Source organism: Molossus molossus, unplaced genomic scaffold (assembly GCF_014108415.1).
Source record: "Molossus molossus isolate mMolMol1 unplaced genomic scaffold, mMolMol1.p scaffold_m16_p_1, whole genome shotgun sequence".
Lineage (NCBI taxonomy): Eukaryota > Metazoa > Chordata > Mammalia > Chiroptera > Molossidae > Molossus > Molossus molossus.
Genome location: NW_023425344.1, coordinates 58,033,289 through 58,321,646, shown reverse-complemented (window position 1 = coordinate 58,321,646; position 288,358 = coordinate 58,033,289). Strand labels below are relative to the sequence as shown.

The 288,358-nt window shown below is 38.1% G+C and overlaps 3 protein-coding genes and 4 long non-coding RNA genes across 12 annotated transcripts; 2 read left to right on the top strand and 5 right to left on the bottom strand.

Annotated features, from left to right (window-relative positions):
• Positions 1–11,603: 11,603 nt before the first annotated feature.
• LOC118639140 (60S ribosomal protein L10-like) lies at positions 11,604–12,394 on the bottom strand. Of its 2 annotated transcripts, XM_036275390.1 has the most exons (2): positions 12,210–12,318; positions 11,674–12,128 (listed from the first exon to the last, which is right to left on the bottom strand). In XM_036275390.1, exons 1-2 carry the CDS (start codon positions 12,316–12,318, stop codon positions 11,674–11,676), a joined length of 564 nt encoding a protein of 187 aa, XP_036131283.1. The 2 variants fall into 2 exon arrangements, with proteins under 2 accessions (XP_036131276.1, XP_036131283.1); XM_036275383.1 differs by having other exon boundaries at positions 11,604–12,394.
• Positions 12,395–66,948: 54,554 nt separating this feature from the next.
• LOC118618492 lies at positions 66,949–97,158 on the bottom strand. Its single transcript, XR_004957066.1, has 3 exons — positions 97,132–97,158; positions 95,691–95,868; positions 66,949–67,100 (listed from the first exon to the last, which is right to left on the bottom strand). It is a non-coding gene; the product is annotated as an uncharacterized LOC118618492 (long non-coding RNA).
• Positions 97,159–113,971: 16,813 nt separating this feature from the next.
• PAQR3 (progestin and adipoQ receptor family member 3) lies at positions 113,972–133,115 on the top strand. 2 transcript variants are annotated; one of them, XM_036282016.1, is made up of 7 exons: positions 114,120–114,324; positions 117,480–117,642; positions 122,775–122,930; positions 124,713–124,910; positions 127,012–127,102; positions 130,099–130,247; positions 132,828–133,115. In XM_036282016.1, the coding sequence occupies exons 1-6, from the start codon at positions 114,140–114,142 to the stop codon at positions 130,239–130,241; spliced, it is 936 nt and encodes a 311-aa protein (XP_036137909.1). In that variant the 5' UTR covers positions 114,120–114,139; the 3' UTR covers positions 130,242–130,247; positions 132,828–133,115. The 2 variants fall into 2 exon arrangements, with proteins under 2 accessions (XP_036137901.1, XP_036137909.1); XM_036282008.1 differs by lacking the exon at positions 132,828–133,115 and having other exon boundaries at positions 113,972–114,324; positions 130,099–131,235.
• On the bottom strand, positions 114,584–124,831 carry LOC118643691. 2 transcript variants are annotated; one of them, XR_004962026.1, is made up of 3 exons: positions 124,731–124,831; positions 117,581–117,661; positions 114,584–114,673 (listed from the first exon to the last, which is right to left on the bottom strand). It is a non-coding gene; the product is annotated as an uncharacterized LOC118643691 (long non-coding RNA). The 2 variants fall into 2 exon arrangements; XR_004962028.1 differs by lacking the exon at positions 114,584–114,673 and adding an exon at positions 115,516–115,643.
• Positions 129,489–133,885, bottom strand: LOC118643687. The gene is made up of 3 exons (XR_004962023.1): positions 133,164–133,885; positions 132,955–133,077; positions 129,489–129,818 (listed from the first exon to the last, which is right to left on the bottom strand). It is a non-coding gene; the product is annotated as an uncharacterized LOC118643687 (long non-coding RNA).
• A 4,556-nt stretch (positions 133,886–138,441) lies between these two features.
• BMP2K (BMP2 inducible kinase) lies at positions 138,442–265,537 on the bottom strand. 3 transcript variants are annotated; one of them, XM_036260457.1, is made up of 17 exons: positions 247,141–247,158; positions 228,793–228,850; positions 217,417–217,535; positions 214,211–214,316; positions 206,963–207,105; positions 204,785–204,906; positions 202,638–202,719; positions 199,111–199,243; positions 188,209–188,312; positions 186,181–186,260; positions 180,618–180,778; positions 176,153–176,337; positions 174,809–174,907; positions 174,024–174,208; positions 166,831–166,988; positions 158,526–158,636; positions 138,442–139,889 (listed from the first exon to the last, which is right to left on the bottom strand). In XM_036260457.1, the coding sequence occupies exons 1-17, from the start codon at positions 247,141–247,143 to the stop codon at positions 138,457–138,459; spliced, it is 3,282 nt and encodes a 1,093-aa protein (XP_036116350.1). In that variant the 5' UTR covers positions 247,144–247,158; the 3' UTR covers positions 138,442–138,456. The 3 variants fall into 3 exon arrangements, with proteins under 3 accessions (XP_036116350.1, XP_036116340.1, XP_036116361.1); XM_036260447.1 differs by lacking the exons at positions 228,793–228,850; positions 247,141–247,158 and adding an exon at positions 265,363–265,537; XM_036260468.1 differs by lacking the exons at positions 217,417–217,535; positions 228,793–228,850; positions 247,141–247,158 and adding an exon at positions 211,565–211,632 and having other exon boundaries at positions 214,211–214,275.
• A 5,859-nt stretch (positions 265,538–271,396) lies between these two features.
• On the top strand, positions 271,397–276,512 carry LOC118640058. The gene is made up of 4 exons (XR_004961330.1): positions 271,397–271,461; positions 274,204–274,303; positions 274,528–274,659; positions 276,424–276,512. It is a non-coding gene; the product is annotated as an uncharacterized LOC118640058 (long non-coding RNA).
• The last annotated feature ends 11,846 nt before the right edge of the window (positions 276,513–288,358 follow it).

Here is a 288,358-nt window from a genome sequence, read left to right as displayed (position 1 = left end):
CTTCTGGAGAAAAATGTAAGTTTAGAGTGAAACTAGCCCTATATACAAACATATCTCAAAATCAGAATATGTAGGAAAATCTCCAGGTATCTGAAAAGATTTCCTCTTTGTCACAAATACTATAATTAATTAAAATGTACTTAGCAGCCACTGGATATATATATCAATAACTAATGGTATAAATTAGCATTGGTATTAAATAGCAATGTCTTTCTAAAGTTCTAAACACATTATGGATATCAGCTAATTAACTCATCATGAAAGAATGAACATAGACTTGTTATTACTAATTTTTCTGAAACTCCTCGTTACAATTGAGATCATTTTATTAAAAGGCTATCATACCACTGTAATATCTTAGAAGAAATTAAGAGTCAATGTTACTGCTGTATTCTTATCTATGTTTTCTTCTGCTTTGCTTTTTAAGACACAGTGAGTTTAGGAAGAATTTCCCTTGAATTTACCAACTCCACTCTCAGGCACCACTGGTCCCCTGGAGGGGAATCTGTATTATACCTCCATGAAGTATGTCTGTGGGGGAGGAAGTGAGGGCAAGAGGGCGACTTGAGATAATCATTGCTAAAATGTTTTATTTGCACAAGATAATTTCTCTTTTCACAAATATCAGCAAATATGATTCTCTCCCCTCCCCTCCCTCTCTCTCCTAGGATATCAGGCAGATAAGAGTTATCAGTAAAGGTCATCCTCAATTTCTGTACAGAAATGATCTGTCTCCGGTATGTAATAAACATTTATCCATGCCTTTATTAGCTATATTGAAGCTGACAGTTCTGTTAAACCATTTTCCTTCATTTTGCTAGGTCATGACGGTTAATGCTACTAAAAAATCTCATCACTGCTTTTGATCACTGCATTGTCTTCCCTGTATTATCAGAATTTTGTGAAGGTAAGCACTGGCTGGAATGACCTATTAAAGTTACAGCCCGTTGAGTCTCTGGTGTTTTTTCTCTCTCCCTCTCTTTTCATCACAATAAAAAGGCAAAGGAGTGCAAGAATAAATTTTCCTCAGAGGGTTATATTTAGTTGGGTAGTTGACATGTTCAGTCAAGTCTCAATTATCCACAGTAAAAAGGACCCAAGGCATCAAATATAAATGAAAATCACACATAATCCCAAATCTTTATTTGGGCTCAAACTTTCACCAGTGTATTCTCAGAATTTAAAAAATAACCACATTTTACTCAAAGCCCTTCCTCATCTCCAAGGATTAGTTCTCAGTAAATAGACAAATAAAGAAGAAACAAAAGCAAGAAGAACCCGCTGAATGAACATCTGCAGACACCTGAGATGTGCAACAGGAAGACATGATGGAGGGTGCAGTCTGCATCCGTGCCTGTCCACCCTTCTTTCATCCATGCCACTGAACCTCTCCTTTCGCTCAAAGCAATTTCAAAGCAGTGTTTGCTTTTGATAAATAAAAAACAATGAAATAACTATAAAGACATCTTCTTTTATTAATGGATTAAAGATCTTATAAAACTTGCCAAAGATTAGTTGTCAGTTTCAAGGAAATACAGTTCTGATAAAGTAATAAATAAATTGTCTGAAGTTTCAAACATGTTTTCTTTCAGTTAAACAAATATTCATTGAGTTCCTATTACGTGCCAGAAACTATGGGGTGTCTAGGAACATAAAATTATGAATGACTCACTTTTGTTCTCAAGTAGCTCTTAAGCAAGAATTCACAAAAATAGGTATTTAAAATTCACTGAGTGATATTAAATCACAGAGAAGAAGCAGCTTCCCCAGCCAGGGAGGTGTTCGATGACTTCTAAGAAAAGATGAGGTCCAAACCAAATCTTGAAAGGCCAGTACAGTTATCCAGGTGAAGAAGCAAGAATGGGGGGAAGGACATTCCAGGCAGACGGAATAGCATAAGCAAAGGCACAGAGGTGTATTATAGTTTTGTGTTTCCATAGAACCTCTGGGATGTCCACGTTGTCAGAGCACAGCAATTATAACATGGGTCCGGGACAAGAAAAAGAAGGAAAAGACAATTGCTAAGACTAGAAAGCTGGGGCAAGTCCAAACCTTTGAGAGCTGTGTAAGGAATTTAAATCAATTACCCTCCCAACATCATTTACATGTAATCAAGTAAGAATCAATGTAATATTTTTTAATGTTTTTTAGTTTTTTTCCTTATTTTATATAGAGAGGAAGGACGAGGGAGAGAGAGAAATAGGAACATCCATCAGCTGCCTCCTGCATGCTCACTACTGGGCATCGAGCCCGAAACCCAGGCATGTGCTCTGACCGGGAATCAAACCTGTGACCTCTTGGTGTGTGAGTCAATGCTAAACCACTGAGCTACACCAGCCGGGCTTCATTGTGATATTTTAATTCCATTGTCTATTTGTTCTTTCTTTTAGTTACTGTATTCAACTTTTTTTTTTTTTTTTAGCATTTACTACATGCCAGGCACTGTTCTAGGTGCCAGTGATACTGTGGTGGACAGAACCAAGTCATTTATTCTGATAGGGCGAGAAAGACAAAAAGCAGACAACATCAAGAACAACAACAAATCATGTCAGGTGATAATAACATGTCAGAGACTATTTAAGCTCTAGTCTCTAGAAATAAATTAAGGCTGAACAAAGAAGATAGGAGAGGGAAGTGAGGGAATGGGGAGCTCGGAGAGCTATTTTACAGAGTGGTCAGGACAAGGAATCTTTCAGAAGGTGACATCTGAGTAGAGACCAAAAAGAAATATACCTAAAAAATTGATTTCAAAGCCAAGGTGATCACAGATGAAATATCCTGAGAGAGCAGTGTGGTTGGAAGCGAACGGGAAAGCAAAGGGGCCAGCTTGGAGCACAGTGAGCAAGGGAGACGGCGGGAAGGTGGGGAGCAGTCAGAGAGATGCAGACTAGTACTGAGTGCAGGGTTTTTCAAACTTTTTGGATAATGATCTAAAATAATATATTTTACATCGTGACAAATATATCTGTCCCAGAATAGATACAGAAATAGAGATATTAAAAAACTTTCAGGAAACAATATTATGTGCAGTATGCTTTGCCACTTTCAATTCTACTTCATTTTTGAAAAAATTCTGGTCACAGTCCATTAAATTTATATTATCACCTATGAATAGGTCACGACCTACAGTATAGGAAACACTGAGGCAGGGTCATGTGGGCTAGTTAAAGAAAAAAAAACACATTTTCTTTTTAAGGTACCCAATACCTAGCCCAGTGCCAGGCACATAGGCATCCTAATATTGTTTGTTGAATGAATAAGTACATGAATATAGTGAAAAGTTATTTATGAGGCCCAAAGTCTGAAGAATTCAATTGGGCATTTCTGTGCCAAACCAACGTTAACAACTGCAATGATCTTCAGAAAATATTCAGAATTTAACAGGGAAACAATGTCAGTCACTTCTCAAAGTGGACAAAGTTTTCTCAGGGAGGCCATTTATTGGAAGTAAGAGGAGAGTTTTTACATTTTACTTTTTAAAAAAAATATTTATTTTATGGAACCCAAATATTTCTTTCTGAATTAAAAAATGAGATAAAATAAGTTAGAAGTAGATCCCTAAAGAGAGTCGTTGTTTTCATGAGAATTAATTTCTTCTACCCTTATGTGGTTTCCAATTGCAAAACCTTTAACTGTAAGTGTGATCATGAGCCAGGATTTCTGAGTAGCAGCTTTGATTATTTTTAAAACAACTGTCGGTGAAGGGAACAACCTTTCTCAGGAACTTGGCTGTGTGTGTTTACTAAAAGAACTGAATTGGAATTCAGAAAATTGGATCTTTATTCTATAGAATAACAAAAAAATTTACACAGTGCCAGGGCACTTTTCTATGCTCTTCACATATACACTATTAAGTCATTAAATCCTAACAATAACCATACGAGGGCAGTGTGATTACTCTCTCTAAAACAGGAAATGAGCACACAGAGCTAAAACAGCCTGTACCTATATAAACTCACTTAATCTTCATAACGACCTTATTTTACTAATAAGGAAACTGAGGCACAGGGAGGTATAACTTGCTCTTGCTCATGCAAATGCTAATTGGAGGAGCTGGGACTGAGTCCAGGGCAATCAGCCCCAGAGTCCCTGCCACTCTGCCTCCTTTAGCTGTAATGTCTGTGCCAAGTTAGACTGTAAAATAAGATGATGCTTGCCAAGTGAGACGTAAAAAAAAAAAAAAGGTGAGCTCCTCAGGAGGAACCAGCTATACATATTCAGCATCAATCACTAGATGACAATTTTACTATACTTACCACCAAGAATTTAGCAAATGCAACTTGTGGAAATTTTACCTTATACTTTCCCCAGTAAACTTCTCTAATAGAACTTTTAAATTATCTTGAGCCCAAATTAATTCAATTATTAATGTCTCTCTGCAAATGCTTTGTTTGTTTTGTTTTGTGTTTGCTTCTCTCTTAGTTTCCTTAGACCCAAGTTTGGAAGGTTGCGCCTTTTAAAATTAAAAATGCAAACATCACACGGACCAGTCTATGTGCCTATTTCATCTCTCTCTTTTAAAATTGATAATTAGATATCTTTGGGTGTTTATAGAGAGATGCACACATCTGGACACATGTCCATCTCTGCATTTATAGTTCTTATTGTGAGAGAATTTCCCTCACACTCTCCTGCAGCTGTTTGTCTGTCCAGCACTTTATACATGTACACATATACACATACAAAAAAGAGAGTAGGGTGTTAACCTTAATGGTCTGCTCCTTAACCTAAACTACATTCTTTGTTCTGGTGATAATGGTCATCTAATTGGTCAGGACCCATTTCTTTAACAGCCTTTGTTCTCCATGGGGACTAAGCATAAATATACAACTACTGATAATTCATGTTCAAATGCTCTAATCACCCCAACTTGGAGATGAAGGTTGGTATTGATAACTCTTTCACCATTCTGAGTACAAATGCAAACAATAGAAATGCACAGAATACCACAATGCCCTCTGACCTCATGCCTGAGGTCACCAGACACCGAAATAGAGACAAAACCCCTGTGGTCATGGAAATTTCAAAGGAATATTTCAAACCACAACCTGGTATTTCTTAATGAGCTTACATTGCTTTAACTCTGATCTGACTTATGGTCAAAAAAAAAAAAAAAAAAAAATCATGCCTTTATCAACAGGTAAAGCCTTCAATTTCCTAAAATAAATTCAGCAGTTGAGAAAAAGAAGTAATTAAAATATCCACTTTCCCATGGTGATGCAGTATTTTAAGCCAGACATTTTCTGTGTGAGCTTCCCACTGTTTGGAGTGAAATGAATAAAAACAAAGGACCAAATGCTTATCAGCTCTACTAAATTTCTTGTTCTTTTTAAAAGTATATTTTGGAGACAACCCATGATCATAAAAAACCACATGGTGGTCAGGGCGTTCTCGTTTAACAACACTCTGTTGTATTCATAACCTTGGATAAGCCCCCATTTCCCAGTCTAAATCAGTTTTACAAAGAAAGTGTATTCATCTTTTTTTTTTTTTTTCTTTTTTTCTCTCAGAAATACCCTGGAGCTCACTCTAACAAATATCCTCCAAATATTTGTACAGTACATGTTATGATATAAAAATATAAAAAAATCTTTCATGGTATACAGACTTAGACAAATCCTCCTTATAGTAGATCCTGTACATACTCTGTCAAGATAGCTGGGCCCATGAATCCATTTTCAAACGACAATGCCCTACAGACTTCAGGGAGGCTAGTCTCTGCATTGATACCAGGAAAAAGACAAGAGTAGAAATCACATGAAAGAATAATCTGTCTCTTTATTTAGCACCTTTAACATGACAGCTTCAAAGTCTACTTGATACCAGAAATTCAGATAAAAGAGTGAATTCCACTGCCAAAAAAGAAAAAAAAAGTATCTACCCACAAATACAAAACAAACAGAATAGGGTATCGGCTTGTGGCAGCTCCAATATATCTAGTCTCTCTCATTTAGTGGATGTGTCATCCCTATTTTTTGTGGAGACAAATAGTCAATAAGAAGAAAAACTATTGATCTACTAACAAGTTTAATACAACCTTGAAATAAATTCTGTCCAAAACCCAGAAGCCTCTCTCAGTGTAATAGTTAATTCACTGACTTCCAGGCAAAACAAAAATCTACCTTTGGGCCATTATCAGCAGGATCCTTTATTTGAAGTCTTACAGGCTTATAGGCTGTTCCAGGGACGACTCTGACTGGCCAGAAAGAAACAGACCCATCAAGTAACTCAATACAAACCAAGCAAAATGGAGCCTCACAGTATGACAATATTAAATTAGTATGGCTGCAATGTGCGTGTGTGTGCGTGGGCAGGGAGGGGGGGCACAGTTTTAGTGGCCCCTCCCACTTATAGCTTTGCTCCTCTTCCCTGCAGTGAACCAGTGAACGTGCATTATCATACCTAATATTCAAATGCTTTGGTAATAATAAGATTGTCAAGGTAATAGCAGGAAACTTTCAGCAGAAACTTAATTTTCCAAAGCCAGCTGTGTCCTCCCCTGATTGCTTTTCCTAAGATACTTTCAAAGAGAAAAATTTTTTCTATTTCAAAATTACAACAAAGCTCCTATTATGTGTGTGTATGTGTATCACATGTATTTATACATGCACAGGGTGTAAGTTTAGGAGTACAAATGTTCATCAGCAATTCAATACTACAAATGTTCAAGAGAATAAATGCTACACAAGAAAGAGTCCAAAGAAATTAGCGGGATAAGGAGGAATAGGGGCAGCAGAATGGGACGAAGCTTTCTGAATCTAACATTCTGTTGGTGGGGAAAGGGGTGTTCCCCCATCCAAACAGCTTTAAGTGGGTGCATGAAGGAGACAAGGTCTTAAATCAGGAAACAATCGCCCATGCGGACATTATTGATGGCACCTTGTTAGAAGAAGTAGTTTGGGCTCCTTTATTTCCTTTCATTTTACACGACATTCCATTCAATAGACCCAGTGAGGTGGGATGTAATGTGTTGTTTTTTTTAAGAATACTAGTATTGTTAACATGTTCAATATCTGTACGTAAGGTTCATTCAGAAAACCTTGCTCTTTGTCCCAATAAAATAATGGTTTTAAGGAAATGCTACCCTTTTGCATTCTTTCCTTAGTCAACGCTATTTGGTCTACAGCCATTTTCAATAAAACAGTTTCAATGGATTGAAAAAAAGCAGCATCTGGAGACTAAAGCCCTGCAGGTGGCTGCTGATAAATACAGTATTGTAACTTGCTGGCATGAGCCCTCTCAAAGTATTCTGAATACAGGTCAAAAGGCTGGACAAATTCAGAAGTCAATTTTAAATTATAATCTACATGCAAGTAAATCCTTATCCATGCCACCCAAAAGGATCTTTTTTTCCTTTCCTGCTTACATGAGAATGGAGAGTACTGTATACACAGACTCATATCAGTGTATTCATTAGTGTCACAGAAATGCATAGTTATTTCTGGGACTTTACAGCTTAAAGCAGTGGTGGTCATTTCTTTAAGAAGGAATAATCTATTTTTTTCAACTACACATATGAGAAGAATATCCTTTATGTATGCTTTTTATAACTGTTTGGAAAGAAAAGCACTATAAAAAGATAAAGAATTGCTTATTACCATTTTGACATCATAGTACCACCAGGTACTCTTCCTCAATTCATCCGGCCACATATTCTCTATTGCTCTTTATCCACTATCACTTATGTTTCTCATCTCCACAAAAGTAGTAATTGCCTGTATATGTCTTCAAAAGTATGTTTCTTTCATATACTTGCCCTATCTCCATATGTATCATCTAGATTTTCCAAAATCAAGGAGCATGTCTTCAACTGACTTTGCATTTCCCCAAAGCACACCTCTCTCTGTTCAATATGAATATTTAGTAAAATAGTTCACAGTTTCTAAAGGTTTAAAAGATCTAAGAAGGCTATAGAACAACTTCTTAACAGTGGTCAGTTTTGCAGAAATATAGTCAGAGGACAGGAGATAAGTTATATAATTCTGAAGTGTTATTTAATAATGATTATATATTCTTTTATAATAAAATCATAATAAATTAAAACAATTTTTAGAGAAAAAGGAAAGAAGATCTGAAGAAACACACTAATCCTCACTCACCTTGAATGATCCAATACAAGTACACCATCAATTTATTAATCAATAGCACAAATGAGGTGCAGATATGGAGATGAGTTATAGATCTGGTTTCAATGTGAAAAATGAGGAGTATACATCTTTTAATCTGAACCTTGACTTTAACCTTTGCTAATGAAGAAATGGTATTTCTTAGAATGAGATGGAATGTCATCTTGCCATACTCCATCTACTATTATCAGCATTCATTCGTTGAATAATTTTTTAGAACATCTACTATATGCCAGACATTTTTCTAGGCACTGAGTATATAGCAGTGAATAAAGGAGGCAAACTGTCACTATCATCACTGAATTACATTCTAGTTGGGGGTAAACAGACACTGAAAAATAGAATATCTAATAGGTCATATGGTGATAAGCACCTTGAGAAAAAATAGAGAAGGGACATTGGAACTGCAGTGGGTAGTAAAAATGGATGCAATGATCAGATCTGTGAATTCCAGGTCTCATCTTGAAATAGGGCGTCATTAAGCCCGATTTCAGCCCCAGTAGGAGTAGGAGGTGGTGAGAATAGAGATAGAGTTATACAGCTGCCAAATACATATACAAGATTCCCAACTGATTCCAATGGCAAGAATCCCTGCATCCTCTTGCGTTGGCCCTGAAGCTACACAGAAAGAACCTGCTCTGCCAAATTCTTTTTTTTTTTTCTTCAATTATAAAATAATAGCACTTTTAGAAAAATGTACAACCCCTTCTACCAAGAGCACAAGATTCATGGAATTACTGTGCATTGGGGGATCCATAGGATTCTGTTTTCCTCCATAACTAAGATTGGTGAAGGAAGTTTTAACCCAACAAAGGTCTGGGTATCTTAAATATCCTTACTATCAAACAGGATTTGACGCAGGTTTTATGGAGCTTGAAGCTAATACAATTTGGGAAAGTCCTTGTTAAGAAAAGGAATACTAAATTATACTCAATGGGCAAAAACTAAAAGAGCATTTCCATTAAGAACAGGATAAGACGGGTGTCTGCTTTCACTACTCTTATTCAACATAGCACTGGAAGTCTTAGCCACAGTGATCAGACAAGAAGAAAATAAAAAGCATCCAATTTGGAAAGAAGGAAATGAAACTGTCACTTTTTGAAGATCACATGATATTGTACATAGAAAACCCTAAAGACTCCACCAAAAAACTACCAGAATTAATAAATTTGGCAAAGTAGCAGGATACAAAATTAACATCCAGAAATCAATCACATTGCTATATACCAATAGTGAACTCTCAGAAAGAGAAACTAAAAAAAAAACAAAACGAAACTCATTTACCATTGCAACAAAAAAATTAAGCTAGCTGGTAATAAATTTAACCAAGGAGGTAAAAGACCTTGCTCAGAAAAATACAGGACATGGGGAAAAAAAATAGAGGAAGATACAAGCAAGTGGAAGAATATACCATGTTTATGGATTGGAAGAATTAACATCATTAAAATGTCCATACTACCCAAAACAATATATACATTCAACACAATCTCTATTAAAACATCAATAACATATTTCACAGATCTAGAACAAATATTCCAAAACTTTACATGGAACCAAAAGAGACCCTGAATAACCATAGCAATCTTGAGAAAGAAGAACAAAATAGGATCACAATACCAGATATCAAATTATACTACAAAGCCATTATAATCAAAACTGCCTAGTACTGGCACAAGGACAGGCATATGGATCAGTGGAATAGAACACGGAACCCAGAAATTGACCCAAGCCATTACACTCAATATTTGACAAAAGAGGCAAGAGCATATAATGGAGTAAAGACAGTCTCTTCAATAAATGGTGTTAGGAAAACTGGATAGGTACATGCAAAAAAGTTAAACTACACTACCAATTTACACCATACATAAGAATAAACTCAAAATGGATAAAAGACTTAAATATAAAAAATCTTAGAAGAAACCGGAAGTAGCAAAATCTCAGACATCTCACATAGCAGAATTTTCACCGATACGTTGCCTACGGCAAGAGAAACAAAGGAAAAAAATAACAAATGGGACTACATCAAAATAAAAAGCTTATGCACAGCAAAAGAAACCATCAACAAAATGAAAAGGGATCCCACTGTATGGGAGAACATATTTGCCAATGATACATCTGATAAAGAGTTAATTTCAAAAAAAAAAAAAAGAACTCATACAATTTAACAAAAGGAAGACAAGCATTTCAATTTTAAAATGGGCAAAGGACCTAAATAGACATCTCTCCAAATAGGACATATAAATGGCCAAGGACATATGAAAAGATGCTCAACGTCACTAATCATCAGAGAGATGCGAATTAAAATAGCAATGAGATATCGCCTCATACCTGCCAGAATGGCTACTATCAACAAATCAACAAACAAGTGCTGGCAAGGGTGTGGAGAAAAGGGAGCCCTAGTACACTGCTGGTGGGAATGCAGACTGGTACAGTCACTATGGAAAACAGATGGAGTTTCTTCATAAAATTAAAAATGAAACTGCCATTTGACCCAGTGATTCCACTTTTGGAATATATCCTAGGAATCCTGAACACCAATCAGAAAGAATATATGCACTCCTATGTTCATAGCAGGACTATTTACTTAGCTAAGATCTGGAAACAGCCCAAGTGCCCATCAGTGAATGAGTGTATAAAAAAGCTGTGGTACATTTACACAATTGAATACTATGAAACTATAAAAAAGGAGGATCTCTTACTCTTTGAGACAGCATGGAGGATCTCTTACCCTGGAGACTATTATGCTAAGCAAAATAAGCCAGTCAGAGAAAGATAAGTATCACATGATATCACTTATATGTGGAATATAATCAACAAAATAAACTGACAAAATATATCCAGAGACATTGATCCATGGAATAGACTGACAAATCTCAGAGAGAAGGAGGCAGGAGGGGTGCAGGTAGAGATGAACCAAAGAACTTATATGCATATACACATAACCCGTGGACACAGACAATAATAGCACAGCAAAGGCCTGGGGAGAGGGGAAGGGGAGGGTGCCACTAGGGGAAAAGGGGCGGGGGAGCGACATCTATAATACTTTCAACAATAAAGATAAATTTTAAAAAATACGCCACAGGTAGAAGAGTATACTGCACTGACTGAGCCTTGGTGGGCCTTGGTGTAGGATATTTAATAAGAATTGTAATCCAGCATCTGTCAAAGGCTGTAATTAACCCTTCAAGTTTTCTACCTTTCCCTATTCTCTCATCCTGAGGCTTTGGAAAAGCTGATAAATAGCAATGTCCAGTCCTCAAATTATGAGACCCAGAGAGAAGACTAAATGAGTAACAACAACAAACTTTCTGAAGGGTGACTAGAGAAATTCACCCACAATCTTTCAGATTAAATACAATGGGTAAAACAGTCTATATCACAAATGAGCAGTATGAAAATAATGGCATGACAGATATATAATCATTCTTTTGAAAAAGAAAAAAAAAAGGATAAAAAAGAATAAATACTGAATGAAAAAGTAAATTTTATTGATAAGCTTATGTCAGACAGACAAGCAAGGCCAAAGGAGGAAGTGCTGTCAAAGACCTCAGGAGTGCAGAGCTCGCCACTTGTCCAGAGGTCCACGATTGGGGACATATTTGACTCCACAACCATCAGGGATGAGGCACTTCTTAGCCACTTTGTTTTCAAATTCATCAGCATTAAACTTGGTAAAGCCCCACTTCTTGGAGATGTGGATCTTCTGGTGGCCAGGGAACTTGAACTTGGCCCTGCGTAAGGCTTCAATCACATGTTCCTTGTTCTGAACCTTGGTGCGGATGGACATGATGACTTGACCAATGTGGACTCGGGCCACCGTACCCTGAGGCTTTCCAAAGGCACCTCGCATGCCTGTCTGGAGCCTGTCAGCCCCAGCACAGGACAGCATCTTGTTGATGCGGATGACATGGAAGGGATGGAGCCGCACTCGGATGTGAAAGCCATCTTTGCCACAACTTTTCACCATGTATTTGTTGGCACAAATTCGCGCGGCCTCCAGGGCTTCAGACGAGAGCTGCTCGTACTCATCGGACACCATGTGGCCACAGAGTGGGAACTCATCCACTTTCGCCTTCTTCCGACCCAGGTCAAAGATGCGGATCTTGGCATCAGGGACACCTCGGCAGAAGCGAGACTTCGGATACGGCTTGTTCTTACAATACCGGTAACAGCGAGCTGGACGACGGCCCATGGCGACACCAGCAACCGTTGCAGTGTGACGAAGAGAAGCGCTCGCTCCACACCACGCATGCGTCTTACATGCATTGCCCATCTACCTTCACGGGAACCATAGAGTTCCGCGGAGGACGTGAAGATGCTTTTTTACGACATCCCTCCATAGATGCCGCAATACTATGTACCTGCTTGTGGACACGACTTGGCACCTGCCCCTTGGTGTACTCGCCAGTCGGCTGCCAGGTAAGGAATTGGCCTTCCACAACGGCGGCTGGAGAAGCTGTTTCCTTCTTGCTGTCCATCCTGGGTGCAGAACTTTTGCCCTAGGCTTTGTCTTAGCATAAAAGACACTTTCCTAGAGATTAACTAAGAAAGGTCTCTCTAGCTAGTCAATATGCTGTGCTGTGTCTTGTTTGTCTAAATAATATATATTCCAGAGTTCGTGCCTCCCATCAACAGTTGTATATCAATTGCTGTTTTTCAAAGAGTATTTGGTCACCTTCCCTGGGGAAAGTGGCATCTTGGCGTGAGCTCTCCATAAGGCTCAGAAAGAGCTGAGCTGAACTACAGTGGTGACAGGGATAGAGAGAAGATACCTGTTCTATGTACTGCTTGATGATTGCTTTAGAAACCTGAAACTCTGGTTGTTTTATGTATTTGACCACGTGGAATTATTTTATTATCAAAACAGCATCCACAAAATTGAAATACCAACTGAATTTTTTAACTTAAGGCTATGCATTTTCAAGCCTTATTAATCTTGTATCTTACTGTGAATGAGTTTAATAGTTTTTTTCTGTGACTATAGATTTTGTAAAAATATTATGATTAGGATCAGAGTGTGGGGAAGGAGGAAAATAAAAGATAAGAAGAATTTTAAAAAAAGAAAAGGAATACTAAATTATAAATAAAGATTAGGCATAAAAGTGAATATTTATTTAAATCAGAAGAGAAATCCAAACAAAGTATATAATTCACCAAGCGCACAACCACCACAATCATCACAGAATGTAGGCGAATAATCCAGATGAATCTGGCTCTGTACATTTCAAGTCTGTTTGTCCTCAACTACCCAAATGTGTCAGAGATGAGCACAAGAGAATACAGTCTCTGACCCTGCTTCTTCGTTGTCATAATGAAGGCTAAACCAACTAAATATTGGAAGAAGTTTCTACACCAAGACATTTCCAATTTAGCTTCCCTTAGCCATTTCCCAAATATTCACAGCCACTCAAATACCCTCAATTGGAGAGGGAGTAATAATTTTACAAGGTTTCCAGATTTTACGGAGGAGAAACTGAGACTCAGTTTGATCTGAGGCAAAAGAATAGTAAGCCTTAAGTCTGGAATTTAAGCTTGTTCTTTTTACTATCCTAAGTGATATTTTCTTAATGAAAGCTGCAAATAACTAGAAAATAAAAGTGAGTATAGGAGACAGACAAGATTAAAGAGAGGATTATCATTAATGGAAGGATTTTACTCAATACAAGCTAAAAACTAGAACCAGGTAGTTGGGTTTAATATATTAACAAAGTACAATTTTAAAATATTATGGAACTGAGCTGAATAGATTCCAATCTCTATAATAATTCTTAGAAAATTCCTCTATGTATCCCAAAATAGAAAGGGCAAAAAGAGAATTCAGCTCACCTAACACCTTTCTCTATCACCAACTCCCAACGTCAATTTATCACCCACACTTTTATCCTATAACTCCTCGAGCAGTCTCAGACAGTTTTAAAAAATCTTATCATCAAGCAGGAATAGATCCAGGTTTTATGCGCCAGTATCTGACTTCTTACTGAATAAATCAGGCTGTTCTACACTGTGCCTCTCTACCAGGTGTCCCCTGAGAGGATCTTGGGATTATGAAGCCATCGGTATATTCCTGAAATGTGGCATTTTATTAAACACTTCACAGTAAGCTCTATGACAAAGAAACTAAAGCATTTTTGGAAGAATCAACCTGTCAAATAATATTTATTGAGGGACTCTCACTGCTAGGTACTGTTCTGGGCTCCAGGACTTCTGCAGGGAGCAAGACAAGCAGACTCTGCCCTCAAGGAGTTTACATTATAAAGAAGAAACAACAATAAATATTTACAAAGAAATAATTTTGAGTATTGATAAGTGTAATGAAGACAAAACATTAATGACTAAGGTTGAGTGGACTGCTGTACAAGAGGTGGTATTTGGGTGGAGATCTGGATGTAAAAAGAAAGAAGCTATGGGGAGATCCGGGAAAAAACTGCCCGAGGATAAAGTACAGGAAGTGCAAAGTCCCCAAGGTGGAAACGAACTGAGAATGTCCTGAGCACAAGAAGAAAGTCAGGGTAGCTGCAGCCCCATGGACAAGGCAGACAGAAGATGATGACATCTGGACAGTAGGCAGGACTAGAATACACAGGGCCCAGTGCATCCTATGCATTAATAAACTTGAATTTTTTTCTTAGTAACAGCAGAACTCATTGGGTGCCTTTAAGCAGCAAATGATGTTATTTCCACTTTAGAAAAAATAATTCTGCAGCATGAGAGAAATGATGCAAGAATGGAGAAAGGGAAAGATCCAGGCCAAAAATACAAGTTTAAGAGGCAACATATTTTAAATTTTAGTTAAAGTCATGGGACTTCACAAGGCCACCTCAAGAGAAAGGGTCCACTGAGTAGACAGGAAGGCTGAGTATAAACCCATTAATGTTTAAAGGTCTGGGAAAGGAGGCCGTTGGGATTTGTCAGACACCCTAGTTCTCAAGTCAATAAACCCAATACCTCCGGTAGTAGGAAATTCTATACCTGGATGTTGCCCCATCTGCCTGGAGCTGGAACAAATGTGAATAATGCTTTTCCAATGCTAATATTTGCACTGAAGAACACCATGGACAGGGAACACATGTTGAGTTTCTTGACCTACGGGAGTGTGGTGATTGAACATGAAAGGCTAGATAAGATGTTCCATTTGGGGAAGATGGACTCAAATACCTCAGAAAGACAAGCTGATAGAAGGTAGAAGCAGAAGGAGAGGAATAATTAAGAAATGGAAGAAGCCCTCCCACTCTACCTGAACAAAAAATGGAAAAATGTCCTCGAGTGAGGATAAAAAAAAAAAAAAAGAAATGGAAGAAAAGAGGCAAGAGAGGGGAGAAAAAGAAAAGGACAGAAAAGAATACCAGCACTAATTTAAGAAAAAAGTACATCATAAGGGCAATGTTATATCACAGGCTAGTAGGTAATTCTGGGTGGTATATAGATTCTTAAAAATAGTTATGTGTTATGCATTTCTTTTACTGTTATTTTTTTGGCAACTAAATTGTTTTTGTTTTGCATTTCCAGGAGTGAGATAATATTTCCCACTTAAAAAAACAACAGCAGTTATTTCACACAAAAAATAGAAATCAGTTTAAGGAAAAAATATTTATATACTAAATTCTTAATCTCTAGAATCTTCAGGCTCCTTATCAATACAATGGGATATAACCTGCCTTTCAGGGTTCCTGTGATGACTAGCAATAAGGGTCAAAACACATCTGGCGAAGTGCCTAGTTCTCAATAATAATTAGCTAATTTTATTACTATTTATATTTTTAAGTACCTAGCATGTTCTAAGTGTAATAAAAGTTATTTTGTTAATGGAAATACAGAAAAGCAATAGAAATGTTAAAAAAAAGGCAAAATCTGGACAATCATATTACAAGTTAGCAGAAAAAAAGAATGGGGTGGTCATTAACGACAATGGATTAAAGCAGAAACTGAAATTAGAAAATAAAGAGTAGATTAGAAGAAATTAGAGGGTTGGAAAAAAATTAGGAGTCAGGTATGACAGAAGACAAAATGGTGATGTAATTTTGAGGTGGAGCTGAAGGATCTGGTCCCGAATCAGACCGCTAAGCATAAAAGAAACGCAGAGGCTCTTGACCTGGGGATGATGGGTGGGCTCTGGGAGATCCTGGAAACCTCTAAAGCTGTGCGCTAGACTGTCATGTATGCAAATATCAGAGCAAGCATTTTTCTGAGAAGAGGGTCCATGTATCCCATCATACTTTCAGAGATTTATTACCTCAGATTTTTAAGTGTTTGCTGACTGAGCTAGATCAATTCATCAACTAAAAACATCTGAACGCTGTATTTTTATACAGGGACTAACCCAAGTTTGCCAAGTGCTAAAATGGTGTACTTAAAGTGTCTGGGAGAGAGGGGGCAAGTGTCAAGCTTAACCTATAATGGGAAAATCACAGTCTCATCACCGTTATTTTCTAAAGTGGATATGTGGTAGGCCATGGCCAGACCTGCTAGAGGCTTGATGGCTGAAGAAGCAGTTCATAGCTGAGGACATGTAGCTGTGGCAAGATATTCATTCCTTAGATGACAAAGAGATTGATCCTTGAGTGTTGACATTCTAAGCATTAGAGAAGGCAGCAAGCATGCCCTTCTGAGTTCCTGCCTCCACAAGAAGGCCCTGACCACCACACTTTGGGCATACCTCTAGAGGAAATGGGGAGCCCCAGAGGAGTCATTTCCAAACACTCATACCCCTAATCTCATTGTGCCCCTTTCACTACTTCTTTCTAAAGAATTGGAATTATCAGCACTCTGAGACCAAATTTAAGTCATCTTCGTACTAGACCATCTTTAGGAAACAGAGTCAGCGAGCCCCAGGTAACTATGTAGAGGTATTTGGAGACTGCAGTCGACATATTTTATCACAACTCAGTACTCTTGTAAATATTTCATAAATATCTGTAATTTTAAAAGCAAGCTTACAGTTTAGCACTTCAGTTGAAACATGGATAAGGTTTATTTCAAAATAGTTGTAACTCACTCTAAAATATATCTTGTTTGTTAATTTCTCTAGAGAGAAGCAAAAGAAAATGGGCCTCCCAAAAACGAGGCCAAATTCAAGGGAAAATGTGAATTCCAGAATATATTTTCAAATATCTTTCCTTCCTAAATATTCCTAAACATTTATAAATGTCCTTCTTACAGACTGTTTTTTGTCACGATATAGAGGTGAGAAAAAATGGGAGTGTGTTTCCCATGGTTGAAAGGGGGTCACAGTGCAAGTTCTTCAGGCAATGCATCAGAAACAAAGTAAAAAAACTTTCAGAGCACCAAAAGAAATTACAGAACAAAATAATTAAAAATGGATTGACTAAATAAATGAATAGATAAATAATTCAAACAACAATGACTTTACATGTTGATTTTTTTTTCCAGTATAGGCTCAGTATTCATCTCTAGTGTAAACAAGTAAAGCTAAAGTGAGCAAAAGTAACAAAAAAGAACTACAAAACCATATTTGATTAAGGTCAGGATGAGTAGATCTTCATGTTCGTCTCTAAAAGATGAAGAGCTTCAAGAACTAAGAGAAACATTACAAGCAGACATTATTAGCACATTTTTATTCAGAACCGTTTTAGCCTTGTACCTAAATGTGAGTTTCTCATCTTGGAATATATATTTTTCCCTCAGCTTATTCAGTTTATAGCTAAGGACAAAACGTGATCATGTATAGATGGTAAGAAAAGTATAAAGGAATATATTTGGCAATGCCAAATCAAACAGACATCTAGAGTCACATACATGTCTGGGGATTCAGAACAGCCGCATTCTCCATTAGCATGTTTTCCTCCCAGGTGGAGCTTTAGGAACCGTAAGTACTTGGTAGTCTACACAGAGATGCACATTAGAGGTGCTTCCTTCCCAGAAAAGAGTCCCCTTCCTTTCTCTGAAGTTCCTCTTGCAAATAACTGAGTGGAGGCTCAGAGAGGTGCAGTGTGGGACAGAGAAAGGGAAAAAACCCTTTCTTCACACTCGTGCTGCTCTGAATGCGGACCATCTGTGCCCCCAGCTGGAGCGCCGGCAATGGTCTGGCACTTGAACCACACCATATTTACAGATCTAAACACAAATGGCTACTGCCTGATTGTTTCATGATTCATTAGTCAGACAAGCTCTCCTCTCCCGCCAGCACAGCTGTTACAGAGTAAACCTTTGTCACTTAATAGGCCTGATTATTACTTTCCATCAAAGGTATTGATCTGTGTCACCTCTACTTAAGGGAATGGGGGAGAAGAAAAAGGGGGAATAAAATGTACCAGGAAAACATGAACATGAAGAAGGAGGAGGAGGGACATTAGACGGGATCAGCAACATTGGCTTCCTGACATTGCCCTGAATGTCTGGTTTCGTGACTTTGGCCGAGGTGACTGACTTTCTCAGGAAGAAGCGCCATACCACCTCACGTAGTGTTCAACCCTGAGCCCCGCCGACCACTGCGGTTGCACACCCTGACCACACAGATCATTGTTCAACAACAGCATAGGGTGAAGTGAACCAGAATTCTCCATCAATGAATAAGCCAAGCTAGTGTGCAGATCAAGTGCAGGCTCTGGAGGGAATTTTTTATAGCTCCTTTAATTATCTCCTTTTGTTTAACAAATAAAGTGAAGCTATAACTCTGGGCTGTTCCCTGACTGTGACGCCCAGCACTGACCCAGGTTGAGAGGTGCTCCTGTTCAGCTGCCAAGTGGACAAGGCTGAGCACTACCAGGTGTGCAGAATGCCAGTTTGGCACCCTGTCTGACACCTCAATGCTCTGCTTCTCACTCACTCTTTTATTTATTTATTTTATCTGTTTCTTCATTTTCTTTCTTTAAAAATCTCAAACAAAAAGCGAGAGGATTTCCTGGGAGGGAGAAGACAAAAATAAGCTATTATCAGAAATTGTACCAACTCAGTAAAAACCAAGGTAAAGTTTCCACCATAATCACCACCATAACAATTATTAGGGATGCACAAAATTTTAGAAAGGAAGACCAGAGTTTATCTAATCTCCTGATTTGTATGTAGCACAGGAAGCCCAGAGACATTAAGAAGCTTCCTCCTATCACACAGCTTTTTGGGTGAGACAGCTGAGTCTTAAAAAAAAAAAGTCCTCTGTTAATTAGTCCAGAGTACTTTCCATTCTACCAATCAGCTCTCCAAATACCAAAATCTCAGACTGTGATGGTTTTAACTCATAGTGTAGCTCCCACAGCCTTATAGAAGATACTATTATAAAAGGATGAGAATTTTGTTCATAGCTTGTGGAATTAGCCTCAGTATAGTCACACTTTTGTAACTATATCCACATCACAGAAGACAACATTTTACTTTATATAGTACACGTATGTGTGTATGTGGATATCACACACAGGAGGCCAATGCATGCATGCCAAATGGGCCTTGCTCTTACAACCACTTAACAGAGAGCTGCAGCCCTCTGAGATTCCAGCATAGGCTGGTTCCCTCTTTCCTTTGTCTCCAGAACACTCACTGCAATTGTTACCCAAATCTAGTATATTAATGAGACTTTTATTACTCCTTTTCCTCACACTCCAATTGTAAGCACATTGTCATTCTAGTTCACAGAGGTCAACAGCCTTGCTAGTACATTACTGTTGGTTTTATAGTGTTCACCAGAGGTGATGGATTGATAAGCCTAGACATTGGGACCCTCCATTTATGTAACTATCAATAGAAGCAAGAGACAAGGCTCACCCTGCCAACTTGGTCCATTCAGAATTAAAGGGGATGGCCAGAACTCGGTTTGCTTAAGTTTTTATTTTTAAAGACATTGTTAATGAGTATAGCATTGAAAACTATCTGAATGGGATGTGGCCCTGGGGAGCTGAACAAGCCCATTTCATACTTATTTTATTCTCATAGGCCCTTGGCCAAGGGTAGGATGCTGATGGCTTGAGATCACTTTTGACTCAGCCCAGATTTTAATCAGCAAACTGGCAATGAAAGACCCCCTGTCCCATTTCCATGTCTATAGTTCTCCAGGTGGTTTAATTGTTCCACTTGATATCCATGTCCAAGGCCATCAAGTCTCCCCTTCTCCATTCCCAGTTCCCAAATCACATTAGGAATTTTACTCTTTGGAGCAGAATGTTAATGAAGCATTCAGTGTATGTTTTGGTACCCATAAAACATTTTTTAACAGAAATCACATCCTTAATTCTTTCATCAAAAACAGAATTCAGATTTGGAAGCAAAGGAAATCTTACTGATAGCCAACTTTCAGCTTTTGAGCTTTCCAAACCAGTTTCTTTTTGTAAGTCATGTCTATCAGTTGACAGGACCAATATGATTCTACGTGGGCACAGTTTGGCAAACAGGAAATCCACATAATATAGTGCACTTGAAATTCATATAAAAAGAAAGCTGTCAGCAAGTGAAACTGACTAAAATAAAGGGTTGTTCTTAACAGGGAAGGAAAATCAGCTTATGGCCATTAAAAGGAAACTGACTGGCAAAAACCCATGTGAAAATGCCAAAGTATTAAAAATACACTTTAATGTTTTCTCTGTTTATATTCCACTTGATAATTTGATTTTGAATCTAAATATGCATTTCTCCCAGCACATCAACAAAAATGAAACTTACCTAGAAATCTCTATTTAGTGACAAAACAGCATTTGGAAGTATCCTGGGGGAGGTGGGGGGGAGATGACCCTTAAAATTTTAAAAAACATATGACAGGTGTTTGTTATGCCTTACAAATTTTAGTGAGGCCAGAATTTAGGCATAGTGTCTCTATTTTACAGACAGGACACTGATGAGTTACTAGGTTAAAGATAGAGAAATATCATCAAACAGTGTCTATAAAGCTCCTACATCCACACTCTGGAATGTAGAAAAATATTGGTTATAACTGCAAGACGACCTTCATGAAGGTGCACAAAAAGCAAACAAAAACAGGAACAATATCATTAGGAAAACGGAGACCAAGTTCCTAGCAAGGCCTTTGTCTTAAAGAAAGCCTGAGAGGAGAGTCCCTTTTCTGGCATCCAGTGATACATGCTCTGGAGGCTCCACGCAGGGCGGGTCTTCAGTCTGAGTACTTTATACCCAGAATAAAATAAAACATATTTGTGAAGTCACTTAAACAATTTGTCTTTAAAAATAGGCATAACACTTGTTCTTATATAGCTGCATTATTTAGCTAAATATACATGAAACAGCTGACACTAAAATCCGAAAGATACATACAGCAGATTGCAATGAAAACCTACGGTTGTATTTAGTTACCTACATATTTTAATTTGGTGTTTGCAACCAAAGCCAACAGTATTCAGGATTGGGTAATTGTGCTTTCTCACTCCTAAAAATGTCAACACCAAAGTATGTTCTGGAAAATGCCTTTTTTCTTTAAATACTTTTTCTTTATTTTTTTCTATTTTTCTTTATAGGGCGAATGTTCACAGAAATTTTTTAAATGTGTTGTATTTATATTTCTCATTTCTAAGTTTAAAAGCCATCATAGTGAATCTTCAAATTTCTAGTCAGTGTGGTATAAATCTGGATTATAAAATAATAGCCAACATTTAAGTCCCACTATATGACAAGTCACACACATATTAACTCATTTAATCATCAGAATATCATAGAAATTAATTAAGTGCCATTATCATCCAAATCTTATAGATGAGTAAACTGAATCTCAGAGAGGTTAAATAGCCCGCCCTACAGCACACAGCCTTAAGTGGCAAAGCTGGAATTCAAAACCAGGCTGTCTGGCACCAAAGTCCATGCTGTTAAATTAAAATTTACCAATAAAGATAACAAGGTGGGAGGGAAGAGGAAAGGAAGGGAGGGAAGGGGAGAGAAAGAAAGGGAATAAAAGCTTTAAAAAATTGAGCCCAAAATAAGAGAAGGGCTAAGTTTGCCTTTATAATGCAATGGGAAATTTAAAAAAAATGCTCTTGAAGTATTTTTGATAATTAGAACAGATTTTTGTGGGGTTTTTTTTGGAAGGAAGGAGGAGAGAGGGGGTTTGATGCAAATTGAACCTCGCTGTGACCTTGGTGGAGGAGAAATGACTGCAGATTCCGTCTGTCTGTGCCAGCTCTCAAGGCCTCCCTTCCAGGAATGTGTCCATCTGCCCCAGTATCCCAAACATTTCAAACTCTGCTCCTCCCTGCTTGGACTTAAGAAGATGTCAAGGGATAAGACACCCGGAAACCTAAAATACAGGTGTAGTGATGCATGGTCACTTGGCAATGGTGAGTGTGCTCTGCTCCGTGCCAAGGAATGGAGCCTGCCTCTTGCCAGCAGCCCAGACTTGCAACAAACAGGCGACATGGCAGAAGCAGGGGCACAGAAGCAGAAGGGATCTGTCCAGCAGAGGAGAACCCTTTCACACATTCATGGGACTAATACAGAAGAGAAGAAGAATAGATGGTCACTGAAGGTAGCAGCAGGATGTTTGTGGCTCAGCAGTGGTGTGGACCATATTATCTGGGAACAGAAATATCATGTAATGATACGTCATTCAGTGAAGACTCAGAGCTGTAGCCCACGAAAATAAGCAGAGATGCATCTTTGTTTTTTGGACTTAGGCAGAGCTGGAAATGACAGTCACCAGCAATCTTAGCATTGATGCCTAGAGTTTTGTGATTTAAAGGAACTGAGGTTTGTTCTATTTTCTTTCCTTTCCTTTATTTTTTGCTTTGTTATATTAGGCTTCTTTGGGTAGCTTCCTCTTGTGTTTACAGAGTGGAAACAGAGACTTGTTGGGCTGTGTGGCCCTATTTGTGACCTTTTACACGTATCTTAGTGCATCTGTTTTCAAATAAAGCTTTCCAATAAATTATGGCCTTGAACTTCTAGATAGAATGATGTTGTTTTTCACTGTGGTAAATGGGTCAAAATGTTGAATACAGTATTATTAACTAAAAGAGTTAGCATGCAGAGAATGTTTGCCATGGGCCTTTCAACCATCATCTAAGTGTTTTATATACATTAATCTTCACAAAAATCTTCAGGGAAGTGCTGTTGACCCCACTTTACAGAATAGAAAACTGAGACTTAGAGAGGTTACAGGACCAGGAAGAGGCAGAGCCAGGACTCCACCCCAGGTTCATATGGCTCCAAAGCCCTCACTCATAAAAGATGTGGCCTTAAGAAATGTCATCAGGGCCAGCCAGTGTGGCTCAATGGATTGAGCGTCATTCATGTACTGAGAGGTCCCAGTTCGATTCCTGGTCAGGGCACATGCCCGGGTTTTGGGCTCGATTCCCATTGGGGGAGGCAGCCGATCAATGTATATCTCTCACATCGATGTTTCTATCTCTTTCTCCCTCTCTAAAAAATCAATAAAAACATATTTTTAAAAAAGTCATCAGGAATATTTAAATAAGTACACTTCAACGAGCAGCCCTGAGGTTTGCTCTCAGCACATCCATGACTAGACTGGCCCACATGATAGCTCGAACCTCCAGCCTTGGACCAGTCAGGAGTACGATGACAGTGTAACAGTAGGAGTGGAACAAAGAGCATTAGACAGACTTTGAGAAGAGTTAGGTTTGTGGCCTGACTCTGCTTCTAATTCTCAATTCCACTGGGCATGTTTTCAAGCCCTCTTCATCTCAGTTCCTGAATCTCTACAAAATACTCATAAAGAGCCCTGCCCTATCAGCCTCTCTATTGGATAATTAAATGAAACTATGAAGCACTCCAGAAATGCATTTTTTAAAACCTCTCTGTATGTTATACTCTTCGGTTGTAATCTGGTTTACACATCCTCGATCACTGAAATGGGGGTCAGTGTCTTCACTTGATTGCTCCCTGCCCTTAAACAGCAGCCACAGACAGTAGGTGCTGCCATGAGAAACATCCTTCCAATGCTGGAAACTGTGCAGGATGAGATTGAGCAAAATGACCGTGAATTGGGTGTAAGCCCAGCCCTGGGGCAAAGACAGAAAAGGAATGGGTGATTCTAGTAGTGCTCTGTGTCATTACAAAGGGCAGAAAGGGATAAATAATATTTCCCTATTTTCTTAATGCCTGTTGTTGACATTGGAATGTAGTAAATGCAGGAAGACCAAATCCTATTGGCCTCTGACTGCATCATTATAGCGAATGTGAATGTTTTATATATCTATGAGATATCAGAAAATGCCTTAGGTCTATCAAAATTCCACTTTAGCCTCCAGTTTTAAAAGGATGGTGCTGTCTTTCTTCCTAGAAAGCTACAAAGTCAGAAGTCTTACCAGGTCTTGTGGTTCCATATCTTTTTTTTTTTTAAGATGAAAAGGAAAGGTGGAAGTATCTAACATTTAAAACTAATTTTTAATTGTTTTTTTCTCCATATCCTTTGAAATTATATTTAAAAGTGGTTTCAAAAAGTACTTTTAGTTCCAGATTCATACCAATGTAATTCGAATTTTCAAGGATTCAGTGTTTTGGATTAGGAACTCTGAGACTCTGATAAAAGCCATGGCTCTTCTCCCCAGATAAAGGCCACACACACGCGCATGCACACACATGCACAGGTACACACAGAGCCCTGGCTGTACAGGAGGCTGCTGATTCTCTGAAGCCTATCCATGGGCGCGTCAAGGTTTACAGACCCCATGATAAGCATGCACAGAGCTCACTATCGTGCTCGGTCAAGAGTGAAGTGGGGACTGAACTCCTTCCCCTGTACCATTCACTCAGCCATGCTGTATCCACCCAGAGGGAGTGCTATTTTCTAATTTGTGCAAAGGTGCCTCATAGTCACAGTGGTACTTGGACCAGAGCACACCAGCTGTCAAGCTGTATACTGTGTACATCTCCTCCCAACCTCATGTTCAGTGACAGTCACATTGATACCTTGAAATCAGCCATGGTGAGAGTATTTACACCAAGGAAATTAGCAAATCCTACAAAGCAGGGAAGTCCCCCAAAAGAGAACCAGTCATTAAACATTACCAGCTTATCAGTACATATGGGTTAAGATAGACCCTGAGGACCTTTGTCCTATATTGTGATACATTTGAAATAAAAAGGCAAAAAACAGTGTTAAAACCTATATCCCAGTTTCCTCTTAGCCTGTGCTAATTGCTGTTAGGTTAAGGGCACATGGACCCCAACTTGTTTTGAGCACAGACTTAACAACTAACAGACTCTACAGAAGGTATTTGGAGAGGGCTGCTAGAAAAATCGGTTCCCATTCAATCCTAGATAGGTCTGAAGATAGCATCCAAAACTATAACCCTGTTTTAAAACATCTGCATCCCTGATAGCAGTAACTGCCCTAAGCCATTAAGAAAATGAAATAAATGATGGTTGCATATCATTTTGCAGACAGGACTCAGAAGGAAGAACTAAGGGAGAAAGGAAATCTAAAGTCCCAGCGCTCCTTGGGATGCCAAGGGGGAAAGGCCCCGCCCAGAGCAGGCCTAAATCATCGTGGACTGATGTCAGGTTTCTTCCGTAGGTTTTTTGAAGAACTGCTCTTCACAACTGAGCCCTATCTTGAGCTGAGACATCCTTCCTCTTAGGAAGGGAAAAAAAAAGAGAGAAAGAAAGTCAGGTCAAAGGATTGATTCCAGTTTTGAGTTACAGAGGGCTATTGATTTTTCATTAAGGTTCCCGTGCTGCTCTCAAGAGGAGGGAGGGAGGGGAAAGTAATTCATTGATCAGAGCGTAGGGCCATGTTCCTTTATTGGCTTCCTGCCATGTTCCATTATTCCCGATTCTAAATGTATATTGAAGTCAGTTTATTTTCATCATTGCCTCCTGTCACCTGAAATGTCTTCCAGTAACTATTAGTTTAATCATCCTTTTCTCACAATGGTAATAAGTGATAATACCCAACATGGCCTAGATTCGTGGATATTATTCTTTGGATTACAGTGTTACTCCTCCCAAGGTTCTAGTTAAAAAAATCTGTCAACACTTGAATAGTCTAAAAGACAAGAATAGTTTGAGAATTTCTTTAAAAACTAGCATTTTTACCACAGTTATATTTCTTTAAATTAAAAAAAAAAAAACTTTCCTGGGAGACCTTAAACTGTGGTTTTTGATCTATGAACCTCGGAGAGTTCAGGAAACCCGCCCAAATCAGGTGTATATCTACACCAAGCCACTGGAAACCAACCTAGAGAAGCATCAAGCACATGCACAACAATAAATCAGGTTTTCCACTTTGCCCCCCAATTTTATTTGTTGAAACAATCTTTAATCTGTCTTGACTCACACTGGAACCTCTGTTTTACATAGTAGCAAACTGAGGTCCAGAAAGACTGAACTACTCAGGATCACTCAACAAAGTGGCACCGTGGGGACTAGAACCTCACCCCTTGGCTTCCAGATCACCATTTGTTCCACAACAGCATGCTGCCACTCTAGCAGGCTGTCTTCTCAACTCATGTGAAATTAATAATCTGCAAAAATCAAAGGCTTATGTTGACTTTAAAATCAAATCCTAGAAATGCTGCTAATGATGTTTTTTTCTTTCCCCACATCTCTAGATAAGACCATATTTCCCATTAAGTTCTGCCGCACCTAGGTAAAATAATCAGCTGCTCAAGCTACATAATATATCTACTTGCCTCCCAAAGGCTTCCAATCTCAATCCCTCCATATCATCTGTCAGAGGGTTCATGTACATTAATATCTCTGAATGAATTTCCCCAACACCCTGTAAGAAAGGGGAGGAATTCTCCCATTTTATAGAAGATTTGTCCAAGGCTACCCAGGAAATGATTTACAGAGCGAGGACTCAGACTCACGCCTTCTCACTGTGAAAGTCTCTTTCCACTACACCACAGCTCCCTCTGGTGCCAAAATTGACAGTGGGACCTACTAAAAGCAACTATGAAAAAACTATTTACAAGACATATTGAGCTGAAAATTATCACAGGAAAAATATCCCATTCAGAATAGTAATCAATATAAAATGCCTATGAATAACTATGACAAAATGTGTGAAACTCATATGACTAAAACTAGACAACTTCACTGGAAATGTAAAGTAAGGCCTAACTAAATGAAGAGACACAAAATGTGTTGTCTGTTCTTTCCAGTGGGATGTTTTGGGCAAAAGCATGATAAAATTATTCTAAAAGTCCTCTAGATGAACAGAGAACACAAACACAAAAGGTATTTTGAAATTTTTTTAAAAAAATGAAAGGTCACTCACGCCATCAAATGTCAAAATGTAGCTTAAAATGAGTATTTAAAACAAATTGAGAACCTGTGCAAAAATAAACAGACAATCAGATAAATCCAACAAGTCAGATGGCCATGAAGCAGACTGCAGGACGTATAGTAAAGACCATGTTAAATAATCAGAGGAGAAATTAGGACATATTTTGAAAACTTAAATTGGATACTCATTTTACAAAGTATACCAAAATGTATTTCATATGAATTAAACAGCTAAATAATTTTTAAATACTATAAAACAGGGAGAAAACAGAAATAAATACTTAACTTTTGAAAGTATTTTATTGGTATAAAACCAGTGAAAAATCATGATGGAAAAATAGTTTTTACTACATTAAAATGTAAAATGTCCATTCAAACATAACAAACTACAGAAATTAGAGATACAAGCCACACACACATGCAAAAAACAAAAACTGTTCAACCTTACCAGCATTCCAAAACACCAATTAAAATAGCAGCATGATAACATTTTTATCTATTCAAATGGCAAAATTGTTTTAGATAACAATAAGGTTCTAGTGAGACAGATCCTATCATACTACTGATGGAAGTATAAATTGGCAAACTTTCTGAAGAGAAATATACCATTATGTTTCTAGAGACTTTAAAATATACTGAAAATTTGTGGCCCAGATATTATATTTCTAGAAATATAGCCCAAGGAAATGACCAGATATGTTTCTAAATAAGAATTTATATGGAAACATCATTTATAAGAACCAAAAATGGGAATTAATCTAAACGAAAATGAAGAACAATATTAATTGGGTATAACCATGTAATAAAGTAGCACACAGACATATATTAAAGTAAGTTTTGAAGAATATTTAATAATATGGATAAATGCTCATTCATGAAAAGAGAAAAACCATATGGTTCCAAATCTGTAAAAACTGAAATAGCAGTGGGAATGCGGTAAAAAGGATGAATGGGAGAACAATTTACGATTTAGAGCAGTAGGACAGGACCCAGTCCCTAAAAAGATGTGTGGCACAGAGATGAGTCAGGGATTATGCCCTGGACACTGGCTCAGGTGTGGGGGTTGAGTGGGAAAGACCACTGCCAAACTAAGTAACACACATGATAAGGTCACTTCATTGACCCGACTCCCTCAAATAGAAACTTAAGCATTCTGCTTTCTCCCAATCCTTTTCATACCCTTGGGTTTTAGTCCCCACTACCACAATAGGAGTATTTTAGGCATTGGGAAAACTTCACTATGTCTTGTCTCTTTCTGACTTCCCAGACCTTACATAGTCTACTAGCATTGAAATTATGTTCAAAAGTGTCAAATTGCAGCTATGTGGAGATCAGATGGTTGGAAGATACCAACGTTTTTGATTGCTGTGCTGACAGTTTAAGTGGGTGGTTCTAAAAAGTTAAAGAATCATGAAGAGTGCACAAAAGATAACCTTGAAAAAACATTCAACAAACTACTAACCCTCTACAGTACACACAGCACTCAACTAGATGGAAAGAGGGGTGTGACTATGTGAGGAGCAGTGCTTATATTTCAGTGGCTTTTGCCAATAAAGCTCTTGAGAGTACATGGAATCGCTTGAAAAACAGATGTATATTTCATAATCTCCATAAGTTATTTCATTAAGCAAAATAAGTATTTATATTAAAAAGAACTTAAAGTAAGATTTACCCAGGTTGGTACTCAGATTGGATCGTTGATGTGAGATTCAAGTTGGCTGTAGAGAACGTGTGATAGTTTGTGTGCAATATCCATGCTCAGAAATTTCCTCCAAATTTCTCAGTTATAAATATATTCCAAATGAGCCCAAATGCATGCATTTTATGCTTATGACTCAGTGATAATATTAATTCTCCCTCCCCAAAAACCATATTTGTGGGCCAAATCATGGTTTCTTTCTTTTTTAAAAAAATTTATTTTTCTTTATTGATTTTAGAGCAAGAAGAAAGGAGAGGGAGAGAGAGAAACATCAATGAGAGAGACACATCAGTCCACTGCCTCCTGCATGCCCCCCACTGGGGATCTGGGCCATAACCTGGGCATATGCCCTTAGCGAGAATTGAACTGGTGACCTCTTGGTGCATAGGTCGACACTCAATCCACTGAGCCACAGCAGCTGGGCGATGGTTTCTTTCTGTAGATTACATGACATTTGGTGGCATGAAGGTTAAAAAATATTCCATGAAAAATTAGGACTTAGATAGTCCTAACTTAGATAGTCCTATAGTGTTCCTTTTTAAAAACTTCCCTAAAGAAGGAAGAATAATAGCTCGAATTCTGAGGCAATAAAACTAAGTAAAATGAGAGAAGGGGAGCCAGCCAACCTAACTTTCAATCTCCAATCTGTGTTCATGGCAAGTCATTTTACTTGAGACTCAGTTCTATATCTGTAATTTGGAGGGGAAAAAATAACTTGTCAGAGTTGCTGTAAGCACTAGAGATATTGCAAAGCATCATCATTCAAGTAATAGATTATTTTATGTATTTTCTGTATATGTTCTCAGATAATCCTCAAAACAATCCTTCTATTCTTTTCCCCATATTAAAATTTAGAAAACTGAGGCATAAAGAAGTTGAACGACTTGGCCACGGTCACATGCCTAGCAGAACATCTGGGATTCAAACCTGGATGGTCTAACTCCAGAGGCTTGGTGCTAAATCACTACATCAACCAATTCAAAAGGGCACCCTTTAAGTGGAAGCTGTTAGAAATAATAACAACAATAGTTGTTATTGTTGTTTGTTTTTATTCTCACTTGCATTAATACTGCTGCTTACCAAGGAGCTCCTTGCCAGTTCGTAATCTCCCAGGCAATGCTGTTTTATATTTATTTTCAACTCAGATAGAACTAGAATATCATAAATACGTGTGTGAATTGGTTAAAAATAACTCCTTAAATGTTTTAAATTCTTACAAATATAAATCCAGAAGCTATTACATCTTACAGTTCAAGGTAAAAAAGGATGGCCGATGTAAACTGTGCCAGTACACCATCAACATAAACCATCAGGGCACTAAATATTACCAGGCAGCCTCCACACTGTACATATATCTTGATACAAGCAATACTTTTGACACCAATCACTTCTCAAGATAAAATACAGTCTGTAGGGGAGTAATTTCAACACTACATAAAATGGCACCATCCTACAAAAGAAACATTCATTTTGTACCAAAAAAAAATACCCATGCTCACAATGTTGAGTCACATAGCTACCAAATACAAAATAAAAGCAGTTCTGCATTTTTCCCCAAATTGCTATATTTAGTTTCATTTTCCAGCCTAAATATTAACTTCTTGCCCACAACAGAAAGTGAATATTAAGAATCAGTCAGTTCTCAAACTTTGAAATAACTATAAATTTTCTCTATGTTCTTTTTTTCCTTGAGATTCACTGGAAGTTCTTGGCCAAAATAAAGTATGATTCTAAACAACAGATCCAATGCTACTTATTAAAAACAAATACATTATTTCAACATACATTATCTCTCTCTCTCCCATTCTCCTAACAAGCCCTGTGTTAATAATAGGGAACTACTACTACTACTACTACTTGTTGCCAGATCTTTTCATGACTAGTGCATCTATTATTTTTAAAATTTTTATTGAATTTATGGGGAGACATTGGTTAATAAAATTATAGGTTTCAGGTGTACAATTCTATAATACATCATCTGTATATTGTATTGTGTGTTCACCATTCAAAGGCAAGGCTCTTTCCAGCACCATTTAATCCCCCTTAATCCTTCTACCTCCCCCCACATCCCTTTCTCTTTTGTAATCACCATACTGTTGTCTGTGTCTATGAGTATTTTTTCTTTTTTTGCTTAATCCTTTCACCGTTTTCACCTAGCCCCTCAGCCCTTCTCCCCTCTAACAGCCATCAGACTGTTTTCTGTATCTATAAGTCTGTTTCCATTTTGTTTCTTTATTTTGCACATTAGATTCCACATATAAGTGAAATCATATGGAATTTGTCTTTCTCTGACTGGTTTATTTCACTTAGCTTAATAATCTCCAGGTCCATACATGCTGTTGCAAGGTTAGATTTCCTTATTTTTTACAGCCAAGTAGCAGTCCATCATGTAAAATACCACAGCCTTTTTATCCACTCATCTACTGTTGGGCACTTGGGCTGCTTCCAAGTCTTGGCTATTGTAAATAACACTGCAATGAACAAAGGGGCGCATATATTCTTTCAAATTAGTGTTTCAGATTTCTTCATATATATATTCCCAGAAGTGGAAACACTGGGTCATAAAGCAATTCCATTTTTAATTTTTTGAGGAAACTCCATACAGTTTTCCAAAGCGGCTGCACTAATTGCATTGCTGCCAGCAGTGCACTAGGGTTCCCTTTTCTCCAATCCTCACCAGTACTTGTTTGTTGATTTATTGGTGATAGCCATTCTGACAGGTATGAGGTGATATCTCATTGTGGGTTTAATTTTCATTTCTCTGATGATTAGTGATGTTGAGCATCTTTTCATGTCTACTGACCATCTGTATGTCCTCTTTGGAGAAGTGTCTATTCAGCTCCTTTGCCCATTTTTTAATTGTATTGTGTGTGTGTGTGTTTAATTTTTTGTTAGAGATGTTTCTCCTTTTTTCCCCATTGACATTCTCCTCCCCGTCCCCCACACCCTGTCCCCAGCTTTGTTGTCCATGTCCATGGTTATCAGAAATGGGTGCTGGATTTTTTTGAATGTTTTTTCAGCATCTATTGATAAGATCATGTGGTTTTTATCTTTCATTTTCTTTATGTGGTGTATCACATTTATTGATTTGTAAATATTATACCAGCCTTGCATCCCTGGGATGAATCCCACTTGGTCACGGTGAATAATTTTTTTGATGTATTGCTGAATCCGATTTGCTAGTATTTTGTTCAGGACTTTGGCATCTATGTTCATCAGGGATATTGGCCTGTAGTTTTCTTTCTTTGTAGTGTCTTTTTCTTTTTGGAATTAGAATCACGCTGGCCTCATAAAACGAATTTGGAAGTCTTCCTTCTTCTTGAATTTTTTGAAATAGTTTGAGGAGAACGGGTGTTAGTTCTTTGAATGTTCGGTAAAACTCCCCCATGATGCCGTATGGGCCTGGGCTTTTGTTTGCTGGGAGAGTCTTGATTACATCTTAAATTTTCTTAGTTGTTATTGGTCTGTTCAAGTTTTCTATCTCTTCCCTGTCCAGTTCTGGGAGACGATGTGTTTTTAGAAATTTGTCCATTTTGCTTAGATTGTTGAACTTGTTGCCATATAATTGTTCATAGTATTTGTTAACGATCCTTTGTATTTCTGTGGTGTCAGTTGTTACTTTTCCTCTTTCATTTCTGATTTTGTGTATTTGGGTTCCCTCTCTTTGTTTCTTGGTGAGTCTAGCTAAGGGTCCATCAATCTTTATCTTTTCGAAAAATCAGCTCTTTGTTCATTGACCCTTTGCATTGTTTTTTTGTTTTGTTTTCTTTTTGTTTTTGTTTTTTTGTTTTTTTTGGTCTCTATGTCATTTATTTCTGCTCTGATCTTTACTATTTCCTTCCTTCTACTTGCTCTGGGGTTTTCTTTTTGTTTGTTTTCTATTTCTTTAAGCTATGAAGTTAGATAGTCTATTAGAAATTTTTCTTGCTTCTTGAGGTAGGCCTGTAGTGCTATGAACTTCCCTCTCAGAACTGCTTTCACTGCATTACATAGATTTTGTGTTGTTGTGTGTTCATTTTCATTGGTTTCCAGGAAGTTTTTAATTTCTTCCTTGATCTCCTCGGGAACCAATTTATTGTTTAATAACATGCTATTTCGCTTCCATGTGTTCAAATGTCTTTGCATGTTCTTGTTGCAGTTGATTTCTAGTTTCATGTCATTGTGATCTGAGAAAATGCTTGATATGATTTCAATCTTCTTGAACTTGTAGAGACTTAGTTTGTGTCCTAATATGTGGTCTATCTTTGAGAATATCCATGTGCACTTGAGAACAATGTGAATTCTGTAGTTTTGGGGTGTAATTCTCTGTAGATGTCTATTAGGTCCATTTGGTCTAGTGCTTCATTTAGAGTCTCTGTTTCCTTGTTAATTTTTTATCTAGAGGATATATCCGGTTATGTCAGCGGGGTGTTGAAGTCCCCTGCTATGATTGTATTGCTGTTAATTTCTCCTTTGAAGTCCTCCAGAAGATTTTAAATATATTTTGGTGCTCCTATATTATGTACATATATATTTACCAAGGTTATATCTTCCTGTTGGATAGATTCTTTCAATATTATGTAGTGGCCTTCTTTGTCTCTAGTTATGGCCTTCATTTTGAAGTCTATTTTATCAGATATGAGTATTTTTACTCCAGCTTTTTTCCTTCTCGTTTGCTTGGAATATTTTTTTCCATCCCTTCACTTTCAACTCATGTGAGTCTTTTGTTGTGAGGTGGGTCTCTGCTAAACAACTTATGTATGAGTCATGCTTTCTTATCCAATCAGCTACTCTGTGTCTTTTTATTGGAGCATTCAATCTATTTACATTTAAGGTGATTATTGATATGTACTTTATTGCCATTTTGGTTTAGTGTTGTTATATTTATCTTTCTATTTCTTCTACTAATTACAACAGTCCTTTTAACATTTCTTGCAGTGCCTTTTTTTTTTTGTCTAGGAAGCTCTTTATTTGACCTTCTATTTTGATGACAGCCTTGCTTGGTAGAGTAGTCTTGGATTCAGATCCTTTTTTTCATATCCTTGGTTACTTCATGCCATCCCCTTCTGGCCTGTAGTGTTTCTGTTGAGAAGTCAGCTGAGAGCCTTTGTAGGCAACCTGTTGCTTATCTCTTGCTGACTTTAGGATTTTCTCTTTTTCTTTAATTTTTGGCATTTTAATTTCTATGTGTCTTGATGTGGGCCTGTTTGAGTTCTTCTTACTTGAGGCTCTCTGTGCTTCTTGAACTTGAATGCCTTCTTCCTTCACCAAATCAGGAAAGTTTTCTGTCACTATTTCTTCAAATATATTCTCTAACCCTTGCTCATTTTCTTCTTCTTCAGGGACTCCTATGATGGGAATATTATTATGTTTCTAGTTGTCCCACAGTTCTCTTAAACTGTCTTCCTGCTTTTTAATTGTTTTTTTCCTTTTGGTTTTCTGATTGGCTGATTTTTTTCTACCGTCTTCTAATTCACTGATCCAGTCCTCAACTTCCTCTGCTCTGCTGTTTAGTCCTTCCAATGTTTTATTTCTTTCTGCTATGTCATTCTTCATTTCCACTTGGTTGGTTTTCAGTGTTTCTATATCTTTACTCATGCTGTTGATGTCCTTACTCATGCTGTTGATGTCCTTACTCATGCTGTTGAGCTTCCTCAAGATCATGGCTCTGAACTCTACCTCTGATAATTTGCTTCACTGCATTTCATTTATCTTATCTTTGATAGAGTTCTCTTGTTCTTTCATTTGGGATTTGTTTGTTTCACCATTTTGGCTATTTCAGTAGGTTTTGGAGCCTGCCAAATTTTCCCTGTGGGTGTTGGATTTCTGCTGTTTGTGGCTCCCTCTGTTGGGTTTTGATGAGCATGGGAGGACCCACGTTAAACACCATTGTCAAATCTTACTTTCCTGGGTAGATTTGCAAGCTCAGGAAAGGTTCAGTTATATTCTAGGTTTTTTCCTAGAGGCTATTAGTCGCAGTTACTTGAAGAGCCTTGGGTTCTCAGTTGAATGAAAAACTCCCTCATGTGTTCAGTGTAAGAGTATTTCTGAGGGTGGGGCAGATGCTGGTTGTTAATGAGCCTCAATTTGCATTTAAATGGCCCATCTGGGTGGGGTTGGGTCTCTGAGGGAGGGGCTGCTGCCTATCCCCAGAGCCCTGGGAAGGAGAAAGTTGGCCACTGTCCTGTGTGGCCGCAACTCAGCAAAAGCTCTCAGTGCCCTCCAATTCCCTAGTGTCCCCACACAGTTCCAGTCCAGTCCACCCTCCCTCTGCCAGAGCCCAAGGTGAGTGGCTGTGGCTATTTTAGCCTCTGTCCCAGACCTCTGTGGAGCAGGCTTGGGATTTTAACCCTGAGGGCATTGCTCACAGTTAAGACCACTGCTGTCTGTGGGCTCCCAGCCCCCATCTCACACATCTGCAGTCCTACCAGGATTGATTCAGTGTCCCTGGTTATACGGCCCTCTCAAGCTGCTTTTCTGTTGCTTTTTCCTGACAATTTGTCTTTATTTTAGTTGTAATTCCAGTTTGGTACTGGGAGATGGTCTGTGTAGCTTCCATTCACTCTGCTGCCATTTGGAATCTCCCGTGTGTGTGTGTGTGTGTGTGTGTGTGTGTTTTGGAGTTGAGTTGTATAAGTTCTTTATAAATTCTGGATATTAACCCCTGATACATCATTAGCAAATATGTTTTCCCATTCAGTGGATTGTCATGACCAGTGCATTTAACTCACCCTGTGGCTAACCTCAATACTAATGTTTTTCTTTTAGTATAACATTCAGCATGTGGCATATTTCAGACTACTAAGAGCTCTACAAACCATAAGGGCTATGTCATCGTCATCCAACAACCATCAAGAGGAAACACAAAGTTTAAAAAATGCTTTCCAGCCCTGGCCGGTTTGGCTCAGCCGTTAGAGCGTTGGCCTGCTGTCCGGAGAGACCCGGGTTTGGTTCCCGCTAAGGGCATGTACCTCGGTTGCAGTTTGTGCCCGGCCCTGGTTGGTCGTGCGGGTGGCAGCCACTCAATGTGTCCCTTTCACATCGATGTTTCTCTCTCTCTCTCTCTCTCTCTCTCTCTCTCTCTCTCTCTCTTTCTCTCTCTCTCTCTCTCTTCCTCTCTCTCCCTCCCACTCTATCTGTACAAAAAATGGAAAAATGTCCTCAGGTGAGGATGAAAAATGCTTTCCAAAAACGGAAAATTCCTTTTGCAGATTTTTAAATCTTAATTTGGTTCCATTAAGGTTAAAAAAATTCCATGAAAAATTACAGTGTTCCCCTTTTACGTTTCCTTGAAAAAAGAACAATAATAACTCTAATCCCAAGGCTACAAAATTTAGTGAAATGAATCTGATCATGGGACCAACAAGACCTAACAACAACCAGTCAAATTTTTCAGTAATTTCCTTTATGTTATTCTGTGCCTCAGGCCATTTGGTGGAGCTGGGACCAAATACAAGTAACCTTTTGATTAAATCAGACTGTTCATCTGAAGTACTTTAAAAATGGAAGTGATGGGCCTATTACTCTCTTACCTCTCTCATTCTAAGAACATATACACAGGTAAAGCCAAATCAGATCAGCTCTGACCACAGACCATTTTTCTATGATTTGTAGTAGCAATCACAATTATGTATTTGAAGTCAATGAATATTAAAAGAAGCACCAGCAAGAAGAGGTATATTTTTAGTTTTTATTAAAATTAGAAGTTGTTCTCAGTCTCAATCTTTTAGACCTTGCCTAGAAATAAAAACCCATATTGATTCACACAGTTTTCTCAGAAAAATTTAATTACCCACATTAGAACATTGTTTCATACTCCAACCAGACCATTGGAGGTACAAAATGAATACATTGGAAGAGAAGGAATACGTCTGGAAGATAAGTGCTTCCAGATATTGCAGAAGAAAATAACCAGAATGTCTAATTTCATGGCTATTTTATGGGGCATACATAGGGGAAATAACTACTAACATTTTAAAGAAAGGGCTCTGGAGTGTACCACTTGTCATATTGATACTGTTATAATAACCTGGCTATTAACAGGAAAGGAGTAAAAGGTAAGGCCAGATAATGTAGGCATGTCATTGCTAGGGGATGGGACTGGACAATAGATACATACCCAGTAAGGTCTGGGTGACGTGGGAAGATGCTTGCCTATTAATCACACCTGAAAATGGGTAATTGGCCAGAATAGGTGTGACCACTGCAAGGGTGTGAGATCTGAGATATTTAAGCTCCTGAAAAAGGGAGTTCACTCTCTTGGCCCTCCTGCTCTCTTGGGACCCCTGCATTCACTCACATTGCTCACGACCATGTGAGACCCACACATACTGATGGACTGGATGTAGCCTGATGCTCTGCCGGACTCAACTCCACCATGGAATGGAAACTCTGGACACTGGCCCAGCTTCTACCTCTGCAGAATTCCCAGCTACCCCTCTTCCAGGACAGGACTAAGGGAAATGGTTCTTTATAACCCGAGGGATATAATTCTAGGCAAATAAAAACCACGAATTTTCCCACGTGAGACTAAGAAACCCACTGCCACTAGTGACAAAGAAATTTCACCCACTCAGTTCTCTGGCAACAATATAATTAAGAATTTGACTGGCCTTTGTCCTTGTTTCTGGAAAGGAGACCTAGCTAAATCCTTGGAATTTGCTGAGAAAAAAGGAGTGTCTTTATAATTCATAAGCTTTGTCTCACACCTAAGTCTATGCTAATTAAGTGACTCAATGTAGGACCCTAGATAGCTCAGGATAAAGGTTGACCCAGTTATTAGAGGAATGGGGCTTTGATCTGTGATATTAACCTGACCTCCCAACCTCTGGGGACTGTGAGTTCAGTAATACCTACATAATAAAATCCCAATAAAACCTCTGGGCACCAATGCTTGAGACACCTTCCTGGTTGGTTTATCATTGATGTGCTGAGTTTAATGCTCCCGGATCCCACAGGGAGAAAGTATGGAAGTTCTGCATTCAGGACCCTCCCAGAGCCAGCCCTATGTGACTCTACAGTTGGCTGGTCCTAATTTGTATTCTTGATTAAAAAAAAACTTCTAATCAAGTATAGCTCTTTCCTGAGTTCTGTTAGTTATTCTAGCAAATTACTGATTCTGAAGGGAAAAGGGGGTTGTGGGAAGGAGTTGGATTTGTAGCCACTTGGTCAGATGTGCGGATGGCCTAGAGACCCCCCAAATTTTCAACTGTCATCTTAAGAGAGGCAAACTTTTTGAGGACAATGCCCTTAAAACTGTGGTGTATGATGCTAACTTTGGGTGGTTAGCATCCAAACTGTATTGCAGTACATCATCACTGAAAAAGAAATGTCCCCAGCAGGTATCTAAATGCCTCTTTTTTTTGGCCTTAAAATGCTTAAGGAAAATCCAAGGACAACGTATTGACAATCACAGCTGTATAGCTAGAGCAGGGCAGCAGAGAGAATACAACGCAACTCTCGAAGACTTTTTTCTACCCATGAGAACAGAATGCCTTGTCACACATCATGGAATCAGTCATCTTTCTATCAGCCTAGTCCCAGTTTTAATATCCAAAAAGAAAATACATTGGCAATGTTCTATTACGACCCTGAAAGACATCAAGCTTGATACTTGCCACTAAAGAAGAAGATTGTAACACTGTCCCTGAAGAAATCTGGGACTAAATAATGTAGTTTCCATCTTCACATTTCATAAAATACTGATGGGGCTGTCTGCTTACTAGATAAAAAATATCTGTCTTTTTCATAACCTGGAATTCTTTGGACATATCCACTCAACCTCAGATTTGTAGATATTTTCTGTTTCTTTAATTTATTTCTAACATTAGCAGTATAAAACAGACTGACACTTTATATTTGTATCACAGACAAATTTTAAATATAAGTTGAATTTATAATCTACAATCCTTTAGAGTTTAGGTAATGGCTTTACAAAGAGAGTCACAGTACAAACAAGAATGTAGGCAAAATCAATTACTTCATAATAAGATTTCTCCATATGTATTTGGATTTATCTCTTGCAACCCTTTTTTTTTTTTTTTTTACTAAAGTGTAATTAAAAGCTAAGATTATAGTGAAATGATTCGAGGTGTAACACTGTATCACAGCATAAAGCTATCTGCTTTGTCCCAAAATATAATCAATACTGAACTCTTCTTCCCAATTACTCAGATTTATTTTTGCCATATGATTCCTTTAAGTACAAATTTTCTGAATCTTGCATTCTTTGTTATTTATAAGGTGCTTAATTTTTTTCTAAAAGAAAATCCATATATAATTTTTTTTTACATTTGGTAAGAGAATAACAGAATTACAAAAATGAAAAAATCTTAGAAATGAAAGTTAAACGATTTACTCAAAGTCACGCCACTTGTGAAGCTAGTAAATAGCATAATCTGGAATTTTTGTTGCAGAATTTGGAGCTATTTCTACTACATTATGACTGCTTCCATCATTAGTATTGTAGTCAGTGATTCAAGGAATGTTTAAAAGGAAATCATTACAGAATACAAATCAGTTGTAGAGTAAGCAGTGAAATTTTACCTTATGCAACATTTCATTTTAACCATTTTCAAATAGACATAACAGTGCCAGCACCTGTGAAGTCTTTATATGACAGTACAGAAAAAATGTGGACCAATACCCACCAAGTTACTGGCAATGAAACATTGTGTTGGGGAATGGAACTTTGATGCTTTACCCTGCATATATTTGCCTGGTTTGAATTTTTTATAACACCTGCGTCTTACTTTTGTAATTATGTCAGCTTTGAAACTTAAAGAATTCTAAAAAGATTTTTGCTTCTTAAATTGTTTTTGATAATTTCCAAAACTGGGCTGATTTACTTTTCTACAGTTTAACACAATTAACAAAAATGCTCTCATCTACAGCCATAGTGTGCTAATTTCTGAGACAATGTTTGTGGCTATGGATCAAAAAACATCAGAGTAAACCTAACAATATTTCAAGTTTCAGGGATGGACACCTAAGGGGCCAGGGACATTGACATATTCCATTCTATAACTAAGAGGCACAGAGGATATAGTCTCAAATCTACAAAATCACAAAGGGGATAAGTAGGTCACCACTGATTCAGTCACCATACCTTTGCAAACTAGGACTGAATGTCACCAAAGGCAAAAGGAGAGAGATTTTACATTATTTATTTATTTGTTTATTTTTATCCTCACCCGAGGACATTTTTCCATTTTTTTGTTCAGATAGAGTGGGGAGGGGGAGAGAGAGAGAGAAACATCGACGTGAAAGGGACACATCGAGTGGCTGCCACCTGCACAACCCAATCAGGGCCGGGTACAAACTGCAACCGAGGTACATGCCCTTAGCGGGAACCAAATCCGGGTCTCTCTGGACCACAGGCTGACGAGAGTTTTTACATTAAATAAGATACTTCTCAATATAGCTAGTAGCACTATGACCTGTATTACTGAGGATATGTTTAGGGAGAACAAATGAGAACTCAATCTAAGCATAAAAAAAGCCATTGAGATCAATTTACATATACATCTGTAATGGATATAGGAAGTTAAATACAAAATAAATGAACTCTCAAAGTTTAAAACCATGTGTGTCATATCTTATGAAGAATTTATATACTTTTTGAAAGGAAAAAAAAATCCAAAACAAAATAACTGTAACATACATATAAAATGCAGACATTTGACACATTTAGCAGGAAAACATCACAAGGTAATATGGCTGGGCTAGTCAGAATCGAATTACAGGATTTAAAAACTCATAGGGCAGTATAGATATTAAGGTCTGGTAATGAGACATAAGGATGAACACCCTTCAATCCTGTCAGCCTGTCTCTGAGACTGTATACAACAGACCTTAAAACACTTACACGGGCCTCTCATGCATGTGGGATCTGAACTGAGTGCCCCCCCCCCCCACTGTGATAGTTTGGCCCACATTTATCTTTTAAAGGTTACAAGACTCTAAAACAAACTTCTAGTGGTGTCCATGACATCAGATTAACCATGGACCAGAAAATCTTTTAGTATCTATGCTCTTACGTAGACATTGTTAATATGCTCTCCTAGCAACAAAAGTTCTTGAGGACCTCACTAAAATGTTACAAATTCTATCTCCATTTCATATCTCCTTTCTGTGTTTTAGAAATGGACTATTTTTAATATTCAATACTTAGGACAGGCATTCTGATACCATGGTATCAGGAGCAAATAATGTCAGGTGCCATGCACACTAGCAAACAAAGATGAAACATATTCATAGAAGGTTGTCAATATAGATGAATGTCTGGATACTGAATAGAAGAAAAAAAGAACAGAGAGACAGATAGACAGAGAGAAGGCAAGAAGAAAAGAGAGCAAGCAGTAGGCAGTGCATTTTGGTGGAACAGGAAGTCAAACCAGATAATTTATGCCTAAACCCATGGGTCTTCCGTAGCACAAGCCCATATTGGACATGAGCAGTGTGATTTGTAGAAAATGTGATTGATTTAACGTCAGAAGAGATGACTCTAACTAGCAATGTGACCTAAGATGAGTCACTTAACCTTGGCCTCAGTTTCATTTTTAAAATAAAGGCATTAAATTAGATTATCTTTATATTTCCTTCAGGATCTAATATAGTGTGATTCCATTTCTCTTTTTGCTGTACAGCAATTATAATCAAATCATCAGACAGAAAAGGACCTCAGCAGATTATCAAATTAATGAGGATAAAATGAAATCCAGGATTTAAAAGCTCCTTATAAACTACTACATGCTTTACAAGTGTTAAGTATTATTTTCTCCATTATTAATAGAAAGAATCTGATGTAGAAATTCTAATATAAAAAGCACTTTGGTTAAAATTTTCCAAATATCTAAAAGTGAGGCCATGTATTTCTATTTAAGCAAATGTCAAATTTGATATGTACTTATACTTTATTATATCTTTTTCCAATCTCTCCTTAGGGTTATTTTGAAGTTCCCTAATGGAGTAATAAGTAACTGAGTTCATATTTACCTTTTCATCCTTGTAAGCATCTTCAGAGTAGGAATCGTGACATTCATCTATGTATCTATAAAACCAACATCATGCGAGAAAACATGGATGAAAATTCCTTAGAAACTGTAAAGAATGATGCAGATTCTGTATTCCTTGTAAACCATAAAGGGCTATACAAACTGCCTTGCATCCTAAAGAACAGAGAAAGAAGGAATAGTGCTCAATGAATGTTAGTTAAATTTAAATTATTTTAATCAAAGGAATAGGGTTCAAAAGTTGAGCAGATCCCAGCTGGTGAGGCTCAATGGACTGAGCATGGTCCCATGGTCTGAGAGGTCCCAGTTTGATTCCCGGTCAGGGCACATGCCCGGGTTTCGGATTTGATCCCCAGTGGGGGGCGTGCAGGAGGCAGCCGATCAATGTTTCTTTCTCACATCAATTTTTCTCTCTCTCTCCCTTCCTCTCTCTCTAAAAAATAAATAAATAAAAACATTTTTTTAAAAAGTTGAGCAGAACAGAGATGTCATAGTTATATAACAATGAGTCTACTGCTGAACTCCTTCTCAGGTTTATTGCTAATATTTTATTGAACAAGTTCTTAATCAAAAACAAAAGGAAGAATTTAACCCCATCTTTACAGTCATAATCCAATTAATATTAACTTGATAAGGATGTCTAGAGTGAATATTTGGTAACCCTGATCCTACTATAAAGAGAACCGTAAAGAGAATTCTATTATAAAAAATAATAATGAAGCGCTGGCCGGTTTGGCTCAGCAGTTGGAGCGTCGGCCTGCGGTACAGAGAGACCCGGGTTCAGTTCCTGCTAAGGGCACGTACCTCCGTTGCAGTTTGTCCCCGGCCCTGGTTGGTCGTGCAGGTGGCAGCCCCTCGATGTGTCCCTTCACATCGATGTTTCTCTCTCTCTCTCTTCCTCTCTCTCCCTCCCGCTCTATCTGAACAAAAAATGGAAAAATGTCCTCGGATGAGGATAAAAAAAAAATAATAATAATAATAATGAAAATAGGGAAAAGATACATTGTGCAATAGATGGACAAACAACAGCCATTCTCTAGTTTACCAGCTGCTTTAACTATGACTGTAAAATGCCTAAAAACAAAACAACTGAAATAAAATTCATTTATGAGCACTACATTCTATCATCTCACATTTTGCCTTTATAACAATATTACAATTATATAAACCTAAATTGTTTGGCTCATTGTCAACCTAAAATTCAAATAGAAAAAAATTGCAACAGAATGAAAAGATTCAAAAAGTGAAATGAAACTTTTTTCAGATTTACACAAACTAAGTCACCAATTCACTCTTTGCATCCACCTCTGACTGCATAATCTGGTGAATTTATGTGAGTTTCTTTATGTTATCATTCTCCTACCACAATATTTTAATCAATATAAATTTGAATGCCCTCCTACAATATTCTTGAAGAGCCTGAGTCCTTTAACTGACAGTAGTCATTGTTTTTTTCCTTTCTTATCACTTTTAATTCCTAGTTTTGCTATTACTGCCAGAACTACAACATCCTTTTTTAAAAAGAAAAGTAAAAGAGAAAAGTAGGTGACTCTAAGATATTACCATGAATCATTCAGTAGTAACATTCAACATAATAAACACTTTCACTAGCAGCTCTAATATTTTCCTATTTGCTTTATTGGACATACTTGGGTGTTCAAAGCAATTTGCTAACAAAATGTCTGTTACAGTTAGACACAGTAAGTTAGCCTGTAATTAGGAGATATAGGACCTCACCAGGCTTAATTGGGAATGCCTGCCTTTGGTCTGTTTCCTAGATGAGAGAAAGCAACGTGCATTAGGGGAGAAGTTCAATATGTCAACTGGTAGAATGCACACAATACCTACCTAACGGCAATCAATTCATCATCAACCTCTTTATCATGATGACTTTGTCAACTGTTTGTTCATTAGCTTCTCATGCACAAACACCATGGGCAGATATCAAATCACAGTAAATGCCAACTACTACAGAATTGAAGGAGCCATGTAAATAAAACTACATATTAAAAAAAGGAACATAAAATATTTAAAACATTTCTTTTGATAAAGTCTTACATTCTACAACCCCAAAATCTCATTTCAAAAAGTTTGCTTCAGTAATGTATTATTACTGATACTATCCTGCTGATGAAATTCATGTTAATACTGTTTATCTTCTTCATCATCACCATATTTATAGAATGTTGCACTGAAAATTAATTCAAAATAAATGGAAATAGTACTTATAAAATGAATGTATTCAAAGAGGATATTCCTTAAAATTATGATATTTATAAGCTGGTTAGGGGAATATTTTTAATAAAAAATCTCCTCAGTGGATTTATTGGAGGTTTAACTTGAAACATATTTAAAATATTACTTTTTTGGAAATATCCTACATTATTAAAATTCTTAATTTAGTCCAATTATCTGCAGGTTTACTTAGGTCAGTGCTCTGACCTAGGCCCTGTCCACCATATCATCACCACATCATAGTAACCCTGTCCATTTGATTAAGGAAGACATACAAGCTCTGAAAATTTAATGAGCTCTGTTCTATAAAGTGAGTCTGAAGGACAAAGGGCTGTTTTACTCTGTGTGTGTGTGTGTGTGTGTGTGTGTGTGTGTGTTCTTACAAATGTTGACAAACATTTAGTACTTATATTCAAACTTAAAAAATAAAAGATTCTCAGGTCTATATGCTAAGAAAGAAGAAAAAAACATGGAAATGTTTTAATACACATATTATCCCTAAACTTAATTTTAACCATGGAATATGACCTTTCTGTTCTCCTGTTAACATCTGCTGACAATTAGCAAAGCCAGCTGTTTCTCCTCCTTCTGTAGTGACTAATCAGAAATAAAAGTGACATATCCTAACTTGCAGAGCAGGAATGGAAAGGAGAAGCCCACAGAGCAGGGATAAGCCAAAAATCCTAAATGACCTTGTAGTGGTCACATTTCACTCAGTTCTAGGAAGCACAGTTCTCCTGCATTCTCATCCTTTAATTTTAGGTTTTAGAAACAGAGTGTGCATTTCCTCAAAGAGCGGGAACACAGGAGGCCCTTACTGTCTAAGACCTAAAGGAAAGGAGCTCACCTCCTCCACGATGGTGAGGTTTCATATGGTTTAACATTACCAGTCACCCTTTACACCAACTTGTCTGCCAAACTTTCAGAACATAATATATCCTGCTACTTTTTCAGTAAAACCAAAAAAAGATTCCCTTCCAGTGATGAGGCCTAAAATATGTATTTCCCAAAACCATTATCATACACAGTTTTCATCCATTTCTATATATAGATGGCCACATACACTAAATAACATAAAGCAAAATCTGCATCTCTATACATTAAGTTCATTTGAATAGCATTTATTAAATGCAATAGTTAAAAGCATAGGCTTTAGAATCAGAAAGACTAGGGTTCTAAGTGTGATGAGGCCTTTTATTAATAGTGTGAGTTGGACAATTTACTTCTTTGAGCCTCAATTTTTCATATATAGTTAGAGAATAATAAAATAGTATTGTGAAGATTAGATAAGATGATGCATGCTAAGTGCTTCGCATTTTGCCCCCTGACCTCTAGAGTAGAGTAATCCCCCCTTACAGGAGCCTTTGCACTAGGTTGGTTTGTTGTTGGGTTTTATAAATGTATTATATATTTATACTTATTACATATGTAAATATATATTTAATTCTGCTTTTCCTTCTTTCTGTTTTCACTTACTCACTTTTATTCTTCTCTTTTTTTTTCTTCCCTCACTCACCTCCAAATTTTTCTCTCCCAGGTGAAAATGGACAGAAGAATATGGTAACAAAGAGAAAGGTTGGTCAATAAGTGTTCAGAATTTGAAGGAAGAGTTAATTTCCCATTCCTCCTTCCATTTACTACTACTGTTATACACACGCACGCACACGCACGCACACACACACATACAATACTTGGCTTTAATTCACGCCAATAAGACATACCATATACCAACGTTAACAAATCTGAGTCACCGGTTTTACATATGTATATATGTCAGCAGATTTAACTACCTTTTAGCAACAAAACCTTCTCAAAATGAAAAAAAAAAAAATGAGAAAGATCACATTTCAACTCCAAAGTGAGGCTAACTCATGTTGTGATTATGCAGTGTTAAAAGCCAAATATAATTATATAAGAAATTAAATCCCTAGGCCTCTCTAGATTTCAAATCAGGACATGCTACATGAAAAGACAATAAAAATTTGACCACTGTTTCCTAGAATAAAGAACAATCAGAGCAAACAGACAACTTGCTAAATATCAAAAGCAACATTTGATTCTAAAACAATCTCTACTTTGGTACAGAAAACACATGTATCTAAACACATACATCTTTTAAATGTTACAATAAAGTAAATATTTTCAAGATAAACACTAGTAATCAGAATTGTCATCATGAAAATAAATACTCTGTCCAATAACAAGAAAATAACTTAATTCCTAAAATTAGTATGAACTTATTTTAATTAACTTATTCTACATTTTAAAAAATACCAATTATAAAAACTATTCTGGATCTTTTCCCAAAACAATTAAAAGTATAGAATCTGATCCCTGGCCGATTTGGTTCAGCGGTTGGAGCGTCAGCCTGTGGACTAGAGAGTCCCGGGTTCGGTTCCCACTAGGGGCATGTACAAAAAAAAAAAAAAGGAAAGAAAAGTATAGCATCTGAGTCACCTAATATTTCTCAAAAGTAAAAATGTAAGTAATTTGATCAATATAATTTCTTCAGACCAGAAGCTCTGGTAGAGAGAATATTTTCTTTGACTTCAGGTCACTGAAACAGGAAATATGGGGGAGAACACTGTTTGAACCCCCTCTTTACTGAGCCTGCCAGAAGCACTGCTAGTATATTAACAATAACCCGACTCGGAAAACTTCATCTGCTGTGTTCCAAAAAATACTGACCAATTAGTAATTTTTTCTTGATGAGGCATACAAAACTATAGTAAAATCCAGAAGGAGACAAATTTTTATAAGTCTGATTTTGCATTTCTGTCCATGAGGATAATTTCAATGGCAACACTGATAATATTGTACTGTGTGAATAAACTAAAGGCTTGGTTTACCACGCATGGTGTCCTCTTTATTAAACCCTCAGTGGTTTAGTGATAAAGACTTGGGTTGGACTCTGTTTACAGCATTACCTGCAAGGTTGAGCAAGTGTCTTTAACTCCTCTACATCTCTCACCTGTACCACTGATAAAATACCTTCTGAACATATATCACAAAGTTATGAATCTCAATTCACTATGAAATAAAAATCTCCAGTGATAAGGGCAAAAGAGCTTAAATCCTCTTGCATGTTCAACAAGAACATATGCTGGGGGCATTTACCTAGTAAAACCAAATAAAATCATTCTACTCAAATGTCCACACATCAAGGAATACATTTTCTTTCCTATAGGAATTCTTTAAAAGCCTTAGTTTTACAATGGTACTCCTTTATTTAATTTGATGTACATTTTGGTAAACACAGAAGCAAGATTGTATCATAGAAAATGCCCATGTATGGCACATGCTTGCCTCTTTTTAAAAAATGTTTCAGCCCTGGCCGGTTTGGCTCAGCGGTTATAGCGTTGGCCTGCGGTCCAGAGAGACCCGGGTTCGGTTCCCGCTAAGGGCATGTACCTCAGTTGCAGTTTGTCCCCGGCCCTGGTTGGGTTGTGCGGGTGGCAACCACTCGATGTGTCCCTTTCACGTCGATGTTTCTCTCTCTCTCTCTCCTTCCCACCCTATCTGAACAACAACAACAACAAAAATGTTTCATATATAGACATCTTTTTTATTCAATTAAAAATCAACTCCATCATGTATATACCATATATTTTAGTCCCTCACACATTGCCTGACATGCTCAACAAAGAAATGCTCAACAAAAAGTTACATGTATGTATTTCATTTGTCAAATATTTATTGAGCACTTGTGTGGCATTTCCTGAGCTAGGCATAGAAATACAGCCATCAAAGACACAGCCTCTGCCTCTACAGAATGTACAGTCTAGACGAGAATTTAAGCAAATACTTGTTTAACTTTCATTCAAATATTCACTGAGTCACTGTAGGTCAATAACAAATACCCATATACCTTTATATTTACAATCGTGATCATTGTTCTAGGTAAATAAGTTGCCATGAGTTTACATCTTAGATGCACTTAGTTATCACAGCAGGTCTTTATGAATTCAGTCAAGCAACATTTGTTGAGCTCTTACGAAAGCGAGAGGTTTCACCGAGCTCCGGGCCCCCTGTCCCCCAGGTGAGAGCGCCCCTGCCAGCGCGCTCGACCTCCTCCCGGTCTCCGTGCCTTTGCCTCTAAGGCCCATTTCTCTATAGTGAGATTGTTTTCAGAATGATAACAAAATTCAGATACACAAGTCAGGGAACAAAATCTTAGTTTTTAAAAACACTACAGAAATTTTTGGCTAATTATCAGGTGTGCACATGACTTAATGTTTTAGCGACTGAGATATGCCTATTGAAACCCCTTTCAAAGGAGACAGCAAAAGGAATAATATTGTTTCCAGTTCCTATTGTAAGAGTCTGCTTGGGAACCTGATCTACCCCGCTTTGAGATATATCTAGTTCAATGAGGGAGAGGGTGGACCGAGGGCAGGTCCCTACAGATATAAAATATGATTCTAAAGTGAGCTAAACTGCTTCTAATAAAGACCTTCTATTAATAACCCTTCTGGGTTTGATGGATCACATCAGTGGAACAAATAAAAAGATGTTCTTGTGAATTGAGGGTGGTGGCTCTTCCTTCCCAAGAATCAAAAAGGAGGGAACCAGCCCTGCCTTACCTCCCTCTCCAACCCATTTACTAGTGTTGGAAGGGAGCCTCCAGGGCCTCCGAAACAATTAAAACTTGGTCTGCTCTCTCAGGAGGGGAGGTCTGCATGTGCAAGCCGGCAGGCACTGCAAAGCACTTCCGCTAGCCAAGTGCTGGCACAAGGGCTAAGCTGTGACATTACACGCTAGAGGACAAAATCAGAAAAGCAAAGTGGGGATAATTTTGAAGCCTGCCCTCCTTCTTCACCCTAGTCTATCTTCCAATCTCCATGTCGCCCTCCCCCACCCCCCGCCACCAAGCAAACCAGAAGAGGCTAGCAGTGAGATGAGCCCACCACTGAATGTGCACAAGAAGATGGGCCAGAAGGGTAAGTCGTTTCTTTGAGCTCATCTCACATGCAGCCAGCTGAATATAAATTTCCCTCTATCTCATCAAGCTCTCACTGTTTGGCCTCCTCTGACTGATATTGGCTCATCATACTTAATCTAGGGTGAAATTTCCTCGTCTGAGCTAAATTACTCGCAGCCATCAAGGGAAGCGATATTTATTTTTCGTGGGGCTAATGACCTGTCCCCCAGACCCACCCACTGATGGTTATTTACTGGGGCCCAGATGCTTGAGCTCAAAATGAGTGCTAATGTCAGCAGGTGCCATCCCTCATTCAGCTCGGTGATTGAATTGGAGCGATCCCATTGACATTGACTCTGTGACTTTTAAGGCCATTACCCTCAGCCAGAGATGAACCTCTCATCATGGCTATGACAGTGACAGCTGATTAGCGACAAATTACAAGCAGGAAGGTGCAGAGGCTCTATTGGGCAGGGCAGGGCCAGTGGTAACAGTGAGAGGTGTGGGGGAGAGAGCAAGAGGAAGAGAGAGAGATGGAGGGGCGAGAAGAGAGGAAGCAGAGGGGAAACGTCACACGGCCCTCTTCTTTTCAGTGTGTTGTTTGATCAATTCTCAACTATCGCCCCTGAGCACATTTACGCTTTGCATCCATTTATGTGTTATATTTAAACACATAGAGATTTGTATGTGTACAAACAGACACCCATGGCTCAATGCATAAACCTTGGACAGGAGAACACTCTCTGTAAAAGAGAACATGACATTTAGAAGAAACAATAACCCGTACACAATTCAAGCACAAAAATGTTTTATTAAACAAAGCAAATAACTATTTTCTCTGTTTTCTTTTTGTGTATTTTAAGTTGTACTGACACAAAAGAGTCTTTTGGAATTTTTGTTTAGAGAATGTTTTTACAGTCTGTGGCCAGACTGCTTTCGTGGGCCTTCTGTGGATTGCTGCTTAAAGAACATGTGTGTGTACTCGGAATATGATCTTAGCTGGAAGCTCATTTTAAAAAGCCACTCAGTACCTCACACTGTTTATTCGGTAGACATTAAATCATAGCTTTTTGGATTCTTTACTTAAAAGTAAGAATTAGAAATTATTTCCTGACACCCTTAAAGTCGAAAGTTTTCTGTTGGGGTGTGTGGACTGGGGTGGTTTGTAGCTGTTCAAGTGACTCAAATCTTTAATATCCACAGTGAAAATGTCTGAGAATTTTAGACAACTTGGAGTATAGAAAGTTAAAACTTGAAGAGTAAAAAACACTGACAGTTGTACATCAGTTGTACGTTAAATAAAAATAAAATTAAAATTAAAAAATATTGACACTGATTTTGAGACATCGACACGTGTTACTAAGTAGCAGTTTGGACACATGCCCTGTGTCCAGGCACATGCACTGTGCTGGGAACGGGGCCCCGAGCAGCCACAGTGTCCTCAGCAGCAGCCTGGTCCTCGGCCCCGGCACAGCCCCAGCAGTTAACCCCCCGGCCAGAGGCATGAGAAGCCCCACCCACTCACCGGAACCATGCAAGCGCCAGAACAAAACCAAGGGAAAAAATTATAGTTCCTCCTGCCTCTTGATATTTACAATTAATTGTCTTTCAGTCCCCCTTCCTTCCACAGCTTGTGTTCTCCTTGATTCACATAGACTTTCTTAGAAATACCTTTCACCTGTTCTGGGACCACTCCCAACATATCTGGTAGTAAATATAACAATTTTTTTAGGTTAAAACTATAATAAAATATAACACCTCTTACAAGATTCTGTGTGCCTGGTGCAAGGTGACTGAAATGTTTGCGGAAATACAAAGAGGGAGGAGCTGCCCCCCCACCCAGAGGAGCTGGTCAGGCACCTCTCCTCCCAGCAGCTCTGTGGCTTGAAACGGCCAGGGGGAGAATACGGACCACACAGAAATCAGCAGATGCTATGACTCAAGCACTGCGTTGCATTTTGTTTCCTCTTCCCAGAGAGCCAGTTTCACATTCACCAGCACACCACTGTGCGCATTGCTGTCGCCATTCAGAAACATATTTGAATGCTGGGGCCAGGCCAGCATCTGGGATGTCAGAGAGGGTAGGTAAAGAGCAATGTGGCCCTGCTGCATGCTTTTGTGTCTTCCTGCTGAAAAATTTTCATTGTGAGTGTCCATGACAGATGTGCCTATTTGAGAACGATGGCCAGAAGGGCCAGCAGCGGACTTCCTGGTAAGTGCTATTACACAGAACCCATGGTGGGGCCAGCGAATACTGAATAACCATGGTCTTATCGTGATAAAGCAAAATTTATTCGCAGCATTTTTGCTTGTCTCTTACTTGAAAGGGGCTTTTCTTAGTGGAATAGGAATGTTCAAGGTAATCAAATGAAAAACACAAGCTCAGCTGTCCCTAGGCAATAAAGGAAACTGACCATTGCACTGATCTTTTTGAAATTGCATAAAACAATAAATAGTTTAGAAATCTCAGTCATCAGAGGCCCCTAGAAACCTGGTTTTCCTCTCCTGTGCTCTGTCTCAGACAATGGCTGTACCATCCACCCAGGTGCCCAAGAACGACTCAGAAGTCGTCCTCAATGCTTCCTTAGCCCTCACACTGAACTCCAGCACCACTGAGCAATGGAACCCTGCAGATCTCACCTTCTAACGTCCCTGTGGTTCGCTCACTTCTCTAGTCAGGCAGCTACTGCTCCAATTCAAAGCACTGTTACATCTCACCTTGATTATTCCACAACCTGCACTCTGGTTTCCCAGTGTCTGAACTTCAAGTCCCCCACTCTGGTCTCTGAGCAGCCACGGCCAAGCAAACAACTGACCAAGTCGCTCTCCTGCTCAAAACTGTGAATAGTTTCCAGAGCCCTTATCATGAGCAACAAGCCCTAGCTGACCTGATTCCTGCTGTCCTCTCCAAAGTCAATACCCAATAATCTCCATTACACTCTATGACTGGGCTCTACTGAACGTCCCTGGGTAATTTCAATGCACCGTGCTCACTTGCCCTTGGGCTCTCACTTAGAATATTCTTACTGCTCTCCTCAAACGTTGCTGCCTCCTATCATCCTGCAAATCCAAGACTACCTACAGAAAACTGTCCTTGATCTTTCAAGGACAGCTGGTTGGATGTCCCTCCCTGCTTGATATTCTTGTGGGATCCTATAAAAGCAGTTCCCACATTGAATTCTGACTACTGATCTCCTTGTTGGCCTCACTAGCATATCAAGTTTGTTCACTACTATATCATCTGCTCCCTGTAAGTGACATGCACATAATAAAGCTTCGATAATATTCAGATGAACAAAATGGATTAAACTTAACAGTGAGTCCTAGTATGTAGTGAGAAGGCTGTGCCCACAAGAAACAGTGGGCCTTGGATTTCAGAATGGTCCTCGTTGTGTATTCCTGCCAGCTTCGACTTCCCATTTTCCCGAGCTCTGTCCTCATCCACCAGGTAAAACTGGCTTCTCCGGAGGACTCACCTGCAGTGCCCAGCTGCTTATACCCTGATGTGGGTTTTGGAGTCCTCTACACCCTTTCCGCACCTGACTCAGCCCAGATGTCTCAGCTTCCCCTTGACGACTCTGGCCTGTGCACCCACAGCAACTTTTGATCGCCTACTAGGTATTTTTATGCAAAAGGCAAAAGGCATTGCTTTGTAGTAAACCAAATAGTGAAAGGCTATTTTGGAGGAATAGTCCTTTTCCAACCACAGGATTGCATAGCTATTTTGAACACTGCATATACAAGTTTACTCTCCAAATCCTCTTCTCAATCCCTCTGAATTATATTCCTCTTGTAGGGAGAAAGATAAAGAAACGATCAAAGTAAAACTGTACGTGAAAGCCAAGGTCTAAAAAGAGACAAGCAGAATTCCAGAGGCTCACCAAAACAGAGTGGGGTCAGAGCCATCTTCCAAGTCGGGTTCTGGAACCAGAAAAGATAAAATCAAGTGAAGGGTATCAGAAGGAAGGTGAAGGCAGTTTCAAGGCCGGACCCTGGAGTGGCCATTTATACAATTCACCAGGGGACATGGGTCAGCCCAGCCCAAGGACACAGGTGCAGAGCCCAAGCACACAAGAGTGACCCTCACGGCAGGATGACCCTGGGTACTGCTCACCTCTACACCTCAGTCTCTTCACCTGGAAAAATGAGATTAATCACCATATATACCTAATAGATGTGTTATATGAACTGAGATAACACACAAAAAGTGCTTAGGCCATTACCTAGCACACATTAAGTGTTTAATTAATGCCCTGGACAGTTTGGCTCAGCGGTTAGAGCATCGGCCTGCGGTCCGGAGAGACCCAGGTTCGGTTCCCGCTAAGGGCACGTACTTCGGTTGCAGTTTGTCCCCGGCCCTGGTTGGTCGTGCGGGTGGCAGCCACTCGATGTGTCCCTTCACATCGATGTTTCTCTTTCTCTCCCCCTTCCCCTCTCTCCCTCCCACTCTATCTGTACAAAAAATGGAAAAATATCCTCGGGTGAGGATTAAAAAAAAAAAAAAAAATTTAATTAATAACAGTGATTAGTATTACTATTATTATTTAGTTTGAAATGAATTCAGATAGTGGCCCAATCACACCCATATGTTTTTCTCCATGGAACAACAGTAGTAGTATTTAAGATTTATCCCAAGAATCCCTGGATCTGTAGAGATTTGGTAGGTCAATAATTAAATCACCCGGGTTCCTCCTCCTGAGTTTGGAACTAATAGAGAAATAAATAGATGCATAATTCCGACAGATGGAGATCAAAACGTCAATTGTATTACTGGTAAAGCTGGGCAGGAGAACATGGGTGAGCTTTGCAGCCACAAAGCTGGCTGACACTCCCTGCCTCAGACGCACATGCCTGGGCACCAGCAGCTGGACCAGCACAGCTCAGAGTTTCACTGCCAAGTTCACTGCCAAGCAGAGTGAGCTGACCAAACCGCACCCTTTATGTGAGCCTGGGAGGCACTGAGCCACATTGTTTGCTTCTCCTCCTAACTCTCCTTTCAGACCAGGCTTTTCTTCTCCAGGAGTAGAGCGGAGCCAAGGACCCTCTGGCTAAGCTCCCTGCTACAGACAGGATTGGCCACCTCCCATGGCCACAGCCACTTGCCCCCAAACTGCTTGGTTTAGATACCACGACCGAATATATATATTTCCTCAGTCCATAAAAACCCATGGAACTATGGTTCTATTAGCCTAACTTTGTTTTCTTGACAGAAAACACTATTAGACCATTTAATTGCATAACTTGTGAGAGATGCTGAAAGACTGCAAATGTCCCACTGTGGTCCTTGCATGTCCTGTCCCTTGCAGCAGTTCCTCTTGCCCTCTTGCACACAAGCTTAGTCTCTAACTGTGTGCCTCTCCAGCCCTCTTGATAAAATCTAAATTGCCCAACAAGCACTGCTCATCCACAGAACAAATTCTATCTCCTCTGAGAACTGTCCTTAACCAACTATCCCAGAAACTGGGTGAACTTCTGCCAGCCCCTGTCTGGTGAAGCCCTATAAAATATTTTACATCTTTCTCCAAGTTAAAATGGTTCTTCAAACCCAGCATTTGCAAATAAAGACCTAGGCTAATGGCGCTCTGGTTTATTTCCTTCCACACTGGTATTCTCTGGTGGATCATTCCACCAGATGCGTGGGCTCAAACTTGCCCATGCTGCAATACCAATTGCAATGCATCTTAAATGAATGTGATGCATGAATCTATCAAACTAAGGCATTTCAGAAACATACCCATTGTTAGGTCTGAGAGAAAAGGGCTGTTGTTGGCTTCACAATAAACCTGAGCTTCCTTACATGGCCCTCATGATCTGCCTATTCAACTGTGGCCTTCTCAGCAAATTCAGTTTAATATATTAACCTCAATGTGATTGTTAAGCCTGACATGGCAAAATGATGTATGTTCAAGACTGCACACACACATAACCCTCAAGAATGATGAAGAAAAAGTAAACTTATTCACCAGCATAACCAAAGCAACATCACCCACTTCCCACAGTGTTTATCACTTCAAACAAGTCATAAGATTACTTGCTCACAACCTATTTTGTGCAGCAAAACTCAAATGGTAGAAAATGTCAATAGCAATCACTTTGTGGTACTTCAGATGGCCATGCAGTGAAACTGTCCCTGAGTCTCTGAGTCCAGCCTGCTCGAGGCTAAAGCAGAAGTGTGACCAGAGAATGAGGAGGAAGAATGGGCCTGAGACACCATGAGGGGCCCCTTCACCAGGAGAGGCTTGTGAGACTGAGCATCCGAACAAGATAATGTTCTCCTCGCCATTCTGACTGGTCAATTTGGATGACATATTTTGGGCATCTCTGCTGATTCCATGACTGCAACTTGTACACCGTCCACAAATCCCCATCTGCAGCTACAGATGGTCCACAATTTTTTTCCAGTGTTTATAACAGCTCTTATAGGTGGGGGTGGGGAGAACGAAGGGTTCACAGCCAAGCTGCCCTAGTCAGGTGAGCGTTCAGTCCTGTTGAACTACAGTGCATCCAAACAACACATTTACTGAACTATAACTTACTCAATATTGGCAAACCGTGTCTCAAGAATTACACTGCAGATATACACAGACACTACCTAGCAGAAAATCATCTTTGGTACATTGTATATCATTGAAATTGTTGAGTGAGGGGAAGCTCCCCTTTTAGTATAATTTACATTTCCAATTACAGGCTAGATGCCATAAAGCTGTGCTCTCCAAAACAGCACCACTAGTCACATTTGGCTATTTAAAGTAAATAACATTTAAAAATAAATATTAACATCTCCATTTCTCCCTCAACAGACACATATAAAGTACTTAACAGACACATGTGGCTAGTGGCTACTGTACTGGGCCACCCAGAAACAGAATACTTCATCACAGAAATCTCTGTTGGACAGCACTTCCTCGGAGGAAAATGGCTTTATCAACTGGAGATATTTTGCCATTAATTTTTATTGACTCGTAACACCTCTGCAGTTACTTAATACTCTTTTCCTGTACCACAGACATCATACAATACTTTTTTACAAGATAAATGGCTCCTTTATGGAAGACACCAGAGGGACTCCCCTGAGATACCTTGAAAACCTATGGTGACCCATTTTCTCCAGACAATTAAGTAACTGAATACTAGATTTTAGACTCCTGTTTCCTCTGTGGAACTGAGATGACTTACAGACTTAGAACAAATGCATTGTTCCAATAACTTTCTCTTCTTCCTCTACTTTGGCCAATTCACATTTGCAAACAGCTGGGAGGGCTTCCCAAACTGCCTTACTTAATGACATAATGGCTGGCAGGATGCGAAGCAACCCTGTTCTGGGCCTCACAACACAGGTCTATTATTCTTATAGCCATATCCCAGTTTTATCCATGAGAAAATAAATGCCTGGAGGAGTTACTTTATTATTAATTTATTAAGATAATTCATTAGGCCCTGGCCAGTTTGGCTCAGCAGTTAGACCATCGGCCTGTGGACCAAAGAGTCTCAGGTTCAATTCTAGTCAAGGGCATGTACATCGGTTGTGGTTTGTCCTGGCCCTGGTTGTGGTGTTGCAGGAGGTAACCAGTCGATGTGTCTCTCTCACGTCAATGTTTCTCTCTCTCTCCCTCCCTCCCACTCTATCTGAAGATAAACAAAAAAAATATCCTCAGGTAAGGATTAAAATAAATAAATAAATAAATAGATAGATAGATAAATAGATAGATAGATACATAAATAATTCATCAGAGCAAAGACACGAAGCACATCTGTCTGACAACAAGTTCTTTGCCTCCTACCACTACGGAAGACTCTTGCTGAGTTAGGTGCCTTGCCCAGCTCATGGGAGCTTATCCAAGCGACGTGTCAGTGAGCGCACCTATACTATGATTTCCATGGGGTTTATGAGGCAAGAGGGAAGCATGGGCTGGAAGCTACACCTATCATTGGCTCTCAAGCCTGATATTTTTCACTTTACCCAGAATCGTGAGTGAGGAAAACGTCCTGTAAATCCAGGGAAATCTTTAGTTGCTTACCTGGCATTGCCAATGATAACAGTGTACATTCATAAACACAGAAAGTCTGGCAAACAATGTTTATAGCTTGTACCTGTTGTTGGTAGATTGTTTCCCCTACTCCCTTCTTTCCAAAAAAAAAAACACACGTTACAGATACTGAAAAATTATGTGTGAGAAAGACTGACATGAAAGTTTAGAGATAACTAAAAGGAAAGTTTACTATTTCTCCATCAAAGCTTCAATCATGCAGTTTTTCAGAAGAAAATGGACTCACATTGTTGGTGTCATTAATGAAACGTCCTTTCTGCCAATGGGAGTACTTCTTGTTCTGTGCCAGTTGGCTGCTGCCTTGCTGAGCTGGGGCAGCTGAGCTGGGGCAGCTGCCCTTGAGCAGAGAGAGGCACAGGACTGGAAAGCCTACTGGGATTTCCTAAAATGAGAGGAGTTGTGTGCCTGTGTGTACGCACTGAAGAGGTTGTAAAATGACCTTCTCTTGCAAAGAAATAGGGATTATGTCATAACAGAGAACACAGACTGTCAAATAGAAGTGCTTAAAGAGAAAACCTCAGGACAGTTTACCTATTTCTAGTGTTTAGGCTTGTCATCTGCAGGTGAAAATGACACTTTTATTATTTTTCTTGTCATTACCTTACTTCAAATCTGTTTGAACACCATTACCCAGGACAGCCCTGTATACTGTGTTGAGGACTGTACACCTGGGGTGGGGGGGGATAGTCACATAACAGAGATCATATATTTGCATACTTATTTAAATAATAAAGTAACTTGTCCTTTAAAGATCAGGATATCATGATAATTTACCATCAAACGATAAAATTTTTAAGGAAAGAATGTCTTTTTAAATACATTTAAAATTGCCATAGGTGCGAGTTGGTTGTTGTTTTTTAATAATTCTATATGAAGACTTTTTTTTTAAGATAGAAAAATGTACTTATTAACATTGTGATTCATTCTTTTTATCACAAGATAATTTAACTTTTAAAATAAAACATATTCAAGAACTCAAATGCCTATTTGAGTCAATTTATAAAATCAATAAACCATATGCATTCATTTGTTCATCCAACAGATATTTTTTATATGTCTGTTATGAGGCTACCAATACAATAGGTACTAGACATTTAACAGTAATTAAAATTCAAGGTGGCCTTAAATTAATTCATAAATGTAAAGTAATCCTAATAGAAATACTAATAATATTTTTGTGTGAAACGACACGTTTACACAAAAGTTTGTATTTAAAAAATAACATGCAAGAATATCCACAACAACAATGGGGGAAAAAGAGCTCGTTGGGGAAGAGACATATGAGACATTACACATATCATAACTAAAACAGGAAGACCGTGGTCCATAAACAGTTATGTAAAACAGAAAGTCCAGAAATAACCTAAAAAACATATGGTCATTAACTATGTAGGACAGGTAACATCTCAAATTATGGGTACAGAAATACATTTTAATAAATTGTATGGTATTATGGAATATCTATTTGAAAAATGGTAAAGTAGAAAGTTGATCTCACATCACATACAAAAATAAATTTCAGTGGATCAAAGATCTAGTTTAAGACATGAAGCTACACATATACTAGAAGAAAGCTTTCTAACCATGGCTTAAAATCCAGACTCAATGAAAGAAAATACTGATACATTTTATTTCTTACAAATGTAAGAAAATACCAGAAGCAAAGTCAAAAGACAAATGAAAATCAGGGGAAAATATTTACAATAGAAAAAATAGAAAAAAAGCTAATGACCATATTAGAGAACTTTTAATATCAAGAAAAAGAAAACCACAGAAATCTAATAGAAAAATGGGCAAAATATACAAGTAGACAATTGATCCAAAAAAAGTGGCTCCTAGACATATGAAAAGATGTTCAAGCTCTTATATAAACTACACTGAACATTTCTCACCTGTCAGAATAAAAAAAAAATTCAAAAGCTTGACAACACATTCTTTTGGAGAGGCTGTGGGGTAATGGACATTCTAACACATCACTTCTGCGAAGGCAGATGGTGCAATGTGGGAAGGGAAACTGAGCAATATCCAAGAAAACTGCATATGCATTTACCCTTTTATATGGCAATCACACTTCTAGGAATTTTCCCTGAAGACATACTTGTAACATCACAAATATACATGTATAAAAAGTTATTCACTGTGGCCCTATCTACAATTGTGAAATATGGAACTATCTGAAAAGCTCATATACAGGAAAATATTGAATACACCATGATAAAGCCACAAAATGTAAAAAGGAATAAAAAAAGATCTCTATGAATTATAGGAAGAAATTTGCTATCTAAGAGGGGGAAAGAGTATACAGTATATAAATATGTATAAAGTATACAAAATGTACTGCCTTTTGTTTAAAAAAGATATACAAAATATATACTTGCTCTTCAAAAAGGAAGGGAAACTAAAAATTAATAAAATTGGTTACTAGCGTGTATAGGCAGTGGGGGTGGGGAGTGGGAACAAGATAAAAGAAAGGAAGAGGGAGTGACAATTTTTAGAATATTTCTTTTTGTTTAGTCTTGATATTTGGAACCACATTAATGTTTCACATATGTAAAAAATAATAATTAAAACAATGAGAGAAACTACCAAAAACTAAATATAAACTTTATTCATTCAACAGTGAATATAGCCCAGCCAGTGTAGCTCAGTGGTTGAGCATGACCCATGCACCAAAAGGTCACCAGTTCAATTCCCATTCAGGGCACATGCCCAGATTGTGGGCCCAATCCCCAGTGGGAGGCATGCAGGAGGCAGTCAATCGATGTTCTCTCTCACTGATGTTTCTATCGCTCTCTCCCTCTCCCCTCCTCTCTCTCTAAAATCAATAAAGGAAAAATAATTTTAAAAAAAACAACAAAAAACGGCCCTGGCCTGTTTGGCTCAGCGGTTAGAGCGTCGGCCTGCGGTCCAGAGAGACCCGGGTTCGGTTCCCGCTAAGGGCGCGTACCTCGGTTGCAGTTTGTCCCCGACCCTGGTTGGTCGTGCGAGTGGCAGCCACTCGATGTGTCCCTTTCACATCGATGTTTCTCTCTCTCCCTCTCTTCCTCTCTCCCTCCCACTCTATCTGAACAAAAAAAAAATGTCCTCGGGTGAGGATAAAAAAAAAACAAAAAACAAAAACAAAAAACAATGAACAGAGAGTAAAGTAAGTAATATGGCATAATAGGAGGCTCTAATTTTCAAACTACCACAGAAACACTGATTTGGTATATTTCCAAACTGAGAAGATTCTCCAATTATTTTATTTTAACGTATGTAAGTTATACCTACAAAGCTATCGCTATTTCTATTGTTTAAATTCTGGTGATACAGAACTCTTAAAAATTTCTTTCTGTGTTTTTATAAAATCAAGTTTAAATGACAATGATAAATAAAATTGTCAATAAATGAATAAATAACCACCCAGGCCCGGGGTGGCTCAGTTGGTTGGGGTGTTGTCCGGTACACCAAAAGGTCTGCTGCAGGTTCAGTTCCTGGTCAGGCCACATACCCAGGATTTGGGTTTGATCTGGTCAGGGCACGTATGGGAGGCAACTGACCAATCGATGTTTCTCTCTCACATCGATGTCTCTCTCTCCCCTTTCCTCTCTAAAATCAATAAAAAGGTGGGGTTACATTAAACTAAAAAGCTTCTGCATAGCAAAGAAAAGAATCAACAAAATGAAGAGGCAACCTACAAACGGCAGAAAACACAAGCAAACCATCTCTCTGATAAGATGTTACTAATTAAAATACATCAAGATACATCAAGAACTCATGTGACTCAATATAAATAAAAAATAAATAAATAATCTGATTTTTAAATGAACAAAGGACCTAAATAGACATTTCTCCAAAGAAGACATACGATGCCAACAGATATATGAAAGGGTGCTCACCATCACTAATCATCAGGGAAATACAAATCAAAACCACGGTGAGATGGTGAGATATCGCTTCACTCTTGTTAGGATGGCTATTATTTTAAAACAAAAGATAATAACTATGGTGAGCATGAGGAGAAAAGGGGACACTGGTAAACTGTTGGTGGGAATATAAACTGCTATTGGTGAGAAAATAAATTGGTATAGCCATTATGGAAAACAGTATAGTGACTCCTTAAAAAATAGTAAATAGAAATACCATATGATCTAGTAATCTCACTTCTGGCTATTTATGCAAAGGAAATGAAAACACTAACTCAAAAAGACAAATGCACCCGTGTTCACTGCAGCATTATTCACAATAGCTATGACATGTAAACAACCTAAGTGCCCACCATGAATGGATAAAGAAAAATGTGATACACGCACACACACACACACGTAATAAAAAAAGAAGGAAAAGAGAAGGCAATTTGACTATATATTCTGAGTCTAAAGACAAAAAGAACTGCAAAGTAATCTTGAATTCTATCTACTAAGTTTGTGGTCATTGGAGGTAAAGAATAAGAAGTACTTTAAAACAATTTTAAGTGTATTATATGATTAAGCAAGTGAGTAAATATAGTAAATAAATTTATTAATTTGGGGATCCAGGGTTCTCATTGTGTGAGATTAGAGATACAAATAAGAAATGGGGAAAGTAATGATTAACCTTGTAGTGTTGAATACAAATTAGACGTATCAATTTGAGAGTGAGAGAAAAGAAGAAATAAACAGAATTGGGGGTGGAGGAATTCCCTAGCTATTTCTGCAATTAAAGGGTGGGGGCATCTAAAAACAATGACACTGCAATAGCCACAAGCATACCTGGTACCTAATTGTGGTTTCTAAATATCCTAATAACTAGGGCTCCTTGGAATATGACATTTCAGGAATATCTTTTTGCTCCAAGACTTAAGGAATTCCTCAAAAATTATGGAAACATGAAAGAAAGAAAAAACAGGAACTAGCTTAAAGGGGCTCCCATCAGCCATATTTGGGACAATTTGAGCATAAAAGTGATTAGTAATAGTAACAGATTATAACCAATACAAATTTTAAAAAGCCCATAAAATCATACTGCTAATTACCTAAAATGATAAAAGAAAAAATCCCTTCTTTACATTAAAATGTCAACTAATAAGTATAGAAAGACTGATATACTTACAGAATTTATTATTTAACAAACATTATAGTACTAACTGATATATACAAGAACCACAGATGCTCAAGCCACTGAGTGAAAACTTGATAAAAATAGGATATCTATACAATCTTATATTATCTCCCCACAGATAAATTAATTTTAAAAGCCAAAATCATAAGTATACAGCAGAGAAACTGATGAACACATTAGCCAAGCAATCAAACTAATCCCAAATAGAGAACAAACTTACACTATGTGCCCCTGCTTACACTATGTGCCCCTGATGTGATATACTGTGAGGGACACAATGTCACTTCTGTCATATTTCTGATAAAAATGCATAACTTAGTCATGAGAAAACATTCAGACAAACCTAATTTGAGGAACATTCTACAAAACAACGGAAATCCCTTCTTTAAAAAAAATTCAATGCATGACGATTTTCTGCCACTGGCTTTTGTTGGCTGAAGCAGTCAGAATTCAATAAAAGGGTCCGGATGATGCAGTACATAAAGATCAGTCTAGCCCTGGCCTTTTTGGCTCAGTGGTTAGAGTGTCGGCCTGCGGTCCAGAGAGACCGGGATTCGGTTCCCGCTAAGGGCGCGTACCTCGGTTGCAGTTTGTCCCCAGCCCTGGTTGGGTCGTGTGGGTGGCAACCACTCGATGTGTCCCTTTCACGTTGATGTTTCTCTCTCTCTTCTTCTCTCTCCCTCCCACTCTATCTGAACAATAAACTGAAAAAAATGTCCTCCGGTGAGGATAAAATAAAAAAATCAGTCTACCAGGGTGAAAATTCGAGTGAAGATGGATACAGAGTAGATCTGGGGCAAGGGAGAAAAATGGAGAAATCAGCTACAAAACACCTACAGCAAACTTCATACTTAAAATGTTGAAAGCTTTTCTTTTTTAAATCAGAAAATTTACAAAATACCTGTTATCATTCTTTATATTTAACATTATCCTGAAGATCCCAACCAGTGTGATAAAACAAGAAAAAAAAATAACATTATATAACACAATGATAGAAAGTGGCAAATAAAAGTGTTATTACTTGAAGAAGAGCTCATAGTAGACTATCCAAAGAATCTACAGATAAATTATCAAAATGAATCATTGAAAATCATTATGCTGGGCATCTTAACTTATACAATAATGTATGTCAATTTTTATCAGTAAAACTGTAAAAAAATTAAAAATTTAAAGCAACCACTTGAATTTAGCAACTTTACTTAATTCAATAGCTAGATGCAACTATCAGTTACATTTTATATGCCAGTAATAAGTTAAAGATTATATTCTTTTAACAATAAAAATGTTATTTAAAATAGTACCAATGTTACTAAAATCTAAAAAAAAATTTTTTTAAAGGCAACATATCCATAGAGAAGACCTGTTCTATAAGATATCAAGACTTTTTATAAAGCTAAAGTAATTATGAAAGTGTAGTATTTGTATATGGATTAACAAATAGATCATTGGAACAGATTAAAGAGCCCTGAAAGAATCCATGCATATAAATGTACACTTGATTTACGACAAATGTGTAAGGCATTGGGGAACAACAGCAGTAAATGGTGCTGAACAATCAGATACCACATGGAAAAAATTCAACTTGACCTCAACCTTATACCTCAACATATACTAAAAAGTAATAAGCAGAATATAGATGCAAACATGAATGATAAATAATAAGGTTCTCAGAAAATACTATGAGAGAGTTTCTTGATGCCATCAAGTTAGGAAAGATATTAAATACAACGCAAAAATGTTCACTTTTTTTTATAAATGTTAGAATGTTAAAAAATAAGAACTTCTGTTCATAAAAACAAAGTAACAACAACAAAAACAATGTGAAGAAAGCAAAAAGGCCACAGATGTGAGAAGGTACTGTCAACATGTATAAATGGCAAAAGGCTCATATTGACTATGTATACAGAACTCCTATAAATAAAAAGTCATACAGCCCGACAGAAAAATGGACCGGAAAATGCACATGCATTTCATAAGAAGAGATATCTAAATGGTCAGTAAATTTCTGAAAATATGTTCAACTTCATTAAAGAAGATGTAAAATGTAAATTAAAACTATATATAGGCACTGAATTGGCTAGAATTAAAAAGACTAAAAATACAAAGTGTTATCAAAAATAAAATGAATATTGAAACTCTCTTATATGGCTGGTGGAAATCAGCACAACCATACTGGAAGATCTCTTGGCTGTACTTCTAATATTAATCCAGAAATTCTACGCATAAGGGTATGCTCAAAGATATTTAAAATATGTACCTCAAAGGAAATTTCAATAGTCAAAGGAGCATTATTTATAATAACTGTATATAGGAAACAAATCAAATATCTATCAAGTATAGAATGAATCAATAGTCAATAAATGGTACCGAAACCTCGGAATGGCCGAGACAATTGACAGGCAATTCACAAAAAAGAACCCAGATTGGCCAAGAAACATGAAAAAGGATTCCACCTTAAAAATTAAAACCCCCGTGAGATACCATTTTTCACCCATCAGATAAACAAAAAGGTCAATGTTAAGAAATACACATATTGGCACAGATACAGGACAACAGGAACTGTTACACACTGAGGGTGAAAGTATACATTGTTGCAGCCATATCAGAAAGTAATTTGACTATATTAAGTGAGGTTGTTATGAATATACATTATAAACGCAAAATTTTACTTCTAGATAATCCCCCTAAACAAACAAGCAACAATTATTTACTCTGTATGGAGGGAGCTAGGAACAAAAATGCACATAGCATCATTGGTTTTAATAGTGAATATGTAAATGTTTATCAGTAGAATGCTTTGTGATACATGAAATACTATTCATCAGTGAAAATGAGTGATTTAAAGCTAATCATATTTACATAGATAAATCTCACAAAAATAATGACAAATGAAACTTTTTGCAGGACACGTACAGTAATGGTTATAAATCATGCAAATAATACCAAATAGATTTCTACACTTGTAATAAAAGTACAATGAACTGCACTGGAATAATAAACTCAAATTCAGGAGAGTAGCCACTTTGAGGTTAAGAGAATACATGGAGGAGTAGTACTTGGGTGTTTGTAATATTTTACTTCTTAAAAAAGACGATGGGGAATAGCCACAGTAATCTTGAAAAAGAAGAACAAAGTTGGAGGGATCACATTACCAGATTTCAGATTATACTACAAAGCCTCTGTAATCAAAACAGCCTGGTACTGGCACAAGAACAGGCATATAGACCAGTGGAACAGAACAGACAACCCTGAAATGGACCCAAGGCAATATGTTCAATTAATATTTGACAAAGGTGGCAAGAGCATACAGTGGAGTAAAGACAGCCTCCTTAATAAATGGTTTGGGGAAAATTGGACAGCTACATGCAAAAAATGAAACTAGACCATCAACTTACACCATACACAAGAAGAAACTCAAAATCGATAAAAGTCTTAAATGTGACTCATGAATCCATAAAAATCCTAGAAGAAAATGTAGGCAACAACATTTCAGACATCATATGCAGCAGAATTTTCACTCATACATCACCTAAGGCAACAGAAACAAAGGAAAAAATGAACACATGGGACTACATCAAACTCAAAAGCTTCTGCACAACAAAATATACAATCATCAAAATGGAAAGGCTACCCACTGTATGGGAGAGCATAATTGCCAACGATATATCAGATAAGGGGTTAATTTCCAATATATAGAGAGTGCTCATACAACTCAACAAAAGGAAAACAAAGAACACAATTAAAAAATGGGCAGAGGACCTAAATAGACACCTCTCCAAACAGGACATAAAAATGGCTAAGAGACATATGAAGAAATGCTCAACATCATTAATCATCAGAGAGATGCAAATTAAAACAACAATGAGGTATCACCTCACAACTGTCAGAATGGCTGCCATCAACAAATCATCAAACAAGTGTTGGCGAGGGTGTGGAGAAAAGGGGACTCTAGTACACTGCTGGTGGGAATGCAGACTGGTGCAGCTACTATGGAAAGCAATATGGTGTTACCTCAAAAAATTAAAAATCGAACTTCCATTTGACCCAGTGATCCCACTTCTAGGAATATACCCTAAGAAGCCTGAAACACCAATCAGAAAGAATATATGTACCCCATGTTCATAGCAGCACTATTTACAATAGCTAAGATCTGGAAACAACCCAAATGTCCATAAGTAGAAGAATGGATAAAAAAGCTGTGGTACATATACACAATGGAACACTATGCAGCTCTAAGAAAGATCTCTTATCCTTTGAGACGACATGGAGGGACCTGGAAAGTATCATCCTAAGTGAAGCAAGCCAAACAGAGAAAGACAAGTATCATATGATCTCACTTATTTGTGGAATACAATGAACATAACAGTCTGAGGAATGGGGTAGTCCCAGAGACATGGAAGTGGGGTACAGATTGACAATCCCCAAAAGATGGGGTGATGGGGAGAGATAAACCACAGAACTTATATGCATGTGTGAATGAACAATGGACATGGACAACAAAGCTGGGGACAGGGCCGGGAGAGAGGAGGAGGGGGGAATCAGTGGGGGAAAAGGAGAAACATCTGTAACAAAAATTAATTAATTAATTAATTAATTAATAAAAATGATGATGGGTACAAATGTATGCTTCAAATTGTGTTTTAACATATATTAAACATTTCACCATTTATTTTGTTTAAGAGAGCGAGACCAGACTATGAGTTACCTGAAATCTAGACATTTCAACTGATGAGTCAGCACGAGGGAGTCACTTTACACCACGATGTAGGAAGAGTCAGAGACGGCAGCCAGTGAGTGCCTCGGACAGAAGAGAGGCTTTGATTTGACTAATGCAGGCTTCAAATGATGAGGGTCTCCCCTACACTTTGGGAAGTAAAAAAAGAGAAAAATCAACAGACACTTCATGGTCCCTGTCCTTTTTACTTGGTGTCCTGACTCCCCGCCCCTCTGTACTTAGAAGGACATTCTACAGAAAACTGGACTAAAAGGAATAAACTTCATGTGCCCAAATCCAGCAAGGCTATGTCTCAAAGCACACAAGAGAGTTACCTTGAAGGAACAATGACAAATATAACACTTCTTTGCTCCCTCTAACCCAGTAAATGTCAAGTTTTAGACTGTACCCTTTTTATTTTGGGTGACAAATCCGTTGAGTTTTATTACTGCAATGCATGACTTTTCTATTCTGCCAAGCACACAATATTTATTTATTTTAATCTAACCAGTTGGCAGTGACCTCTATTCTCAGCAAGGCTGACTAAAATTAAGAGTTCATGCAGAGTGTGGCTCTCCCACCCAGACTAGCCCCTAGCACTCCTGCTGTTAACTTCGGAATTCTGATCTATTGAGAATGTCTGGGTCTTTGCTTTCTCCACGTCTAGGAAGTACAGACACATACATGGTTATAACTACATTTGCCAACAATGCTCCATTGACAACGAAAAAGTAGGTTGAAATTTTATGAGATTTTTATGGGTTGCTTTTGAGATTTAAAAAAAAATATGCTCTTAGTTATTAGATGTGTAGAGTTTGTTACATATATTTGTTTTCAAAATTTAAATAAGTAATGGTAGAGCTAGAAGTTCACCTTTGTATTTTCTATTACAAATACAAAAATCACAAATAGACCAAACTCCAGTTTATAGGATATCTGGATTACAGCAAACATCTAACCAAGTATCTTATGATACGTGTGTGGCCAAAATAGAGATCTATGTATTGGAGAGCTAGTGCAGCTAAGATCACTAACTGGTTGAGTGATAGGGACAAGTAATGAAGGGATGGTACCTTAAAAGGCAGGTTGATGCCCAGTTGGTGTGGCTCACTGGTTGAGCATTGACCCACGCACCAAGAGGTCTCCAGTTCGATTCCCAGTAAGGGCACATGCCCAGGTTGTGGCCCATTCCCCACTGGGGGGCATGCAGGAAGCAGCCAATCGATGTTCTCTCTCATTGATGTTTCTATCTCTCTCCCCCTTTCCCTACCTCTCTATCTAAAATCAATAAAGAAAAAAATTTTTTTTTAAAAAAGCAGGTTGACTCCAATTTATTGGAGTAATATACCACCCCTACAGCCCCGCACTATAAAATAATTAGCCCCTGGTACTCCCAAATCAGGACATTGATGGTGTATTGATTATTGCTCTAACATGCCCATGAAAATAGGATGATTCCTAGCACAGGTGAGAAAACCAGAATTCAAAGTGCTTTGTGCCGCCTGAAATGATAGCCCTCATCTAGCACAATGAAGTGTGATAGGGATAAATGCAAATCCATTTATCCATCAAATATGCATTTTCCACTTACTAAACACCATACCCCTGCTCTGGTGTTGAGGGAAACCCTTATCTTTACAGATGACATTTTCTTCCCAGTGGAGTCATATCTGTGGGTGGGGCTGTTTAATCCTGTGAGCCCTTTAAGAGCAGGTCTAGAGGTAAGAGATGCTCTCCTGAAGAAACAAATAGTTATGTTGTGAAGTGCCTTTGGAGATAAGTAGCCTCTAGGAGCCTCAGCTATGGCCTCAAGGAACTGAATTCTCCCAACTACTTGATCATAGAACAGGACCCCGAGCCTCTGATGAGACAGAAGCCCCAGCCGACACATCAGCTACAGCCCTGTAAAATATCCTGAGCAGAAAACCCAGCCAATCCACGGAACCTCTCAGTTAATAAATGTTAAGTCACACACACACACACACACACACACACACACACAAATGCAGTTCCAAGTCATTCCCTGCAGAGAAAGGAAGGCGTGAAGAGTCAAAGAAGCTAGGGGCATCCAGCAGAAAAAGGCATTTGAGAACTTCCAGTGCTCTGAGTAAGAAACAGAGTAGTTCGGGAATCAATAGAGAAGCAACTCAAGGTTGTTTTCTATGTCCTTATAAGTTCCTCAGTAGATGCTGGAATAAATGATCGAATCAGAGCATCTTCCGGGTAAAAGGAAACACTGAAAGAGGCCCGGATTGTGGTGACGACACCAGTTCTGCATAGGTTTGTATTTAAGGGCCTTTTTTTCTTAACCAGTGTTTTAATTAAGTTGGAGTTGTTTGTGTGTGTATGTGTGGGTGTGTGTGCACATGTGTGCACACACGTGTAGAAAAACTTCTGGACCTTTATAACTGTACTGAAACACATGGTAAATAAGAGGAGGAGGAGGAAGAGAAGAAGGTTAGAGGTATGTGGAAAGCAACACACATGTGATCTACACCAAATTTTTGCAGGGGCTTATATCTAAAATTGGGATGCATATCACTATATTTTAAATGTTTTCAAATACAGTTCCCCCAGTGATCTTGTGAAATAGTAGTCATTTGAGGGAACTTTTTAAATAAACTATACATATATACAACCAGAAATGAGGCCAGATCATTGGATACCACGCAGCCTGAGGAATGCTCCCAAAGCAATCACAACTGTGTAAATCACGCCCAGCCCAAGAAAGGGACCCCTGGCAGCCTCTGTCGTCCCTCCCGTCACATCCCCTCACCCAGGCAACCACTATTCGGACTCCTCACAGCATGGCTGCACTTTGGCATAGGTTTTCCATTTTCGTCTTACAGATGAGGAAAGTGGGGTTCAGAAAGCTGCACTGACCCCACAACAGTCATACAGTTCCCAGCTGGCCGGACCCCGTTCTCCTGACACCCAGCCCAGTGGCCTGCCTTCTATCCCACACTGCGACGTTTTCCTTCAGCTCCCTCGAAAATAGAAGTGACTTCTGTCCCTTACCTGGTGCTCGTAAACATTTGATACTGAAAAGTGTATGCAATGGTGAATCTGAATATGGATGTCCCAATATGGTTTTATAAGAATATTCCAGACTGAAAATAGTACTCGTGATTGCCCCCTTTCTTCTCTGTTATGAAAGACTGATATTGAAAAAATAAAATTTCTTACCAATTTTTAGTCCTTATGTCATACAGCTAAATAATTACACTCATGTCATCTTTGGAATACAGCATGTTGCTAATGTGTGTTGTTTTTCAAATCCTGATGAAATAATTCAAATATTATCTAAAGGGGAAACATTTCCAAGCAGGGAGCTTAGAAGAAACATAAAAACAGTGCAATCCTGATGAATGCCAGGTAATAACAAAGTTAATAGTCTCTATAAAGAAATAACACATTTCTTTTAAAAGTTAATGCAATTAAATTATCAACCTCTCTTCCTTTTTCTATAATTAGTCAACACTGAAATTAGTTGATCTTACTCTCCAATTTTCCTTCGACTTGAGGAAAAAGAATTTGTTGTAACACTAATGATTTTTTAAAGTTATCACCTTACAACTTCCAAATACAACAGATAGATTAAGCTTAGTCCAAAACTTACTTTGGAAAACCAAAGTATTTTGTTTAATGGACAGCAATTCTGATACTAACCTCAGTATTTTGGTCAACAGATCAGAATTCATATAAGTGATTTTTTTTTTTTTAAGAGAAATTATGGCTATTCTGCTAACACATTCTGTCAACTGCAGATTACGAGCTTACAACAGCTAGACTATTAAGATTATGCAGAAAAAAAATCTCATCCCTAAAAGACTGGGTAAACAAAAGTCTTCACTTCCTTTTTAATGTCAGCATCAGAGAGCAATTGGAAAATAGAAAAAGTAAAAACAACTCCTGAATGAGGTAATGTAGAAACACCATTCTTACTATTGCACTGAATTATTCAAAAATATAATGAAATTCCGGGAAACATCAGATGCTGCAGGTACATGAAAATAATTTTGTTTTTATAACCAATTTCAGGCAGATAAATACTAGAATCCGTTCCCATTTCTCCCCCATGGAACTGAAGTGTCACCAAGATTTACAGCCCCTCAAGTTCCCTTTTCAGAGGAACATTCATTTACATAAACAGATAATCCCAGATAAAAATTTCCATTAGACAAAGGTGAAATGGATCAATTTTCTCTGCCAAGACAAATCTTAAATCTTGAACAGATAGGGTCATTATTACACCAGCCCCATTTCAGAAATAATGTATTTTTAAAAAATCAGCCGATAGCAGCCATTTCCAGCTTTCCAATTATCTTTAAGAAAAGCTTATTCTGTGGACAATAAAGCACATTACTGCACAATATGATACAGTCCATAAAGATCACAATGTTTTATGAAAGGTTAAAGAAAGCTCAGCACATTTAGGGGAATGTCATAACCTGCAAAGTCTTTCAAGACGTAGCTGAAGGCGTGGGCAGGCTGTGCAAATATTGTGCTAGGCAACGCGGCATTCCTGTTCAGTATCAAAACAGTGAAGGAGAAAGCATATGCCAGGATGATTCTATTGTGAACCCTGGGGTTCCTACAGATAAGATGGGAGAGGACATCAAATCATAAGAAACACCTCTCCTCATTTGTGATTCATAGGAGACTATATGCTGACACGATGGCATTTCTATTGGCTTGGTACCCAGTGGCCCACTTTCTTGTTTTCTCTTCAAGCAACTTTTCCATGCTGTTTCATTAATATTAATAAAACTATACAGAGAATTTTTAAAAAGGTCTCTGATTTTCCCCCCATTCTTTGTAAATGCCCCACCAGATATAAATGACTATAGAACAATGGATGGGTGCAGTGATACTGCCAAAAAAAAAGGCAAAAAATTCGTAGATGCCCAGTATAAAATGGCTTCAGTATCAGGGTATGGGATTTGGAGATCAGTCCATATTTTCTTCTGTACTAATAAAATGCATGAAACAGTTTCAGAGGTTAATGTTCCCTTATCAAATTTAGAGAGGAAGAGTTCACTCTTTAGACAGTACTGATTATCTGTTATGGACAAGGCTACAAAGGGATCAGGGGATAGAGGGAACTCAGTCACAGTCCCTCAAGGAATTTACACAGATTGTCGTGATTGGGGTGGACTATATAAAAAAAAAAATTTTTTTTTTTGTATCCTCACCAGAGGACATTTTTCCATTTTTTTTTGTTCAGGTAGAGTGGAAGGGAGAGAAAGGAACAGAGAGAGAGAGACAAACATCGATGTGAAAGGAACACATCGAGTGGCTGCCACCCGCACAACCGACCAGGGCCGGGGACAAACTGCAACCGAGGTACGTGCCCTTAGCGGAACCGACCCGGGTCTCTCCGGACCGCAGGCCGACGCTCTAACCGCTGAGCCAAACCGGCCAGGGCTAAAAAAAAACAAACAAACAAAAAAATTTTTAATTGAGCCCTGGCCAGTTTGGCTCAGCGGTTGGAGCATCGGCCCGCGGACCAGAGAGGTCCGGGTTCGGTTCCCGATAAGGGCACATACTTCGGTTGCAGTTTGTCCCTGCCCCCTGGTTGGAGTTGTGTGGGTGGCAACCATTCGATGTGTCTCTCTCACATTGATGTTTCTCTCTCTTCCTCCTTCACTCCCTCCCGCTCTATTAAAAAAAATTAAATTGAGATTTAAATTAGAATATAGAGGGATTGAGCAAAAAAGGGGGAAAAAAAAGAGAAAGAATTCAGGGACACGGACAACAGTGTGGTGACTGTGGCAGGTAGGGGGTGGGTAGAGGTGGAAAGGGTATGGGAGGATAAATGGTAATGGAAAAAAATAAAACAAAGCGGTAGAAAATGATTCACAGGGTTAGCTCTGCCTAAGCACACTCCTGACCAAAAGAAGAAAAAGAAACAATGATTTGTCATTCCACTTATTTATGCATTCATTGGTTGATTCTTTAATATGCCTTGACTGGGGGTCGAACCCACAACCTTGGGGTATCAGTACAATGCTCTAACCAACTGAGCTACCCAGCCAAGGCGGGAACAATACATTTATACTTATAATTGGCATGCACTGCTTGGGAACAAAACAGCTTGATGAGTACTTGAAGGATGAAATCTCAGGGGTCAGGCTGTGCTCTGAGTAAGACAAGGAGAAAGATGGGTTGGTGTTTCTAAAGATGAGCTGGTGGGGAGCCGGCTATGAGGGAAGCCCGTGGAGCCATGAAAAATGCCAAGAAGCTATAAGGAGCACACACTGATGTTTCAGAGTCTTCCAATTTTTTTTAGAGCTCACAGAAAAACTCACCATGTGTTTATGGGTTTCATGTAGAAACCAGTAAAAGAGCAAAATAATAATGAAGTTAAAATATTGAAGGCACTTGGAAGACTGTGAACCCCTGAGCCAATGAAATCAGAAGTCTTCATGAGGCCTGACTCTCATGGCACTGCCCCGGGAGGCAACCCTGCCTTGCTCTCAAGGTTGGAAATGCCCCAGGTGTCAGTCTGGGCCACGTTTTCTCAGCTACCTTTGGTTTGCAAGGGGTCTTTACAAGATAAGACACTAGGAAAAAATAAATGAGAAACTTGTGGTATCACTCTCACAAGCACACTTTTCTGAGTGTGCACCTTAAATGTCATTTTAACTTTTTATGTGCATGTAAATAGCTATTCTTTCCGTTGCTGGAATATTAGTCATAACATCTAATGATGTGGAGATTGTTGCCTTATAAAACTCACAGCTGGGTAGCTACATGGCTCAAGGCAAAAGCCTATCTTAAAATCCATTGCTTTAGGAGGAGAATGTTTATTAAAACATTATATCTATTAAAAATATATGATGCATCATTGGTCATTCTCTGTGTTGCTGTGCCAACCATAGTTTTTCCAGCGAGGCTTTTTTAGTTGATACCTGAAGACCTGGCAAGGTCCATGGCCTCATAATTTACCAGTCCATCAACAAATAAATAAATCTCAATGACCAGAGAGTAAATCACCCAAGGTGCCTGCACAGCAGCACATAAACTCATGTTTACACAGGCTCCGCCGGGGTAGCTGTTGTCAGTCAAATATTTCTAGGCTTGTAGGAAAGTGAATGTTTAAAAAGGAATAAATGTGTGATCTCCCTGTAACAGAATTTAAATGCATTAGTAATGAAGATACCACGGGGGAGGCTGATCCTTGTGAAACACACAAGCGAGAAGGGGAGAAGGCAAGGCCAACAACTGGGTGCCAAGGGCCGAACAAACATGGAGACAGATGGTAATTTGATATAATTAAGCTAGAATCTACCTTCAGTGGTTCTCAAATGTTACCTGAGTTATAGAAGAGAATGGATTTTTCATCAACTTCACAGCAACAAACTAAGAATAACTTGTAGGCATAAAGAACTTCCAAAGAGAGGCTCCTGCCTTTTTTAATGTGTCATCCATCCAACCCTGCTGCCTACTTTTGTTTAAAAAGATTACTTAATCTATGTATTTTCTATCACATAAAATAAATATTTAATGAAAACATATGTTTGGCCTGGCCGGTGTGGCTCAGTGGTTGAGCATCGACCCATGCACCAAGAGGTCACCAGTTCATTCTGGCTCAGGGCACATGCCCAGGTTGTGGGCCTGATCCCCAGTTGGGGGCATGCAGGAAGCGGCCAATCAATGTTCTCTCTCATCGATGTTTCTATCTCTCTTTCCCTCTCCCTTCCTCTGTCTCTAAAATCATAAAAATAAAAAAAAAGATTAAAAAAGAAAATATATGTTTGGTCCCAACGCAGTAGAAGTTCCATAAGCATGTCACACTGAATCTGGGTCCTTGAAGAGTGGTTATTTTCCTTCCTGCTACCCAACTTAGCATAATTATTCTGCTTAATACCATTTCCACCAGGGTAGGCAAAGAAAAGCAGAGATGAAAATGTTCAATGAGGGTGAATGTGACAAGGTATGTGGAAATATTCTTCAAAAAGGCAGAAATTTGAGATTTAACAGAGAATTCTCTCTGGCTTTTAACTATTTTAATTCTTTATTCTTCATCCTCATGGGGATGTAGAAGCCATGAAAAGGGGCATTACTAGAAAGTTGAACTAAGAAATTAAGCAAGTAACTTTGGCTAAACCAATGGCATAGAACCTACGAACGTATCTTTCTGGACTCCAAACATGCACTCTGATTGGTGCTGACTCCCTTCTCCACACTCACTCACTGGCCCGTAGGACAGCTGTGGAACAGCCCCCAGTTCCCCACCTCAGGGCTGAGGCACTCATCTCCCTGGCTGTGGGTCACCGCCGAGTCCCTCCCCCAAGACTGCCTTCAGAGGAAGGGAGCTGCTTCACCCCAAATTAAGCAAACTCCCCTGGGGCAGTCACACATCCAATGACTGGGTCAATGAGGAGGTACGAAGGCTTGGTCCCCCCACCTCAATTCAGGACATGTTTGAAGGGTTTTTCAAGCTCCAGAGCTTCCTGCTGAATCAGCTTAAGCCTCTGTTGTGACTGTATCACAGTTCAACTCCTGCCTAAACAAGTGTTGCTCCTAAAAGGCTCTCCAACGGATTTCCTGCACACTGATATCTGGCTCAGTCTACTTCCCAGCAGCTGCCCTAACACATGGGTCCCTCTTAACTTGGAGCAAAATCGGGCTGAAACCTAAAGAGGAAAAACCTCATTGAGAACCACCCACTGTCTATACATTATCACATTTTTATCCATGACCCCTCCCTACTGATCCACCTAAGGTCCAGGTCACCCCCACCACCAAGTCCTTTCTTCAGCTAAGTCTTTACAACTTATTTGAATGCCTCAAAATGTAAAGTTTTTACATTGGTGGGCATGACCTATTACTTTCCTACATCTGCTGAATCAAAGTACTACAAACGTAGTGGTTTAAACCAATGCGAACTTATTGTACCATTCTGTAGTTCAGAAGTCTAAAATAGGTCTTACAGGCTCACGTCAAGGTGTTAGCAGGGCTGTTTTTTTTCTAGAGATACTCAGAAAGAGTTCATTTCTGGCCTTTTCCAGCTTCTAAAGGCTGCCCACATCCCCTGGCTTGTGGGCCCACCTCCATCTTCAAAGCCAGCAGTGTAGCATCTTCAAACCCCCATCTCCGCTTCTCTCATCACATTACCAGTGTCTTACCTTGACCCTCCTGGCTCCTTCTTATAAAGACCCTTATGATCATATTGGCTTCACTAGATAATCCAGAATAATCTCTTCATCTCAAAGTCCTTAACCACACTCACAAAGTCTCTTTGTCATGTGAATTAGCACATTCACAGGTTCTAGGCAGTGAAACATGGACATCTGGGGCAGGTGGGGGTATTATTCAGCCAACCATACATGGCTATTAATTGTCCCAAGGAAATAAAAAAGAATAAGCTAAATCCTCCAGGACAACTAGTTTTAAAGTTCAAGCCACAGTCGCACCTCATAAAGAATAATTCAGTCTCTTCTCCCCAGTGCTACACTACATGATCAAATTGCACTGTGCTAATAGAAGCTCTCCCATTCTGCTAACTCAGCTGGGAACCTACAAATTTAGTCAAGCTATATTTGTGGAAATCTTTCCCAGGTTTATAGGGCAGAAGGCTAGAATCACAACCTTCTTTGGAACAGGCAAAAACTGAAACAACTATATGACTACAAATACAATAAAATATTTTGATGTATAATTCAAGAATCAAAGAAAAAGGAATTATAGAATTTGATCATCTGCAGGGCTCCTCAGTGACCTACTTAATGAATTCCCTCATTTTACCAGTGAGAAAACTAAGGAGCAGGAAGATTAAGTCAAGCTCGCCAGCCTCCGAGTAGCAAACCTGAGACTTGGTCCCCGTACATTTTGTTCCACTGCCAGGAGGGGAGGAGGGGAGGAAGGCAGGGAAAAGGGCAGGTAGGCAAGCAAGCAAGAGGATAGGCCAGCAGGAGGGAAACAGGAGGACAATGGTTTGGATCTCCATCCTGTACCAGACGCCACACGAGTCACTTTGCTGCATATTATCTATGTCATCCTTACAAATACCCCGAGCGACAGGGGTGTTGGTCTCATTTTTATAGATCAGGAAACCAAGATTCAAAGAGATCTGGTATATCCACTCAAGTTCAGACACCTAATACAGCCAGCGCTTGATGAATGAGGATAAAGGGAGAGAAGAATGGAAGCCACATGTAATCCAAAACCCTGATTAAAACAAAACTAGACAGAACCTGGTACCAAACAAATTTATATAGACCTATTTTCTTGTAATTAAATCTAATATCTAGGAACACATTCACCGGTCCCCAGATGTCCAAAAGTGTAAAAATAATCCTAGCACAATTCATTAAGAACACTAAATACCACGTGTTCACTTGAAAAACTGCTAGAGGCTTGCTAAAAATCTAATTTCTATTTGCTTCTTAGTTAATCTCTTTTTTTTCATGTTATAACAGAACCAAGTTGGGCAGAGAAGTAGTTTCAGTGCTTCAGTTTTCCTCTCTTTCCCTTTCTCACTTAATGTCTTTGTAGGACTTGAATCCACAGTCCTCAAGATTTCCTTTTTCCTCTGCTCATAGTAAACGATGGCTTCCCCTTTAAGGACCCACTGACTCAGGGTTGAGGCCCAAAACTAACCTGACTGTCCAGCAAGGGAGGTCTGATGGTTACTTGACCGCTTCAAGCAATGAAAACCTTCAGATATGTGACGTCCTCACTGATTTGAGGTAATATTTATATTTTGTGCACTTTTCATGTACTTTCTATTAATCCAAAAAACACAGAACACAACCCCAAACAACTGAGAAATGACCATGACTAAGAAGCTGGGATATGAACTTAGCTTTCCAAGATTCCCAAGCCTCTGCTGCTTACCACTTACTTCCTATAAAACAGGAAACTCCACAGATATGTGCTCAACAGTTGTCTGAAAGCCATGTGCAAACCCAGAACCAGTTTGAATTATGCAGCTAAATAGGACCTGAAAGTTGTGTGAAGTGATTTTCACTATTTACAGAGATGTTTCCTCAGCAAGTCCCATAAATAAGCTCCTCCGCTGCCCGAATGCTTCTCTAGCTCCTGTCACCCACCCCACTGTATCACACACACGTGAACCATGTATGCACACGTGCCCATGCACACATGTGCTCAAACATGTGTCTCACCCCTCATCACTTCATCAGCAAGTCTTCCCAGATTTCCAGGCTCAATTTCCCCTTGTCCTTTCATTGTCTCAGAAACTCTTCTCACAATTGTCCATTGACTCGTCATTTGTTAGTAGAGTAGGAGAGTGTGTAGGTGCCAGATTCAGGAGCTAGTCTTCCCGGGTTCACGTATTGGCTCTGTCACTTACTACCTGCAGGATCTTGGGCAAATGTCTCACCATTCTGAGTCTTAGTTTCCTCATCTGCACACTGGAGATCCACCTCCCAGGACTGCCGGGTAGAACGTGTGAGACACTGAATGTAAAGCTGAGGAGCAGTGACCGGCACCTAGTACTCTACCCCGGAGTCTGCCATTATTCAGGAGCTGCGGCCCTTCCCTCGCTACACTGCCAGGTGCTCGAGGGCCAGCGCTCCTCGGCATCCCCCGCGATACTTCCAGAAACCAGGTCTGAGTTCAACTAATGCTTGTTGCATGAATAAGGATGTGGAGTCCCAGAGCCTCCTCAGGCAGCACGGAATCTGCCTAAGTCATGAACTCGGCCACCTGCCCTGTCGTCACCACCGCTGGAGCTGCCGTTACCACTGCCGCCCCAACGCCTCTCCTGACACTCCCGGATCCCATCAATTCACATGGCCATGGCTGTTTTCCAGGGGGAAAGAGTGGCGGTTCTAACTAAATACAGTCATTCTCGCAGCAGCAATGTAACCGATGTTTTGTTGATTCAGCTGTCATTCCAAAGGTAATCAAAAGCCCTGGCTAAGTGTAGCTGACTATAAAGAAGGCAGGAGGTTGAGCTCGGTGAGGAATGAAGGCTACAGCCACCTAACAAGCACAAATCCACAGCCAGCATCCAAAGTGAGGTGCAAAAGAATAAGAACAGTAATAACAGAAACAATGAGAGTACTAAGATGCCTTCCAGGGGGGGCAACAGAGCAAGCATGCCGTGAGCACAGGATGGAGATCTGACGACTGGTCCCAGGCGCAGCTCTGTGATTGCTCTAGCTGTGAGACACTAAGCAGCCTCCTTAAGTATGTGCTTCAGCTCCCTCGTCCAACAAACGAGGATCAGAATAGTATCAGTCTCCTGGAGCTACCAGAAGGATGTAATGACTTTTTTACTTCAATATGTCTTCCAATGAGGCTTTTTTCTTTATTTGGAACTCTAAAACTGATTGTCATAGTATATAAAACTCAAAGATTTTTTGAAGGGATTATTTTTAGAAGTAGACAAAAAAATTAATTACTTTTAATTAATTTAAGTGAGTGGCACATAAGAAGTAGTCAATAAATGTTAGTTCTTTTTGTTAATCCAAAGCTTGTTATGATTGCTATATTAACATTGTTAAGTGGAGCACCTGGTACTGAATAGTGAGCCATGGTTCGACAGAGGACAACAGGTATCGAAATAGGGAAATTCATTACACAGAGGTCCTACAGGAAGTACCCAACAGGCCTTGAGGGAGGTCAAGGCAGGTGTAGGCAGAGAAAGGGCAGTGGGATCTGGGGCACATGCCTTTACTAGGGTCTGTGGGTGAAGTGTCTTGGGGTTCCTGGGCTAAGGTCAGATTGGTAGGTTCAAGCCCAAACCAGCAGGATGTGGGATGCTCCATGCGGTCTTCTGAAGGGTACGCCAAGTGAAGGCCCTAGGAGATGGGGAAACTGTTGATCACAAGGCTGTTGGGGAAGTCAGATCAGGAACTTACATTTGCTTATGACTCTTGCATGAGGGAACTCATGTCATTTCAAAGCCCCTACAGGCCACTTGGCCACACAAAATGAATGTGAGGCAGCCAAACAATGGAGTAGCTCAGCTAAAATCGTGAACAAGTTTTTACAATCATTATCTCAAAGGACCAGAGAAAAAAGCACTTACGTTGTGTACACACTTAAAGGATGTATTACGATCCTTTCCCCCATGTCACATCATCACTAACTACACTTTGATACAGTAGGTGCACACTCAGTCCCTGTCCTGGGGCTCTGGTACAAGTCCAAGGGTTCTGCCTGTTGCTCTGTCTGTCAGTGTGACAATTAACCCTGCTAAGGCAGACATCTGGTACCGTGCCGAGCATCACTACCACCTTTGCACTGCAGAACGTGGACATGTAGCCTCAGCTTTCCTTCTCAGTCAAAGCTCTCCTATGAGAATAGGAGCTTCCTACTCAGATTTTCTAATAAACACATAAACAACCATCTTTTATCCATCTTCTAAACCAGTTTGTTATATGAAACTTGAATACATCTTCAGATCTATAGAGTTCTATGGACGCCTGTTTAAAAAACATATTCCAATTTTTAAACTTATGACAAAACTCAACTAATTTAAAAAAATTAGAATGTATCAAAATTTATAAAATCTTCTCTTTCAAATCTTTTTCATTGATTCTCAACTATCCATTTAGTTCCTAGTACACACTAGACACTTTGCTAGGCACTGAACATGCAATGACAATCAAATAAAGGCCTGATCTTTGTCTACAGGGAGCTAAAAGTCTACCTTGTGAGGTGGGCAAGGTAGGTTCAGAGAAGCACTTTATCCAAGGCTACACAGACAACAAAAATAGAACTCTGGCCCTGGCCGGTTTGGTTCAGCGGTTAGAGCGTCGGCCTGTGGTCCTGAGAGACCCGGGTTTGGTTCCCGCTAAGTGCGCGTACCTCAGTTGCAGTTTGTCCCCGGCCCTGGTCGGTTGTGCGGGTGGCAGCCACTCGATGTGTTCCTTTCACATCGATGTTTCTCTCTCTCTCTCTTCCTCTCTCTCCCTCCCACTCTACCTGAACAAAAAATGGAAAAATGTCCTCGGGTGAGGATAAAAAAAAAAAAAAATAGAACTCTGCCTTAAAAACCCTTTTTCTGACTTTAATTTTTTTTAATTATTCAAGAAGTTTAGAATTTAGGAATTATGGAACTGACTGTTCATACCCAACTAAAGAAAAAGCCAAATAATTTATAAGATCATAGTTTTCAGAAACCATCAAAAGAGCTAAGGACACACAGCGAGCTAAATTAACTAAAATCTAAAAGTTATGATCCTATTATGAGAAAGAGGAGACCAATAAATTCTGTCATCGCTGGTGAAGTATAGCTGGACACAGAATGCACCATGGAGGGGGAAAGAGAGAAACTCCATGGGTCTGAAAGAACTGCTAACCTCTGTGGACAGACTGGTTTGCCATGTTGGAATCCCAAGGAACCTCATCCACAGAGTGAGGCTGCATCTCTCTGCCAACTCTTTCCTGTGAGTCTTCATCGAAAGTACAGAAAGTACTCACTGAAGACTAGGGGAAAGTCTGGAAATCTGAGAGAGAGACCCCTACAGCATATGAGAACATCCCTAAGTACAAGATGGCAAGCCAGTGAAGGCTGGGGTCATGGCAGAACTGAAAGAAACCCGTCTGAGAAAGTCTGGGCTTTCCCCGAGGTCAAGACAGTTGCAACTGAAGCCAGCAATGAGGCCGGAGAGCTGAGCGGACTGTCATTGGTACAAGGAACTGAATGCCAAGAGCTGGGAACAGAGCCTCAGGAGGAAGAAAGACCTCCTGAGGTGAAAAGAGGCAGGATTAGGAAAACAAAGAGAATTCTCTAGCACCCAAAATAGACTGGAAGCATAGAGGTCTGTGAGATCATCCCAGTGCTCAGATTACACGGCCGAATGATGAGGAAGTTCTGATTCTATCCTCAAAATAGTTCAAGTCAGTGGTAACCTAAATCTAACTAAAGTTGAAACAATACCCACACACATCAAATCTACATCACATTTACTTAACCTTCCCTAACAAGCGCTCACAGAAAAAAAGGTGTGCCTTTTTCTGGGGTAATTATTAATTACTTCAATCTTTATTTAATTTTTTTACTCACAATGGTCAACATACAATTAAAAAAAAACAGATACACAAGGAAGCAAGAACATATGAGCAATAATCAAATGAGAAAACCGTTAAGAGAATCTCACTCTAGAAAGCCCAGATGTTAAAATTTTCAGAAAATAATTTTACCATAATTATGATAACTATGCTAGAATTTAGTAAAAAAGTTGGGCAACATGAATGATTTGATGGGGGAATTTTGGCAGAGAAAAGGCAAATTTAAAAAGGAACTAAATTGAAATACCAGAAATTAAAAATATAATATCAACAATAAAGAATACATGTATGAACTTAATAGACTATTAATAGCATAGAAAAGAAGCACTAAAAAAAGTCATTATGCAAAATGAAAGTAAAATGACGAAAAGAATGGAAAAATCGGGACAGAGAATCCATGCTCTGTGGGACAACTGTGCATCTGTGAGGAATATAAAATGAGTAAGAAATATTTGAGAACATGATGACAATTTTTTTTTTAAATTGATGAAAACATCAAACCTCAGAATCAATAATCGTAGTTACCTGAAAAGAGAATAAACACACACAAAAAAGCCACACCGAGGCACACCATAGTCACACTGCTCAGAGTCAAAGGTGACAAAAAAAAAATCTAAAAAGAACCCAGAGAAAAAAAGAACACCACATACAAGGGAAAAAATATAAGAATTATGTCTGATCTATTGTCATAAACAATGAAAAACAGAAAAAAAAAATGGAATGAGGAAATTTCAAGATCATTTTAAAAATGCATTTATTAGGAACATATAAATGTATATTCATCTAAACAGATTTTTAAAATATACAAACCAAATATTGATAGAACTAGACAAATTTACATTCATAGTTGATTTTAATATGTTTCTCCCAGAAATTAATTGCATATGTAGACCATAAAATAAAAAGATCAAAAAGTACATAGAATTTTTTTTTTTTTAATCCTCACCCGAGGACATATTTTTCCATTTTTTGTTCAGATAGAGTGAGAAGGAGAGAGAGAGAGAGAGAGAGAGAGAAACATCAACGTGAAAGGTACACATCGAGTGGCTGCCTACCACACGACCCAACCAGGGCCGGGGACAAACTGCAACCGAGGTACGTGCCCTTAGTGGGAACTGAACCTGGGTCTCTCTGGACCACAGGCCGACGCTCTAACCGCTGAGCCAAACTGGCCAGGGTTACATAGAATATTTTAACAATGCTCAACCACCTTGACTTAACTGAAATTTATAAAAACTACACTCAACAATAGCTGAACACACATTATTTTCAAGTGCACACAGAGCATGCACCAAAATAGACAATATGCTGTTCCTTAAAATAATTTATATTATTTCATCTGAGCATGATAAAATAATGTTAGAATCACTAACAAGCTATAACATTTGGAAAATGTATATCACACTTCTAACAACCCAGATTAAAGAAGCAAGACATGGTAAATTAGAAATATTTTTAACTAAATGAATTAAACATAGCATATCAAAATGTGTGGGTTGCAGTTAAAATAATGCTTTAAAAGAAATGTATATTTAAATATCTATGCTTTAAAAGATCAATCAAATGTCAATTTTTTTTTAAGAAGTTATACAAAACTCTGGGCGGTTTGGCTCAGTGGTTGGAACATCAGCCTGTGGACCAGAGAGTCCCGGGTTCAGTTCCCTCTAGGAGCACGTACCAAAAAAAAAGAAGCTATCCAAAGAATAGCAAGTTATTTCTCAATAGGTAAAAGAAAGAAAATAAACATTATAGCACAACAGTAAATTAAAGAGCAACTAAACCAATAAAGTAAAAAGTTGGTTATTTGAAGAGATTAATTAAATTGACCTACCCTTAGCAAGTCTGTTAAGTAAAAAGGGAAAAAATGTAAATTATTACTATTAGAAATACAAAACGGAATTACAGAAAAGATCTTCTAGATTTTAATTTTTATTTTTAAAATCCTCACAAAAGGATATTTTTTCATTTATTTCTGGATAGAGTGGGAGGGAGGGAGGAAGGGAAGGAGAGAGAGAGAATCATTGATGTGAGAAAGACACATCAATTGGCTCTCTCCCCTGACCAGGGCTGGGACCAAACTGCAACTGAGGTACATGCCCTTGACTGGAATTGAACCTGCAACTCTTTGGTCTGCAGGTGGATGCTCTAACCACTGAGCCAAGCTGGCCAGGGCAAGACCTTCTAGATTTTAAAAGAATGATACTGAAATACTATTTTAAAATTTATGTCAATAAACCCAATATCTTAGATTAAATAGATACATTTCTTAAAAAAAAAAACAAATTTCAAAATTTACAGTGGAAGACACTGAGCATCTAAACAGCCCTATACCTATTAAAGGAATTAAATATGTAAACAGCAGACAAACTCTTTCAGAAAATAGAGGTAACATTTCTCAACTTCTTTTATGAGGCCAGCATAAGTCTGCAACAAAAACCTAACAAAAATATTATGAGAAAAAAAGACAAAGGTCAAATTCTTCATAGACTAAATATCCTTTAAAAAAAACTAAAACTGCGCTGGCCGGTTTCTCAGTGGTTAGAGCATCACCCTGTGGACCAGAGAGTCCCGGGTTCAGTTCCTGCTAAGGGCAAATACCTTGGTTGCAGTTTGTTCCCGGCCCTGGTTGGGGTCGAGTGGGTGGCAACCACTCAATGTGTCTCTCTCACATCGATGTTTCTCTCTCTCTCTTCCCTCTGTATCCCTCCCGCTCTATCTGAAGATAAATGCAAAAATGTCCTTGGGTGAGGATAAAAAAATAAATTAAATAAATAAAAATAAAAAGCTAAAACCAGCAATACTTTTAAAAAGAGCATAGTCAAGTAGCGTATATCCAAGAAATTCCACTAGTTTTTGTGATCATCAAACTCCACAAATTGTGATAACAATCCAAGGTTAGTTTGACATTCAAAAAATTAATATACATCTACTTCTAGCCATAATGGAATAGCAGGGACTGTACTTAATCTTCCGACCTAAAACAAACAAAATATACAAAAAGTATCTAAAACAATCGCTGAACATCAGGCAAGGAAGAACAAGGATTCCTAGAGATGAGATGAGGTGAGGGAGTGAGGCAAGCCCTAGACTGGACTATTTCAAGGCTCTGAAAGTTTCCAGGGAGAAGGACCCCAGGTAGAGATCAAGAGGCACCCTGAGTTGGGGAGACAGTGCCGAGGGTCCAGTATATCAAAACAGCAAGGGTTTGTGCAGGTTACCAGAGAACTGCAGAAGATCAACTTAGGAGGTCTACAATGCGTCCTCCTTGTGTATTCTGCAAAGTACTGATCAGCACAGACACTTGAGAAAAGTACCCAAGGAGGAATTAAAATCACCTGGAGATAAGAAAGCCTGGCCTTCACACACGCCTGGTAAGAATGTCTTTTTGCACCATTTAAGATCTCCAATTGCATAGGGATGAGGAATGTATGGAGAGGTTCAAGGAAGGGGCAATGGAAAGCTTTGGGGGACAATGTATTTCTGTATATATTAGCCAAAAAAAAAAAAAAGGTAAAAATTAGAAAGCAGTTCATGTACAATAGCATCAACAAATGTAAAATACCTACAAACAATTTTAATGAAAGCTATGCAAGACCTCTTCAATGAAAGGTACAAAACACTTCTCATACAAGTTAAAGATTTGATAGATATTACATGTGCATAGATTTGAATTTTCAACATCATTGTTACCCAGTCTCCCCAAATTGATCAATACAAACCCTATCAAAATTCAGCAGTCTTTTTTCAATTAACAAATTGATTCCAAGTTATATATGGAAATGCAAATGACCTAGGTTATACAAAATAGTATTTTATAAGAACAAAGTTAGAGGACTTACACCATCTGAATGCTATCAAGACAGAATGTTATTGGCTTAAGGAAAACATGGACAAATAAAATAAAAGTTCAGAAACACACCCACACCTATATGATCAATGGATTATCAGCCAAGGTACCATGTAAACTTATTGGAGAACGAAAGTCTTTTTGCAAATAGTACTGGAATGACTGGCTATCTGCTCAGGAAAAATAATAAACCGCAACTCTTATCTCAAGCCATTCACAAAAACTAATGTGAAATGTAACACAGACCTCCACGTAAATGCTAGGACCATAAAGTGTATAGAACAAAGCATAGGATAATATTTTTAAGACCTTAAACTCGGTAAAGATTTCAGAGAGAGAACAAATAAAATAAGTATCATAAAAAGGAATGTCTTACCCTTTTAAAATAGATATGATAAAAGGTTCCTTTGCCACCATCTACAATACTGTCTCCCACTCCCTTCTCCAATACAGTATGCTCTTAATATGTAATTATTGTTGTTAGTGGTGGTGGTGGTGATGGTGGTGGTAGCAGTTGTGGGTTGTAGCCTAGTGACAGAGGAGGAAGTACTAGCCCAGTACTAGTAGAGAACAAAAGAGGGGAGGAAGATAAAGAAAGAAAAGAAGAAGGAAGAGGAGGATTTAGCTATTCCTCTACTTATGGACAAATATGAATAATTCCAGTTTTTCATTATTGCAAACAATTCTACAATGAACAGTCTTGTACACATCTTCTTGTGTATATGAGCTAGTATATCTTTAGAGAAGAAAAGTAAACTTGGATGATCACAAAAACCACCCTCAAAGTGCTGGTCTATGAACACAAGGCATTAAGAAAAAAGAAATAAAACAATATTACTTGCGCAATACCTTCTTAAAGTATAATACATGTTTAAGTGTGGTTTTGAAAATGCTCTGTTTAATGAGAGATGAACACATATACAAATAATCACATAAGGATGGAGTAAGAATTACAGAAAAGGTATGTAAAGTTATTCAGGAGTAAGAAGTAGAAAATTATCTAAGAAATTCAGGAATGGTACACACACACACACACACACACACACACACATTGAACTTGAACTGAATCTTAAAGAGCAAGTCATCTGCCCTGGCCAGTTTGGCTCAGCGGTTGCAGCGTCGACCTGCGGTACAGAGAGACCTGGGTTCGGTTCCCGCTAAGGGCACGTACCTTAGTTGCAGTTTGTCCCCGGCCCTGGTTGGTCGTGTGGGTGGCAGCCACTCGATGTGTCCCTTCATATCGATGTTTCTCTCTCTCTCTCTTCCTCTCTCTCCCTCCTGCTCTATCTGAACAAAAAATGGAAAAATGTCCTCGGGTGAGGATAAAAAAAAAAAAAGAGCAAGTCATCTGCCAAACTGAGAAATACAAGGAGGACGAGCATAACTATCATCCAAAGGGTGGCTGCAACTCTCTCTTCAAGTGCCATCTGGATATAGGTTCCCAGTAACTTCAGGAAAACCACAGATGTCAGAGCTGGAAATGCTCTTCAACCAATTTCGCATTTTACAGATGATGCATCTGAAGCCCAAGCCCAGACTGTCCTTCCCCAAATCACATGCTTGTTGGTGAGAAACTCAAGACAGAATTCAGGTCCACGTATTTTCAGTCTGCTGCTTTTCTGTTACAGTGAAGCTGCCTCCATGAAGCAACAGGATGTTTATTTTTTTAAGTATTCCTACTGTAATCAATGTCCTCCCATGCCAACCAAATACATCAGGTTAAAATAAATAATATTTTCAAACAATATACAAAGATAATTTTTATAGTCTTTCTAGCTCTATAAAATTCTAAGAGGTTTTCTAATTTAAAACATGTTTTATTGTTAAACATGACTCTTTTAGTCTCCTTTTTAAAAACTGACAGTCCATAAATTCTGTGTAAAATAACTTGAGATTTACCAAAATATTATTAGTAAGTGGAAACGTAATAAACTATTTATAAAATCATCACTTACATAGTGAACGTACACTGGATGTAATGCACTGTATTAGACACCCGAGTGTACTACAGCACACGAGGCATTCCTACTAGGCACCTGTCACCTCCTCTGCAGTTATCTGTGTCATGTGGTGGCTCACTTAGTAAAATACGACATCTGAAATACCTAATTTTATAGTTTGGCTCCACTTATTTGCTGTGTGATCTTTAAACTTTCATTTGCTCCTTTATAACATGAAGTAATACTAGCATCCCGTTCATGAGTTGTAGTGAATATTAAATGAAATAAATTCAAAGCGCTCAGCATATGGCTTGACACAGTAAGTGGTCAGCAATAGGTATCGGTTGACATTATCAGAATCCCCATCTTGTCATGATGGTCTAGGTCGAGGTCTTAGCCCGGCTTCTCTAGTAAACAGCCTGAATCAAGGTTAAGGCTGGTGCTTTCTCTGAGGTGAAAACCAGAGCATTGAAAGTGAAGAAAAAAGAGAAATGAGACAAGGAAAGATAGAAAGCCATGAAACATGACCTGTTACCCTGCTGGCTACTGCTTCTTACTGAGTCGTAAAAAGACACAGCAGATCCCCCAACAGAAGGATCTGAGTGGCCACGCGGGACTTCAGGTGAGCCAGGTGGCTGTGCGGTTGGAATCGACCGTGGGAAAGAGGAAGAAGGGGACGGGGTATTTACTTTCTCCCGCCCGTCTTCAGTTTCCCATTGGCCACAGTTTGCTCCGTGGAGTTAGCACCACTCCTCTGGGCTGTGCCATCCAGCTCTTAGGTAGCCACTTAAGATACCAGATACCACATGCAGATTTCACTGAAGCCTAAAGTGATGAGAGGAGTCAGGAACTCTGAGCTGTAGCCAATAGACCTGACTGCACTGCAGCTGCCACAGACCGTGACAGTGTGTCACCGTCAAACCGCTGGCAGCACGGTCTGGGACCTCAGCACGCTGAGGGAATCTGAGGCAGGGCACAGATCCGTGTCCGCTACACTGTGGTTCTCAATTACAACTGCCTGAAATTAGAGCCCTCTAATAAAGGTGTATTAGCCAGGTTTTGCTGAATAACACACCATCAAATTTCAGTGGTTTAAAACAAACACAAAAACACATTTATTTCTCCACCACAGGTCTACAGGTCGGCAGTGGATCGACCGGGCTCAGTGAGGCTCAGCTTGGCCCACGTTCAGGTTGACTCCCTGCACCTCTGCCTCGGGCACTCGGGCAGAAGGAGCTGTGGCTCCCTATGGCCCATTCTTCTCCTGGCAGATGGCAGGAGGAGCGTGCAGAGGCCGATGGAAACTTACCACGTCTCTGAACACCTAGGCTCAGAGCTGGTTCACCAACACTTCCAGTGAAAACCAGCAGCAAGAAGGCACAAAACTCAAGTGTCTAGTCCACACTCTTCTTCTAAAATCCTGGTAGTGCCCCTAGGACATCACCAACCAGCGCTGTTGATTTTTCCGTTTCTTCAGGATAGTCTGTATTTATCAAACCTAAAGTAGCATGGGTATTTACTTTAACTAATGCGGTTTTCAGACTCACATACTAAATCCATTGAGGTATCTCTTCTTGTAAGTCCTCTTCCACGTACTGAAATTTGATTACCGAACGCAACTTGAATTTCATTTCATTACCACCACCATTTGTTCCTATTAACACCCCCAGAGACAGAGGACATCTAGAGAAATGCAGAACTCAAAGTACCATGCGTTCGTGAACTGGAATTAAAGTTCCTAAGCAATGGGGTTCTTGGTACCAAGAATAGCCTAGCTGTTCCCTCGCTTTCTTCCAAGTCCCATGTGTTTGCTTAGTTAACACGCTAAACTTTTTTCCGTTTTTTTTTTTTTTACTACTGCCAGCATTGCAAAGTCAAAATAGCTGTGGAGGAACAAGCTGTTCTGCCTCATGTCTCATCAACATTCCTTGCTCAGTGTATCAAAACACAGAGAGCATACAGGGCAAATGCAACCACTCCCTCAAGCTCCGTTTGGGGACGTTCTTCCTGTGCAACCATCCACAGCTGCCTTCTCCGAACATCAGCGGCAAGGTGGGTCTCCAGCCCAAACCCCAGAGAAGTCACAGCAAACCAGTATGGATTGAGCTTCTCATTTTGTCATTTGAAAAATAAAAATCTATCATGTAGGCCTGCATGAACTAATACCAAATTGAAACTTACAAAAAAGTTTTCTCTCTAAAGGACCAATTGAAATTAATTAAAGAAAGTTATACTCAAGCTTTATGTGTTTTAAGTTGTTGAATAACACTCTAATCTAAATCTCCTTAGTCACCTAGGATTAATTTTAATTTCGAATAGCAACTATACTGCAAGCTGTCCTCTGCCCAGTACAAAAGCCTTCTTAAGGAAAGCTAAAAGAAATGTTGATAAGATGATCAAAGCCATTTCCATTCAAATCACAGTTCTGCTAATCAACCTTACTTTTAAGACAGAAAAAAACCAACAGGAGAACGATTAACCTAGTTGTCCACATTTGAACACATATAAAATTGAATATTCAGTTTATAGTCTCTCTCGTATTCATGATCTTATAATTAAATTAATATCTATCCCCATGAAACAGTTTTTATTTGCGTAGTTAAAACAAATGAAATTTTCATTTAACATGAAAACAGTTCAGAGTTAGAATTAGGTTAGTATCTTGCCTAATACTTAATAATTAATGATCACTACTATTGTAATTTACAGATGAGAGGCAATAAAATTTTTTTTAAATAGCCAGAGAGAACATTTGTTAAAAAGTAGTGATTTTTTTAAACAGAACAGAATACGGGTAAGAAGTTGTCTTTTCAATAAAGCCAAGATGATGTAACCACCAATGCCCTGGACCACTGCTCTACCTTCTTGCAGCATAAAGGGGGGAAGATGTTTCCAGCTATCTTTATCTTTTCCAAATGGCTGCAGGCCGTTGTGCTTAGACACTTGGGACGATAGCCATGTGCCCGACATTCCAACAATGCAATCAGGCCAGAAAGAGAAAGAGCTATAAGGGGACTAATATAGTAGGAAAGATAACACATTAAGTGTAAAATATAAGCACTTGCAAATACAGAAACTGATCATTATCTGACAGCAGAGGTCATGTGTAAAACAAAAAGGGCCCACTCACAGTGGACTGTTAGGATTGTTACTTATTACAGAACTTACAAGAGAAAATGGTACAGTCAAATGAGAAGAGATCAAGAACCAGATGGACCTAATCTTGTCCACACCCTCATCTTGCTGTTAAATATTTCACTTATATTTTAGTAATAAGGTTTAAGAGTCAACACTAGCACCTCATATGAAGTATAACAAAATGCACTTCTTTACTGATCTGAGAGAGATATTGATTTGTTGTTTCACTTATTTATGCATTCATTTGGTTGATTCTTGTATGTGCCCTTACTGGAGATCAAACCCACACCCTAAGTGTATCAGAGCAACGCTCTAACCAACTGAGTTACCCTAAGTTTGTTGTTTTAGTCATTTTGTGAAGAATTCCTCTATTTATTATGGTAAAAGTTTATGCTGCTATAATAAAAACACCTAACAATACAATGACTTTTTTAAAAAGTTTGTTTCTCTCGTCGAACAGCTCTGAAGATGGCAATTCAGTTTGGTGGAGCGGTTGTGCACCACTCCGTCATTTGAGGTTCGATTCCTTTCACCCTGTTCCTCTGTCCCTGGGGCATCACTGTCACCTGCATGACTGAAGCTGGGTCCCCAGGGATTCCAGCTGGAAGAAAGGGAAAGCATGAAAGAGACGCCCCCACCGCCTTCAAGACTAGGATCAGAGTTTAGACACCCCACTTCTCCTCACATTCCAGAGTGAGAACTTAATCACACCCACATGCAGGGGAATATGAGAAATGTGCTCTAGCCTCAATTTTTAGAAGTTACTGTATTGGTAGATTTCTTTATTATATAGCACTTACGCTTTTACTTTACATTGTGGGCACATGGAAGAATAAGACAATAAAGTTTGTTGGACAACTAGCAATTTCCATATTTCCAAAAAATGGCACACCATTAAGATTCTATATATGAAAAATTATTTCTGTTCACAATCTGGCCCCAACTCATAGGGGAAAACTCAATGGAAGGAATGTCAGAGATAATTTAGTTGAACCTCTAACATGAGAAAACTGAGGCAGAGAAGTGGAATTGCCTGCTCAAGCAGCTGGTGGGAGAAGCAAGACTGGAATCCATGTGTACACATTCGCAGCTCACTGTGCTTCACAGCCTGCCATGAACTGACTGAAACATGCACTTGTACACCTGTCAGAATGGCTATTATCAATAAGTCATCAAAAAAGTGCTGGCAAGGATGTGGAGAAAAGGGAACCCTCATGCCTTGTTGGTAGGAATGCAGCCTGGTGCAGCCACTGTGGAAAGCAGTGTGGAGTTTCCTCATAAAATTAAAAATGGAACTGCTTTCTGATCCAGTGATTCCTCTTTGGGGAATTTATACACAGAAACCCAAAACACTAATTTGAAAGAATATACGCATCCCTATGTTCATAGCAGCATTATTTACAATAGCCAAGATCTGGAAACAGCCCAAGTGCCCATCAGTAGATGAGTGGATAGAAAAGCTGTGGTATATTTACATGATGGAATACTACTCTGCTGTGAATGAAAGAAAATTTTACCCTTTGCAAAGTATGGATGGACCTGGAGAACATTATGTTCAGTGAAATAAATCAGTCAGAGAGAGACAAATACCATATGCTTTCACTCATATGTGGAATTTAATGAACAAACTGAACTACCAAGCAAATAGAGGCAGACACACAGACAGAGAGCAGGCTGACAGCTCTGGGGGTGTGTGTGGGGTGGGGGGGGTAGTTGAGGAAGTAGAGGAATTGAGAACAAAAATAGAGAACTCATGGACATGGACAACAGTGCGGTGATTGGAGGGTCGAGGGAGATGGGTAGAGGTGGTAGAGGATATCCCTTTTATCCCATAGAAGGATAAAAGGTGACGGAAAACATAAAATTAAAAAAATAAATAATAAATAAATAAAAATATGCACTTGTCTGAGATATTTGAGCACTCTAGTCAATCAAGGAAATGTGGGCTCCAAAGTTGATTTTTTTTTCCCCTCTGCAATTAGGTAGTTTCATGAAATACCCAATTCCAAGGTCCTAATAACTGCTAATGCTCTATTTTATATTTTAATATAAATAACTCCTTTATGTGAAAGAGGAATTAGGAAGAACTGGGGGCTGCCCTGTGCCTTTAGCAGCACCCTCGGCCTCTACCCCCTAGATGCTAGTAGCACCCTTCATGCTCCCCAGTGTGACAACCAAAATGTCTCCAGACAGTGCTAAATGACCCCTAGGGAACAAAATTACCTCCAGTTGAGAATCACTAATTTAGGCTACTACATGAACAAACAAGAATCAAGAATTTGCTCACTCCCATCCCTAAAACAGGGCTAGAAAAATATTCCCTGGTCTGAGTGATGGGAACAGAGTCAGATAAGAAACGAGACCATGCCTCAGTAATGAACTCTGAGCCATTCCTTGGGCCAAGTCTTAGAGAGGTGGCAACACTCCTAGATAGGTTTGTGGGGTTCAAGAAAAGAAGAGACTTGCAATCTATTGCCCTACTAAAGTCCTGGAAGGTGCCAATATACCAGAGAAGAAACATTTGCAGAATACATCTACATTAACCACAGCCTGGCACAGGAACAGCAGAATAATTCATTTCTGGTCACTCAAAAGTGGTCTGGAATACAATCTCACTTATATGTGGAATCTAATGAACAAAATAAACAAACAAAATAGAAACAGACTCATAGATACAGAGAACAGACTGACACTTGTCAGAGGGGAGGTGGTTTGGGGGTGGAAAGGGTGAAGGGATTAAGCAGCACAAACTGACAGTTGCAGAATAGTCACATAAATGCTTGGTACTGAAAACCTTTTTTGAAAAATTAACTAACTTGAGTAAAAATAAAGAGAGAGCATGAATAACGTTTGCCTCGCTTGTTAGTAGAAACTGTTCCACCTCCATATGCTTTTCTTCTCTAATAAAAGTGATCAGGTATATCACAGGACCAACACTATGAAAGCATTCCCGCTTAATGTGTGATTCTGAACAACCCAGAAGAGAAGAGCAAGAGGCAGAAAATGGTCTTATCAACAAAAACTACACACTCATATAACTCAGAGGTAAACTCCAAAATATGCCCACATTTATAACAATTCATATGTCCTTCTAGTTTTATCCATATCATTAAAACAATTGTGCAAAATAAGAGAACCTCCCCGATGCACCAAGCTGGATGTGATGTGGGGAGTTCTGATGGAAAAGAGCATTGGGCTTATTCTATATTCAACCTGTCCTTTCATCTGTTTATCTATTTGTACAGGGGAGGAGAATCATAAAGAATATAAAACTGAAGAAGACACAATCGCCATTCCCCACCAACAAGCCGACTGGCTGGTGCTGAGCAGAATCAACCAACCAGGCCTCCCCCGAGTGAGGAGGGTGGTGAAGCTGCCGCCCCACCCTGCTCTGGCCAGCACATGACTTCCAGCTCGACCATCCTGAAGACACATGCATTTACATACACACAGGCAAAGAAAAGTTTCTGAGTGCCTGTTAGGAAAGTCCTGTGTTACACAGTGGTAAAAATGAATATCAGACTGGTGCAGCCACTATGGAAAACAATATGGTGTTTCCTCAAAAACTTAAAAATTGAACTTCCATTTGACCCAGTGATCCCACTTCTAGGAATATACCCTAAGAAGCCTGAAACACCAATCAGGAAGAATATATGCACCCCCATGTTCATAGCAGCATTATTTACAATAGCTAAGATCTGGAAACAGCCCAAGTGTCCATCGATAGATGAGTGAATAAAAAAGCTGTTGTATCGCCCTGGCCAGTTTGGCTCAGCGGTTAGAGCGTCGGCCTGCGGTCCGGAGAGACCCGAGTTCGGTTCCCGCTAGGGGCATGTACCTCGGTTGCAGTTTGTCCCCGGCCCTGGTTGGGTCGTGTGGGTGGCGACCACTCGATGTGTCCCTTTCACGTCGATGTTTCTCTCTCTCTCTCTCCCCCTCCCACTCTATCTGAACAAAATATCAAAGAATGTCCTCGGGTGAGGACTAAAAAAAAAAAAAAAAAGCTGTTGTATATACACAATGGAGTACTATGCAGCTGTAAGAAAGAGAGATCTCTTATCCTTTGAGATGACATGGAGGGACCTGGAGAGCATTATGCTAAGTTAAATAAGGCAGTCAGAGAAAGACAAGTATCACATGATCTCACTTATTTGTGGAATATAATGAACAATACAAGCTGATGAACAAAATACACCCAGAGACACAGAAAGGAGTTCGGTTCAGACTGACAGACCTCAGAGAAGGGGATGGATGAGATGAACCAAAGAACTTATATGCATGTATGCGTAACCAATGGACATAGACAACAATCCTGGGGGGGGGGGGGATCGGAAGGAAGGTGTCTAGGGGGGGAAAAGGAGAAACATCTGAAACAAAAATAATTTAATTAATAAAATAAAATAAATAAACAGAAAAAAAAAGTATCTAATGATAGCGACATGGGAAGGAACAGCCAAAGGAGACATGATATGAAGCTTGAGCTGGGGCACTACTGCTTGGCAGTGCCCCTCAGTCTCATCTGTGTTCCCTCAATGAGTTGGGGGAGAAAAGACCAATGTTAGCAGGGTTAACATTTAGTTGAATATGAGTCCCACAAAACTTTTCAGGACTTTTCTTCACCCCTTATCCCTAATCATGGCATTGTATTATTCTAATCACATGACCTTTTCACCAAACAGAAAAGAAACAAAGAAATCTAAACATTAAAGTTTGTAGAGATGATGTCATTTGCTATACCCTAGATGGCATTCTGATAATAGTTAAGACAGATGAACCCTGAGAGGCCGAGTTACATAAAATTTCTCAATCATATTCACCATTTATTTTGTGGTAATCCATCAATCTGGCGGCTTGTTGAAAATGTGGCAAGCTGAATCTGTTTTTAATACATCCAAGCATGGCACCAAGATCAGTCACCACAGTCTAGTTGTTTGGTCACCCATATGCATCCTTAGTGTACTGAAGAAGTCACTGAATGATAACTGAAAATAACCTCTACACATAAAGAGAAATGTAATCACATGATTTATTAATTTATCTATCTATCCAGCAAGCCAGCCAGCCAGCCAACAATACTTATTAACAACCTATTATAAGCCAAACATTGTGCAACTACGAATATCAAAATGAAAATAAATGATCCCTACCCTCAAGAAATTCCTAACATTGTACAGTAGACTCAAATACTTTTTACTGTACATTACAATCAAGAAAAAAATTTGAGTATATATATCCAATATTATAAAAGTATATTTCCTTACTTATAATAAACAAATACTACTATACTAATATAAAGTACATATATATATTTGAAAACCATTGGAGTTTAGAAGCACCAAACCCCCATGAGGTCAAAATCCACACATATCTTTTGACTCCCCAAAAACTTAACTACAAATAGCCTACTGTTGACCAGAATCCTTACCAATAACATTAACAGTCAATTAACATACTTTGTATGTTATATGTATTATATATGGTATTCTTACAATAAAGTAAGCTAGAGAAAAGAAAATGTTAAGAAAATCATAAGAGAAAGTACATTCACAGCATTTATTGAAAAACGTCTGTGTATGAGTAGATTCATGAAGTTCAAACCCATGTTGTTCAAGGACCAAACTGTATACATAACAACTATATTCATATAGCATATATCTATATGTAGAGAGAAAATTATATCATAAAATACACACAAAAAATTGAAGTTAAAAAATTAATTGGCCCTGGCCGGTTTGGCTCAGCGGTTAGAGCGTCGGCTTGCAGTCCAGAGAGACCTGGGTTCGGTTTCCGCTAAGAGCATGTTAGCGGAAAGGTTGCAGTTTGTCCCCAGCCCTGATTGGTCATGCAAAAGGCAGCCACTCAATGTGTCCCTTTCACATCGATGTTTCTCTCTCTCTCTCTCTCTTCCTCTCTCTCCCTCCCACTCTATCTGAACAAAAAATGAAAAAATGTCCTCAGGTAAGGATAAAAACCAAAAAAACCAAAACAACAAATGAAAAATGAACAGTTCTAAATAGAATAAGAGAAAAAGTTGAAAGGAAAGAATAAGACCTTTAAATCAGCAGCCTCAGGGATACTCTCCAAGAAGACAGACAACTGTCCTTGTGCTAATGTGATAGCATATCAGTGGGCCCTTTGTGGTCCCATCTACCGGATTACCCCAGACTGCCCTGACCCATCATTTTGATCGTAGCATGCAACATTTTTAGTTGTAAGAGCAAGGACAGCTAGTCCTACATAAATGATTAGAACACAAACCTTGGGGATAGAGAAAATTCGTTTTGCTTTGGAAAATCCAAGACCTCCTTAGTTTTAATTCTGTGTGGAAATTTAAAAGGAAATTCAGGAAATTGAAGCTTAAGTAGGAAAAAAAAAAATCAGCCGCGAGTTCTTTCTTGCAGTCATTAATAACATGACAATGAAAAGCCAAATTCTGCCACATTATTGGCAACCATATTTATATCTCTAAAAAGAATGATCTTATCATTGACAGATGCTAAGACTCAGTGGTTTGAATCACACCATGTGTTACAAATTAAAAGGGCTCAATTCACAATAATGCTAATCTGGAAAAGAATAGGATAAAAACAATTGTTAGGAGCTGCAGGACTAATATTTAAAAGTAACCCACACATATTAGCCAGAAAAAGTATGTATAAAATTAGATAACATATTAACCCAGGTAGTACCTTCAGCAAGTGTAGGGCCACTCAGCATAAAGCTTTAAATAGAGAAAAGTATCCTAAATATGTTTCTATTTCTGTTTTAAAAAATAGATATGTTTACACATAGGAAAAACTAAAATAATATATACTGAACTGTTAACGTTATTTGTATATGGGAGGAGGTTGGATTAAGAGAAACTATTACCTTCTTAAACATTCATGTCTCTAAATTTGAATTTTTATAAAGATGATTTACTATCCTTACAATCAAGAAAAATATGTAACTATTTTAAACAAACAAAACCTATTGAAAGAAATTATATTTTGATGTAATAGAAAATATATTGAACTAAAAATCACTAGACTAGGGTTTAAAAAAATCAATGCTGCCACTCACCAGCCATGAAATAGGTGGCCATTAATACTGGCGCTGGAGCTGGTGGTGGTTGTGGTTGCTGTTATAGCAACAAGCTTCTACAAACTTGCCGAAGTCCTCTCTTCTGAGAGTCCGGTCTCTTTCCTATGTATTGTATTCCAGCATTGCCCCCTACCCACTATAGGTTGCATTACAGCCTGCTCAAATGTTTTTTTCCATCAGTGAGAGATTAATGCACATACTGAAATTATATAATGGGCTTTAATCTTTACAAACCTCCTAGATTCTTCCTCTAGACTACAGCTAGAGGATGGGCAAGCAAAACCGCTCAGTGGAAGATGACACGTGTGTATTGAATGGTCGTTTCTGGAGAGTGCGAACTACCTGCGGACCTCACTGGGAGGCTTCCCAGCCTGGGGCTCAGGAGGATGGCCCGTCTCCCTGTTCTGCTGCTCAGTGACTCCTCCAGTCCTGAGCAGTCCTGGGTTCTACTCTTGCATCTACCTCTGAAGAGTGCAGGACCCAGGACAATTCCTCTCACTCTGTTTGGGAGAACATTTGAAGCATGTATTTAAAAGTGAAGCTGTCTTGCCCTGGCCGGTTTGGCTCAGCGGTTAGAGCGTCGGCTTGCAGTCCGGAGAGACCTGGGTTTGGTTCCTGCTAAGGGCACGTACCTCAGTTGCAGTTTGTCCCCGGCCCTGGTTGGGTCATGTGGGTGGCAACCACTCAATGTGTCCCTTTCACGTCGATGTTTCTCTCTCTCTCTCTCTCTCTCTCCCCCCCTTCCACTCTCTCTGAACAAAATATCGAAAAATGTCCTCGGGTTAGGATTAAAAAAAATAAAAATAAAAATAAAAAAAAGTGAAGCTGTCTCTTCTTCCTGTACTACATGAGGTCATGTAGAGTGATTCATGAATAACTTCTTGAATTGTTTCACCAAGCATTTAGCAAGTGCTATTATATGCTAAATACTGTGCCAAGAGCTGGACATAAATGAGATATGGCCCCCACCCTTAGTGTCCCATGTAACGGGGTCTCAAATTGGTATATGGAAACAAGTAAAAGATACTCATTTGCATTCATAGGTCCATTCCTTCATGTTAACAGAAGCAGCAGCCATGGGCTTTACTTATTACTATTTAGTTTATACTGATTTACAAAAATAGAAGTAGAAGGGGTGATTTTTGTAAAGCCTTTAGTAAGTTAGCACATTTATTGAGCGTTTACTAAGTCCTAGGCACTTGGCTTGATGCCAGGGATACAAAGAAGCTAAAAACTACTTCTGAGAAGCTGACAGGAAACAACTGAATTAGAGAAAAGCACTATGTGCTCTGTGCTCTGTGACTGGTCAACCCCCTTTCCTGGAGTACTTGAGGAACTCCTCCTTGGGAAGAACAATGGATCCGATCTGAAAAGATCATTTCTTGCCAGGTAAAGAACAGAAGATAAAGGGGATGGCCAGGAATACCTCCAGACAGACGGGGGTAAACAGGACGAGGGTAAGCAGAAGGCCCTGACTGTCTAACCCAGGAGAAATATGCCAGAATTTAGGGTCCCCTGCAGCTAGCAATGGGGACATTATTAAAATGCACTGAACCCTGGGAGATTCTCAGATCATCTGTAGTGAATAAAGGCTCTGGGGAAAAACTTCAATTGAGAATAAATACTTTAAAAATGTGGGAGAGCACAGAAGATGCCCAAAGTGAGAAGGGACAGTGGCTAGAGGCTTGGACTAAATCAGACTTCTAACCTGTGTTCAGGGAACTAACTGCTGGCTCAGAGCACTGCTTCTCAGCAGTTCCCAAACATGACTGAGGCAAAAAATCAATGTGATTTCTTACAAATTCTCCTGAGACTCGGGTTCTATAGTTATGAAGACAGGTAAGCCTAAGATTGTGCTTTTTTCCTCTCAACAATCTCTTTCTTAACAAACACCCCCACAATTCAGACGCAGATGATCACCAAGGAATCTGATGAAAGAGGTAAAAATCCCAGGGCTCTGAGATCGGAAGCCCTAAATGTTTCAAAAGTTACCAGGAAACTAGAAGCTGTCGCTGGATGTGATGTGACTCACCGGAGCCGCATACAGAGCTGCAAAGCTGCAAGAGTTTGGCACGTTTGCCCAGAAGCATCGGGAAATTGAGGCCAGCCTAGGAAAGGGATTTTGTAAGTACCGTGGGGTAGTAATGAAGACATGGCTTGTTTCTGGGAATGTTGTTCATGCTGTTCTTCTCCTCCATCCTGAAGGGCTGTACTCAGCGCCGCTAGGGCCACGCTGGGCAGAAAAGACGAAGCAAGAACAATGAACTGTGCCTCCACCCAGGAACCAGTCCGATTTGACCAGATGGTTCTTTCCCCGGGGTAGAGGTTACCCTCCACCTTCTGAAAGAAGGAAAAGAAATGAGGTAGACAGCAGTTAAAAATGAAGTGTGGGGGAGAGAAGAAACTTTTTGTCCATCTTCTGAGCTGAAGTTGGCCTTTCAAAAAATATTCTTTGTTTCAGTTCTTCTGAGGAAATAGGACAACAAATTACATTCTTTAGGTAAAGGTAAAGGTAAAGGTAAAGGTAAAGGTAAAGGTAAAGGTAAAGCTGCAGAGCCATTCAAAAAGTAGTGCACATAATCACCAGGTTTTCTATTTGAAAAAAAAACTAACTTTTAATGGGCAGGTTGATTCATATTTAGGAACTTCAATTCAGATACAGATGATACAATGATTTTTTTTTTTTTTTAACTGTCGTATACCAACCATCACCGGTCCCTCAGCCCTGCGTGGTGTAAGGCTTCAGCCCAGGTCTCAAGGGTAACATTCTGCAGGGAAAGGGTGACATCTGCAGGAGCGCTGTGTCACTACAGGGTGAAATCCACCGGAATTCTCAGAAATCAACTTGCCAGAACACAGATAACATACTCAGCAAGTTGCCTAGCATACAATAAACTCTCTACAATTTCTTGAAATTAAAAAAACAAAAAACAATAAAACCCAAGGAAGATAAGTGCCAGAGGCTATCCAAATGAATTAGATTATTGTTCTATTTTTCACAGGAACCGTTCCAGTGAGATGACAGTCTATCTTGTGTTTAAAGACCTTGTGGACGGAAACTGTACAACCTCCCACATCCACCACAGCTCTGCAATCTTCCACAAGGCCAGGCTTAGGCAAACTTAGTTACGTCCGTCCGTACATTTAGTTTGAGGAGCTGTCCGACGCTCCTTTCGGAATCGACACCACCTCCCCTTTTACAACAGACATCCTTCATCTGTTCAATAAAACTGGCTGTGCACCCACTGCATCCCAGGCACTGTCATCTGGGCGCTGAGTGGTGAACCAAATCTATGTCCTGTCTTGAAGAGTAACTGGTCTGGGGAGCCTGCAAGACTCCAGGGTCTTCCTGCTTCCGTTTCTTTCACTGCCTCCCGCCTCCTCTTTCAGGTCTCACTGGTTCTTTATAATCATTTACGCAGGGACTGCCCCTGGTCTCCCTCACTTCAACAAAACTAACCCCTGCGCTGCATTTTCTCCGTTATGGTCTAGGTAGCAACTAGCTACTGTAGTAAACTATTCTATGCCAGTTATTAATGGATCACATCACCAAGGTAGTTTAAACACATCTCAACGGCGTCTTTCCAAAGACAGAGTAAGCAGTTAGGCCTTCGTGTCAAACTGATGGAGACAGTATTCCGGGTCAGGCAGGGCCTCGTTCTACAGCACCATTTCACACACGTGCGCCTGGTCTTCCAGCCAGCGCGGCCGACCTGGTCCGCGGCTTCACGTCACTGTTCAGCCCACTTCCTGATCACCCTCAACAGAGCTGGGGAAGAACATACACCCAAGCACCTTTTACCATAAAGGAGCTCCTTTACATTCCCGATAGATGTAAGTCTCTTCTCATTCTCCCTGCCATAAAAAGACTTCCTAGAGCAATCCAAAACTTCCACTGAAAAATGCAAAAATCTGTCAACTTGCATTTTTCATCTATTCTGCATATTTTCCTAAATTTTGCTCAGCAAATAGCCCGGGGATAAAGCTACCACTTCTCTTTCTCAATTTTATAAGTTGAAATCAGATACAAGATGATTAACAACTTACTATTCCTGCTTGTTATAAGAAGTTAACTCGCCCTGGTTGGTTTGACTCAGCGGTTAGAGCGTTGGCCCGTGGACCAGAGACCTGGGTTCGGTTTCTGCCAAGGGCCTTAGTTGCAGCTTGTCCTCAGCCCTGGTTGGGGGCCATAAGGATGGCAGCCACTCGATGTCTCTCTCTCACATCAATGTTTCTCTCTCTTTCTCTTCCCCCTTCTCTCTCTCTCCCATTCTTTCTGAAGATAAATGCAAAAATATCCTCGGTTAAGGATTAAAAAAAAAAAAGAGGTTAACTCTCCAGGTAGTTATTGACCCCTGCCCTCGGCCATTCTACAAGTTGGTATTTATTTAGGATTCTGGGCCTTGCTGGTGGTGATCCTGTTCCTGACAGCATTTAATTACTACAAACATGTTTGTATTCTTAGGAAATACAAATTAAGAAACACAGCCCTGGCCGGTTTGGCTCAGCGGTTAGAGTGTCGACCTGCGGTCCTGAGAGACCCGGGTTCAGTTCCCGCTAAGGGCACGTACCTTGGTTGCAGTTTGTCCCCGGCCCTGGTCGGTCATGCGGGTGGCAGCCACTCGATGTGTCCCTTTCACGTCGATGTTTCTCGCTCTCTCTCTGTTCCTCTCTCTCCCTCCCACTCTACCTGAACAAAAAAATGGGAAAATGTCCTCGGGTGAGGATTAAAAAAAAAGAAACACAGGTCCTTCATTTTGTTGAAATGAACGTAGTAGAGGTACATATATTAATAAAAAATAAGTCAAAATATAAGAAGATAGGGTTTGTGTCCCAAGATGACAACATTTTCAATGGGGCATACATCATAAACACACACACACACACACACACACACATACATACACAACATATAAAATCTTAAGCAGGGCCATTGGCAGACTGCACCAACTTCCCTTGACTATTTCCTTGGATCTGATTCTTTTTTTTCTTTATCTTTCTAGTCTCTTGGACAAAAATTTATCTGTATCAATCCCCTATAAACATAAACAAAATACATAAGTAAGCCTTGAAAATTTATTCCTCAAGAAATTTAAAATGTTACAGGATAAAGGACTGAACTTTACTGATGCCTTTTCCATGGCAGACACTCTGCATGTTATTTAATTTGATCCTCTCAATAGCCCTGTCAAGGCATCTAGGTTGTTTAGAATGATTCTTATCTAACAGACGAGACTCCAAGGCCAAGGTTCTGTAACTTGCCAGTAAGTGCTGCTGTGCAGATTCAGCCTCGTGCCCATCAGGGTCTACAGCACACGCTCCTTCCACGGCGCCTGGAGAACAAGAGAAAAAGTGGGTTGTGCACTTCAAATGAAAAGATAAACTTGGTACTGCACAGGGGTGACATTACTAAGGCAAACACTCTCTGGGGCCCCTTAAAAACGAACACCGTGATTGAGCATAAAAATCCTAAAAAGTTTTTTAAAAAGATTTGTGGTTATATATTTAGTGTACATTCGTGATCAACAAACTATGTTTATCATTTGTGGGGGCATTTAAGTGTAATTTTCAAAGTGCAGCTATTTGGAGATTAGACATTATAATGCAGCGTCTGTCCATCATTTGTGAGGAATCAGACCTCACTGTGGCTATTAATACAGTTTAGGCTAAACAAAACCCTGACTCCTAGAATAATGAAGAAGCTTACTGCATTTAAGCTTTATTGATTTCGGCTCTGGAGTATGTTTCAGTCTATTTAGAATAGCATTCTTATGGCTAATATGACTGGCTGTGCAATTAGTAAAAATAGATTTGTTTGATCCTAATAGTCACACTAAAGATTTTGATTGAACACTATTTGTTCATTAAATATTTATTGTAAAACAGTTTGGGGTTCTGTACAAAATTAAACATGCAATTACCATATGCCCATGACCCAACAATTGCATTTGGGGGTATTTATCCCAGAGAAATAAAAATTTATGTTTGCACAAACACTAGTGTTCATAAGAGCTACATTTTATAATGGCACAGGACTGCAAACAATCCAGATGTCCTGCAATCAGTAACTGGTTAAACAAATGGTGGTATATCCATGCCATGGAATCCTATTCAGCAACAAAAAGGAATTAACTATCCATATACACACGATCTTGGATGAATCACCAGGGAATTGTCCTCAGTGAAAAAAAAAAGCCAATTCCAAAAGGTTACATAGTATATGATTCAATTTATATAACGTTCTTGATATGATAAAGTCCTAGAAATGGAGAAGAGACTAGTGGTTACCAGGGGTTAAGAAGAGAGTGGAAGAAAGAATCAAGTAGGTGAGGCTATAAAAGACCAACAGGAGAGATCCTTTTCACATTGAAAAGTCTGTATCTTGACAGTCTCGGTGTCAATGTCATGGTTGTGATATTGTTCTACATAGTTTTGCAAGATGTTATCATTGGGGGAAACTGGGTAAAGGGTACAGGGGGTCTCTATTATTTCTTAATAGAGAAATGGGTCTACCTGAAAATAAAACCTTTAATTAAAAAACAGATACTGAACACCGAAGGTGCTGCAATCAAAAAACAGAATAAAGACACCTTAGAGGACATTCAAGACCTACTAAGAAAGAAGGTAATTTCACTGTAGTGAGAAAAATTCAATTCTACAGTTTGCATGATGCCAAAGGGACACAGAGGAAAAGCACTGAACCTATAGCTGGGATAAGGGGATATAGAAAGTTGCCCAGAAAAGGTGATGTTGTAGCAAAGACCTGGGGGTTAGTAGAAGTTACGCTGGCAAAGAGAGATGGAGGACATCCCAGGGAGAGGAAGCAGTATTTACAAAGGCAATGAGATTGGAAATAAGGTGGTGTGTTCAAAAAACTGAATAGTTTGGTGTGTTGTGTGCATCGTGGGTAAGGGAGCTGACAGAGACAAGCCTCATCTCAGGTCTAAGGAAGGGTCTCAGCCTTAAAGGTATATTATTTTAAAGGTCTTGAAGTATATATATTCTGTAGGGTATATGCAGAGATTACAGGTTTGTCTCTGTGTCTGTCTATAGCAATAAATAAGACTTTGGTTTTAATGTACACTACTGTCTTTTAAAGGGCATAGAGGGTGGAGACTAAATTGTGAGTTGAACTTGGAGACCAGAAGTAGCTAATGATATATGATGAGGATTTAATCTACAGCAGTGACAACAGGAATGAGGAAAAGGGTGGATTTGAGAGACGTAACAGAGACAGAATCCAACAGTATATGGTGACTGGTTGAATATGAGAAGGAAAGATGAGGGGAGAATCTAGGGCTTGACCACAAATGATAGAACTAGGGTGCCGCTCACCAGCCCAGAGCAGACATCACAAATCAATAATTATACCCTTTTCATCTCAAATCATCTCTCCCAGGAGCTACTACGTACCCACTGAAAGAGTAGCCATGTACCTGAGAATAGAAATCTAGAACAATGAAATGCAAGACATTCTAATAAAATTAATGCACTTTAAAAAGTTTTTAATCTTACCACCATCTAATCAAAAGAGCTCATACTTTATAAGAGCATATAATTATATAATTTATAAGAAAAAATTTATAAGCATTAAATTTATAATTTAATCACTAATCTGTTCTCCATTTCTAGAACTTTGTCATATTAAGAATGTTATATAAATTGAATCATACGCTATGCAACCTTTTGGAATTGGCTTTTTTTCATTGAGGACAATTCTCTGGCTATTCATCCAAGATCCTATTTATGATAAATTTATAATTTATTATTAGACTCTATTACAATGTTTTATGTTGCTGAAAATATATTAATATATTTAACATATTCACACAAAGAACATGGAAGTTGAGAATATTATATCCACAAAATTAACCTCTCACTAGGAAGGACCCAGACAACTTTTATCTACATGTAAGACCTAAGAGAATATTGATCCCACAAGCCTTTTCCAAGAAATTTCCTAGAGAACAAGCAGCAGAAAACTAAAATGACTAGAAGACATTAACATAAGGACTAGTAGTGAGTATTAAATATATAGTTACTTGTAGAAATAAATGAGGGTACATGCACCAAAAGGTCATTGGTTTGATTCCCAGTAAGGGTATATGCCTGGCTCGAGCCCCAGCAGGGGGCGTGCAGGTGGCAGCCCATTGATGTTTGTCTCTTACATTGATGTTTCTCCTTCTCGCTTCCTCTCTCTCTAAAATCAATTTTTTAAAAAGTCTGTAATACATAATGAATAGTTATATGCTCTATTAGTATAGATACTGTGCAACTATAAAAACAAATGGGAGGGAGGGGAGAATGGGCACAGGATACAGAAAAAAATTAACTGTTTTCAGTAATCATAATTGGTAGTGGCAATACCATCATTGTGATCTGATACTGTGTGTATAATGTGGGATAAAAAATATATACCATATATACAGATCATGTAGTATAGAAATGTAACCTGAAACCTATATAATCTTATTAACTAAAGTCAAGCCAATAAATTTATTTTAAAAAACTAGCCTGGCCAGTGTGGTTCAGTGGTTGAGTATCAACCCATGCACCAGGAGGTCACCTATTCAATTCCTGGGTCAGGGCACATGCCCAGGTTATGGGCCAAATCCCCAGTAGGTGGCATGCAGAAGATGGCCAATTGATGTTCTCTCTCATCGATGTTTCCATCTCTCTCTCCCTCTTCCTTTCTCTTTCTCTAAACAATAAAAAAAAAATTTTAAGTAATTATGTGATGTTATAATTACTTGATAACCAAGATTCTCAATGAAAACCCCATTGTGCTAAATTTTAATTGGAAATACCACTATGAACTTACATGGTACCTATCATTAAATACAAATATTTCAGCCCTGGCTTGTTTGGCTCAGAGGTTAGAGCGTCGGCCCATGGACCAATGAGTCTCAGGTTCGATTCCAGTCAAGGGCACGTACCTCGGTGCGGTTTGTCCCCAGCCCTGGGCAGGTTGGTGCGGAAGGCATCTAGACTATGTGTCTCTGAGGCATTGATGTCTCTCTCTCTCTTCCTCCCTCCCTCCCTCCTTCCCACTCTATCTGACGATGAATGGAAGAATATCCTCCAGTGAGAATAAAAATAAATAAACAAATAAATACAAATATTTCAATGATTATACCTAGCATTCAAATTGTGGTTTTCAAATACTGTTTTTCATTAAAGAAAAACCAAGTGGCTGAACAAATTAGCACAAAATTGGAGGCTTAAAACAACAAAGATTTATTTTCTCAGCGTTCTGGAGGCCAGATGTCTAAAATCAAAGTGCCAACAGGGTCATGCTTCCTCTGAAAGCTATAGGGAAGAATAATTCCTTGTCTCCTCCAAGCTCCTGGAACCTTCAGGTGTTCTATGGTTTCTAGGAGCATAACTCTAATCTCTGTCTGTCTTATTCTCTTCTGTCTTTTATAAGGATACACCATTCGATTTAGGGCCTGACCCTATCCATATTGAACTCATCTTGAAATCTTTAACTTAATTGCATCTGCAAAGACCATTTTTCCAAATAAGGAGACATTCACAGGTTCCAGGAGGATATATATTGGGGAGCCACCATTCAACCTCCTACAGTTTGATCAGTGGCCCCCTAAAATTCATGTCTAGCTAACATGCAATGTGTATGCACCCCATGCCAACATTCCAGAAAGTCTCAACCCATTACAGCATCAATTCTAAAATCTCATCTAAGTATCGTTAGTTCAAAAGTCCTAAATCTCATCTAAATCAGGTATGGGTGAGACTCTGTGTATAATCCATCCTGTAACAAAATTCTTCTCTACCTGTAGACCTGTGAAACTAGAAAACAAGTTATCTGCATCCCAAATACATTGGTTGGACAAGTTGGACAAGCACAGGATAGACATTCCCATTACAAAAGAGATTTTGGCAGGAATAAAGATATCATCAGTCCCAAGCGAGCTCCAAATCCAGCAAGATAAATTCCTTTGTGTTTCAAGGCCTGAAAATAATCCTCTGTGGCCTGCTGCTCTGCCCTCTGGGCCTGTGATGGGACCCTGCCCCACCTCTGTGCCACCACATCTCTGCCCTTAGAGACATTCTTCCTTGTTCTTGAAGGGTAACACATGTTTGCAACTAAGTAGCTCTATCAGCCAGTTTCCTGCCTATAGAATCTCATAAATCCTCTCTCTGTCCCCTTCAGTCCAAGCTGTCATGTTTCTGCTAATACAACATTCTCAAATACCTTGTGGGCCTCCTGTGTGTATTATGGAGGTCTACCCCATTACACGAGAGGGTCCTCCACAGATCTTTCCTGGAGAGCCCCGGTGCTATTCCACCCTTCTGCTGAGATGGTTGAGTAAACCTATAGTCACATGCCTAATCTCTTAAGCAAAAAGTTCCCCAGCTATATCCTTGATCCTCTCTCCAGAGCATGCTTTTCCAGCAATAAATTTCCTAATTTACATCCTTCATGATCTGAATAGTTGGAAAACCTCCCAAATCATCAAGTGCTTCTTTCTTTTCGCTTAACAGTTCCTCCCTCCCATTTACTTCTTTCCTTCACATTTTAGTGTAAGCAGCAAGGAAAAACCAGACTGCTCCTTTAACACTTTCCCTAGAAAACTCCTCAGCTAAGCCTCCAAGTTCATCACTTGTACGTTCTGCTTTCACCCAACAATAGAACACAGTTCAGCCAAGCTTTCTGCGACTTTATATCAAGGATTGCCTTTCCTCTAGTTAATAGAAATATGTTCCCCTTTTCCTTCTGAGGACCTCTAACATCCACGTTTCTACTAATATTCTGTTCATGGCTATATATACATATATATGTATATATATATATATGAATACATGTGAACATACATGTGTGTGTATGTGTGCATATTCATTCTCTAAGATGACAGAAGTTTTCTCTACTACACTCTTCACTTCCTTCTGAGCTCTCATCAAAATTGCCGTTAACATTTATTTCTAACAACCATCTCTTCAAGGAAATCTAGGCTTTTTCTATCATTTTACCTCAAAATTCTTCTTGCTTCTGTCCATTACCCAATTCCAAAGCCACCTCCACATTTTTAGCTTATGCTATGGCAGCACCCCTCTTCCAAAAACCTAAATCTGTATTAGTTGCCTAGGGCTGCCACAAACTTGGTGGCTTACAACAGACCTCTCCGAGGTCTGAAGGTCAGGAGCCCTCAGTCTACAGAGATCACTCTCATTCTGAAGGTTTTGTGGGAGAATCCTTCCTTGCCTCTTTCAGCTTATGGTGGCTCCCTGGGTTCCGAGGCATAACGCCAATCTCTATCTCTGTCTTCACATGGCCTTCTTCTGTGCCTACGCATCTGAAACCTTCCTCCCCTTTCTCTTAGGAGGACACTGCCAGTCATTGGATTTAGAGCCCGTACTGAATCCAGGCTGACCTGGAGATCTAAAACTTAATTATTTATGTGGAGATCCTATTTCCAAATAAAGTCACGTTCAAGGTACCAGGGGTTAAGACCTGAACAAATCTTTTTGAAGGCTACAATTCATCCTGCCACAAGGGCTTTGGGGGGTAAATGATTACAAAAATGGAGCAGTAAACGCACACGATGAGCCAGGAACACCTTGACACAGCAGACAGAAAGAAGCTGTCAGAGACTACAAAGTCATGTCATAAGAACTCAGGAGCCAATTTTTTTTTTTTTTTTAATCCTCACCCGAGGATATTTGTCCATTTATCTTCAGATAGTATGGGAGGGGGGAGGAGGAGAGAGAGAGAGAGAGGGAGGGAGATTGATGTGAGAGAGACACATTGATTGGTTGCCTCTTACACGACCCCAACTGGGGCTGGGGACTGAACCACAATAGAGGTATGTGGCCTTGACCGGAATCAAACCTGCAACTCTTGGATCAGCAGGCCGACACTCTACCCACTGAGCCAAACCGGCCAGGGCAAGGAGTAAATTTAAAGAGGCTCCCACTGACCAAAAATGAAACCATTTAAACATCAATGAAGACAAGAACTCCGATGTCTTAAAAATGATCAACTATCTTTAAATTCATTAGTTCTAAGTAATTGTCAACTGAATTTCCTACCTTGTGAAGATAAAGGGGAACCAATTTGCTATCTTGAAATCTAGATCAATAAAATGAAAGAATCAAGTATTTATCTTTCTTTTCCTATATGAACTGTACCACTGAGTAACCAAATATTAGATAAGAAGTATCTCCTTATGAAAATTATTCCAGTTAACATGTGGAAACAAAATGATAAAATTTCATTTTCACTATTTTGCAGTCACAAATTAAAGGATCTAGGCATTGAATATCAATAGCATGTAATATCAAGAAAGAACAAAAACCATGCCCTGGCCTGGTTACCTCAGTGGTTAGAGCATCGGCCCACAGTCCAGAGACCCAGTATCGGTTCCTGCTAAGGGCACATACCTCGGCTGCACTTTGTCCCTAGCCCCGGTTGGGGTTGTGCAGAAAGTGGCCACTCGATGTGTCCCTTTCACATTGATGTTTCTCTCTATTTCTCTCTCCCCCTCCCACTCTATCTGAACAAAAATGGAAAAACGTACTCGGATGAGGATAAAAAAAGAGAGAGAACAAAAACGAGACATCTGGTGCCTCCAGATGAAAGAACACCTTACTGCATATAGTCTTATCAATGGGATCGAAAAGGGGTCTGATCAAGCCTCTGGCTCCCATTGCCAATTTGCAGAAAATACAAGGACAAAGTGACATACTGAACTGTATCACGATTCTGCAAACAGAAGAATCCAGACTATAGAACTCTATGAGTTATTTCACAGATAAATTGTAAGCAATGAAAGGAACAAGATATTCTGTACATTAAACAAAAAGATACATGGAGATTTTAAAAAATGTGCAGACTAAAACTACCATGTCAAAGGATGAACACTTGGATAACAAAACCATTACATATTGCAAGAGAGTGACTTTTATAATTTTAAAAGTCCAAAAAGAGAGTTTAATGGAGGGAGTGGTTAAAATGTCAATGCTGCTGAGACGGCAAAGATGACTAAAAGATGTCTCTTCATCGTTGTTTTCTTAGTGCCTAGGAAAATGTGTGGCATATAGTCGGAACTCAATAAATATAAACTTCATTGGTGTGTCCATTCCAATACCTGTGAGTTTCACTCCAACGTTTTTGGAGTTGTAAAAAATGTGAAGAGAATACACAAGAAAGAAGGAAGAAAGGAAGGGAGGGAGAAGGGGGAGGGAGGGAGGGAGGGAGGGAGGGAGGGAGGGAGAAGGGACAGGAATAAAGAGGAAACAAATCTCACTCACCCAAATGCTCCATGCAGCCCCATGGCTCTCCATTCCCGCTCACTGAAAGTTATCCTGTAAAACAAGGCACAATCCAAGTTTCCCCAAACTGCATGTGCCTGTAGGATAGAACTACAGTGAAAATTCGGTTTCTGGATCTTAGGTCCATGTGAGAATGTAGGACTTCCAGCTCCTAGGAGAATTCCCTTCCCACTCCCCGACCCCCACCACCACAGGTGTCTCTAAAACCCAAGATGCTCATGATGGGCACTGCCATTTCCCCATTCTCTCGTACTGGTGATTCAGCTCCCCATTCTGTCACTTAAAGGGCACTGAGGTCTCCTGCCAGATGCAGTTGTTGATCTCCCACCTATCCCCGGGTGCTGGAGACCCCACAGGTGTTATTCCTCTACCAGGCATGCCACTGAAATCTTCTTTCAAGCATCATGACTGAGCAGCCAGAGCCCCAAGAGTGCCCAAATTCCATGGTTATCTGTGGGGAACTGTGCCCTCTCCCTTATTATCTGTTAGAGGTATCCCAAAGCAGTGTTGCACCTGCTTCTATTATCTTACAGAACTGAGTGGAACAGCTCCTTCAATATTTTTACTCACAGACCTCTTTCTCTCTCTAGGATTCAGAAATGGATTGTTGCCTTGACTATCATTTTGTATTTACCCATTCATTTCATAAATGGGGTTGTTTAAGTGCTTAGTATTAAAGAGTGCTTAATTTAAAAATCAGAAAGAAATGAACTACAGAAAACTGAAATGGGTTATAAATTACTGAGGTTAGTCCAGAAGTCATTTTGTAACAGGTTTCATGGGTACATCTTTGACAATCAAAGCAGCTGCCATTCTTAGGTCTTCACTCTAGTGTTCTACCATTATCGTAACACAGCTACTTTCTCTGTCTCTGAGAATCTCTGGGCATCTTTCTACTTCTGTTTCAAATACCAGGCTACAAGTTCTCCTCCCATACATCCAGGTCAAATTCCCAAGAAATAAATTGATTGATCAAGCTAATTACCATTGCTCTTGTATAAACATCTGTGTCAGGACATCTCATGAGCCACTAATCCATCTATATGAATCATCAGTTGTCATAAAGTAATGTCATGTGGTCCCTGCAAGAATACATGAAGAAGGAACCTCCCAGAAGGGAACTATGAGAGTGGCAGGTACTCTCAGATATGAATTTCCTCTACTAGAAAATGAGAATTCCTATACACAGTGACTTTCAGCAAAGGTAACGTACTGGGTACACTGTAAGCTCTCAAATATTAGTTTTAGCTCCAAGGTTTAAACAAAATGTTTCAATTCCCTTACATGACATTTAAGTCCATTGAGTCAACTTATCTTTTCAGTTTCATCTATTAATATATCTTCCCTTGAACTCTAATAATTAGTTAACATTTGTTGGGTCTTAATAATATGCCTGGCACTTCCCTTAGAGTGTTACATGGATTCACTCATTTAATCATCACAATACAAAGTATTATTATCCCTATTTTAAATATTTTTTTCTTTATTGATTTTAGAGAGAGAGGAGGGAGAGGGAGAGAGAGATAGTAACATTGATGAGAGAGAACATCGATTGGCAGCCTCCTGCATGCCCCCAACTAGGGATTTGGCCCACAACTTGGGCATGTGCCCTGACTGGGAATCAATCAAACAGGCAACCTCATGGTGCATGGGTTGACACTCAACCAATGAGCCACAGCAGCCAGGCTATTATCCTTATTTTACCAATAAGAAAGCTGATGCACAATGGGGTTAAGTACTTGCACAAGGACACATAGCTAGTGAATGGTTGAACAAGAATTCAAACCCAGGTAGTAGAGCTTCCAAGCCCAGAACTTAATCACTAAGCCATACTGCCTCTCAAACTTTATTATTACTAACATAATAACAAATAAATAATAGGTATCATGACTGATTATTATGAGTGTATGCCAAACAATGGGCCAAGGGTTCTACATATATGCAAAACTGATGTTATGCCCTGTTGCCATTACAAATAAGCATTTGAATCACAATTCATAGCCAGAAACAAAGCTATAACGCTCCCTCTAGTGCTGTATTAGCTGCACCCCAAGTTTTATATGTTCTATATCATTCAGTTCAGTAGATTTTCTCATTTCCATTGTGATTTCTTTTCCATTGCAATTTCTTCATCAACTCATTAAATATTTAGAAGTATTTCGTTTCAACTTCAGACATTGGGGGAAATTTAGTTTTCCTGTTTATTTCTAGTTTCATTCTTTTGGGTCAGAGGACATACTCTGAATGGTTTTAGTGTTGGGGCTTTCTTTATGGCTCCGTGGATGCTCGATTTGGGGAAACGTTCCTTGTGCATCAGGTTTCCTGACCTTAGCTGAGAAACCTCAAAGTTTCCTTGACATGAAGTGTGTGTGATTCGAAGCATAAAGTAACAGGTGAACAGTCAGCTCTGGTTCTTATTTTTCTTCGTTAACTCTTTTCGCCTTGATTTTTCAAAATTTCACAACTATTGATTCTAGTTAAAAACAGGAAAAGAAAAAACCACTTGCATTCCTCGGTGCCGCTCTGCGCTCGTCTCACCGACAAGGAGGGACGCTGGCTGCAGCCGTCCCGCGGCGCTGAAGCAGCCGGACGCGACCCGCCGCCCAAGCACGCGCGCGCCGCTGCCCAGCGGGGCGGCCTGAGCGACGGCCGGGGGGCGGGGCCCGCCGCGGCGCGCTGACGTCAGCGAGGGCTGCGCCGCCGCCGGGCCGCCTCCGCGCCGGTGGCCAGTGTGTGCTCACAGCCGGGCCTGGGCAGCGCTGGAGTCGTAGGACCTCGCGCGGCGTCCGCGAGCTCCGGGGCGGGGGCGGCGGCGGCGAAGCCCCCTCCCCGGGGAGGCGGGGCCCGGGCGAGCTCCCCGGTCGGGGAGCGGCGGCGGCGGCCGGGGAGGATGCATCAGAAGCTGCTGAAGAGCGCGCACTACATCGAGCTGGGCAGCTACCAGTACTGGCCGGTCCTGGTGCCCCGCGGCATCCGCCTCTACACCTACGAGCAGATCCCCGTGTCCCTCAAGGACAACCCGTACATCACCGACGGCTACCGGGCCTACCTGCCCTCCAGGCTGTGTATCAAAAGGTACAGTCTGCCGCCTCCGCGGGGCGCGCCTCGGGGACGCTCCGGCGGCCCTCGCCTACCCGGTTTTGTCTGGTCTTCCCGCTGCTTTCCCCGCATTTCTGCGCGCCTGTCCTTTTCATCCCCTCTGCCACCTCTCTCCTCTCGTTATCTTCCCTCCGCCGCCGCTGCCGGGGTGCTCGATCCACCGAATAATAATGGTGGTAACAATGATCATCATTACCAGCTCTCCTATGGCGCTTACCTCTTTCATTCCTTTTGGTGCTCACCGGGATACGTGCTGGAGTCACCCCACTGACAATGGTTGGGCCATACCTGTGTATACCTAAGCTTTGTTTATATTAGAGCAGCCCTATGGAAATTCAGATGATTGGAGTCAGATAAAGCCTGTGTAATAGGAAGCAAGTTCACATTATCTTATTTAGAAACCCCTGATTCATTCATTCACCAGATACTGTGGAGCCCCAGCTAGGTGTCAGGCACTTTACCAGGTGGTGCAGAACAGCAGACAGGGCCCTTGTTCTCATGAGCTACGAAAGTCCAGCCTGAGTGACACGCATTAAAAAGATAATTACTCTATTACATAACCATTGTGGGAAACGCTGTGTAGGAAAAGCACCTTAGGAAAGAGCCCATAACGGGCACCGCCCTCCACCAGAGTACTATAGAAGCAACTCTGAATTTCATCATCTAAACCTTTGAAACCAAGAGTCCCTTTAAAACCTGGGTTTAAGAAAAATTAGTGTTCTAATTCTTAGAAGAGCTTTCTGTTAAAATTCACTATATGTACTTAAGTATAGGACTCTAAGATAATTAAAATACGGGTGTTGGCTAGCTCCAGGTCACTGTAGAGATAAACCCTGTGCTGGAATATGGGCTATTGAAATGGTCAAGCAGTAACCACAAGTTTGATTCTTGATCTTTTCAGCATGGTCTTTCCCCAGTTTCTTTGCCCTGCCTTGAAAGAATTTCTGTGACTCACAGTCACAAGGTAACCTCACTGTCCATCCCTTTTTGTCTTTAATATGGCCCACAGGACTTCACAATTTGAATCCTATGTAATCTTTTCCTCCCCAGTACCTCCTGTGCTAAGTTATTACACAAGAAATCAGAGCTGGGCCCTGCTGTGGATGTAAATTTCCACAAGGATAGAGCAAATAGTGAATTGCCTTAAATATTTTCTACCCACCTAGCAGCGAGCCTCTGCATTCTTATTAGAATCCAAATCTTATGAATGGAGAAATGAAATCCAGTGCTTTAGATCCTGGGCTGTTGAGTCTAAAACTTGAGCATCCAGATTTGCCACTTAACAACTATGGGACCTTGAACAAAAGTTAACCTCTTTGTACCATTTTTTCCCCATTTGTAAAAGTGAGAGTCATCACAATTGCTACTTCAGAAAGCAGTAAGGATAAAAATAAGATTATATATTTGAAATCCTACCAGGGCCTAAGTACATAATGAATGGTACCTTCTCATCATGACCATTGATTTCAAAGCTGAACAGATGATGATGCTGGAGATGATTGTTGATTTTGAAGCTGAATAATCTGGTCCTAACTTCTCATAGAATAAGATTATGTCCTCTATTGGGGATATTCTTTTAAGAGCTCTTCCCACCAGCTTGGTCTTTTCCAGTTTCAGCTGTTGCCATCTCTTCTTTTAGATCTCGGGCATGACCAGGACAGAATTTAGATATAAGGTGAGGTATTGTATCACAACTGTTCTGCCAATACTCAGAGGAACATGCCCAGATTATGTCTGCCAGTTCAGTCAATCAGGTTATACTGAGTTTCACAAAGTGAAAAGTTCTGAAGCAATAGGTAGAGCATAGTATTGATTGTCAAAAGAGACCTGTAGTTAGATGTGTTCCCTTGCATTCCAGCATCCTATCTCCTCGACACTACACAGTATTAAGTAGTCCTTATACTTGATGCTTGTTCAGGATAAAGCCTGAAATTCATGATACAAGTTTCTCTTTATTCTTGATGATTGATTGATAGTGTGAGATCCTGCTGTTTTTGATGTGTGAAAATGGGAAAACAAGAACCTTGGTGACTGCTGCAGATTCCTTAGGTTAGAGTTATATATTAATGCTTACTAATACGGAATCTGAATCTGTGAAAGTCAGACTTAGTTTAGAAAGATTATATTTTGCAAGAGAAATGCAAGAATATTTTAATTTTTAGTCATGATGTCACCTTTCAATAATAAATAGATGAGTTCTATCCACAGCAGGAGAAACATTTCACAAAATTAAAGAAGGAACTGGAAGGTACTTGTATCAACATCTAGTTCAGCTCCCTTGTTTTATAGATGAAGAACGTGAAGCCAGAGAGGTTAAGTGACTTGCTCATGATCACAGAACTAATGTGTTGCAGAGGGAGGTGAAGGGACAGTAGAACTCTCGAGTTGTGTTCTGGGAACACCAACCTGTGCTGCCAAAGCTACATAAACTCAAACCAGTTAGTCAGCAGTAGTAACCTCCTATTGTTCCTAAAAAGAACATGCCACCGGGAAAGTGTGGTTTCAAAACAGGGTTTTGAAAAATTGTTCCAGCATGCCTGTCTTAAAGCACTTTCCAGTGAATCAATTTGTATTTATACTGCTTCTCTCAAGTCCATTTAATTTTGTATTTGCATTAACAAATACTAAAAAGGTATTTTTTTTGCACCTAACACTTAGGCTTTCAGATATCCATTATTGAACATCAAAGTATGCTAGCTAATAACCAATTTTAATCTGTACATTTATTTCTGTAGACATTTAGCATCTAAATTGAGCAAAACACTGTGCTTGGAACAGTGGTGGCATAAAGATGAATGGTGCCAGTCTTTAGGGAGTTAATAGGGTGGAGGGTAAGATGGAATTTATACAGAAATAACTCTAATACAAGAAAGAAAATGGTCAGTCAATATGATAATACAGGTGAGCACCAAAAAAGCTCTTAAGATTCTAGGATTTGTTGTAGAAAAACTTAAAGAAAGATTAATTAAAGTAAATGAAATATCAAATCTAGAAAGGCAAAGATGGGGTTAAGGGCTTAAAGTAACAAGTGTTAGCCCAGAAAAATTGTCCCTAACCTTTTAAATGCTGGCCGTGAGTGAGCCACTACGATTCTGAACTTCACTGATTTTTTGTTTTGTTTTGTCTTCCAGTTTGTTTATTTTATCTAATGAGACAGTAAACATCTGGAGTCATTTGCTGGGTTTCTTTCTCTTCTTCACACTGGGAATATATGACATGACATCTGTGTTACCTTCGGCAAGTGCATCCAGAGAAGATTTTGTAATTTGTTCTATTTGTCTTTTCTGCTTCCAGGTAAGTCATTTCACAAACACTGTTAGTGGAAAGAGAACTTTAGTCAGACCATTGGAAAGGTGACCTTACTTCACACCCACCATTTGATTTAAAAACCCCAAATAGCATACAGGTTCGCATATTCGCTTTTATAGTATAAGCACCAAAAGTGTGTTTTATGAAAGTGTATTTGGATGTTATTCAAGTGTATTTGAAATCTAGTAATATTAAAGATTGAGAAAATTTCTTTGTTTCCTTTTCTCTTTCCCATTTTAGAGATCTCTGCTTTAAGATTAACACAAGGATAGGAATCTCTGATTGTACTATATTCCCTGACTGAAGTAGAACACCAGTGGCTGCTTAAAACTTGTTGGAGAAAATTTATGATCTTTTTACTATTTATACCTCTGTGATTTTGTGCCTTTTTCCATACCATCTTAATTTTGATGTCTTATTGCTGGTACTGATCTTTTTTATTGCTTTATCGTTAATTTCCTTTGGTTCTTTCACACTTGCCTGGTTTCAAGTACTTGAGTTTCTCCTCCTTTCTACCTCTCATATTTGTTAGTTGTTTAGCACCTTCTCCGCCCCCCCCCACCACCAAAGATCTATAGTACTGCATTTTGAAGTTACAGTTAATAGTTTTGCAAGCAGATAATTCTAAATTTGGACCAAAATCCTGTTGACAGTTTTTAAATTTAAAAAAAAGTGCAGAAAGTACAGAAAATCTAAAAATGAAAAGAAAAGGGTATTATCCCACTTCCTCCAAACATAGGCCAGCACTACCTGCAGTTAACCTGTTGCCACTTGGTTTGAAAGATGAATCTGTAAGCTGACTGCATAGATGTTGCTTTCATTATGTATCATTTTATTTCAGGCCTCCATCATTTGACTCAAGCTAAAACTTTGGGTTTAAATGACTAAGAAACACACCAGAAAATCTCCCATCCCCACCTTTTTTTTTTTTTTTTTTTTTTTTTTTTTAGAATTCTGGTTTCCAGAATCAAATTTTAAAGTTTGAGGGAAAGAGTACTCTGTATTTTTGTATTGTTATTACTATTAGAAAATAACTTTTCCTTTTAAGTATTTTTAAAGTATACTCTTTCTCAGGTTTAACCAATTTTTTTATACTTACATTTCCAGATGTATCTTAACCTAGACTGAGATGCTCTTAATAATCATTAATAAGCAAAACTGGGTCTTACTGTCCTGTTAGTTATATGGATATCATCTTCTTTGAGAATCCCACATGTCTTCCTCTCCCTTAGGCCTACCCTTTACCCCTTCACCCAGACACAGCTGATGTTAGTTCAGGGAAAACATGTTAGTTTTCATATTGGCCTAAGAAAACAATGCATTGCTTAACTGTAAAGATGAAATAGTTTAAAAAAAAAAAAAACAAAAAACCTGCCAATAAAGAAACACCCAGAGTATTACAGTGATATGCCCAAGGTCATCCAGTATTACAGTGAAACCCCTTCTCCTACCTGGCAGTGCAGTGACTTTGTTACTCGCAGTCAAACTTGCTGAAGACAAATAGGCAGCTTCCCTACTTAAAAATATCTGTTCTTGCCCGGATCGGTTTGGCTCAGCGGTTGGAGCGTCGGCCTGCGGTCCAGAGAGACCCGGGTTTGGTTCCCGCTAAGGGCACGTACCACGGTTGCAGTTTGTCCCCGGCTCTGGTTGGGTTGTGTGGGTGGCAGCCACTCGATGTGTCCCTTTCACATCGATGTTTCTCTCTCTCCCTCCCACTCTATTTGAACAAAATATCGAAAAATGTCCTTGGGTGAGATAAAATATATATATAGATAGATAGATAGATATCTGTTCTTTTTATTTTTATGAAATTATATTTATAATTTGTTCACCCAATTTCCCCAGATTCTTAGAATCAGCAGGCTGCATGGTAAACCATAAATACAGGTATTAATATAGATTTACCCTTAAAACACTTTTTTTTCCTCTTTTTACTTTTGCCCATTTTATCTAATCAACACTTTCCTCCCAACCATATTAACAAAGTACATTCTAAATAATAGAATGTGATTTCAGAGGCTCTGTATTTTCCCAGAGGTCTTTCTGCCTTAGAGAAGAGTAGAATCTGATAATGTCTTTCACTAGATTCAGTTCATTTACATTCTGTTCAACAAATACTTTTAAATGCCTCCTATCTAAATCTAGGTACTAATAAGCATCGGGCATATACTGCTGAACAAAACCAACCTGTCCTAAAGATCTGGCCACTCGGGTAGGAGGGCAGAAGGGAGAGTGAGGCAGGGCATTTAAGTAGGAAATACAGTTTTTAAAGGCCCAGAAGCAAGAGACAGCGTAACACTTTCTGGACTTGCAGTTGCCGGTCCTCCTGGTTGCATCCTGGGAGAATGCAGAAAGATGAGTCTGGAGAGAGAGGCCAGAGCCAGATCCTGAGATACTTGGTTACTGTGCCAAGGAGCGAGGTAGGGTGTCACACTCTAATTATCTGTCTACCTCAATGGAGTGAGATGTTCCACAGAAGAAAACTGAAACATACTCAATTTACCAAATAAGTTTTCAGTTTTCTAAGGAACTGTTACAATAGCACATCCCTTTTAAAGCAGGACATACTAAGTGTATGTTAACTTTTTTAAAACTCAGTGTTCTCCATTAGTGTGCTTTCCCTTAGATACTGTAGAGTTTCCTCTTTGTTCACAAAGAAATCAGCTTCATTGTTGTTTTTTATTATCACTATAACATATACTCATGGAGAAATCCAAGCAAACAAAAAAGAATATGGAAGAAAGTAAAAGTCACTTGAAATTCTACTTCCCAGAGGTAACCACATGTGAAATTGGGGTTAAAATTCTTCATGACGTTTGTGTGTGCACAGCTGCCTCACACCTGCAGCCTGCTGACCTGCCTGGCCATCTGCTGCCGAGCTGTGGTCATCTCTGCATGCTGTTTCCATCTTTCCCTTTCAGTAAGAACACACACCTTGATGTTTTCTGGATTTACTGTGTTTACTCTCAAAGATAATCTGACAAAACAAATAACAAGCTTCTTAGAATTATGTTTAAATGGGTCAGTAAACTGACTTGTACCTTAGTAGCCAAAGCCATAGACCAATAAGGATTTTTTTTAAAAAATATTTTTTCTTTATTGATTTTAGAGAGAGAAAGGAAGAGGAAGAGGGAGAGGGAGATAGCAACACTGATGAAAGAGAACATGGACTGGCCACCTCCTGCATGCCCCCCACTGGGGATCGGGCTCATAACCTGGGCATGTGCCCTGACTGGGAATCGAACTGGCGACCTCTTGGTGCATGGGTCGACGCTCAACCTCTGAGCCACACTGGCCAGGCAAAGATTTTAGGCTAGATAAAGAAATGAGATTGTGGCTAGGTACATTGTTTTGAATAGTGATATTGAGGCTATGGGGATTGATCAGGTTTAATGACCAGATTATAGAATAGCTCTGTGCCCATTGTAAGCAACTTCAGTAGTTGCTTAAAATGTTTATCAATTTGACCTACATAAAATTGTTTATCTGTCCTGTTTTCTCCACCCCCACAGTCACTGGCCTAGGATGGCCTCTTGTCATTGCTCCCCAGGGCTACTCCTGTAAACTCTGGTCTCAGCCTTTCTGTAAGGATGCACTTCAGATCTTGAGCAGTATCACACCTACCCCACAATACAGAAATTAAAACTCCGTGGTGTATAGAACTTAAATCGTGTCATGAAGAAGGCCATATGCCATTCCTTAATGGTTCTGTTTTTCAATATGCTGCTTTTCCTGTGGACCTCCCAGTAAACATGTACACATCTCTATTTATGTCCTTAATGAATGCCAGGTCGACCTCCTGACATTCATTCAGGGGCTTCTACCCACAACTCCCACCTACCCATTGCAGACACCCACAGAACCAGTACCCTCCCTCTTGTGTCTTCTCATCGTGCTCTGCGCTGACTTCCCCTTTGGGACTGCTTACATCGCCATTTGTTCACTTGTTTCAGAAAAATCTCTCTGAGCACAGATTTCATCTTTGTAGCGCCAGTGTGTGACACACAGCAGGCTTTTCATGTCTTCAGGGAATTCAGCCATAGAAACCTTATCAGTTTTCAGAGTAGCTTATTGAATCAGATTAGGTTGCTCCCAATTTGGCAACCATATAAAGTAAACAAAGTCATAATTATTTTTTCTAGGACACAACAAAGCCATGTTTAATTTAGAACTTAAAAGTAAACTCTATACAAAGAAATCGCATACAGATATGAAAAATCAAGTTGCAAAACATAATGTTTAATGTGAGTCCATTTGATTAATCTATAAAAGTATGTATATGTTCTGTGTGTGTGTAGACTTCTATATTATAGTTTTTTATATATTTATTGAAAATATCTAAAGGATGTAAATGTTATCAGTGGCTACCTTTGGGGAATATATTTGAACAGGGAAGGGTTTATTTTTTTACATCATACAATTCTATGTTCTTTGACTTTTTTTAAGGACGTGTATTACGTATGTAGTAAATACTTTTTAAAAAGCAAAATAAGCCTCAGTGGTTATTTTTAAAACATTCGTATTGCATAATTGTCCTACTGTTGTGCTATTTTAAATTTTCATATTGTAAAATAGCTATCATTTTACATTTCTTGCTTTATATATTGTTATCCCCATTTTACCCATGAGGAAGCTGAGGCTTAGAGAAATAACACAGCTCACCTGACTGTGCGGCTCCACTTGATGCTCAGGTGTGTTTGACTGGAAAACTGGGCTAGACTAGCCACTTCCTTTTTTTTTTTATCCTCACCCGAGGACATTTTTCCAATTTTTTGTACAGACAGAGTGGGAGGGAGAGAGAGGAAGAGAGAGAGAGAGGGAAACATCGATGTGAAAGGGACACATCGAGTGGCCGCCACCTGCATGACCAACCAGGGCCGGGGACAAACTGCAACCGAGGTACATGCCCTTAGCGGGAACCGAACCCGGGTCTCTCCGGACACAGGCCAACGCTCTAACCGCTGAGCCAAACTGGCCAGGGCTAGACTAGCCACTTCCCTGAACATCATGTACCAGTTGGTTTCATTTCTTTTGGTTTCACTTTTGCGCTTTAATTTTTTTTTGGTTTCACTTTAGCTTTTTTTGTTGTTTCACTTATTTTGTTTTATTTTCCACAGGTCTGTATGCTTTGCTCTGTGGGCTATCATCTTTTTTCCTGCCACCGATCAGAAAAAACCTGTCGAAGATGGATGGCGTTAGATTATGCAGGAATTTCTATTGGAATACTGGGCTGCTATGTCTCTGGAGTATTTTATGCATTTTATTGTAATAATGTAAGTAATTTAAAACATTTTTCATTCTACCTTTCATGGAGGTCTGGGGTTTTCTTGCCATTGTTCCTTTGAAATTCTGAATAAGCACATAATTAACTTATAGAAGAAATGGAAGAGTTTTGTACAGACCTCTGTTGCTTTACAATAACAAAACTGTCAACAAGCAGCAATGTAAAACTAGCAAAGAGAAAAATCATAAATTTGGTTTGAATGTAAGAATTATATTAATTATAGCCATTTACACTTGAGCCATTTATTTTTAGGCCTAGTTGTTTTGGAATATAAGCATATAATTAAATATATATGCAATTAACTTGTTATAAATTGATTTTACTTTAGTAGTAAAATCTATTCATGTCTGCTCAGCCTTCACAACTTGTTTGTTTTGCATAAAGCTGTTGAGTCCTTAAAAAAATGAGAGAGACAACATGCTAACTGGGAGCTTGGTGAGTGCAGTCATGTCTTGTTCGCATTGCTCTGCTTCTCTTCTTCTTTCTCTGAAACCTGTTTTCTGCTTACCTCTTTGTAAACCTATCTGATAATCAAAGAGATTAGTCAGAAGCTTGTTGTAAATCTCTTCAGAAACAAGTAGAAGTCCAGGATAGATAAGAGAGAAAGGAGAACTACTGAGGCTAATTCAGCCCATGATCACATAAAGAGAAATTTTCTTCCCTCTGATATCTAATCTTTTCCAAATATTCACTGCTATAGTGGCTCTTTACCTTTTAAGGAACATAGGCTGCTTTGAGGATGAGAATACAGACTATGGGCCCTTCATCCAGGAGAATGTACATTTGGGCACAAACAGACCAAACAGTTTGACATGTGATTTTAGGAAGCTAATGGCCCCATAGAAGTGCTTGGAGTCCAGGTTGGGAACTCTGTCCTATGAGATGCTAACTTTTGAGCTTCAAGACCAGGTTTTCAGCTGCTCATTTAGAAACCCAGCCCTGGCTGGTTTGGCTCAGCAGTTGGAGTGTCAGTCCATGGACCAAAGAGTCTTGGGATTGATTTCAGTCAAGGGCATGTACCTTGGTTGTGGTTCCATCCGTGGCCCTGGTCAGGGTTGTGCAGGAGGAGGCAACCAGTCGATGTGTCTCTCTCACATCCATGTTTCTCTCTCACTCTTCCTCCCTCTCTCCCTCTCTTTCTTTAAAAAAATAAAGAACTCTGCTTCCCCCAGCGCCCCCATGATAAAGTTCTAAATACTTAGCCTGACAGCCCAGCTGCCTTTCAGCCTCCCTTCTCCAATCGTCCCCGCCGCATGGGGCTGCCTGTGCTGTTTCCTCCCTGGAGCGCTTCCTCTTCCCACCAAATTGTATGTATTCCTCAGGGCCCAGCTTAGATGCCATCTCTGTGAAACATTTTTTAGCTACTCCAGGTGACAGGCAGTTACAGTACTTATCATTAGATTATAATCATTTGTTTGCATGCCTGCCCCTCCCGCAGTCTGTGAGCTCACCCACTGGGCGGCTCTGTGCTGCAGTCATCTTTGTTTCTACAGGACATAAATAGTCCCCAGCATATTCATAGGTACTCAGAACATGCTTTTTATGATAAATGTGGTCTCCCAACAAGCTCACTTTGAAATTTGGTTTGTCATTCTGAGAAACCGAAAAATTGTGTGGAACATGCATTTTTTAAGGAAGGAAGGAAGGAAGGTAACTGTGTTCAGAAATGAAATTACGAAGTCAATAATTTGGAATGGGTAATGTAGAAGCCAAAATTATGTTTTTATTCCCTCGTCATTAACAATTACAATCCGATTGCCTTTCCTTCTAGTACTGGCGGCAGGTGTACCTGATCACCGTGCTCGGCATGATCCTGGCCGTGTTCTTTGCGCAGATCCATCCCAGTTACCTCACGCAGCAGTGGCAGCGGCTCCGCTCCGTCATCTTCTGTTCTGTTTCGGGATATGGAGTCATTCCCACTCTTCACTGGGTTTGGCTCAATGGAGGAATAGGTGCTCCTATTGTACAGGTGGGTGGAGTGTAGTCCATGTCTTTCCCATTTTTTTGTGTGTCCTTTCTATTTTATTCCTTTTGGGTAAAGTAGTATACTTAGGCCAAGTGGCTGGGTCTTCGTCATTTGAGAGCATATTTATAATTACATACGGATGCCCTAATTTTCACACCTATATAGATAAGCATACTTTGCAGGATCAGAAGTAAAGTCTAACTGCCATTTTGTTCTGAGATGGCTTTCTTTGAAATAATACCTTTGTAAGTCCCTGTCTGTTCCCGAGTGTGTAAGCACCCATCGTTACTGTGGAGGGTGACTCGCACATTCTGGCTTTGTCAGCTGAGGTGAGGACATGCAGTGATGACGCGGGGACAGGAGGAGGCGCAGTGGGTGTTGTGTGTGTGGGTGGAGGAGGGGGAGTTGGGAAGGATTTTCTCAGACCTGTTGGGCTTAAGGCACCTGTGGGATAGAAAAGTGGAGCTAGGTTATAGAATTTAGGTTAGAGTTTGAGACTAGTAATTAGGATTTGAAAATCATTATTGTTAGTAGGTAGAGCCATGGAAGCATGTTCACCCGCCAAGGATATATATTGAGAAACAGAAGCCATTAGGTAAAATGGGAGCACAGTTGGGGTGCATTCGGAAGAACCTCAGTGAAAACTGAGTATTCTTGAGAAGAGGATTAGAAATAAGACATTCTTAGAGGGCCCCATAAAAATGTTTTTAGTATGCACTAGTGAGTAAAGTTGAGAATTTTTAACATAAGTAAACATAGCCACAAATGTAGCAGAAACCACATAACTTTTGCAATGGGAACTTTGTTTGGAACATGGGAATTTAAATACAGGTTGTATTCGAAAGGGTCAGATTTTTTAGAAGTGGGAGGACTGATGGTAGGCTTACATATAATTGCATGAAGTTGGCAACACCATGGTGGAAAACATTTGAGTGGAAAACTAAAAAGAGGAAGTTCTGTGATCTAGTGAATTGAGTGATTAAGATCTGTCTGGCCACTTTGCCAAATTGAGACAAGGGCGATGCTTTCTTCTTAAGACTAGGAAACTGGGAGAAAGATGAGAGGATAGTGATAAGAAACTTCAGTGATCCTGGTATCTGTGAAAACATTGTTTTCTGAGAATTGTGATTTCCTGAAAATGAGTTAAGAAAGTAGAAAAAGGAACTACCACTCTAGATTTAATTCTAATCAGAAATTAACAACTGGTTGTAACAAAAATTTGGGGATGAGGTGACACATCCCTTTTAAGTTAACAACAAAGAGAGAGAACCGGACCCATTAATATAGTGGATTTTAGAGAACTCAGAAAAAAATGTGGCTTAGGAAGACAGTGGTCCTCAGCTGGAAATCTAACGTACAGACCATTCCAGTGGAGAAGCAAAGGGAGATTCCCAGAGAAATTCTCCAGTAAGCTCTAATTTTTAAAAGATAGAAAGAAAAGCACTTAACCAAAGATGGAAAGTTCCATAAGGGCTAATTCTGGGAGGTAGGGTGGAGTCCCGTTCTAGAATGTTTGAGAAATCTTAGGTCAGTTAGTCTGAGAATATAGAATTTAGGGAGGGCAATGATAATTTTCATATTTGAAGAGGGAAAAAGTAATTTCTTAATTGGCTTATCGGTAAACTGGGTTTATAACCAGAAGTAGGAACAACATATGTAAGTGCTGGCCGGCGGATTGTCTTAGGGCAGGAAAGCTTTCCGGTGGTGTCCGTGACCTTCAACAGGACCGTCGTCGCGGGTGGTGCCACAGACTCCGTTGTTGGGCCAACCCCCTGGGTCTTCCACAAGTCCCTGGTCTTCAGTGTTTTGCTTATCCACCTGCTAACTGCACCCCATATGCACTCCACCCACACACCGATGTTGTAGATGGGGCCCTGGAACCTCCCGCCCCCCAGCGCGCTGCCCTCGGGGACTCCGCTTACGCACTCGGGACTGCTCTCTGCAGTATTGGGAGCGAGGTTCCTACTACTGGAGACTGTCCGCAAAAGCCATTCAGATTTAACAGACGTAGCTTCCACCTGGGCATTCAGTCTGTAAGGTTCATAATAAATCGGGGTTTCAGTCACAGAAGGAAGCCCTGTGAATAGTGCGTTTTGCTTTTCAGGACTTTGCACCCCGTGTGGTGGTGATGTACCTGATCGCGCTCCTCGCTTTCCTGTTCTACATTTCCAAAGTTCCAGAAAGGTACTTTCCAGGTGGGTGCTGCTCTCACGGCGGTTCGGTAACGTTACTCTGAGCAGGTGCTTGGTGGATAAGCTTAGATTTACTTTTTCGACATTACTGATTGTGGAAGGGCTCTCCTGTTCTCAAATGTTATCTAAAACTTGAACCTTCAGAGGGTTTCCACAAACGTTTCCTGTCACCCTCACAGTGTGGGTTGAGCCCAGGAGGTGGTTACCGCCATTTCACAACCGAACTAGAGACGCGGTCTCCTGACTCCCGGCCCCTGGTTCCCATGGAGCACTAATTATCAGTTACCACTCACTTCGTATATGCAGACGTTTAAAGTTACACATAAGAAAGAGACAAGGAAAAGAAGAGGATAGTGAAAAGGAGCCAGGTTTGGGATCCCTTCACAGTATAGCTCTCCACCGTTAAGGTTCTACAAAACAGAACGGCCACCAGTCTGGCTTCCAGCTTCCTGGTACCCAGCACTTACAGGAAAATAATAAAAGTGATGAGTCTTCATGTCTGCAAGATTTACGCAAGCTAGTCACCCAAGAGAAGGACAGACTTCCCTGGTTCCTTAGTCCAGAGAAGAACATTCTGGTAGAAAAGCACCAAGAGGATGCTGGGGAGAGTGAACCGTGCTCTCCAAAACGTGTGCGCTTGTGTGGGAGCTTCCGCTCGTCAGGCTCCTCGGGCTCAGTCCCCACGTGGACACGTACAGGCTGCGCGAGCTAAGTAAGTTACTTAAGCTTTCTCAGCTCATTTCCTCATCTGGTACATGGAGATGATAGTGTCTCTCATGGGGTTATTGTGAACATTCAATTCAGCACATCTCACAGGTAGTAAGCACTCAGTAAATGTTAGCAGGTGTTCTAATGATGTCCCATAAATGAAATAGGTGGTTTAGTAAGTAACAGGATGATGCAGGCGCAGATGAGCTTTAGCCGAGTCAAGAGTAAGAGCAGCCCTGGCCGGTTTGGCTCAGTGGTTGGAGTGTCGGCCTGAGGACCAATAAGTCACAGGTTCGCTTCCGGTCAAGGGCCTCGGTTGCGGTTTGTCCCCAGCCCTGGTCGGGGTCGCACGGGAGGCAGTCATGTCGATGTTTCTCTCTCTCCACCCCCGCCTCCCCCTCTATCTGAAGATGAATGGGAAAATATCCTCGGGTGAGGATTAAAAATAAATGAGTAACAGCATACATGAAAGCCGCGATATATTATTTCAGTCTGGGGGGCCAGAAGTAGGGGAGTAGTTTAAATTCAAACTAAAAACTGTCCTTCCTTTCTCCTGGGTTAAGAATCACTTCCACAGTGAACTGAAGGTGGGGTTGGCCCCTGCTCACAGTGTAGGGGAAGGAGAAAGGAGGAGAAGCCCTGGTCTGGAGAGGAGCAGACCGTAGGACCTCCGGCATGCCCGTGCTCTTGGTTTTCACCCGAGTCTAATAAGAATGGGATACGAACGAGAACGTCGTGTTGTAAACATTAGGGTTCAGGAACATCGTTAGGACATGTTCCTGAAATGGAGACTGTTCATCCTCCAGGCAGGGCTGGGATCTTCCTCAGGAAACAGTTCTATAAAATACAATTTGTATCACTTTATTATTCTTTTAAAAATTGTTTCATCATAGACACATTAGAAAATTAAACCATGAAAGGTCCCTAATGTTTTTATGCTGTAAAATACTCAGAAGTTCCCAGTTGTCTAACAGAGGACCCTTATGAAAGGTCAGATGTTATGTAACTTCGCATTTCTGCAAGATGAACTTGACGTAAAATGTGCCCCAGCCCCTGACTCTGAGTGCACTGTGGGTGCCTTTGAGCAGTGCAGAGACGGGGACTGTGAAAAGGCTCCAGAGAGAAGTGAGTCTCAGATATTCATAAATGAGTGGCTGACAAAGTCCTCATTTATGATCCGGCTGTAAAGAAAAAAGTGCATTGGTGACAAAATGGTGGATCAATACTGCGAAATCAAAAAAACGTAAACCTAAGAACTTACTTTCAGCTCAGGTTAAATTTTTAACAATAGATGAACATCACAATGGTATTCATTGAGTCCAAGCATCCTTCAGGTGTCCATGGACAGAATGTAGTAGATCTGAGATACTTGTATAACAATATAATCAATTTTCTTTTTAATCTCGTATTGTAGGTTTTTTAAAATGAATCTGTGGGCTTCTTTAGACTGTCAAGGGGTCCGTGACACACAAAAAAGGGCTAAGAGCTCCTACAGAAGGAATTCTGTTGACTTACACTTTAACATATTCATAATGTACTGATTACTTTTCTTGGTAAGAAAAAAAGAGGTTAGAGATATTTACATTCCATGTTCATAGAAACATCAAGAGTAAGAAAAAGTTATTTACATCTAATTTTCTTTAGCTCTTTTATTTCATTATTTTTCAAGAAGCTTCCCACATATTAATTATTTAACCTCCTTGGAATTTAACCTTTAACCACAAAGAGAAATAGTTCTCCTGAGCTGTATATGAACTAACCTTAATTAACCCATCACTAATTACATTTTGCAGATTATTCATTCACCCGATAGCTCAAGATTCAGATCTGAGCTTTCTCCTTACACAGCTGCTTGACATGAAAAGTGCTTCTAGCAGACTCACAGCCAACCCCGCAGGGCGCCCGCTTCGTAGCAGCACAGTCCCGGTCGCTGGCACCGCCTTCTGTGCGTCTCGGGGACGCTCTCTTCACCTGATGCAAGTTGAGACATGGGAGACTGAAGGTCAAATTCCTGAAATTAACCAAGTTAGATATTTGAAAACACACTTAGAATAGTATTTCTAAAATTCACCAGTGTACTTTATTAATAAAACCTTAAAATGAGACTCAAATATGAATTTGTCCTTTCTTTAAAAATATTTGGGTCTTAATTAATCTCAAATCAGTTTCTAGGAGCTCTGAGACTACCAAAATTGTTCTGCTGCTGAGTCATATTTCCAAGGTCACAGATAAAAATGTACTTTTAATATCCAAATATTATAATCAATATTCTGTTCTCTCTTCCTTTCCAGGACAACTCAACTACCTCGGATCAAGCCACCAAATATGGCACATCCTGGCAGTAGTGATGTTATACTGGTGGCACCAGTCAACAGTGTATGTCATGCAGTACAGACACAGCGAGCCTTGTCCTGACTATGTTTCACATTTGTGAATTCAGGTATGGTCACCTGGTGTATTCAGCTGTTAAGCAATATATAACGGGGAGTTGTATACCCCAATATTTCTAAGGCTCCCATTAGCTTTTCCTTTTTCCTGTTTAATATATCATGAGTACTATTTTATAAAAGTGGAAAAATACACTTCAGGATCTATAATAGTGCTTTACAGGCCCTTAAAACTACTAATTTGCTGCTTGTACAATAAGTGAAAGTTAGTTGGCATTTAAAAGAAACATCTGAGTAACAGTGAATGTGAAACCAGTGTAGACATAGTAATCATTTTACTTACACCAGCTTAATTTCCTTAGGAAGGGCTCACCTCCATTATAAAATGGAGTCATCCTGTGTGATTGATTACTTTAATAGAAAATATTTACAGAGATGACCAAGTGCCTGATCAAGGCGAGGGTTGCGATAGCCTATGCTTTCACAAGCTAGGACAGTGATTTTGAATCTCCGCTAGCCTTTAAATACATGGTTTGTGGGAAGCTGGCGCATAAGATTATTTCCTTTAGCTGTGGGTTCTCTTCTCCCTAGGAACACTGGATTTTTTAGTTTGCTGGAACAAAAATTTTAAACCTCTTCTCCTTTAAGTTGAAAGAGGTGTTGAGAAGAGGAAAAGAAATTGATTTTTTATTTCCCATCAGATAAGAATCACATTAAAATCACATGATCAGGTGACAGATTCTATAGTCTGATAACCAAGTAATTAGCCATTTAAGCTTTTTAATTTCAAATAATATTAAGTCCATATAATAATTGAACTCTTGCCAGTGGATTGCAGATTTTTGGTTCCAAAATCCCTGCAGCAGAACTTCCACCTCTCTGAATCTGCAGTCCTAAATGTCCTGGTGATGGGGGGTTCCCAGCTATATGGGTGCTACTTTCAAGGCCATAGAATCCAGATGGCCCAGTCTTGACCCTGAACTGAACCTTAAGCCTTAGAACAAAGTCATGCAGATGCCCCATGTGATGGCAGATGATTTTCCTGTGCTCTGGTCTTTGTTTATGCATGTGTTAGCATTGTATTGATAACTCAAAGAATTGATAACATACTACTTTTTGGGCCTGAAACATTAAGTGGGAATTTTATTGTATATACTTAAAAAATAGATCTCAATGCCCTGTCATACAGTGTAACACTCTTGTTCTTTGGTCTTTTTCATATGCATAAATTAAATCCCTTAAAAAAGTCATTCATAAAAACTTGTTGTTTATTGGAATATAAAACATTACCCAAGTTTCTTAATAGGTTGACATGAGCTGCTTTAAATAGTGGTATATTTTCAGAATCTTGGAATTACTAAGCATCAGAAGTGTTGCTTGATGGTGAAGCATATTCCCAAAATGCCATTTGTATGTCTGATACTAGGAATGTTAACTTTAACGTGCTTGTTTTTGCATCCAGAAAATTTTGTATTTTTCTCCAGTGTAATGTTTTCGGAATATAAATTCCCCATGCTAGTGTCTCAGCAAGGAGAATTTTGCCCAGTAGGCCAAGAACACACTGTGTTTAGATGGAACACTACTTTGAAGATGGTCATTTTATCTCATAAGGCCACAAATTTGATCCACGTGCTAAATAGAAGAGTCTGGTGTAATGATAATAGGATATATTCCCTAAAACATCTCTTATTGGCTTACATGATATTATTGCTTTTAAGTAAATATGTAGTCATTCTGGCCAAACAAAACACTCTATTTACAATTAATTTAAAAATGAAGAAGTCTAGTTATTTTAGGTCTGGCACCATTTTTGTTATAAAATATTCTCAAAAACATATTGAATGTTAAGTTCATTTTAATTTTTTAAAATATTCGATTTTTGTTACAATGTATGATTTAGTACTTGTCATCTGAATAGCTAAAAAGAGCATAATGTGTTTAAGACTATTTTTTGAATATAAAAGTTCTGACTGTAAGAAGAATTATACAATGTAAGCATTTCGTCTTTTCATGAAAGTGTTAATATTGTAAGAAAGCTGTCCTTTCTCATTCTTATCTTTACTATGATGTGTTTGTTGTAATGTAGGAATGAATGGGTGTGGATTGCTGTTGACTATGAACACTTCTGTATATCAGCATTTATTGACCACCTACTGTGTGCGCATCACTACTGGCAACATTTTTAAAACATTGTTAACATTAAAGAATAACTTTAAAAATTGCCTACAAATCTGAGCCTTGTAGTAATGTATATTTAAGTTATTTTTGTTTTACTAGGTTAAAATAAGATTGAAAGTACACTATTTAGCTACAGAATTAAAAAGACTGGTTTTAATTTTACCTATATAAAAGCTCTTTACTGACAGCCTTTACATTGTAAAATTATCCATTCCTGTTTTAAATGGTCCATAGTGATTTATAAGGTTGTAGTTAACTCATTTAAGAAACAATTATCTTTCTATATAAAGGCATTTTTACATAGCAAGATAGTGCTTGTTTTTATTATTTAACTGAGCGCAATTTGCAACCTGCATGGCAAAATATGTATTATGTAAATAAACTGATTTACTAAATATATTAAGTTCTGCTTGTCATTCTTTATAATACATAACAGCTTCAAAATCATATTTTAGAATCAGGAATGAAGATTCAGGGAATGTCTGTCACATCTTATGACCTCCCACCTGGACAAAGTAACCGATTTGAAGACTGACTTGACTGGCATAAAGCTGTACGACTCTCCATTTGGCAGGTACCTACCTAGCGATATCCTTTGCCCTGTGTTAAATGTCAAGGGCCAAAGCCTGCCGTCTGGATTCCTGCCGACTGCTGAGCTGAGTTAGGCCACATCCACCCAAATCCTCATTCCAGGTAATTCCACCCCTGCCAAAGCATGCGAAGAGTCAGCTCAGCCTTAGACGAGGGGCAGCAATGTCTTGCATGTGCATTATCACCATAACTGTGCTTACCTTGAAAAGAGGCACAGATGCTATTGAAATTCTGTACCATACTTTCTCAGTAGGGTAGGGAGCTGCTGATCCAAAACAAACACTGTGAGAAAACACTTTCAGAAGGGAGAAGGAATAGTAGTAGGGGGACTCTTGCAAAAAGTAAAACTTTCATCTCTAAGGGGTCAGGACTGATAGCCACAAAGGATCTAGCCCTTTATAAATCTAAGATCAAGAGCACCACAGAACACAGTTGAAATTTCAATTGTGTCAAGCATCTGAAGCAAAAGTGAACTATCTTTTTAAATGTGCAACAAAAAAAACTCAAAAGCTCATGCCTTCCATATGAGACTTGGCTGCATCTTACACAGGATGCTGGAGCTGGACTTGCTTTTTATTTTTATTGGACCTCCTTAAAAAGGGAGCATGTTTTTGTCTCCGAAGTTAACCTTAACTGAATTTGAACATTCCACATAGTTTTTTAATATTCTTCTAATTTGTGAAATTTGGCTCCTTTGTACCATGTATTAAAAAGACACAAAGCCCTTATTTTTCCACATAACTTTAGATAAATGTTACTTCTTCAACAAAATAAAGCTCATTCATAACAAGGAAGATAAATCTTACAAGCCACCAATCTGAAGACTCCAGTCTGTGGAATACTTAATGAGATAATATGTTGCAACCTTGACGCCAAACTTAGTTCAGCAATCCAACAAACAGGTTTTTCTCTTTATCTTGCAAAAGCCTCTTTTCTGACACAATCAAGGATTACAATATTTTATTTAACCAAATTTTAAGTTATGTTTGTTACCAGTTTTTAAAGTTTAACAAATTATAAACAATGCAAAAACTGCCAAACATTCAAAAGGCATGTCAGAGGCTTATGTTTTTGCCTTCCCTTCATCATAGTATCAACACTTGTAGTGCCTGAACAGGTCTTCCTGTTAAGTACTTTTGTTGTGAAAATGCTGTCAAAATGGGTTTTCTTACTTGAATCCTAAACTGTGAACTCAGAGATCTAACCCTATTCGTTGCTCTTCCACTAGCTGCTACATAATAAGTACTCACTGTCTGTGATGTAAATAAAAGAACTGGATAGAAGTTTACAACCAAAGTTTTTAATAAGACAAATAATGAAAAACTCCACAGTCACTGATTATAAAGAATATGCAATCCATTTGAGATTTATTGCATTTAAAGAAAGCAGATTATTAAAACAGGTATGATAAATACAGTAAGAAAATAACCTTAAATTTCAAACAAAACAGTGAATAGGAGACAATTCAGTCAGTAAGAAGAAGCAATGTCAAGGCCAAGGAGTAAAATCAGTTAGTGCTTAATTAGATACAGGAGGAAAAATCAACTGGTTCTATCTCACAACAGTATCCCAGCTATATTTGAATTGATGTTACTTTAAAAAGTACGTTTTGTAACAATTAAAAATATAATAAAGATGCAAATCAGGCTTACTAAAAGTTAAAGTTATTTGCTTAGTGGTACATAAAAGGCTTCAGAAAATTCAAGTTTAACAAAAAATGGAAATGTAATCAAAGAAAGTGCACTTAAAGCTGTTTTCCAGCAATTAGAAAGCAGTTGACTATGACCATACTGCTTATGATAGATGACTCAATCCCAAAAAGGGTGTAGTAATAAAAACCATTTTCTTTCAAAAGTAGCACAGTAAGTTTTTAAATAAAAATAACCCCAAATGATGACCCTTTGCATTTTCATCTGCTGTATTCTTTTAGTGGCTTTTTTAAACCCTCGCCAGGAGTGAAGATTCTCTTAGTAATGATTGTGGTTGCAATTCCATTGAAAAGGTAAAAATTCACATTAACCCACCGAAGAGCGATGTGACATGTGCATGTGTGTGTGTGTTTACCTTAATATATGAACACCAGTGTGTATAAAGGTTTTCTAATCAACTACCATGTGTTATTCTCACAGTAAGTATGCCATCTTTCTCACAGTAGATCTGTCTCAATACTGAACCTAAAATGGTGAGTAATTTTGCTTAAAAAGAAAAAAAGGTATACTGCACATTCTACATATATTAAAATAAATGTACCCAAACCCCTCAGGACTAGTGATTCGTACACATGTATTCCAGCAGTGTTTGTATGTAGTACCAAAACCTAAGCTAAAGCAGCAGAGTAGCTGGAGAGGAACTGCTCCGCCTGGGGAGCGTCGGAGCGGAGAGCGGCCCACCCTGGCACCTCCACCAGCAAGATGAGGAGGAGAATCTATCACTGTTCAACAATGACCAGGGCAGAGTCAGAAGGTGCATTTATCTACAGTCCCGAATAATGTCATAGCTGTGTCCAAATACACCGGGTCAGTGGGACAATGACACCATTTCCCCAGGTGATGCTTTTGAATAAATATTCTAGTCAGTTAAATGTCCATCCAGCCCACCTTTCCTCCTCCACCTAACATATATATACCAGGCAACTTTTGTGTCTTAACAGATACATTCTTCAATGCCATAAAAGCTCATCTTTACTAACATTTTGCTGAAGTGATTCTATTAAAATAAGTAAGCAAATGGTCCACTTCTGTAAAGATTATTCAGAATCAACAAGCATGATTAAAGCTGTTAGAGCAGAAATAACTTTGGCCTCAGATTTTTGCTAGCTTCATAATATGTTCTTCCCTTGGTGATGTTCAAGTATTACAGGTTTAGAATTATAACTGTTTAACATGCCAAAGAAGCACAGAGCACACCTGATTAATAATAGGAAAATAATTTCTTTTCAACTTTCTTTCTTTAAATAAGAATTGGACCATCCCATAATAGAGCCAAACTATTACTGAGTGCTGTGTGCCAAGTATATGTTAAACTTTTTCACATGCCTTGGGAGCTTTATTCTCATAATTCTCATAAGAGAATGACCTGGGCATCAGCTGTATGGAGTGACCTACATCCTAACAGTAGTGGGAGCAGATGACTGCAAATGGAAAGCAACCCTCATCCTGTACTGCTTGGGGAAATGCCTCTACTTCAACACAAAGAAGTCTCCCATTTCTATCCCACCCAGTCCCCTGATGAATCCTGTGTTTCCTCTGAGCTATAATCTGTAAAGAGGAAAGTCACTGGGCTGTGATACAAGAAACATACTAATGTGAGTATTTTAAACAATGTCAAAGTTGTTTATCCAACTTTATAATTTACCCAACATTATAAGCCAGAGTCTAAGTCATTTAAAAATATTCAGTGTGTTGATGAAAAGCAAGTGTAAGCAAGTCCTTAGAGACCACACTAATTTATGCACTACCCCTTCTAAATTACAAAGCTCATGAGGTCTAGCAGTGAGACCAAGGCCAAGGACTAAAATAGTCAAAGAAGCATTACTGTGTACACATCAACCAACAGATTTTCATTAAAAAGAAAAAAAAAATTCTTCTGTTTGATACAAACCTACTGTACTTCATGAATTTACTATATGTAATCAACTCTCCACTTTTATAAGAAAGTATCCCTTGAATCTACTTTGTAAAGTTTTAAAGAACCTCTACTTAAGCATTTGCATTAGCAGTATTAATCAACCTGAGAATCAGACAAAAAAAAGGTGCAAACAAAGTATTTGCCTTTGGCACAGGACAAGTACCGGTGCAGCCAGGCTCCCAGGCACAGCTCGTAAGCCGTGATGGGATGTTTGGTCTGCCTCCACTCACTGTGCTTCACATACTGCTTCCCTGTGTGTCCACCAATCTGTTTCCATCTTAAAGTAGAAAAGAGAAGCAATAAAAAGGAATATATGGTATAGTTACATATATATTGCTTCTTTCCAAGTTTAGAACTGTGAAAGCAAGCAAACAGCTCATCCCAATAGGGACACTATAATTAAGAGATTCTAATAAGATTACTCATAAAATACACTTTAATTGGGTTCAAAGAATTAATTTAAAATATAGTAATCAAGGGGAGTGCCAGCTGAAAAGGGTTTCCACTCTTTGTAAATAGCTTTATCAGTCCTAGAAACTGCTCATTGTTCATTTGATAGGGAAGGACAGTCAATTATAACTTTAAATACTTGAAGACATAAGCACAGATACTGTATTCACATTGATTCATATATGCAATTTCTCATCAGACAATTTCTATAAAATCTCAAGTTTCTAATTAGGATTTGTGGCGTTAAAAAAAGGCAATTTGGTAGCTGGGTTCATTCACTAAAGACATAATCAATGAACGGAGTTAAGACACTAGTCCCTCATCATCTGATGCCTTACGGCCGTTTTCAGATCTCGTCTCTCAGTGCAGAGGTACTCACAGCAGGGTCCGTCCTGCCCGTAAGGCCTGTGGCTTTCCCTGTTCTGTGCACTTCACCACAACCACTCCACCCCCAAACCTAACGAAAATCACTGTCGCTCATGACTTGAGGAACATTTGGTGAAGGTGGTGATTTAATCAAGTATGTTACTAAATGCAACATGATTTTACATTGTAAACATCTTTTAAAAAACTCAGGATTTCAGCTACATATTTTTTTCCTGAAATAAAAATTCTATATAACCCTTATCCTCAGTCCCAGTTTTCCAATAATCTCCTTTATTAGGGACATGATAAAATTTTTGAGCAAGAAGTCATTAAAAAGCAGAATACTAGATGTTCTTCAAGTACTGCTTTTTCTCCCATATCATTTTTTCTTATACATTTTGCACACGTCAGATATCTCAAGTTTTTGTTCCAGGCTTCTATGTAGATATTCCATATTAATGGCACTTGTTTTTAAAAATGAAAGTTTTAGGCACAATAGTTACTTCTGGCTCTGCTTTGTAGAGAAAGGTACAAGGACTAAAATCTCTGCATTCTCCAGATGATAGCTTTCTAATATTTTATGAGAAAAGGATTCCGTTTTACTGTGTGGAAATGAGAAGTGACCTTTAAAAAATCCACAAGTGCAACCTATATACGTACAGACAACCTTGGCTTTAATGCTGGGTTCTGGAATGAGCCTGGATATGCACAAAAAGTGACATTCTGGCATAAAAATAGCAGCACAGCTCTCCAGCCCCCTCCAGTGGCTGCACTGCGAACGCCACACGCTGGCCCTGCATCTCTGTGCTGCTGTCTGAACCCACCGTCAGAGCTTCCGATTCGGCTCCCTCTTCCTGTGTGGAAGAGACACCAAGTTCCTACCCTGTGGAGACACACCCGTTTGCTATTTGGTTTATTTAAAAAACACCTATTCTGATTGACCTGTAAGAATGAATGCTATAAAGAGCTATACAAATACATTTTCTTTCAAATTCATAAAACTATTCATACTTTTTGAAACGAGTTAACAGCTAGAGTCCATCGAAGCATCTACTGTTTAGAAGGAAATGGAGCAGCACCAAATGGGTCTAACTCAACTGCCTGGGGCTGCTGGGGCTGAGGTGAAGTGATGCTTTGCACCACCAGCTCTGTGAAGGGCACAGCACCGAAATCGTCCATTTTCAGCGCATCTGCACTGTGGAATGACCCATGGAGGGAATTGGGTCTTGGCCGCCCAGGCAGCACGGGGTTGTGGTCAGTACAGATGTCGCTCAGGCCCGGATGTGAAGGGTGCCAGGGCAGGTCTGGGGGATGGAAGGGTTTGGCCCCAAAGGGGTCCAACAGGCTCTCGTCAGGAGGCAGGACATTCCCTCTGTCTTTCCCATCAGTCAGCGCAACGCTGATGTTCTCCTTGGAGTCTGAGATGGTCAAAAACTCGTTGCTGCTCTGGGAGTCTCGGCGGCCCACCTTCTTGTGCCTGCGGGCCCTCTCCGGGGTGCGGAACGGGGGCTTCAGCGTCTTCTTCGCGCTGCTCGGGGTGCCGTGGTGCCGCTTCCCGTTACTTTTGGACACGTCCTGCTTTGTGCGCCTTTGGCGAGAGGACAGTTTCTGCAAGCTACGCTGTTTGACTTTCTGCTGCTGACTCCCGGTTATCTCCTCGAAGGGCACAAGCCCAAAAAGGTCCTCGTGACTATCACTTTTACCGGTGGAAGTGGGAAAGGGCTGAAATGGAGTACAGCCAAATATATCTACACTTTTGGGACAACCAGGGAGAGCCTGTGCTTCCGGCCCCGCTGCACGGCCATCCTGCGCATTCGCCCTCTTGCTGAAAGGTGCCTTGGTGAACACATCGAATTCCTCGCGCTCCAGTCCCACAGTAGGAAAACAGGTCTGTCGAGAGAGGTTCTTCTCGTTTTCCCCCAGTTGGGGCTGTCGAGCTGGCACTGCAAAGGGGACAGCACCGAACACATCAAACTCCTGTTGGGGAGTTGCCACTCCAACATCAGAGGGGGCCTGGGCTGGGCTCAGGGGTGTCACATTCGTGTTTTGGATTGGTCCGCTGCCGGATGTGTCTCTGTAAGCGGGGCCCCCGTCACCGTACTTGGCTTTGGCCTGTTCATAATCAGAGTCAGAGCTATGTTTCTCGTCCTCTTCCTCATCTTCAGAGTCCATGAGGAGAGGCCGATGACCCAGATTCTCCGGTTCGGTATCATCATCATTGAAATCTTGTTCTCCCTGAAGAACTTCTTCATCCTCTGGCTCTTCCTCTTCACTGCTCTTGGGAGAAGGGGGATCTGATTCAAAGTCACTTTCAGACTCGTCGTTTCCCTTCTGTACTTGACCCTGTACCGACGAACTCGCTGAGGTTTTCTTTACAGCCCTGTGGTCTTTAGATACTGGACTTGTCTTTCTATTCTTCATAGGATTTGCAGAGCTATTTTCTTGATCCATGGATGAATGTTCCATTTTCTTTTCAGGAGAACCTGCAGGTTCAAAGAAAAATTATTATAGCATTCTAATACATTTCAAAAACCATTTGCACTAAACACTATTCACTAACACAAAGCATTCCAAATCCCTCAAACCGGTTCCCTTCGAGTAAGAAATGATGTCCATTTTTGTCATTAGGCTTGGGGAATGCCACTTGTTCCAACTAGATCAGCGGTTCTCAACCTGTGGGTCGTGACCCCTTTGGGGGTCGAATGACCTCTTCACGGGGGTCGCCTAAGACCATCGGAAAACACATGATTTCCGATGGTCGTAGGAACTGAGACACCGCTCCTCTATCAGTCTCCAGGCGGGTCCGCCCACATGCAACATGAGGAACTGCATTAAAGGGCCGCAGCATTAAGAAGGTTGAGAACCACTGAACTAGAGACTTCCTTTTCTTGGTTCCCTACACGCCGCCTCCTCGGCACTGGCCCTCACCGACAGCTGACTTTTATTTATAATATCTGGATCTGGGGATATTGTGCACAAGCACCTTTTCTCTACCCACCTTCAGAGTAAGATGATTCAGATAACTTCCCCTGCAATTATCTGCTTACATTTACCAAACAACCTTCTGCTTATATTTCACTCAATTCTAAACTTTCCCCATAGATATCAACAAGTATGAATAGCTAGTCTGCTAATTATGTGTTTTGCTATAGTCTTCTTAATTGGCATTCCATCTTTCTGGTAAAGTATCTTATGAGTTGGGTTAACATGAAATGCACCCCCACAGCCTGACCAAAGCTAAGGACCAGGTACTGAACTGAGACTGTCCCGGGGACATCTGCCTTCTCTAGATGGCACAGCTTCCTTTAACTCTCGTTTCTATACTACTACACGTTACAGTAAAACATGTTACCCTTTAAAAAAAATCTTAACTATCACTATGGTCACAGTATGATTGGTAATCAAGCTGCATAAGAGTGCTTTACAATTTCATTAAATGGTATATAATAAAGATACAGTATATTTATATGACGATGTACTGCCATCCCAATACATCGATGTACTGAATTGATTTTCCAGAGGTGGCATTGATCAAACTGAACTGATACAGCCACATGTCATGCACCCTTTCCCATCCTTTGACTAATTAGCTCGGGTTGGAAGTACAGTCAGCACTTATGAAAACTAGTTAGCTTATGATGGAAGGATTATTCCCTTCCCATTAGTAACATGGTGCTCCTATGGTGTGTGACGCCTGAGCTATTATTTCCTTCTCTTTGAAAGACAGTTCTGTTGTCTTCCTGCCTCTCTGACCACTCTCTGTCATATTGGTAGAGACTTCTCTTCCACTAGCATCTCCTTAAACATGTATGTTCCCCAGGGTCTGTCCTTGGTTGTCCTTCTCCTCGGCACGTCTTCCCCAGGTCTTAACTAATGTACGTTAATTGTCACATATACCATAATGGCTGGATATCTAATACTATGGATACTTACCTATTTTACTCATCTCATACTTATCATGAATATGTATCCTATCATTACTTCAAACTCAAACTCAATAATTTCAAAAGAAATCACCTTTCCTCTTAAAATGGGCTCCTCACCTGTACTCTCCAAATTCCCTCTGAACACTTCCATCTCCTAGTTCTACAAACTAGAAGAAATTTGTAAATCATTTTCCCTCTAACCACCAGTGTTTTAAAAATCTCTCAACTCTGTTCCCTCCTCTCCCTCTGCCAGCTGTTCATTTCATTCCCTCCTTCTCTCTTGTCTGCAGCTCCTGAGTCTCTGCACCTGCCCGTCTGCCTCCAGTCCCACATCCCCCCGCTGCCCCTCTCCGAGGTTAGCATGCTTGAGGGACTGAGAACAGGCCCCTGTGCCTGCAGCACAGTGAGCACAGGGCAGACTGTACAGGGCAGACTGTACAGTATGAGGGAGGAGGACGGGAAGGACCAAACTGTGGAGGTCCCTTTATGGCCATGAAGAGTTTGGATTTTGTTCTAAATTGTGTAGTGAGTGGGAAGCCATTACAAAGCTATATTTAAAATGGATGTCATGATCAGACTGATATTTCAAAAAGATAACCGACCAAAGAGTGGGTGCAAAGTGGGCAGACCAGGGAAGAGGAAACTGTGCTCATCCAAGTGAGAGAGATGGTGGCCTGGACCAAGGTGGTGGCAGAGTCGAAAGCAGTGGAGTAAGAGACTGGGGAGGAAACCTCTGGACAGGTGGCGGTGCCATCAGCAGACAGAGAAGAGGGAGTAAAGATGAGCTGGGAAGCAGACGACAGCATCAGGAATTGGTCTGGGACACAGAGCCCGAGGTATCTGTAAGACGTTTAAGTGCGAGCAGGTAACTCTCTGGAGCACGATGGTTGGTTTTTAGCTGGAGAAACAGATTTGGGAAGTCCTCACGAGGCAGAGGATATGAAGAGTCACAACTCTGAAGGAAACCACCTAGGAAGACAGTACACGAGGAAAAGGGGATCCGACACAGCTCTCGGGCATCAGGGACCTGCACAGCCAACTGGAAATGCCTGAGAAGGACCAACACCAGGTGAGGGCAACACCACGGAGACAGGGGCCAGAGAGGCAAGTGCTCCTGGGGGGGGGGGGGCAGAAAACAGCTGAGTGATGCAGGGATCTCCGAGGAGGACCTGAGGACAGAAAGCAGTCACAGGCTCTGGTGGGCAATTGTGAAGTGAGGGGTGGGCAGGAAATCTAGTGGGGCTGAGTGAGGGGGAGACATGGAGAATGCCATCAGGTTGTACTTAAATACAAACACAATCTTCATCCTTTTTGTTCACCTGCCAGGTCCTTGAAACCAGCAAAGAGCTATATGCTGTTTCTTTACAAATGTAGAGTAGGCTTATCTTAAATCCTAACAGATTAAACCCAAATCAAATGCAGAGTCTCCATTTTCACTTCTCCATATAGCATACTTCTGATATGAAAACCAAAGATTACTTTTAGATTAGCCACTGAATTTATCTTCATGAATTTTTATTCAAAAGGAAAAGATGGCCAGGACATGTGACCATGCCTCAGGCTGGGAACTTCCCTGTGAGGCGCTGTAACCTACGGCAGGCGCACCCTCAGCAACACTGCAGTGCGTCTCCGAAGGGCCTCCTGCAGGAGCTGTCCCCGGAACAAGAACAGCCGCGCTTTGGTCTCAGGCAGCTGCCTTGATGAAACGCTGCTCACCTAGAAGATGCTCATTACAGTAAAGGTGCTGTCCTGTTCTACACAAAACAATCCCGCATAATTTTATGAAACTTAAATTTCCCAAATCTCCTTCACTACACTTTTATTTACATGGAACAATTACAGACCTTTATAAACAATTTTGCTGAAAGCACTTTGGGAAAATGCTGCCCTACAGTTTCTGTGGGAAAATGTCCACTTCTAGGGCACAGAGCTTTGCCCCTAAAGGTCTCCTGGAACATTTGACAGGACCAAAATCCTTCCATTGACCTTCTTTTTGTTATTCTTATATTCTAACCCTTCTTCTAAACTGCCTGTTTCCTTTGCCCTACTGGTCAACACTGCTTTCCACACGTCACCTCTTCTCATTCTGTCTGCTCTTTGTCAGCTCCTCAAAGTTGTATTAATGGAGAGACACATTTCTTGGTTGTAAAGTGCTACACAGATCTATATTTTAATTGTCAGTGTGGATATAAATTTATGGGGTTTTGTTCACTTACCATTTTCAGTGCATCTTTACAGGTAGCAATAATAGTCCATTATTAATTCTGACAGAAACATGATAAAACGTTGTGTATATAACATGTAACTACCTATAGAACCTCTAGGTTGTTTCTAGTCTCAGCATTTTTCATGATCATGTATTTTTCTCCTTGTGTTTGTGTGTGTGTGGGGGGGGATAAAACTCTCCTTTTAAAATATCAATTTAACTTTATCAACTTACTGTTATTTCCTCCTTATGCATAATTAATACACAGCTAATAAAGTTAACCCAGAAAGTCTCTGACAAGATCACAGCTAAATGTTCTGTTCCCGAATATGTAATGAGGGCGTCAATACAGCATCATGCTATGAGGGAACAGTACAAGAACTTTTGCTACGTAAGACTGTCATAAAGAAAGCACTTAAAGTAGTGCCTGGTGTAATCACTTGATAAAGTTAACAATCACTGTCATCTCCAAGGCAAGGCCACACTATCCGTTACACTCCAACCTCCTCGCAACTTTTCTGGACTCAATAACTGAAGGTGAATCTAAAAGAGAGGGAAGAGTGGGGAAAAGGAAGAAAGGAGGATGCAATTCTATGGCTAATTCAAGAGTAATTCAGGTCACGAGGTTGTACCCCTGAAACTAAAATAAATATTGCAGGTCAACTGGAACTGAAAAATTTAAATATATTAAAAAATAAGCACACATACACACAAAAGAGTAGTTTAGGTCCACTTTAGAACTGACCAGAAATAAATAGGCAAACAAATGTCTGTCCACACACCACAAGGCTGCATTTTGGATCTTGGAAACTATATCTGATTTTTAAATAGCTTGAGTTGAGAGCACAGTGTAAGAAATTTAAAAAGACTGCTTTCAAAAAGAATAAGAAAAGACACTATGATCTATGCCCTCTTTGTGGTTGCAGATAACAGCCCTGAAAAGTACAGGCAACAAGGGAAAGTTTGTATAGACAGACTAGTTTTATTTCTTTTATTGCCTTCCCTTCATAAAAATATTTATCCCAAGTCTCCCATATTCTCACAACCCACCCTGACACTGTCCATGTTTCTCTCACTCTCCGTCCTCCCACTCCCTCATCACCTGACGCGGAGCCAAGGGCCCAGGGAGCCTCTCACAGCGCATGATCAGCACCTCCAACGTTAAACACCACTGACAGGTGGGCTTCTCTCTCCAGCACCTCCTGCTGAGGAAAATTACATCAGGCTACACGTTACAACTAGCTAAGGTTTCACCGCTTATAGTCGCAGCTATCTATTTAATTGTCCTCTCTTCACTGTAAAATATAGAACTGAGAAAGAAATGGAATTATACAAAATTAAAAATTATTTCAGTATATTCTAAGGCTTTTAGTCCTATCCCATAGGCACAAAAGACTCAAAATTAGTATGACAAGTTGTAAGGCTGGTTACCAACTATACAACGTACAATACTTAAAAATGTGACCTCATTCCAGAGAGACCCGGGTTCGGTTCCCGCTAGGGGCATGTACCTCGGTTGCAGTTGTCCCTGGCCTTGGTTGGGTCGTGCGGGTGGCACCCACTCAATGTGTCCCTTTCACATTGATGTTTCTCTCTCCCTCTCTCTCTCTCTACCTCCCACTCTGTCTCAACAAAAATGGAAAAATGTCCTCAGGTGAGGATAAAAAAAAATAAAATAAAATAAAAATTAAAAAATGTGACCTCATAGCTAAGAGTGCTATCAGCTTTTCTAATCTATTTCTTTGCCTAAATATATTCCTATAATGAAAATAAAAAACACTCAGCTAATTCCTACTGTTTTCTCCTGGTGCCAAATTGCTCCTTCCCAGTTGTTGATTTACTATGAAATTTAAATCAGGATTATTTCATTGCTTAATTTCCCAAAAGTGTAACCTAAATATTGCCTTATAATTCAATATATCCTGAATCCTAATAATCCCTATATTTACTGAGATTTGTATTATTAACATAAAAATGGCTGTTTTTCAAGTAGGTGGAAGGGGAGTTATAAAATGCAGAATAAGCACTAAGAACATGTATTTAAAGCATAAACAAACATCTAGAATGTGACCAGGATCATACCTTAGTTACATCTTTTTCCTGTTAAGTGAGTTTGCAAAACACTCTGAAATATCATATACTGACCAAGTTGTACTTTGTCTCTAAGTAGGGCTTCCTTACACAAATACAGTAGGATGGTATTTTGATGGCTCCTAGTCAGGAGACTTTATTTCTGTTCTATGCCTTGAAACTACAAATTGTAAAGCTTTTAGCTTTTTCAGTAATCCTCATCTTCTGAAATTAGGTTTGATTGCTGGAAACAGCCAAAATGCAACCAGAGCCAGATCCTGAGAATAATGTGAGTGACTAAGATAGACAATGCAGATCTGGGTAAATTATTAAGAACAGCACCGATGGGTTATGAAGTCTCAAATTCTCTTGTTGTGACAGGTGAACTGTTTATCAAGGAAATTCCAAGTTAAGTACTAAAAACAAAGAGCAATGGAAGTCACTACAGTAAGTGTAAGAGAACTAGCACTTACTCTCATTGCTTTCTGGCTTAATATACCTCAGACAAAGAATTTCAAGATGTAGTTCAAAGCTAACTAAAGTAATGCGTCAATTATTCGATACTGTCAATAAAATAACAAACATTTACTAAATAAGTGAAATACCAAATTAACCATTTGGTAACAGTATGTACAAAATATATGTATCAGCTCTGGCTGGTGTGGGTCAGTGGTTAGAGCGTCATCCTGTACATCAAAGGGTTATGCGTTGGATTCCTGGCCAGGGCACATACCCAGGTTGTGGGAGGCAACCAATGGATGTTTCTCTCTCACATCAATGCTCCTCTCTCTCTAGAATCAATGAAAAACATATCCTTGGGTGAGGATTAAAATATATATAGCATACTTCCCTTCCCTCATCAGCACAGGAGACTAAATGAAAGTGTCCTTTGAGGACCTGTTCTCATTTGGAATCTGTGTGTCTCACTTTCCTTGTCTGTATCTGCCCCAGAGAGTTGTAGCAGAATTAAAGTGAGAAAGCTGCGTACAACAGTGCTGGCATGTGGCAGGAACTCATTAAAGGGCTATATTGTTATTGCTAATGTTTTATACCATCATTTCATAATTATTTACGGAGTACCTACTATATACTTACATATACTTGAAGGGGTTCTGAGACATGAATCAATAGAGGATAGTGACAATACTGTCAAATACATAAATAAGCGCCAAGGGTTTTTCACGTTATCTCGTAACTCCCTACCATTAAGCTCCCACAACAGGGTAAAAATGCCCTGTAAGGTTTGCTATGATCTTTACTCTTCAATTTTATCAACCCCATCTTCAAAACTGTTCCCCTTGGTTTCCATGGCAGATCACTGTCATTACTTCCAACCACTGTTACCACCCAATGCTCATTCCTTTTATTTCTCTTTTCTCTTTCCATTTCTATTGGTCAACTTAATCCCATTTCATAGCTTCAACTATATCTTCAAAGTAAAAAACAAGAATGGATTTTAATAATCTTAAACTAGGGAAAATAACTTGCCCAAGTTGAAGGCCATCCACAAAGACCATAGAGACGTCTCTGTTAATACCACTAGTTTAAAACTCTCATCTGTAAATTCTACAATTAGACTACCAGTAAAATATCATCACCAGCAAACATTCAAAATAGTGTATCATCAACCACATACAAAATACAACCAAATATTTACCATACATTTCTTTAATATCCCCTTTACAACACCATGTCTGAAAAGTTAAAAAAAAAATTTAGACCTACTATAATGGGCATTGTATTGTTTCTAGTTCAGCAAATAGTGTTTTGTTGAACTGTACAATAAACACTTTACATTGAGTATTTTATAGGGTTAAGTTCTAGAAATGCTGTAAGTTCTATTCAAAAATGAAAAAAATACTCAACTTTACAAAATCCACAGAAGATAAACACCACTATGGAAAAAAAAGTTTCAAATGGAAAAAAAATTAAAAACTGAGGTAGTAATACTCATACCTGATCAAATAGACTTCAAAATGAAGGCCATAACTAGAGACAAAGAAGGCCACTACATAATATTGAAAGGATTTATCCAACAGGAGGATATAACCTTGGTAAACATATATGCACCCAATATAGGAGCACCAAAATATATTTAAAAACTTCTGGAGGGCCCTGGCCAGTTTGGTCCAGCAGTTTGAGCGTCGGCCTGCGGTCCGGAGAGACCCGGGTTCGGTTCCCGCTAAGGGCACGTACTTCGGTTGCAGTCTGTCCCCGGCCCTGGTTGGTTGTGCGGGTGGCAGCCACTCGATGTGTCCCTTTACGTCGATGTTTCTCTCTCTCTCTCCCTTCCTCTCTCTCCCTCCCACTCTATCTGTACAAAAAATGGAAAAATATCCTCGGGTGAGGATAAAAAAAAAAAAAACTTCTGGAGGACTACAAAGGAGAAATCAACAGCAATACAGTCATAGCAGGGGACTTCAACACCCCGCTGACATCACTGGATAGATCCTCTAGAGTCTAGACAAAAAAATTAACAAGGAAACAGACTCTAAATGAAGCACTAAATGAAATGGATTTAATGGATATTTACACCCCAAAACTGCATAATTTACATTCTTCACAAGTGCATATGGGACATTCTCAAAGACAGACCACATGTTAGGACACTAAGTCTCTACAAGTTCAAGAAGACTGAAATCATATCGAGCATCTTCTCAGATCACAATGGCATGAAACTAGAAATCAATTACAGCAAAAACATTCAAAGACATAGAGGCTAAATAGCACATTATTAAACAATGAATGGGTCACCAAGGAGATCAAGGAAGAAATTAAAAACTTCCTGGAAACCAATGAAAATGAACACACAGCCACACAAAATCTATGGGACGCAGTGAAAGCAGTCCTGAGAGGAAAGTTCATAGCACTACAAGCCTACCTCAAGAAACAAGAAAAATTTCTAATTCACTATCTAACCCTACAACTTAAAGAACTAGAAAGTAAACAAGAAGAAAAACCCAGAGCAAGTAGAAAGAAAGAAATAGTGAAGGTCACAGCAGAAATAAAAGACATAGAGACTAAAAAAACAAAAACAAAAAAAAAACAACAACAACAATTCAAAAGATCAATGAAACAAAGAGCTGGTTCTTTCAAAAGATAAACAAAATGATGAACCTTTAGCCAGACTTACCAAGAAACAGAGAGAAGACCCAAATATCCAAAATTAGAAATGAAAGAGAAGAAATTAGTAACTGACACCACAGAAATACAAAGGATTATTTTTAAAAAACTACTATGAACAATTATATGCCAACAAATTGACAATCTAGGAGATATGGAAAATTTTCTAAAATTTCCCCAAAAGGACAAATAAGAAAACTTGAACAGATCAGTAACAACTAAGGAAATCGAAGATGTAATCAAGAAGCTCCCAGAAAAAAAAAAAAAAAAAAAAAACCCAGGCCCAAATGGCTTCACGAAGTTTTACTGAACATTCAAAGAACTAACATCCATTCTCCTCAAACTATTCCAAAAATTTCAAGAAAGAAGACTTCCAAACTCATTTTATGCACCCAGGATAATCCTAATTCCAAAACCAGATAAAGACAGTACAAAGAAAAAAAACTACAGACCAATACTCCCGATGAACATAGATGCCAAAATACTTAACAAAAATTTAGCAAACTGGATCCAGCAATACACTAAAAAAATTATTCACCGTGATCAAGTGGGATTCATTCCAGGGATGCAAGGCTGGTATAATATTCACAAATCAATAAAAGTGATACACCACGTAAACAAAATGAAAGATAAAAAACATATGATCATATCAATAGATGCAGAAAAAGCATTCGACAAAATCCAGCACCCATTTCTGATAAAAACACTCAGCAATGTGAGAACAAAGGGATCATATCTTGACATAATAAAGCCATATATGAAAACCTACAACCAACATCATACTCAATGGGCAAAAACTAAAAGCATTCCCTTAAGAACAGGAATAAGACAGGGATGCCCACTTTTGTCACTCTCATTTAACAGAGTACTAGAAGTCTTAGCCACAGCAATTAGAAAAGAAGAAAAAATAAAACAGATCCAAATTGGAAAGGAGGAAGTGAAACTGTCATTTGCCAATGACATGATATTCTACATAGAAAACCCTAAAGACTCTATCAAAAACCTACTGGTTTTAATAAATGAATTAGGCAAAATAGCAGGATACAAAATTAACATCCAGAAATCTATGGCATTCTTATACACCAATAATGAACACTCAGAAAGGGAAACAAACAAACAAACAAAAAACCAATCCCATTTACCACTGCAACAAAAAATAAAATACCTAGAAATAAACTTAACCAAGGAGGTAAAAGACCTGTTCTCAGAAAACTACAAGACATTGAAAAAAAGAAAGTGAAGAAAATATAAAAAAGTGGAAATGTATACCATGTTCATGAATTGGGAAAATCAACATCATTAAAAGGTCCATACTACCCAAAGTAATCTACAGATTCAATGCAATCCCTATCAAAGTACCAATGGCATATTTCACAGATCTAGAACAAATACTCCAAAAGTTTATATGGAACCATAAAAGACCCTGAATAGCCATAGCAATTTTGAAAAAAAACAACAAAGTAGGAGAGATCACGATACTAGATACCAGGTTATACTACAAAGCCACTGTAATCAAAACAGCCTGGTGCTGGCACAAGAACAAGCAAATAGATCAATGGAACAGAACAGAGAACCCAGAAATTGACCCAACACAATACACTCAATTAATATATGACAAAGGAAGCCAGATCATACAATGGAGAAAAAACAGTCTCTTCAATAAATGGTGCTGGGAAAATTCGACAGCTATATGCAAAAAAATGAAACTAGACCACCAACTTACACCATACACAAGAATGAACTCTAATGGAAAAAGACTTAAATGTAACCTGTGGAACCATAAAAATACTAGAAGAAAATGTAGGCAGAAAAATCTCAGACATCATATGTAGTGAAATTTTCACTGACACATCACCTAGGGCAAGAGAAACAAAGGAAAAAATTAATAAATGGGACTACATCAAACTTAAAAGGTTCTGCACAGCAAAAGAAACAAGCATCAAAATGAAAAGGGAACCCACTTTCTGGGAGAACGCATTTGCCAACAATACAGCAGATAAGGGGTTAATATCCAAAATATATAGAGTACTGATACAACTCAACAAAAGGAAGACAAACAATCCAACTAAAAAATGGGCAGAGGACCTAAATGGACAATTCTCCAAACAGGACATACAGATGGCCAAGAGACATATGAAAAAATGCTCAACATCAGTAATCATCAGAGAGCTGCAAATTAAAATGACTATGAGATATCACCGCACAGCTGCCAGTATGGTGGCCATCAATGAATGCTGGCAAGGATGTGGATAAAAGGGGACTCTAGCACACTGCTGGTGGGAATGCAGATTGGTGCAGCCACTATGGAAAACAATTTGGTGCTTCCTCAAAAAATTAAGAATGGAACTGCCATTTGACCCAGTGATCCCACTTCTAGGAATATATTCTAAGAAGCCTGAAACAACAATCAGAAAGAATATATGTACCCCCATGTGCATAGCAGCACTATTTAAAATTGCTAAGATCTGGAAACAGCCCAAGTGTCCATCAGTAGATGAGTAGATAAAAAAGCTGTGGTACATATACACAATGGAATATACTATGCAGCTGTAAGAAAGATCTCTTACCCTTTGAGAAGACACAGAATGACCTGGAGAGTATTATGCTTAGTAAAATAAGCCAGTCAGAGAAAGACAAGTACCACATGATCTCACTTATTTGTGGAATATAATGAACAAAATAAGCTGTCGACCAAAAGAGATCCAGAATCATGGAAGCAGGGAACAGACTGACAAACCTCAGAGGTATACGGGGTAGGAGGGGTGGGAAGAGATAAACCAAAGAACTTATATGCATATATGCACAACCAATGGACAAGAACACTAGGCTGGGGAAGGCAGGTGGGGAGTGGGAGCGGGAAGGATGGGGTCAGTGGGGAAAAAAGGGGGACATCTGTAATACTTTCAATAAAATAAATAAAATAAAAAATAAATATGTGTGTGTGTATATATATATAATACATATAATATATATGTATATATACATATAGTAAATAAAAGAAGATAAACACCCAAATAACCTCAGGTACTTCATCTATAAAATAAAGAAAACAATGGAACTTACCTGATAAAGCTGAACATTAAAAAATATTCATCTCATTTACTAAAAGCTCATTAAATATCAGTGTATGGAAATGTAAGAAATATTAATTAGATTACCAAAGTACACTTTGATAATGAAGTTATTTATCAAGGTATCATATGGCATACAAAGATAAATAAGACAACTCCTGCCTTCAAGAAGCTTATCACTGACTTTAACACTTGTGAAACCCACGGGCTAAGCTTGATTCTAGTGTTCTGGAATATGACTGACCAAGGCAAACAACTGCTAGGTTCTGAAGAACAAGCTTTCCTGACCAAATGAAATTAAGAACATAAATCTGCCAAATGAATATAAGAACATAAATTCATCCGATCCATGCTTGAATTTTCATAAAAGGAAATTTCTAGATGTTCAAATTATAGTCTTAGACAATCTAAAAGAATATTCCAAACTCCAAAGCTAAAATTTGTAGTCAATTTTCATATATTTATTAAAGTATTCTCTTAAACAAATAGTTCGTGAACAGAATGAGATCCTAGGTAATGCCAGTCTATATTAAATATGCAAATGATGTATTCTTAAATCACATAAATGAACCTTAATAAACCATATAAAAAATTTCAACATATTTAGAAAATGTTACAAAATGTGGAGAGCAGGACACATCTGTATCATACTTTTCACATAACCACTCTGCTAATTGGGTTCCGCCTTTTAGAGGACAGATCATTTAGTTATAAAACAGGTGGTACAATGTTAATCATATAAGAAGCTTCCAGTTTCAAAGAAATTTTGTTTTGATGTTCTTTTTTTGCTAGCAGATTATAGAGACTCCATGGCCTGAAACTGCTATTCTAATTACATGCCGTCTGTTGTCTCATCATTTATGACATGAGGGAGTGGGTAAGGCTGTAAGACTTTAAAGCTCACTTTGAATTGGTAGCATACTGCCTGCCATCATTTCCCAGCAATTTGCCATGCCAGGCCCAAGGATCAGAGGATTAGGAGAAGGTTTTATCAAAATCTGTACTATTTTTCTGAAGACAGGCCAAGTCACAAGGCCGAGTATAAGAACACAATCATACTAGTTGTAAACAGTATTTCCCAGCTAGATTAAAAATGCTAAAAAACTGACATTTCTAATATGTTATTCATATCACTGAAAATTTTTATTTGAAACAGACCCCTTAATATTTTTGTTTTGCAGAAGAGAGTTTAGAATCAGACAGAGCTAGATTCCTACTTATACACCATCTAACCTTAAGCAAGTCACTGACTCTCTCTGAGCCTCAGTTTCCACTGTATGTACACAACAGAATTCAATAAATGGTAACCATTATTGTTAACATCCAGGAAGAGAAAAATTATTGATCTTCAAGAATTATATACTGCAATCTAAAGATATAAACAATACAGCTCATTCATCACAGCTTATAAAATGACCCAACACTTGGACTGACAATTTGTAATAGTTTATGTTACAACAAATATTTACTACATATAATGGGGCCTTTCGTAACCCTAAACTCAATTTAACTTCCTATTAGACAATGAGACCCATGAGATGGGTCTGGGGTTTGGGAGAGTAGTTAAAAATGAAATGCAATGTAAGAAATCTAAAATTTCAGTGACAAATTCATGTGGTCTATCAACAAAATTCTTCATATGCTACACGTTTCAAAAGTCGTTTTATTAAAATTAAGTAGTCCACACTATAGTATAGTTCACAAACCCACACACCTTGTGTTGGTAAACTAACTGTAAAACAGTGCTTTGGGGAGAACAAAAGGTGTGTGGGCTTCAGGATGGGATGAATTCCGATTTTTATGTGAATACTGGTAGTTAATGCTTTACTAAAATTAGAAATAGCACTATTAAAATAGTTCTCGGTAGTGCAAAGCTTCATAAACAGGTTCTACACTTAGTTAAAGGTTTCATTCAGTAGCTGAGAATACTAGCTCATTATTATTAGAACTTTGTACTACTACTAACTGGATAGCAGCTGCAAAACGTATTTAACACTAAGACTTTGGAATTTAGTAGTAAGTAGTAAAAATATTAGTATTTAAATAATACTACCAACAACAATAGCCAAAATAGGAACAAACATTAAGGACATATATGGTTTGTACAATATACCTTCATTTAATCCTTTCAATAATCTCATCAAGTAGTTAATATCTCTAATTTAAGATAAAGAAACCCTCCAAGAAATTAGGCAACACCCAATATCACATGGTTAATTTGTGAGAGAACTAAGATTATACTCAGGGCTTTAAATTTTCAAAGTCAATGTTCTTTATGATATACCCTGCTATTAATATCAGTTTAGTAACCTGGTGTAACAGGTAAACATAATTCCATAATAGTTACAATATCAACTTAAGGTAGTACTTTCACATACAGCACCACACAGAATCTTGATATACGTAATTGATTTTTGCATAAATGAAATTACAAATTTTAATTTTGCCCATAAAGAAATGTTTTAAAATAAGACGAGGGAAAGCTAGATTTGATTCATTTTAAGTCATGGTCTACCAAAAGATTATCTTCAGCTAAGCTTCCTAAAAGTCTGAAAGTAGTATCATAAGCTAAGGCACCAAACAAATCAGAAAGACGCATCTACGTGGACCAGCTAAGGTAGGCAGGCTAACTGTACTGGACCTGGAGTATGTACAGCTATTAAAGACAGAAGAAAATGTTACTTTGTATGCTAAATGTTAAAGAGTATACAACCTGGGGTGAAGAGCCTAGGGAGCAGCCATTCCCCTAGTTAAGCCCCCCACCCCACCCCCCATGCTCAAGTAACTCAAACTTCATAAGAAAAATGGGCAACACAGAATCATCAGTCATCAGTTTAGGAAGAAAAAAAAAAGATTTTGGGGCAGCAAAGTTTAAAACTTTTCCTCCCATGCATACTTTCTCAAGAAATTACTGGAGTTGTTCTATTAAACCAAGAAAGAGAAAGAGAGATCCAGGAATCTCAGAACTAATGGTGAGTAACAGAAAATACTAGCATGATAAATGTGTGGCAGGCACAGAAAGCAACCAATTCAGACTGCAGAGCTCCATGAGAGCTGTAACCAAGTAAAAGTGGAAATGATAGCCACCTTCAGTCAGGAAAAAATGTACACTTTTAGATCAAAATGAATCAATGATAGGATACATTAAAAAACTAAGGAAATATAAAGTTATTTTTATAAACATAATTATAATTAACTTAAGGAGAAATAAAACCTTATAGAAGAAAGGAAGTATAATCATGGTATGCTGAATCTCAAGGGTGACAAATATTTACATATCCAAAAATGTACACATTAAACACTGGCAACCAATAATTGTGTCAAAGCTGTACAGGAAGGATGGGGGAAAGAACGTGTGCATAATGAGTGTGTGTGTGAGGGGATAACTGTAATCTACATCTTCATTTTCTATTAACGGAGTCCACAGATATCTAAAATTGAGGGAAAATAGCAGAATAAATATGACATATTAAAACATCAGAAGTAAAAATTTACCTCTAGGGAGTTTGAACAGGGAAAAAGGACAGTGATGTTTTTTCATTATAAACCTTGTTAATCTGACTTTTGAAGTACATAATATTTTAGTTTTAAAAATTTATTTAAATATAATTTTTTAAAATTATGATAAACTGAAGAAAAACAAAGTAAAAACTAATCCATTACAATTTCAAAGTTAAGATTAAAAATTTTATCAAAATTTTTCTTTCAAAATAAAAAGCACAATTCCTGTCCAGCTGGTGTGACTCGGTGGTTGAGCGTCAACCCATGCACCAAGAGGTCGCCGGTTTGATTCCCAGTCAAGACACAGGCCCACTATGTGGGCCCGATCCCCAGTGGGGGGCATGCAGGAGGTGGCCAGTCGATATTCTCTCTCATCAATGTTTCTCTCTCTCTCCCTCTTCCTTCCTCTTTCTCTAAAATTAATAAAGGAAAAATAAATTTTTAAAAAAAAAATAAAAAGCACAATTCCTGATAAAAGCAGTGCAATAAGGAACACAGATTCAGGACAGTAGGTCTTCTTTTGAAATGTACTCTACCAGTAGGCTTAAACTTGCTCAGTTCTATAGCATTCTGCCTCACAACTGAATTCACTGTATTCTAAAGTCGCATTCTCCATATGGTTTAACTAAAATTAAGTTATGTTCAGTAACTGTCAACTCTCAGGTTTAAGATGGCTTATCACATATCTGGATTACTCTGTATTGTATACACACACACACACACACACACACACACACACACACTTAGTAGTATTTTCTTGCCTTTCTTCTGTTCTAGCCCAACAAATCTCCAGATGTTCCCAGTGCTAGGTAGAGTATATTTTCATTGAATAGAAAATTCCTTTTCCTTTTACCAATTTCTTTCTAAAGTTTACAAAGTTCATTTTTGTTTCAGTAGATTCTGTTATTTTACTATTAGAAGAAAATAAATGCCCCAAATTATTTTTACTGAAAAATTATATATAACAAAATATTTCCAAGCTTGATAATGAATAGGTCAGTTATCTTTAGGATTTTTAGATTTTTAGATCTTTTAGTTTAATTATATATTTTGGATCTGATGAATATAAATGAACAATGCTAGCATACCCAAGTGATTGCCTTTTCTTCTCTCTGGAGGCATAATTCTCCTATGACCATTTCCTCCTTTATTCCCGTCTATGTACTCCATTTTTCATAACCAAGCTCTTACAATGTTCATGTTCAAACTAAATCTAAAAAGATATTTTGGAAGGGTAGCATTTATATCAAAGGGCATTCTTCAAGGTCACTGTCCTAACACTAAAGAGTATAAAGTTTTAGTCATTAATTTTTTTCATACACCCAGTGAATATTATTAGGTAGTTACTGGGTTGGCTACAAGACAGAATTCAAAAACAGACAATTCATATTTCTAAGCCTCAATAAACTTAAAATCTAAGAGAAAAATACCCATAGTAAAAAGAGAAAGCAAAATAACAGCAGCAACAATCAATCTAAAATCTGTTAGCATATTTCTGGCTACAGAAATAATAGGCCTACTCCAAAATAAAGGTGCCCAGGGAAAAGGCAAATCAATAAGACTCACACTAGGTCCTGATTCTACTAGTCATTTTCCCAGGGTTCTTTCAGAAGCTCTTAAGGAATAGGAAAGTGGCATAGGTATATGCAAACCTGAAAACTATTGTACATCTCCTTCTAGAGCATGAAAATAATGCTAATACTGAAATGTCTTTCTGCCACAGATAGATTAATATCTCAAGTCACTGAGTACTATGTCTGAGAACTTATAAAGACCATTTAAAGACACTATAATTTTTTAAAGCAGTAACACTTGTATAACCTATGGGGAATGTGAGGGAGCACATCAATATCTATGCAGATTAAGTAAACAGGCACAGTAAACTGTCTTCTCCAGTTAATAATGTTAGCTCACTCATGACAAAGATAATTAGAAGAAAACAAGCAGAAAATGACAAGAATATGGACTCATGTCAATAAGTGGCAAAGAGTAAACCATGGAACATGACAGTATATAGAAACATTCTTTATTACTATGCTAATTTCTAGATGACCAAATCTCAATGTTGAAAGCTGTAACATTGCCTTGATGTATCCATAAAAAATCCTGAACACCTATTTCTTTAAAAAAAAAAAAAAAAGAAACCTAGACCACAGGTGGTCTCCCACCCAAGTGGTAACCAGGATGGACACTGCTTAGCTTTGGAGATAAGACACCTTCAAGGTGGTAAGGCCTGACACGCAGGTGCTGGCTCACCTATTTCTTATTTTGGCTTTACATTCAAAAGTTTTTCTTTTGTTGTTCACCCTTGAATTTTTTAAAAATGGTAATGATGACATTACACGTGTAACTTGCCTGAGTGAGAAATAAAAGAAACAGAACCAAAGAACATGGCTGACAGTTACCTTGAATACACAGGGATGAGCAAAAGGAGCTTCCCAGTTTTGAGTATGTGTAACAGTTAAATAAAACTACTGTAATAATCAAAACCTGCATGTCTTTTTCCATACAAACAATTATAAACCTACTTTTGCACACTCCTGTATTCAACAAAACCTTTACCTTCTATCGAAGCATGATTTCTTTCAATATACTTCTCTTTTCAAAGTTTAAACTCATTTTTGCCATTTTAACCACACACAAACACAAATCCATTCATCCCAAAGTGAGATCCTACTCCATTCTAATATCCTCAACACTGATACCTGGGTAATTACTCTGAAAATATTACTACAAATATTTGTAAATGGTGAATAATAATAAATTCTGGATTGAAATCAAAGTGACAACATAAGAATAAAAGAGTAGATATTAACGATTGTAAAAAATACAAAATTAATATTTTTAAAATCCAGGAAAGTATGAGATTTTTAAGCAAAAACTAAGCATAAAAATACCTTTTCATGCATTTTTAACATTTAAATGAGAGCTATTTTCAGACATGGACTTTTATCAATAGTATCTAACAACAAAGGTGAAAAGAAACAGCTGTGCTTCTACTTCGTAAATCTGCATTTGTCTGTGTTGGCATAGACAACTGGATAACCCAATGGAAGGAACAACGTGAGGAAGACTAGACTGACTAAAGGTCAAAATAATTTTCTATTTTCTGTAACTAACACCTGATTTCTTACTTTGGCTTTAAAAGGTTTTTTTTCTTCTTCATCTTGTTCTTGTGTATATCTCTTTAATGACAGTGATGATGTTACATATGTAACTTGCCTGGGTGAGAAATGAAAGGAACAGAACCAAAAGGATCTTCTGGAGGATGGTTATGTGGTGCAGAAAGTGGGTCTACATTCTTATCTGAGGATGCTCTCTCCTCGAGCCTGTCTGTAAAAATAAGATGAAACAAAACAAAAAGTAAAATAAAATAAAAACAAAACGGTCTTTAAAATATTACATTCAGAGTTCATTTTTATAAATATTAGGGGTAGTCCTGAGTTTAATACATATTTGTTGCTACAAAGGCAAGCTTAACAATGTAATCTCAGGGCTAGATTTCACTAGATGCAATTAACCTAATAACTTGGTTTGGTTTATTTAACTACTAGTTGTCTTCAACTTGTAACATACTGGACCTACAATTAAACCCAGCTTACTAATCAGACATATTTGGCAGGCTTTCTCCATAAATCCACATGGAAAAAATATTGCAAATGGTCTCTCATTCATTGAATAAGTAAATCCTATTTCTCATTAGCAATATAAAGTAATTCACTATCTTTTATTTTATTATTTCACATATTATTTGTAGTTATTAAGCCATTCACGTACACAGGTACAAAGATACAGATATCTCTCTACTAAATTAAACATATATTTTTTTCTTTATTAATTTTAGAGAGAGAGAGAGAGAGAAACATCGATGAGAGAGAACATCAGTTGGCCGTCTCCTGGGGATTTGGCCTACAACCCAGGCATGTGCCCTGACAGGTAATCAAACCGGCGACCTTTTCATGCACGGGTCGACGTTCAACCACTGAGCCATACCAGCCAGGCTAAATTAAACATCTTAATGACACATTTTATTTATTCATCCAACAAATATTTCAGCATCTACACTGTTTGGATATAAGCAATGGGCATGCAACACAAGACGAAAATGCAATAAGCAAGTGAGAAATACATATGCAGTATGTTAAAAACAAATAAACCTATAAAGAAAAAAATGTAGTGCAGGGTAAAAGGAATTAACAGAGATACTGATTGGATGATTCTGGAAAGGGTCCTGAGATTCTATACTTCAACAAGCTCCCAGGTGATGAGATAGTACTGGTCCAGGGAGTACAACATTCTTGAGGAGGCAAAAACCTGGAGTTTACATTATCCTGAATATACTTAATTGCTGCTATGAACAACTAATTATTTAAATATCTTTATGATAATGGATATAATTACTAGCCATAAAAGCTAACTCTGCAAAATCGACATGAAACTTCAGGTTGTTTAAATTTTTACTTAAAATTTTGTTGAAGCACTAATAAATATTTTGTTAAGTAAACACATCTGACAATTGGTTTATGCACAAACAAAACTTCCAAAACTTAAGAGCTACTTTTCAAATCCAATACTGCAATGGATAACAATAAAATTTTATTTTAGGTGTTCTTTTCAAGATATTAACTGTATACTTGATTCAGAAAATCAATAACAAATGCTGATTGAACTATGAAGAAAGGTTTTTTAAAAATATATTGTTGTTTAACACCTATGAAAGAGAAGCTAGTCTCTGTATATTGCATACTGTGTCCACCACCCATATCAATGCAATATACAGATCACATATCATAGAAATCTACACTTGAGCCCAGCCAGTATGGCTCAGTGGATTGAACATTGTCCCATGGACTGTGAAGTCCCAGTCAGATTCCCCCAGTCAGGGCACATGCCCAGGTTGCACCTCAATCCCCGGGGGAGGTGTGCAGGAGGAAGCTGATCAATGTTTTGCACATCAATGTTTCCATCTCTTTCCCCTTTCCTCTCTAAAAAAACCTACACTTGAAACCTACAATTTTATTAACCGATGTCATCTCAATAAATTTAATTAAAAAAAAAGGAATATTTAAAAAATTTTGAACATTAAAAGAAGAGTAGTTTCATAGTATATTTCTGAGAAAATTAGACTGGAGAACTGTAGAATACTTTACATAACCAAGGGTCTTATTTATTGTGGTGGGAAGCCATTACCAAACCGTAGGAGAAGCCTAAGAATCACTGAATCATAGAGGGTATGTACAGTTACCAATGTTATCAGGCCCTGAGTGCATTTCTAGAACAACTTTGAAATCATAAACTGTTCTCTACATCAGAATCCTAGACTCCCCCATCCGTTCCTCATTTATCAATTCTGGTGCACAGAAGACTGAGGACAAAGGGAAAAGGGGGTGGAGAAGGACAAATGGAAAGCCTGTTTCAGAGTGATAGCCACAGCATATCACTATCCAAGAGCCCTCATTCTTGAACATCAAGACAGAGTATACAGGAATTTAGGTCATAATCAGGACCAGACTTCCTTCCTAAACCATCTGCATCAATCATAATTGCCAGAATTCCCATGTAAAAAGTAATTACCTGGGACCTACAACAGAACTAATGAATCAGAATATCTAGGTAGGGAATTTACATTTTAACATAATCTCCGGGTTTATAAACTACTATACCAATGGTTCCCAGAATATACAAATGCAAAGTTACCACTGAGGTCCTTTAAATCCTCACAAACTGGTCGGTGAATTCATGATAAATGTATAAGTAGCACTGTGTAGTTATAAGAGGACAAACATAATCATGTAGGAGTAAACTAATATTTTTATATAGGGGGTATTCATAATTACAAATATGGAGACACTGTTCAATGCAAAATTCATTTATCCAATTATTTCAAAACAAGTATCAGGATAAACTCCCTATAAAATGAATCATGGACCCTTGCCAGTTTGGCTCAGCAGTTAGAGTGTCAGCCTATGGACCGAAGGGTCTCGGGTTAGATTCCCAGACAAGGACACATACCTGGGTTGTAGGTTCAATCCCTGGCCCTGGTCAGGGGACATATGCAGGAGGCAACCAATCGATGCATCTCTCTCACATTGATCTCTCTCTCTTTCTCTCACCTCCTCCCTCTGTCCGTCCCTCCCTTCTAATCTCTCTAAAAATCAATGGAAAAAATATCCTTAGATGAGGATTCACTAAATAAATAAATAAAAATAAATAAAATGAATCATGTTCTCATCATACTACAAAACATAGAATCAATTTTTCCATGGAAGATTTTTTAAAAGTCATTTAGATTTCCAAAGTTCACATGATAATCTGGGTCCCAGGGCACAAAATACAAAATAAATACACGTATTAATATTTTTTTAAAAGATCAATTATTTTATATATAAAAATAAAATAGTATGTAAAGTTACTTTTCAAATACATAGTCACCTCTAAAATGCATTTAAGTTCCATGTCAAATAATTGGTTTTTTTTTTTACATTAGAACAAACTTTTGTTTGACTTGTCCAATATAAGAACTTACCTCTTCCTGCCTTCCCAAAAGAATTGTATTGGTAAATGAAGGCAGTATCTTTTCAAGAATTTTAATTAATACAGATGGCAAAAATACAGGATTTAAAAATCCTAGAATCAAAGTACATTCCATAATATCTAACATCAGAAAAAATTAAGTACTCTGAAATGTTAATTCAGTAGCTTATATGAATAATGGCTTGAATAGCCAAAAGGTTAATAAATAAGGTTTAAAAGTACAGTCTTCATCTGATACTTTTGAAACTGTTTTAATATATGTTAAATTTTTTGTTATTCTGCTCTGAAGGAACCCAATAAGTCTGACTTCGCTAAAAATGATGAAAGTTAATGTTTTACAACAAACTAATTATATAGACAAATGTTTATATATTTTTTTATTCTGTGGCTTCATGGGAAAAAAAAACACATTCAGCAGAATCTGCAAAACAGCCAGTCTTTAGTTTCTTTTATTCTTCCTTTTGGTTTTTTTGTTATTAATTTGTTTTTGTTACAGATGTTTCTCATTTTTCCCCCACTGACACCCTCCTCCCCTTCCTCCCGCCCCGCCCCATCCCCAGCTTTATTGTCTATGTTCATTGGTCATGCATACATGCATGTAAGTTCTGTGGTTTATCTCGTCTCCCCCAAAAACCCCTCCTCTGAGGCTTGTCAGTCTATACCCCACCTCTATGTCTCTGGTTTAATTTTGTTCAGCAGTTTGTTTAGTTTATTATATTCCACAAGTAAGTGACATCATGTGATATTTGTCTTTCTCTGCTTGGTGTGTAAATACCTGTATTCTTTTTTTATCCTCACCCGAGGACATTTTTCCATTTTTTGTTCAGATAGAGTGGGGGGGAGAGAGAGGAACAGAGAGAGAGAGAGAGAAACACATCGTGAAGGGACACATCGAGTGGCTGCCACCCGCACAACCGACCAGGGCCGGGGACAAACTGCAACCTAGGTACGCGCCCTTAGCGGGAACCGAACCCGGGTCTCTCAGGACCGCAGGCCGACGCTCTAACCGCTGAGCCAAACCGGCCAGGGCTAAATACCTGTATTCTAATTAGCATTTAATGTATTAAATATTATGATAATTCTATTACTAAAGTCTACATACTAACTGGATATTTTGGTACAACAGACAATGAAAAATATACTTAAAATTTTTAAATGTCACTGAGACCAGCTTTATTAATAATGCTTAATTTTGATTTAATATTTTGGTCTTAATTAGGAACAGGTAAAAAAAATTCTGAAGTATAAATAATAGTGTTACACTAAAAGCAAAAGCAATTAGAATCTGGTTTATTATATATGTTAAATCCCTTTGCCAACTGTTTTCTTAAAGATCACTAAAAAACAGTTTTTGTTACAATTACTAATATTTTGGAATTTTAGTATCTCAAAATCTATGTTAAAATTACCTTCTGGATAATACACATAAGTATTTCCTAGACACCATATGTTTTTTCTTTTCTCTTTTAATAAATAACCATGTATCATTTTAAAAATGAAACCTGAAATAGGAATGCATTATTGTGAACAATCATTACACAGGCAATGGTTATATCTTTAAGGACCACATGTAAAGGTATTCAGTTTCTCACCGGAAAGCATCTCATAAACCAAAACTAAATTATTTTAGAAAGAACCTTGAAAACTGGTGATAGACAACTGCCTGAGAGGGAAAAGTGATTTTGATATTTCAAATACATCAGTAATTTGTTTATTCATTTTGAGAAAGTTGTTACCTACAGAGGAACCAACCAATAATGACAAGCAATTAACTTTCATTACGTTGTTAGTTTTCTACCAAAACTCTTAAGTCTTTTGCCCACCAGCGTAATTTAAACCTGATCTATCAAACTAGATAAAATTTTAGATACATTACTGCTTGTGAGTGAAAAAGTTGCTAGGATGACTGAATATTACAGTTAAGTAAAACTTTGGGAGGAAGACTTTCTAAATTACATTCCACACATTACTGATTTCTTTATAAACTTTATTAAAGACATTTCACCTTTCTTTAACCCACTGACTATCAATTACTAAGAGAAAGACATGTTTCTGTATCTCCTTCCTTGCTGTTACCTGTCTAGTATTCTTGCACTGTGTTTACTCACAAAGTCCCTTCTATAATCTGGTTTTTTAAGTGCCGAGAAACCTGACGGTTTAAATATAAGTTTTAAATGCTGGTTAAAGGGCAATAACCTCATAAGCTGGAGCCTAAAGACTTATACAGAGGTGAGAAAGGGCAAGTGGCACTTTACTGAGTATCCAGACTCTTTAAAGAAATTATTTCATGCTCAGCTGGTATTGCTCAGTGGTTGAGCGCCAACCCATGCACCAAGAGGTCGCCAGTTTGATTCCCAGTCAAGGCACGTGTCCAGGTTGTGGGCCCGATCCTCAGTGGGGGGCATGCAGGAGGCAGCCAATCGATGTTCTCTCTCATCGATGTTTTTACTTCTCCCTCTACCTTCCTCTCTCTCTAAAATCAATAAAGAAAAAAATGTTAAAGAAATTATTTCATTTAATTTTCTTGAGAACCCTATAAGGTAACACATCACTGTAGTCAGCTCTTAAATGAGGAAGTGAGATTACAACCTAGTTAAATGGCACTGTCAGGAATCGGAATTCCTACTTTCTGATGCTATGTGCCAATCTAGGTGCACCAGCCTATGACAGTGACTTCCATATTTCAAGGACTATCAGGCAGTTTTCCAAATGGATGAGTTGCTCCAAGTCTGACTTTCGCAGAAGTTCCTCCTGCACTTTTACCTGGAACTGAACACCTTTCATGACTAACACTGCGATGAACTCTGGACTCTCTGCGGCACACATGTGTGTGCGCAATTATATATATGAACTGAACACGGTATCTGACCTTGAAGTCTGAAAGCAAAGAGTTGGTTAAGAATGTCATATGCTTGCCCTGGCTGGTTTGGCTCAGCGGTTAGAGCGTCGGCCTGCGGTACAGAGAGACCCGGGTTCGGTTGCCGCTAAGGGCATGTACCTCGGTTGCAGTTTGTCCCCGGCCCTGGTTGGTCGTGCAGGTGGCAGCCACTCGATGTGTCCCTTCACATCGATGTTTCTCTCTCTCCCTCTTCCTCTCTCTCCCTCCCACTCTATCTGAACAAAAAACGGAAAAATGTCCTCGGGTGAGGATAAAAAAAAAGAATTTCATATGCTAAACCAATTTTTATGAAGTTCTGTATACATGAATATTTTTATGCCATTCTTGTCTACATGAAGTAAATAAAACTTGGGTGTCGTTACACAGTCTAGGAAACAAACACATTTTTATAAGATCAAAATAATGTGAACACTTTACCTATTCCATAAGTTGATTTTTTAAATAAGGAGTTTTTCTACCAAAGGAGTAGAAGATACTAATTTAGCAAACATTTGGTTACTACCATGGTCAGAACGTATTAAAATAAATAGTTCAGCCCTGGCCGGTTTGGCTCAGCGGTTAGAGTGTCAGCCTGCAGTCCACAGAAACCCGGGTTCTGTTCCCGCTAAGGGCACAGGCACGTACCTCCGTTGCGGTTTGTCCCCAGCCCTGGTTGGGTCGTGCAGGAGGCAGCCACTCAATGTGTCCCTTTCACACTGATGTTTCTCTCTCTCTCTCCCTCCCACTCTATCTGAACAAAAAATGGAAAAATGTCCTTGGATGAGGATTTAAAAAATAAATAAAATAAATAGTTGAATTTTTCCTATTGCTTTAAAATATAATCCTATCAATTATAATTATCTGGTTATCCTCTGTGTCTCCCTGACAACCCCCAAAAAGAAATACTTTGTTTCTTTTAAAACCTTGATTTGGGGGTCACTCAACATAAATTGTAGGAAAAATGTCAGAAAAGTTGTTAAAAAAATGTTAATAAAAAGATGTAAGATTGGTTTTACCAAAGTTAACAAACCTTTATTAAAGGCTCAGAACTCATTTTATATAAGCATTTAATTATCAATTTAATTTTTTATAATCATATAATCAATATGTAAAATACAAATTCAGATCCCCAACAATTATCCTTACATTAATTCAAGGCATTTAAAATTTTACATAAAATATATACCAATTTGGAACAAAGCATTTCATCTAATAAATGTTCTCATAAGGCTAGTTACCTAAAATAAAACAGAAACTAGAACTAGGGACCATTAAGACCTTCTTTTCACATGCAAAAATGGGTAAATACACTTGAATGTGCAGACACAGGCAAACACGTGTGCACATACACATTCGCGCGCGCGCGCGCATGCCTCAGAAATCTGAAAATTATCTTCATTCTCCAGAAGAAAGCTTTTTGCTCCTATTTGGAAACCTCCTCAAAACACTATACAGATCCCTTTTCCAAAAATAAACTCTTCTAAAATATGTATGGCGAGACTTGACATATATATTAGGTAGTTTAAGAAAAGGCAATGATTCCAAGTAAAAACATTGAGATATCTGATTTAAAGTGGAAAAGAATTTATTTAACTTTTGCCATATCAGGACAACAAAGCAGCCCTTTCATGTCATCACTCATTAAAAGGGCATTACAAAACATTAACATAATGTAGTAGCCCATGTTTTCTTTCAGGCACTTTCAAAGGGCATCTCAGACCCACAGTATCTTCTATTGAGTGTGCAAAAAACAGAGCTGCAAAATGATTATTAGTAAGGCAATATATTAATGTCTCCCTTTTTATTTGAACATTAATTTTCCATGTTTTGGAGATATTCTGAACTTAACACTCAAAGATATGCAATATATTTTAAGCGTAGGAATCAGCATATTATCAGCAATCTTGGGTTCAACAGCTACTATCAAGCAATTGATTTCTAATGCACACAACATAGTTTGATAGTATGTGTAAAAGAAGATGGCCTGATTTTTGCCCTCAAATGCACAAAAAGAATTTTCTATATATCCCCCTTAAAACAGTCTTTGGCCTTGCTGAATAATTATAGAGCTGTTATTTTACTGTGAAGCAAAATAAGCCTTCAAGTGTCCCTTACTTGATCTTAGAAGGTCAAATTCTCTGTCCAACAGTTCTTCTTCTGTTAACTTGGAGAAATTATCCTCTCCAAAAGGATTCCACCCTGACATATCAGGTGGGTTACTGATGTTCTTCTGATTTGTAATATTTGCAACTGCCTCTTTACCAGCAACTGACCTAGAGTAAAAATTAAGAAAAGAAAAATCAGGAAAAAAAAACATTAAAATTGAATTTTTTAAATGCCCTACTTTATAAATGCTTAGAACAGATCGCTGCATTATGATGAAGATGGCAGAAAAAGGCATGGATTGAGAAAGACCACCTAGGATCTGAACAGGCTCCATAACGTCACTAGCTGTGTAATCTTAACCAAGTACCTTAACCTCTCTATGTCTCAGCCTCCTCATCTATAAAAGAGGAGTAACAGTATCTACCTCATAGGATTACTGAGAAGATTAAATGATTTAATACACATGAAGCAAAGTGTCTGGTAAAAATATAATAAACAATAAATATTAACTATTATCATAGTGAACAGGCCTTAAAATTAAAATCGGTAGCCATATCAAACAGTTATCACTCTAAAATTACTGCTGAGAAAGGCAATCTTATGTTCCTATTGTGAGAAATCACAATTATGTTCCTTTTGACAAAGGCATTCTTTCTATAGCTACCAAAAAGTGATTAACTGCTAGAACTGCTTTATGAATTAGCGAAAACTAGATGAGGGTTATTTTCTGTAGAGTAAATCTTTCATGGTATTTAAAGTATCTACAGTCCAGGGGGCCTTGGACCACTGGTTCTATGAAAGTTATCTAATAGGCAGCTTTTGAGAGAAGATGAGAGCCTAAAGACGTCTTAACCTAAGAATCCCTGGGCACCTCTCCCTCCTTCAACCGAGCCTGCAAATACAGCATAGGAACGAGGCAATGTAAAAAAGCTGTCAAGTTCATTTCTAATTCGGATTCAGATGTTCTAACATTGGTAATGGACTAACAATCTCTATGTGCTTCTTTTTTTTTTTTTTATTTCTCACCAGAGAATATGTTAACTGATTTTAGAGGAAGGAGGGAGACAGAGGGGGACAGAGGGAGGGAAAGAGAGATGTGAGAGAGAAACATTGATCGGGAAGTCTCCCATACACGTTCCAACCAGGGATCAAGCCCACAACCTAGGTATGTGCTCTGACTGGGACTCAAACCCGTAATCTTTTGGTATACAGGATGACGCTCTAACCAACTAAGCCACACTGGCCATGGCTCTATGTTCTTCTAAAGAAGTATCTCGATTTTGCAAGTCTTGACATTCCCCCCTTAAATTCACCTACCCCCTGGGAGCTCCCTGGTCTTAATGGGGAAAAGAGGGCAAAAGTTGCTCATTTTAATCCCTGGTCCAAGCCCCCTCAGTAGAGCTGACCCAAGAATGAAATATGTAAACAACTGCTGAAAGCTAGAGGAAAATAAACATTATAATTGTCCAACAAGAAGATAATAAATATAATTCAGTTTAGAATTCATTTTGGGAATGCAACAACCACCAAGTGAGTCTGCCTCCATATGACACAGTCCCATCTCTAACTCAAAAACTATCTTCAAGGACTTTCAAAACTAAAAAGGGGCATTCTCTTCCTGCCTGTCAATGATTCTTTTCAGAACATTCTGATTCCTTATCTTTATCATCCTCCTCCTGTTCCTGGGATTAATTAATGAATTCTTCTTGGTAGACTGTAACTCAGTGGGGCTGGGGAGGAGGGAGTGGCGTGGCTTACACAGGTATTAAAATAGTCTACAAGCTCTCTGACACTCTGCCCTTCCAAGGGTAGAACCAAATTCCCTGCCCTTGAATGTGGGCTAGATCCAGTGACTTGATTGTAACAAATAAAATATGCCAAATAATACAAGTGTGTGACTTCTGAGACTAGGTCATAAAAGGTACTGCAGGTTCCTTTTTTTTTTTTTTTTATAACTCTGTGCAGGGGGTGTTTAAACCCACTTTATTATTATTATTATTATTATTATTATTATTATTTTAAATCTTTATTGTTGAATGTAGAATGTATTACAGATGTTCCACATTTTTCCCCCATTGACCCTCTCTCTCCTCCCCCCTCCCGCCCACCTTTCCCCACACTATTGTCTGTGTCCATTGGTTATGCATATAAGTTCTTTGGTTTATTTCTTCCCAACTCCCCAACCCCTTTCCCTTCGAGGTTTGTCAGTCTAGCAATGAATTTGTACTTCTTTATCCCTTCACCTTTTTCACCCATTCCCCCAACCCCCTTCCCATCTGGCAACCAACAAAATGTTCTCTGTGTCTATGAGAATGTTTCTGTTCTACCTGTTCATTTTGTTTGTAGATTCCATTGTTGATAGATATGTATTCATTGCCATTTTGTTTGTTCATATATTTTATCTTTTTCTTCAAAAAGACCTTTCATCATTTCATATAGTAACGGTTTGGTAGTGATGAACTCCTTTATCTTTTTCTTGTCTGGGAAAGTCTTTATATGGCCATCGATTCTAGGTATGACAGTTTTGCAGGATAGAGTAACTTGGTTGTATATTCTTGCTTTTCATCACTCTGAATATTTCTTGCCTCTCCCTTCTGGCCTGTAAAGTTTCTTTTGAGAAATCAGCTGACAGCCTAATGGGAACTCCCTTGTAGGTAACTAGCTGCCTTTCTCTTGCTACTTTTAAGATTCTCTCTTTGTCTCGAACCTTTTGCATGTTGATGATGAAGTGTCTTGGTGTGGCCTCTTGGGGTTCCTCTTGTTTGGGACTCTCTGTGCTTCCTGGACTTGTATGTCTGTTTCCTTCACCAAGTTAGGAAAGTTTTCTGCCATTATTGTTTCAAACAGGTTTTCGATTTCTTGTTCTCGCTCTTCTCCTTCTGGCACCCCCAAGATGCGAATGTTGGCACGCTTGAAGTTGTCCCAGAGGCCCCTTACACTATCCTCATTTTTTTGGATTCTTTTTTTCTTTTTGTTGTTCTGATTGGGCGTTCTTTGCTTCTTTATATTCCAAATCGATGGTTTGCTTCTTGGATTTACATACTCTATTATTGAAGCTGTGTAAATTATTCTTTATTTCAGTTAATGCCTCCTTCAATTCTGACTGTGCTTGCATCATTTCTGACTGGTCCTTTTTTATGCTCTTGAGACCCTCCCTAAGTTCACTGAGGTTCTGAGAGTTCACTGAGCATCCTTATAAGCAGTATTTTGAACTCAGCATCTGTTAGGCTGCTTATCTCCATTTCGCTTAGTTCTTTTCTTGGGGTTTTGTTCTGTTCTTTCATTTGGGACCTGTTTCTTTGTCTCCTCATTTTGGCTGCCTCCCTGTGTTTGTTTCTGTGTATTACTTAACGAGCGGTATGGGGCTAGCTGAGACCAGATGCTGCTCCTTTGAAAGAATTTAAGAAAAACCTGAAGCAGGATCCAAGACGGGCCAATCCTATGGTTAAGCAACTGGCAACAGCTTGGGTGGGGCTGAAAGCTGGGTGGGGCAGGGCCTCAGGGAATCACCAGGGCGGGGCTACCAGTGTGAGCCAGGTGGCCAGAGTCCCATATATGGCTTCTGTCTGCCGCCCCGGGAAGGGCTCACCAAAGGAACAAAGGCCTCTGACAGCCCGTTTGTCCAGGAGAAAGCCCCCTCTCCAGCCCTCGCTCCAGTGCCAAACAGCTCAGTTCTTCCCTGTATGTCTCTGGCGCCCCTCGAGCTGCCTCCCCTCCAAGCTTAGAGGGAGAGAGTCTGATAAGTTCGTGCGCAGGCCCTTTAGGGAGCTGCCTGGGGCTCCAGTCGCCTCAGCTTCCCTGAGCCTCAGTTCCTGCTGGTTTTTCCAGCCAGAAGTTATGGGGACTTCTCTTCCTGGCACTGGAACCCTGAGCGGGTCACCTGGCATGGGACAGGGACCCCTCAGTCCTCAGGAAGGACCTTCCCAGGCAAGGTGTCCTCCTGATTTTTATCCGCCACACTTGGGTGTGGGACCAGCCCGTCTTGCCACTGGCCCTTGTGCCTCCGCCCCTCCGCCCCTCCGCCCCTCCTACCAGTCTGGATGTGGCTGCTGCTTTAATTCTGTAGTTGTAGGACTTCCATTCAGCTTGATTTCAGGTGGTTTTGAATGATGGTTGTTCTGCAGTTAAGTTGTAACTTTGATGTGGTTGTGGGAGGACGCGATACCGCGTTTACCTACTCCACCATCTTGACCGGAAGTCCCCTGCAGGTTCCTTCTTACCCTTTCCTTTGGACCACTCATTCTGGGAGAAATCAGAATAAATGATTCCCTATTCAAAACGGTCTTTGGCTTTGCTAAGGAGAATACTTAAGCAACCTTTTGGAAAGATCCACATGGCAGTGAACTAAGGCCTCCTGCCCAAAGCCATGAGTGAGTCATCTTATCAACAGATTCTCCAGAACCAGTCAAGCCCATTCCCTGGACATAACCACACAGCTAAGCCACTCCTAAATTCCTGACCCAATGAAAGTGTGTAAGATATTTATCATTGTTTTAAACCACTAAGTTTTACAATAATTTATTATGTAGCAACAAATAACTAATACAACAGAACAATTTATATCATAAGATAATATATGCATATGTTTATTTATTTAACTATTATTTGAATACACCATGGTAATACTCACCAATATTCATACTAAAGATATATTAACAGAGTGGAGGAGCCCGGCCAGTGTGATTCAGTGGATTGAACGTCACCCCATGTACTGAAAGGTCCCAGTTTGATTCCCGGTCAGGGCGCATGTTCGTGTTGTGGCCTTGATCCCCAGTGGGGGCATGCAGGAGGCAGCCGATCGATGGTTCTCTCTCACATCAATGTTTCTATCTCTCTCTCTCTCCCAAAAATCAATGAATCCATATTTTTTTAAAAGAAACACAGTGGAGAACAGAAATTTCAGAAGATTAAGTCGGAAATAAAAGGAAACAATAATGCTAACCAACATACTGACCCTTTCCCTCTTCTACTCAGATATCCCTTCTAGAGCCAGACATGTACCCCCTGACTAAGTCTAAGCAGAAATATTTTTTACAGAGCACCTTTTAAACTGTTACAGAAGATATCACTCAACATATAATCCTTTGTATAAGACTGATATTAAATAGGAATAACAGTAGTGGAACAGCACTGAGGCACCAAGTGTGACTGGAGCAGTGTCCCTGTGGGAAGTTCTGTTCCTAACATCTGTCTGCCAAGTACATAGTAACTGTTTCTACCCATCCAATCATTGCCATTTTCCTGCTCCATTCTCTCATCTCCTGCAACACATATCACCACAGGAGTGTAATAAAACAAGTCTTATACATTTTTAGATTCCCAACCCAATATTTCCCAAACTCGGGTATGCAAGATAATTCTGATGGTAAACCTTATTTTATTTTCATTTTAAAATTATACAGAAATTAGAAAAATATTTATCTAACACATCACATTCTATTTTATGAACAATATCACTAGAGATGAGATTTGAGAAGACAGTGCTGTGGTAATTCGCAGGAGTTAGAGGTCTCTCAGCACCTTGAATACTTATGTGTGTCTCAAATCTCTGGATACTCATCTTCCTTTATAACTAATCAGAAGCTTAGATAATAATATGCTATGAAGCACTAATATGAATTCTCTCATGAATTTCCAAGTCTCCATTCTTGTCAGTGATACAACTTTGTATTAAAGTATACATAAATATATTTTGTGTCAGATTACAGTTCAATATTTTTGCATTTTCCAACCACATACACTAGACAAAATTGGCATTTTTGATGCTAGCTAACATCAAAAGTAAAATAAATAAATCATCCAATTAATACAATGCTTCATCAGTCTCTAAAACTAAACAATATCAAGTAGAATATCCTGTTTTTAATGAAGAATACAACTATTCCACTCTTATCCCTAGAGGACTCATTTTCGGGTATGTCTTTTTGTCAGTTTATTAGATTGCTACTTGCATTTCGGAGATTATATTTTATTGCTTTAATTTATTTAAAATATATAGTTATTTGTATTAATTTTATTATTTACAATAATGCTATCAACTTATTAAAGAAAAAAAGTGCTACATGGGTAAATCAAAAAATTGAAACTACAGTCTGCAAATGAGAAAGAGTCTGCCAACACTGATCTGGACCTTTAAACCAGTCTGGATATTATGACCCGCTCACTACTTAGACATGCTGGTCCTAATTCATGTACCTCAAGTTCTGACTTAGGAAGGCACTTTAAAACATTAGCTGTTTCCTCGCTCCCCCTGCCCCACATGCCCAGGTTGTGAGGTATATATACTATAGCAAACTGTACACTTTAGCTCTCCCTTGACATGCTCAGTGAACAAGTATGCTACTCATGTTGCTATTTTTCATGCTCAATTCCTAGCTAAATCTTATCGATACCTTCTCCCAGCTAATGTTTCATATCCTGAAATAGTGTTGTATGAGAACTTGATGTTTTAACAGCCAAAGTTCTAACAGCTACTTCTTCCTACATATCTAAACATATTAAGACGTATTCATAATGGTCAATAGATTTCTTAATTACAAAATCCTGAAGCATTACCCATATCAAATCTAAGTTTGAGAAAATTTATCACAATTCTTTCGTTTATTATACTACTTTCCAATATGAACTATCCATGAAAAAATAACTCTACTAACCAATGTATCTATTTAATGAAAATACACTGTTTCCTGTCTATGTTATGGTAACCATAAGCTTGCTGTACCATACACATCTTAAAAAAGAAGCAAATGGCACATTAAAGAGTTTTGTTATTGGTTTAAATTAAACCAAACTAGATAATTTTTATGACTAAATATTATCAAATTAATTAAAAATAACAACATATAAATAAAAAAAGTGCATTAACTTGTCTGTAAGGATTATTTTTTTAAACTACTAAAGTAGCTTGTTAGGGTTTTGTGTTTCTACTTAAATTACAAAGAATGTCTTATCATCTAAGCCAATACTTTCCTTAACCTTAAATGCTCCTGAATGTTATAAGATGTATACACAAATAGCAGTTAGCCAAATTAACTAATAGAAATGCAAGCAAGGGTGGGGATGCACAGAACGAGCAAGAGGACAGGGGGTGCTCTACAGAAAGATGGGCTCTAAAGTAATGCAGGAGCCACATAATGACTCCACCCCGCAACTACACCTCCTTCCACAAGAATTCCCTTTGCATTCACTGGAAAAATACTTGCCTATTGGCACTATACGAGGAGTCCACTATGGTTCCAACCTGAGCTGGAAGTGATGAAGTGTAGGAGACTAAGGTCGGTGAGAACTCTTGAGGGGAGGTCAGATACTCAGATGACACTTGTTGTTGAGACTGCTGATGTTGAGCTAGCATTTGCTGATGCAAGAAAGCCTGCTGATATCGCTGCACCTGAAACAAGTAATTATACAAAACAAAGCTCAACTTCACTTACGCACTGTCAGTCCTATACCTATTTACTATGTTCCTTCTTTTCACATTGACAACAAAATCAAAAACTTAAGAAGTAATTTATATTTCACAGAGCAATTCACTACTAGAAAAATACAGCAAGGTGGAGCTAGGCTAACATGGCAGTATTTAAAAATTCTCCTTTACATATTTTAAGACAATAGAGTAGTTTAAAGTCTTTATGGTACTATGGCTGCTGTAAAGAAAAGTCAAACTATTCTCTGAAGCAAGGGTAATTTTCCCTTGGCTTTATTTTTCTTCAACTGACATTTGCCAAGTGAAAGAGACATATGACAAAAAGATCATAGGTTATACTATGAGATAAACAAAAAATACTATCAGTTACAATACGCCAAATTCAGATGCTATAGTTCAGCCTACTTTAAAACTGCTTAAGAATACATGACTGGCTTCAATCAAATACATGTAATTAACTAACTTGAACTGATTTTGAGTAATTAAATTCTGAATAATATCACTCATACTGTGAATTCCAATAGTAATTCAGAGAGAAATCTGCAGAAATTATGTAACACCTACCATTGCAGGATACTGTGGTGCAGAAGGCTGTGGATGATATACAGAATGCATTAAAAACTGTTGCTGAAGTATTTGTTTCTGCTGCATTGCATGTTGATACTACAATGAGAAAAGCAAACAACTTCATCAGTATTACTCATGCCTTTTTTGTGCCACAGTCTTTTTTTCTTAAGTACTGATCTTACTGTAACAATGGCTTGGGTACTCAGGAGTCCAAACACCTATGTAAACTAGCTATAGTCAGTGACTATAACTTATATATGCTTATTGGAAATGGTTTCAGAATTATCAGTGAAAATAACGGATTCAACTAAAACCATTACCAGCACAGTTTAAGGATGTTGGGAAGAAACCTAAACCTAAACACATTTACCAGTTGATGGAGACCTGAAGTTACTTGGGTCCAGGACTAATTATAGTGCATTCCCCCACTCCTCTATCTCCCCTTCAACGATATCTTCTGGCCATCACCTACTTAACCACCCTCCACTTGGGGTCTATCAGTCAAGGCCAGAGGAGGGAGGCACCCATGAGAAGTCCCATGCATATAATGGACTCAAAAATATTTCAGGAAAAGATGATGGTGACAGTCATTACATTTAAAATAGTTCCGTGAGCCCTGGCCGGTTTGGCTCAGCGGTTAGAGCGTCGGCCTGTGGTCCGGAGAGACCCAGGTTCAGTTTCCATTAAGGGCATGTACCTGGGTTACAGTTTGTCCCTGGCCCTGGTTAGGTCGTGTGGGTGGCAACCACTCGAAGTGTCCCTTTCACGTCAATGTTTCTCTCTCTCTCTCTCTCTACCCCTCCCACTCTATCTGAACAAAATATCAAAAAAATAAAGTAAAATAAACTAGAAATTTGCAGGTTCTGATGAGGCAAAGCACAGAACAGAACATAAGGTCATTTTTTAAATGCCTCCCTCCACCATCCACAAACACACCAACACAACCACAAATATAACAAAACTCAACACAATGTTATTCCTGAAAGCTTAATATCACCTTTCCAAAAACAACATAATTATAATCAATGTATTTGAACTCAAAATGTAACTAAAAAAAAAATTATCATAAATTGCAGTGCTTATACATGATGCCAAATGACTAGATGAACATTCTTTGCTTCATAAAGCCATGATGCAACTATTTCAGCAGACTATTCTTAAGTAACTCACAGAATGCAAATAAAATACATATTCTTTAGTAGTCAGAAAATTGAGCAAAATGTTTACTTAGATCTATAGTTCAAGGTGCCCATAATAAGAAAAGGAATTCACTGATATTCAAAAGCTGCATGAATTTCCTAACACTACTTTCATATCTAAAGTAACAAAAGAATTAATTACCTGCTGCATATAAGCATCCTGTTGCTGCTGTTGCTGCTGGTGAGGGTGACGATGCTGTAAATGAAGCTGCTGCAGTCTCCAATCTCCCTGCTGTAGCTGCTGAAGTACTCTGTGCTGCTGTGGAGGCTGCTGAGGGGGCCCCTGACTCAGTAAAACCTCAGGGCCAATTCCAGCTCTCAGTGCTCCTAAAAAGAGTTTCCAAAAACTTACATTAACATACTCATGGATTTCAACAAAATGGCTCTATTTCAAAACACTAATTTCAATAATCATTTAACCAAGGCATTTATATCCTTATTTTATAATACAGAAACTTCCATAACCATATAGTCTCAAGGGATTATTTACTGAAATTCTAAGTACCCATGAATGTTATTTTGTCAGCTGCAACTTGAACAAGTCAACGTCTTAGAAACACCTCCACGAACAAGCTTCGTCTCTCCATGAACAAACGAGCCATGTCAGTTTGTTCTGCATTTCTCAAATATATCATGCACAGATGTGAGTCTGTGTCTCTGCCAAAATGATTCTCTCCATCTAGCATCTCACTTTCTACCTACTTATTCTTCTTATTTAAAGTTTAGCTCAAATCTCTCTTCCTTGTTACTTCATCTAATACTTCTACTTAGTTTGTAACATTTCATGCTTACACATACTAATTGTTTATCTAGGCCCCAGAAGGATGGGGTGATAACTTATTTACTTCCTAGCACCCCAAAGGACCTTTAATACAATAGATCAATAAATGCTACTGCAGCCCAGCCAGTGTGGCCCAGTGTACTGACTGAGAGGTCCTGGTTCAATTCCATGGCAGGGCACATGCCTGGGTTGCAGGCTCGAAGCCCAGTAGAGGGCAAGCAGTAGGCAGCTGATCGATATTTCTCTCTCACACTGATGTTTCTCTCTCTCTCTCTCCCTTATTCTCCCTCTAAAAATAAAATAAAACATAAAAATAATAATAAAATAAATGCTACTGCAGTGAATGTATTAACACTGTCTCCTAAATAGATATTTATTTACAAGCTTCATAAATTTTACGCTAGGAATATCCTATGAATAAACTTTAAAAATTAATGAAAAAGAAAGACACACAAAACACCAGAAAATGAAATATAGTATAATTTCTGTATTTTCTTTCAATGAGTTACCATAAGTGCAAATGCAACTCTTTAATCCAAGGAGAAAAGAGGAGAAAGAGTGCGAGGAGGGAGAGAGGGGTTCTTTTCTAACAACGTCAGTATCTTCTAACTTCTCCAGACCTGAAGTATGGCACCTCTATGACAATAGCTTTATAACTATTTCTAATTCTTCCAATTATAAGAAACTACTTATCCACTTTAATTATTCCTGAAAATACTTACAAAAATAGAAGAAAGAAAATTAGAACCATAATTGCACCACAGACATAACCATCATTATTAGCCTTTTAAGTATATTTGTTTATAGTTGGAAGAGTATTAAAAAATTAAGCTCCTCAGCTATACATTCTTCTTTTAGCATCCTGATGTCTAGATCAAGAACAACTGTGGCTGGGGGTGAAACCCAATCACAAACCAATAATGATCCTCATGCAATAACTCATGAGGTTCACCTCTCACATCACAAAGTGACTTTAGTGTCATCAAGCTGAATAGAGCGCCTTAGTTCTCCAGACATGGACACGGAACACCAGAGAACTCCCAAACATCACAACACTTTCACAAGGAAACAAATGTTTTCAGTATATGACCGAATCCTCCTACCATCATTCCCCATTCTGAAAACAATGAAACTAAGCCTCAAAGAAATTAATTCACAAATGAAGTTAAAGATAAATGATAAACTAAAAGAAAATATTTATAATATATTTGGCAAAGAGCTAATATTCAAAATATATAAAAATAAAACCTTCAGAGCAATAAAAAACAAAGACAAACAATGTCATAAAAAACTGCAAAATGTAATTCACAGAAAAAAACAAATGGCAGTAAACATGTGAAAGAGTACTATTAATTAGGAATATTAAAAATAAACAAAAAAGTTTCACCTATCAATAGGGAAACGTAAAAACCAACACTACCAAGTGTTGACAAGGACAGGAAGGAAGGGCATGCGCCCTGCTGATGAAAGTGTACATTTCTGAAGTCTCTTTGGATAGCAATTTGGCAGTATTGAACAAATTTTGATTATGCATACTTTTTAACAACTTCCTCAGAAAAACATTCTGTCATGTACATCAAAGTCTTTTATAAGAATGTTCACTCCAAGACTATTAATAATAGCAAATACTGTATGCACACTGAATGCTGCAAGTTATCCTGGGAAGAAAAAGAATGAAGACCTTTAAATTTTTCTCTGATTATTTCTGCACTATCTCCATATTTTACAAGAGAAGATTCGTGTTACTTTTTTGTATACATGGAGTAAAACAGTACTATTTTCAAGCTCAGGCTGGAAGCATGTAAGAGAAGTGCTGCCCCTCACAGGGGAGCAGGCTTGACACTCATACTAGGTCTTGCTCTCCGGACAAACATAAGCAATTTCACTAAGCACCAACATCAGACAAAGCTACTCTGACCGTGATAGATCTGGACAAGACCACTCCATAATCATGTCTCAACAATGACAAAATCAGCAACACTGCCCAAACCACTGTGGTGGCCAAACCTCTCCCTGTCCTGCCTAACATGACTGAGTGCTGCTTTGTCATCAACTGAGCTTATGGCTTCCCTTCTTCTAGATAATATTTATTTTATCACTTCCCTAGTGATACCATACAACCCCTTCCTGACTCCTTCCATTCAGAACAAAGCCCCACTTCCTTAAAGCCTCCCCAAACTACCTAAAACTAGCCCAAATCCTTTAATAAGGCTTTACAAACAGCATCTTACTGAAACACTCCCACAGACTCCCATGGTAGGGGAGTAATAAACCCCTCTGTTCAACTACAAGTGTGTTCCTGGTGGTCTTTGGCTAAAGGGCACTGATACATAATTGACTAATAGGATCTCCAACCCAAAACAGTCGAAAAATGAGAAATGAACACTGAATGTTTACTAAGAAACAGGATTTTCCTAGAGATCACACACCTTGTTATTTACTTCTTGTAACAGGAAAAGTAGTTATTATTCACATTTTATAAAAGAGAACAGTGACATAGAGAAATGGTAAAATGGGATTGGACACAAAGATTTCAAGTTCCCCTGTTTTCCCTCTTCCATGAAACACTCCTCCATCTGGTATACCAGATTACCACAGAGGTATGCAGCAATACGTCAGATAACATTAACATTATCTTCCTGAGCATATATTTCACTTCATAGTAATAACAGTAGTTAATAATTAACATTTCTTAAGGACATATTATGGGGCAGGCATTATATTAAGCAGTCATTTAATCCTCCTAACAACTCTATAAGAAGTACTAGCATTTTCTTAACATATATTACCAAAAAATGACAAAAATAGGATTCAGGTCCAGGTCCATGAGCCTCAAAATGTGAGATCTTAACTATTAGAGTATCCTAACTTAAAATATTTTTTTTCTTTTTTTTTTTTTTTTCTTTATCCTCACCCGAGGACATTTTTCCATTTTTTTTTGTACAGATAGAGTGGGAGGAAGAGAGAGAGAGAGAGGGAAACATCGATGTGAAAGGGACACATCGAGCGGCTGCCACCCGCACGACCAACCAGGGCCGGGGACAAACTGCAACCAAGGTACATGCCCTTAGCGGGAACCAAACCCGGGTCTCTCTGGACCACAGGCGGACGCTCTAACCGCTGAGCCAAACTGGCCAGGGCTAACTTAAAATATTTTAATTGAAAACATTTTAATATTAAAATAAAACAGATCTGTCATGAAATATAGTGTCAAACAGAGTTTCCTTGAGATGTGCCTTCAAGTTACCACATTCCCAAAACCTTAAAAGAGCAAGTCTACTCTCTAATATTAGAGATATTTCCTTGGGGGGAGGTTTTTATTTTTTAATTTCTGTATCATAATCTTAGAAGATATTTTATATTAGAAAAACAACTTTTCTCAAAATCAGAGGACAAGACAAATTGCTATGTTTTACCATCCACACAGTCCAAGACAGACTCTGCTGCCAACACTATAGATCAGTGCAAAGACATTTAACTTTGTAAGGCTAGAGTTTCAACTTCTTCCTTTCCAACACAATATAGAGTTTTCTACACCCTTAAACTTTATCATCAGCCTCAAACCCTACTAGTTGGTGACACTAGAGATAAACAAATTATGAGCTTTGTATACCATACTTTTATAAGCCAGTAACTTACCTTTCCCTACAACTTTAGGAAAACAATTAGCTGAGTTTATTAGACATCAGTATAAAGTTTCTTAAAGCATTATGTTATCTGCTTCACAATAATAAGTTTGCCAGTAATTTATACTCCTAGGAAATCAAGCCATAAAGGTTTGTTTACATCAACTATAAAGGGGACCAGGTTGGCAGGGCTATATTACCTTTTGATCTGTGGTTACTGAATTCACCAGGTACAGGGACTTTGACAGGTGTTGCTGAATTCTGAATGGTCAGCACACTAGGAGTGGCAGTAGTAGAGTTGGCCTTTGGTCTTTGTCTTGGTGCAATTGAGGTTTCTGTTGGTCCAATGGTATCTGTTATTCTGTAAGAGAAGAGAACATTTTATTACAAATATTGGGATTATTTCTAACTTACTCTTTCTTCTATGAAGCATCTACTTCAACAGATGCATTTTAATTATTATCATAATCATGTTAGTATTCTTGGGTCCTTCCTAAGTCTCACTCTCAAGTATTAAATGTTTAATGAAGATAGAAAAATAAGATAAACCTAACCATTTCCTTTAAACCAGTATGCAACCATTCATAGCCTGCCACTGAAGCTGGCAGAAAAAAGATTGCTCTTAAGGAGATGAAATAAAAGAAACAAACAAACCTTCTCATAAGGTTTTAGACAAAACTGAGAGCCAACTCTGTGAACCAGTCAGATAAATTCAAATAACAATAAATCAACAGTCCTCCTTAGCTTGGACTCTAGGCCTGAGAAATGAGAGACTGCGCCCTAGGGCACATAATAAAAAAGAAGCTAAAACTTAAAAAGTGGAGCTACCTGTTCACATTCAACTTCTTGAATCTCTGACTTTGCTTTTCTTAAAATATTGAATGAAAATTATATAAAACTTTCCCACTTGGACTTAGTTTAGGCCATAAACATGGGCAGTCAGGTGGTAAGCATAATTTTGAAAGCAGGAGGTACTAAATATAATTTAAGAAAACACAGATATTTCCTCTTCTCTTTCCAAAAAAACCCAGAAAAAATCTTACATATTCACTAACTTTGCTTTCTACAAATTCAGTACAAAAATTCAAGTAAGTATTGATAATCAAATGTTCACTTTTCAACAGGACTGCAATAAAATCTCTTTACCAAGTTCCCTAAGCATATTTTCAAATGATTTAATACTTAAAATTTTGCATACATATGATTTTTAAGTGCACATCTGCTGCCTTTGATACAGTCCTGTTTGCCAGAACTGCACAGATCCAGTTCTTTCTTATATCTGTATGAGCCACAAGAGGGAGCCCTGTGCACAACTATCCAGGCAAGAAAGGAAGTGAAAAAAACATTTTAGAAAATCATAGAAAGACATTGTATATGTGCTGTTTTCTAAATGTAATCTTTATATTTTAAATGAGATGGGGATGGTATAAGTCATATGAAAACTGAACAAAGCCCTGAACAGTTTTGCTCAGCGGTTAGCACGTCAGCCTGCAGACAAAAGGGTCTTGGGTTTGATTCCCCAGTCAAGGGTATGTACCAGGGTTGCAGGTTTGATCCCGCCAAGGTCATGCGGGAAGCAACCAATGTGTCTCTCTCATATCAATGTTTCTCTCTCTCTCTCCCCCACCCCCCCACCCCATTCCTCCCTCCCTTCCACTCTATCTAAAAATGAATGGAAAAGTATCCTTGGACAAAGATTAAAAAAAAAAAATTGAACTAAAAGGCAATAAAAGATCTTGTATACATATAACCAACTAGATCTCATTCTTATGACAATCAAGTATTTACTGAGGTCAAGTTATGGATGTGACACTAAAACCAATGCTATGCTCTCTACATTCAAGTAATGTGGAGAAAATACTGCATACAATCTCTATTTGTTTATACATTTCTTATTAATAACAGACCTCACCCTGCCTTGTTCCTGTTCTAAAACTCTAGAGATTCACAGTATATGAGTAAAGTGTACTAAAGTTCTGCAAACTTTAGTTTAGTGTTTCCTATTTATCAATGTACCAATATCTAATATACAATTACTGATATACAGCAAATACAGCACAATACCCTGTCTTCAAAGAATTCGTAGTATACCTAGAGAGATACGGCACATGTTCACAAAAATATACTAAAATATAAAAGTAAAAAGAATCAGTGCCATGTTAGTACAATCAAGAGTTTCATGGAGGAGTAAATTCTACCTTTAACCTAAAATGACTAGAGAAGGCTTCAATACGAACTGGAGATAAAAATAGAATAAGATGATCGCATTAGACAGTGAAAAGACACAAAGCGTTCTGTGTGAGGGGATGGGAGACAGCGCTTGGACAGAGGCACACCTGACTGAAGTGACAGACCGAGCCGCTACTGGCAGCATCGCTGCTGCTCGGCTTTATCCACAGAACGCAGACACAGCTGTGTTCCCCGCTTTCCTCCTACCACCTGAACCATCTTCCCAAAACACAGTCCCTCCTCTTCAAACCCTCAGTGTTTCCCTCTGCCAGGACAGAGACTCAGCCTTCGTCTTTAATATATCACATAAGTTTCACATGTTCAACAGTCCCAAGAGGAGATGCAGATATCCAGGGGTGCAAGGGGACTTTCAAGAAGTAGAGCGGAGTGCCACATACAGAAGGCAGGGCAGGTGGGTAACATTCATAAGAGCTTTAAAACGTGTAATTAATGATAGTAGCTGTTTAAAGATTTCTCCACCCCACCTATCCCCAGAAATATGCCTTTTATATGGAAAAAAGACGTTATTTGTTTATTACTAAGTTTTATGCACATTTAGACTTTTTTTCTAGTTCTGAACTATCAATGTAGAGTAAATTTATATTATTGACCAATAAGCACAAATGAACCTTGTTTATTTATTTTTTTTAATCCTCACCTAAGGACATTTTTCCATTTTTTGTTCAGGTAGAGTGGGGGAGAGAGAAAGGAAGAGAGAGAGAGAGAAACATCAATGTGAAAGGGACACATCGAGTGGCTGCCACCCGCACGACCAATCAAGGCCGGGGACAAGCTGCAACCAAGGTACATGTCCTTAGTGGGAACTGAACCCAGGTCTCTCTGGACCACAGGCGGATGCTCTAATAGCTGAGCCATACCGGCCAGGGCCAGATGAACCTTATTTTAATATACATAATGTATAACTTTAACATACATGAATAGCACTAAGAATTTAGTTGTGTTACCTATTTCATTTGCTCAGCTATAACTTGTGTCATAATGAAGATATTCAAAGCATCATTTTTATCAGTTGATTTGTACTTTTTAAAATCTGTATCTACTTTCTTAAAGATTTAATAACAAAATAATTATCAAAAAACAAGTAGCAATAAAATTCAACAAACAATTCCACAATAATTCATTATTACCACTCAACAAGAACATCAGTTGCTAACTACAGCTATGTCATAGGTTGGTCACGGTGGATTCCTGAAGGTTGGATACCACTTATTCCTTTGTCTCCTCCTCAAGAGTACTTTAAAATTCAAGTGAATGAAGATAATATTTTTAGTGTGATGCATATTTTTTTAAAAAACTAAGAATTCCCAAATGACATTTTAACAATTTATAAATAATACATTTTATATAACACATCTCACAATCAAGGTACAAACAGAACTGACCACAGGTTGAAAATTCACTAGCCTAAATACCAAAGGCCAAATTTCTCAGCACGACATAAAAAGTTGCTGGCATTTACCTACCTCTTCAGCTTCACTTCCCACCACTCTTGTAATATGCCCCTGGGCTCCAGTATACACTTCCCACCACCATACATCCCCTATGCTCCAGTATACACTTCCCACCACCATACGTCCCCTATGCTCCAGTGTACACTTCCCACCGCCATACATCCCTGTGCTCCAGTGTACATTTCCCACCACCATACATCCCCTATGCTTCAGTGTACAGTTCCCACCACCAAACATCCCTGTGCTCCAGTGCTTCCCACCACCATACATCCCTGTGGCTCCAGTGTACACTTCCCACCACCATACATCCCTGTGCTCCAGTGTACACTTCCCACCGCCATATATCCCTGTGCTCCAGTGTACACTTCCCACCACCATACGTCCCCTATGCTCCAGTGTACACTTCCCACCGCCATATATCCCTGTGCTCCAGTGTACATTTCCCACCACCATACATCCCCTATGCTTCAGTGTACAGTTCCCACCACCAAACATCCCTGTGCTCCAGTGCTTCCCACCACCATACATCCCTGTGCTCCAGTGTACACTTCCCACCGCCATATATCCCTGTGCTCCAGTGTACACTTCCCACCGCCATATATCCCTGTGCTCCAGTGTACACTTCCCACCGCCATATATCCCTGTGCTCCAGTGTACACTTCCCACCACCATATGTCCCTGTGCTCCAGTGTACACTTCCCACCACATGTCTCTGTGCTCTAGCCTCACAGTGTCATAAAGGCCATTCTTCTTGCCTGAAGTGCCTGCTTGTCATAGTTTCACTACCCATAATTCCAGGTGATGGGCTATATTATTCATCCTTCAAGCAACAGCTCAGCAACCCCCACACCCAGAGAAAGATTTGCGTTCTTTCTGTACCCCCGTTTTCTCTACTCCCTGTCTTTCCTCCCTCTACACTCAGAGTTGCCTGTATCTATCAGGTTGGAATTATTTACTTGTGTATCTTTATTAGAATGTGAACTCCTTAGGAATAAACACTGCTTCTTTTTCTTCATGCTTTCTGTATCTATACCTTGCACATAACAGGTATATGACACATGTTTTCTATGTCAAATAAAATACTTTGCATAGGTAAAATATCATATAAAACAGCTGTGACTAAGACATCTCCTCAAAAGTAATATTATACATATTACATACGATAGTATGTAATGTGATCATCTAAAACACAGTCTTGCGCCCAGCTGGTGTGGCTCAGTGGATGAGTGTTGTCCCATGAACTGAGAGATCCTGGTTCGATTCCCTGTCAGGGCACGTGCCCGGGTTGTGGGCTCCATCCCCTGTAGGGGGTGTGTAGGAGGCAGCCAATCCATGTTTCTCTCTCACACTGATGTTTCGCTCTCTCTCCTTTCCTCTCTCTCTAAAAAAAACAAAAATATTTAAAAAAAATAAAATACAGTCCTGCTTATTAACTTCTAAACTCAAAAAGAAAAGAAGAAAAAAATTAATCATTAATTCAGTAATAACTCAGATTCAGGTCTTAACCTATACAATATGTATCAAATTTACTAATGTAGTAAAATAACTATGAAAACTCATTTAAACATTATATTTCACCACTCTTAATTCATTCATTATAAATTATACGTAGTAGTACATATTTAAATATGTATTAGCACACATAAAATAGTTTATAAATTTTGAATACTCTAAAAATGTTGCCTATAAGAGCTATTTTTCCTTTCCTTAAATAAAAAATCATACAAGCTATAAACTCAAAACATAACAGTTCCCAAATTAGAGTTGCCATGTAATAAATAATGACAACTCCCCACCAAATGACCCAATGTAACATTACCAGTCATATAATCACTCCTTGAGTACTGAGAGTGAGCGTTCAGGTAAGACTGATGTCAAACCAGTCTTTAATACATAAAAGCTCATTTTGTACTCACTATCTGAACTCTACACCACATGCAAGAAGGAACACAATATTTTTTGTGGGTGTATATATTTAATTAATTACATTTTCTAGGATTAAAAATGAGAACTATCCCCTTTTTTTAAAAAGCCTTCTCAAATTTCAGATAGCTTTGCCCACCTGGTTTTTATTTGGCTTTTCCTAGAAGCTGCTTCACTAGCAGTCATGGGTTCAGGAAGAGCTGAAGGAATAGAAGAATTCTGGGAAGAAAAATAAAACCTGTCATTTTAGTTTTCATTTTAATTGCTGAAAGCTTTATTTAAAGGCTATGGATATATTCTTAAATTTAAAAAATATTATCTGTGAGATACTATTACTGTCACTGCAGATAACTACATATCATTCACACATATTTGCCAGATCTAATCTGCAAACCACCACATGTTGCACAAATGTCCCTTTCATATTCATGTGCCACAGAAACCCTTCAAGAATAAGCAGAAACATATCACTGTATCCACTTTACAAGTGGGCAAATCTCTGTTGAAAAAAAAGGATTATATTATACTTGTAAATCAATGACTACTTCACACTTTGAGGGAAAAAAGCACATGAGTAGTGTTGTTTCTAAATATTGCAAACATTTTCGTGACACTGCGTGTAAAATCTGAAAACCAAGAGCAAAGGCTTTCCTCACTTGTTGGTGTTCTATTTGACTTACAGCACGTACTCAAATGTTTACTAAAGAAAAAGCTAAAAATCTATAACCCTGCTGATGTGGCTAAATTGGGCTGAGTGTCGCTCTGTGCACTGAAAGGCTGCCGGTTCAATTTCTGGTCAGGGCATATGCCCAAGTTGTGGCTCGATCCCCGGTCAGGGTGCGCATGGCAGGCGACCAATCGATGTTTCTCTCTCATACTGATGTTTTTCTCCCTACCTTTCCCTTCCTCTCTCTCTAAAATCAATAAAAACATTTTTAAAAAGGAAAAAGAAAAGCTAAAAATCTATAGCCAAATGTCAAATAAAGCTACTTTTATTACTGGAATGTTAGAACTGCATCACTTTCAGCTTCAACAAAGAATATCTGTCACAGTAAGAACTTCAAAAACAAAAAGTAAAGGTACCAACTTCCTTCTTTTTCTTAGTGGAGTGAATTAAGTTATACATAAAGAAAAACCGACAAGCGGAAGCAAGCCCAGAATGATCTTTAGAAAGCTGAGAATGGCTTAAAGTCAGTGATGATTCTAGACCTTTATCAAAATTAGCAGAGACCTGCCATCCTCAGTTAATCTGATGTAGTTAAATACAGTGTGCAGACACAGGATATAATTCAAAGCCTTTCACTGACATTAACTATTACTAACTCAGCACCTTCCATGGACTAGGCACTGGGTTTACATTTATTATTTGTAGTCCTCATAATTACTATCCCTGTTTTACAGAAAAAGAACTAACATTAATTAACTTCCCAAAATATAGTTGGCCTCATTAGTCGCGGGTCCCACATCTGAGGATTCAACAAACTTCAGATCAAAAATACTACTCAGGAAAAAATGTTTTGTTGTTGCTGACTTGCACTATGGAGTTAGGGCTACAATGGCTGCATCTCTACTGACACGTAGAGACATTTTTTTTCTTGTCAGTATTCCTTAAACAATATAGTATAATAACTATTTACATGCCATTTATATTAGGTACTATAGGTAATCCAGAGATAATTTAAAGTACACAGGAGGATGTGTATAGATTATATGCAAATACTACACTGTTTTATATAAGGAACTTGAGCACCCAAAGATTTTGGTACCCACCTGAGTCCTGACACCAATCCCCTGCAGAAAATGAGGGATGACTATATTCAACATCAGTCCCTGATAAAGACAGGTCTCTCCGTTTACAATGCCTCTGCTCTTTACACCAAAGGGAATCAAACTTTCTCAGTGTACAGAATGCTCAATGTCTCAGATGTCACTGTATTTCTCTCAAAAATGCAAAATATCATGCAGTGCCCCAAGTCTACTATAGCTTCCTACAGCACTTCCTCACACAATTTGGCAACTGTGGCTTTATATGAAAAATACTAATCACAAACATTACTAGACTTGTCATGAAACAAATAACTCTGAAAGTGTGTATGTGTATACACACACAATTATATATGTAATCAAATTGATTTTAAATTCATACCCCGCTTTAAAAACTACTTACATTGATATTGGAGACTGGACAATCCTTTTTGGCAAATTTAAATGCAAAATAAGACACTTGAAATATATCAGGTCTACGCTCTGGATCTGGTTCAAGCATGAACCCTGCAAGAACAGGTTAAAATGTTAAGATGTTTCACTAAACACAGAAGTTATATAGGGGCACAGTAATAGGATTTTATTTATTTATATTTCTATCTATCTATCTATCTATCTATCTATCTATCTATCTATCTATCTATAGATAAAGACAAATCAGTCATACAACAGCTCTGTACCTATCTATCTATCTATAGATAAAGACAAATCAGTCATACAACAGCTCTGTACCAGAAGCATGATTAACAAATGTAGATATTCTTCTGAGAAAGTGAAATAAAAGTGAGGTTAGTAAACACTGAAGAATTATTCATGAAAATTCTGGGCCATACTAGGAGTCCTTAATGGCATTACTATCTAAAATACCTCTACTAATTTTTAAGTAATCTTGAACCACTGAGAAAAAACTAAATTGTGTGGATTAAAAAGTAGTACAAGGTGGACAGTATAATTTTCCAAAAATATGCTTTCTTCCCACACTGATGCTAAAAGTATTCACCCACCATTCTATATTTCAATGTGTTCTACATATACTGTTCAGAAGTATGAACTGAGTTTTACAGCTCTATTATGTATGTTCTCACACCAACATGATAGCATTGCTTGAAATGTCTGACCTACTTTCTACAAAATGACCAATACCATTTGTCTTTCTTGGGTGATTGTTAATTTACAATTTCACAAGAAGGTTGACACATATACTCAACTCACTTCTTTAACTGAAAAATTCATATTTTGTTAAAACTCTCCATGTTCTAACTCTGATTAATTAATTAACTCAGTTCTTAAAATGTTCAAATCATTTTTAAACCTATTTGGAATGTAAGACTTACAACAGTAATTAGATTAATATTCTGAAATTTGCTAACAAAATTATATACAGAGATCAAAGTATATGAACAGCTAAATTAAAATTATAAATTAAACTTCGTTCAATTTTTTCCATTCGAATTTAAGAAATTTTTAAACAAACAATTTATAATACATCTCCTACAGTATGATAAACTTATTTTGGTTAAAAACACAGTTGTAGTTTGGCAAGTAACAACACAAACTTAGCAGAAATTTCTTTGGGAAATTATGAACTCAGTTTTTAAACTATTCTGCATGTAACTTTATTTTATGTACTGAAAAAGACTAAGATGTATAACTTATAGAATTGATTTTTGTATTATTTTACCACCACTGTTAAATGGAAAACACATTTAATTCTAGTATTTATTGGATTATATTCAACCTCTTTCCAGAAAAGATTTTAAGAACCTACAAAGTTTAGTTTATCCTCCAAAATCATACTTTATCGTGACACCCACAGATATTAAATGTTTTAAAAGTAACAATAATCTAGGGATAAATTTAAATAGGGTTCTAACAATAAATGCTTATTCAAATAATTTTTTAAACAAACAATTCACGACAAACTTATCAAGTTCACAAACTTAAGATTCTACTTTTCTAACAATTCAGTTTATTTGGCTTTTAAAATCTAATTATAAATATTTATTCCTATAAAGGAGTTGAAGTGGCATTCAAACTATAAGACTTTTTAAATATATGAGAACATTAGAACTAATGGAAAAGTAATAGCTGAGAGACCATAAAAATAAAAACATAAACCCACCAGGATGATGATGTCCATAAAGAAATTGCATATGATGACTTAGTCTCATAAATATAGGCCACAAATTTAGCTCCCCACCTTCTAACTGTCAACACAAATAGGGCAACATGATCCAACCCATGAATCACAGTGTCCTTCACACAAAAATAAACCAGATGCTAAGAAAAAGCACTGTTCCTGATACCAAAAGCAAACAGTAAATTCTTCTTTGAGTTGTTCTAAAGCTGGCTCCCACTGAGTAAACGCTACCCTTAAAAAGCTGCAATAAAAAAAAAAAAAAAGTAGCATTGAGTAACGTCTTATACGCTCCTTCCATGTGGACCAGTGACATAACACCTAAATGCAGTTAGGTAAAAAAAAATTCTATGGGGTAGAGGAGAGTATGGTATGAGAATGCACTTCTCTGGCCTACCTTAATCTAGAAAAAGCTTTTTAAGTATCTATAGAGAAATAAAATGATACATTAGGCAATGCTACATGTATATATTTTTTCTTTCATAGTAGATGAAAGGCACTGAAGGGAAATAAATAAACTTAAGATTTTATGTTCTCTAACCAATATTTGTATAAGTAATTCTATCTCTGAAGCTAACCATAGTACAACATCCTCTAATGTTAGGTAGTTTGGCTGTGGGTAGAGATGATTCATCTTAGAAGCAAACAGGATTCCTAAGTCCCCGGTTCATGTTTCCATGTGGGAATACATCTGTGGAAGCCAGTTTAGTTTGTTTAACTGTACCAATCCCATTTATGTGACATAAAAGGTAATGACTAGCATTTTAATAAAGTAGAATAGAAAATATTAAAGTGCACTATTGTGGTAAGTATAAGCAATGTTTCATAAAACCTGTTCCATATGCACATATGTGTTTAAGTGTACCTGTTCACAACTAAAATTTATTTATTATTATAGATCATAAACAATTTGAGAACCACTGGGCTAATGACCTCTCCCCACATAACTCATTCCTCTCCAAGAAAAAGAGGGTGATTTGCTTGTTAGACTAGAAAAACAAACAAACAAAAAAACACACCCAGCATCCACACATGCCCATCTCTACTGCTCTTTCTTTCAGAACAGTTTACTCTCGGGACATGTATGTTCTTTGCAAAACCATGGTTTTGCAAGTGGTCTGCTTCTGTGGAAGAAGTCTAAGGTTTTCCAGCATTGCCTATGACTAGGTGTGAGTAAATATGGGGCATGACATCTAAATTTCTTTCTACAATTTACCTTACCTACTAATGTTGACAGTTTTATCTGATGGGCTACTATATCCCATCTCTGAATTGGTTCTAAATTCAAAGTATGAAAAGGCTGAAACCCACAGGTAGAAAATAGCTGAATTTTACCTCTGAATATTTTTATACTGGATATCATCACCCATTAAAAACGGAAAAGAAAATAAACTGAAAAATGCATAGTTAAGCATTTAATTTAAATAATATAATTTCTCAAACTGTCCAAAAGAATGGGATACACACTATCTCCTGGACTACTGAACTACTGAATGATAAAACCGAAGTGCAAAGTATCTAGAAGGCAGAAATAAAATGATCCATCAGGCAAACCTACACATCTTTCTTTTCTTTCATAGATCAGCTCTACTCCAGCTAAACAGTGAGGCATATCTACCAGGATGACAACTTAAGTTTAATTTTAGATAGGTGGTTCAAAGCCATCTTCTCACAATAATGAAACCTCAATTCTAGTACTTTTATTAATTCCCACTTCATGACAAAAACACTGTATCATCTACAAAAATATGCTCTTGAGGAGAAGGAATGAATTATGAAATGCATGTGTCCAGTTCATCTAAGAGATCAAGTTTAAAAAAGAAAAAAAAGGCAGAGAAGCTAAAATACAGCCTTGTTTACTCAATTTAAAATGACCATGTGAATCACCATGAGAACATTCCTACTGTCGCTGACTATATGGCAAATATAAAATCGACTTCTAAAAATGTATCCACATAGCCCTGGCCGGTTTGGCTCAGCGGTTAGAGCGTCGGCCTGCGGTCCTGAGAGACCCGGATTCGGTTCCCGCTAAGGGCATGTACCTCGGTTGCAGTTTGTCCCCGGCCCTGGCCCTGGTCGGTTGTGCGGGTGGCAGCCACTCGATGTGTTCCTTTCACGTCGATGTTTCTCTCTCTCTCTCTGTTCCTCTCTCTCCCTCCCACTCCACCTGAACAAAAGATGGAAAAATGTCCTCAAGTAAGGATTAAAAAATAAATAAATAAATAAATGTATCCAGCCCTGGCCGGTTTGGCTCAGCGGTTAGAGCGTCGGCCTGCGGTCATGAGAGACCCGGGTTCAGTTCCCGCTAAGGGCACGTACCTCGGTTGCAGTTTGTCCCCGGCCCTGGTTGGTCGTGTGGGTGGCAACCACTCGACGTGTCCCTTTCACGTCGATGTTTCTCTCTCTCTCTCTCTCCCTCCCACTCTATCTGAACAAAAAATAGAAAAAATGTCCTCGGGTGAGGATAAAAAAATAAATAAATAAATAAATGTATCCACATAGACATGAAAGGCTATTTCTCTACTCTTCTTAATTGGGTAAATCTTTCTATTGACACAAATCCATTAATATAATCTGAGAACACAAAATAGTCTCAGCATTAAAGGAAGTATATGATTAAACCACCACAGTACTTCCAACTGAGGTATAAGACATATCTCATTAAAAGACACTTATCTGAGGCAGCTGAATTAATTATGTTTGTACTAATTTTACATCAGAAAACACAACATCCATGCATTCTCTAACAAAAAGAACAGCTATAGGAGCTGCTGCTGCTGCTACAGCAGTGGGAAAATGAAATTATGGTTTAATTAAGGGCTCAAGCCAAAAATTAAATCAAGGAGTTCCCATTTAAGTTACACGGAATGATAGGTCCAAACCTGGGCCTAAATCAAAGTTATACCAGCACCCTTAATCTAACAGCTCAGCAAATATAATAGGAAAAGACTTTGGATACAAGTATCAAAAGAAAGGGGAGGGCGAGGCACAAGTGCAGATGCAGTTCAGGTGACTGCTGCACTACTTTTGTATCCTTGGTGAGGCCACGGTTGCCACATCAGAACTGATGTGGGGCCGCCACCTGCGTTGCATTGCTGGCTTGCAGTTCCCACCTCCTTGTGTCCGTAAGCAGTGATGAGGCCACTACGTAAATCCCTTCACAGTGGGATTAAAAAACGAAACAAAACAAAACGAGGAAGGAGCAAAGCATCAATTACAAATGTCTTAATAATAAAAAAAAATGTGGCAGGAAAAGATATATTAAGAGAAATCTAAAGAAAAATTGGGCAGGCTCTAAAATCCACTGAGATAGCCAAAATGGTGAAATAAAGAAATAAATCCCAAATGCAAGAACAAGAAAATTCTACAGAAGAAGGGATAAATGAAATGGAATTAAGCAAGTTATCAGAGGTAGAGTTCAGAGTAATAATTATGAGGAAGCTCAACAGCATGAGTAAAAATATAGAAACAATGAGAATCAACCACTGGAAATGAAAAACCATCAAGTGGAAATGAACAATGACTTAGCAGAAATAATGAACACATTGGAAGGAATAACCACCAGAGTAGAGGAAGCCAGGGGTCAGATCAGTGCATTTGAAGACAGGGTAGAAAAAAATCACCCAGAGAACCAATAAGAAAAAATAATTAAAGCACAGGAGAACAGCTTAAGAAAACTGTGGGACAACATGAATCATAACTACATCCGCATCATAGGAGTTCCAGAAGAAGAAGAAAATGAGCAAGGGTTAGAAAATATATTTGAAGAAATAGTGACAGAAAACTTCCCTAACTTGGTGAAGGAAAAAGGCATACAAGTTCAAGAAGCACAGAGAGCCTCAAGTAGAACCCAAAGAAGCCCACACCAACACACATCATAATTAAAATGCCAAAAATTAAAGACAAAGAATCCTAAAGGCAGCAAGAGATAAGCAATAGGTTACCTACAAAGGAACCCCCATAAAGCTATAAGCTGACTTCTCAACAGAAACACTACAGGCCAGAAGAGAATGGCATGAAGTATTCAAGATAATGAAAAACAAGGATCTGAATCCAAGACTACTCTATCCAGCCAGGCTATCATTCAAACTAGAAGGTGAAATAAAGAGCTTCCCAGACAACAAAAGGCTAAGGGAATATATTAGCAGCAAACCAGCACTGAAAGAAATGACAAAGGACCGTTATTGCAGCATTATTTACAATAGCTAAGACATGGAAACAATCTAAGTGTTCATCAGTGGATGAATGGATAAAGAAAAGGTTATGCACATATACAGAGGAATATTATTCAGCCATAAAAAGGAAAGAAATCATGCCATTTGAGACATCATGAATAGGCCTGAGGTCAGATAAAAGACAAATACCATATAATCTCACTTGTATATGGGATCTTTAAAAAAAGAAACTCATAGATACATAGAACAGATTGGTGGTTGCCAGAGATGGGGGACTGGGTGTGGTTGATATGGTTGAGGGTACAAATTCCTAGTTATAAAATAAATAAGTCCTAAAAATGCAATGTACAGCATGGTGACTATAATTAGTAACACTGTACTGTACATTTGAAAGTTGCCAAGAGAGATCTTAAAAGGTCTCAGAACAAGGGAAAAACAATGTGTAACTATGTGAAATGATGGATGTTAACTAGAATTACTGTGGTGATCATTTCACAATATATACATACACTGAATCATTATGTTGTATACCTGGAACTAATATATGTCAATTATATTTCAATTTTAAAATTAATTTAATCCCAATAGATAATCTGCTAAGGTACAGAACCATAAAGCAATAATATGTTAGCAGACCCAAATGCAATAAAAGACAAAGCATTCATTACTGTTCATTATGATTCATTATATTACTGCACAAAGTAAGAGGTGAGAAAAGTAATTAGTTACAGTTAACAGTATATCCTGAAATAAATAATAATTTATGATAAGCCCCTGGCAGATGCACCATTAACCTGCAAAACCAAGTTCTGCTTCAAAGTATCAAAAGAAATCTCTGCAGAGAAAGTACACGCCAGTGAGTATCTGACAGCACATATCCTGAACCTTACCCAGAAAATTAGCAATTAGGTTACCTCAGGAAGAATTACAATAGATTTCAGTAGTACTGGTAGTGGTGGTTATCACCACAATGTAAGTATTAAAAAGGCCATCTCGTCCTGGCCAGTTTGGCTCAGCGGTTAGAGTGTTGGCCCTCAGATGGAAGGGTCTCAGGTTTGATTCCCAGTCAAGGGCATGTACCTGGGTAGTAGGGCTGATCACCAGCCCCAGTCAGGAGTGGTGCAGGAGGCAACCAATTGATGTGTCTCTTTCACATCAATGTTTCTCTCTCTCTCTCCATCCCTCCCTTCCACTCTCCCTAAAAATCAATGGAAAAAAGATCCTCGAGTGAGATTAACAAAAAAAAAAAAAAATTGTTGGTGAACACATAATATACAGATAATGTGAAAAAAAAAAAGAATAAAATTGCAAGGAGTCTAATTGTTTTCTGAAGATATGACATTATAGATATGCATGTTCTGGTTTAAAAAATATCTATTCTGTTAAACTTTTCTACCTAAGACAACATTGAAAAAGTAAAGTCCATAAAAATCTTTTGACAGGAGATAAAATACTCACATTTACTTGGATACTTTTATTTTACTCAACCATTTTTAAAATTTCTGCCTAGCTCTCAGAAATAAGTTTAAAAACTTTAATACATGGTCTGATTTATACAAACACTGATGAAAACTAAAATCTATATATTTATTGACAAATAAAAGCAGCAAATTGCACACTAGAGCATCAATTAACAAGAACCAATTAAATCCTAAAATTATCAGTAGTGTCTAGCTTTTCAAACTTGCCATTACAAATGTATAGTCACACACATATACACACAGAGAAAAAGGGGTAAAAAGTCAACCCTAATGCAAGAAAACAAGATCTTCTTACTACTTGAAGCAAATTAAATAACAAATCAGGGTATATCCTATCCAGTCTACCATACAGTAAAGCCCAATGAGACTGTTCAGAGTTCCTAAGACATTGCAAGATCCCCAATAAGATATTCAGTTCAATTGTGATTGAAACATTACACTTAGGGCCCTGGCCAGTTGGGTTCAGTGGTTAGAGCGTTGGCCCACGGACTGAAAGGTCACAGGCTGAATTCCCAGTCAAGGACATACACCTGGGTTGTGGGTAAAATCACTGGCCCTGGTGGGGTTGTGCAGGAGGCAACCAAGCAATATGTCTCTCTCACATCAATGTTTCTCTCTGGCCTTCTCTCTCTCTCCCATTCTATCTAAAACATCAATGGAAATATCCTCGGGTGAGGATTAACAATCAAAGAAAACATACTTAGCAACAAAGCAGTGCCACAGTTACAATGATTTACAACAAGAGCTTCAATAAAAAGTTAAACTTCAATTAGCCAGAACATGCAACAGCCCAAATAAATTCCTTCATCTATTCTTTGAGAATTCCAATTAATCAGGGTTCTTTCATGTTCTTGATGCCCTAAGTTTTGGACAATGAAGGAGGAAAGCGACTAGATAAAATAAAGTGGATTATGGGTCTGATGTTTATACTCTAATGGTATGTTTGCTTCTAAAAAATTTCACATTCACCTGACCAGTGTGGCTCAGTGGACTGAGAGGTCCAGGTTTGATTACCCAGTCAGGGTACATGCCCAGATTGTGGGCTTGATCCTCAGAAGGGGGTGCACAAGAGGCAGTCAATTAATGTTTCTGTCTCACATTGATGTTTCTACCTCTCTCTCCCTTCCTCTCTAAAAAAAAAAAAAAAAAACCACAAAAACAATAAAAACATCCTCTCTCTCTAAAAACTCAATAAAAAACATATTTAAATAAATAAATAAATAATTTCACATTCTGCAAAATGGCAGGCTAAAAATAACACGGCTAAGGGAAAAACAGATTTGGGACAGACCACTGGAAAACTATACAACTCTTGTCATCAGCACTGACAAAAACATTCATTGGTACCTGGGAAGGTCACCTGGACTGCCCAGGCAGGCCGATTAACTTAGCTGGAGGCTGTTACAAAGATATAAAAACAAGGAGGCTGTTACAAGGATATAAAAAGGCTGGGAGATATTCAATCAATAAAATTGGAACCCTGGGCTGGAGGGGCTGCTCTTAAGGGAGCCACCATTAGTGGAGGGACACACAAAACTGACAGGTAACTCTGGAAGAAAATTTTCACATTTATTATTCTCCAATTATAACTAAAAGTGTTCATGCTGGAAGTGCAGGAGCCAACCTTCGGGCTATTTCCTTTCCCCCGTAAGTTATAACAACATTTCCTTGACTCTATTACTCTGGTTCCCCTTGCCTAGGAAAAATATCCCACATGAAGCAATGCAATTTTTTTTTTTTTTTTTGTTCAGGTAGAGTGGGAGGGAGAGAGAGGAACAGAGAGAGAGAGAAACATCGATGTGAAAGGAACACATCGAGTGGCTGCCACCCGCACAACCGACCAGGGCCGGGGACAAACTGCAACCGAGGTATGCGCCCTTAGCGGGAACCGAACCCGGGTCTCTCAGGACCGCAGGCCGACACTCTAACCGCTGAGCCAAACTGGCCAGGGCAAGCAATGCAATTTTTGTGTTCTACTGGAATAATTCTTTAACATGTATGAGCAAATCCACATTATAGAAATAAAAAGGTTTGCTTTAAATGATATGTTTGCAAATTGAGGGTAGGTATCTTCTTATGCTCCACTTTCTGTATTTACATGAGCCTCATAAATTACAAGAGTTATCCATTTGTCAAATGGGTATCAACTTTTTTTTTCCCAATTAATCACTTGATTTTTTTTTTTTTTTAATCCTCATCCAAGGACATTTTTTGATATTTTGTTCAGATAAAGTGGGAGGGAGAGAGAAAGAGAGAGACATCGAGGTGAAAGGGACACATCGAGTGGTTGCCATCCATACGACCCCACCAGGGCCAGGGACAAACTGCAACTGAGGTACGTGCCCTTAGTGGGAACCGAACCCAGGTCTCTCTGGACCACTGGCCGACACTCTAACCACTGAGCCAAACTGGCCAGGGCTGATCATCTGATTTTATTCTGGGGTTCGTAGGTTTGGGAAGATTTTTAATGGTTTAAATTTACATGTTAATGGATTCCTATTTTCTTATTCCTCAGATTTAATGCCTCGCTTATAGATTACTCATTCCAGTTTTATAAATAAATTCACATCTATTTTCTTTAAATACATTTATGTTTTATTTTTTACATTTGTCTTTATCTGAAATTTTAACATAAAGTTTGAGGTATAGATTTAGTCTGATTTTTTTAATCTAGAAATTGCCATTAACTCTTTGTATTTCCATCTGTGTTTCTCTGCTGAGTTGAACTGCCATCTTTATCATACAAAATATCAAATATATTTAGATTGACTCTCTTTTCTATTGCATTGCTCCATGTGGTTTGAGGCTATGACAGGGAATATTTAACATGCAGAAAACAGACTGGAAATGCTAGAAACACTTTAATTCAGTGTTGAGAGGTGCTGTTGACTACAAGTTCTAATATATTTTAATGTCTGATGGTCCTCTTCCTCCCCAGATCATCTTTCCAGAAATGTTACCATGTACAAGTGTGCGAAATTAAATTATAGTACCTATCAAAAGGAAGAAAAAAGTCTTAGGGCAGGCTAGAATAAAAGTATTCTTTTGGAATAAAGAGCCCATAGGAGTACACCTTCTGATGCACTTAGGTTGCTTCTGATAACAATTTAAAGAATACATATTAACAAGGGCGGTCAAGTAAGCAACAATCTAAGATTAGCTATACTTTGATCCAAACAAAAGCAACAGATCTGGATATTTGGATTTCAAAAGAACAAAGACCAAAAAATTAAATGTTATGCTCTAAGTTTTTCCAGAAATTCCAATTTCCTTCATTACATAATCTCTGTGTTCTACAAAAGCTTATCTAGGGGCTTAATGTATTAGTCAGTAATTAGGTCACTTTCATTCCATAAAAGTCTCTAAACATCTTTTTAAATGTTTTTCTTTACTATAACTTTATAAAATTATAATAAATAAAATTAAAGGGCTAGACTTAGGCAAAGGGATGTAACAGCAGGCCCTATGTACAGTATCTTACAATTGTGTCATAAATTTTTCCAAGTACTTACTTATTAAGCAATGTATGTTATGGGAGTAACGAGAATTGTCTGGGATGGTGAAGCTGCCATCACAGATAGCAACCTGACTCTCACCAAAAGGAAGAGTGAAGAAACAAAGTTTATACAGTAAACATCCCAGTGCCTGTAAAATAAAGAAGCATAAACATCATCAGAACTCAAGTAAACAACTTAACCACAGGCTATAAAAATAGCATTAAAACAAAAATTAAATTTGTTATTTAAAAGGTTAATGTTTCTATACTGAATCAATCTTTTCACAAATTACTTGCTTAAGCAAATTAATGTGCTTAATTTTTAGAAGACATTTAACTACCATTTCCATGTTTTTCTATCAATCTGTGGCCAGCTAGCTGGTTGAATTAATGCTATCATAGAACTCTAGATATAACTAAAAGTAGAAGTGGTCAGTCCGTTTTAGAAAAAAAAATACTTTTATTTCTTCCACAAGGAAAATATGTATTTAGTACATAACTAGCATATAACCAACAATGTAAGTACAAGGCTCCTTCTAGCAGCACCTTTTTTAAATTTACTATAAAACATGTTTTAAAATCCTGGGATTCCAAATATGAATTAACCAGCACAGTCAAATTTATCAGTCACTAAGCATGTGCCATTATTTTATACTATAAAAATTAGTCCCTATTTCTCTGGATAACCCTATGATTTTTATTCTATAATCCACTATCACATATGTACTTGGGTAATCTATGTGAAAATTCAAAAAGGTAGGGCTCTGTCTGCTTCACTTGGACAGCTTGACATGACAGCACCAATAAATCTATTTGCTGACAACAAAAAATCAAAATACTTTAAAAAATAAAGTTCTAGCTAAGCTGTTAACAGCTCAAACCAGAAAACCAATAATAAAATGTAATTTTCAAGTCAAAAAATCATTATGTTGTCACAAGAAGTGTCATCTAAAACACTATAAGGGGTATTTCTAACTCTAAACAGATTGTATAAAATTAACACTGTAAGGGGTATTTCTAACTCTAAACAGATTGTATAAAATTATCCAATAGTTAGTATACAATTATATTAAAAATACTAAAATTTGTCCTTATCATCTAAAAATAAGCAAATCAATGTTGCTTTGTTGAATTTTCTCCACATATCAGCTTAGTAAATGCAACTAACAAATACTACTATGAAGATTGCAATATACAGAAACACCTGTGTGAGTTCAGTAATATTAATTTACTAATCATTACTTTCAACATTGTAACAGTTTTCCAATGAAAAAATTTAAAGGCTCTAGAGATGTCAATATATCCATTCAAAGACATTACAGTGTTATTTATTTTTAACAAAATTGTGAAGATTCTGAATAGAAAAATCCAGTTCTATGTGGCTTTAAAAAATTTATGATATTTATTCTATAAGTAAAACATCTTCAGCATGTATGCAATAAATTGAGCATAAGGTTCCCTCAAAGCATTTAAAAAAATACTATTAATGGTGTAATATCTGCATTAAATGACATCTTTCTCCTACCCAGAGGACAGTCTATGCAAAAGAGATACCATTTTAGCCATTTTCATGTTGTCAATCAAAACTTTAGTAATGTGTCTTCTGTCACACTAAATGTTGTGGGAGTTTCCAGATAACAATTTTAGACAGCAATGTCAGTGTACTTAAAAAACACAAATCTAAAATATTCTGCTTCATGCTGGGTGAACAAAATGAGGCGTCCTAATTTTTTCACATCAAAGGCATTTCCCTCTTTATCCATTTGCTTTAATGAGAATTGTTCAAAAAACAAGAGGGAACAAATGACCTGATTTTGAAGGCTATCGCCACCCTACATTTCCCTCATCAAAAGGTAGCAGGAAGCATCTCTCAGCAAAAATGCTGTAGCGTACTTCTGTTTCATATGAGCTAAGACAAGCATAAACATGATATCATGGAAATTCAAGTTCTATCTCTATCTCTAAACATAGATTCTGTGTTGTTGTTGTTTTTATCATTTTCTACTTCTCTTTTATCTTTGAGCATCTATAACCCCACAGTTATACCTGGAGTTAGCTGTTATTGAAATACCACTAACCTATAAATGGTATAAATTTTAAACTTATTGCTCAGAACGTAGTATGCATGCATACTAAGTCTGATGAAAAATAAACAACAAAAAATATTCCCTCTCCTTTCTGTTAAGATACTGGGTAACAACATGTGTTTAGAGAGCAAATTTTTTTTTAATCAACTCTTGATGATTTAAAAACAGTATTGGGCTATGATGTCTGTCGTTTCTTCTGCTGTTGAAATAGATTTTTAGGTAATACAGATTTCAACAAGTCACGAAATTAGGCCAAAAAAACTTCCACAATCACCTCTTCTAATACTTTCATTTTATCAATTATGATCCAATTGAATTTGATTTCTACATTATAATATAAGCCATTTAATGACTGAATGCTGAGAAAAGTGAATTGAATTTGAGTTATATAAGCTGGGCATCTATAAGCAGCATTTTATTCATAGTTTGATTCAATTATGTATATGGTTAAAAACTCAACTACCACAAGATTTAAGAACTACAATTTGGTGAAAAAGTATATATTATGTGGACAGATATAAAGATACCCAAAATATTATTTTTTTATTACTTGCAGGAATATTTAGGTATCCCAACCCTAATAGGAAGAGGCCAGGAGAAGGGAACTAAGGAGATATTCATTTGGTTTCACACATTACTTTCAACTACTTTCTGAACATTTAACAAAATAAACATGACTTTTCTAGTAAATTCTAGTATTTGCAAAGAAATTTTTTTTCCTTCATCTCTAGCATGGTCACTAGTGGTTGACACAGCCAAATACTAGTTGAATTTAAGTGGATTCTCATTTAAAATACTTTTCTTTTCATTTATTAAATACAGCCCTGGCCAGTTTGGCTCAGCTGTTAGAGCATCAGCTCACAAATAAGCCACATGTTTGGTTCCTGCTGCAGTGGTTCTCAACCTTCCTAATGCTGCAACCCTTTAATACAGTAACATTGTAACATAAAGTTCAACTATATAGAAACACAATCTAGCTTAATAATTCAATCCAGATATATATCCTAATTTTAAAAACCTTCAATATGTATGTCAGTCAATAACATGGTTATAATTTTTTTAAATGTTTTACTCATGTTAATTTCCTAAACTAGTCCAGACATTATCAGTGTAATTACTCAAGAGTTATGTCCAGCTTTTCCATAAAGTGATCAACCAAAATTCTACTCAACCAAAATGCTGTCAACATTCATATATAATCTAAAAACTAAAAAATATCATGGTAAAAAGTTACAGTATATGGAGTCCTTTATTTGCATTTTTATACCTAAGCTTTCCATCTCAGGATTAAGAAGATAAAACGTTCTAATATTTTTCATCTCTTGAATAAGAATCTGCACTGTACACCACTCTTCTACTTACTCGGAAATACCTTTCTAGGGCAGGGGCAAATAATCAATTGAACTCGTAGTTTTTTAATTTAGTTAGAGAAAATGTCAACCTTTCTTGGCCTTACCCAGATATCAGCCTTGGTGGTGATGGGTTTCCCTCCATAAAGGTTGATCATTTCAGGGGCTCTGTATGACAGAGTTGTATACCTGGCAGTAAATAAGTAAAATGGAGTGGAGATATATATATATAAATTTTTAAAAAGACAGATACTACATTGTTTCTACATAAAATACTGCAAAAAACTTTTTGGTTCAATAACATTAGATAAAAATAATACTATTTTTAAAAGACATTAGAAGTCCATCAAGGATTAAATAATACAAAGCATGTATACACATTTTTATTCAACAAGTGCAATAGTATCTCTATTGATAAAAAAAATTAATTCTCTTTAATATAAAAATTTTAAATAAAAACAATGTATTAGAAACATAGTTTTTGTTGAATTTTTTAAATAACTATTAAAATATCCTTATAAAAATACTTTAGTCAATTTAAAAGTAAAACTTCATTCTTTCAAAAAAGTCATTTATATGTTTATAAGATGTTTGTTTTTATGGACTTGCACATGGCAGTAAATCTCCTTTAGATTTGTTTTTATAATTGTTGTTTTAAAAATAATCTAGGTGCCATATTCTAATTACACTAATTAAATACAATTCTAATACTGCCATCATAATATACTTGGAATTATAAGACACTGAATATTTACCAATATAAAAACCCCAAATACATTATGAATAGAGTATTTTAATAAAGTAGTGCTCGATTTCATGGCAGAAATTACCAAAATATGGAAGAACTTCCCATATCATAGCATAATTTAAAATTCATTTTGAGTGACTATATGTTTTATTTTACATAAAGTCTCTTAAAGGTGAACATTTTAGCATCTTACTTTTTCCAATGACCCTGATTGGTGGGACATTCCGAATGATACCACTAACAAATAGCAACCTAACAAACCAGAATATGAACTGCATGCAGGCCAGACTTCTGTTCACTGCTATCCTAAAGCCCAAACAACAGTGTCCACTACACTGCAGGCCCTACATAAATACCTGTCAACTGAATAAATGGTTAGGCCATTAGCTCTTTAATTGAGCCACAAAGCACAAGAACACACTCATAGCTTACACACATTGCTAATGCAAAATTCTACTAATCCTTAACTATACTTCAGATCTCCGTAAGAAGTAAAACCCAGCAAGTTAGAGGTGCTTCAGCAGAATCCTATAGTTGCCATTATATATTACAATCCAATCATTTTTAAAAATTACATTCCCAAGAAGCCAATTCAATAATTTATTGTTGTTTAGTTCTTCAGGACATTTATATATTTACTATGGAGGGTTGTTTTTTTGTTTGTTTGTTTGTTTTTAAGGAATCTAATACAAGCATCATAAGCTAAGTTCCCTGAGTAGAAATACAGTCTAGAAATCCATAATGTTATACAACTGAGCCAGGGTAACATCAGCTCTACTTGAGCTATTTCAAAATATAAATTACAGTTCAAATTAATAGCCCCTAGACCGTTTTAAACAATGAAAATTTGTGAAGTAAAGACGGCAACTCAGAAAAGGCAACTACTTAGAAATTCCTATTCTGACAGATCTTTCTTCATTCTGTATCATTTTATTAAGGTAATCTAAGATTTACAAACAGTTTCATTTTCTGAAACTAGAAAACAGAAAAGTCTTAACAGGTAATCTAGCAACCATGGAAAGTATAAGAGTAAGAAAACATAAAGCAATTATGACTTATTTTTCTACCAGAGAGCTTTCCAGTACACTATTACAAAGTAACACATTTTCAGCCTAGTTTTCAACGTATACAGAAGCCGACTTCTTACTATTAAATATGAAATAAAAGCTTAAATGTTTGCAAATAATTTAATTTTTCCTAAGAAAAAACAAAGATGTTTAACTGAACTCAACAAAAACTCCCTTTAATGATTCCATTCATTACTATAGCTTATTTAACAACTTTCTTGATAAATGAGTTTATAATGTAGATGAATAAACTTGTATCCATGGTGCAATGTATTTCCTATTGAGTTAGAGCAGACATAAATTAATCAATGTCTATGGCATAAAATATTTTGAAGAAATCTATGAATGGAATATCTAAAATATGTATTAGCGGAGCTGATCACAGACCCAAGTTAACTAAAATTCCCTTAAGACAAATGCAATAAAGACAAACACTTACTTTTTAATTTCTTCTTCTACTACATTAACTCCATCTTTTTGAGGATTAAGAAATTTATTAGTGGCACTGCCAAAGTCACAAAGTACATAGTTTCCACCATCATTCAACAAAATATTTTCTACCTTAAAAAAAACACAAAAACAATAATTAGCACTATTTAAAAAATGAAACTTATTTTACAACTATGATCTTACACAATCAACATTGAAGGGTTTGTGATATATACACATACATATACACATATATACATATACATATTATATGTGTACTATATATATAATACCTCGAATTATGAGAAAAGACAAATGAATCAGACCAAATATATATGTCTACTGCTTCTCTTACTAAGAACAGAAAAATCATCTCAGGATGATTTTTGCAGGGGACAAGAAACCCCAAATCCTCTCTAAAAGTGCTTCAGTGAAAGAAAAGAACTTGTAGCAGGTCTATACTTATACCTCCATTTCTCTCCATTTCTGACTCATCACCTTATCTAGACAAGCAATAACAAAAACAATTAAAAGTCTACCTCTAACTCTTAATACCATTTTTATCTAAAATACTACATTGAAAAACAAGAACTGATTTTATGCCTTAACTTGGAGATTAGAGTTGTAGTATTACACACACAGTTTCAAGAACAAGAGAGTATGGATTCATAGTCCAACTTAGCTACTCACTAGCAATGCATACCCTTGGATAATTTGCTTAACCACTGTGTGCTTTAGTTTCCATATCTATAAAATAGGAAAGGTAGTATCTATTATTATAAAAAGTAAATTAATTAAAACATGTAGAGTGCTTAGAACAGTGGCTGGAATAAGGTATGCACTCAATAAATGATACTATGTTATTACATTTTTCCACAATATTTTTATTTTTATGACACAGTCTTGGAGAGTAATTCAATTTCTCATATTTCTATCAAAATACATTACTGTTTCTTTATAATTTTTCTTCTAGATTTCATTTTAGTTTACCATTTAAAAGCTTTACACACAATAAATATTTGTACAAGAAATCTACTTAAACATAAGTTTGCTTAAATTTACACATGTAAAAAAAAAGAATTAAGCATATGAAATATGGCCTATACAAAATTATGTAGTTCAATGTCTTTTCTGGTTTTAAATCATTAAGACTCAGCTGAAAATATCTACATAAAAACAACGAATAATTTTTAGTAATTTTAAATAATCTAAAAATTCACACCAAATTATTAGGGAAATATAAAAGTTGCATATTCAAAAGGACTGAAATAAACTAGACTGGTTATCCAAAAAATGACAGTCACGCATTTCAACCTTATCTTAACTTGTATCCTTTTATCATAGGGTTCCCTGGACGATGCTTTCATGGTTACGACCTATATTCTAAGTAACATCTTCTATTCTCTTGTATCTTAAAAGCACTTTATTATCACTTTTCATAAATTCTGTATAATCAGTCATAAATGAGATTCATTCACTCATTAAATATTAATTATTGAGAACACACTGTGTACCATGTACTGTTCTAAATGCTTAGATACATCAATAAAAAAGGAAAAATCCTTGTCCACATGGAGCTTACATTTTAGTGGAAGATGACAGAAAATAAATAATTGGCTTAATACATAAGTATGTATCATACAGTATCATATAGTATCTTAGAAGATGACAAGCCATAATAAACAGTAGAGCAGATGAGAAGCAGGACTGTTAGGTTACAATTATAACTAAGTCAGTACAATTAGAAATGTGAATCTGAGCAGACTTAAAGGAGGGGAAGGTTAGCGATGGGATATCTGCACATAAAGAATTTCAAGAAGAGGAATTTTTGTAATCTTAGTGTTTGTGAGTATCAAAGAGGACACCTTATAGTTTTACAAGATACGTGTACTGGTTATCTCCAGCAATATGATACCAGAAATGTTCAATCCCCTTTGGGGATTTTTTCCAATGTAACAAGTGGGTATTATATACAAGAGGTCTGAGCACACAAAAAGGTTAGATGACCTTAAAGATAATTACCACCAAATTCTACAGCCAGTATTTAGATGACCTCAGGAAATGCAGTGGGGGACAGAGACAAAGCTCAGTGCTAGTAATAAATATTGTTTTAGATGAAGATAGCCCAAGAACATTTTAATTTGAAAGTTTAAAATGCATTAATCCATTAGGAGTCGAAAATCAGTACCTTCAGATCACGGTGAATGATTGGAGTCTTACACTGATGCAACCTCGCAACAGCTTCACAGGTATCACAGAATATCTGTAACACTTCTGGTTCCGTAAAACCTGTCTGCAGCTTCTTGTTCATCTGATTCACTACCTGCCCAGCTGAGCAAAAAATTTTGAGAGGATATATTTTGAATACATGCAGTCTATCACAAAGAAATCAAGAAATGCATTTATGGTCTCAGGTACTAGGGAATTGGCTTTTTCATAATTCTCCTGTAAGGATGTTTATTATACTATTAAGTACTGATTCAATGAAATACATGTTTTTACATTTTATATCTCTAACATGAGACCATCTTAGATAGATAATGTCCAGCTAATGCTCCTGCCATGTTTTAATATGTTAACATCTCTGAAATCAGGGTGTACCCTTTAATTGACAACACCATAGATTTAAAAAAAAACAAAACTATTTATTCCAGCCTGGCTGGTGTGGTTCAGTGAAGTGAGTGTCATCCCATAGACTGAGAAGTCCTGGTTCAATTTCTAGTCAGGGCATATGCCCGGGTTGTAGGCTTAATCCCCAGTGTGGGGCATGCAGGAGGCAGCACAGATTGATGTTTCTCTCTCACATCAATGTGTCTCTCTCTCTAAAAAATCAATGTAAACATTTAAAAAAACACTTAATTCCATATTGTGCTAGTTATCGGGTAAACAATGGTAAACAAAAATAAAGTTTCTATTATCATGGAATTTATTGTCTAAAGGCAGAGATAAACATCAAGCAATCACACAAATAATCACATTATCAAAATTATGTACAATAAGTATAGTATGAGAGAAACCTATATTTAAATTGGTGGAGGATGGGGAGAGAGGGTATCAGATAAGGCCCATCACAGAAAGTGATATTTATGTTGAGAATGAAAGATAGGCAGGAATTAACCAGGAAGAGATATGGAACAAGTGCATGCCAGCAATAGCAAGTGGCAATTACAAAGGCTCCATTTTGGGAAAGAGCTTAATGACTCTGAGTAGTTTAAAGAAAGCCAATGTGGACATGGTCTAGGAAGCAGAGGAGAGAGTAAGGTGAGATGAGATTGACAAGGCAGACAGCAATCAGAAATACTTACTTTTTTATTTTTTGCTACGTGCCCCTAGCAGGAACTGAACCCGGGACTCTCTGGTCCGCAGGCCGACACTCCAACTGCTGAGCCAAACCCTCCAGGGCAGAAATACTTACATTTTAACTTAAGAGCCAAAGAAACTTCCTGATCTGACTTTTTAAAAGGTTTCCTTGATTGGGGGAATCATAAGAGAAGAAACCGATAGATGGCTTAAGAGGCTAATACTCTAAACTAAGTAAGGAATAATGTGGCAGAGTAACCAAAATCAAATAGCCACATATGAGCCCTGAGAGAATTATTATATACCACAATAACTGACAGTCTAATTATGGCAATTCTCATTATTAAGAAGTTAATTATCATTATATTTTAAGAACACAAGTAAATATGTGATTCATTCAGAAACCATTCTGATAAAAATCAAGTATGGAATTTAAAAAGGCAAACTTATGTTAACCTGAAACTTTCTTTTTTTTAATTCTCACCTGAGGACATTTTTCCATTTATCATGAGAAAGAGTGACAGGGACAGAGGGAGAGAAACATCAACGTGAGAGGGACATATCGACTGACTGCCTCCCGCAGGACCCTGACCAGGGCCGAGAAGGAATCACAACTGATCGGTGCCCTTGACTGGAATCAAACCCGAGACTCACTGGTCCGCAGGCCAAAGCTCTAAGGGCTGAGCCAAATCAGCCAGGTCAAAACTTTCTTTTAACAAGGTTGAATAAATGAATGTTTGCTACTTTGAAATCTGTAAGAAGGTGAATACACATCTGTTCCTTCTATTATTACCGTATCAACAGTATTCTCATGTATTTTCTGAGATGGGTTGTTTTTCCCTTAGAATTTTAAAGCAAAAAGAACCTTTAGCTATCAATCCCCCACTTTCAGGAAGCTCAAGTCTCTTTGGCTGTTGTTCAGGGCATCTCATAGGAGTGAGGCAACCAACCAGGCAGCAAGTTCCTCCACTCTCTTGTCGGTCACCCTGACTCATTTTGACCAAAAATTAAACATGATGAAAAATGTTTTGTTGGTATTCATTCACATTCTTGAAATATCATTTCACAGCTAAAGAAACAAAAACAGTAAACTCATTCCACCTCTTCCAAAGGTTCAATGTCGTAATACGTAGAATGAATTTTAAACAAATGTTAATCCTTTCTTACATTTAGAGATCTTTGAGCTGAAAACCTTGATTCACAAAATTCAGGACCCCACAAAAAGCTAAAAAGTAGTATTTGAGCTGCATTTCAAATACAGACACAAAAAATATTTTATTATTCAAAATCAAAATCTCCTGAAAATTATATTAAAGTAAGGTTACTCTAATGAAAAGTGAGACTTAAAAATATATACTCAAGGTTTTTAAAACAAGATGCATATAGCTCTTAAATCTTTCCTTATTTTTCAAATAGGTATCATCTCCTAAACGAAAGCTTTTATCCTCTGCCAATTTCATCACTAAAATAAAAAAGTCAACATTTTCCTAACCTCTTCAAGTAGTCGTCCAACCCTTCCTATCTGACCATACAACAGAGTGAGGCAGAAGTGGCAAGGTACCAGGCCCAAGCCTAGGCACTAAGAGCCCTCACATCCTCCACTTGCCCTCTTGTGTTTGTACCATCTCCATGGGAAAAATATCCCCAGGACAACTTGCTAGTGCCAGGAAGAAGATGAGAAATATGTAAAACAAGTCCCAGCAAACCCACTGGCATGTGAGCAAACCCAGCCAAAATGAGTAGTGCCAGCCCACCAAGCTCTGTCTAGAACAAGTGACCCATTGACACACAGGCAATAATAAATGTGGTTTTGTGCTACTGAATTTTGTAATGTTTTGTTATTAAATAAAAGCTAACAGATTATTATCCACAGGAATTTATGTAGAACATCTCCTAGAGATAAAAGCTCTGTTCATAAAAAAATAAAAATATACTCAAAATACCAACTCAGATTTCTGAAAGTTTGGTACCTAAAGCACATCATCTCTCTTTAACCTATACTTCAGAACATTAGCAAATTAGGCAGTGCCATACCACAAACCTCCAGAGATCTAACATTGGACAAAAATGATTCTAAACATTTCATACTTGAAACCATGGTGGGTTATATAAACTATTTAACACATTCTTCTACTTTCTATACAGTTTTATTATCTCTACATAATCAAAACCAATGTACCTGAACTATATATTTAACAATGATTCTGTCACTGAAGTACCTTTATTCTTCAACAATTTTATATGATTAGCTTTTATAGAGGAAGTAAGGGGAGAGCACTTAGTCATTCTCCACCCCTCCAACCCACTGGGAAATTACTGATTCATCTGACCAAGGAACAGAGCATGCTCTATTCAGATCCTCTGTATTCCTTATCTTAAGATATAAATGCCCATCAAGGGTGCATTCTCATCTGTAGTACTACATACAGTAAGCTTATCTGGTAAAACATTTGAAGAAAACTTATAACATAATGGAGAGGACATAATAAAAAACAGAAAAATTTTCAGAAAAAGAAAACAAAAATGCAAGGAACAGAAGCAAAATCTTTTTAAAAGCTGTAATTAATATTGGCAAAAAAAACACAAACAAACAAACAAAAAAAAACCACAATATATTTGCACCTAAAAAAAGAGCAAGGTAGCCCTGGCCGATTTGGCTTAGTGGTTAAAGTGTCGGCCCGCAGACCAATGAATCGTGGGTTCGATTCTGATCAAGGTCATGTACCTCAATTGCAGTTCGTCCTTGGCCCTGGTTGTGGTCGTGCGGGAGGAAGCTACTCTATGTGTCCCTTTCATGTCAATGTTTCTCTTCCCCTCTCTCTTCTCTCTCCTTCCCATTCTATCTAAACTAAAATAGAAAAATGTCCTTGGGTGAGGATTAAAAAAAGAGCAAGGTATATTTTAACAAAGAACAACAACACTGAGAGAACAAAAAAGAGTTCTTGGAAATTAAAAGTAACATGGCAAAAATACAAAATTCTATAGAGGAGATGAAAGATAAATTGAAGGAATGCTCCCAATACAAGCAGAATAAAAAGAAAGAGAAGAAAAATGTAAGAAAGAAAATCAGAGGATCAATCAATCTGCAGCAGGATGGTAAGAAGCTAGGAAAATTCCTGGGCAAGTGGAATGGGGAAACTGAGACAAGAAAATTCAACAAGGCCGAACAGTCTAGGCAGCTTGCAGCCAGCTTGTGAACCTCAAGACCTTATCTTCCCCAACCAAGGACACTGGAGAGCAAATGGTTTATACTCTCTTCCCTAACTAGAAAATACAGAGCTTAAATCACCCTGGCCTGGGAAAATAGAGAACAAAGACCCAATTAATGCCATTTGTGCCAGCTAAACCCAAGGGCAGATAAAGTCTGAGGGGGGAAAAAAAAACAAAATGTTTGGATGGTATCACTTGGGGGATGTTAGGCAGAAAAGATAGCTGCTAGGTAGGGCAGGGAGAGGACAAAGAGAAGAGAAAAAAGGGGAGTTTATCTCACCCAGTGAACAAAGAAGTCAGCAGTCTTGGGACTTGCCAAGATAAAATCACCAGATGGTCTCACAAATTCTGGGAAAGGTTGCAACAATGTAAAAGGGGGACTTTGAAATCTAGTCTATCCAGTCTACCGGCATACCACCCTGAACACCCCAATCTTGATCTCGTCTGAAATCTAGTCTATCCAGCAGGGGAACCTTGAAACATATAGGGGGTTAAAGCACAGAACCCATTCCCCACATGTGCTTTAGGCCAAGGTTGAGGGTTCAATCAGGACACACACGAGAATCAACCAATGAATGTATAAATAAGCAGATCGACATATCAATGTTTCTCTCTCTAAAATCAATTTTAAAAAATGTTTTCTTCCATAAATACATTATCAGAAAGCTACTAAAAAATGCATTCTCAAAAACAGTAATGAAAAGAAGTGGGAGGCATGAGAAGCAGAAAGTCTAAAATAGGAAGAAGGCAAAGGGAATTCCCAGAAGGACAGTTAAATGCTGATCAAAATGAAACAGAACTAAGGCTCCCAAAAGGATGTTTCTAAGGAAAGAAAGCATAAAACTGACACAATTATTAAAATGCTGAAATATACTGCATAAAGATTTACACTTTCATTGGAATGTGGGGCTAAAATACTAATATGTATTTAAAAAACCAAGCAAATGAAAAGTGACATAATTATGAACTCCAGGGGAAATTTTAAAAGTATAAGAAAGAAAATGCAGTTACAGACTATAACATGTCAGTTTAATGGCATACAAAAAAATTTAAACACCAATCATTAATTCAATCTAAAAACTGAGACTATACTACACTGACAGTAAAATCTTCATCTTTTCCTGGAGATACTATCTAAAATAGAAAATCAGCACTACCAAACTTGCAAGAGCCCAGAATCACATACTTCCCCTGATTTTCTAAGTTCCTTCTTCTCTTTCATACTCTAAAGATCTCACTAAAACTAAATTCTTTTCTATGTAATGCAGTACAGAAATTCAGAAGTAAACATCAAAAGAAACATCTCAAGGATTTTAAAGTGCATGTCTCTGAAGGAAGGGATGAGGCAGGAAGATACTGATTTAGCCATAGCTTAACAGATCAATTTGACTTTTTAAAATATATAGATGAATAACTATGATCAAAATAAAAATTTCACATAAAACAAAGCTTATTGATTAAAACCCGATTTTTAAATTGTTAATTTTTAAAAAGCAAGAGAATGCCTTCCTCAAAACAATTTGTCCCCTAAATACTGGCAGTCCATTTGGTTCTTCTTTTAAAATGTCTTTTGAATGACAATTAATTAAACTCACCCAGGATTATAATTATGCCCAATTCAATTTTCTTTAAAAAGTTAGGGCTACTAGTCAACTATAATTTAGCTAATAATTAGAAGCAAAAATGCTACAATTCAGGAAAGTGAGGTACAGAAAATCAGTATCTTCTCCTTAAAGAGATCACAATGCTTTACAGTAGACACTATGAAAGATGAATAAGGGAAAACATCTAACTTCTCATATTATATAGGGAAATAAGTTAAAATACATCACAATAGATATTATAATGTTAATTTACTTCATTTCCCTCTATCCTCCCTCCTTACAAGACTGAAGTAAATGAGATCATATTTTCTCCATCACCACTACCATCACCCTTCTCCTACAACCTTCAGGAAATGACAAGACTTTCTGGTATCATTATTAACAATCATAACTGTCTTAAGAGAATCTAAATATAAAGCAGGACTCCCTAGATCCCAAACTGCCAGATACAGTTTTACTTTTTTTTTTTTTAACTTTGCAGGAAATAGATTAATGGCCCCCTTTACACATTAAAGTAAAAAAAAAAAATCAGGGATTTTTTTAGGTTATTATTCTTCTTCTTAAAGCACACTATACAGCCCTGGCTGGTTTGGCTCAGCAGTTAGAGCGACGGCCCACAGACTAGAGAGTCCCAGGTTTGGTTCCCCACTAAGGGGACATACCTCAGATGCAGTTTGTCTCTGGCATCAGTTGGGGTTGTGTGGGTGGCAACCAGTCAATGTTATCTCTCTCTTCCTCCCTCTCTCTCTCCGGCTCTATCTGAAGAGAAAAAGGTCCTCAGGTGAGGATTAAAAAAAGTTAAAAAAATACATTAGGTCCAAATAAAATATGGTTTTCTACCTTCTGATATTTACAAAAGAACCCCAAAATACCAAATGATACAAGTTTATAAAAATTATAGATCAAAATATATCCTCTAAATTTATTACATTTAATGTGTTGAAAGATAACATAGTAGAGTGCTGGAAAAAAATCTTCTAACACTAATATTGACACATTGTGCTCTTCTTGGTTGGATTATAAAGAATGATATAGGAAGCATGAAGTGTAACTGCTCTTTATCTGCTTAGATTTCCTGGTTTAAACTCAACAGCATTTTCTTGTGCATTTACCTGTTCATATTATCACTGCAGCAACTATGACTTAGGTTTTAAGTATTTTTAACAGCATTCCTTAATTAGACAGATAATTAAATAGGACTGCAATAAGTGTCTAGAATAAGGTGACAGCTGTTCTGGGAGAAACCAAGACACCTAGTAACCCATTTTAGGGCCTTTTTTTTTTTTTTTTGAGTATAAAACAAATGCAGAAAAAACACTTACCTCGGCAATATTCCATTAAGATAAGCACTTCCCATACATTATCACTAATTGAATTAACAGCACTGTCCAAATAACCCACGATATTTTTGTGACCAGACAGCTCTTTCTGTAAAAAAGAAACAAAATTTTAAGAATAAAAAAATATACATGTTAAAGCTCTATCACTACCAGTGGTTTGAAGTCTAAATTATTGTATTTAGAAAATTTCAAAAAGTAAGACATTGGCATGAGTATGAAATGTGACATATTTCAAAAAGGGTTTTACCATTCTAGTAGAAAGTATTTACATGTGTCCGTCATTTTCTGACAGGCAAATATTCAGTGAATACTTATTTTTAAATTCAATCAAGAAAAAAGTTGGCTCACTCAAAAGTAGCAGTCTCCAAAAGCGAGTGTGCAAGATAATCCTTTAGGGACTCCTTTAGGAACTCAAGAATAAAATATCAGAATTTTTAGTTATATTTATTTTTATCTTAAAAAAATAAGCTGTAACATAGGGGTGGGCAAAGTAGGTTTACAGTTGTGAATACACAAAACAGGGAGTTTATTCTTATATTATTATTTATTACTGTATTTTCCATACAAATGTAAATCTACTTTTGCCCATCCATGTATTTATTAACTAATAATTATACTCTCATTGGCATATTTTGCATGCAACATATTGCAATTAGTGTGTACCTAGTTAAATGGATTTTTTAAATGTATGTACTATTAACTCAATAATGTAAAAAATAAACAAGTGGCCTAAAAAGGTTTCTGTAAAAAAATAATAATACAAGTACAAGAAAATAAGAAGAAAATGGCAAATCTGACACTTTGGCTATTAGTGTAACATAACCATCAGTATATACTGAGGTTGAAAATAATCATGATCGCCCTGGCCGGTTTGGCTCAGCAGTTGGAGCGTCCACCTGCGGTCCAGAGAGACCCGGGTTCGGTTCCCGCTAAGGGCATGTACCTCGGTTGCAGTTTGTCCCCGGCCCTGGTCGGTTGTGCGGGTGGCAGCCACTCGAAGTGTCCCTTCACATCGATGTTTCTCTCTCTCTCTCTGTTCCTCTCTCTCCCTCCCACTCTACCTGAACAAAAAATGGAAAAATGTCCTCGGGTGAGGATTAAAAGAAAGAAAATAATCATGATCTATTTAGGTCTGTCTGGAAATTAAAAAACAATGATAAAGAATATTATTTTAGCCCTGGCCAGTTTGGCTCAGTGGTTAGAGTGTCAGCCTACAGACCAAAGAATCCCGGGTTCGATTCCGGCCAAGGGCACATACCTTGGTTGCGTCTCATCCCCAGCCCCTGTTGGAGTCATGTGGGTGGTAACCAATCTATGTCTCTCTCTCACATCAATGTTTCTCTCTCTTGCTCTCTCTCTCCCTCCCACTCTTTCTGAAGATAAATGTAAAAATATCCTCGGGTGAGAATTAAAAAAAATACTATTTTAACTGAATTTACATCCACTACCATTGATAATAAACCTAGTTTTAACTTTGTAATGTAATTTGAGATATTAGCTAATGGCAGCTGAACATGTCACCAATTCATAAATAAATATACATAATAGGAGATGGGTCATCAAAAAAAGTTGGAAGACCACTGCTCTAAAGACCTAATCTCCCTAAAATATTTTGTTTAAAGCATAAAATTTGAATGTTGCTACTGCTGATGATGACTATATTTTTATGTCTTTAAATTATATATATTTGCCTGGCCAGTGTGGCTCATTGGATGAGCATCAACCCATGCACCAAGAGGTTGCTGGGTCCGAGTCCCAGTCAGGGCACATGCCCAGGTTGTGGGTCCAATCCCCAGGAGGGGCCATGCAGGTGGCGGCTAATCGATGTTCTTCTCATCGATGTTTCTCTCTCTCTCCCTCTCCCTTTATCTCTCTCTAAAACAAAATCAATAAAGAAAAGAAACAAAAAACTGTACACATTCTACCAAAAGGAAGAATTATGGCACAACAGTACCATACCTGGGCTCAAGGTTAGTTTGAGAACTTGATACAAAGTTCCCCCTTCATCTTGTAAATCTTTTTACTATCTTGGCTTATAGCCTTGCCTTTTGAAAAGAAACAAGTCTCAAAGCTAAGAAATAGGGACAACAAAAGCAGAATTCAGATAAGTTAGACTGTAAAATGTGCCAATCTTCAAACGAAAGGGATCAAAATAGGTGTGTTGATAAAGATGTTGATAAAAAATAAATCTCCCTCTTAGCAACTGGATAAGTAGGACTGACAATAGCAAGTGTTGAAGAACAAGAATGTGGAAAAACTGGAATATATATATATATATAAATGTCTAACCATTATGCTGTATACCTAGAACTAATATAATATAGAATGTCAACTATAATTGAAAAATTAAAAATTAAATTAAAAAAAAACTGGAACATTCATACAATGCTGGTATGAATATAATAAAATGGTTCGGCTACTGTGGAAAACAGTTTATGGTCCCTTAAAAAGTTAAACACATAATTACCATATGACTCAGCAATTCCATACCCCAATATATATCCAAAAGAACTGAAAACAGGTACTCAAACAAATACATATACACATATTCATAGCAGTATCAGTTACAATAGCCGAAAGGTAGAAACAGCCCAAATATTCATCAATGTTTTTTTAAAAAGTCCAACAGATAAACAAATTGTGATATACATATATATGTGATACACATACTGTCTATGAATACAAACACATACAGTGAATATACTGAACACCCATGTGAATGGTAAATACCAAGCTCAGGATAGCGGTTGCTTTCCAGATTAAGGACAGTACAGAGATATGCTTGGGGTGGAATACACAGAAGGCTTCAACTGTATCTGGAAGGTTTTAATTCTTAACCTCAGTAGTGAGTAAACTGGTGTTATGTAATTCTCTAAATTTTTCTATCCTCAAAATTATCCATAATTAAAATGTATTTTAAAAAAGAAAGAGGAGTAGCATGCCCACTAAATGACAGTAGGGAAGAAAAGAAAAAGAGCAGGAAGGAGCTGGCTGTATTTAGCCCTAATTATGGCTATAAGGAATATACTACAAATTCCCAATAATTTTCCAAGTGAATTTAATGATGTTTGAAGATTTTCTAGATGTGCATAAACCTATAAGCAGTTTGCATAAAAGCTGGTTAATGTTATAGTACAAAAAGTAAAAGAAAATACATCAATTTTTAATGGAATTAGTCTTTTACTTACCATAATTTTAATTTCCCTTTTACAAATGTTGAGGTCTGGCGAGTTATTGACATACATTCGCTTCAATGCATGGCGGATTCCACCATGAGTCCGCACCAGGAAAACTGTGGAGAATCCACCTATAAGAACAAGAACCAATTAATTAAAAAGAATCAGAAACTATTGCCAAAATCATGTGATATCACTGAGGAGCCTAATCTCAAAGGGAAATAAACTGACTGTACCCAAGACAAAAGAAAGAACAGTAAGCAACTAATAAATTAGATTGAAACCCATGACTCTGGCTTCCTGTGCCAATCATGAAGTAGCACTTAAAGGACAGCATGCTTGTGTTTTAAAGGTCAAAATACCAAAATTTCATTTTGCATGTGAATACTTTTTTATGCAGTATGTGGAAATTATCACATATAAATTATTATAGTCTGGCATATACTAGTGCCTCTGCCTCTTCTGTGATGACAAAACACTTATTTAAGATGAGACATCAATGGGATCAAGTGGGTGGTTCCCTCCTCCACTTTCAGGGAATGAACCAATATTGTTCTAAGGTGATAATGGGAATAGCATTTCCACTTGTCAGTAACTGACTCAGGATTGGGTATTGAAGCCGTTTTTTTTAATGGGACATAAGGGAAAGTCTGCTGAGGATTGCAGGGAAAGATTTTCTACCCAGAAAAAAAGAGAGACTTGTGGAGAAGGTCCTGCTCTTCCTTCTGGCTTTTGGATTTTGTTGTATGAGAAGATGAAGTTAAGACCTACTGCAGCCATCTGTGGCCATGACATGAGAAAAAAGGGTCAGAGAGAAAATGATCTGGAACACTGTCATAATGAGAAGACTGAATTAGACAGCTCTGGAAACACCTCCATCCAGAACTCTTATGTGAGGTGACAAATACCCTCATTAGTATTTATGCCACAGTTATTTGGACAATCTGTTAACTGCACCTAAGTATCGTATCTGAAATACATAGCAAGGTATTCTAGAGAACAATTACTTCTGATACATTTAAACAAAGAACCCCACCTGAAGTTTTAAAAATGCATTTTGGCACAGAATATCTGTAGCTTAATTATAATTTAAAACAAAAAGTAGTGCATCACTTTTATCAATTTGATAGCTCTTAAAAAGTAACACCCTGAGCAATGCTAAGTCAAAGCAGTCAAAGAAAAAGTTAACTACTGGGCATAAACAATAAGGAAAAAGAACTCCTAGTAGACTTCTAGTAGACTCCTAAATCAGTATAGATTCATTCCAGATACACCAAATCCTCCAACTGAAGTTATAAAAAACTGCACAACTACCACCTTTTAGATTTGGATTTTCATGATAATGTAAGAGAAATCAATACTTTAAGTAAGAGCTCTAACAAGGCAGGTCATTTCTCTAAGACTTCACTTAATATTCATTTCATATGCAAACATTAACAAATTAGTAGAATAAAGTGTTAAATTACACGGATTTTACTTGATTAAAAAGTTTTTTAAATGCTGAAAGTTAGAATAAATCTAGATACGGAGGTGGTATAAATATAGGTCAAAATAAGTCATTTAAACAGCATTTGTTCTGAAACATTTACCTAGCGATTCCCCTAGAACGATGCTTCCCAAACACAACTATGCATCCAAATTGTCTGATGAGCTGGTGTATGTGTGAAAATGTATCTTAAACAGTTTCTAGGTTCTGACTCCAAGTGTGAATCGGAAGGTCTCAGAGAAATTCTAGTCTATATACATAATGCTAAATTCCCCCTACTCATTGTATTATTCTACTTTTGTATATGTTCTTATTAATATATAATCATGTACGTTCTTTATTAAGTGGGGGGTGAGGAGGGTACCTAAGATAGTTTTGATGCACAATCAAGACATGTAGCCACTGAATCAGAGTAAAAGCTCCTGGAGAAACCATGGATACTATATATCCATTCTTAATCAACCACAGAACAAAGTCATTTTATCCCTGTGAATAATAAAAATTAGGGGGATATATTAACTAAGTCCTCCTTATAAAACCCATTTCTAAAAGTTAAAGTTTTCCAATTCCACTAATCCTAAATTAGACATAGATCTGGTGCAATGTTAAGTATTGTACACAGAGATACTACGATTTATACCTAAATAACGTAAATAATGTTCATTAATAGTGACTGCTTTGGGAATGAAAGAGAATCATTTGTTTATATTTCTCCCAATACTATACTTTCCAGAATTTTCTGATTAAGTATTAGTTAGCTAATATTATTTCTATCTGAAGAATGCATTTAGTGGGGAGGTAAAAAATTAAGATATTCTTGTAATTCAAACGAGGAATATCATCTCCTTGCCACTAATCCAGATCTACCAAATTTTTCATCACATATTTTTCCTCATAGAAGTCTTTCATGAGCAACCCAATTCATGCCCATCACTTCCTCAGGCACCTATATCTAGAGTTTTGACTATATTATCATGTACTTCAATTCTCAATTCATTTTTTACATAAATCAAAAGATTTGTGGCAGAAACCACAAATTCCACCTATTATATATTTCTATGTCCAATTCAAGGCACCGTTTTCCAATTAATGCATAATTTAAAATTCCAATTATGACACTATAAAAGTATTATAAAGCATTCCAAATATTCTCAAAATCCCAAGAAAATAAAAGAATTAATGACAGATACTGGTTTGACAGAATAAAAGGGAAAATAAATGTATATTTATAAACGTGAATGAGAAAAAAAATAATTGGTATTTTTTGTAATCTGCACACCATAAATGACAGGCATCTGTGTGTATATATTCTGAAGAGTAATGACTCTCAGCCTCCCCTGGGTTTTTCCAAAGTAGAACTTAAGGCATGCAGGTGAAATGATCCCTGCATAACAAATCTCACCTCTCCTCACACATACAAAAAGGATTCAGATTAAAATGGAGTGGCTTTAAGCTGACCTAAATTTGCTCCAATTAGTAGTATTAAAATAATGACAGTGTAGCTTTCTTTCACCTGACTGAATACCACCTTGGAAAGCACTGCTCTAGAGATGCCATGTTCCCCTTAGTAACCATTTATGGATGTAAAACATGTATTTCTACAAACTAATTTTTCTTCCTGGTAAACCATTATTTATTCCTCCTATTAAGCTATTATTTTTTCATGCTTTAATTTGTCTTATTTTTAATTTATTGATGATATACATTTTTGTAACTCCCCTCAAATTTATTAAGGTAACATTAAATAATAAAAAAGTGATTTCATTAATGGTAGCTATTATAATTACTACTACAATTACTATTATGCTGCTGTAATTAACACTATTTTATGAAGGTTAGACCACACATTTTAAAGAATACAAAAATGAAACACAGGGTTTGATAAACAAGCTAATATTAGCACAATAATAGTCAGAGTTTATATTTACCTGCTTAAACATGCCCCAAATCATTTGTAAATACACATATAAGTTAAATGTCATATATAATTAAAGCCTAAAATCAGTTTTATAAAATAATTCTTATTATTTTTTTCAATGTTTTCACTGATTTTTAAAGAGACAGCTAGAAACATCGATGTGAGAGAGAAACATCAATCGGCTCCCCCCTCTTATGCCCCCTCCTGGAAATCCAGCCTGAAACCTGGGCATGTGCCCTGACCAGGAATCAAACCAGGACCTCTCAGTCCATGGGAAGATGCTCAACCTACTGAACCAAACCAGTGAGGCAATAATTCTTCATTTTAAAGACATGGAAATGTGGGCAGTAATTCTTCATTTTAAAGACATGGAAATGTGGGCAATAATTCTTCATTTTAAAGATTTGGAAATGTGCCTGGCTGGTGTGGCTCAGTGGATTAAGTGTCGTCCCATGGATTGAGAGGTCCCAGTCTGATTCCAGGTCAGGGCACATGCCCGGGTTTCGGGCTTGATCCCCAGTAGGGAGCAGGCAGGAGGCAGCCAATCAATGTTTCTCACATCGATGTTTCTATCCCTCTCCCTTCCTCTCTCTCTAAAAAATCAATAAAAATGTATTTAAAAAGTAAAAAAAAAAGACTTGGAAATGTGAGGAGTTAAATAAAAGCTAAAATAATCTTTTTTTACCACTATAAGCTCCCCCTCTATATTTTGGTTTCTTGAAATCTGTATCTAATGGAAAGCAATCCACCAGAGCCATTCAAATTGATGCCTAAATGAATCCTCTCCCATGCACTTTAGGTAGAAATGTCTTGCAAGTTGACTGTGTTTACTGAAAACATTACTCTAACTCTACAACCACAATACAAGAAAAAATAAATGCCTGGTAGAACAGAACTTCAAAAACCCTTGGAATTTCCAGACACAAGTATGTTTTTGTTATGCTAATGAGATGATGGGGGGTGGGGGGTGTCCTAGAGGCTGTCAGGATAAATGCTGGTCCCAGAAAAACCAACTGAATACATAATTACTGGGGCTGAAACATTTCAGCCTCAGGCGCCCTTTCCCATCCCACCTTTTGACCTTTGGGGAGAAAAAGGAGGGTTAAAGATTGAGTTCAATCATGTGGCCAGCAATTTAATCAATCATGTCTATGTAAAGCAATCTCAACATAAACTCTGAATAACAAAATCCTGAGAGCTTCCTGGTTGGTGAACCTACTGATATACTGGTATAATGAATAACTGATATATTGGGAGACTTGATGCCCCTGCCCGAAAGACCTTTCTGGACCTTGTCCTATGTACCTGTTCATTTGAGTTTTTCTTTTGTATCCTTTATAATAAAATGGTAATCATAAGCATAGTACTTGCTGAGTTTTGTGAGTCATTCTACCAAATGATCCAATCTAAAGAGGGATGATGAAAACTTCCAAATATGTAGTCAAGCCAGTCCATCAGAAGTGTAGATGGACCTGGGGGCCACCTGAAGTGGGGGTAATCTTGTGAAACTGAGCCCTTTAATTTATGGCTCTGAACTTATTCTGGGTGGTGTCAGAACTGAACTGACAACCCAGGTCATATAGAAGAACTGTTGTTGAAATGCAACCACTTATCCAGAAGTAATAGTTACAGATTTATTGTGTCTTCTGCTTAGGAAAAGGAGAATACGTCCAACCAACAATTTAAAAAACTTTAAACCTAACCATAATTCAGAATGCAATGATCAAAAAGGGCCTGGAAGTCAGTACCAGATATTTCGGAGACATGCAATACTGAATTAGTGAGTACTTAATAAATATTTATATCTTCATTTAATTAGACTTCCTAACAGGTTGCAGAGCACTTCTTTAAATTGTCACAGCTTCCTGTCTATACCATAACATACCTGATCCTATCTGTTGATCAATCTGTCTCTTTCACTAGATGTTAGGCAACCTGACTAGGCAACCTGACTAGGGCCTCACTGGAAAAGCTGTTTATCTTTTATTTTTTTTATAGAAGACAATCTCATTCAACATAATGTAGTTACCAATGTACCAAAAGTATCATTATTAAAAGTTGGAAACTCTTTCAGAGAGTGTAGCTATGAATTCACTTGAAGATAACTTTATAATAATCACTAATGTATTTAGAAAAGTGACTTAATTTACAATTACAGAACACTGAGTAATGAACACATTCTCATAAAGTCAATAGAAAATGCAAAATGAATAATCAATGTGTTTAGAGCATAACTATTAAAACACTTTAGAATTAACCAAATGGCTCCAAAAAGAAAACAACGGTATTTTTAAATGCCTTGTTAAAACTAACATACACTAGCTTCTGTGGCATAACCTGACTATAAGTAAAAAAATTTCCTAGTCAATAAATTAATTTCATCAGGCATAATGTGCATTCAATGAATGACTCTCGGCTCCTAATCAGTACTTTCTTTCCAAAGAATTGAAAATCCAACATGGGATATATTATATAAAATTAGATACCAATAATGTTTGCTATAACTCTTGGTTTCTGCTCATTTTCTTAGCCAACACATGGAAGGACACTATTCATTCCCAAAATGGTACAGAACTGTCAATAGAATTGGGAGAAAAAGGTTATCAAAATTGAGATGTTATTAAAACATTGATTCAGCCCTGGCCAGTTTGGCTCAGCGGTTAGAGCGTTGGCCTGCGGTCCTGAGAGACCGGGGTTCGGTTCCCGCTAAGGGCATGTACCTCAATTGCAGTTTGTCCCCGGGCCTGGTTGGGTCGTGTGGGTGGCAACCACTCGACGTGTCCCTTTCACTTCGATGTTTCTCTCTCTCTCTCTTTCTCTCTCTCTCTCTCTCCTTCCCACTCTATCTGAACAAAAAATGGAAAAAATATCCTCGGGTGAGGATAAAAAAACAACAACATTGATTCAGCAAGGATCCTCAATGTATGCCAAAATCCTTGATGAAACATTAATGAGAAATGGGATAATCACATCATGCCAAAGTATGAAAACGAAAAACATTCCTTTACAAGGAAGAAATCTTGGCATCACTAATACTGGCATTAATGTTGACGTTATATGCTTCCTGATGTGATGCAATATGAAGTAAACAGCATCACATATAAGGTAACTCTGCCAAAAACCTTTAACCTAGTAAGTCTTAAGGCCTAACTTCCAGTTAAGAAAACGGGCTAGAGGGAAAATAATAACACAAAGAAATAATCAGACAAAGTCCAAGATTTTGACTCTCTGGCTAATTGTTTTGTACAGTGTTCCACATGTGAAGTAAAAAAGAAAACAAGGGAGGTAAATTATTCTAGATTGTAAAAGACATTACAATAAAATGCTATACATAATCTTCCATTAAATCCAATTTTGAAAAATTATAAAATATGTTTTTTGTTGGTGAACAATTTGAAAGTCAGTTATATCACATCATTTTACTCTTTAATATTTAACGAGTACTGGGTGAAAGAGGTGAAGAAATTAAGTACAAGTTGGTAGTTACAAAACGGGGATGTAAAATACAGCACAGAGAACATAGTCCTTCATATTGCTATAACTATGTATGGTGCCAAGTGGGTACTGGAAATATCAGGGCAAACATCTTATAAAGTATATGATTGTCTAACCACTATACTGTATACCTGAAACTAATACAAAATAATATTGACTGTAAACTGTAATTGAAAAATAAATAATACTTAACAGGTACTTAAACACATACACACTCTTAAAATGGGTATATTATCCTAAATAACCATAGTACCTCTGGCCCACCTAAGAAAATGAACAATTATTCTTCTAGAACATAGTCCTTATTCAAAATTATCCATGTGTTATTTTTAAAATGTAGAGAAAATATGATAAAATAGTAGTAATTGAATCTACATGATGGGTATATATGGTTAGTCACTGTAATAGTCTTTAAAGTTTTCAGTATATTTTGAAAATTTTCATAATAAATTTGGAGAAAAAAACAACAACAAGAAACACAGGATTCTTTTCCCCAGGTAATTCTTCTCTCCCTTGGCATCCAACAACCCCACCACTGGCACTGAGAATTATTATTTTACAAGACACTGCTACTTGTTAATCAGACTCACAACTTCCCCAAAGGCACCATAAGTCTCTTGCCACTGAAAATGTTTATGGTATCCTAGATACCTATGGCTCCAACATCCCAAAACACACAAGCACTTCATGTTTATGAAAAACTGGGCTTTAGCAGTATTGACTCCTATCAAGTTTGTTTCCCTAGGAAAGAAAGAAGAGAGATGGAAGAAAAGGATAAAATTGCACATGGTCATTCTGTATTGTGTTCTTCTTCAGACATCATGCAAATCAACAAGAGAAAATACTAAGCTGTCGGCAACTTCTGGTTTCAACCACTGCCAAAGAAAGCAATGTCATTTGAAAACTGTCTTCAAGGTAAGTGGAACAGGAACTATTTGATTGTGGGATCTGAGCCCAAGATCTGTCTACACAATGACCACTGGCCTGTGGTACATCTGACTTTCATAATGTTAGATTAAGGCAATGACTCTAGAATTTTCTTTTAAACTAAAAATATCCCTAAAGAGGATTACTAACTTAAATTCTTGCCAAAGTTATTGTATCAGTAAGTGCTATCTAGGACAATGCAATAAAAGAATGAGTCAGGTGCCGTTGAATGGGTGGGGAAAGGGAGAAGAGTTGGAAAGAGAAGAAAAGGCAAGAACACAACATACAAAGCGTTTCCAAGTACATTATTTAATTCTCATACCATTGTGAGGCAATTTAACTGTTATTCTCATTCTCATACAGATGAGGAATTAACTAAGCACTGAGAAAAAGGGTAAGCAGCTAGTCCAATAACACAAAGCTGATAAAATGAAGCCAGAGGTCTTCCTTTTTTCCCCTTATAAATCTCAAGTTCTAACAATTTTTATTTATTTTACTTATTTTTTAATCCTTACCCAAGGATATTTTTCTATTTATTTTCAGTTAGAGTGGGAGGGAAAGAAGGAGAGAGAGAGAGAGAGAGAGAGAGAGAGAGAGAGAGAGAGAGAGAGAGAGAGAGAGAAATATCGATGTGAGAGAGACTCATCAACTGGCTGCCTCCCTCACGATCACGAATCCCAACCGAGGTACATGATCGAACCCCCAACTCTGGTCCATGGGCCGGCCCTGTAACCAATGAGCCAAATCGACCAGGGCTCATATTCTAACCATTTTTATGTCCACACCTGTCCTTGTTAATTAAGCCATAAGAAATCTAGATATATAATTACAAATGGGAGTATCTGGGAATCACATTAAAAATTAGAAGGAATAAAACAAAAATTGGGGAATCAGGACAGAATAATGCCCTCCCACACCCATAGTTTTTTCTTGCTGGAACTTTACTTAGTAGGCAGTATTCCTTATATAGAAGATGTCTGTAGGTCAAAACTGTGTTCAATTTGGACTACACAGTACCTTAGAAAATTGTGCTACTTTGGATGACAACCTAGATTTTTCAGTTTCTCTTGAAAAACTTGGACATAGCCTGGCCGGTGTGGCTCAGTGGATTCAGTGTCATCCCATGACTGAGAGGTCCAGGTTCAATTCCCTTTCAGGGCACATGACCAGGTTTCAGAGTCAATCCCCAGTAGGGAGGTATGCAGGAGGTAGCCTATTGACGTTTCGCTCTCACATCGATGTTTCTCTCTATATATTAAAAAATCAATAAAAGCTTTCTTTAAAAAAAAAAAAACAAACAAACTTGGAAATAAAGAAAGATTGGGCCCTCATTCCTATATGACATCAATCAAACAGCAGTCAGTTGCTGTATGTATCCTTTACATCAGCATGTGCTCTGCAATTCATCACTGCTCCCTCTACTTTTGACTGTTTGAATGCTCTCACTGGACTATATCATTCTTCTCCATTGCCTGCCTGCCTGCCTGCCTGCGAGTGCAGGGATCTGAGTTTGCAATCTCTACAACAGGAACTTCCAAAAATTTATCTACGATATTTATACTTGTTTTACTTACTCAGTGCCTTTCTGCAACAGGGTTTTAAGTTCCCTAAGGCAGGGATGTGTACACCCTCCTCGATCAGAATATCATCAATGCCTACCACCTTGCATGGCACTCAAGTATTTGTTGAGTGAATGACTTAACATTAATAAACTGGTTCTACTGGAAGTAGTTCTAATGGCTATACTGATTCTTTGTGAATAAAAAAGCAATTAATCTCTAATTCATCATTTTCTCTTGGTTTGACAATAGTACTTGTAATATAAGCTACATATTCTGAGAATTTACCATGTAAATCATTCATCCATTCATTCAACAATATAAATTAACTGCTCACAGGTGCCAAGCACTGTAAAAGGTGCTAGATGCAAGGAACAAAACTAACTAGAGGTTTACCCCCTTTCTTTCCTGGGGCTGAGGTGCTGCCCATTATAAAAGATCCCAGTGCCCAAAGCTCAGGGTTCCTCTCCAGTAACGAAACCCACTGCATGTGCAGGTGTCACCTGGCCCTCCCACACAGCCGTGCGAACTGGAGCCAATGCTCATGCTCTGGCTATAGTTATTGCTGTGAGTAATAAAATCCTTTGTGTCTTCCCTCTTCTGCCAGCAACCAAGAAACTATGGCAGGCTACCTTGTCAGCTTATAAGTGGAGTAAAATCTCAAACTCTTAACAGTTCTTGACAGACAACAGGAAAGGTTTGGGATAAAATATCAAGAGCACAGTTGGGCACATCCAACTGGAGATACGAAATTGGCAGTTAGATTTCCAAGTAGATGGTCCAGAGAAAAGCTCAAGAGACATATATATCTTAGAGAGTCATCCTCATTTATACGTTCCTTTATCATTTATCATTATTTAAAGCCACAAGAAATAGTTGTTTCTTACAGAAAAAAAAAAATCCCACAAAAAATAATTATTTAATGATTTAAAGCATCATTATATTTGTTAGCAAAGATGTTCTAGAACAGTGGTTCTCAACCTTCCTAATGCCGCGAACCTTTAATACAGTTCCTCACGTTGTGGTGACCCCCAACCATAAAATTATTTTCATTGCTACTTCATAACTGTAATTTTGCTAGTTATGTCTTAGGCGACCCCTGTGAAAGGGTCATTAAACACCCAAAGGGGTCACGACCCACAGGTTGAGAACTGCTGTATAATAAATAATTTTGTATGCACTCTTGGTGAATATGGAAATTAGTAAAATATTTCCACCATAATAATATGTCAAAATTATACATCGTATATCAAGAGGCTTAAAAATATTCATATTCTTTGTCTCGATTTTATTTATAGAATTCCAACATAAGTAAATTATTACTGAAAATGTGGAAACCTGTATTTCCAGCAACATGCAAATGATTAATAATAGTAAATAATGCAACACAAGATAGCATTTTGTGTAGGCATTTAAAATGCTTACAAAAATACTAATATAAATATCTTATAAACTAAATACAAAATAATCTCAGTTGGCTTGAGGTACAGCTGAATTCAGGACACCAAGTTTCTGTTTTTCAGCCAATAAAATCCCTTTAATGTGAACTAATTTGAGATGGGTTCCTTTTGTTTACAGTCAACAGAGTCCTAAACAGGCATCAAGGACATTAGCTATTAGGTGAATCCCTGGGAGCTAGCCATCATTTGTAAGATTTCCATAGGAATGCAAATATCAAGTATTTTTCATTAACTGAGAACTATGTGCAGTCATATGCTGCGTAACGATGTTTTGGTCAATGACAGACCACACGTACAATGGTGATCCTTATTTTGATTATAATGGAGCTGGAAAATTCCTATTGTCTAGTAACATCATAGCCATCATAATGTCATTGTGCAACACATCACTCATGTGTTTGTAGTGATGCTGTATAAACAAACTACTGTAATGACAGTCATATAAAAGTATAGCACAGCCCAGGCCAGTTTGGCTCTGCAGTTAGAGTGTCGGGGCCCTCAGACCAAAGAGTCACAGGTTCAATTCTGATCAAGTGCACGTACCTGGGTTGTGGTTCGTTCCCCAGCCCTGGTCTCTCTCTCCCCCTTCCTCCCACTCTATCTGAAAATAAATGGAATAATAACCTCAAGTGAGGATTCAAAAAAAAAAAAAAAAAAGTATAGCACATACAATTATGTATAACAGTACATAATACTCAATGATAATAAATGACTATGTTACTGGCTTATGTATTTACTACACAATACCTTTTTATCATCACTTTAAAGTGTACTCTTTCTACTTACAGGGGGGAAAGGAGTTTGCTGTAAAACAGTATGCTGTGTTATGTATACCCACCCACAGCAGGCTCACACATTTCACATTTACTGCATCTCTTGATAGCATCATTTTCTCTTGTGCTTAAAATCAATCTCCTGTTGTCTGGTATAGTAACATGCTATACAGGCTTGTAGCCTAGGAGTAATAAGCTATATCAAACAACCTAGGTGTGTAAGTAGGCTATACAATCTAGGTTTGTGTAAATACAATCTGTAATGTTCACACAAGTACAAAATTCCCTAACGACACATTTCTCAGAATGTATCCCCATCATTAAGCAGCACATGACTGTATATAAAATATTCCCAAGGTAGGAGCTTCCTAACAAAAATCAATTATTAACATTATAATTCTCCTGTGTTTTAAGTACTAGGTAACAGGAAGACAAGATGAGCTAATACCATATACACAGTGCCCTATAATACTTAACACCACTTTAGGATCCAGTTTACAACAAACAAATTATATATTTGCATGTGTAGATATCACATGGCTAAAAACTCAAATACGAATATCACCAAATATACTGACGATTTTTTACATCATTGCCATAATTTAAAAGTTTTCTAACACTTCTGTTTACAGACTTCAGAAACCATCATAAATTCTTTCCAATAACTACATTCTGGGAAATTTCCCACTTCTGGAGACTACACAGAATTTCAAAAACAGTTATAAGTTGTCCCTAATTAAGTCAACTAAATAAAGAGATAATAAACAGATTAAGTTTTTTATGGTTTCCAAAGTTTTTTTTTTTGGGGGGGGACAAAGTTTTTGGTGTAAAAGCCATACATGACAGGTCAATAAATTAATCTGCATATTTTATAAAATGGTCCTGAAATTTCTTAAGTGACTTCTAAAATGTTTTATAAGAAATGTCTTTATCAATGGATAAAAACAGAGCTTCCTGACAGAGATTACTTGGTAAAACAACACTCATTTATTTGTAGATTTATCAAAAACATCAAACTAATTACCTTATATATGCACAACACCAATTTGTAAATTTCAGGAAAAAAAAGAAGTTCCTATTACATTTTAAATTAACTAGGCTTGCATCTGCAATCTCCTGATCTTATTTCCTGTGTGTGTGTGTGTGTGTGTGTGTGTGTACACATGTATACATTCTAATATGATTTGTTTTCACTTGCTAATATCTAGCAATAGATATAACCATAGTTTCACAATTACATATAGAATTAATAATTAAGTGCATAATGATTATATACTGCACAATTAGCAGAAAGTAGGATTTAGAAATACACCTACTACTAAATATTTACTGTTTTACTACCTCTAAGCCTCAGTCTCTAGGCCTTAGCAAAAACTACTAGCCCAGCAAATACTAGAAGAAACAAAACAGACTTGGACTCACCAAAGATTCCAAAACTTGTCACTATTAACACCTGTCAGGAAGCTCCCTTGAAAAACTCTATTCTCAGACTTTGTCTTTATTTGACTTGACTCAACTCACACTGTGCAAAAATACGCTACCTCAGAGCATTTGCTGAAAACAATCAGCAGCAGCTATATAATCCTGCAGATGTCTTAGGCAGTGATACAAACTGGAGATAATAAGAGACTGACCAAAAAACTTACATATAAAAATTGGGAATAAGATGTCTATAGAAAACTCTAAAAAGCTCTGACACATTCCTGGGAATCTAGACGGCCACACACACAAGTACAGGGCTTTATGCATACCCAGGAAAAGATCTGAGAAAGCCCTAGCCCAGTGGTTCTCAAACTTCCTAATGCAGTGACCCTTTAATACAGTTCCTCCTATTGTATGTGGGCATACCTGCATGTGGGGGGACCCACCTGGAGACCAATAGAAGAGCAATGTCTCGGTTCCTAAGACCATCGGAAATACGTGTTTTCCGATGGTCTTAGGTGACCCGTGAAAGGGTCATTCGATGCCCAAAGGGGTTGCGGCCGACAGGTTGAGAACCACTGCCCTAGCTCCTCATCTATCTGGCTGATACTGAGGCTCTGCACAAGAAAAAAGGAAAGCAGAGGTATAAACTGCATCAGAACATGCAATTCATGCCAACACACACAGAAAGCCCCTCAGCAAAAACTAAAAGACTTACTGGCTCCAGGTGTTTAAGGAAACTATCTGTCCTGGCAGTAGCGGACCGCTAACCTATCTAAGCAGAGACGTCAGTGGCAAATAACTTTTTTTTTTAATTCAGACTTTACATAATCAACCCAGGAAAGTCACTAAACAACAACAAATCCTGGAGAATGGAAAAATCTGATTTTCAAAGTTGCCATATTATATTATTTAACCTGTCCAATTTTCAACAAAAAATTAAGAACCATGAAAAGAAGTAGGAAATTATGGCCTACACTGAAGGAGATAAGCAGTCAAAAGAAACTGTCTCTGAGGAAACCTAGATGTTAGACATACCAGAAAAAACATTTAATCATCTATTATAAATATGTTCAAAGAACTAATGAAAAACATGCCTAAAAAACTAAAGAAATATTTAAAAATGCTACCTTATCAGTAGAAAATATCAATAAAGAAGCAAAAATTATGTCTTTAAACTTTAGATTCAGGCACAAGTAGGTTGACAGTAAAAGAATGGTAAAAAATACACCATGCAGCCCGGGCCAGTTTGGCTCAGTGGTTAGAGCGTCCACCTGCGGTCCAGAGAGACCCGGGTTCGGTTCCCGCTAAGGGCATGTACCTCGGTTGCAGTTTGTCCCCGGCCCTGGTCGGTCGTGCGGGTGGCAGCCACTCGATGTGTCCCTTTCACATCGATGTTTTCCTCTCTCTCTCTTCCTCTCTCTCCCTCCCACTCTGTCTGTACAAAAAATGGAAAAATGTCCTCGGGTGAGGATTAAAAAAAAAAAATACACCATGCAAAGAGTAACCCAAGAAAGAGCTGAAAGGCTATAGTCATATCAAATACATTAGGCTTTAAGACAAGAAAGGAAATTTTATAATGATGAAAAGGTCAATCTATCATAAAAATATAATAATTATAAGCATATATACACTTAAAAGCATAGCTCCTAAATACATGAAGCAAAAACTGACAGAATTAAAGTGAGAAACAGACAAACAATAGTTGGAGAACTAAAAACTGATAAAACAAGTAGGCAGAAGGGCAATGAGAAAATAAAATGTGAACACTATTACCAATTAGACCTAGAAGACTATTAGAGAACAATCTCCACAAAAACAGCAGAATGCACCTTTATCAAGTACAGACAGAACATTCTCCAGGATTAGACCACATGTTACAGCATAAAACAAGCCTCAATACATTTTTTTTTATCCTCACCCGAGGACATTTTTCCATTTTTTTTGTTCAGATAGAGTGGGAGAGAGAGAAACATCGACGTGAAAGGGACACATCAAGTGGCTATCTCCCGCACACCCAACCAGGGCAGGGGACAAACTGCAACCGAGGTACGTGCCCTTAGTGGGAATCGAACCCAGGTCTCTCCGGACCGCAGGCCGATGCTCTAACCGCTAAGCCAAATCGGCCAGGGCAAGCCTCAATACATTTTAAAAGACTGAAATCATACAAAGTATATTCTCCAACCGCAATGGCATAAAATTACAAATACAACAGAAAATTTGAGAAATTCACAAATATGTGAAAATTAAAGAACACACTACTCATAAATAATCAATGAATCAAAGAAAAAACGCAAGGGAAATTAGAAAATACTTTAGGGTGAATAAAAATGAGAAAGAATATACCAAAATTTATGGATGCAGTTAAAAAGCAGTTCTTGAGGGAAGTTTATAGCTGTAAACAACCACATTGAAAAGAAAGATCTGAAGTCAATAACCTAACTTCCCATGTAAAAAGTGAACACACTATATACAAAGCAGAAGGAAGTAACAACAATTAGAGTAGAAATAAATTAAATAAACAGAAAAGCTAATAGAGAAAACCAACAAAAACAAAATTAATTCTTTATAAAGATTTTTTAAAAACTGGCAAACTATAAGCTAAACTGACCAAGAAACAGAAAAGAAACAACTAACATCAGGAATAAAGGGGATGGTATATCCAACATTACACAAATAATAAGGATTATATGGCAAAGAACCTCAATAAAATCAATAAGTTCCTACGAACATGCAAACTGGCCCTGGCCAGTCTGGTTCAGCAGTAGAGCATTGGCCCTCAGATGGAAGAGTCACAGGTTCCATTCCAGTCAAGGGCACGTACCTCGGTTGCAGTTTGGCGGTCGGGATCGTGAGGGACGTAGTCAATCAACGTATCTCTCTCAATGTTTCTCTCTCTCCCCCTCCCTCCCACTCCATCTGAAGATAAAAAAACGGAAAAAAGTATCCTCGGGTAAGGATTTTTTTTAAAAAAGATGCAAATTGTCTAACTGACTCAAGAAGAAATAGAAAATTTAAGTAGACCTACTATAACAAAAGATCGAGTTAGTAATCAAAACACTTCCACTAAATAAAGGCCAAAGAACAAATGGCTTCACTAATTAACTGTATCAAATGTTTAAAGATGAAATAAAACAATCCTTCACAAATTCTTTTAAAAAATACAACAGGAGAAAACACATTCTAATGCATTATATGAAAACCAGATAAAGACATCCCAGAAAAGAAATTATAGATCAACATTCCTTATAAGTACAAACATGAAAATCCTCAACAAAATACTAGTAAACCAAATCCAGAAATATATATATATTTTTTCATTATACATCATGACCGAGTGCAGTTTATCCCATGAATACAAGGTTGGTTCAACATATGAAAATTAACCATGTAATAAAACATATTCATACAATAAAGAGGGGGGGAGCACATGATCATTTCAATCAACATAGAAAAAAAATTTTTTTAAATCTACCACTTTCATGATAAGAACATGCAACAAACTAGGAATAAAAGGGAGCCAGGGAGCTTTCTCAATGTGATAAAAATACACAGCTAACATCATACTTAATGGTGAAAGGCTGAAAGCTTTCCCCTTGATCATGAACAAGATAAGGATGCTGCTCTCACCATTTCTATTCAATTTTGTGCAGGAAATTCTAGCCAGAGTAATTTAGGTAAGAAAAATAAGTAAAGACCATATGGTGGAAAAGGAATAAGTAAAATTACCTCTATTTGTAGATGACACGATCTTTTACAAAGAAAAGCCTGAAAAATCCACACTATCAGAGCTAAAAAACAAGCTCAGCAAGTTACAGGATATAAGAGCATTACTGTAAAACTCAACTGTATTGCTATACACTATCAATGAACAATCTGAGAAAGAAATTAAAAAAGCAAATCTATTAACATCAATAACAATAAATTTAACAGAAATATGAAAATACTTGTATAATGAAAACTACAAAACATCATACAAAGAAATTAAAGACTTAAATAAATAAAAAGGCATCCCTCATTCATGAACTGGACGAATTATTAAGATGGTAATACTCCTCAAATCTCTCCAAATTCCCATTAACACACACACACACACACACACACACACACACACTCCCAACATCGCTACCAAATCTTTCTCTCTTTTTTTTCTTTTTCTTGCAGAACTGGACAAGTTCTTCCCAAAATTTATATAGAAAACATAAGGAACCCAGAGACTTCTGGTCAAGATGGTGGCGTAGGTAAACGCAGTATCGCATCCTCCCACAACCACATCAAAGTGACAACTAAACTACAGAACAACCATCAGTCAAAATCCCCTGAAATCAAGCTGAATGGAAGTCCTACAACTACGGAATTAAAGCAGCAGCCACATCCAGACTGGAAGGAGGGGCGGAGGGGCGAGGGCCGGTGGGGTCCCACAACAGGTGCCCCGCTCAGGGTTCCAGTGCCAGGAAGATGAGTCCCCATAACTTCTGGCTGGAAAAACCAGCAGGAACTGAGGCTCAGGGAAGCTGACGCGGCTGGAGCCCCAGGCAGCTCCTTAAAGGGCCTGCGCACAGACTTATCGGACTCTCTCCCTCTAAGCTTGGAGGGGAGGCAGCTCGAGGGGCACCAGAGACATACAGGGAAGAACTGAGCTGTTTGGCACTGGAGCAAGGGCTGGAGAGGGGGCTTTCTCCGGGACAGACCTGCTATCAGAGGCCTTTGTTCCTTTGGTGAGCCCTTCCCTGGGCCGGCAGACAGCCGCCATATCTGGGACTCCAGCAACCTGGCCCACACTGGTAGCCCCGCCCTGGTGACTCCCTGAGGCCCCGCCCCGCCCCACCCAACTTTCTGGCCCACCCAAGCTGTTGCCACTTGCTTAACCATAGGATTGGCCTGTCTTGGACCCTGCTTCAGGTTTTTCCTAAATTCTTTCAAACGAGCAGCTCCTGGTCTCAGCTAGCCCCATACCTCTAGTTAAGTAATACACTGAAACAAATACAGGGAGGCAGCCAAAATGAGGAGACAAAGAAACAGGTCCCAAATGAAAAAAACAGAACAAAACGCCAAGAAAAGAACTAAGTGAAATGGAGATAAGCAACCTAACAGATGCGGAGTTCAAAATACTGCTTATAAGGATGCTCAATGAACTCAGTGACGGCCTCAAGAGCATAAAAAAGGACCAGTCAGAAATGATGCAAGCACAGTCAGAATTGAAGGAGGCACTAACTGAAATAAAGAATAATTTACACAGTTTCAATAGTAGAGTATGTAAATGCAAGAAGCAAACCATCGATTTGAAATATAAGGAAGCAAAAAACGTCCAATCAGAACAGCAAAAAGAAAAAAGAATCCAAAAAAATGAGGATAGTGTAAGGGGCCTCTGGGACAACTTCAAGCGTGCCAACATTCGCATCTTGGGGGTGCCAGAAGGAGAAGAGCGAGAACAAGAAATCGAAAACCTGTTTGAAACAATAATGGCAGAAAACTTTCCTAACTTGGTGAAGGAAACAGACATACAAGTCCAGGAAGCACAGAGAGTCCCAAACAAGAGGAACCCCAAGAGGCCCACACCAAGACACTTCATCATCAAAATGCAAAAGGTTCAAGACAAAGAGAGAATTTTAAAAGCAGCAAGAGAAAGGCAGCTAGTTACCTACAAGGGAGTTCCCATTAGGCTGTCAGCTGATTTCTCAAAAGAAACTGCAGGCCAGAAGGGAGTGGCAAGAAATATTCAGAGTGATGAAAAGCAAGAACCTACAACCAAGATGACTCTATCCTGCAAAGCTGTCATTTAGAATCCATGGCCATATAAAGACTTTCCCAGACAAGAAAAAGTTAAAGGAGTTCATCACCACCAAACCGTTACTATATGAAATGATGAAAGGTCTTTTTGAAGAAGAAGATAAAATATATGAACAAACAAAATGGCAATGAATATATATCTATCAACAATGGAATCTACAAACAAAATGAACATGTAGAACTCAAACATTCTCATAGATACAGAGAACATTTTCTTGGTTGCCAGATGGGAGGGGGGTTGGGGGAATGGGTGAAAAAAGTGAAGAGATTAACAAGTACAAATTCATTGCTAGACTGACAAACCTCAAAGGGAAAGGGGTTGGGCGGGTGGGAAGAAATAAACCAAGGAACTTATATGCATAACCAATGGACACACACAATAGTGTGGGAAAAGGCGGGAGGGAGGCGGGAGTGGGGAGGAGGGAGTCAATGGGGGAAAAATGTGGAACATCTGTAATACATTTTACATTCAACAATAAAGATTTTTTTAAAAATAAATGAATAAAAAATAAAAACCAAAAAAAGAAAACACAAGGAACCCAAAATTTCCATAACAATCTTTAAAAGAACAAAGTTAGAAGACTTACAAAGACTTCTCAATCTCAAAACCACCTATGAAGCTACTGCAATCAAAACAGTGCAGTATTGGCATATGGCTAACCATACAAATCAATGGAATAGAACTGAGAGCCTAGAAATAAGCCCACACATTTATAGTCCATTTATTTCCTACAAGAAGAACAAAACAATTCAATGAAAAATGCATAAATATCTCTTTCAATAAATGGTACCAGGGCAATTAAATATCACATGTAAACGAATGAAGTCTAACTTCTGTCTCACACCATACACAAAATTTAATTCAAAAATGGATGAAAGACCTAAACCAACTAAAATTATAAAACTCTGAGAAGAAAACATAGGTGTAAATCTTGACCTTGAATTAGGCAATGGTTTTTTAGACATGACGCCAAAAGTGCAAAGAAAAAGTAAATTGTAACTCATCAAAATTTAAAACTTCTGTGCTTCAAAGAACACTGTTTAAAAAGTGAAGAGATATTCCAGCCGGTGTGGCTCAGTGGTTGAGCGTTGACCCATGCACCAATAGGTCACCAGTTCGATTCCCCATCAGGGCACAAGCCCAGGTTGTGGGCTGGATCCCCACTGGGGGCATGCAGGAGGCAGCCAATCGATATTCTCTCTCATTGATGTTTCTATCTCTCTCTTCCTCTCTCTAATATCAATAAAGGAAAAAAAAATTTAAGATTAATAAGTGAAGAGATAATCTAAAGATTGGGAGAAAATATTTACAACTCCTATATCTGATAAAGATCTAGTATCCATAATCTATAAAGAACTCTTACTATTGAACCATAAAAAGAAAACTAATCCAGTTTTAAAGGACAAAGATTTTAATATAAACTTCTCCAAAGGGATATACAAATGACCATTAAGCACATGAAAAGATACTCAGCATCGTTAGTCTAAGGAAATACAAATCAAAACCTCTTTACACTCACTAGGATGGCTATAATAAAAAGATAATCAATGTGTTGGCAGAGATGTGGAGAAATTGGAAACCCTCATACATTGCCAATGAAAATATAAAATGGTACAACCACTGTGGAAAACATTAGCAGGTCTCAAAAAGTTAAACATGGAGTTATGATATGGTCCAGGAATTCTATTCCTAAAAATATACTCAGGAGAACTAAAAATATTCATACAAAAATCTGTATACAAATGTACATAGTAGCCAAAAAGTGGCAACAACTCATATGTCCACCAACTGATGAATGGATAAACAAAATTCAATATTACTCATATAATGTAATATTATTTGGCCATAAAAATGAATGACATACAAATACATGCTAAAACATCAATGAAACATGAAAATATACTAAGTGAAAGAACCAAGACACAGAGGCATATATCATGATTCCATTTCTATTAAATGTCCAGAACAGGCATAACCATGAAGAAAGGAACTATATTACTGATTACAAATGTTTGGGGCAGAAAAGGAAGAATGAGAAGTGATTGCTAATGATTACAAGGTGTCTTTATTGGGTTGATGAAAATTCTTAGATAGCAGTGGTAGTCCAATATACTAAATATATTTTTAAAAATCACTAAATTACATGCTTTAAATTGAACTCTATATTATGTAAATTTTGTCTCAATAAACCTCTTTCAAAAATCAGAGTATGGCCCTGGCCAGTTTGGCTCAGCGGTTAGAGCGTCGGCCTGCGATCCAGAGAGACCAGGGTTCAGTTCCCGCTAAGGTCGCATACCTCGGTTACAGTTTGTCCCTGGCCCTGGTTGGTCGTGTGAGTGGCAGCCACTCTATGTGTCCCTTTCATGTCGATGTCTCTCTCCCTCTCTCTCTCTCTCTCTCTCTCTTCCTCTCTCTCCCTCCCACTCTATCAAACAAAAAATGGGAAAATGTCCTTGGGTGAGGATAAAAAAAACAAAAATCAGAGTATGTCCAAGGAATTACAACAAACTCCATATAACTGCAACACAAATATGAAGTTACGGAGGATGAGGTGTGGTAGAGAGTCAGATGTGGTTCTAATCATGAAAAATCACTGCTAAGATGTTTGAACTTTGTCTTCAGGAGATGAGGAAACCACAAAAAGATTTTAAGCAAAGGTATATATTCATCAAATATGCATTAGAAAGTAATTCTCTAGTAATTATACTCCTATACAAGAGTAATCAAGAGAAAAATGGAAAAAGCAAAGATACTATTTATAACAGCAACAAAAAAATAAAAGCACTTTAGGAATAAATCAAATAAAAGATACATGAGATCGTTATAAGGGAAATTATAAAAGTTTAATAAAGTACAAAAGTAGAGTCTGTTTATTTGTTTAATGGAAAAGAAGGCTCCATATTATAAAGTTTTTAATAGGCTCCATATTATAAAGTTTTTAATTTCTCACACAATATTTGATAAGTTCACTATAATTCAAATAAAAATCCTAATAGTTTTTATGGACTTGGATATGTTAATTCTAAGATTCACATGGAAGAACAAAGAATTAAAAATAGCTAACAATTTTTAAAAGGAATAAGATGAAGTAGTGGTGTTAGTCAATTTACCAATTATGAAAATTATAAATTTACTCTGGTAAGATTATAAGGTAATGCCATAGAGATAAACAAAGGGCTACAGAATAACAGAGCTAACTCAGAAACAGTTATTTATATATAAAAACTATAAAAAACTGATGATGTCAGAGACATTAATTATCATTAAGAAAAGAATAAATTAGTTATGCTTTGCTTGAACTAGGGTGAATAAGGGAATTTGATCTATACTCCATACATAACATATCAAACATAAATTTGATGGGTTAAAAGCATAAATATACAAAATTAAACATTAAACCTTTTAAAGGACATATATGTATGACTTTAAGGTACGTAAGAATTTCTTATATTAGACATAATAAACACAACTCAAAAAGATGAAACTAATAAATCTGACCATGTTAAAATTTAAATTACAATTTCTATTTTTAGCAACAAGATAGACTACAGCTGCAGGGGGAAAAAAAAATCTCCCTGGTACAGTTACAGTAATCCTTAAAATGCTGGAAAAAATAATCATGGATGCAGTTCAAGAAAATTCTTTATAGCTAGAAACAAGAAACCATGAATCCATAAGCTGCTCTGGACCCAAAGCCAAAGGCCAACACTGGAGAAGGGTAGAAAGTCAGAATGGCACCACAACATAAAGCCTATAGCATCCCACTTTCATTGTGGAAAAAAAAAAAATTAATCCACCTACAGATGACACCCAAGACATACATACCTTGGCCTTGGCCTTCGCTCTAAAGAGGGAGAGTCTCCTGAAACTTGCTTAGCATGATCCTAATTCTCAAAGATTTAAAATTCAACTACCTGTATGACCAAAAAAAATTCTAAGCCAACAATTTACAGTAGCCCCAATGAGTATACCAAGGAGTCTGGTAGAGATACACTCAAAAAAGGCACTCAGGCCTCAAAAAACTCCAACTAGTAAAATTCTATGGGATGTGATTTCAGAGTAAACAAAAATTTATAAAGAGGGAAGGAAATCACTAAGTATTCAATAACCCAACCACCATGAACATAAGTCAGAAGAAACAACCAAATTATACAATGAGACTTGAAAAGGCTTAAAAATATTACAATTACCAAATACAGAATATAAAATAACTCTGTTCCACATATGTTTTAAAATATGTTTTTATTGATTTTAGAGAGAGAGAGAGAAACCTCGATGAGAGAAAAACATCAATCGGCTGCCTCCTGCACATCTTCTACTGGAGATTGAGCCCGCAACCCGGGCATGTGCCCCAACCAGAAATCGAATCTGCAATCTCTTGCACATGGGACGATGCTCAATCCACTGAACCACATCTACTGGGCTATGTTCCCCATATTAAAAAAAAAACAAAATAAGAAATAGTATAAAAATGGATTAAGAGGTTATCAAAATTGACAAGGACAAAAAAATTGGCCAGGCAATTTTATAACACAAATTTAATTTTAATGTGAAAAATATAATAACTAAAAAGGTTAAACAGCAAATGACACACACCTGAAGAGAACTAGAAAATATATCTGAATGCAGAATGCTGATATATACCAAAATGGAGCTCAAAGATCAAAGACAGAAATAGGTTAGGAGACTTGGAGTTTGCAGTGAGAAGAATGAATATACATCTGCCACTTAGGATAACCAGGAAGAAGCATTATTAGAACAGATATGGATGAGAATTCTCCAAAACTGACAAAAGACACCCATCACCAGATTTAAAAAAAACAAACAAGAATTCTATAACAGAAACCCACATTCATACCATCCCCAATGAAAGAAATAGTACAGCACCAAATAGAAGACATCAAAGCCACCTGTGAGAAAAGACAGATTACCCACAAAGGCAATTTGAGTGATTACCAACTTTTCAACAATAAAAGGAAGGCAGTGGAAATACTGAAAGAAAATAACTTTCTGCCTAGAATTCTGTATCAAGAAAAACTCTATAGAATGGAGATAAAATAAAGATTGTTCAGGCTACTAAAATAAACTTCACTAGAGTCAGAGTGAAGGCAACTGAGCTTACATGAAAGGTCTGACAGGCGAAAGGATGAACAAAGATGATAGCTATGAAGTACTGGCTTATAAAACAATAAACATAATGTCTAATTTGTGAATTAAAGAAAAGTGTAGATGTCAAGTCCTGGACAATAATATCATAAATCAGGAGGAGAGAATAATGGTGACAGAAGTTAGATCATTCTAAGCTTATTAAAATATTTGTGAGGCATATAGATATTAACTTTAGTCTTGTATTACCCAGTAAAAGTATAGAGAATAAAGTATATAACTTAATGGAGGGCCTCAATCAGTCCAAAACAAAGCAAGAAAAAATGTTTTAAGATAATTGGCATGCATTATTTGAAGAGATTGAAGAGGAGTCAAGGGCAAAAGCAGGAGACAAATTAAAAAGGTATTTCAGCATGAAAAAAAAGGTCTCAACAGCTACATGATGAAGATCATTAAAATAAGAGGGGCAAGCCCTAGGCAGTTTAGCTCCATGGTTAGAGTGTTGGCCCATGGACCAGAGAGTCCCAGGTTGCAGTTTGTCCCCGGCCCCAGGGTGGCAGCCACTCGATGTGTCTCTCTCACATTGATGTTTCTCTCTCTTTCTTCACCATTCTCTCCCTCCCACTCTATCTGAAGATAAATGTAAAAAATGTCCTCGGGTGAAGATAAAAAAATAAATAAAAAATAAAATAAAATAAGAGGGGCGAGGGAGTAGGTAAGGATGAAGAACTTCTACCTTATCTATGCTGTTGGATTATTTTATAGCAAAAAGGTATTTCTCTATTACTTGTGACATTCACACATACACACACACACACAGCGCTACTTCAATAGTCTAGGCAATAGATAATAGTTATTAACAAAAAGGAGGTGACAAACTATGTGTGGGTTCCTCTTTCTAGCAAGACAGATAAATCACTGATTTGGTGAGAAGTTTTAAAATATTTTTTTTCTTTTTTTTTTTTGGTACATGCCCCTAGCGGGAACTGAACCCAGGACTCTCTGGTCCACAGGCCTATGCTCCAACTGCTGAGCCAAACCAGCCAGGGCTGAAATATATTTTAATAGCTTGATATTATATCTATAACAAAGGAAGCCTGAACTACAGATTTCTGAGGAATGTGTCCTTGTGAATAAATCCATCAGAGAGAGACTGTGGGGAAACAGAGGACAGGTAAAAACACCACCAGTAGGCAAAGGAAGAATTGTTCAATGAGCACTGTGAAATGTTCTAACTCCATCTTAAATTATTTTTAATAACTGCTATTGAAAAAAAATTAAGAGAAAATTCATTTTTCAAAACTGTTTTGAAACACGCCAAAAGGTTTGCTAAGTTTTAAAATATATTCATCCTCTATAAACTTGTTTACAATTTAGTATGTATTACATTTAGAAACTTCTTATATAGGCAAGGCAATTCAAGCTAAAGTCCATTAACAAATGGGTTGTTTGCCATTTTTAAGTCTTAGATACTTATTATACAAATGATATTTTTATTAAATAAAGACAGATCTATTTCAAAGTTCTAATGACAGCTGTATAGTTCAAGCCATTCCAATTTAAAATATTAACATGAAATGATCAGAGGAAAAAGCAAAACCCATTTTTTTTTTTTACAATACATGGAATTTAAGCTAACTTGAAACTAAACAATGTGCATACATAACCAGTATTTAGTTCACTAAAGTAGTTAAAATCACACACAACAGCCTATGGTTAGCAAACTAAAAACTGTACTACTAATATGTACATGAGGAAGTTAGGAAGCATGGTAATTCTACATTATCCAGTCCAAGTAAGATAAACCTTTTCTTAAGTCACAAAGGATATAGAGTGTACCGCACAGGATATGTTAACTCCTCTTGGCACTATCCTTGATCACTATGCTGGCCCTAACATGCCCATGCCTATGCATGCACCTTGTATAACAATCTCAAATGTGCCAAGTAAACACAGTGCCTCCTCTAATTACTTTGGAAGGGGGAGGAGAAGACTGAAAAAAATCGCAGCACAGAGCCAAAGTATCAGCAGAGAACCAGTATCTATTACTTCAAGGCCTGATACCAAAACCTTGGCTAAGAAAACAAATGCATATTTAAACATTCTGTGTAAGCCTAAGTAAAGCACACTCTACACGGTTTCAAATCCGTTTATCCTGATGTTACTAAATACAAACAAGACTCAAATTCAAAGTATAGCTTCTATAATTCGTCCTCTTCAAAGACAGCTCAAGTCTACTTTCTGATTACTTAGGCCTGTCAGGCAGAGTACAGCATATCCTTCACACCAACCTCCACCATTCCCTGGGCTTAGTATTCTACTGACTAAATACAGTTTATCCTATCCATGGAAAACCATCCAGTATTATTATCTAATTTAGTGCTCTCTAACTACTTGGCCAGCCCCCTGGTTAAGTGACTGAGTCTGCTTTCAGCCTGAACTGACCAGCAGGGACCTCCAATCACAACAGGACAACTTTGAGGACTGAGGAGGAATCATCTTGGCACAGCTATAACCCATCTGTGGTACTACTGGTATGGCCACTGCACTTCAGTAGGGAAGAACTCGGTTAAACCCTTCTGATACTCAGAGATAAGACTAGACACCATCTTACAACCATTTTATGTACTTATGACAGAAAAGCCAATCATACTGAGAAAACTTATACATAAAACGTTCTAATTACACACAACACACAAGCCCACGCACATACACTCATGAGCACACACTTGAATCAGCACCAGAATGTCCTCCAATGAAACAAAAGTATTCATATGTTAGAAACAAATTCTCTATACACTTTCATTTCCCAGTATTTTCATGCATATTATAAGTACCTACAGCCACTAAAATACAAAGCTTTGAATATCTTTTTTAATTGTAAACATCACAGAAAATCAAGTACACTATAAATGTAATTTACATAATAATGTTTATGCATTCTCACATCTGCAGTATTTGTGTCTTCCTGAGGAAAGAAAGGGTCTGTATAACTTTCAATAGATCTTCAAAGAAATATGGAGTCCCCCCAAAAAAATTATTTTTACTACTTTTATTGGAATATGCAATAAAAAGAACTTTTTCCAAATTCTGGTCCCCTGTGTCCTCTTTCTAAAATTGTCTAGGTAGTTGGCTTCTAAGGGTACCTGACCTTTGTTGGCCTAAGATTCCTTCTCTGTAAAAATGGAAAAAGTGTCGTTGCCCTGTCTACGTAAGAACTATTGAACACATTAAATTTGGCAATGCAGGAGAAAGTTCTGTAGACAATTAGATATCTCTATCAAAATATGTAAATATAAAATAATTTAATAATGTTTATCATTGATACTTTATCTGCTAGACCAATGTATAAACATATTTAAAATTTTAGGTAGAACAAGTACCATATTTTACATTAAAAAAAATAAGAGGGGAAAAAAGCCCCAAGTTCTGTCTTAAAAGCACTGATATACCCAGACTTTGGTTCTCTCATTCAGCTTGTGGATCTTTAAGACATGTAGGTTTATATTAAAACATATTTTACTTGAATGAGTGTAACAGTAGTCATGTGAACTTTTTGGTTAATAATGACCACAATGAAATTCTTGGGTAAGAGAATTCCAGGTAACCACTAGAACTTCGTTAAAAATACTGCACATCTGAAGTGATCTATTCGGAGACTAGGAAATAGTCGCACTTTTGAAAAGAACATGATCAAAACTTTTTTAAGAACAAATTGTTTTCAGAGTGAAATAACTTATAGAAATGCAATAGAAAGAAAACTAAAGAACCAGTTTTTTCCTCCCTTGACGAGGCTCTATATAGGTTAACATTTTGAAAACTATTCCCATGACCTAAAAATTACTTAATGGACTGTCCCCTTTGACCCTAAAAGTCAGGTAATAAAGAAAACCTTAGAAACAGTTAAGTTTCTCATAAACACCCAGCAGGTACCCCCTTTCCTTTGCTTCTTTCAATAAAAATCTTACCAGATTTCTTACAATTCTGACATTTATGACTCTAATGTTTTTCTCTATTGACCCAACTTACTTGCATTTAGGGAAACTATAGTTACTTAAAAACATAACAGATTGCTAGACCTTCCTAGATAAGTCTATGTCTTTTTATCTTAGATTCCTGAGGCCTAAGTGAAAAGGTAATAATATATTCCTAATTAAAGTCAAATTATCTTCTCCCAAAATCATGATCATCAAAATAATATTTTTTTGCATTGCTGAAAAGGTCAACCCATTTACAATATAAAACAAAGCTCAAGGGACTACGCTTATAAAGTTGCAGGACCCAAATGAAGAAAAACTTCAGGGAAATGTAAAAGATTTTAATAAAATGGAGAGACATGCTATGTTCCTGGAAAAGAATATTCATTCCTGTCAATATGCTAACCACCACCCGCCCAATCTCAGGTTAATAGTTTTCACGGAATGCCAATCAAAATCCCAACGCTGCAGAATTACATGAACTTTTCTCTAAATTTAGGATAAAATCTCTGGGATTCAAGTTAAGAAGTCTGTTCAACTGGCACCCCAGATGAAGTTTAAGAATCCCTGCATTAGTTCTGCTACATACTAATGATCAATCTGAACACCATTAACAAAACAAATATTCATCGTGAACTCCTCTGATCAACTTTGGGGTTTTTCTCTCCCTCTTTGGAGATTAGCTTAAGGACAATGTGACCTGTGGGAAAAGCAGCACTGGCACCACCTGAAAGCCTGCTGGTGATGCAGAATCTCAGGCCCCACCCATATATGCTGAATCAGAAACTACTTTAATAAACCCCCAAGGGAGATTCATATACTTACTAGAGCTTGCTAACCAGTGTGTTAAATAAGACTCACCCTGCCTCTTTGGCTCAGCGGTTAGAGCGTCGGCCTTCAGTCCAGAGAGACCCAGTTTCGGTTCCCGCTAAGGGCACATACCTCAGTTGCAGTTCGTCCCGGGCCCTGGTTGGATCCTGCAGGTGGCAACCACTCGATGTGTCCCTTTCATGTCGATGCTTCTCTCTCTCTTCCTCTCTTTCCCTCCCACTCTATCTAAACAAGAAATAGAAAAATGTCCTTGGGTGAGGATAAAAAAAAAAGAATAAGACTCCCCAGAATTACAATGTTTAAAAAAGTTAATCCAGGTAAAACAAACCAGCTATTCAAATAATGGGGCATACATATTCCTCTTGAACTTCCCTGTGCCATCACCAACCCCTAGGTCCCCTCATCACACTCCCATTCATTAGACCGGAATGAAATCATTAATTTTGACTTTTTTTGTTTCAGTCACAATATCTTTTCTCTCTTCCCTTATGCCCGTTTTCTTTCCTACGGTAGAAAAGTCAGATTTTAGAATGAATGTTTTTAGTGGGTTTTTGGAAGAACTGAAAATGCCTACATATTAACTTAGTTCTCTACTACTACTACTTTTTTCTCCCTTATATTTCAAAACTCCTTCATTCCTAAATCCAAAGCCTGCATATTAGGTCTTAAGCATCTCTCACCCATTTCACAATTTCCTTCTCACCAGAATATAAGGTTCCAAAAGCATCAGACTTTAGCCAAATTTTATATATTGCTGTTAAACTTGTCTTTTCTTCCCAAATTCACATTATACTAACCTCACCTTGGGACTACTGGCCTTACAACTATAAAGTACAATGATCTATACCTTGAACTTCTCCAAGTGCCCCTCAACAACGTTTTATACTCTGCAACTCTACAACCCACCATCATCTGCTTTCCCAGACAGCCTGTAAAGCTCTCTTTACCCAATTACCATGCTCATGCATCTCACCCAAACTAATTAACTAACCATCAGGTGGCAGCTCTTTCTATTCTCTTTTTTTCAACATATTTTAGTAAGTGGTTGTGCTTGCCTCTAGAACCCATTTTAAGTAGGACACCGTATGTATGCATTCACAGTCTACTTGGAGAGAAAGACAAAAATAAGTTATTATAGTACACGGAGATGAACTCTATGGGCAATATAACTAAGGCAAAAAGGTTTGTATTAAAATAAAATATAGTTGGAATACCCTCAAATCCAGCATTCTCTCTTCATTTAAGCAGGCCGTGAAATTTCATTGTTTTAGGAAGCCTTTCTTGATGAAAACTGACAACATAAGCCAAGAATGTATTACCTAAACAGCATCACAGATCTAATTCAACTAAACATACAACCCACATACCCTCTAATTCAGTGGTTTATGTATATAATCCCACTTATGATTAGAGATAAATAGTAAGCAAGCATCCCATAATTTCAGCTTTGGAATATATTAACTTTAGCACACGCTTAAAATTTTATTTCCAACCTTTATGAATGCTCAAATGAAAAAATTCACTCATCTGATCAGGTTCCCATTATGAAGTACAGTGATACCTCGGTTCTCGAACATAATTCGTTCCAGGAGGACGGTCGAGAACCAAATTGTTCGAGAACCGAAGCAATGAAACCCAATAGGAAATAATGGAAACTGGATTAATTCGTTCCAAGCCCCAGAAAATGCCTATTTACTGGCCTAATTTGTATATAATATGTAGAAAAACATAAGTCTCAACAAGAAATAAAAGTGTACAGTATGTCTAAGGGTTAAATTCAGTGTAAAGCGTGACTCTCTCCACAAAGCGTGACTCTCTCTCTGCACTCACGCTGATGACGCAAGCAAGGCGCGCTGGGCCGAATGAACGCCATTCGGCTCAACTCGGCTCATCTCGGAAGTTCGAGTTCCAAATATTTGTTCGGATTCCGAGACAAAAGTTTCTCGAATCTTCTGGTCGAATACCGATTTGGTCGAAATCCGAGGCGTTCGAGAACCGAGGTATCACTGTATACGGAAGCCTGATTCAGTAGTGGATTGTGCTGACAGCTTCTTTGGCCTTCAGAGCATTTTCTCACAAAAACAATTCTACATGTGAAAATTAGGATCTCAGGTCAACATGAAGTCTAGTACGAATAGTATGTAACAGCTATCGTCTCCCTATAAAACCATTTCTGTGGGAACATTCATTCAGGGTTCCAACTTGAAAAGCCAAGAATGCATCTCACTACACCACTAGCACCAAAGGTTTTGCCCAGCCTACCTTACTGAGAAAGGGACTCCCCAGACCCAAGCCATCAGCAATGCCCAAGTAACTACAAGCAACAACTGAGACATACTGCCTACAAATTCTACAGCCAATCCTAACTTCTCTTTATTCACTTGTACCTTGGAGAATATGCTGAACCATAAGCCCTCTCCTAAGAAAAACGCACATGGATGTTTATGAACCCCAGGTGAACTACCCCAACTGCAAAGTATAAGTCCACAAAATAAACTGTACACTATAAACTAGTAATGTCCAATATATGCCCAATATAATGTGAGCTACATATGTAATTTTAAATTTTCTAGTAGCTACATTCAAAAGATTAAAAACAATGACTTTTAATAATACATTTAACCCACTAGATCCAAAATAATATTTCAACATGTAATCAACATTGTATAAATAAATGTTGAGATATTTCACATTTTTTCCATATTAAGGCTTTAAAATCCCAAATGTATTTTACACTTATGGTACATTTCAGTTCAGCCTAGCCACATGTCAAGTAGTAGCTACATCCTGTTGGTGGCTACCGTATTAGACAGTTTTGCTAGACTATACAGTGCATACCCCAGCTATTCTCAAGTCCTTTGGGCTCAGGATCCCTTTACAGTCCTAAAGACTATTAAGGACCCCAGAGAGTTCTTGTTTATGTGGGTTATAAAAATCCATGTTTACCGTATTAGAAATTAAAATTGAGAATTTTTAAAAACAGTGAATTCATTTAAAATAATGAACACATTACACGTCAACGTAACATTGTATGAAAAAGCTGTATTTTTCAAAACAAAAATTTAGAAAGAATGTCAATGTTTTACATTTTTGCAAAGCTCCTTAATATTTGCCTTAGTAGAAGACTGCTGGATGCTCACACCTGCTTTTGCAGTTAATCTTCTGTTATTCTAGCTGAATAAAAAGTATATAAAGAAAATCTAGTCTTACACATAATATGTAGAGGAAAGATGAAGACTAATCTTCAGTCTTTTCGAATAACTATGGATATTCTTCTCTGCTATTAGAGCAAAACATGACAACTAGTACTTTCTTAAACGTTAGTTGCAATATGGTCTATAAAATGACATCATAGCCCTGGCCGTTGTGGCTCATGGAAAGGTCACTGGTTAGATTCCTGGTGGTGGGTTCAATCCCCAGCCAGGGTGCACACTTGAGGCAACCAATCAATGTTTCTCTCTCTCTCTCCCTCCCTCCCTTCTCTCTAAAAACTCAATAAAAACATATTTTTAAAAAATTGCAACTTGCAACACCTCTCCTTAAAATAAATAAAACAACATCACTGAATATTTTGTACTGTTATATTAAAATCCAATGCTCAGCCCTGGCCGGTTTGGCTCAGCGGTTAGAGCGTCGGCCTGCGGTCCTGAGAGACCCGGGTTTGGTTCCCGCTATGGGCACATACCCCGGTTGCAGTTTGTCCCCGGCCCTGGTTGGTCGTGTGGGTGGCAGCCACTCGATGTGTCCCTTTCGTATCGATGTTTCTCTCTCTCTCTCTGTTCCTCTCTCTCCCTCCCACTCTACCTGAGCAAAGGGTGGAAGGATGTCCTCAGGTGAGGATAAAAAAAAAAAAATCCAATGCTCAGTCTTGTACTTATATTTGTAACATCATGCATTTGGAAAATACCAGTTCAGTGAATTAAAGATACATTCCATTACATATTTTCTTAAATATTTGTTAATATTATCACCTACCTCCTCAGAAAAGCTTTCAAGTAATGGGATGCTATCAAGTTCATAATGGCAGATACGAGTTTTCCAAAATTCTCTTTTTTTCTTTTGAAAACTCATATTCCACCATTAATAACACTGTCAGTTGTTTTCCTTGAAGTGACAAAGCTCACTTCATTAAATACCCAGATATAAATGAATAATCAGTTTGTCATTCCTTCAAATAAAAAACGGTGTTCCATGAAATAAAGCAGCTATTTCAGAACACAATTCATTCAATCACCCAAGTGCTTTTCCTCAGTCACACTCCCACACTTCATTATGCAGCAAGTGCTTTATGTATACTTCCCATTTCTTCACATATTAAAAAAAATGTGTCCTTACAAATGGCCAATAATAAGCACAGGAAAAGAAGTTTAACATAATTTATCTTTAGGAAAATCAAATCAAAACCATAATGATATACCACTTCACACCTATTAGGGTGCCTACTATAAAATTTTTTAGAGAAAATAGCAAGTGCTGATGAGGACGTAGAGAAATTGGAACCCTTATACACTGCTAGTGGGAATTTAAAAGAGTGCAGCTAATATGAAAAACAGTATTGAAGGCCTTCAAATCCAGAAATTCCACTTCTGGGTATATACCAAAAAGAAATAAAAGCAGGGACTGAGCAAATATTTGTACACTCATATTCATAGCAGCTTTATTCACAATAGCCAAAAGGTGGGAATAATCCAAATGTGTCCACTGAAGATGAATAGACAAAATGAGATATTACATAAGTGGAATATTATTCGGACTTAGAAAGAAAATTCTGATACATGCCACAACATGGACAAACCTTGAAGACATTATGAAACAAGCCAGACACATAAGGACAAATATTGTATGATTCCACTAATATGAGTCAGATTTATAGAGATAGAAAACCAGGGGCTAGGGAAAGGGAGTTAGTGGTTAATAAATATAGTTTCAATTTGGAAAGATGAACAAGTTCTGGAGATGGATAGTGATGATGGTTGCATTACAATGTGAATGTACTGAACTTTAAACTTAAAAACTTAAAATGGGCCCTGGTTGGCATGGCTCAGTGGTTAGAGTGTGGGCCCGAGCACTGGAGGGTCTCGGGTTTGATTTCTGGTCAAGGGCACATACCATGGTTGCAGGTTCAATCCCCGGCCCAGCCAGGGTACGTGTAGGGGGCAACCAATGAATGTGACTCTGTCACTCTGATGTTTCTCTCTCTTTCCTATTCTCTCTCTCTCTCTCTCTCTCTCCCTCACTCCCTTCCACTCCTCTAAAAATCAATGGAGAAAATGTCCCCAGCTGAGGATTAACCAAAAAAAAGTTGTAATGGTGAATTTTATGTTATGTATATATTTCCACGATCAAAAAATAAAAATAAAAAAGATGTACTCGCCCTGGCCGGTTTGGCTCAGCGGTTAGAGCGTCTGCCTGCGGTCTGGAGACCCTGGTTCGGTTCCCACTGGGGGCACGTACCTCGGTTGCAGTTTGTCCCCGGCCCTGGTTGGGTCGTGTGGGTGGCAACCACTCGATGTGTCCCTTTCATGTCGATGTCTCTCTCTCTCTCTCTCTCTCTCCCTCCCACTCCATCTGAACAAAATATCGAAAAATGTCCTCAGGTGAGGATAAAAAAAAAAAAAAAAAGTGTACTTAAGGACTTAAGGGTCAAGACTGAGAAAAGACTGTATTGCTTCATCGAGGACATTTTTAAGGGAAATTGATTTTATGTAACAGTGAAGAATAAATACAATGACTACTAATACAGTTTAGTGCCAACTGTCTTTATTTGTGTTAAGGTACTAGCAGTTTGAACCTCCACCACAACTGCTTTTGAATCGTCAGTGCAAATGACAATACAGTGTAAAAAGGAATTATGTCTTAGTAGTATTGTAAAAACAATTTTGACCTGATAGATCCCCTCAAAAGCTCTTGAGGTCTCCTTCCCCTGGGACCCACAAATCACACTTTGAGAACCATTACTGAAGCCTGGTCTTTCAGAAGTCAATTAATAACAGAAGGAAAGAGACACAAAGACCACAGAAATTTTATTTTTGTTATTTTTTTATCTTTTCAGATGAAAGAAACAAACAGGCTTGTATGCTGAGAAGGAATCAGATATCGTTAAGTATTAAGGAATAGTAGAAAATCAAAAAAAATTAGATAAATTGATGGAGAAAGGCACAGAAGCAAGAAGGTACTGGGGGGCACAGCCTCTAAAGCTGGAAGTAAAGGAGAGACAAATATTAGAGGTTGACTGGGTTTAGGGGTGATACTCTACGTCCTGGGGGTGCAATGTACAGCATGATGTCTATAGTTAATAATACTGTATTATGTATTTGAAAGAAGTTATCTTTACAAGTAAAAACTTGTAACTATATGTGGTGATGAATGCTAACTAGACTTATTGTGGTGACCATTTCATATGTACAAATATTAAATCATTGTCGTACACCAGAAACTAATAAGTCAATAATATCTCAATTTTTTAAAAAGCTCTCTACTTAGAAAAATCCATATACTAGATAAATGCTTCTTAATAATGACAGTAATTGCCCTGGCCGGTTTGGCTCAGCGGTTAGAACGTCAGCCCGCGGACCTGGGTTCTGTTACCACTAAGAGCACGTACCTCGGTTGCAGTTTGTTCCTAGCCCCAGTTGGGGTTGTGTGGGTGGCAACCAGTTGATGTGTCTCTCTCACATCGATGTTTCTCTCTCTCTCTTCTCCCTCTCTCCCTCCTACTCTATCTGAAGATAAATGCAAAAGTGTCCTCGAGTGAAGATTGAAAAAAAAAAAATTAAAAATAATAATAATAATAATGACGGTGATAATTCTATAGTTTAATAAAAAATACTAAAAATGTTCTCTTCTAGCCCAGCCGGTGTGGCTCAGTGGTTGAGCATCCGAGCCATGCACCAAGAGGTTGCCAGTTCGATTCCCGGTCAGGGTACATGCCCAGGTTGTGGGCCCAATGCCCAGTGGGGGGCATGCAGGAGACAGCCAATCAGTGCTCTCTCTCATCGATGTTTCTCTCTCTCTCTCCCTTCCTCTCTCTCTCTAACATCAATAAAGATAAATTTAAAATTTTTCTCTTCTAACATTATAAAATTATAAATCAAGCACCAATCTATTCAAACTTTGTATTTGCGTGTACAAAAAACATGCCATATGTAACACAGAAGTAATGTCAGGTCATTTTTAAGAAAATTGTTTTAAGATGCCAATGGAATTTATTTCACTGCAAAGATTCAAACGTTTAGTATTCCAGGTTTAAGTCAAATGCATTTGTGCTATGATCTAATAAAAATAAAAATTTGAAAGAACTTTGTTTCTCTATTTTATTTTGAAAAAATGTAGCACAAATTTGTTAAATGAAATGCAAAAGTGATTTGAAATTACAGCACCTCAGACACCAAGCCTTAATGTTCTTGAATTAAGAAGAGAAGAAAGTGGAGCATAATAACTCACCTATTTCTCTTCCTCTTTTCACTTTCCTTCTACCCTACAAGAAGTCCTAGATACTGCTATGCTATATTCAATTGAATAAGCTCAAGCAGATTATATGTTACATACTTTTCAGCTCACAAATAATTTCATTTAGAACTGGACCTTTCTAGACTGAGACCACAGACTAATTTGGGGGGAGCAGAAATTTTTAACATTTTATTATTAATCCTGACATCTTAAACAACACATGACTTGATGGCCTTAGGAAGAAAGAGCAAGGTAAAAAAATCTTTAATTCAAAAATGTTTGGGAATACTCCCTTTCTACCTCAGACTCCTGAGGCACCCATTAATACTCCAGCTGCCTCCAGAATATTAAAAGTCCACCCTGGCTGGTTTGGCTCAGCAGTTAGAGCGTTGGCCAGAGGACCAAAGGGTCATGGGTTTGATTCCAGTTAAAGGAATATAATATACCTGAGTTGAAGATTCCCCAGCCCCCACAGGGTTGTGTCTCTCTCACATCGATGTTTGTTTGTTTCTTCTTTCTTTCTTTCCTTCTCTCTGGCACGGCTCTCTCTCTCTCTCTCTTTCCTTCTCCCTCTCTCCCTCCCTCCCTCCCTATACGCTATCTAAAAATCAATGGAAAAATATCCTCCAGTTAGGATAAAAACTAAATTAATTAATTAATTAGTTAATTAATTAATTAAAAAGTCCCCTAGTCCTTTAAGCCTGCTTGAAGTCCCCACTCCAAACAAGACCAATGCCTAAATGTGCACAGGATCCAATTAAGCAGGGAAAGTGCTAGATTAAAGTGATGCAAACTAAATTCTGCCCTCCACAACTAATACTAACAATGTGGCTCTAGGTTCATCCCTTAATCTATTTTCTCATAGTTAAATTAAGGAATTAAATTGGATAATTGCTACAATTATGAGAGATCTAAATACACACTAGAATTTTAAAATAAAGACTGTTATTCTAACAATACCAACTCCAACTAATACAATATTTAGGAAATTTTCTGAAAGAAGCTAAAAAGGTCTTACCCTTAAATCAGATTCTTATACACCACCCACTACCCCCATCCCTATATTAATTCTTCTAAAGTGCAAATATCAATAGGATTAACCTCACAATATCCACAGTCAACAGAACTGACCTAACAATATCCATAATGACCCATCATAACTTTTAAAAATACATCTAGTCTTTATTTGAAAGACAGCCACTTCTCCAAAATGAGAACAAATTTGAACCTTGAATCTGTAAACAGGAGCCAATTCTCATACTGGAAAAGTATGAGACATTATATTAGTTACATCCAACTTTCAACAGCATGGATTCATGTAGTACCTTGCAAACTCATTTCCAACATTCCCGTGGAAAGGGTACTATCAACAAAGTGCCATATACAAACACATTTTATTTTAATCCATTGATTAATCCAACATTTCTTAAATTCCCACTTCAATGATCTGAAAAACATATATTTCATAAGAGCTAGCTTCACTGGGTTAAAAAACAAAAAACTATCAATTTGGACTGAGATCCTTAGAATTTTTCCTTTGGATTATGTAAACAATATTTTCCTGAAAGACCAAAAATTTAACAATCCAGTTAACTATTCACTAGGATTTGAACTGGGCTAGTTAGTAAATAAAATACCTCTATAGATCTACATTACTGTATACACAACCAGTTAACTATCTTACCAACTTCAGTTATTGATCATTCATTAAAAGCCTTTGCATAGCTGGGCATATACAAATCCTATTCTGCAAAAAATAAAAAATAACTCAAAATCTATGTCCTACTGAGTAGCTTTTTTTTTTTTTTTTTTTTTTGTATACAAAGAATACACCATTAACATTCAGTAGGAGAGATTCTGTTATGCAGGCCAGAAAATGAAAAAGTGGGTCATGGCCAGTGATGCATAATCCCACCCCCCAGAAAAATAGTCCTGAAAACATTCACTAAGTAAAATATTTTACTATACTATTTATAAGTCATTTTAGTACTAATATCTTAAGGATTCCAGAATGAAAAGTAAAATCTAGAGTAACTACTGACAATATCATCCAAAAGAGAATATTTAAGTATGTAAACAGGTCCAGCTAGCCCTAACAATGACCCAACCACCAAAAAATAAGGAAAATAAGTAAACACAGTATTTGGACAGGGGAAGTGGTTTGCTGGAAATCTCTCTTCCAGAAAACCAAAGAAGGAATACAAGAATGTTGAGGACAGTAATAATTAGTTATAAACAAAAGTGCATAGACTTAATCTGCTACCCTGTGATCTATTTTGCCAGGCTAACAGATTTCCTTATCTAAAAGAAAATTCAATGTCTCTCTACCTAGACAATGAACATCTCCAATATCATACAGACTAGAGAGGACCCCCAAAGTAATAGTCACATGTTTCCTTCCTTTAGGCATTAAGGACGTAAGATCCCCTTCTTCCTAATCTCTCATTCTCTTAGATACCAGTTGTCCCATTAAGCCTTATACTGTCAGCCATTCACAAGAAAGTCAGGCAAGTTGACCATTTCCAATACTGTTACTTTCTTAAGATTAGGTACTCAGAGCAGAGTCGTTCAGCCTGCTCTCTCTGTCCCACAGCAGTGGTCTTCTTTAAAGATGATACAGATCAAGGGAACTCAGGCTAGAACATTTTTGAGAGTCATACCTAATAAGAAGAGCAATGCAGTGCCCACAAAACAAAGATATACTTACTACCTGTGTAATCATAACAGAAATGAAACAGGCTAGGAATCAAAACATAATTCTGGTAGTATTTTTTTCAGCCATCTACATGATAATGCACCTACATCATCATCAAATATCGCTATTGCTAACTTAGTTCTTTGTTTTTTTGCTTTTAGAGAGAGAGAAAGAGATCGAAATATCAATGAGAGAGAACATCCATTGGCTGCCTCCTGCATGCCCCCCACTGGGGATTGGGCCCACAACCTGGGCATGTGCCCTGACCAGGAATCGAACTGGCGATCTCTTGGTGCATGGGTGGACGCTCGACCACTGAGCCACACTGGCAGGGCTCTCACTTAGTTTTTATAAACTAAACAAAACTTAAAAAACTTGCTCCTAAATATCAACTGAACAATTGGATATGTCAAAAACGGTTGCTATCTAGTTGTTTCATAGTAAATTTTTACAGAATCTCTGACTGCTTTTCAATTCAAAACTCTCTCTCTTACAAATGTACTGATTATCTATGGAGTACAGCACCGCAAGAGATAAAAGATGAGCATAAGCCAAACCTTAAAGGAGCTTTTAATCTTGCAGCAGAGGAAACTTTTTATTGAACATTTTATTGAAACAGAACAAAGCTGTGTAAAATTAGTGCAATATGAGTAACAGTTGCTACACCAGACATCAAAGGAAGGCATAATTACACTAACGGGGTTTTACAGAAAAATAAAGATTGCAAGAAAGTAACTGTATTTTGCCCTGGCCAAACTGGCTCAGCAGTTAGAGCGTTGGCCTGCAGTCTGGAGAGACCCCAGTTCGGTTCCCGCTAAGGGCACGTATCTCAGTTGCGGTTTGTCCGTAGCCCTGGTTGGGTCCTGTGGCTGGCAACCACTCGATGTGTCCCTTTCACATCGATGTCTCTCTCTCTCTCTCTCTCTCTCTCTCTCTCTCTCTCTTTCTCTCTCCCTCCCTCCCTCCCGCTCTATCTGAACAAAATATCAAAAAATGTCCTCGAGTGAGGATAAAAAAAAAAAGAAAGTATATTTTAAATGTATCCAGCAAGATCCAATTTCAACACAGTAGGAGCAGATTTCTGCGCTCTAGGAAAATGTAAGAATATAAGCTGACAAAAAGGACTAAGAAAGCATGACAGAGTGCAGAAAATATCAAGTACATACACAGCAATACACATACAGGATTGGAATGTGAGATTAAGGCAGGGGAAGTAGGTCAGGGTCACAATGCAGAGGGCCTTAAACCCCAGATATGAGTTTGTATTTCACTTGGATAGGTAAATGAGAGGGTAACGTGTCAGAGGTCTATTTCCGGAAGAAAAAGCTAGAAAGAATACAAGAGTTGATTTGGTGAGTAAAGAGCCTGACAGAAGAACAGTCCACATGAGAATGTAATTCTCTGAGAGGTGTTAAGGACCCAAACTAGAACAGCACTGGAAACAACAGTAACTAATTCTTCACATATATCACCATGGCTAAGCATTCTATCCATAAACTCACTCAGAGAAAATATTGCCATAACTCTTTATTATATATTCTTTCCAAATAAAAATGTGAAAAACAAGCAAGTACCTTACTTCCAGGTACCCTACAAATTACACATAATCAATCACTTGGAGAACACAAATTACATGACAAAAGAAGCAATAAAGGTGGCATATCCTTTGAAACTAAATAGTACTCCAAAATGCCACACGATTTTGAGCACCCATCCCCTTATCTCAAGGGGTACCACACAAAGCAACTTCTTCGGGAAAAAAACTTGTTCCCAATGATTAAGAAATAATTTTATACTGTGGGATAAAAAATAAACTACTTATCCATAGTGAAGCTTGCCAAAGAACTCAAATGCAAGATAATCAAACATAATCCTTTCATTACAGCCTCAATCCTAACACTGTTCACCTTCATCCCTCCTCCTCCCCTATGTGCTCCTCTCTCATCAGAAGGAACAGTAAGAATCAGTGTTATAAACAGAATCAGAGAATGCTAAAATGGAAAAAGATATAATAGATTCATATTTATCCTCATTTTTTCTTGAGGAAACTGGGGTCAAAATGTCACAATGTGAGTGAGTGGCAGGGTTAGTATCAACAGCTGGCCTAACTCCAAGTTTTGCCTTTTCTTTTAGAAGCTGACTCCAAGAAGGCCCCATTTCAAAGAGTTAATAAAATGTTAAAATAGACAAACTAGTAGTAACAATTGTTTTATATTTTAAAATAATATCCATTGCAAAATACCTCCCTAAAGGCTACATCCCAAACTATGCCCTTACTGAAATTCTATGAGACAGAACAAACCAAAAAATTCCAAAAACAAAGTCTCTGTGGAAAGGCTCGACAACCACTTTCCTGCAGAGATGTGAAACTGTTAGCAGAAATGTGCTGACTGATGTCATATGTAAAGATGATAAACACAGAGAATCTCCATATTAACCAAGTGCCCAATTATTTAAAACAGCTCAGTCATTAACCACTCAACTCCCCAAAACTCAGTTCCCTAAAAATAGTAGTAGGCTTGTGGGTAGATGAATGGTTCACCAGATGGATGCAGTATAAAACCAAGGAAAAAGCAATCTCAGCCCCTTGCAGATGAAACCTTATGCAGCTTTGAAATTGCCCTTCTGGACTTCTAATTTCAGAATTCCAAGTCAAAGCTTTAATCATTTTGATAGCTACCCAGTATGTTCTAATTAAGTGTATGTTCTACTTCAAGTTCTCACCAAATAATGGGAGAGAAGGGGTGAAAGAGAACCAAGATAATATATAAGATTGGTTCAGAACATTAAAGATCAGACTCAATGTAAGGACAGACAACAATTCTACCTTCTAGTAAGTTCCTTAAAACTAAGAACATCAAGGGCCATTTCAAGTTTTCCCTTCTGTGGATCCCATATTAGAAAGATACTAACAAATATTAATTTATTTCCATAATTTTAAAAATTGTCAAAGACAACCTTTTAACTCTGCTCAGCATGAGAAAATCAGTATTAACCACACAAAGCTGACTGTAGCTAAAAGCAAAGAAACTTGACATGTTAGTGAAATTTAGCACTTTTATTAGAGATAAGTGTATAATTTCCACTACATTTTTCTGAAATAGCAAAAATTGAGAATGGTTTTAGTGTTACTATCTTGTCCTTGAATAAAACTGCCACCTCTGTCAATGAAAATATATCAGTGGACATTCAAAATTGTAGGAGCTATTCCTACAATAACATAAATGACCCAAAAGAAATGCATGGGTCATTTTTTATGTAATGTCCTTTGCTAAAAATTACCTTTCATTTTATTATGAAAGCATATGTTGCTATCAATGTCAAAATTCTATATAGCTGATTGAAACTTAAAAATTATGTATGGCTGAATGCTATATAATAATTATCTAATTAAAATGATTCTTTTTTTTTTTTTTTTTTTAATCCTCACCCGAGGACATTTTTCCATTTTTTGTTCAGACAGAGTGGGAGGGAGGGAGAGGAAGAGAGAGAGAGAAACATCTCGATGTGAAAGGGACACATCGAGTGGCTGCCACCCGCACGACCAACCAGGGCCGGGGACAAACTACAACCGAGGTACATGCCCTTAGCGGGAACTGAACCCGGGTCTCTCCGGACCGCAGGCTGTCGCTCTAACTGCTGAGCCAAACTGGCCAGGGCAAAATGATTCATATTTTTTACAAATATAAAAGTGGTAATACAGAATAAATGTAATACCTAACCTAAAAGCAAGTTACTACAACTCCAGAATCAGATTTCACTAAAAGCTTACAACCAAATCTAAACCTAAAATAGATCCATATTTATTGAGAGATCTGGCATACACTGTAGGTACTGTCACATTATTCTGTTAATATCACACATTATCTATTAATCTTCATAATAATTATTCACTCCATGCTATAGAAAAAGAAAAAAAACATGTCTCCGGAGTCTAATTCAATATCCATCTTCTCCCAGGGCTTTAAATAACAGTCATATGCTCTAAGTCCAGACACCTTTGCTATGTACCAAACCATATACTCAACTTCCCACCTGCCATTACCTCCCAGATATCTCAACTAAACATGTCTGAAACTACTGGACATCCTCCCAAACCCCAAAAAATGTTCCTTCTTCTCTACTTTTCCGCATCTCGGCAAATGGTACCTTCATCCGAGAGTTACATAAGCAAGTCATTGTTCAATTTTCCTACAACACCCTACCCATCAAATCCACCACATCTTCCCATTCAAGGTTTATAACATTCACCTTCATCCCCAATGCCATCTTAACTAATCATCTAATTTGTATACCTCTCACCCAGTCTCTATACAGCAATAGCCATGATCTCATGAAAATACAAATCAGAGCATATCACTGTCCTAATTTAAATCTTTCAGTAGCTTCCCATCCAATTTTAAGATAAAATCTAAAATCCTCAAATGGCATTTGAAGATCTGGATCCTGGTCACCTCTCCATCATCTTGGATCAATCTTCCATGTGATACATTTACTACAGTCCACAGCTCTGGGCACGTTTCATTTCCTGAAACTCTTCCCCACATAGGAACTTGTCTCTTCATGACATACTCCACACTACCCCCACCTTCACACCTCTGCCTTTACCTAACTTTTCTCATAGTTCAGATTTCCACAAAAATATTTTTTACAGGCCTCTACTCAGTGTTTCTCTCATAAAACCCTGTGCTTTCTTCTCATGTAATTATCAAAATTGTTAACTATATTAACTTGATCATTTTTGTTTATCTTAAACACTAGACTGTATAAGTTACTCAAGGCCAGAGAAATCTGTTTTGTTCTTCACTGTGTAAATCAAACAGCACGTACTACAGATCATGGCACACAAAGGCATTTCATAAAGAGTTATGGAGTAGTAACAGTTGTTATTTTTGTTAAGTCCTCCCCTTCTGTTCTGTCTTCTTTCAGGAACTTTTAACTTACAAGTTACTGAAAAGCCAGAGATGATTTCTGCAAATAAGATATACTTAAATCAGTCTTTTCCTACTGATGTATATTACAAAATTAAATGTCCTTTACTACTTGCCTGTGAAATTAACAATGAAAACTGATTAACACTTAAGCCTAAATTCGCTCACTCTCATCTAAGTCTTAACTCTGAGAGAGCTACTACATTTTTACAGAACTCTGTAGTAAATTCCAGGCCTCCAATTAGTGACAGTGCCCAGGTCACAAAGTCTTACCCACCCAATCATATTCAAAATACCATTCCTGTCCAGCCCCCATGACTTCATGATCAGATTATCTCAACAAATTATGGACAGTATCCCAGTCTCTACACTAAACAGTTAAGCCCCTTTGTACCAAAAACATTTTTAAAAATGTTCCCTACTCGAGAACCAACTTCTTCCCACTATCGATCTATATTAAATTCCTCTGACTAGCACTGAAGGCCTATGGAGGCATGAGATCAAAAAGCCAGTGCTATGAACTTGGAAGAGAACATTAAATTACATGTGCTTAACGATTTGACACTGCTTCAAGCAAATTTTACATTATGTCTCTATCTCATTTCTACAATCCAAAGTTGAATTTGGTTAGCGTGCACTCCTGAAACTAAACTATTTTTTCAGGGGAAAAACACATGAAAATGCCCCAATATAAAATATCAGCCCTCTGATATGTCCAAGTTGTCAAACATACACGTATTTAACTGGAAAGACATTATGATACAAAGCATATAATATTTCACAGAGGAAACTACTCCAATAGTTTAGGTATAATATACAACATAAGTATACGCAACCCTGATAACCTGTTTATATTTTTAAAAATCAAATATGTATAATATATAAACATACATGTATGTGCATGTATATATGCACATAAATACACATATATGGTTTTATCCTCATTATTTGGGGATCTATATTCTAACTTTAGCAAGTCACCTACTTGCTAAAATTGTATCTCCAAAATCAACACAGTATCACCAAATCAATACAATGGCACTTAGTCACTGTTATTTGCACACATGCACATAGTCGTGAAAATTTTGAATAGGCCAGCTGGAGTCAAGGTGATGCTATGCCTCTGGTTTCAGTTCTTACACCATAACAGGAGCCCTTTTTAAGATTTAGTGTCATGTTTTTTTCATTTTTGTGCTTTTTATCAGTGATGTTATTTTTTAAATGTTTTTCGAGCATAGTGCCAAAGTGTTGTCTAGTGTTCCTAAGCACAAGAAGGCTGTGATGCCCCTTACAGAGAACATATGTATTAGCTAAACTTCATTTAGGCATGAACTGCAGTGCTGCTGGCCACGAGGTCAATGTTAATCAGTCAACAATATATATTAAATAAGATGTCTTTAAACAGAAACATACAGAAAGCAAGGTTACTGATCGGTTGACAAAAATGTGAACATGGGCTTGCAGTAACCTAACACTGTATTTCCCCTAAGAGCAATAGTTCAGTATTCACTAATTCACTGTTTATAGTGACTTCATAGAATATAACTACTGAAAATAATGAGAATTGTGTGCGTGTACATATATGTATATATATACACACACACAATTATATACGTCTATATACAACACAATTATATATATACACAATAAAATATATATACTCCATGTGTATATATGTGTGTGTGTGTGTGTATATATATATATATAGAGAGAGAGAGAGAGAGAGAGAGAGAGAGAGAGATTGTGTGCACATGCACACAGGAACCAAATTTTGTGAAGCCTCAAAGACACTGCAGAGGTCATTCTGAGCAATCTGCCAATGTCTGCAGTAGAGCAGCAAAAACACCTCGAGGCACAGCATTCACAGGGTCTTCGCCCCTGATTATATAACACTGACTTAAAGCAAAAAATATAAAATCTACCAAGTTTGTTGTTTGTTCTGTCTTTGCTTCTACTCTTTTTCCCACATAATGGTTAACCTCTCCCCAATTCAAGTATTCTAAACTTTAATGCCTTTTCAGAAGCACTTGCCCTAATCTTATAATCAGGCATACATATCTGCCGATTTAATTACTGAATGATCATTCTTGAGTGAGAACCAGACTTGTGCTTAAACATCTTACCTAAATTGTGGCATTACTTATTTGGAAAGAAGAGAGGATATAAAGCATCTGCAATAGGAATAAATTACCAGAATCAAAAAATAAACCAACTATAGATCATTTTAGTTGAGTATGTGCTGAGAAGAGAAGAAATACACAAGGGAAGAAAGCCTAGGCCTCAGCCTCCCCTCCAGGGAAAGCTAAAGCCTGTCCCAGGAGCAGGGATGTTGGATGGTAGAGTTCCATCTTCCAAAAGAGTTTCTTCCAACCCTTGCTTCCTCCTAGCACTTGATTACAGATTATTTCCAAGAGAAAGGACAAATCAGTGGAATGACATTAGTGCTTGAAATTTTTTTTTTTTTAGTGTTTGAGCACTTTCCTTTAGAAATTCTTCATTTTTAATTTCACTTCCCAAAATTACTTATTTTTTTTATTGAAAATGACTTGCTTAGGGTATGATAGGTATGTTTAAAGCAGTGACAGAAGCTACAAAACCAAGTCTACTGATGAAATGTCAATGTTTTCCTTCTATTAAATAAAAGACCTATCTGCAATTTAGTGAAATGAAGTGAGTGCAATACGCTTCAAGTTACACTTCAATTAGTTAATACAATTCAAAGAAAGAAGTATATAGCTTGTGTGGTAATAGCCTTGTCTTCTTAAAACTTACAACTCAATCTAAACCAACACTTGAAATTCATAAATAATAAAGGGCTAGGAAACGTTAAAGTACAGTAAATCTGTCTATCATGACCAATCACTATATATATTCATTCTTTTGAGAAGCTAAGGATCCTTCCTCCGACCTCCCCAAGGTTCAGCTAGACTCATTATTTAGGGGTAATATTTTGCAAAACAATGACATACACCTCTAAATAATTCAACAGTTCTTTCACTTTAGAATATTTCATAGACAAAAACCTTCAGATTTTTCTCTGGCACTAATTGTCTATTGTTTATGGCATTTCAAAAAAAAGAACACACAAGTGGAATCTCAGTTTACTGTCTTCAAACCACATCATCTTTCAGAGAACCAAAACTACTCTCTTCAAATTTCTTCTCTCTTAATCTTGGAACTTAAAAGGGCCGTTTATCAACCAATTATTTCTTTCGAATTTTAAAAGTATTTATTTTGTAATATCATTTTGCAATTAAAAATTCAAAGGTCAAGGAAGCATGTAATAAACAAGAGAAAGTATTTTCTACATGCCAATTCTACAAATATATATATATACACACACACACACACACACACATACACAAAACTAAAGTGGAGAATCTTTTCTTTTTAAAATGGAGTAAACTTTTTTGTAAGCAGGCCTGCAACTGCTGACATAGGCTGGTCAAGATAATGAAAGACCAAACACAAAACTTCGCAAGTGCAAGTTAAACTGCTTTCATACCACCTTTAAAGTACTATCAAAAACACACTGAAAGGGAATGAACAGGAATAATTCCAAATAACAAAGATAAAGAGACTTCAAGTTTACCTGCTACTCACCTACTAACTGAGTTTGGGGCAAATTATCACTTCCAACACGCGCACGCTGAAATACATCGTTTTTCAACTAATGACAGAACAGGAGCAAAGCCAGGTTCAACGCCAGGGGCTGAAGGGTCCAGTGCCCTGCGACGCGGGTGGGGACTGGATGATGAGGCCAACGCATGACACCCGCCTCAACCACAGCTGGCAGAGCAGAGCCTCCATCCAGCTCGATCTGACCCTCTAATGAGTCACTGGCACACTCATAACCCACATCACTCGCTAGGACGTTTTCTATTTATTTCCTCGCGTCAAGAAGGACTGAAAATGACTTAAACTCGTAATCAGAGTTGCCAGCAGCAAGAAGAGCCGGCTCAAGAGCGAAAACTCGAGTTACTCTTTAAGAGCCCCCCCTGGCCCAACGGAGGATGCAGAGAGGAAAGACGAATAAACCGAGAGGGCGACCAGAGAAGCGGGCAAGGACTGGGAGAAGCCACCGCCACACCCCAGCCCTACCTCACCTGCCTGCCCGAGCCTCCCCGGGCACCCGTACCTTCGGCCACTGACTCCTCTAGGGTGACCTGGTAGCGGCCGACCGCGAACACCCGGACCCCCACGGACGAGCTCCCGGAGCCAGAGCCGGTCCCGGCCCCGCCGGCCCCGCCACCCGCCGCTCCGCCGCCGCCGCCGCCACCCTCCGACTTGGGCATTCGAGAGAACTTCTTCATGGTCCCGCCGGCGCGCTGGACGGCGCGGGGCGTGCGCAAGGGCGAGCGAGAGGGCGAGTGCCCCGCTCGGCGCGCGGCCGGCCGTCCGCGAGGGGTCGCCGCCCTCGCCTGTCCGAGCGTGCGTGCGTGCCGCGGCCCGCCGAGCCTCACATTCCGCGCGCCCAGAGCGCACTGCCCCGGCCCCGCCGCCCGCTCCGCGGCTCCGCTGCAGCTGCCGGGCTCCCGCAGAGGGCGGCGGGGAGGGCGGGGACGGGGCGGGGCGCTAGGGGGCGGGCCCGAGAGCGGGGGCGACTCCAAAGCCTCGGCGAGTGCCCGGGGCGCCCCCGCCTCTCTTGAGCACCCGGAGCGCGAGCCGGGGGGAGGGCGAGAGGGAGGGAGATGGAGAAGGGGGCGGGGCTGCCGGCCCCTCCTGGGAGTGGGCTGGGCCTCCCGCGACGCACACCGTCAGGACAGCAGCCCGCACCGCCGCCGCTGCCCGAGCTGGACCCGCGCCGCCCGCCACTCGGGGCTGTTGGCGGCGCGGCGCCGCTGCCAATCGCTCTCGGAGGCCGGGCGCCCCGCGCAGGCGCGCTGCCCGCGCCGCCGGAAGTGACGGTTCCGGCTCTTGTCACGTGGAGGGGGCTGGGGAAGGTGATTGTGGGGGTTGAGGGCGAGGGCGAGGCCTGGGTCCAGGCTCTGGGGTCCCGACCGGGAGGGCAGGCCAGACCCGAGGAACCCCGGCTTCGCGCAGGGAGCTCCCCCGGAACCGGTCCCCGCGCTACCCGCGCGGCGGAGTCGGCCATCCCCACTAGGAGTGTGCCGCTCGGGGTGCTAAGACTGCCGCCAACAGCTTGACCCCCGCCAAGGAACTTTGCATCTCTAGGCCGGTTTTCCAGACCTTCTCCCCTGAGAAGCGTCTTCCGCTCGCCCACCCCGCGCGTGGGCGGTGGGCGCGCTCGGAATGGAGCGATTCCCGTCACCGCTGCTGAAGCTGCGGCGCCGCGCTCTGACCGACGCCGGTGCTGGGAAGCGTCCTGCGGTTTACAAATCAGTACTTTCCGAGCCTGTGTGCTGTGCAGCGCCGCGTGAGAAAGCACAGCCGGCACCAACCCGTTGACAGCCCATCACCTGGGGCCAGGAGAATTTAACGGACTCGCCCAAGGGCACACAGCTGGCCTGTGGCAGAGCCGGCACAGGGTCCCTTCTTCCGCACTTGGTTCCGTACTTTCGGCCATTCTGGAAAAGTAGGTTTGGGTCAAGTCATTGCAAAACGGGCGATGTAGGACTGTTTCGAAGTAAACCAGCATTGGGTTCCCCCGTACCCACACCGTCCCTTTAACGGAGATTTGCCCATTAAAAAAAAAAAAAGCCCCGTTGCATCCCTGTCATCTCTCATAGACTGCGGGCACCTCGGTGCCTGCGGGGTGAAGCAGGCCAAGTGAGCGAGAGTGCAGGGGCGGCGTGAGGGAGGGCGAGCTGTAGCGTCTGTGTAGAGAGAGCAGCTGACTCTCTGCGCCAGCCTGCTTTTCCCCCGCGTGAAGACTGGTCCACGGTGAGAAGCCAGAGATCTGGGTAATTTTTCTAAACACGGCATTTCCCAAATGTTTAAAATGTATGCCCAATAAATTGTGCCTATAGGACTCCGGTATGCACCTTCTATGAAATCCCACCCCCATTTCTTTAATCAACTTTTCAATGAGATAAAGACAGAAACGTGAGGAAATGTGCTTAGCCAAAAAAACTTGGAGCTTAATTGTCTTCCAGTCTTTCCTTCCTTTTCTATTTGAAGAGCAGCTATTTCTGCCAACACCACTACAGTGCTCTGGATTTGGGCATTTCTGCTGCATAACCCACTAAAGTAAATTTCTTCATCAGGAGACCTGACCTTTAAAGTACATTCTGGGTCAAAGAAGTCAGATTATAGTATGTCAGATGATTGATGTGGTGTGACAGTTGGGGACTGCCATTTAGAAATAAAATGGCCATTTTTATTTATGTATGTATTTATTACTGTGGGGATTCACTGTGGAGTCTCATTCCTACAACATTTAAATTACATTTTTCAAGCAGATGAAGGAGAAATTTAGTCATGCCATACAATTCAGAACCAGTCCAGCATACAAAGTTTGGGCCTAATACAACTTCACCTGGTCACAAGGATAGTCTCTTATGGTCAGTTTGGGAGCCAATTTACTGCAACTGCTATGATAAGGAAAATCACTTCTATGTACCCATAGAGCCTGACCTCTGATACAGAAGTTGATCATTAGTTTAAGGCATAGACACACACACCTCCAAAAGAATGGGTAATGCCAAGCAACGTGTTCTTTTAACTTTTCATTAAGCATATGATAAAATTTGAATAGCTTCTGATCTTCACAGAATGTGAATATTCTATGACAGGTAATAACAAACATATAACTAATAACAAGAATGCCAAGCATTTATGAAACACTTTTACTACCTAAAGTTATTGATACCTACTGTCAAATTGTATCCTTCCAGCAACTTTGTGAGTTAAGAATGAATATCCTTAAACCAATTTGTAGGCAAAAATTAAGATAATAAAGGTGGCCTGTTAATTAGTAGAAAAATTATATTGAGAATTATAGTATTTTAGTTTTGCACTTATTCTTAGGCCATGGTTATAGAAGAACATCCAATTTTGCTTTCTGATGGGAAATAAAACCTCTAGAAAAACGAATGTATGGATAATGTAAATTATGACCACCTTAGAAACTGTCTTTGAGGTGACCTACAATAACCCAGGTATAGAATAGTTTAATAAAAGTAAAAGAAATATAAATTACATTACAATTTTCAAATGTTTGTAGCTGTATTACTAGAAAAGTAATTGAGAACTAGCCACATAATGAACTTTTAAAAAATTTTATTGGGGTTACATTGGTTAATAAAATCATGTAGGTCTAAAGTATATATACATCTGTATATTGTATTGTGTGTGCACTACCCCAAGTCATGTCTCTCCATCACCAGTTATCCCCCCTTTACCTTCTCCTGCCTCCTCCCACCCCTGAGGTTTTTGTTTTTTGTTTTGTTTTGCTTAATCCCTTTACCTTTCACCCAGCTCTCTACCCCTTCCCCTCTTACAGCTCTGAGTCTTATTCTGTTTTGTTGGTTAGATTATTTTGTCATAATAAACTTTGTTTAAAACAGATTGTTTCCTTTTGTGAGGTTTGATGTTACAGTACTCTGATAAAGGCAACATCATTATAGCTAACTAAAGGATTCTGATATCCTCAAACAAGAGAGATTTTGACAAGGGGGGAGGGAAAATTATTATATTTTTATCTTCTACTGGAAAATTGTAATCCTTCTTGTTATTAAGACCCTTACATATGTTTGCTCTGAGCTGGCTCTCAAAGACATATGTAAAGTGAGAAAGAGTGAGTGATTGACATAAGTCAAACAAAATATATTTATCCCAGAGACTTTGTCCAGTGCCACAATTATCTTTATAAGTCATCACTTGCAATGCCTGATTAATCATTTTTACTCACAAGACAATGTTTTCTTTGATGATGTGCCTTCTATCATTATTAGCCTCATGATGTTTTAGTATTAGAAATATTATTCTCCTTGCCCTGGCTGGTCTGGCTCAGTGGTCAGAGCATTGGTCACGGGTTCCATTCTGGTCAAGGGCACATACATCAGTTACAGTTCGTCCTGGCCCTGGTCAGGTCATGCAGGAGGCAAACAGTCAGTGTGTCTCTCTCATGTCAATGTTTCTCTCTCTCTCCCCCTCTCTCCACTCTATCTGTTGATAAATATAAAAAATATCCTCAGGTGAGGATTAAAAATAGATATATATATATTATTCTCCTTGCCTAACATTATTGCTTTATACCTAGTTAAATGCCCAAATCTTTGCTTTCCAAAAAAGTAAAAGTCTTAAAGTCCGTTAAAGAATATATGTCTCTATTATTAAAAGAATTGGCATTTTATGTGACTGATATTTAAATACTGTATTTAAAGTGCTCCACATTATCACTATGCCTTATAAATTTTATATACGTCTAAGAAAAAACAGTCTCATAGTATGGTTTAAAATATCAAGCCGCTCACAAATTTTCTTAATAGGAAAAATAACTTATTTGACATAAAATGTTTTTGTTTCTTTTTAAATCCTCATCCGAGGATATGTTTTTCCATTCCTTTTGGGAGGGAAGAAGGGAGGGAGGGAGGGAGGGAGGGAGAGAGAGAGAGAGAGAGAGAGAGAGAGAGAGAAGAGTTACATCCATTGGTTGCCTCCTGCCAAGTATTGAACCTGAAACCCAGGTACACTCTCTTGACCAGAATTAGACCTGAGACTCTTCGGTCTGTGGGCTGATGCTCTAACTACTGTGCAAACTGGCCAGGGCTGAAATACTTTTTAATGATAGAATTTTCCCTACAACTTGACCATGCTTATAAAAAAGACTTCAAGAGGTAGGCTACTTGACTACCAAGAGAGACACTTTGATTCCCCTCCCAGGTGAATGAGTTCCATCAGATACTCAGCACCTTAGCCTCACACCTCATGTCAGGAATACCTTTCTGCCTAGAGAAGTTATTTGTCCTAAATTGGGTTTATAGTCACATTCCTGGATATGTTCCTAACCTCCATCTTCTTAATAGCCTTTGCATTTCCTTCCTATGGCTGAGTACTGCCCTATTCCAAGTTACATTTATGTGAAACTAGCAGAGTGTAAAATAAGAACTAATTCTGATTAGGCACTTGCGATGTACCAGTGCTATTCTACAATGCATTACATGAATTAACTCAGTAAATCTTCATGACAATCCTATCAAATAGCATTTCAGATTATTATTCCTACTTAGCAGATGAGAAAATACTGATGTACAGAAAAATTAGGTTATGTGACTTGTAACAAGGTTTAAAACCAAGTAGTATGGTTTATAACTCGTGATGTTAACCACTACACCATGTAGACTATCCTTGAAATGCAATAAATGATATATGATAGCTACAATCTGAGGTAGCATGGTCCCCTCCTGTGCCCTATGGCCACATTACTCAACCAACAAGTATGCTGCTAGAACTCAGGGAATCCTACTATATAAGGAGTGAGATTCTCTTTACATTCTGACTAACCAGGTTTTTTTTTTTAACTTAACAAATAGCTGCTGAATATCTACAATTGATAGATATTCTGTGCATTGGGGCAGTGACTAGGAAAGGCTAAGATGAAGAAGATAAGGTTTCAAAGAGTTTCTATTCTTTGGAGAGGAGATACAAGTATGTGGAGGGGAGGAGAATGGGAATGGAGATAGAGCTGAGGTAAGCTCTGTAAAAAAATGATGAGCCTGGCCCTGGCCAGTTTGGCTCAGTGGTTAGAGCGTTGGCCTGCGGTCCAGAGAGGCCCGGGTTCGGTTCCCGCTAAGGGCACGTACCTCGGTTGCAGTTTGTCCCCGGCCCTGGTTGGGTCGTGTGGGTGGCAGCCACTCGATGTGTCCCTTTCACATCGATGTTTCTCTCTCTCTCTCTTCCCCTCTCTCCCTCCCACTCTGTCTGAACAAAAAATGGGAAAATATCCTCGGGTGAGGATAAAAGAAAAAGATGAGCCTGGCTGGTGTGGCTCAGTGGTTGAGTGTCAGCCCATGCACCAAGAGGTCACCGGATTGATTCCCAATCAGGGCACATGCCCAGGTTGTGGGCCACATCCCCACAGGGGCCAGGGGGCATTCAGAAAGCCACCAGTCAATGTTCTCTCTCATGGATGTTTCTATCTCTCCCTATTTTTCCTTCCTCTCTCTCTAAAATCAAAAAGAGAGAAAGAAAAAAAAGAAAGAAAGAAATGATGAGCTCTAAGGTTATGCTATTATATGGTATGTTGACTTCAAATCTCCTGGCAGTATGGTTGATGCAATGATCTTAGAAACTTCTGAGGACAGAAAAGCAGCTTTTCTGGATTTGGAAGCAGGTTAGTAGTTCCCATGGAAAAATCTTGAAGTCTGTCTCAATGCGTTGAACTCTACACTTCCACGACATTTACATGCACACGTACAAAACACTATTCAAGGTACTGTAGAGGAACAAAGAGAAGGGAGGATTGAAGCTAAGTTCATCTTTTGTTTTAACCTTTTATTAAAATTCACATACTCTTTTTACTCAGACTTATGCCAACTATGGTAGAGACTATTTAATTAACATGTACAATGTGCTAGACAGTGTATGAACCAATACACAATAGAACCTGTGCAGTCTGTAAGAATCATGGAATTTCAGAGCTGGAAGATGACATAATCAAACAGAGCAACTGAAAGAGGAACAGTAGAAAGAAACATTTATTGAGCACCTATGTGAGCGTTATGTTTAACACAGTATGTATGTTACTTAATCCTCGAACAAGGAAAGTGGATATTATTACCCCTGGTTTAGAGCTCTCTCACTCCAGCCGCCCTGAACCATTTTCATTTCTTACCAAGCTGTTTCCGGCCCTAGTGCTCAAGTTAGAATGTCTTGTTCTTTGTCATAGTCACCCGACTCATTGGGTGACTATGTGGAACTCCAGGGTCACTCCCCTTGTGGAAACTTTCCTGACCTCTACTGTCTGCCAGACCTGGATACAGTGGACTCACTGGTACCCCACACGGTTCTTCACAGACTTCTACATGCCTATCTCCCTTTATTGCATTGTACGAGCTTTAAAGGGAAGGGACCATGACCCATTGTTTTCTTAAAACCCAGTGACACGCAATGTTCTTGCCATACAGTGAGTATTTAATAATGAATGAATAACTTAGCCCCAAATCCAGTAAGTGGTAGAGTTGGGGGGTTAAGACTAGGTTCACATCTCAGATGTGTTTGAAACCTCGGGCTTCTTAGCCTTCCTGCAACTGAGTTTTGGAGATGTTTAAAATAGGAAGAATGTGCTCTTTTTATTTTGTTGGTGGCACTGCTGGTTTCTATGTTTTGAAGTGGGAGCTCAGAGGCGATGTGTTCTATGAGTACTCAATACAATTGATACCAATCACAGTGCTGGACATATAGTAGGTAATCAAGAAAGTCAGTTCCTGTCCCCTTTCTCTATATCATCTTGTTCAAAATTATACTTGAAGTGAGAGCTGGGACTCAGATTACTCAGCTATGCTACCCTTTCATCACGGGTGTTTCACAGATATAATCTATTGACTCTTATTTGGGGTATTAGGCTTCTTCACATTTATCATTTATTTTCTTTTTTTTCTATTTTGGAAGACTTTGAACTGCAATTGTAATAGAGGACAATATAGGCAGACTCGGGGCAGGAAGAGTCTTTCCTGCCTGAAAGCTTCAGGAGGGCAAGAACCATGACTTCTTTATCTCTGTCTATGCCAGTCTCCTGGCGAATGCTTAGTAATGATTTGTGGAGCTCAGGTGCATTGGCCAACTTAGACCTGGGAGGTTTCCTGGATCTTTGAGGACAGTCTTCAGGAAGAAACACAGGTAGCTGAAGAAAACAGGAAATGGGAAACTGCTTAGTATATGGGAATATAAGAAAGGATATTCTGATTCTGGAGTGGAAAACTTAAAAGTGTACTATCAGCAACATGGATGAAATGAGGTGATTATGCTAAGTGAAATAAGTCAGAGAAAGACAAATACCATATGATTTCACTTATATGTGGAATCTAAAAAACAAAGAAAATAGAAATAAATGCATAGACACAGAATATTTTGATGGTTGCTGGGTAGGAAGGGTGTTTGGGGAATGGGTGAAAAGGGAGATGGGATTAAGAAATACAAATTGGTATTTACAGAATAGTCATGGGAATATAAAGTATGGCATAAGGAATATGGTCAATAATATTGTAATAACTATGTATGGTGCCAGATGGATACTAGATTTATCAGGGTGATCACTTTGTAAGTTATATAAATGTCAAATCACCATATTGTACACCTGAAACTAATATAATATTGTATGTCAACTGTAATTGAAAATGAATAATTATTTTTAAGAAAGGTAATATCTCAATAGCATAAGCAAGAGAAGGCCACAGGTAATATGAACAAGATAAAGCTAGATAAGAGGTGAACACTCTGAAACTTAAAGTCAATCTGAAAACACAGTCTGAGGCTACAGTGAAGGCCGGGTCCCCACCACTCCAAACAAACAAATCTGCTCTAAGAGACTGATTTATTCTCCACGGGCTAAAATACCTCACCCTTTTCCTTTTGCTCTTGCTGTTTCCCAGAACCTGAACACTGGTTTTTCTTCCTCATCCACTTTTAGATGTATACAGTTTTCCCAACTTAACCTACCTCCTCTGGGAAGTTTTTTCCCAACTTCCCTACTTCATAATAATCCATCATTTCTCTGAACAACCATGGCATTTTTGTCTGCATGCAAAGCCCAGCATACTGTTTTCTTTAATTGGTCAGTGTGTATAAGTCTTAACTGTCAAACAAAATATATTGTGTACAATTTTCATTTTAAGGAATTCCATTGCATACATAGCCCAACATTAGGCACATTATAGGTGTTAAGTGCTTATTGATTTAAAGTGCCTGGATAATAAATGCCATTTTGAATTGACATTTTGAAATTTCATTTTGGGTTCACAGAAAGAAATTAAAGATGGATGCTTTGAGGGGAGAGTAAAATTGATCAGAGTCTAAATAATCAAAGATACATTTGACTGTACTGTTCTTTAAAGTTAAAGAGAAGTTTCTATTATAGGTCTTTCATCGGAAAAATCTGTATGAAGTATGACCGGATATTACAGAAAAGAAATCTTTATCATTTGTCTACAACTTAATAAGGACCCCACACCACCATAGTGCGTATTTCAAGCTAAAATAAAAATGATATTTATGTACCCACTTCTTAAATTATATTTGAAATTGCTTTTTGTTGACCTTCAATTATATTATTTGCATATTGCTCTAAAAATAGTATTCAAAGAAATCATTCTTGAAGGATAAGCATGCTTTTTTTGACCTTTTAGTTTTTCATACTTCAACACTATACCTTGTTTCTGTTCGCTCTCTTATCTGCTGGCAGCAGTGGGCCTGCTTATATGGACAGATTAACAACATGTCTTCTCTTACCATGACAACACCCAGCTAATGTTTACTGATAAACCAGTAGCAAGTCAGAACATCTACAAGATGCAAGAGGAATTCACAGCCCTAAGTAAGAACTTTAATTCAGTAGTGAAATAAATTGTATAGCTAAAAGAAATACATATACTGTTAACAATTTATTATCATTCTTTTCATTTTTATGCAAATAAAATAGCCTATATTGAGTCACTATGTTGTATCTTTTCTATAGAGAAGCTCATTTATTAAAAGCCCTAAACTTATAAATTTTGTGTGTGTGTATATGTGTGTGTATTTCAGCAGCTATGCACTAAAATATTCATTCTGTGTTGACAGACACCTAATTCAAATCATACACAGATATAAACACACTTGATTAAAAATCACTATTATGAGATACTAATGCTGATATTTTTTACCAAAGAGGATTAACCAACTATAGATTTGGCCCACTTAAACTCTCTTATTATAATATGATGATAAATAGATTGTCAAAACCTTAAAAATTAAGTCAAACAACTAGAATTGTCTCAAATTATTTCACATAACAATTTTTCTTTTTGTCAAATTTATCACTTGTTTTGATAGCATTTGCACACAGCCTCAAAGACAAAAAGTAACTTTAACAACTTGTCTGTCCAATATAAGTAATTAATTAAATAGACACTTATTGCAGGCCTGTATTACATACACATACATATAGCGTTGTACTAGCCATGAGGGAAAATAAAAATAAGACATAACTTCCAAATTTTAAGGCAAACAAACACTGAATCTAGCGGGTATAAGCATGGTTTCTCAAGTTCATGATCATCCTGTACATCTTTTACATTTATTCTGTTTTGACCAGCAAATTCTTTCCCCTCACTACTGTTACCTTTCTCACTTATGACCCATCAAATGTCTTATAATTATCATAAGGAATAATCTCCATTTCTCTAACAATGAACTCTAATTATTATCCTCTATGGCCTTTCTCTGCACATCAGGGATAAAACTGAATAGAAATGTGTACCATAATGTGTATTTTGAATAAAAATAAGCATCTTTAACAAAAACATCAATATTTCAGTTTAATAAAAATATTAAGAATACAAATACCCTTATGCAAAAGAGGCTTGTTTTAAATTCTTTATCATCACAAGAATTTGTCATCAGCAATTTCAGTACAACATTAATATTTCATGTGGTCACATCCCTATTCAAAAAAGGAACACTAACACTAATGCAACCAATTCAATCTATTTGAATTAATAAGAATTTATAAATGCTCTCTAATTATGCACTAAATTTTTACATTCTAAAACATTTTTTAAAAAGAAGCAAAATGCAAAAACTACATGTACTTTTAGTTGTGATTGTTCAGGGAAGTCTTTTATTTATACCTACTGATTAGATACCTGCAGAATGTATAATCAAAATCGATTTTATAGCTATGCTTTATTCAGTACTCATGAATGTAGTAAATGTTGTTTATAACAGCACTTTCCAGATAGGATGTTATTATGTTGTAAGAAATACAATTTCTTAACCAACAAGTTCTACTGGTTCTCAGGTATGTAAAGCAGTATATTTTGTGATAGAAATAGAGAAGAATGTAGCTTTTTTATTCATTGAAAAAAAGAAAAATAAAGATTAACAATTTCACATAAATCCTATTTTATCAGATAAAAGCACGATATTATATAAAGACTACAGTGCTGGTTACATTGCCCAAATCTGATTCTTGATAGTTCATTTAGTAGGCAGCATGGATAATACATGACAGCTCTAAAGACAAATTTAACTCCCTGATGATGTCACTATTTTGCTTAATTTGTTGGGCATGTTAATATGTGGCGTTTTTTTTTACTAGAATTCCAGCAAAAGCAGAAAAGGACTTTCTTCCAACAAAACAGTTACTGTCTTTCTAGCTCTGTAGACATCAGCAGAAGGGAACAATGTAAGTGTGAACACAGATCGGCACCCTATGTTTCCATGCTGAATTTATATTTTGAATCCTAATATCAGGATTATCTTTTATAAATAACCTGGGTCTTTTGCAATTCATGTTCAATTTACAGTTCATTATTCAATAAACACTTATTAAGCCAACCACTATGTGTGACTCTGCAAGGGATAAAATGATTAATGAGGCACATTCTCTTTATTAAGGACTTACAGCCTAATGAAAGGACAGATATGTTCACATCTAACACAAGCCTAAGTTCTAATAGAGAGAGGAAGTGTTAAAAGAGCAGAGTGGGAGAAGTACATTTTAATGTATTAAGCAGAGCGTCATAGAGAAAGTGGCATTTGAGATGGACATTGGAGAAGAGCTGAGATTTCAACAAATGAGCCTATAACAGACTTAATCTGTCTCAAACCTCCCATTTCATTCTCCTTTAACCTGTTCTTTTTCTTTTTCCATAGCACTTATCTTCTAGTTTATTTATTATATTTATTGTTTATTTACCGACACCACCACCTCCCCACACTGGAATGTAAGTGTTTAGACAGGGATATTTGTTTTGTTGATGGATGTACTTTGGTGCCTAGAATTTCCTGGCTTACTGTAGGCACTTGATAAATATATATGGAATAAATTAATGAGGGTAAAATATAAGTTAGCCAGGAAAGCAGAAAGTGCAAGGTATTTTTTTCAAATAATAAAGGGGTCCAATGTGGCTGGTATGACTGTGAAAGATATTTATGGTTATATGAAATAAATAGGGAAGGAAACTAGATGTAGAATAAAATGGGCTGTTTTTTCTTCTCACTTTTCTATTAAGTAATGAGCAAATTTGAAATTGATGGTGGAACTCTGATAACATGCATTTTATAAATAGTTGTTGAATCAATTAAATAACAAGAAGCTCTAGTTCTGAAATCTTTATAATTTTTAGCCATTTTACATTTTATTTGCATATATTTTATCTTTACTTGGGCTTTGCTACCCTGAAATTTTACTCTTGCTAAAATTGCTTCTATATCATTTCAGTTTATTATTTTTAAAAACTGAATTCTATAAAGTGGATATATCCCCTTTAGCAAATAAAATGATGAATGAATATATCCAACACTTGTCAGATGGTGTCTGAGTGTAACATAACATGCAATGTCAGGATAAATATACTCCAATATCAGATGCCACATCAATTAGCTAGTAATGTTCCAAACTGCATCAACTCATAGAAAAAAGGATTGTCATAGGAATGGACCCATGAAGCTTAGAATCACTAAAAATCTACAGTATAGTACTGTAGGTTGTTGTACATTATGCAAATATGCCTTGCTAATAAATCCACATTCTTTCTATCTCTATAATTTATAGGGTCATGTATTCACCAATATGTTTCATATTTTAATGTCTTCCCCTGTTTTTTAAATCAACATTTAATAGTGTCATGAACCATTTTGTTCAGTGTCTAGTTTACTCTTGTCCAATAGATTTTCTGAGATGTTTAAAATGCTCTGTATCTACCAGTTTTGATCAGTGGTTAGAGTGTCAGCCCATGGACAAAAAGGTTGCAGGTTCAATTCCCAGTCAAGGGCACGTACCTGGGTTGCAAGTTCGATCCCCAGCCCCAGTCAAGGTCATGTGGGAGATAACCAATCGATAAGTCTCTCTCACATCAATGTTTCTCTCTCTCTCTCTCCCTCCTTCCCTTCCACTCTCTCTAAAAATCAATGAAAAAATATCCTTGGGTGAGGATTAACAAAAAAATAAAATAAATAAATAAACAAATAAATAAAATCTTCTGTATCTGCACAGTGCTATATGGTAGCTACTAGACACATGTGCCTATTATTGAGCACTCAAAATATTGCTAGTACAACTGAAAAATTGAATTTTATTTTGTTTAATTTTGATTAATTTAAATTTAATACTCCCATATGGCCATCGGCTACCATATCAAACAATACAGATCTAGATGTTTTTTAGAAGGATTATCAATGACTACCTACTTATCCATTTGACAATTTTATGGAATAAAATATATTGCATGACCTTCCACATCAGGAAGATAAACCACACTGAAATATCAATACATACCTATCAGAATGGGTAAAATAAAAATATAGTGATAACACCACATGCGGGGCAAGAATGCAGAGAAAGTGGATAACTTATGTCTTCCTGGTGGGAATGTAAACAGTTTGGCAGTTTCTTTAAAAACTAAACATGCAACTACTATACAAGCCAGCAATAGCACTCCTGAGTATTTATTCCAGAGAATAGAAGACTTGTGTTCATAGGAAAATCTGTACATGGATACTTGTAGCCACTTTATTTATAATAGCCCCAAACTGGAAAAATCAGATGTCTTTTAACATTTAAATGGTTAAACAAATTGTGGTACATCCATACCATGGAATGCTATTTAATAAAAAGGAAGGTGCTATTGATACACTCAGCAACCTATATGAATTGCCAGAGAATTATGCTTAATTGGGGAAAAAAGCCAATTTCAACATACTGAACACTGTAACCTTAGATCAAATTATTTCATTTATATTCTTAAAATTCTTAAAATGACAAAATTATAAAAATGTAGACTGCATTAGTGGTTCCTAGAAGTTAGGGAACTGGGGCAGGAGAGAAGTAGATGTGGCTATACAAGGGCAACATGAGAGTTTCTTGTGGTGGTAGAAATGTTGCATGTATTAACTGTGTCAATGTCAATATTCAGGCTGTGGAATTGTGCTACAGTTTTGCAAGATGTTACCACTGGGGAAAACTGGGTAAAGGATACATGGGATCTCTCTGTTTTATTTCTTACAACTGCATGTGAATTAACAATCACCTCAAAATAAAAAGTTTAATTAAAAGTAAATATATTGCATGAGCCCATTCATGTTCAGCATTATTCAAGTTTATCACTTAAAAAAAGTGTATCACTTTTTTTTTTTTTAATCCTCACTCAAGGACATTTTTCCATTCTTTGTTCAGATTGAGTGGGAGGGAGAGAGAGGAAGAGAGAGAGAGAGAAACATCAATGTGAAGGGACACATCGGGTGGCACCCGCACGACCAACCAGGGCCGGGGACAAACTGCAACCGAGGTGCGTGCCCTTAGCGGGAACTGAACCCGGGTCTCTCTGTACCGCAGGCTGACGCTCCAACCGCTGAGCCAAACCGGCCAGGGCAAAAAAAAAGTGTATCACCTTTTAGTGAAATAAATTGAGACTTTATATTTTTACTTCTAGTTGCCAGTTAAAAATAGGTTCATCTTAGTTTCATCCTTCTTAATACTATATTTCAGAGGAAAGTTTTATTAGTCTCATTTAGTAGAATTTCTAATCTATTGTTTAGTTTACAGTACTGTCTCATCTGATAATTAATGTATAGTTTTCCTTTAGAAGATACTGATTTGAAAAGTGTTTCTTCCTCCCGAAGTTCTTGGAATTAATATACTATTCAAGTCCTTGAAAAATGTTGTAATTGTTTGTATTTCATTAAACAGAGAAACTACCCACTATATTAGAAAGTTTATCTTTTATCACTACTTTATTTTTAATTTTGGCAATGTCATAGAAGTTCAGGAAACAATAGAAAGTACAATTATCCCTGACCTCAATGAGAGTTTATATTCTAGAAGGAAGATATAAAGAGATAATTAAAATATATAGCATGTCAAATGGAGATGAGTGCTTTTGAGGAAAATAAAGTATGAAGATGGGATTACAAAGGTAGGTGGTTAGGTGCAATACTAAATAGTGTCATCAGGGAAACTATTTTTTTTTTAAATCCTCACCCAAGGACCTTTTTCCATTTATTTTTCAGACAGAGTAGGAGGAAGAGAGAGAGAGAAACATTGATGTGAGATAGAGACATCGACTGGTTGCTTCCTGCATGACCTCGACCAGGGCCAGGACCGAACCACAACCGAGGTACATGCCCTTGACCAGAATGGAACCTGAGACTTACTGGTCCTTGGACCGATGCTCTAACCACTGAACCAAACTGGCCAGGGCGGGGAAACTTATTTTTAATGGTGAACAATCCTAGTGTAGCATGTAACATTTTCAAAAGTGATTATAATGCCCAGTAAAGGTTATAACTGTAGAACAGGAATGTGCAACCTTTCCCTTCACTGTGAGGCATGTGACTGATGACATTCACGTGTGTCACACAGTCCCACAGCGGACCAGTGACTGGTGAGACTTCTTGTATGCTCCGTGTAATTCCTCAGACCTGGCTATAATTCCACCTTGTTTTCTTTCAGGAAAATCAACTTAAATGTCAATGAGAATGTGTGTTATAGTGATAGTCCTAAATCTGAATATGTTTTCAAAATATATAATGTTTAAAAATTGAGTACTTTATTGCTTACAATATACAACTGACTTCAATATATCTGAATATTGAATCACTGCCATTGAAAGCAATACTAATGGCATGTGTATAGTAGTATCTAATTGGTAGATGACATAGTTTCTACTAGTTCTTGGGGAATAGGCAATTATATGTTGATCTTACAAATAAGGAAGTTGAGACCAAGGGCAAAAATGATAAAATCAATAGTTTTAGTATAGTTTCAGATGAACACTCTTGATGAATATGTCAACAGAAGCTGAAACTTGGCATTAAAGTAGGCAAGTGCTCAGCAGACTAGATGACTGAATTCTGCTGCCTGAGTGGGCAAATTTTTCTGGCGTAAAGTTAAATAAATCAATTGTAATTCTATTCCTACTCAGTATTACCACTCACTGGTTCAAAACATTTCAAATGAAAAATGTCAAGCAAATAATTGCATCTAACCAAACAAAGCCCAAAGTGAAAATTTTTCACCATAGGAATTGTATTCAATGCAGTAAAGGTTTATGAAATGCCCCCTATGGGATAAACACTGTGATGTGCACTAGAGGCCAAAGACAAAATTAAAACAATGTTTCTGGATTTTATTGATTTAAAGTAGATCTAGTTGGTTAATATGCAGTCCACAGTGCCAGCCTTGATGTTTCCTGTGTGGTAGATCCATCAGGAGGCTGTGTAATTAGATCTTGATTAGAAATTTCCAGGAGGAAAAAAAAAACTAATAAAATGAATGATGATGCCAAATAAGTCGTTTCCATTTGAGGGGATAAGACAAGCGTGGGATAGGGGTCTAAGTGAGACATGCCTTGGCCCCATACTGTGCTGGTCATGGCTAGCCATCCCAAGCCCTGGTTTCACGTCACTGCTTCCATGAAATGGTCCTCAAAGTGTCAGTGATCCCATCTCTCTGGTGTCACAAAATAGGTGCTTAATACATTTTTGCTGAACAAATTAAGGAATGAGTCTAGCATTTTAGCTTGAAGGCAATTCTCCAAGATCCTATAACTCAAGTTCAAAGTTGCCTGAGGCTGAAACTCCCAGGATCTCCTGAACTGGCTGCGGGCCCCACACAAGACAACGGGAGTGGCATCTTCAGGCGTGTGACCTTCAGCAGTACAGCGCTTCCTCACAGAGCTCCAGAAAACCCCCATTTCAGAACGGGAGGCCTGAAGCAGGAACTAGAGCTCGATAACTGCTAGAACTTCTGCAAATAATTTAGCTGCTTGGCAGAGATCTAGCCACTGTTAAATGGGCAGATTTGATAGAACGCAAATAAAGGAAAAGCTTAAACCCTACTTTTTTTCATCTCCTTCCGGCCTTCGGGGTCCACTTTATGATTGTAATGGAAAGTCAGCAGTAGGCTCAAGTATTGTCATCAGAACATTTAACTTCCCTGAACCCTGAATGAATGAAGGAGCATCTTAAAAATTACCTGTATCTTCATCCAGTTTGATCATGTTTCTCATGCAAACCCACACCGTAACGGGAAACTCCTCAATGTGGTGCCTGAGCTCCAACTGTGATAGGTTGTATCTTGCTCTACCGGGCAGATGAGACGTTCTCTGAGGTCCCCATGGCTGCCTCAATGCCTAGCTTTCAAAAGCTTTAAATGGACTTTCTTAGCTCTCTGGCTTAGAGGTATGAGTTACAGTGAGATTTCCTGAAGCTTAGTGCTGAGGCCACAGAACACCATTTAGTTCTGTCTCTCTCTCGGTGCTCCCCAAAAGTAATTTAATTGACTGTTCATTCCTTGTCCTAGTCAACAGGAGAGGACAATTAGGGGTACATGTGCACTTGGAAATGCTGAACATATTTTTTAGTCTATTTTAATTCTTAGATATGTGTTCCAGAGCAAGCACAAGAGAGCTATGTGCCAAGGTTGTTGTGACCGATGAAAACTCCCCCTCCCTCCCTGAATAAAGCATAATTCTAGACTTAGTTGGGCACCCTGGTGGCAAAGACGTTCAGTGATGTAAAATGCTTTCAAATGTTGAGTTTTGAAAAATGCCAAATGGATGATACTAATTCTTAAGACTTCATCACCATATGTGTTATGTCTAAATTAGCATATTTGCATATTTTAACTTCACTTCTATATTTAATGGAAGCACACTTAGTCTACCAAAGTGTAGCCTTGTGAGTCTTATTTCACAGTTAAGAATCTTCACAGGTCTTCAGTGTTTATTTCTAGAACAAAAAAAAAAGATGTATGTTGCTCATGTGATTATGAGCAACATAAAATTAAGGATTCATTCATTCTTTTAGTAATTGATTATTTGTTGAGTGTTTGCTATGTACAATTCACTAAGTTTAAATTAACTGTATTTCGGCATCTTTTTTTTTCCTATGTATTGTTCTTGATTTTCATGGATGGCTGAATTGGCTGACCTGGAGTCTATCACATGCAGATGCTTTGCTGGTTTGATCAGGCTGCACTTTTCTCTGTGTTTTTTTCTACATTAGCAATAATGTTATGTTATGTCTTTTGCTTTAAGTAAACATTTCTTAGTGCTAGTAATAGGCAATAGTTAAAATTTAAGCCAGACACTACCTCTTAAGTTTAACTTTACGTTAAACTTTAAGACTCTTTTGCCCTTAGCCTCTTAGGATTTTATGATGTTAGTTTTTAAATATTGATTATAAAGGAAAATATTTTTGCAAGCAAAGTTCTAGGGAGACTTTGGTAAAACTAAGTCGGTGAAATTGATCTCCTGTACTCAGTTCCACTAACATTTCTTCTGTTTTTAGCGCCCATCTCTTTCACAAAGGCCCAGTATCCCTGCCTTGAAATGGGAGCGGTAAGGAGGACAAATCACAGTTCTGCCACTCAGTAGGGATATAGCCTTTACTTGTCCCCTAAGCCTGAGATTCCCCATCTATAAAATAGGGATTATCACGCTACTTTCCTCACATAGTCATAGAAGATGAAGTAAAACTGGAACATGAAGCACTTAGCACATGCACATGTACACATTAAAGATCAACAAAAAGCGGCTAGCTTTTTATTTTTGCCAGGCAAAGACATTAAAGAAAAAAACACAGCCTCCACATATTATCACAACCATTTCATACAAGAAACGATATGGTACCATCCAAAGAGGAGGATGTGATCTCAGAAGTTGTGATTTTAATTTAAAATTTTGCTACATTGTCCTTGTTCATATATCACCATGAATTTATAAAATTGTTATCTGGGACCAACTTTTAATTTACAGCCCCATGTTTGAAAACCACCATAGTGACCTTTCCAATTCTCTTTTCCATCAAAATTTACCTACCATGGGCTCACTCCTTTAAAGCCAGATCTCCTGTCTGAGTTTACAGCTCACTGGTCTGTCATGAATGCCGCTGGATAAATGTATTCATCTTTTTGAGGAGATATTTATATCCTCATATAGGGGCTTTATCCAAACAAATGATAGTAGTGGTGGGAATTTTAGACCAGTTAGCAGTTCTGGGGTAAGACGATTTGGGTACAAGTCCACTTTTCAGCGTCCTGAATGTGCACCTTCTCCACCTATGTTATTGGCTGACCCAACCTTCCTTAGGTTTAGGAATGTTAGACCTGCGACACATAGCCTGGGCCTTTGGGTGGTTTCTTCAGCTACCTCTGCAAGCCATACTTATATCCTCACCTGAGGACTTTTTTTTTTCTTTTCATTTTTTTGTTCAGATAGAGCAGGAGGGAGAGAGAGGAAGAGAGAGAGAAACATCGATGGGAAAGGGACACATCGAGTGGCTGCCACCCGCACGACCCATCCAGGGCCGGGGACAAACTGCAACCGAGGTACATGCCCTTAGCAGGAACCAAACCCGGGTCTCTCTGGACCACAGGCCGACGCTCTAACCGCTGAGCCAAACCGGCCAGGGCAAGCCACACTTATAAATGAAATAGTAATGAGAAGGTTTCCCTGGTCAATTTATGCCATTTCTTCCAATGAAAACCAATCATCCTTAGTAGATGTTTGACCTGTCATGACACTGATAGGAAAAAAAAAATTCCTTTTGAGTAGGTTTCTTCTACTTGTTAACATGAAAGAGGAACATAGTGCCCGAAAGGCTGGCTGGCACAGAGCAGGCCCCTCACGGTGTCAATAATGCATGTGCTTCTCCAGCGACAATGGCAGTAGTTCTAATACAACAAGCCTACATTTCATTCCAAATGTAATGGTAAGTGGACAGTCAGTACATAGTGCACTTAAATGCCACAGTGAAGAGTGTGGGTTCGAGGTCAGAAGGTCTGGATTCAAATCTAAGATTAGACACCGATCAGCTGTGGAAAGTAGTTAATCTCTAAATTTCAGTTTCCTGAAAATGGGGTTAAGAATAGTACCTATATCACAGGCTTGTTATGAGGATTAAACACAGTAACTCAGGTGAGACGTGTTGGCACAATGCCCGCCCATGGCAAGCACTCAGCTAATATTAGCTTTATCGTTACGTGCACTGTAACAAGTTGTGCCCACTTTACTGCCGGCTTCATTAACTACTTACAGTAAGTATATTTGCTGTTTTAGTCAGAACATGCTCTGAAGTCAAAATATATGCAAACTCAAGTTCAGATCTGAGCAAATGCAGGACATATCTCGGAGTTCCCCTTTTCATAGGTTCCACAGAAATATCCCAGCCTTAACAGAGCTGCATTTTACTTCCTCAAATCACCTCTCACTTCTCTTTTGTTGTTAATGTCAGACCTGTTTCACTCAGACTGTTTCTAAGAGAGAATTTCCTTTGTTGTTGTGGTGCTTGGGGGGCTGGAGTGAGGGTTGAGACATTGTGATTGATAGCACATTCTTTAACTGTGAGCAAACATTACTTGGGTTGTCTCATGAGTGAAACATTTCAATTCACATTGTTTCTAAAGAGTGATGTTCAATGAGTTTGTTTTGAGGTTGTCAGACTTCATAATTACAGTCAATTTTCAGTTATCCACACACATTAAAAAGGCCATCAGTACAGATAACAGAAAAATTACAGATTCTGCAATTGTGGTTAATCATCCAGCAGAGATGAGTCAAACTTCTATATATACCCAGTGGCAATGCCAACTGGGTTGAAGGAATTTCGCCTCTATGATCTCCTTGAAACCCTTCTTAGGTATGGATTTGACATTTTCTCAATCTCATGTAAAGTGCTAAGAGTCCTTCTACAGCTTTGCGTCCTTTCTTCCAGTGACTCTGTGGCTCCTGTGTTCCTGTAAAGTAAAAATTCAGAGCTGGCCTCTCATAGGTCTGGGCCCTTATCAGGCAATGTACCAACCATGTGGCCAAGCCATAGTGCAGATGATTGATCTCCAATTCACACAAGCCTGAGAGTGATAGCTATACCTCTGGCCTGCCTCAACACATAAAACTAAGACTAGTTCCTAAGACTAATTTTAATACATAAGTAGGGGGAATGTGGAAGCTGAGGCAGCCTTCCTATTTCAACGGTGGAACACTGAGATTGTTAGACATGTCTTCCTCACACCGTCTTCTCTAGCTTTAACCACTGATTTTGTCCCTTGGGGTCTTATAGGAAATCTGTTATCCTTCTTTAAATATTTGGAGAAAGCTATTATATCCTGTCTGGCATTAAGAACTACATGACCTTGGCTAAATTACTTCATCCCTCTGAGCCTTTCTTTTTTTTTTTTTTTAATTCTAGAAAGGAGGGAATTAAAGCAGGTGGTCTACAACTGACCCTTTAATTTTAATATTACGATTAAACTTTGAACAACATGGGTTTGAACTGTGTGAGTCCCTTTATACATAGATGTTTTTCAATACATACCTGTACTATTTTCTATCCACAGTTAGGAGTCCACAGAGGCAGAGGACCAACCGTACACATAGATCTATGTCATTTTATATAGGGGACTTGTGCATCCACAGATTTTGGTATCCATTGGATGTCCTGGAACCAAACCCACAACAGATACTCAGGAACAACTAAATTTTGGGCGAGTCAAAAGTTATATGTGGATTTTTTACTGGGAGTGGTGGCACTTCTAGTCCCCACATTGTTTAAGAGTCAACTGTATATAATTCTATGAAAAATTTCTTTTGATGCTAGTTTAGAATGGTCTGTTAACTATCTACTATCTACTAGACTAGAGTATACAATGTGCTTACAATGCACAATATCAATTTAATTCTTATAATATTCCTATAGGGCAATTATAATTTTTGTTTATGAGTGAGGAAACAAAGGGTAAAAGAGATTAAGCAAACCACATTCCGAGTTTCTGGTATAGCAGTCTGCTCTACGGGTTCATCTCCACCTTATGTTTTATTGAGAAAAAATTTTTCAAATCCCTGGGTTTTGTTCTGACTCTAAAATGGGCTCAACGACAAGACCAACTTGACCTTCAATTCAGCAGACAGTACGACATGTTCTGTGGTCATTGCCAAGAGATGTGGCGAAGCTGAGGGAGTTCACTTTGGAGAACTGGGTGGAGGCTCATCCAAGCAGGGTCAAGGCTTGGATGTTGATAAGAAATCAGCACCAGAATTCATAAACATGTGAGCCTCTCACAAGGACATTAAAAGACTAAGGACATTGTTTTATACAAAGACAATCACTCCTCTGGCATTTGGTCACCGGGGCCTGCCATATACCATGGTTGAATTAGTCACTTTTATTTAAAATTTCTCACTTATGCCCTGGCCAGCTTGGCTCAGCGGTTAGAGTGTTGGCCCTCAGACCAGAGAGACCCGGGTTCGGTTCCCACTAAGGGCATGTACCTCGGCTGCAGTTTGTCCCCAGCCCGGGTTGGGGTTGTGTGGGTGGTAACCAGGTGATGTGTCCCTTTCACGTCGATGTTTCTCTATCTATCTTCTTCCCTCTCTCCCTCCTGCTCTATCTGAAGATAAATGCAAAAATGTCCTTGGGTGAGGATAATAATAATAATAATAATAATAATAAAATTCTCATTTATTCTGCATAAGAATTCTGTGGAGTACCAGTTAGCGCATGTACAATTATTCTCACTTTGCATAACATGAAATTGACAGTAATCATGGATAAATGACTTGCTCAACCAGTAAATGAAAGATCAGGATTATAGCCAAGTTTTCTGGGCTCCAAGTTCCAGACTCTTTCTACTCTGCCAGTATTTCCAAAAGTGGGTTTCAGGCCACACTAATCCCCAAAATGCTTTTCCAGAAAGGATGATACAGTCTACTATGTTTGATTCAACACACCATGGGATCCATTAGAGGTTCATAGAGCTTACATACTCAAGGTTCCAGAAAATTCTGGACAGAAAATACGTTTAACAATTTTCTTCCTAAAAAGTCCTAAACTTATTAAATCCAAAGGTACTTTTTATTTATTTATTTATTTATTTATTTATTTTATTATTTATTTTTGTTACACTTATTTCTCCTTTTCCCCCACTGATACCTCCCTCCCCCACCCTCCTCACCCTGTCCACAGCTTTGTTGCCTATGTCCGTTGTTCATGCACACATGCATGTAAGTTCTGTGGTTTATCTCTCCCCCACCACT

Bases quoted from the DNA above. Each gene is read 5' to 3' on its own strand.
- LOC118639140 (XM_036275383.1), bottom strand. From the start codon at position 12,318: ATGGGCCGTCGTCCAGCTCGCTGTTACCGGTATTGTAAGAACAAGCCG.
- BMP2K (XM_036260447.1), bottom strand. From the start codon at position 265,537: ATGAAGAAGTTCTCTCGAATGCCCAAGTCGGAGGGTGGCGGCGGCGGC. The intron at 204,907-206,962 runs GTACTGATTTTC...GTTTTTTTTAAG, and splicing joins TCATTCACCGTGATCTGAAG to GTAGAAAATATTTTGTTGAA. The intron at 174,908-176,152 runs GTAATTAATTCT...TTCTCATTGTAG, and splicing joins AGGATGCTTATATGCAGCAG to TATCAACATGCAATGCAGCA.
- PAQR3 (XM_036282016.1), top strand. From the start codon at position 114,140: ATGCATCAGAAGCTGCTGAAGAGCGCGCACTACATCGAGCTGGGCAGC. The intron at 117,643-122,774 runs GTAAGTCATTTC...TATTTTCCACAG, and splicing joins TTTGTCTTTTCTGCTTCCAG to GTCTGTATGCTTTGCTCTGT. The intron at 124,911-127,011 runs GTGGGTGGAGTG...TTTGCTTTTCAG, and splicing joins TAGGTGCTCCTATTGTACAG to GACTTTGCACCCCGTGTGGT.